This window comes from Nycticebus coucang, chromosome 11 (genome assembly GCF_027406575.1).
Source record: "Nycticebus coucang isolate mNycCou1 chromosome 11, mNycCou1.pri, whole genome shotgun sequence".
Lineage (NCBI taxonomy): Eukaryota > Metazoa > Chordata > Mammalia > Primates > Lorisidae > Nycticebus > Nycticebus coucang.
Window position 1 is genome coordinate 38,569,033 of NC_069790.1, and position 288,358 is coordinate 38,857,390.

The 288,358-nt window shown below is 37.7% G+C and overlaps 1 protein-coding gene across 2 annotated transcripts; it reads right to left on the minus strand.

Moving 5' to 3' along the window:
* Positions 1-19,369: 19,369 nt before the first annotated feature.
* ABCB5 (ATP binding cassette subfamily B member 5) lies at positions 19,370-143,590 on the minus strand. 2 transcript variants are annotated; one of them, XM_053609153.1, is made up of 28 exons: positions 143,518-143,590; positions 140,896-140,903; positions 139,481-139,528; positions 138,084-138,234; positions 134,017-134,071; positions 131,388-131,579; positions 131,131-131,302; positions 128,912-129,036; positions 128,656-128,833; positions 122,149-122,262; positions 121,690-121,800; positions 119,030-119,155; positions 115,048-115,251; positions 104,029-104,199; positions 86,715-86,876; positions 79,450-79,587; positions 70,658-70,801; positions 69,629-69,733; positions 69,403-69,480; positions 64,793-64,876; positions 51,706-51,909; positions 48,237-48,337; positions 47,060-47,200; positions 36,363-36,519; positions 33,451-33,648; positions 30,333-30,539; positions 21,778-21,924; positions 19,370-20,331 (listed from the first exon to the last, which is right to left on the minus strand). In XM_053609153.1, exons 1-28 carry the CDS (start codon positions 143,519-143,521, stop codon positions 20,134-20,136), a joined length of 3,723 nt encoding a protein of 1,240 aa, XP_053465128.1. In that variant the 5' UTR covers positions 143,522-143,590; the 3' UTR covers positions 19,370-20,133. The 2 variants fall into 2 exon arrangements, with proteins under 2 accessions (XP_053465128.1, XP_053465129.1); XM_053609154.1 differs by lacking the exon at positions 140,896-140,903 and having other exon boundaries at positions 20,134-20,331; positions 139,481-139,538; positions 143,518-143,570.
* Between the last annotated feature and the right edge of the window lie 144,768 nt (positions 143,591-288,358).

Sequence of the window (288,358 nt, forward strand, 5' to 3'; positions counted from 1 at the left end):
TCTTAGCTTCTTTCTTTCTGTTTGCATTCCCCCCACCTGAAATTCAATCTTGGTATAATCTTGAACTGACAATTTTCCATGAAAATGTATATGAAGTCATAATCCATAGGAACAGAAGTGAAAATGCAATGTACTATGAATATTTTAAATTCGGGGGAAAAATAGGGATAGAAATATGTTTTAGAATATTTCAGTTAGTGCCCAAGTAGCAGACAGCTTTACTCCTGTGTATGTACGTATTTGAAGCCTCCAATCCCCATGGTTTCAGACAAGGTAGCTCTGATTCTATGGTATACTATAGCTCAAAATAATGGTTTTTAAAAGTAAAACAGTCTCTTTTTGTTACTTTCTTCCTAGGAATAACACGCAGAACACAGTTTAAGTGTTGTTTCTTTTTTATTGAAAGTTGCAGAGCTGAGGGCTTCGGAGAGAGCGGTTCTGAAGGAGTTAAATGTAGTGGCAGGTAAGAGGAAAGCTGCTTGGTACATTTATAACATCAGTTACATTACATGTAGAACTGACATTTTATCTGAAATGACGAGGAGAAATACTGTCTAGAGAAGATTTCTTTGGGGTGGTTGAAGGGGGACAGATACTTTTTTTCTGTTGAGTAGATGTGCAAACTTTCACTTTCTTCCTTTGGCTCCCTCACACCCTACTTGCTTTTATTTAGTTTGTTTTGATGGTTATTGAGCAGTTTATTTCTAGATTAGTTTTCTGCAGGGTGGACAGGGCTTCCCTTTTTCTGATGAGTATCCTCTGTTGGGAGATCAAAAATTGGAAGTACAAAATTGTGATTTTTTTTCCAGCTTTGTCTGTGATCAGGCATCTCCTAGCAGTGGTTGGAGCCTCACTCAAATGAAAACAGGCTAAGTCTCACTTTGAACCAAGGGACACTTCTAGTTTTGCAGATCAAGGTAAAGTTAAACTAGCTGTTGACCCAAAGGTCAGGCCCAGCATATATCAGCCTACCCTCCAGAGATCAGAAAAGGGCTGCCAATCTGCAGTCTGCTTCCTACCTCATCTCTTCTCCAAACTTGAAAGTTTTTTCCCTAGCCTGCCTTTTCCTTTTCTGGCTCCTTCCCCACCATCTCTCTTTTTGCATAATTTCTTTCATTTAGGTGCAGTCTAATGTGATTGGTTTGTTGAGGTTGGATTATCAACCCAAGTGTTTAATGCTTGGGTTAAGAAGGTTAAATGCGATGAATTACTCTCCTTTAACAAATGTTGGAAGAAGTCTCTGGATAGATTTGCCTTCCTTCTATCCTTCTTTTACCCCAATCTTGATATAACTTTTCAACTGGGCTTCCTTTAGGTAGAGAATGCTGAAGTTAAAATTAAAAGACAAGCAGGTGATGAGATTGGACTGCTTCTAAGTAGGGTGGGTTGATAATCCTGCCATCATTTTCATCTCCCCTGTGGATCTTTTGGTAAGAGAATTGGACAGACTGTTACAAAAGGCCTGTGGACAAATTTCTTTAAAATAAATATTTTACTATAGAACATTAGCTCAGAGGGCATATGATCTTTTTCTGCTGATAAGTTAAGAACTATAGAGGGGAAAAAAATGAGTGGATTTGATTATTCTCTACTTACCTAAAATGGTAGAGATAAATATTATAAAGAAAGAATTTCTAGTTTGCTCAGCTTTTCATACAAATAGCCTCAAAGAGATTGATTTGATGTAGGTATTTTGACTAAACTGTGGATTTTCTTTTCTTTTTTTTTTTAAATGGTTTTTTGCTGCTTCTGTCCAAACAGGCATTGTTTCTCCCTACACTCCTACGAAAAACCTAGGTGTTAACCAATGTCTCTATCCCCCAGGATGGTTTCCCTTCCTTCCCTCCCTCCCTCCCTTCCTCCTTTTAAAAATGGCCCAGCAGATCAATTTTTGTCACTGTATTTAACACAATGGTAATGAATCAAGAGAGTTGTACTGTACTCCTTTTTAAGTTAGGGTTGTTGTTCTGGGTGGCGTCTTTTGAAGACTTTGTTGGATATACAATTGTTGCTGTTATTTAAAAAATAAGGTTCAGAATTTGCTTGCGCCCTATTTATTCCCTGCACCGGGATTTTAAAAAAGCGGGTAATTCCTGGACCCTGGTGGCTGCGCTTTAAGCTTTAAGGGAATCCTTAAGGGGATGATCGGTAGGGGCTATCAGGGGTCCTCAAACTGCGGCCCGCGGGCCACCTGAGGCTGTGTGATTGTATTTGTTCCCTTTTTTTTTTTTTTTTACTTCAAAATAAGGCATGTGCAGTGTGCATAGGAATTTGTTCATAGGGTTTTTTGCTTTTTTTAAAACTACAGTCCGGCCCTCCAACTGTCTGAGGGACAGTGAACTGGCCTCCCGTTTAAAAAGTTTGAGGACCCCTGCGCGCTGCAGAAGTGTTGATTTGCTCTAGCGGGGGGAAGGGGAATCTATTTTCTGCGGTCCCTGGGCGCATGTTTAATTTAATTTTCTGCAGAGTCTCTTGGCGGTGAGCAAGTAGCCTTCTACCTTTTGCTTTGGTTGCTAGCAAGCGGTCGGTCGGGGTTCCTAGATCTCTAGGGACCGCGAGGAGCGCCTGAATGATCTACAATCAGGGTAAAGCACCCGCGACAAGCTGCTGCTTTTCACTGCGGTCTAACGCCATTCATTCAAGCCCACCTACCGGGGCTTCTCCTTTATGCCCAGTTCCAACTTTGCTTCTCAGGCGCTAACTTCTTGCTGGGCGGCGCGGACACTAGAAGCGCTCTCTGCTACTCTTGCGGGGCTCGGAGATGACGGCCAGATGTCCAAAGTTTGTCTCCTTCTCTTTTTAAATGAATTAAGGGGCAGGGTTTGCGATCTGGAGGATTTTCCCAGCCTTTCTAAAACGCTGCCTTCTGCATTCCTCTTCCCCCTCTTCCAGAGACTCCCGGGACCTCGTAGGGGCGGGGGCGGGGTTCCAAGCTGGCGAGCGCACGGCCCGCGGGCGGGGTAGCCAGGGAGCTTGGGGCGGTGGTCTGGCCCGGCCCGGGCCCGCTGCCTCCCTGGGGCTACGGGCCGAAAACCGCACCGCGCCCACCACACACAAAGGCGGCGCGGCCGCCTCTGGCCGCTGCGCGGACAGCGAGCGCCACCCTGTGCCCTGCGGCCGCTCTGCAGCGCTCCGGGCACCGGCGATGCTTGCGCGACCCTGTCCTGCCTTTCCCGAGCCTCTGACCTTGGGCGAACCCCCAGTGGGAATAGCCGCCGGGAGCTTCCGCCGCGCTCGCCTCTGTTCTTGCAGAAGCAGCCCAGGCCTTGCGCAGTGACGGATTCTCCTCTCTTCCCTGGCCTTGCTCTTTACATCCCCAGCACAGCACCCTCTCCCTGCCCGTGGCAATCCTAGCGCCTCGGGGCCCGGGACCTCTGTCTTACCCGATCCCCGGGTGCCGCATCTGCGGGTGCCACTGGAGCATGCCCACGCGCGAATATGCCCAGTCACTTTCCCAAATGTGTTGAGATTTCTCTTGGTCTTGCCCACGAGTGCCTGCCTTACTTCACCTCGGTGCCTTACTTGGCCTCACTGCTTTGTATCCATTGGCACCGGCTTCCTCTCCCTTGCTGCGTTTAAGTTTACCAGGGGCTGTCCTCCATAGGTGGGAACATGTATTCTTGTCATTTCTCTGTGGGTTCGTGAGACTCGAATAGTGGAATTGGCGCCCCCTTTTCCACACTGTTAACATAAAGGAAGCAAAATTGAGGCTTATTGGTTGCGAAAACACTTTTTAACTTCAGAAATCAAAGAACAATTTAGCCACCCCAGTGACTACCTAAGAGAAAATTTAATTGATTGATAGAATCACTGAACCTGTTGAACAGAGTTCAACTCTACTACACTGCACTTAAAATCTAACAGCCTCAATTTGGCTTCCTTTCCTCTCACCCTGCTCTTTCGGGAACTGGATGTTTGAGGAGGGCTGGCAACATTGTTCCGGCCCATATTTTGGTGATATCTGAAAGGAGATGAGGATGTATCAACCCCTTGGAAAGGAGTGCTATGCTCTCTTTAAAGGTCTTCACGTGGAGAATGTAGGAAACTGGAAAACCTCTCCCCTACCGCTCACTGACTGTTGGGGCGCTTCCAGGACTTTGGCCCTTCTGTCTTGGAAGTCCATGTTCCAGGTTCGGATCTGTGAGTTCCACTTTGCATTCTCAATATACAGCAAGGATTAACCTTGGCGAGTATTGATGTTATACACACACCATCTATATGTATTTAATGCACGCAGTGTTGAGGCTGCAGCATAAATCTTCAGCGCTTATGTTCAGGGTCGTCTCAGAGTTGCACACCTACTTGTGACAGAGCTCCAGCCACATCCCTTCTAGGGCTAAATGCACAGACTCGACAGACCCCATCCCCACAGCGGGGAAGGAAGGAGGGTGGCTTGTCTGGTTTGCAGCCTGGCCCTCACATTGGAAGCCCCTTGCAGCCTACTGGAGAAGCAATCTGGCCTCCCAGAGCTCCAGGATAATTGACACGTCCACCTCCGGAGCCTCCACTACCGTCTTCCCTCAAACTCGCCGACCATGCGATCCTCCACCCCCTCTCTCCGGGGTCCGGAAAGCCGGGAAGTGCTGGAATGCCGAGTTCTCTCACCCTATTGTGCCTAGGTGTTGCAAACCACTGGAGGACAGAGCTTCCCGCTTTGATCTCGTGTCCCAGTCATTCTTTAGCTCGGAGGGGTGAGTTTAAATTAAATTTCTTTCTCTGCTGATAAGTTCTAATGGGCCTCTGAAGGTGAATAATTATGCAGTAACATTTCATGGGTTGTTGGAGTGGGAATTCCCACTGTGCTGTCACCAGGAACAGAATTTCCCTCCTATGCTCAATGCTAAATGATGCTTCCCAAGGAAGCCACAAGTGTCTTTCAAATCTTGATACAGATGATCTAATCCTGCCCTGTTCTCACCTTTCTTGCTTCTGCAAAGCTTTGTTGTCTTTTTTCATTCAATGTTTCTTAGTGGTACAGGAGTATGTTTAAAAACGGTACTAAAGGATCTTATTTTTTGAGAGTTTAAAATACTTTGATAATTAAATATGCATTCCTATCAAGACAAAGTAGACACTAGACACTGCAGTGGCATTTTCCCGGAAAAAGGCAGAGCAACCACCTGAGATTTGCCTTCAAATACCTGAACTTTGTCTTATCACCTCTCTTGACTTCTTTTAGTTAATCAATGTTTTTTTAATCAATGTTTTTTGCTTGATTGAGAAGAAGGTTCAGGATCTGAAGCTGCTGCAGTCATAAGATTTGATCACCAGTGCTCTGAACCTACCTAGTTTGCAGTTCAAAAGTGAACTTTCCATGGAAGAAGGTTAAAAGGAAAAATGACTGCCATTGTGCTCAGAGTAGCAACCTACCTATTAGAAAACATGGACTTAATTCTTTGAGGTTTTAATTTATATTTAATTTCTACCTAAGCTAGATAAGAAACAACATCAATAGTTTGAATATTGTAAATGGGTCATGACATTTTAATACACAAGAGAAAATAAGACCGTTAAACTAAGTGAAAGAACTTTAAATTTGTAATTTAAAAGCACAATGGGACTCTTTATTGTTTTGTTTTTTAAAGAAAATCCTCTATACCCCATTCACTTCAGGGCTTCATTGCGTAGCATTTTCCTTGTTTACTTTACTTCTCTTTAAGTTTCTTCCTTTAAATGAATTGAGCTCCCACAAGCTTTAAGATTTCTAAATCAACACATAGAAACTGGAGCCTGCTTATCAAGTTTTCACTCCTCTCTTTGGCAACTAATTTGAAAGGGCCCAAACAATGAGTTGATTTACATTATGGTCATTTCACCCAGAACTCTGTGTGAACGTTGAAAAACCCTCAATAATTCACGTTGGGTTATCTTTACATCTTTGGGGGACCTAGTCCCTCCAGCTTTAAGTTTATTAGCCACTCCATTTTAAGCACCAAAATAGAAGAAAGAAAGTAGATGTTTTTCTTTTCTCCTTAGAGTTCAAGTGATTGTCTAGTTCAACTGAAAATAAAGGATTTGTAGTGCCCAATTTTGCACCCAATTTAATGCTTCTAATTATAGAGGCACCCTATCATCAGGTTTCCCATCATTTCAGGAAGTTTTGTGTTTTCTTTACAAAGTTTTATGTTATACACTATCAATGCTTCATTTCTCTCTCACATACTTACCTATTCTTTTCTTTCTTTCTTTCTTTCTTTCTTCTTCTTTTTTTTTTTGCCTAAGTAAGTTCTTTCCCCTTTCAACTTTACAAAAATTGGCCTTCGTAAGGGAGGGGGAACCTAGCAGCAAGTGGAAATGTGTTTGAAAGATGTACATGTTAATTTAGCGATGCTTTAAAAATATTGTCGAGTAACGTATACTCTAACAATATTTCCACAGAATTTGTCTATAGATAAATGAAGTCTTCATTTGGGGGAAAATTTTTTTTTTATGACATTATATTATATTTCTTCTTGAACTTCTACAAAATATGGTTCTTAGAGATGACAGTTCCGTCACCTTTGTACTATGAAGGCAAATTAAGTTTTGCGGTTTCTCCCAATAAATAACTATTTGAATTAAAACTACAGTGGTTAAGTTGACATATGGTACACGAACATTGTACTTTCTCTATTCTTGATAGTGACATGTATAGTGAATACCATAAAAATGTTGTAATAGTAATGAATAAAAAGTAATAAGACAATCTTGTAAATATGTGGGTTATAGAACATTGTATATTCTTTAATTACATGTGATTTGTAGAAAACATATGCTGTAATTTATTATGTAATTATTAAATGTGAAATATATTGCTTAGTGATAAATTCACTTGAATGTTTTTATATGCACATACACAAAAATAAGATTTAGTTAAATTTTCCATTTTTAAAATTCTACCTATTGTATTTTGCAGAGTAAATATTAATTTCACAATAGGGGTGTAATAGATACCTGTTGTAGAGAAATGCTACACATGTCTAGGAAGTGGTTTGGAACTACTTTTATTATTATTTTATACTCCAAAAGCAGTGACATGGATTTTTTGTTTTTGTTTTTTGTTTGTTTTGTTTAAACTCACTTTTTCAGTGAAAATTTCATTTTGGAAAAATGAAAAGCTATAAAAGCTGTAAAATAGTATAGAGAGTTTTTGTCATTTTCCTTATTGTTAATATGTTATATTATGATAGTCTGTTTGTCAAACCTAAGAAATCAGTATTTTTTATAAGAAATAAAATAAAAAAATATGCCCTGGGCTCATTAGTCAGTGGTGGAATGTAGCTTAGAAAACTGCTGACCTTTTTGGGATTAGCTTCTTAAGATGAGCTGGGATTTGCCTTTAAGATTGAGACTATGTACTAAATAAGTAGAAAGCCATTCCTTAGGGAATGTCCTTAACATATAGTTTCTTTGAATGAAGAATTTTTGTTTCTTTCCTAGGTAAGTAAAATCTCAGAAAATATATCTAGTTCAGTTTTGGATTTTTGTTTTCTGTGTGAATGCATCAGATGACATTTTGAATGGTCAATATTTTCACTTCAAATTATCAAAAAGGGCAAAATTCTATTTGTTGCTTGTACCTATTTTTTATTCTCTAATTTAAAATGACATATTTGCTTTTTTTTTTTGAGATACAGTCTTATTCTGTTGCCCTGGGTAAAGTACAGTAGCATTATAGCATTATAGTTTACAGCAACCTCAAACTCTAGGACTTGAGCAATCTTTTTGCCTTAGCCTCCCAAGTATGTGGGACTATAGTCATGAACTACTATGCCTGGCTAGTTTTTGTGTTTTTTAGTAGAGATGATGATCTCGCTTTTGCTATGGCTGGTCTTGAACTCCTGAGCGTAAGCAATCCAAGTGCTGTGGCCTCCCAGAGTGCTAGTATTACAGGTGTGAGCCACTTTGCTCAGCAACTTAGTAATAACTACAAAATACAAGTGAACTAATGATTTCATTTCTTTTCCTCCCATATTTTTAAACTTAATTTGGAGGATCATTTTGCTAAAGAACTTAGCATGTCAGAATATAGAAAGCTTTAAAACCTAGCAGTTGAGTTATTTTTTTATTATTTTTTTTATTTTTGCAGTTTTTGGCTGGGGCTGGGTTTGAACCCACCACCTCTGGCATATGGGGCCAGCGCCCTACCCCTTTGACTCACAGGCACTGCCCGAGTTTGTTTTTTTTTAAGTTCAGATGAATGTATTTCTTACACTCCTAGAGTAATAAATTTGCATGTGCTTTTGTTTTATCTAATATTATAAGGAGTTTTATTAAAAAAGAAAATATTCTTTATTTATAATATATTTTTATTATCCCTTGGATTGCCAGATAAAATACAGAATACCCAGTTAAATTTGAATTTTATTTATTTTATTTTATTTTTTAAATTTATTTTGAGACAAGAGTCTCACTCTGTCACACTGGTTGGAATGCCATGGTGTCATCATAGGTTAGAGCAACCTCAAACTCTTGGACTCAAGAGATCCTCTGGTCTCAGCCTTCTGAGCAGCTGGGACTATAGACTGTAACAACTGGCTAGTTTTTCTATTTTTAGTAGAGACTCTGTCTTGCTCTTGCTCAGGCTGTTCTCAAATTCGTGATCTCAAGCAATCCAGGTGCCTCCGCCTTCCAGAGTGCTAGGATTACAGACATGAGCCACTGCACCCTTCCTAAATTTAAATTTTAGATAAACAGCAAATAATATTTTTGTTTAAGTATGCCTCAGGAAATATTTAAGCCATTTTATACTAAAGAATGATTGCCTGAGCTCAGAAGTTCGAGACCAGCCTGAGCAAGAGACTTGGTCTCTACTAACAATAAAAAAACTAGCCAGATATGGTGGTGCATGCCTGTAGTCCCAGCTACTTGGGGAAGCGGAACAAGAGGATTGCTTGAGCCCAAGAGTTTGAGGGTTTTGTGAGCTATGATGACACCACAGCATGCTGCCTGGGGCAACAGAAAAAAAAAAGATTTTGTATTTCAGTAAAAGTTTTAGACTCATTTTTAGAAGCCAGATAGATGTTCACTGAAAAAATACAAGAAATTGTGAAGAAGTAGGGAAAACAAATTACCTAATCTTTCTCTCACATCTCAGATGCAAAAATTGTTTCTTTACTACCTTTTTTCTGTGATTTTTTTCCCCTAACATATGTGTACAAGACTGTAACCTGCTTTTTTCATATACTATTAAAATAAATTTTCCTTATGACTAAGAATTCTTTTTAAACATAATCTTAAATGGCTAAACATACTGCATGGAATGCATATATCAGAATTTTACTCACTCTCCTAATACTAAACCTTTAGTTTTTCCCAAATGATCAATATCATAAACCATGCTACATTGCACATCCTCATACCTGACTTCCCCCCCCTAAGTTCTAGTTATTTCCTTCAGATACTACAAGGATAAGGAATTCTTGAGAGACAAGAATGTTTTAAAGGTTCTAGATAGAGATTGCCAGATTACTCTCTGGGAAGAATGTAACAGTTAATACTTTAACAAACAGTGGTTGAGAGAGTTAGCCTTAAATCTCACCAGCTCTGAATTCTTGAACTCTTTTCCTTTATTTAGGAAGAAACGAATCTCATTGTTGTTTTAAGTAGCAAATTTTAGATCTCTACATTTTATTTCATATGTTTGCTGCCATTTTAATTTCCTTTTTCATGAGTTCTTCCTGTACGCTTGTGCCCTTTTGAGAATGAGAGTCCCAGACTGCAAAATGAGGCAGAAAGTGTGGCCAATGGAGTACATCTTGGGGAGAGGTGGGCTCACTGTGGAACCAGGATCTCATTTGAACCTTTTTGCACGACACACTGTTTGTTCACTTAAACTGGACTGAAAAGTCAGTTTCACTTTATTAGTCCTAGATTAAGTGGGTGGAATGCAGCATTATGTATTTTATTATTTCACAAAGGAGTTTTAGGAAAACAAAGGAGTTAAGATTTTTATTTTACTTTATTAACTGATTTAGTTAGATGTTTTGAACTCTAACTGCATGAAGTTACAAAATTGACCTTTAAAGAGGATTCATTCAGGGCCACCATGGATGATACCTTTGATTTGGATCAACTAGTATAGCTAGACAAAAAGATTTATATAAAAATTCTGATAGACCTGGTTTCTTGTACCCTCAATGAATCCCCAACAATAAAACAAAACAAAACAAAAAAGTAGAAAAAAAAATTCTGATAGTTTATGGCCATTGGAAAAGTAATGTCCAACAGTAAAATCATATCTATTTACTCATTAATTTATTAAAGTCTTTTAATTTTTTATATATTCTATATAATTAAAAGTTATTTTTTAGCAAGCATGATGTTCTGCAATACCAAAATGATATATCCTTTAGCACTTGAAAGAAATGCTTAAACACAACTACTAAAGAGTATTTGAGTTGTTGACAGGAGGGGAGGAAAAGAAGATGGTGAATTTGGCCATCCATGATTTCTCTCATATAGTCTCAGCTTATAGTAGAGACAAGTTTATCTTGTTGTGATGTTTTAAGTGATTTATTTGCTTTTATTCAAAAATAACTCAAACGAACAAATACTGAATGCCTACTTTGTGTTCAGTACTTTATTTGGGTTGTTAAAAATAAGCCTTGAGCATGATCATGAATCATAGTCATAATTTGAGCACTTACTTGTGATTGTAAAACAAAAGTAAAATATTTCTTGTTTTTTTTTTTTTAAGGAAAAAACCACATTTGAAAAAAATAATCGCTCCCATCCTAACTCTGAAAGTACTACTTAAAAATGTAACAATATGCAGGCATTATAGTTTTATGATTTTAAAATGGCCAGACTGTGCTAAAATAACTGAAACTTTGGTCTGTGAGTGTGTATATATTTACCCAGAATTAAATCCTACCTATTTTTATCTAAAACTATTACAAGGGGATGGAGGTTAATTTAGTTTGTCCTCCAAATAAAATTGCTTTGTTATTAAGTAAATTTAAGTACTCTATTATGTGTTATGAACTGCAAGAGCTCACTGGTGGTGCTAAATTGACTTTTAGAAAAGTAACAACTCTTTCTTCCTTTAACCATGCATAGGAAATTCAGAGCACAATGAAAAGAGACTATCAAATGCAGGCAAGAGCTTGTTTTTAAAACAATTATGTGTTACAAGAGAGAAAATAAACTAACACTTACTGGGCTTCATCAATTTTTCTCTCCATGCTCAAGTTTAAAACTCATTTATGACTAGGTGCCTGTAGCTCAGTGGCTAGGGCACCAGCCACAACACCGAGGCTGGCGGGTTCAAACCCAGCCTGGAGGGTTCAAACCCAGCCTGGAGCTGCTAAACAACAATGACGACAACAACAACAACGACAACAAGAACAACAAATAGCCGGGTGTTGAGGCAGGCACCTGTAGTCCCAGTTACTTGGGAGGCTGAAGGAGGAGAATTGCTTAAGCCCAAGAGCTTGAGGTTGTTGTGAGCTGGGATGCCACAGCACTCTACTGAGGGCAACATAGGGAGACTCTTGTCTCAAATAATAATAATAATAAAAGAAATAAAATCTCTCATTTATGAATTCTATATATAAAATGACTGATTTGAAGATGCATTTTTCATTTGGTTTAGAACAGTGCTTCTTTTTTAGTTAAACTTTTCTGAGACTCTGATACAGGCTGCAGACCTTCTCTAAAATTGTGCTCATCACTGCACCTCTCTGATGTCTGTTGGTGGACTCCAGACCTAACTCTAGATCAACTATTGGGTCCTTAGTTTATATGCTGTACTAAGATGTTATACATTTTAGGGGAATTTACTTGAGTAAATCAAGGAAAGTGTCTTTTATCTTTGGCTGTATAATCTACATTGGTAAAAATTAACATGGAGAAAGGAGAAGGGTTAACTCTAGTCTGACAAACTGAATTTTCTATGAGGATTCCAATTTTCACTGAAGGAGCAACTTGAAGTATAATAGATAACAATAAGAGAAAAACCGTGAGTACTGTGTTACCTGTTTCTGAAGTGTATGAGCAAAATTTTAATGATGTTTGCACTTTTCTTCCTGGTTGCATCTATGCTGAGATTGTGATATAATTTACTTTTAAAAATTCTTTTATTTTTATTTTTTGAGGCAGAGTCCCACTTTGTCACCTTGAGTAGAGTACCATGGCATCACAGCTCATAGCAATCTCAAACTCTTGGGCTCAAGTGATTCTCTTGTCTCAGCCTCCCACGTAGCTGGGACTACAGGTGCCCACTACAACCCCAGCTGTTTTTTTAGAGATGGGTTCTCACTTTTGCTCAGGCTGGTCTCGAATTCCTCAGCTCAGGCAGTCCACCCATCTTGGCCTCCCATGGTATTGGGATTACAGGCCTCTGCCACGGCACTAGGCCCTATATAATTTACTTTAATTACAAAATTAAAATGGTTTAATTTTGTCTGGATTAATGTCATAAGGATGTTTGCCAATAATGTAGAAATGTATAGAATTTTATAGTCCATTATCAAATACTCCAATTTAAAATAATTTTATTAATTGAGGTGGTATTTATTATTTTGTATTGACAAAGCTATGAATTAGAGCCTCAGCATAGTTAAATAAACCAGAGCCCCTCCTTCCCTTTTTTTCTTTAAGAGATAGGGATCTCATTATGTTGTCTAGTCTGGTCTTTAATTCTTGGGCTTGAGTGATCTCTTGCCTTACGTTCCTGGGTAGTCAGGACTACAAGGTACATGCCACCATGCCCGACTTCAGACTATTTTGATGACTTCACCTTGGCCAACACTTTACCCAACACATGTGTTACTCTTTTTTGTGTATTCATTTACAGCATTTGTAAATCTGTCTTGATTTTTTGCATGATACAGCTATCAAGACCTTTTGGATCTTAACCAAAGACACAAATGATGCGTCACCAAGTGGGTTGCAGATGAAACAAAAGAGTTGTGATAAACATCCTGAAAATAAAGATAGCAGGGATGATTCAACAGCGAGAGACAATCTCTGTAGATACCAGGGTCTGATCTACCCTCCACTTGTGAGTCTGTTTGTTGGAAGGCACGGAAGACCGAAGAGTTGTGGGGAAATGTATTGTTGCTGATGCAGCCGTGTTTCTAACCCTTCCAAGCTGTAATTGGGTTGTGCACAAGAAGTTTTTCAGAGTGTGGGTGGGCAGGAAAAAAATCCAGCTTCACGCCAAAGTGTTAACCAATGAGGAACCATGTACCTTTGTATTTTTCCTTCTTCCTTAAGGAAGAAGGAAACATCAAGTTGTTATTTCTGTATGAACAACTCAAAAGTACCATTTCCAGCTCTGCTTTAGAGGGATAATAGCTTAGTTGAGTGTGGGCTATGGACTCAGATTTTCTGGGTTGAATCCTAATTCTGTTACGTCTTTGCTGTTTGATCTTGGGAAGGTTCCTTAATTCCTCCATGCCTCAGTTTCCCCAGTTGGTAAAATTTAAATAGTAATAGAATGTATCCTATCATTAGTGAGTTCATGCTTACAAGTGAGTTCATGTTCAACCTTTTATTTAGCCTGATAGATAAGTGCTCAGTGACTGTGAATTTATTTCAAATAGGTCTAGCTTATTGATATTACTCCTACTACTAAGGGTCAGGAACATTCCATTTTATGATTTTTTTCTGCATTTCTCAGTATTCACATGGACTTCTCAGAGTTTTTCATCAGAAAGCACTTCCCTTCTCTTTGCTACTTTGGAGGTTTTCTCCTTAGACTGAGTAATGACCTTCCTCATACTTGGAAGCTATTCCGCCCTGCTCTGACTTGCTGTGACCACCCCACCATCCTATTTCCCTTTGGCCTCTTGTACATACCATTCTGTCAGAGCCAGGCCTTTCCTTTTTGGCTAATTTGTCATTCATTAACCCCTCTCTTCTCCGGGGACCTAGCTCTAGGAAATTGAGGATTAAAAGAATTTATGAAACTAATGTAGTTGAAGTGTAATTCTGCCTGAACTGGGGATATAGGACTAGGAACTTAAATTTAAATTAATGTTTGTTTTTTTTTAGGTTTTCTGAGGATTTAATAGACTACTTTTTCCTTCCAGTTCTTAAGCTAATTGCTAGAGTCTATTACATTTTTTGTTGTTTGATTAGTTTCAAATAGTCTCCCTCTCTCCCTTTCTTCTTACCTTTCTTTCTTTTTACTTCACAGTTGTCCGGAATGTTCTGGTATTTTAACATCTCCAACCCTTTTCCTAGAATCTCCTGTTGGCTTTCAACTGGGCAGAAAATATTTTAACCCAGTATTATATTACTGTGATGTAAGTTGAGGATCAACAAATGCCTCTATATGAGAGCAAGTTTTTCTTGTCTTGTGAATGATGGAATTTCACCATTTACATATAAAAAAGTGGATTAGTTTACTAGACCATTCTTTCTCTCAGTCTAATAATGAAGCTGTGAACGGATTCATTTATAAACACCTAATTGTCTTAACTTTTGCTTTAATCAGGTCCTCACTCAGTTTAAAAAGAAAAACATTTTAGTAGGATTAAACTGAACCTTGATAATTAAGTATAAAGCTCTAAGAAAACAAACCTAATAAACTCAAATGCATTGGAGAAGTTTTTCAGAATATTTCCATAGACAGTATAGTCAGGAATACTATACTTCTGACTATTAAATGTGTATTTCTACATTGTGCTTAGCTTGTAATTATCATATTTCTGCAGTTTTGTCCATGCAAAACTGTCCCAATTCCCAACACTTACACATATGAGTAAACACTAAAGGAAAAAGAGATCTTATATTTTGAGCTGAATTCAGTTTTGTTTCTGTGATATGGATGTAAAGAGTATTTTTAGAATGTAGCTGGTTCATTAAATTAGAACATTTAGCTGTTGCCAAAATTTTTGTTTGATCCTTACATTTCCCTGATGCACTCTTGTGAGTCATGACTGCAACCGGCCATCTTCCTTGGATAAACTGTAGACAGTAGACCTTGGTGCTACAATCAAGACTCTCTTAGTCTGGGCTCAGCTCCCACAGCTCAGTGGTGAGGGCGCTGGCCACATACACTGGGGTTTGTGGGTTCAAACCCAGCCCAGGCCTGCTAAACAACAATGACAACTATAACAAATAAAATAGCCGAGTGTTGTGGTGGGCATCTGCAGTCCCAGCTACTTGGGAGGCTGAGGCAAGAGGATCACTTAAGCTCAAGAGTTTCAGGTTGCTGTGAGCTATGACAATGGTACTCTACCGAGGGTGACATAGTGAGATTGTCTCAAAAAAAAAAAAAAAAGAAAAAAAGAAGACGCTTAGTCTGGTGTTAGAAAAGAAGGGTCTGAATCTCAGAGTCCAGCTCTCAACAAGACTTTTAGTTTCCTTGCACTTAATTTTCTTTAAACAGAGATGATATTAAATAACATTTGCCATTATAGAGTCCATGTGAGGACTAAATGAGACAACGTGCTGATCTCGTGATCTATGAAACATTTCACAAAAAAACACTATCCATAATTATAAGCGGTAGCTGAAATGGTTTTAGGAAAATTCATAAGTGTACTGGATCAGTAGTATGTGAAAGCTCATATAGTTACAGTATTAAAGATGACATTTTTACTGCTAGCACATAAAATTATTTAGTAGAAAGAGCATAATGTTAAAAAAGTAGAATTTAGCTTAAACGTCTATTTAATAAATCCAATTTCCAGACAAAAGGAAATAGCGGCAATAGTGGAGTCTCATAGCAAAAGGGAGAAGAGAACGACAAATCCATTCCAAGTACTGGCCCAACAATAAGTGTATGTGGCATGTTCAATGGAAAAAGTGCAGGGATTGGAGGCAAGAGATGTGAGTTTTTGCTCCTTCTGTGTATAATGATTCTGTTTGATTGGATATTTCTAGGGTTCTTTCTCAGCTTTTACTCCATGCAAAACTTGTGAAAACTTTGCCTTGCTTTTTCCAAGGAATAGGCGTTTGAATAGATAGGCTTTATGTCAGGGTGAGTAATGGTCTTACCAAAATGCCCACATTCTCATTTCTGGAACCTGTGAAATATGTTCAAAGGGGACTTTGAGATGTGATTAAGTTTTGGAATCTTGAGATGGGAAGATTTTATCAGATTATCCCCATGGCCCTAATGTAATAGCTAGAGTCCTTCTAAAAGTGAGCGGAGGGCCAGAGGCAGAGATGGGGGTGTGACGAAGGAAGCAAAGGTCAGAGAGATGCAGGCACCTAGAAGCCTCTAGCAGTGGAAGATGAACGAGGAACAGATTCTTATTTAAAGCTTCTACAAGGAATGAAGTCTTTGATTTTAACCCATGGCGACTGACTTTTTAGACTTCAGAGTTGGACGATAATAAATTTGTGTTGTTTCAAGCTGCCGAGTTTGTGGCAATTTGTTATAGCAGCAATCGGAAAGTAACAGTCTTTATCAGTGTGGTTTTGCTGGAAGGAGGCAAGTTGAGTTCCTCGAGGTACTGTGTAGGGATATTTAGTATTTAATTATAATGTATAATTAAGGTTTTTAGATGAGCTTTTAAATTGCTGGTAATTACTAATGGAAGGGAAGTAAAAAGTTGAAATATGCTGCATACTTCAAACCCTCTATCCTTATTCTTCAATTTCTAATTTTCCCAGTTTCCTTCCTTGACTGTTTCTTATCAGTGAACTTTTCAATCAATCCATGATTCCACTTCACAAACATTCTTGGAATCAGAGCTCAGAGCCAAAACAGTGAATACATTAGCTGACACTGCCATTGGAAATATTTTCACAGAACAGGTCATATGCAAAGTGTATGGCATACTATGGAGACACTGAGACACTGAATAGACTGAAACTTAGTTTATTAGCTGTGAGCTACGCTAACATGAGAACACACTACAACTTGTCGTAAGGCCTGGTACGACCTGGTTGGCTAGGTGGGTTATAAAACAAGTGTGACAGCCATGTTTTGTTTCTTTTACCTTACAGGTATGCTATATCTTATTTTTGTTCAATTGTTTCTATCCCTGCTGCTACCCTCATTGGTATCTGGGTTATTATAAGACTCACTGAACAGCCTTCCTTTCTAGGAAGGAAGGATGCTTCAAAGGATAAGATGTGGCAGTGCTGAGAACTACTGAAATACAGCAACATTTACAGATGACTGATGGATCCAGACCTCTTGGGACAGCTGTCTTCATCATATTTAGGATTTCCTGGGCCAGGTATTTTTTCTTTTAACCGTCCCTTTATTCTTCTTATCTTTTGTTTTTTAACTATAGCAAGGCCCAGAGGCAGAGGAGAAGCAAAGGGCAAGGCCACTTAGACAAGTTTGGACTAAGGTCAGTCTGAATAAGTAGGAGGCTGTAAATCATGACTGGCAGAAATCAGTGTTTTCCTTAGACCAGAATTCCTTGAGATTAGGGAATATGTCTTAATATAGACAAAAGTCTTAAGGGAAATTAGACCCAAAAGGTTCTAAAAGAAATTAGGTGATGTTGCTCAAGTACCAAATTATTTCAAAATTAAGTAGATTAAATCAACTCATACACTATAATAAAAGGCTAAAATGAAGTAAATTAAAAATTAACTGAAAATTAAAATTGTTATACAATTGGAAAGAAAGAGTTTTTATGAACTTAAACTAGGCTAGAGCAGAAGTCAACTATCCAGTGTGTCACCAGTGACTGATAATAACTGTGACAAGGAGATGGCAAGGCATGATCATTGAAGAAAAACAGCCACAGCCTCCAGGGCATCTTTTCAGTAAATGTGTGTTCCACTTTCTTATCAATAATGCACCTGTATGATTTCTGCCTTTTCATACTGAATTACCAAGTATTTATTGAAAATCTAAGGCACTGTGAAAAGATTTGGTGCCCTAAATAATTTGGCATTCATTGCTTAAAACAAACTATGAGCTACCAACCTAAACATCTTGTTATTTAATCATTTATGGCTTTAATAACTTCTTTAAAATTTAAAACCTAGATTTAAATCTGCTGTAGCACCATTTCATTTCTTTCTTTTTTTTTTTATGCTAAAAATATCCATTCCTAATTTAGCTTCTTTTTTGGCTATAGAGTACCCTGCTTTAAGAAAAACTAAAGGAATTAAAAAGTCAGAATTACGGAATTGATACGATGTATACATGTGGTGGTTCATTTTTGAAAAATGATTACAATTATTTCCAAAATCTTGAGCTCATCAAAATAAGGTAATTCCATAGCTGACTGAGGATAAGGTGCTTTGATAACATTAACACTGTGGTTTTACCAAAAATGATATCTTTTAAGAATAGTACAGTAATTAAAATTTTTAACTTGTGGCAGCCCCGTCTCCCCCCAAAAGTACTTGCTGTCTACTTACCTTCTGATTTTATCAGTTGATAAACTCAGAGATCCTTGAAAAGGTTTGTGACCCTAATTCTCAGCATGGTTGCTTGGCCATTTTGGGCAATGGCTTTGTTTTGTAGAATTTTGGAGCATTCTGTAAAATTGTTTGAAGTAAAATGGGAATAAAAATTAGCAGGGAGGGGCCAGGTGTGGTAGCTCACCCCTGTAATCCTAGTACTTTGTAAGGCTGAGATGGGAGGATTGTTTGAGGCCAGGAGTTTGAGATCAGCCTGAGTAAGAGTGAGACCTGTCTCTACAAAAAATAGAAAAATTAGTCAGGAGTGGTGGTGTGCACTTGTAGTCCCTGCTACTTGGGAGGCTGAGGCAAGATGATTGCTTGAGCCTAGGAGTATGAGGTTACATTGAACTGGGCAACAGAGCAAGACCTGCACACACACATACGCACACACATACACAAATAGCAAGACTACTGATTAGAAAAGAAAGTGTTTTTTTGATTCCTGTAGGTGAGGGGTAGATATCAACAGGATCAGGGGCAAGTGGGCGTTGGAGGCACTCTATTGCCCCTCTACGAGGGATTACAGACTTGGAACCTGAGGTGCTGCTGGTCTGAGGTTCTGGGCATCTCCATACCATATTTCCCTTCTCCTCCTATCTACCTTACTCCAGAAAGAGAAGCTGCCAAGTGTTTTATATCCATGCATAGTGAAACATCCACAAAGCAATCAATGCCAGTGCTTCTAAGCAATGCATCTGCTTCTCAACTCCCCAATCTTAATCTTATTTTTATTAAAAAGAAGTAGCATAATATACAAATGATTTTATGTATTTATGGTTTAATTTTTTAAATAAGATTTCAGATGATTGACAAAGTGTATTTCAGAGAGGCTGGCTAGAGGTGTAAATGGAAGAAAATATGGTGAATAATAAAGACAAAATCACTAGATGATGTTACCTGTTTAAGTAAATGGAAGATATAGCTCAGTTTACCAATATTGTTATTTATACAGTACTTTTCAATCATTCATATGTTACATATAATAAAGTACATGCAATATTTAAACAAATTGCTTGATTAATAATAAATGCATTTAAAAAATTTCACCCTCAATAAAAGTAGATCTTATTTTAAGTAAATAAGTGTTTATACACAGGTTGGCCTGTAATTTATTCTGTCAAACCCAAAACCTGGAATACTGAAATCTTCAGGCTGGATCCTGTGAGTTTCTTCTCTTTCTGGTGGAGTAGGAGATAGCCACCTAATTCTGCCAGAATTTTACACTGGAATGCTCCTTATCCCTCCTCCCTCAACAAAGGGATGCCAAGTAATTTTGGGAAATAGCATATATCTATTGAGAGAAAGAGAGAGAGATAACATGAAAGAAATTCCTGTGGTTTGGAGAAAAGGACTAGCACAGAGTCCTCTAATGCATTTTATAAAACTTTTTACATTCCTAATTAAAGACAATCTTCCTGCAGTGCCATAGGCCCAACTATATCTCGTGCTCTCTTTGCTTAAACTTTCAGCTTAACTAAATGGATAATTTTTACTCTGGGAACACATTTCCAATTTTATAGTAGAAGTTGGTGGGAAAATAAATTTACTTGGCAGAAAACTGCTTTACAAGCAAACATGCTAGAACTTTTTTCTAAAGTGAGGGATATAGGCAATTTACCCACATGAATTTAATAAATTTTTGTTTGCTTTTAAAAATCTGAAGGGAAGATGATGCATTAACGGAACATGTCTGTACTTGAGTAGCACGATTCTAGGTGTTGATATATGCAGTAAAAGAGATCAAAGCATGCCAGGGAATTACTAAGTACTTGTTCTTTGCGTTGCAGAAAGATCAAAATATGTGCTAACTCAACAGCATCACTGCACTGACTGTGCATTTACTAATTTAAAGTACACGTCTCGATTTCTTAGGAGCTCTTGATGAGTTCCCTGTTCCTTTATTTTTCCATTGTGCAGAACCACTATCAAATCTGCATTCTGTATTGTGGAGAGTCTGTGAGTGACTACGAGGCATGTCCTCTCCATCCTGGCTTGGTTAAGGGCCTGCTGAACCACCTGAAAGAGAGAAGGATCAGTGATCACAGTTTGGGTTAGATGTTAATAAACTTGCCTAAGTCAAATCAATTAAGGTAATCTAATAATGTTATCTTATCTTGTATATCCCCAAAAGAATCGTCCTACTTAATGAAATATTCACTCTTTCAATAGGAATGTAGAAAAAGTAATTATAGATACATTAAATAAGAATTCCAGTTGGGAAAGCATTTGTGACAATAAATAAAATTAAAATGGTTGTTTACAGGTAAGTGGTTCTAAACTCAAAATTAGGGAGCAGTATCCCTAATAGACTTGTCTAATTTACTTGCCTCATTTTCTCTAATAGATGATTATAATATTTTTTTGGTAGGATATAGCTGTAGAACTGTCGTGGCTAAAATAGCAGCTGAGTTAATGATGAGGTTATAATGCTTTGTAGAGGGAATGGAAGTGAAAACCAGTATTTGTTAAATGCATAAAATGTTTCTGTGATGGCTGTCTGATTTAAATTCTTGTAATAAACCCAAAAGGTGGAAGTATTTTCATTTGTCTGATATATGAACTGAGGTCTGACCAAGGTCATACTGCTAGGACTCCAGGATTATCACCCAGATATGTCTTCTCAAAGTTATGTTTTATTCTTTAATGCCACTGTTTCTTTGGGAATCAAGAATGAAAGTCATCTATACGTGGCAATCATATATGGATTAATTTAACTTCCTGGGCAATTAGGTCAGACACCCTGTATTAGAATTTAGGCAAGTTACTTAACCTTTCTAAACCCTAGTGAGCTAATCTATAAGGTGGGTATGTTAATAAGCTAATTCATCAAGTTGTTGTGAAGATTGAAATAATAGCATATTTTGAACACTTCACAAATATTCATGATTATCATTCATTTAACTGATGTTCACTTACTGAATAAGTGCCTAAAGTAGTTAAGTTAATAAACTACCAGGAGAAAAGAACATAGGAAAATTAGGCAAAAGAAGGTGATACTCTCAGGCATAATGTCATAATGTCCCTTTGTTTTCTGATTCCTACTCAGACCAGGCTGAGTCACAGTCTGTAGAAGGTACAATAACTAACAGGCTCTGATATCGCAGTATTGATTACTCTTTTACCCATTTATATTACTTTATTAATTTGTTTGGCATCATTGGAATAATAATAAAATAGAAAAGTAATTTTTCTCAGACTCTTTCCTTGAATGGAAAAACATTTCAAGAATTAAGCCCCTTTTCTTAATAAGACCAAGTCAAGTGAAAAAACCTTTCCAGAACCTGACATGCTCTCTGTCCCAACACCAACCTTCCCCCCACCTACCGACCTTTTAATTGGAACTGGACTTTATAGCTATGATTCTTTTCAGGCTTTTCCTTTCCCAAACTGAGCTTGGTTTCTTCCAAGACACTGCATGCTCATATTTGGTATTATATTCTGAAGTGAAAAAGAGAATGTTACCTTTTCACTGTCATTATCAAGAGCTGAAGTGGCTTCATCCAACAATAAAATTTTTGGTTTTTGGAGAAGAGCCCTTGCAATAGCTAGTCTTTGTTTCTGGCCGCCGGAAAGCTGTGTTCCTTTCAGTCCAACTTGTGTGTTGTATTTCTATTACAAGAACATGCAATTAAGAAAGCCAGGCTGGGTTATTTAAATTAGTATGGCAACTGTGGGCAAGAACCAAATATTTCAAATTTTGCTACTCCTGAAAATTTGCTTCCCAACACATGCTGAAATCTATTCTTGGGCTTTCTGGTAAATAAATGCTATACCAGGAGTAAACATGACCATCTTATTTACATATCCAGTCTGATCACAGACAGCAGTCTGATCTTTGCTGTTATGTTCCTAGGAGGAAAATTTTCAAATCAAAGCACAAGAAAAAAATTATTGGCAAGAAAAAGTTTGCTGTAAATATAAATCTTTTCCATTAATTTATATTACCTTCCATTTTCAGGTCATAATGATTCAAAGGAATATATTTAAAAACAATAAGGAAATCACTGGTTTCCTTCTCTTTGGCTCTTGCTAAACCTCTATGGGCACATCTCTCCAGATACCAGGAAGCAATTCTCAGTGGTGCGTGCATCTTTGGAAATAATAGGTTGGCCTCTTGAAACAGTCTGTTCCACTTTTCAGGTCACCAAAGGCTAAGGGTGATATTCAGCACTTCATAGCGTTTCCATAGCTTCTCTACTTACTAACAGCCCCATTTCTTCAGTATTTCCATCCATAGAAGGGTAAAGGCACTTTCACACAAATTTGGAAGGCACCTTGGTCCTCTAAATCACAGTTGTTCAGTTCAGGTGGTGTGAGCAGGTTCCTGCCTGTTTTCTAGATTGTCCATTGACTTTCCTTCCTTCCAAGAGCTCACCCTGCTTTCTAGAAGCCCCCGACAGCGCTCTAGGAAACCTGTGCCATTGGTACCAGATGAGAACGTGTAGAGGGGTCAGCTCTACTGAGAAAGCGGGTCCCCGTGTACCACCTTTCCAGGGTGAATCCTGTGGCAGCATTTCAGGGACGATGCTGTAGGTGACATGTCTGCTGTTCATTTTATTTCAGTGTCCTAGAGAAGCTTGAATGGGCTGCCTTTCCCTCCACACCCAACTGCCTCCAGGAGGGACCTTTTGGGTAGTGAGGGTGTTGAGAACCTGTCTCACAACCTTGTAACAAAACATGTCTACTTCATCTCAAAGTTTACTTTTCAGTTTAAAATGCAAAGCTGCTTGCTTGATATCAAACAATGAGCGCTTGACTTACTAAAGCCTAGTAAAAATGTCTTTTCTCAAGTGAATACTTGATAAAGAACACAGGCTTTAACCATCTCCTCTGTGATTTCTCTGGGACTGTCAGCAGGCCCGGCCCCTTCCTCCTGAAGTGCATTTTATTAAATTCAGAATCATAGGGCAGGATAATCAGATACAACTAAGTCTGTCATTCATTCCCAAACAACTGCAAAGTCCCCACTTAAATCAGAGGATTCAATCTTAAACCGAGACTTGGTACGTGAGGTGGGAATGTTAATGAGCTTGCAGCTCTTTTTGCCAATCAAGCTTAAATTGTATCTGTTCTTCTGGGCTAGCAAAAGAAGACCCCAAACTAACTTAGCAATCACTTTGCATTTCTTGGCCTTCTCTGGCTTGCAGAAGGATGCGAATTTAAAGAATGAATCGAATGAAAAGTAAATTTCAGAAGTTTTGCCTATCATTTAGCAGAACGGATTACAAACGTACATGTCTTCATAGCCACCTAAAAGCAGTTGCATGTATTTAAACTGAAGGTTTTTTTTTTGTTTGTTTGTTCTTTTAATGAAGAACATGGAATTCATTCTTTGCTGTTTAACTGAAATTCTCAGTCAATTTTCTCGCAAATACTGGGATGGTAAGTGCCATGAAATCACCTCTTTTAGGAGAAGCTCAAGGGGATGGTTCCAGTGGTCCAAATCCTACTTTGGAGCGGTGCTGTGGGGAATTAGGAGCATCCACACCTGTGTGTCTCTCGGAGGAGCCGTGAGATCAAGGCCGTGTGCATCACCTTCTTCCCTTGCCCTGGGGCCTCAGGATGCTTCCATGAGATGTGCTGTAGATGGTTTACACTCAGCATGCTCCAAATTGACTTCTTACTCCGAGCCCTCCTGGTTTGAGGTGACAGACAGAGCCACGATCCCTCACCTGAAACCCTTAGAGCTACCCATGTTTAAACATCCTGATACTTTTAATCTTAGAAGAAAAAAATGCTATATATTATACACCTACCATATATTATCTATATTTAATATACAATATATTCTATATTATGTAACATCCCCAGAAAGGCCTGGGACAGCAAGTGGTAATTAAATAGATGGATATTTGTATAGACACATTTGCTTATTCATTCTAAGTAAGAAAAATGAAGACTATATTATAGCCTCAAATCATTTTCCACCAAATGAGTTTGCACCAGACATAACAAAATGTGAGTGTGTGTGTGGATGAGGGAATGCGTTGAGTTTAAGTGCTTTTGGAATCTGGGACTGGAGGTAGATGTGGACCTGAATATATCTCATCCAAACTGTGGCAAAGCGCCAGAACCTACCCCGGTAGTGGCTGGCTCTGCCATCCCCACGGAGCCACTTGGATGGCTGTTGGCTGGGTTTCAACAGTGAAGTGTTTATTGTTTTAGTTTGATCATGTCATTTCCCTGCCTAAAAATGTCTAGTAGCTTCCTAATAAGACAGTCCAGACTTTTTAGGTTAACATATCACATTAAGTCCTTGCTCATATTTTGGTCTCCTCAATTCCTTACTCTTTGCCTTATGTTCCAAGATTTTTAATTTTTCCCCAAACACTGAAAACCCTTTTACGTGTATGTTTCTTTATGAGTTCATTCTGTCTGCTAAGAATGGATTTGCCCCTCTCTGCGGGGTGAGCTCCTGCTCAGTCTTGAAGACCCAGTTCAAAGCAGCATCCTCCATGTGGCGCTCTCTGGGGCTCCCTCTCCGTCCTCATCCCTGCTCTGTGCTTCTTTCCATCAGGCTGCTCAGCACACTGCTCATTTCCTTTTCATTTCTACAGTCTTGAGCCAAGTCCTGGCAATTCCACTTTTATAGTATCTTTTAAATCCATTTCTTTGTTTTATCTCACTTTGTTTATTATTATTATCATTATTTTGAGACAGAGTCCCACTCCACTGCCCTGGATAGAGTGCCATGGCATCATCATAGCTCACAGCAACTTCAAACCCTTGGGCTCAAGCAATCCTCTTGCCTCAGCCTCCCAGGTAGCTGGGACTGCAGGCATCCACCTCCAGGCCCAGCTAGTTTTTTCTATTTTTGGTAGAGACAGGGTCTTGCTTTTGCTCTGGCTGGTCTCAACTCTTGAGCTCAAGCAATCTGCCCACCTCACCCTTCCAGAGCGCTAGGATTATAGGCATGAGCCACCCACCAGGCCCTATCTTACTTTATAATTACTAATTTAGACCTTCAAAACCTATCCTTAGAAATAGCTTCCAACTCATCTCCTAGTCTCCCCAGCTCTTTGTCACTCTCTACCACTAGATGAGTAATTCCATTGTCCAATTCCAAACGGGTTACCTATTCAAAACTCTTCAATGACTCTTTAGTATGGTCAAAAATTAAAATTTCCTTCCCTGCTGTTGACATGCCCAGTGTTACCTGTACATGCTTATCAAATACCACACCTTTATACACGCCAATTTCTAGTCAAACTGCTTGCCATGTTGTGAGCATGCTTCCATAGCTTCCATCTCTGTTTTTATTCAGGCCATGGCCATTGCCTCAGTACAGAGAATGCCCTATTACAGCCTTAACTGTTCTCATTCTCCTTGATCAGTTCCCAGGTCACCTCTAAACTCTTTAAAGGCCTCCTCTGATCCCCCCGACAGCACGACTCCATTCCCCCTCAAGATAGCAGTTTGTTTACACTTTTTGCGCATTATGATTATTTGTATCTTTGTGGATCTGTGGTCATCAGACTATATTGTATTGGTGTTGGTAATCTTCTCTAAATAGTAGACTACTGGTTTGCAAAGAACAGATCTGTGTCTAGTGACAGTGCTTGGCTGCTGGAATGGAGCAATGAAAATAGGGGATGGAAACTTCGAGGGTGCAGGACAGGACAGATGGAGTAATCCATAAAGTCTGCAGTGAAGGTAAAAGAAGTCCTCAGAAAGCAGTGTAGCAGCCACTTCAATTTGCTAAGTAATCCTTAGAGAGGATTAAAATTAATAGTAACTTGATGTGTTATATGTGAAGACTTTCTTCCTATGCTGGCTTTATGCGTGGATATATTTTTGCTCTTTGAGTGTTACTGAAAGAGTTGAACTTTTCTTCTAAACTTTTGCTCCACCGTGTTAACATCAAAACTATTGCCTTGTATTTGGAGGGGATGCTGGGTTCCATTTATTTGCTTTAGAAAATTAATTCTAGCCACAGGAAATGCAATAAATTATAAGGGTTGTTTCTTCTTCTTTTTTTTTTTGGAGACAGAACCTCAAGCTGAACCCCTGGGTTGACAGCTTGAGGCAGATGGAGTGCTGGAGCGTCACAGCTCACAGCAAGCTCCGACTCCTGGGCTTAAGCTATTCTCTTGCCTCAGCCTCCCAAGTAACTGGGACTACAGGTGCCCGCTATAGCGCCCAGCTATTTTTTGGTTGTAGTTGTCATTGTTGTTTGGCAGGCCTGGGCTGGATATTCAATCCCGCCAGCTCTGGTGTATGTGGCTGGTGCTTAGCTGCTTGAGCTACAGGCGCCGAGCCATAGGTTTGCTTCTACTTTTTCTTCTCCGAATACCTAGGTCAGAACTGAACGTGCTCCTGAGTATTGCTGTGAATGAAGGGACATCCTGCTTGCCAGCTCTGGAGGTTGCTTTAGACATCCCTCTGAAAAGAGGTGTGGGACACCTTTGTTTCCAACTATAAGACCCCCAGCACTGCCCTGGTTATGACCCTTCCACCTCCATAACAGCACAAAGGGGTGGCTCCGTCTTCCTTGCTGTTTTATGGTGGAAATTTAGTTTTTGGTTCCCAGGAGAGCTGGGTTATACATGGCTAGTTTTCTCTCTTTCCTTTCCCCAACCAACTCAACAAAAGAGGGTAGCCTTATCTTACCTAGAGTACTAACCCAAGGCCTTTAATGACATGTATTTTTTCTAAGAATTTTCTGATTTAAAATTTTTCTTTTTTTGAGACAGAGTCTCACTTTGTTACCTTTGGGAGAGTGCCATGGCATCATAGCTCACAGCAACCTGAGATTCCCGGGCTCATGTGATTGTCTTGCCTCAGCCTCCCCAGTAATGGGGACTACAGGTGCCTGCCACAATGCCTGGCTATTTTTAGAGATGGGGTATCACTGTAGCTCAGGCTGAGCTCTAACTCATAAGCTCAGTGAGCTACTGCATCTGGCCTGATTTTAATTTTTTAATGATTTTATTTTTGCACCAGATTTCCTTATGGTTCTAACATGTTTTGGAGGGAACAATAGTATAAAGGTTAATTAATGTTAAATTTAAAAATACAGACAAATAAGCTAATCTTTTTTTAGACAGAGTCTTACTCTGTCAACCTGAGTAGGGTGTCATGGCACCATAGCTCGTAGGACCTCACACTCCTGGGCTCAAGAGATCCTCCTGCCTCAGCCTCCTGCGTAGCTGAGACTATAGATGGCCACCACAACACCCAGCTAGGTTTTTTTTATTTTTATTTACTTTTTAATTTTTTAATTGTTTTTGAGGCAGAGTCTCACTTTGTCACCCTTGGTAGAGTACCATGGTGTCATAGCTCACAGCAACCTCAAACTCCTGGCCTTAATCGATTCTCTTGTCTCAGCCTCCCAAGTAGGTGGAACTACAGAGGGACACCACCACAACTGGCTATTTTTAGCAATGGGGTCTTGCTCTGACTCAGGCTGGTCTCAAACCTATGAGTTCAGGCAATACACCCTCCTCAGCCTCCCAAGTGCTGTATTAAAGGCATGAGCCACTGTGTCTGGCCCGTTTTTTTTTTTTTTTTTTTTTTTTTTTTAGTAGAGATGGGGTCTCGCTCTTGTTCAGGCTGATCTCAAACTTCTGAGCTCAGGCAATCCACCTTCTGTTGCCTCCCAGAGTGCTAGGATTATAGGCATGAGCCACCTCGCCTAGATATCTCCATAAAATTAATTAATTCCTTTCCAAAGTAAAAAAAAAAATTCACTGTGCTAACATTTTACAATAGACTTCAACAACCAAAATGTTTAAAAAAAATGGTCTTTTTTTTTTTTTTTTTTTGAGCCAGAACCTCAAGCTTTCACCCTGGGTGGAGTGCTGTGGTGTCATGGCTCACAGCAACCTCCAACTCCTAGGCTTAAGTGATTCTCTTGCCTCAGCCTCAGCTTCCCTAGAAGCTGGGACTACAGGTGCCCGCCATAATGCCCGACTATTTTTTTTTTTGGTTGTAGTTGTCATTGTTTGGCAGGCCCGGGCCGGATTCGAACTCTCCAGCTCTGGTGCATGTGGCTGGTGCCTTAGCCACTTGAGCTACAGGTGCTGAGCCAAAAAGGTCTGTTTTCATTTTTATTTATTTTTTCTTAAATTTCATAATAAGATGAGGGTACAAACATTAGGTTACATTGACTGTATTTGTTAGGTAAAGTCCAAGTTGTAGTTGAGCCCTTTACCCAGAAGGTATATTGTATACCCTTATAAGCACAATGAACCTTTACAGTATATAGTTTCAGATAAATTCAAGGAATAGGGTAATGAAAGGAATAAAAGATAATAATCATTTTAAGGATAATAGTCAGGTCAGGTGTGGTGGCTAACGCCTGTAACCTTAGCACTCTGGGAGGCCAAGGCAGGTGGATTGCTTGAGCTTAGGAGTTCAAGACCAGCCTGAGCAAGACTGAGAGACTGTCTCTCAAAAAAGCTGGGCATTGTGGTAGGCACCTGTATTTCTAGCTAGTAGGGAGGCTGAGGCGAGAGGATCACTTGAGCCCAGGAGTTTGAGGTTGCTGTGAGCTATGATGCCATAGTACTCTACCCTGGGTGACAGGTGAGACTTTGTTTCAAAAAATAAAATAAAAGTTAAATGGTACAAATATAATTGAATATCCTCTTGCAATAGATAAATGAAAACAAACTATCAGGGTGATATGGATAACAACCTGACCACAAATGAAAATGCAGTGAGAGCTTTGGTTAAAAAGAGAATTACCACTTAAAGAAATTCACAGGGTCACCATATTTATAAAACATATGTTTAAGCCTTCTAATATACTTAGTAGTGTAGAACCTTACCAGAGTAAGAGTGATTGTATTAATGGCCTGTTTCTAGCTATAGGCTGCATTCAGTGTGGACAGGAGATGGTGAGGAAAGATCTAAACGTATAAAAGTTAGTTATAAAAGGGCAGGGCTTTAGATAGTTGTTTGATATATTGGTTGTTAAACTTAGCTATTTCCTTTTAAAGTGAGTTTTAAAATCACATAAAAATTAGTCTCTAAAAGTATCTCTATTTTTATTTTGAGTGTATATGCTGTGTGTGTGTGCGCCTTGTAAACACAGACGTTATAAGTACTTAAAATTACAATGATTTGTCTCTGTGCACTGTTTCTGGGTTTGTATCAATGCTTGTTATCCTAAAGCTTTCTCTACAGTTAGCCAAGATTTTTAACTTTTCTGAGATTTTGCATCAGCCGTCGCACACAGCCAATATGGAAAACAATGTGACAAAAATGACAGGCAAGGATCTTACACTCTAGTGGGGAGAGGAGATGCTAAGCAAGTGAACAAGCACTCGGGGTCACTTCAGACCTTGAGCAGTGCCCTGAGGACAGTGTGATAGGGGATGGGAGTGGTGGGGAGTCTTTCAAACAGGAGGCCTGCGGAGGCCTCTGCACTGGTGACCTTTGAAAGGGCTTGAAAGTGAAGGAGCTAGTTATGCACAAAACCAGAGGAAGGAAGGTCTGGGCTAAGAAAGAGCAGATCAATGTGCTGAGATGGGGAGCAAGTTGGCATTTTCATGAGACAGGAAGGAGACCAGCACAACTGCAGCCGAGTGAGCTGGCTCCGGGGAGGCAGCGGGGCCCAGGTGGGGAGTCTGGGCTTCAACACGGACTAAATGCAAATGGCTATCTGAGGCAGTTTTAGGAAGGGAAGAGATAGCATCTAATTTGTGTTCTTAAAGGATCCCTCTGGTTGCTGTGAAAAAGAATTATTATTCAGAGAGCAAGATTGGAAGCCAGATTATAGTGGTCCAGAGAGCTTCCTGGTGGTGTGGGCGGGAAGAGTGTAGATGAGAAGAATCAAAATATGAACGTGAATCCAGTGAATATTAATGCATTTTGTCTTAGAAAAAGTAGTCATCTGAAAATCCCAAACATGACTTTTTACATCGGACTTTGTGTTTTATGTCTAACTTTAGATACTGGCAATAAATACATTATATCATCCAAGGGATACCTGAGAACAACTTCTTAGGCCCAGCAACTCTTGTAGGCTTGCTTGGCAGCTTAGTAACTCAAGATTTCAGATATTTTCTTACCTCAGGGAGACCTTCGATAAAAGAATGGATGTTTGCGGCATTCGCTACTTCTTTGATCTCTTCTAATGGCACAGTGCGGCTGTTATCACCATAGGCGATGTTCTCAGCAATGCTGCAGTTGAAGAGCACAGGCTCCTGAGAAACGATTGCTATTTGGGAACGGAGCCACTGCACATTCAATTCTTTTCCATCTATACCATCAAATAGCTGCCAAGAGCAGAATGGAGAATGATGTGTTAAGAACTAGTGTATCAAGTTACGGTTCACTGTATTCAGACATATACAAATCATAACATGAAGGTTAGGAATTCAAGCTATTTCAAAGTATAATGTTACCCAAGGAAGGCCCATAAATCATATGTTGTATAGAAGCAAACAGTGTGTAAGTCACTAAAATGCGGACTCCTAAACTTACCTGACATTTCTAAGAATAGTCCAGAGTCCTGCCTAGAGTCTGGAGTAAACCCTGGTTGCTCTATACTGATGTCAAATGACAAATGACAAACTGCCCCCACTGCTGTAACAGGACCCAGCTTTGTTAAAGTCCAATGAGAGAGTAGGTGATATAGCAGCAGTCCACCTGCACGTCACTCGCACACAGCCATGTTTATGCACGTGGCCATTTAACAGTGTTAACTGATATTTGATGAGCATGGCTGCTACGTGATGGGGACTCCTGAGCAGCACTGGGGAAACAGCGGTAAAAAAGAGAAAGCTCATATTTGGAATTCTTTTTTTTTTGTAGAGACAGAGTCTCACTTTATGGCCCTTGGTAGAGTGCCATGGCATCAAACAGCTCACAGCAACCTCCAACTCCCGGGCTGAAGCGATTCTCTTGCCTCAGCCTCCCGAGTAGCTGGGACTACAGGCGCCCGCCACAACGTCCGGCTATTTTTTGGTTGCAGTTCAGCCGAGGCCGGGCTTGAACCCGCCACCCTCGGTATATGGGGCCGGCGCCTTACCGACTATGCCACAGGTGCCGCCCCATATTTGGAATTCTTTATCTGTCATTTCAGTATTTTCATTTTGGTTGGGATCCCTTGCTATATAGCTGGTGTGATGCTTTGGGGGTGTTCTGTCACTCTGACTTTTCATACTCTCAGAATTCTTGTGCTGGTTTCTTCTCATACAGAGAAGGTGTTGCTTCTGGTTTGGGAATTTTCTTTTGTTTAGATGGGCCTTTTTTTCCTTTCTACACTCTTGTTTTTTTTTTTTCAATGTATTTATCCTCCTAAGGAGTATTTAATGATTTTCTTTCTTTTTTTTTATTGTTGGGGATTCATTGAGGGTACAATAAGCCAGGTTACATTGATTGCAATTGTTAGGCAAAGTCCCTCTTGCAATCATGTCTTGCCCCCATAAAGAACTCAATGAGATACAAGAAAAAATGGAAAACAAACTCAAAGAAACAAAAACATGTAGAAAATGAATGAAAAATTTACTAAAGAGACAGACATATTAAAAAAAATAGAACTTCTGGAAATGAAAATTTCATTTAGGAAAATACAAAACATAGTGGAAACTTTTAAGAATGGACTAGACCAGGCAGAAGAAAGAATGTCAGAGCTTGAAGACAACTTTTTCAATTTAACACAGTTGGTCAAAAATAGAGAATAAAGACTTAGTCTAGTTAATTTTTAGGAACTATGCAGAAATCCTTGTGATCTTTCCCTTTTCACTTCTTATCATATGTTAATGAAGTAGAAACCATTAACAGGATGATTTGTCTTTGTTAAAGTTATTTACATTTTCCAATCATATTGTAAGACGAAATATATGTCTTTTGTCCATGCTACTTCCCTGTACTGTCTATGGTACTTCCCTGTAGACAATTCTCTTGGGATACTATAAAATAAAGCTGATTTTGTGCCTTGAGGCTGGCTGCAGCCATCAGCTGAGTCAGACCCCCCACCCATAAAAAAAAAAAAAAAAGAAGATCCTAATCCTTGTCACGCTTCCTTTTGTTTACATAAATAACACCAACTCATTAAAATTTTTTAAGTAATATAAAAAAAAAAAGAGAGAGAAAGCTCTTCCTCTCTTGTGGCTTATATTCTAGTGGAGAGAGGCAGGCAAGGAACATACTAACAAGTAACTCAACAAACTCAGAAAGTACCCTGAAGATAGTGTAATGGGCTAAGGGTGACTGAGGTGGGGGAGGCTGTGGAGAGAGGTGAGAAGGGGCTGGCTAGGAAGGCTGTAAGGAGGGGATCAGCAGACCTTGATGTGGATGATGAGAGGGAATCCGTAAGGAAGTGAGAGTAGAAGGTTATCCTATTCCAGGCAGGGGAATAGCAAGAACGAAGGTTCACAAGTGTGTTTAAAGAGCAAAAGGAAGCCAGACAGATTGACACAGTGTACGATGATCTGGTGAGCGAGAGGAGTCTGGAGAGAAAGGCAGGGGCCAGCTCGTGAAGGACCTTGGTTGATGGCATGGACTGTGGTTTATTCTAACTGCCCTCGGAAGCCTTTGGATGGCCTGAGGGAGGGTGTGTACAAAAACACCAATGTTACCTACTTCAAGGGAGCCATTTTGGACAGTTCAATTTTGCAAATATTCCTTGAGAATCTGTAATGGGGAGGAGACTGTACCTTGCAGGAGAATGAGGACTAACATCACGGTCTTTGACTTTTAGTGGCTTAAGGTTTTTTGTAAGGGAGAGAAGGAAGCCTTGATCATGAGTAAGGTTTTGACAATTGGGAGGTGGGGATGGCCACTGGGAACAGCTGAAAGATGAATCAACGTTTCCTGTCAATCATGTTTTCTGTTGAAACTTATTTCTGTCTAAAACCAGAACAGAAAAAAGACCTGTGATGTGGACTTTGGATATGACCTCTAATACCAGTATTCTGTAAGGATTCCATGGCTTGTAAAATCAAAATTCCTGCTGCCAGAATGGCTGAAGAATCTTTGGATCTTTGTATTTAACTTCAAAGTTCTATTTTTTTTTAAACTGGCTTACTTGTCCTCTTAGTTAAGGGCGGAGATAGAGATTTGTTTCTCTTTAACTTGGGCATTGTTTGCCCTAACCAAACCAGTGGAAATGATTAAGCCTGAGGGAATGTTCAGGAAAGCACCACTAACCCTCAGATTAAGTGTGCTTAAACTCTGTCTTACCACTTGTCCTTTCACAGGGTCATAAAATCTCTGCAGAAGTTGAACAGAAGTGCTCTTCCCGCAGCCACTGCTCCCAACAAATGCTACTGTTTTCCCTTTCTCAATACTGAGGGATAAACCACGGAGGATGAAAACGTCTGGGCGACATGGATAGAAGAAAGAGACGTCTCGAAACTCTAAATTCCCTTCAAATATGTCCTGTGAAAGAAAGTTGACAGTATTTAGTAAGGCCACTTAAGAAGGCTGTGTGTAACACGCTGGAGCACGCTGGCTAAGCGCTTTCTGAAAATTGTGCGTGTTTCCAAAGTCATTTTAATTTTAAATATATCTTCACCTTTGTAGAGCTGCTGAATGCATGCTGGTCACTGTCCCATTTTGAATTTCCCTCTTGTTAGCTTCACTACTGGACTTCATCAAGTTCTTAAAAACCATTAGCTTTCTAAGGCTTCATGAGGCAGATGGAGATTAGTGGTTTGACCAGCTGCTCTGAATAAATGTATCTTTTTCTTTCTTTTTCTTTTTTTTTTTGAGACAGTGGTTCACTCTGTTGCCCTAGGCTAGAGTGTCATGGCATCATAACTCATAGCAACCTCAAACTCCTGAGCTCAAGCGATCTTCTTGCAATCCTCTTGCCTCAGCCTCCCTGGTAGCTGGACTACAGGTGCCTGCCACAGCGGCCAGCTAGTTCTTCTCACTCTGAGACTGGGGGTCTCACTCTTTTAGGCTGGTTTTGAACTCCAGAGCTCAAGGGATCCACTTGCCTTGGCTTCCCAGAGTGTTGGGATTACAGGCATAGGCCACTGTGCTTGGCATCTTTTTCTTTTCTAATTTGTTTCACATTTTATGGAACCTTATTGCCTAATTCAGAAGAGCTGGGTTTTCTCATGAACTATATGTATACATGTTATTTTTATAAATTGGGCTGTGTTTTACAGTTAAGGTAGGTTGTGCTTTAAATTCTGATTTATCTTCATTTTCAATAGATTATTATTTGACAGTGACACTTGCCTAAAAATGTAGTGGTTGATGATTTGCAAACCAATACTTATCTACACCGGGGATGTTTTAAAAAGGCTTTCCAGAACTATCATTAAATGATTAACTTTCCCTTTATGTATTTGGTTTGTAAGATTTTAGGTTCTTTTGAACTTTATGTTTGCCCCAATTGCGTTTTAAGTATTATTAATTTTTGTTGTCAAGGTTAACATGAACTAAGTGTTGTAAATGGGGTGGTGGTGGTGATGGCTGAACTTTCAAACTGATTTCTTACAGACAGGATTAATGGTCATATTCAGCACATCCAGAGCCCAGAATGTAGGCTTATACATGACAGGGGCAGGTAGAAGGAAGGAACAGAGATAAATATTTGATGATATTATTCTAGAATTCTAGAAATAGAACAATATATCTGGAATGATATATGCCAAAATATGCGCGTGGTGTGGTAGTAACTTCTTTTAGCTTATTCAGTGGTTTCCATTTTGCCTGCTACAACATATGAATATAATTTGTACAAAAAAGTTAAAAAAAAAAACCCTCAGAATATTGTAGAAAAATGGTCAATTATTTTTGTGTATATTCTAGTATATATTTTGTCTAACAGTTCATAGAGGAACTTCTAGACTTTATAATACATTTTAAAATGTATTCTTGCTATTTTTGATTTATGGAAAATTCTAAACATGTAAAAAAAGAGAGAGAGAAATGTAATAGGCTGACCATATATGCCTCTTACCCAACAGCCATCCTTTTGCTTGGCTAGATTTTAATTTTTAAAGGCATAAGGAGTGACATTTAGAATTATTTGAATATATAAAGTGAATGTTAAATAATTTAATTTTATAGTTTTTATAAGAAATACTTCCATATTTTATATCATGTATATAGTTGTATAAGAACATGTATCAGGGAGATACTCAACTCTTCTCTTGTAGCAATACTATTACACAGATACATCCTAATATTATTTTTTAAAAATAACTTCTTATATCCTTTACTTTTCAAAAAACAAGTAAGAAATCTTATTTTCACCATGATGTATTTTTGAGCATTCTATTTTGGGAATTTTAGATCTTCTTATTTCTGTCACTAAGAATAGGCATTCCTCTTACTAATTATGTAGCTCTAGTGATGCTGTATTATTTTAACCTATTATATGTATAAATCTATAAAGTTCCCCTCTAGAATTGGACTGGGCTGGATTTTAACCCGCCACCTCCGGCAATGGGTCAGGTGCCCAACTCTGTTGAGCTACAGGCGTTGCCCTAGAGGGGAATAATTTTACATAAAAAATTATTTTGAGTATTTATCTAATGGTTATTCCTATTTTAAAATTTAAAATATTTAGAAAGGTCTTAAAATTGAATATATATTTAATGTCTTAGACAGTTAAGAGATTTATTTTGAAATCATATAATTTCCTTATTATTTCCCTTTTAATACTCATTGTGTTTTAGAGTTTGTAGCTAAATTTCTCTCGTGTGTGTCAACTTAGTAAGTACAATTTTCCCTTCCCCCTTTTTATGTGTGTAGATATATTTTCCCATGAAAAATTGTGTCCAAAACAGTAGGACATTATTTACTTTGTGTAGACTCTCAGAAAAAAAACATAATGCAAATCATTATACAAGATTAAAACTTTGGCTGTCTAAATAAAATGCAATATAGAAATAAATTCTTTGAGAGCATTCTCATGGCCATACTAAAAAAACTTATTTTTTGATATAAAAATGCATATTTTAGTAATAGAGGTAAACATTTAATTCAGACAAGACCTCCTTTCCCTGTTTGTAGCCATAAAATTTATTTTGTACAAGTTTTTTACCTCTTTGTTACTATAGCACTATCTTTTGCAATGTTTTCCAAATAATGTCTTTACTTAAGTGGACATTTAAAGTCATAGTTGTGCTTACTGGTTTCTTCCCCTCTTGACTGTTGCTGTCTATGGTTGGTCTTTCTTCCAACAAAGCAAAAAGATGTGCAGCCCCAGATTTGGCTTTGGAATATTCAGGTGCCAGAACGAGGGTCTCTCCCATTGCCATAGCCCCATATGCAATTGCAGTGAAAACTCTGTGAAAAGACAAATCATTTGAATTGTAGATCCATCGGTCCAATTTAAAATTTCAATTTCAGGTACTTTAATTTAAAAGTAAAGGGGAAAAGTAGGCACAGCAGAATAATCTTTCGACCCAGATGTCAACCAGTAATGCTAAAGGCCCAAGGACAGTTATCTCTTTTTGCATTTTCTATCATGTGTTAAACATCCCTTGCTCTGTACACCAAAATAATCTTTGGGGCTTGGATAATCTTAAACATTTCTCTTCCAATTAGAGATGTGGATCAAAGGCCCCAAGAAGTGAATGTAAAACTTCTTAGCCACCTTGATAGGAGGCTTGCTTGCTTGGAGATTTGTCAGATAATTCAACTGACAATAGAAAGAATGAGACTTCAATAGCGAAGTTTGAATTTACACAGTAGATATTATGTAGATTTCTTTCTTTCTTTCTTTCCATGTAATGTAGGTAGAACAGATATTTGAAGCTAAACGATTGGTTATCTGCCTGATGTGTTGCTACGGGATTTAGAGAGCAAAGCATGGGGACTGCATTTTCTAAAGGTCCCCTAGAACAAAATTTGACTAAAATATACTTTAGCTAAGACTGGAAGAAGAGTTTTGATCTTTTAGGTATAGATTATGATCTCAGTTTTATCAAAACATGATAAGTATAAAATCGTAAGGGTGCAAATAATGGTGGGAAGGATTCGGAATATTCACAGAATTGTGGCATATCACAGGGGCTTGGTTAAATGTTTTCCTCTCATTTTTGATTTCATTTTAGATATGAAAATACTGTACTGTGGTGAAAAACAATGCATCTCAGTAACAGTGCTAACGGCAGGATTCAGTTAAATTTTACTGGCAATCCTTGAACGTTAGGCCAGAAAGGGACATCACAGAATGAAACTGTTGTTTGTTGTGCTGGATCACAGCAAGTAGATATGTCTGTGATCCTCGCAATTTATAATTTCTTCTTTGAGGGCACCTACCAAAGGGTGGATTTTGATGCAATCTCTTCAGCGACCTAGACTTCAGATCCTGAATCTTATTGGTTTTACAAAGATCACAGTATTTTATATACATAAAATAGCAATATATATATACATATATATAATTTACATATATAAAGTAGCTTCCTCTTATGATTTGAGATATGCCAAATATACATAAATATATATATATGGATTTATATATATAGCATGGCCATAAAGTTCGTATGCAATTTCTGAAATTGCAGAACTTTATGGCCACCCTGTATACATTTTATATGAATATATTTATATTTTTATATAAATAATATTCCAGTCTTAGGTTTGGGATGCCTGATGTTATAATTATAGTCACTAGTTCTGTGATGTCAAGGCATTTTTAATACTAATATTTACAGAAATTGTTTAAAGCTCAAAATGCTAGGCTGGGTGCAGTGGCTCATGCCTGTAGTCCCAGCTACTCAGGGGGCTAAGGCAAGAAGATTACTTGAGCCCAAGAGTTTGAGGTTGCTGTGAGCTATGCTGCCACAGCACTCTACCAAGGGCAACTGATAAGACTCTCTCTCTTAAACAAACAAACAAACAAATAAACAAAATGCTAGTCCTATTGCTGTGGCTCATGCCTGTAATCGTAGCACACTGAGAGGCTGAGGTGGGTGGATCGCCTGAGCTCAGATGTTAAAGACCAGCCTGAGCAAGAGCAGGACTCCATCTCTAAAAATAGCATGGCATCATGGTGGGTAGGCCCCGGTAGGCTCAGCTACTTGGGAGGCTGAGGCAAGAGGATAGCTTGAGCCCAAGAGTTTGAGGTTGCTGTGAGCTACAATACCAGGGTGCTCAAGCAAGGGTGACAAAGTGAGACTCTGTCTCAAAAAAAAAAAAAAAAGTTCAAAATGCCATTCAAAGTATTTGACACCCAGCTATAAACATCAAGAGTGGTTACTGAGTTTAGATAACACAATTAGAGAGATTTGATTTTTAAAAAAATTTTTGTTTTAACACAGTAAATATCAGACTGGCTCAGAACTAAGCTTCATGCTGATGTAAGACAGTCAGTAGGACAGATGGGAAGGTAATTGGATTATGAACTAGGAAGCCTGCATTCTAGTTCTGAGGAGGGAGGGTAAAGCCTTCTTTGAAGGCAAGAATTGAGAAAATATCTTCCTCCTATAATTTGAGATATACCCAAATATCTACCTGTCCTGAAATTTCTGCTGTAAAAGTAATGTTAAGCATATGAATGTCCAAAGGCTACTGTCCTTGTTAGGTCCCTCTTAAAGGGGAGAAGGGTCTTCCATTTACAACTTCTGTTTGTGGGAGATAAATGACCCAAAAGCTAGAGAATAGAGCAAGAAGGGCATGGCAGAGAAGGCGGAGTCAACAGCCAAAGCCCCGATGCTGTTTTTATTGTGTGGATGTTGAGCAGAGGGTAAGCGGGATGGGGGTTATATTGAGGCTCCTAGAGGGGAAGTATGATTGTGGCAATGGACTATCTGGGGTTGAACCAGGGGTACCAGTCTTCTTTATGCTTTTACCCCAGATGGACTTTGTGTAAGGGCAGGCCAAGGCGCACAGGTCTAGATGCAGGGGAAGGAAAAGGAAGAGAGAGTTAGAGGACTCTAGCGATAAAGCCTCCGGGGTCCTTGTCTTGGGAGGAGGAGTGCTGTGGAGGTGGCTGGGACTAGAAGGAAGCCTGACCCAGGAATAAAGCAAACCTGGCTTTTCAGAGCAGCCAGTGGACAAAATTGAAATTTTCAAAAGTATTTTTGGCTAGCGGCTACACAGAAAAGGATAGAAATGAGTAATCCTAGTTTTAACAAATTAATACAAACAGGAAAATCCTGTTAGTAACTGGATCAACTGATTTTCTATATCTAGTTTGTTGACTTTTGGTAACTTCCCCTAAGAGGGAGTATAGTGGCTCTGAAGCTAGACCAAGTGAGATCACATCCAAACTCCACCATGTGTTTACTAGCTGTGTGACCTTAGAAATGTTACTTAACTTCTCTGTGTATTTGTTTCTTTATTGTCAACAGAAGATAAGAGTATATTGTTATAGAGTTGTTGTGATAATTAAATACATAAAAAATGTACAGTGATTTATACAGTCCCTAAATATAAGTGCTTGCAACAAAAGCAAGTTATTATTATTCCTCTCACAGAGCTGAGAGTTACTGGAACACTTTTAGTTAGAAAATAAGCTCTCACATTTCTACAGAAATAGTTTAGTACAACAGTTCAAATCATGGCTACCAAATCCCCACTCAGTAAGTTTATTTCTTTGGTTGGAAGGCAGAGTATTTTCTAACCACAGAGGTAGTCATTAAAATTATTTCTGTACTCATACTCTTTATCCCTTTTTTAATTTAATTAATTAATTAATTTATTTATTGACACAGAGTCTCACTATGTTGCCCTCGGTAGAGTGCTGTGGCATCATAGCTCACTGCAACTTCCAACTCTTGGGCTTCAGTGATTCTCTTGCCTCAGCCTCCCAAGAAGCTGGGGCTACAGGCACCAGGCATCTCTGCTTTTAGAGATGGGGTCTTAAAGACCAGCTTTTTGAGGCTGGTCTCAAACCTGTGAGCTCAGGCAATCCGCCCACCTCAGCCTCCCAGAGTCCTAGGATTACAGGCACCAGCCACTGTGTCCGGCCTTAGCCCTTTTATCTATTATGAAGGCAGACATTTTTTTCCCACCCTAAATCCTTTCCTCCACAGATGGGAGAGAGAAAATAAACAACTTGTATTTATTTGGTACTTCGAATCTTATAGAATATTTTCATATACACAATATAATTTGATCACTTGGAAGATAAGCAGAGTGGGAACTCGTATCACTTAACCAAGGAAGAGACTCTAGCTCAGAAGACTTACACAATTTGCCCAGAATCACATAACTAGGAAACTATAGGATTAAAATGTGACCCTCCTCCCAACTTCCTTGTGTTCTCCTACATGGTGCTCCTGGCAGTGGAAAGCTGATTGGAATATTCTTTTTCTACATGTTGAGGTTTGTTACCACTTGTTTCCCATTTTAGAGTCTTTGTGGGACGCTAGATACCAACTATCACTTGATTTTCTCCTTCAGGTCCCTTCAATGATCCAGCCTCCTTATCTTGTCTTTCTCTCTTCTGTATGATCTCTGGGGAGCAGCTGGGCAGGAATCGAGTGGCTAGCAGAGTAGTGAAGAGGGAAAGAAGAAAAGACTTTCCTATTTTCTTTGTTTTGTCTAGCTAAGGTTGCTTCTGTAATTACAATGATGACACGGTTTTTCCTTGGCTGCAGCCTTCCAGAACAAAGGTGGTGGTAGAGTCCTCACTTGCTTCTTTCCATTCCTTAAGATTTGAAGGATTCATCAATTGTTAATATCCAATGAAAATATCCACCTCTATTGCTCTTTTGCCCAATAATCACATTTAATATTCAAAGTATAATATGATTTCTTGTCAAGAACCCCATTTGGTTTTTAAGAGGACTAGACCACAATTACATAAGCTGCCTGGCTCTCCCACTCAGGCAGTTCTCCAGGCTGCGGCTTTTGTTAGTGTAATAGAGGTTGTCGTGTCTCAGTCTTTCTTCCCCATCTGCTTTATTTCCCTTCCTCCTAATATGCATAGCAAAGATGGAAGAAACTCACAGAGATGGAGGAAGCTCTGAAGTGGGCCCTGGAAAGTTAACAGAAATCTCTCCTGGGCACAGATGCTTTCTGAACTGTGTTGCAAAAGGCAAGCCGGCTAGAAACTAGCCTAAAGGCAAGAATGCAAAATGAGACAGGAGACAATAAACGCACTTTGTATTTCCAAAAGTCTGTACCTTTACAGTGAAATTGAAACTGTTACCAGGACTGACAGAGGTGGTGGTGGCTCACTACACGTGCCTGTATGAGAACCCAAGAGACTTTTTTCCAAATGTCCCTATGCCCTGGCTCCGAGGTGGCAGAATGAAAATGTCATATCCCCTCATGTTACATTCTCATTTCAGAGAAACTTCTATGATAAAAGAGATGCAAGGAGACAGCTCCTACTGTAAGGCATGCAGGTTGGCTTTTTTTTTTTTTTCTTTTAGAGGCTTTTTCCTCTAAAAAGCCTTGCTGAGAAACTAATGTTATGAGTACATTAAGGGAATCTGCTGTTAAAACTCCCTTTGTAGGTATGTCTCCTTTCCTACAGCACACTGTCATTTCTGAAGAAGAGACGGCGTACCCTCCTTGTAGTGACAAACAATGAAAATACATTCACATTTTATAGGGCAAATAATGCATCTTCATTTCTAACAATAAGCTAAAATAGGACTTCCCCAAATTTTTATAGAATTCTAAAAAAGTTTCTGGTAGTTTCAAAAGAAACCCTGAGGTTTTAAGCAGATATGGAACACAGCCTCAGATTTAGTCCCTGAGCTCACATACCTTCAGACGTGATCTTCAGATCCCGTGCCTTGGAGTAATCTGAGTTGTTTAATAAAAAATGCAGATTCCTGGCCTTCTATCACATCTACAAGTCACATTTTGTGGGTTAAGCTCCAGGTATCCACATTTTTAACTAGATTGGCAAGTTGGAAAACTGTTGGTTTAAAGAATGGCATGAAGTGCTTTGTACCTAAGGAGAAGTCTAGTGGGAGGGAGTTTGCTTTGTAAGCTTTTTCCGTTCAGTTAGTTGATTAGATAGAAAGCTGTCTGTCACCCTAGATTTTGGAAGACACAGACTCTTCTAGGCCAGGTATAATTTAGTGTGTCTAAAGGGACCTTCTGACACATTCATGGTCGTCATGGTAACATTTGATCTCTAAGGAGACTGGAGACTTTGATGTTGGAGACAAAGCTCATCTGTTGGGGCTATGGCAGGGCTATACCCATATTCCTAGATAATCTCTCTTTTTTACATACCCATAAAGCATGGGTATCTTTACTCTGCCTGTAGTCTGGTGGATAAAAAAAAAGTGATACTAGTGGCCCTAGCCCAGACAGCTCCGTTTCTTCCTTCCCTCGGGCTCTGGGAAATACCAAGGTGATCCTATTCATTAATTACTACTATTATGTTAATGGTCCTACATATGTTCTGACAGCTAAAATGCTTATGCTTCTAAAAGAAAGCCCTTTTAAATAAGATTAATTAAAATAAATACAGGAAGCAAATAGGCCAAAAGAAGGAAGAATTTTTATTCTCTTAAATTTTAGGGCTATCAAATAATAGTAAGTCACCTGTTCCCTTTATGTTAAGAATCAGCTCATCTTTGAATATTCAAAAGTCTGAAAAACTAAGCAAAAATTATTTTAAAAAATAACTTTACAGAAATATTCTATGACAATTTGGCTACAAAATTAGTCATAATAATAATGTCTACTAAGCAAAGCCTTTGGCATCTGGAGTTATGAACTAAAATCTGTGCTGTGTTCTTTGCCGATTACAGAACTTTGAGCAAGTAAAGTAACCTCTTTGAGTCTTAATTCTTCTCATCTATAAAATGGAAATCATAATATTTCACAGGGTAGTTGAGAGGATTAAGTAGATAATGCATGACAGATCCTTACTACTGAGTCAAAAGTCAGTCAAGGTTTGCAGTTAATCGTGATTATCATTTAAGTTATGGAATGGCTGTCAGTCTGGACAGCCCCCTTTCAGGAAACGTCCTGCCAAGTGTCACTTGTAGGCATAAAGGGGATCAACAAGATTTTGAGGCTTGAATCATTCTTCAACTAAGAAAATTCTTTGCTTCATTTTAATGTAACAAACCTTAGTGTGTAGAAGTAGATTACCAATTCCACACATTATTCTTTTATATAAATGGCCTTGACTTAGGCCTCGTCCTCCTGCCAAAGCATTTGCTGGTCGACATATGGATATAGAAAAAAAGAAAATTAGAATTTCAAATAACAGACTTCTGTTTTCAAAGTGTGAAGTTGACTCTGGAGGCACATTTCCAGGATTGACTAATTATGCACCATTCCAAATGTCCCCCTTTATTTTTGAATCAGTCCTTCATTCGATAAATATTTATTGTGTGTCTACTATGTACCAACCTTTGGCTTTTGTATAACATCAGTGAACAAGGTAGGCTATGACCTGCCCTTAGTAAAAGCACTCAGTAAATATGGAAACATAAAGAATTTCATAGAGTGTAAGTGCTGTCAACAAAATACATCATTGTAATGGGAAAGAGAGTGATGAGGAGGGAGGAAGGGGGACTACTTTGGGCCATCAGTGAAAGTTCCTCTGAGGAGTGGACTTAGGAGTAGAAGCCTGGATGAGAAGAAAGAGATGGCCTAGCCAGGGCCTGGAGAATCATCTTTCCTGGCAGAAAATAGCAAGCTCAAAGACCCTGAGAAGAGGAGGTCCAGGGACAGACAAATGTGGGGCTGACATGAATTTCAGCAAGGAGACAGGTGGATGATGGAGTCTCCACCATGAAGGGTTTTCTGGTCATGGTAAGGCATTTGGCTTTATTCAAATTCAATGAGAAGTCATTACAAAATTTTAATAAATTGATGCTATTACATTTGTAATCAAAAAATCAGTCTGGCTGCTGTGTGGAGAATGGACCACAGGGTGGAAAGAGTGGTTGTAAGGACTTCCGAGAGAAGATTGCTACAGTGGTCCAGTCAAGAGAGGCAGGGGCTTGGATGAAAGTAGAGAGGGTGAGAAGTATTTGGGAATTGGGGAATTGCAGCCCTCAGGACTTGGTGCTCTATGTGGTGGGTGAGGGGGAGAGGAGATGGTACCTAGATTTGTGGGCTCAGCAACTTGCATGGATGGTGGTTGGTGTTATTAACTAGGATGGGGAAGTGTTGGGGAAGAGAAATGTTGTGGGGGGTGATCTTGAGTTTTGTTTTGGACACATTCAGGTATTTTTAGTCATCCAAGTGAATAGATTGGATAAGACTGGTGTTCAGAAGCAGGATCAAAGCTGGAAAAATACAGAAAGAAGTTATTTGAATACAAGTGGTGTTTAAAATTGTCAGACTGGGTCTGAGAGCTCTAACCTGCAACACACAGAGGCCTGCTGAAAAAACAGGAGCCAGTAGAGGAAATAGAGTGTGGGGGCGGCCCAGGACAAGAGAAAAGCCTAGAGAAGACTGGAAAAGAAAATATTCAGGAAGGAGGCGGCAGATTCTACTGAGAGGTCAAATTAAAGGAGGTGGGGAACTGAGAATTGCTTGGCTTTGTATAAGCGGGTGTGAGATGTCATCAGTGGCTTGAGAGCCCATCTCTGCAGACACATGGTGGGAACTAAGGCTTGACTCAGCAAATTTAGGTGAGATTGGAGACAGGAAGGTGTAGGGAAACAGAATAGACCTAATTAGGTCCCACCTAATTCAGCCACTTAAAATAGAACAGTTAATTTTGATTACTAATTCTGAGCTTCCTAAGCCTAAAATTAGCCTCAAAAACATTGCTAATTTATATCACAAAGGTCATTGCTAACATTAGGGCTAGAGAAATCCAGGTGATATTTGACTCAAAAAAATTACTTTTTTTTTTTTTTTTAACAAGGCCACCCCAAGACATGTACATCTCAGCAAGTATCAGCCTCTTCACAGTAATGATTTGGGAGAGGGTTACACCTGTTCCAAAATTGCTCCCATTTGGCAAAACACTGGGAACTCCTCTTGGGGTCTTTGCTCCCAGGTCCCAGGGCATTCCTTTGAAGAGCCTCATTGCTGGCACAAATTTGTCTTTTGAGGATATGTCCAATTTGAGGAAATGTCCAAAAGTCATTTGAAACCAAATAATTTCAGGACAACTTGGAATCATTTTTACTAATTAAGTTTCTATTCACATAAAAATGTATTTATTTCTTTATTAAGCCTTAATTGAGGTCCCAGGAAGATTTTCACTAGGCATTTAATAAGAAAACCATCCACAGTTCACCATCCCAGGATTCCTGAATCTTACCTGATTATGAAGCCGCTTAGTAGTTTCTGAGAAGCATATTTCATTGCAAAAAAGAACATCTGTATTTATAATTTCAACAGAAATTGCAGGCTCACCATTCTATACTGTTCTCCTACCCTCTAACAGTGCTCAGCATTGCCTGTGTGAACTTGAAAACCACAATTATACTTAGCCTCGTGCTTCATGCTGATTACGTACACTAATTACCTAGTCAGATAGATTAACAAGAAACAAAATCTGGAATCACATAAGTTAGTTTATTCAGCTCACTGGCACCCGGGCACCCATTAAATTAGCCAGTGTTTCCTTGGTTCTAATGTAATCCAGGCGCTGTCAAGCTTAAAAGCTGGTTGTATTCCAAAAGTTTGTTTACAAGCCAATTGCTTGAAACTCAAAACATGTTTTCTTCATGTTGCTCTAAAGTTTCTGCAGCCTTTTTAAATCCCCAGGGCCCCATTCCTCCAATATAACTGGTCCTGGGTATTAACAGAAAGCAAGCTGCTTTTCATATCCACATTCATACTAATGTAAGATATCTGGTGATATTATAAACTCACAATAATGATTTTCACTTTTCCTCATCAATGTGTTGGTCACTATTTTTTCTTTGTTTTATAGTTAATTATTGTAAGAAAGAGAAATCTCTCCCATAAGCCTACATCCCCTTCTACCTATGTCCAATGTCTCTGCTCTCCTTCACAGTAAGACAAATTCCAATGGGATACCATGATCAATTCTTAATATGACTTCTTTTTTTCTTTCTTTTTTTTTTTGAGGCAGAGTCTCACTATGTCACTCTAGGTAAGGTGCCGCAGCATCACAGCTCACAGCAATCTCAAACTCTTGCCACAGCCTCCCAAGTAGCTGGGACTACAGGCACCCACCACAACACCTGCCTATTTTGTTGTTGTTTTTGTTGTTGTTGTCGTCGTTGTTTGGCAGGCCCGGGCTGGGTTCGAACCTGCCAGTCCCGGTGTATGTGGCCAGCGCCCTAGCCACTGAGCTACAGCAGCTGAGCTAAATATGACTTTTTGAACTGGATACTCATGTGTATGTGTTTCTTCTGGAGTATTTGCTTATCAAAGAACTGAACTTCAATGATTTGTAGTCATACTTAATGAAGCCATCTCAGAGTTCCACATCTCCCAGATTCCCTAAGGAATGGGTGATGAAAGGCATATGTTACCCCTAATCCCCAGGTTCTAGTAAACTGAAACAGGGAGCAACTTCTTCGGGACTTTAACTCACATTACATTTATTATATCAGGATCAGTATTTTACCAGCTATGCTTTATTTCTTGTAGATAATAACAAAAAAATTAGCTCAGTTTAATCATTTCACAATGTAAACATACATCAAACATCCTACTGTACCCAATATATAACATTTACAATTATTATTTATCAGTTAAAAATAAACTTAATCCTAATTACCCTGAATAAATCATTATGTATTATTTACCTATATCAAAATATCACACGTACCCCATGGGTATGTAAAATTATTATGTACCAATAAAGAATTCAAAAAAACAAAACCTTTTTTTTAAATTTTCCAAGCATGCCTTTCCCACATATGTGATTTAAATGATAATCCACCTTAAACTAGATATCTTTCTTGTAAATAAGTACATGACCCATTTACAGGGTTTATATATTTGCACAACTTACATGAACATGCCCTCTGGGGTCATTCGTCCAGCTTGAATTAAATAGGCTCCAAATCTAAAACCCGCTGCATAGGCGAAATATATGAAAGCGTGGCTGAATGCATAGCAGCTTCCGATGATCTGTGCTTTCTTCAAGGTATTTCTGAAATGTATAAAATTTACCACATAATGAGACATGAATTATGGCGAGGTCAATTTAATAAATGTAGCATAATAAATGTAGAGGACTTTGAAATGCCATAATTTAGTGGATATGCATTTTTCTAAGGGTTAAAGAGGTCATTTTTTTCTACTATTGAGAATTATTTTAGAGAAGACAGTTAATATAACAATGTTCATTATAACTATAAACTGTAGTCAGGGTAACAAAGTTGCCTTTATATACTTTCAAATGAATGGACAGTCTATGAAAGGATAGCTAGTATAAGAGTTAAAGAGATTTGGTTTAGAGATGTTTAGAAATATTCTTTAACTTTCTGTCATAATTTTGCAGTAACAGAATAAATGGTGGAAATTAAAGAGTGGTAGCGACAACAAGCATGAGGCCCACAGAGTACAAAGCTATCTTTCTGATAAAGTAATACAAAGAGCATCGCTAAGCCAACGTGATAAAAAGGACTGGTTTAAAATTAAAAGGAGTAAGCACATTTATTGTGTATATATTTGTTTTAAAATGTAAACTATTTGGGAGACTTAATGTAAAGGGCTGAGCAATCTTATTTTCTTTCTTGAATATGTTACTTCACCGATCTTCTTGAGGACTTAAAATATTTATTCTTGAGTTTTTGTTTTTTTGCTTGTTTGTTTGCTTTGTTTTGAGACAGGGTCGCACTCTATTGCTCAGGCTAGTGTGCAGTGGCATCATCCTAGCTCAATGGAACCTCAAACTCTTGGGCTCAAGTGATCCTCCTGCCTCAGCCTTCCAAGCAGCTGGGCTGATGACAAGCCATATGCCACCGTGCCTGGCTATTTTACTTTTACATATTTATTCTAATAGTGCTTACTCTTGACTCCTTTCCCAATATCCTCTTGGTGAAATCATATGAGAAATTATGATATACCATTATTAGGAAATATACCAGAGTAAATGAATCAACAGACAAACTGCTGGAGTCATTCAGTCATTTTCCCGTTGGAGAACAAAACAGAGTTAATGGAATCAACATGAATCCAGTCACCTGTGTTGAGTCTGAAGCGTCTCTTCATACTTTTGCTCAAAGGCTTTTTCTCTTGTTAATGACACTATGGTACGCATATTCTCCACAGCTTCAGTTGCTATCTTATGAAATAGGACAATACAATATAGAAATAAAATTAGTAACGGTTAAACTTTTCCTGGTTGTAAATTTCAGTCCCTTAAACCCTGGGGATACATTAAATACATGAAGCCAATGAGTTTTCCTGACAGTATTTCTGGCTTCCTTCCCTTCCACCCCTGAACAAAGATAGGGAAATGACACTTAAGAGTAATAAACATAAGGAAAATTTCTTCTGAAAGTTTTCGTCCACTGATCTAAGTTTAGCCCCCTTCAAGTTTTCAATGAATTTCAATTTAAACTGCTTCCACAGGCGAGGAAATCAAATATTAGTGACATTATGTTCATGTGCAAAGGAGCTTCCTATAAATTATGAAATAATTCCAGTAAAAGGTAGCCGAGAGAATCTAATAATTATTATATTCCAGTACAGAAATGCAAATAGCAGCTAAAAAGGATGGAGGGACATTCCAGTAAGGTGACACAAGCTGGGATGTGCTCTGTGTCATTCTGAAATTTTTTATAAGATAAAGCTATTTTTCATTTTGAAGTCTATGAACTTAAAAAGATACTTAATTCAAATATAGTTAATGTCGCTTAATATTTGTATAGTTTTTTTTTTTTTTTTTTTTTTGGCCAGGGATGGGTTTGAACCCACCACCTCCGGCATATGGGACCGGCGCCCTACTCCTTGAGCCACAGGCGCCGCCCAATATTTGTATAGTTTTAAAAAATAGTGCGTAATTACATGAGATTCCAAATGGAGGCGGCTTGGCTTAGAATAGTAACTGTTTGGATATGAGAACACATATTGACTTGAAAGAGAAATTTTCTGTTTTCATATCCTATTTGTAGACTGGCAGGGTGGTCTGGGGACAGAGGAGACCTGGGTGGACACTCAGTATTATCTAAATGACTACTTGGGCTGCAGGAGAAAAATAAATCTCTTGATTGTGGTCAGGATTCCTGGATTCTGCTCTCAATTTTGATATTGAGTTGTTTTAAATACTTTTTTTTTTATTTTTCTTTTGAGGCAGTCTCACATGTCACACCTGGCAGAGTGCCATGGCCTCACAGCTCACAGCAACCTTAAACTCTTGGGCTTAAGTGATTCTCTTGCCTCAGCCTCCCAAGTAGCTGGGACTACAGGCACCAGCCACAACGCCCAGCTGTTTTTCTGTTGCAGTTGTCATTGTTATTTAGCTGGCCAGGGCAGGGCTCAAACCTGCCAACCTCCGTGTATGTGGCTGGCACCCTACTCACTGAGCTATGGGCACCAAGCCTTAAATTCTTGCTAACTTCAAAATGAAACCTCCATTTGTAACACATTCTATAGTATACAAAGAAAATGGGTAAGAATGCTGAGTACTTGTATGAAGGAAAAGAAACATCAAAACCTTTCTGACCATTTTGCACAATGAAGACTAAAAATAAAGACTGAAAAATAAAACATTTGATGATTTGTCCAAATCTTCACATGCAACTGAAGAAAGACTCATATATTTTATTGGTCTATATTTTGAATTGGTGTTTGGGAAACTGACATATTCAAAACCATAGGGAAAGACTTCAGATTGCCTGTTTGATTGGAGTTACTGATTGTAGAGTCTGGGATTATTCCAATGATGCAGAAAGGAAATGTCAGAGGGCACATATATACAACTAAAGGTCAGGACAAAAAAATAGGATGTGTAAAATATAATGATGGGCCTTGTTAATTTACAAATTGTGCAAATTATCACAATGTTTGTGTCATATAAGGTGAGTTAAACAACTGTCCACTGTCTCTGAGGCGATTATTTGCTAAGTAGTTCAGTCTATAGAGCGCAAGGCAAACATTCCAAGGGTCCTTATCTGCTGCAAGAAAGGCAGAAAGGTCCAAAGGTCAGGTAAACCAGATTATGGTGATGAGTAATGTGCTTGGCATCTCAGTTCATGAATATTCATGACATTATACCCTGCAAGATGAGATACGATCACTATGATAGAGACTATAAGTGATATTAAAAACCTTTTTGTATTTGGAGGATGTTCACCTATGTGGTAAAGGTCACTGAAACTGTATCATGAGAGGAGCAGCTTAAAGAATGGCCATCAGAAAATTCAGTATTTACATAATTCAGCTTCTGAGAGGCTGTCAGGAAAAATAGGTGTTGGACCTTTATCAAGATGGAAACCAAGAAGAGTAAGATAAAAGGTCACCAAAAAGGCCGGGAGAGGTGGCTTACGCCTGTAATCCTAGCACTCTGGGAGGCCAAGGTGGGTGGATTGCTTGAGCTCAGGAGTTGGAGACCAGCCTGAGCAACACTGAGACCCTGTCTAATACCCAGGCATTGTGACGGGCACCTCTAGTCCCAGCTACTCAGGAGGCTGAGGCAAGAGGATGACTTGAGTCCAAGACTTTGAGGTTGGTGTGAGCTATGACGCCATAGCACTCTACTGAGGGTGACAAAGTGAGGCTTTGCCTCAAAAAAAAAAAAAAATCACCAAAACAGAAAAACAAAATGAATCCTCCTTACTACCCAAGGGTAGGCAGCCTGGAAAAGCCATGTACCACCTGCCATTGAGGGCAGGGGTCGGGGGTGGGGGCAGTGGAAGATGTGTAGACACCTGACAGGATGTTGTATGAGGGACCCTTACTTCACACGAGGGGCTGGATCAAATATGTCTCTTTTACTTTTTAGATGTTATGATTCTAATATGCTTGATACTAAGAAGCTTAAATACTTATATGTCAAAGCATTTTCCAAATAATAAAATAAGTTGTTCATTTCGATCAGTATAAAAATGTCTGTCTTTACAACTTTGTTTTAGGCACTATCAATTATTAGTCATTGCCTTGTATTCAGTAACTACCATGCTTCCTGTCTGTTTTGAAAAATAAAATGCCCAGAAGAATTGCTCAAGAACATTTAATTATTCAATGATCAGAGAATGGGAAATCATGATGTTAAAAATTCCCCCATGACATGGTGGCAATATTGATAGCTGATGTTATTAAGTGCTTACTGCCTTCTAGGCACTATTCTAAGTGTTTTGCATAGAATAATGCTAATAATGCTAAATAATCCGCTTTGCAGGTGGATACTATTATAATATTATTCCCACCTTACAGATGAGAAAACCGAACTTTACGAAGGTTGACCAAACTTACTATATTTGTTAGTGATAGAGTCTGGATTCTAACTCAGCCAATGTGAGCTACAGCCTTCACTTTAAATCATGCACCATATTACTTTCTCTCCTAAACTGGTCTGTATGTGTATGTATATATATATATATATATCTCTTTCCAGATTCCTAAGAGATGAAGTTAACATGTAATAAAGATGGGAGCCCTGATTATGTTTCTCTTACAATGTTATGATGGTAATAAGAGTCTTCATTTTACCTGTCCAGCACGCTGAAGTTCTTGCTTGTCCTTGCTGGCAAATCCAGTCATTGTTGCGGTTTCAATCATTCCTGTCAGAGCAAGCACTGGAGCAATACTCAGAATCAGGAGTGTCATCTCCCATCCGTATATGAAAGAAATAATCACTGACAGCCCCATGTTAGTTGCATTTTGTGTTAAGACTCCGATTCTTGAACCTGTTGCCTATAATCGGACATATTTTGGAGAAAAAATTTTGTTAACTTTAAATTTATAAGAATTTCTATTAAAGTTCTTTGCAGAACAAGGTATACATTCTTTCTTTTTTTAGGATTTATACTTAGGTTTACACTTTTAATTTATACTTAGAGATTAAATAAGACATGGACAGAGGATGCCAAAAATTTATATGCATTTTAAGAAAGGAAAAAACTATTGAATTTGTAATATTCAGTATACATATAGCAGCAAATGTGACTATTACAAATTTAACAGTTTTTTTCCCTTTCTTAAATTTTGTATAATTTTTTTGTCACCCTCTGTATTTTTAAAATGCCCTTCACTAACAAATCATTTTGTTTCATTTTTCTGTCTACGTCCAAGATGGAGAACTGGCCTTTAGTTTAGTGGAGCCATGGGACAGAGGACTATATGGAAGGGGAACAGAAACAGATTATTCAAAACTGAATACTATCTACTTAAGGGGAGACTTTTATGTTTAGGTTGCTCTGAGAGCTCTCCTTAAATAGTTTTGAAGGATTTCACACCATAATCCTAGTAAAGAGTGTTGAAAGCTAAAGTTATAGGATTTCTTTTGTCTTCTCAGTAATGGGTACACACCCACACTCTTCTTATTTCCTTACACACAAACATGCAACAGTAGTAAAACAACACACATGTGCATGTGCACACACATACACACACCCCTACCTGTTCAACTCTAACTTATGGACAAGCTCTTGGTAATACAACTGATGACTGAAAATGGCAGAATCATAGTTACTGTTAAAAAAAACTAAAGGCTGGCGTGGTGGCTCATACCTGTAATCCCAGCACTCTGGGAGGCTGAGGTGGGTGTATTGCTTGAGCTCAGGAGTTCAAGACTAGACTGAGCAAGAACAAGACCCCCACCTCTACTAAAAATGGAAAAACTAGCTGGGCATAGGGGCACATGTCTGTAGTCCCAGCTACTTAGGAGGCTGAGGCAAGAGGATTGTTCAAGCCCAAGAGTTTGAGGTTGCTGTGAGCTATGATGATGCTATAGCACTCTACCCATGGAGACAGAGTCACAACAAACAAAAAAGAGAAAGAAAAAGGAAAAAAAAAAACTAAAAAAAGAAAATCTTCAGTTAATCATTTTATACTCTTTAATACTAGTAAAGTTGTAGTCACATTTGCTATGAATTTTATTGTAAATACATATTTAATGATTAATAGCATGAAAGTACCAATTTCACACATAATCATAACAGACATGTATTTAAAATTTAAGTGTTTGGCAAAGATGGTTTGAGTTATGCATACACTTTTCTTTTTGAAAGTTCTGCAAAATCTATTTCATGGAGTGTAAAAAGAAAGAGAATGTTATATTTTAGCCTACATATTTTCTAAAATAGAATCTAATTCACCTTAAGCAACTAAGATGACTTGTTAATTTCTATTTTAATGGGAAAATTTGCATAATGGAACCTCTAAAAATAAAATTTTTGTCTATTTTTGTACACTTAACCTTTCACATGAATTCTTTCTTTCTTTTTTTCTTTTTTTTGAGACAGATTCTCACTATGTTACCCTTAGTAGAGTGCAGTGGCGTCACAGCTCACAGCAACCTCAAACTCTTGGGCTCAAGCAATTCTCTTGCCTCAGCCTCCCAAGCAGCTGGGACTACAGGCACCCACCACAATGCCCGGCTATTTTTGTTTGTTTGTTTGTTTAGTTTAGCAGGCCTGGGCCAGGTTCGAACCCACCAGCCCCAGAGCATGTGGCCAGTGCTCCAATCTGAGCTATAGGCACCCAACCAGAAAGTTAACATTTGATAGCCAACTGCCATCTAATCCCTGGACTTCACTCAAGTTTTGTCAATTGTCTCAATATCTTTGATAGCACAAGGATCCCCAAATCAGAATCACATATTCCATTTAGTTGTACTGCTCTTTAGTTTTCTTTAATTTGGAATAATTTTTTGTTCTCACCCTGATGTTCAACCTTGACTCTTTTGAAGATTATAGGCCAACTATTTGGTGGTAGAATGTCCCTCAGTTTTAACTTCTCTGATATTTCCTTGCAATTTTGCATCTTTGGCAGGAGCATCCCGGAAACGCTGCTGTGTTCTCATGGCACCCTATTCTGTGGCATACAATTCTGATTGGTCCTATTCCTGATGTTGTTCACTTTTAAAATTAAGTAAAATGGTGTCTTCTAGGATTTTTACTGTGAAGTTACTCTTTTTCCCTTTGTAGTTAATAAATGTTTATTAATATTTATTAATAAATTAGTATTTTAGGTACTTTGAAGCTATGTCAATGTTTAATTTCTCATTAAACTTCCAATTTATTTATTGCAATCTGAATTAATACCTTTTTATTTTCTTTAGTCGTTTGTAATCTGTTACTGTAATTGTTTATTTTGATACTCAAATTGTTCCAGATTTAGCCAGTGGAAGTCCCTTCATGCCGTCTTTGTTATCCTTTGACGTGTCTCTATGGTTCTTTGAATATATCCTTACTTTCTGACACAAAAAGACTTTCCAAGTTCATCCTCTGCTATCTCTACCTTACTGCTGAAATCAGCTATTTCTGTAAAGGTCCCTGGTTCCTTAGAGTGGAGAATATTATTTAGCAGTCTAGATATGGTGCTAGTTGTACTTATTATTATTGGAATGCCAGTGGACAGAACTGGCATAGGGAATGTGTATGTGTATTGAGAGATACGTGCACACATTCATATCGACATTATTTCTTTAGGTAGATATCTTGAGATACATGAGTCATGTCAATACCTCCAATTCCGACCCAGTACCACAAGATTATTTCCAGTTTTCTCTCTTTCCATATTTCTTATACCCTCTTCACAAGTGAGAAGCCTAGCTCCCATTTTCTTTAATAGATTGATTTGCATGATTGATTAATCTGCATGTAACCAGTTTATTCTCAGGGCCTCCGCCTCTCTCCTGCATGGACACCTTCCTTATCCTGCTGGGGTTCTGCTTCCCCACACTGGCTGCCACCACCCAGGATGTCACCATTTCTGGGCTCCAAAACCCAACCCTCTCATTCCTCACACTGATGGAGGGTCAGCACTGTTAGCCACTATCATAGTAGTGTTGAATTGAATGATTAAGCATATTTATTAAAGTGCATTCTTTGGCTATTTTATCTGTCATTCCTTTTTTTGTACTTTATAAATTGGTTTCATTGAGTAAAGATCTAAAGAGGGATTATCAAAATGCAAAAGAAGCTGGAATATAAACATAACGCTATAAAGTAAGATAAAAGAAATTCTAAAACAAGTCTTCAAATAAGGAGGATTATATTTATAACTGTTTTATAAGAAGTACATGTTTTATGGGCCATCTTTTAGTGGGATACATGATACTTAAGAAATAAACTGAAATGTTAAGTTCCTTTAGTGCTGGGATGAAAAAATTGAGGACTTCTATTTATTTAGAAATAGAGCTATTATCAACCACATTTTAAAATATATATTTTGTGCTTATCATGAAAACATGATCATTAGAAGAAGTTTAGATAATGTTCAAATTTGTATCCTTCCTAACATAAATACTCACATACATTTAATTTAGGAGTATTGTGTGTATGTAGTTTTGTATCCTGATTTTATTCCTTTACATTATACTACACATACATTCAAAGAAAGCACAAAGATATATATGTACACACATATATATGTATATGAATTTGAAATTAAAACAGAAAGTCATGATTAAATCTTTAGATAACAATTATCTACAAAGTATCCACTATGCCTAAGGTACTATACTAGATGTAGGGAATACAACTTAGGCAAGAAAATTACAGTAAATATGGAAGAATGGCTAACATAAGAAAACAAATGGAAGGAAACTTCGTATGCAATTGTGGAAATAAAATTCTATGTGGCGAGATTTCTGCTTCTGGCAAAAATGAAATAACAAGGATTTATCCTTCCATTTACAAGAAAGAAACAAGCAAAAAATAGACAAAATACATCAACCAGTGGCTTTCAGCTTGGCGCTTATAGCTCCAGCGCTATGAAGCCAGCCACACACACCTGACCTGGTGGGTTCGAATCTGTCCCAGGCCGCCAAACAACAATGGTAACTGCAATCAAAAGATAGCAGGGTGTTGTGGTGGGCGCCTGTAGTCCCAGCTACTTGGGAGACTGAGGCAAGAGAATCACTTGAGCCCCAGAGTTTGAGGTTGCTGTGAGCTGTGATGCCACAGCACTCTACCCAGGGCAAAAGCTTGAGACTTTATCTCAAAAAAGAAAAAAATCAGTGGCTTTCAAGACAAAAGGCAAACCAAGGGCAGAAATGACAAAAAAGGTGAGCCTGTTATTGCCTCAGCTCATTCCCTCAAAAGACACTCTAGATGGCAGAGTAGAAAGCAAACTGAAGTTGAGCACAATTGACTCTCTGAGTTGAGTAGAGAAAGCTGAGTATCTGAGGATTCTAAGTCAGACAGAGTCTGCAGCACTGATACCAGGGAAGAGAGAGGTACACAGAAAGATAAACAGGGATATCTGCAGAAGGGCCTTCTTGAGTATTTAGCTGAGCAGTGCATTCAAGTGAGGCCTGGAATTCGTGGTCACACCAGACGGACTAGAAATCCTTATAATTCACAGGGGATTATGTGGATATGTAGAAGGGCCTTGCCTTCCTAGTAGGCTCCAATCTTGCCTAAAATCCCTTAAAGTCAAAACCCAAAAGGATCAAATGGCCCCCAAGTAACCTAACTGCAACCCCAAACAAAACTCAAAAATATTTATAGAAATATAAAAATATCAGGCACCAAACATGTCAAATTCATAATGTGTACCATCCAGTCAAAAATTACCAGGTATGCAAAAAGTATCAAAATAGGACCCATGATAAAGATAAAAAATTAAACAACTGAAACAAAGCCAGAAGTAACAAAATGTTAGACATGCCATATTATTTAACTTACGTGTAGACTCTAAAAAAGCCAAACTCTCAGAGAAATGGTTGTTATCATAAGATGGGGATTGGAGGGATTCAGAAGATGTTGGTCAGAGGACACAAAATTTCAGTTAGAAAAGAGAAATAACTGTATTGTCCTTCATGGTGAGCAGAGTTAATGATGATACACTGTATACTTGAATATATTTTAAAAGCTATCACCATAGAAAAAATATGCATATAAGTAATGCATATGTTAAATAGTTTGATTTATCCATTTCATAATGTATATGTATACATACATTAAAACATTATTTGTACACCACAAATGTATACACTTTTTACTTGTCAATTAAAAAAGTTATTATCAATGTATACCATATATTCAGAAAGTTAAAAGACAAGGAAGATATAAAAAGACCCTATGTCAAATTCTAGAAATGGAAAACATAATGTCTAAGATCAAAAATATAAAAGATCAATAGCAGATTCAACACTGAAGAAGAAAAAATATCATTGGTTTTGAAGACATGGCAATAGAAATTATTCAAAATAAATGCAGGGAAAAAAATAAATAAAGCATTGGTGAGCTATACTGCAACTGCAAGCAATCTAATGTATGTGTAGTTTGAGCTCCTAAAGGAGAGGAAAGAGACTAGGGAGATAGAAAAGAATTTGAATAAATAATGGCCAATACATTTCCAAATTTGGTAAAAACTATAAGCCCACGAATCTAAGAATTTCCATGGATTCCAAACCTAAGAAATAAGAAACTATATTAAAGCTCATCACAATCAAATTTCAAAGTTAGTGATACAGGGAATTATCTTAAAAGCAGCCAACAGAAAATAAATCTAGAGAGAAAAAAAGATAAGAATAATGACAGATTCCTCATTCAAAACATTGCAAGTGGCTGTGCACGGTGGCTCACTATGGGAGGCTGAGGTGGGTAGATTGCTGAGTGCAGGAGTTTGAGACCAGCTTAACCAAGAATGAAAACCCACTTCTACTAAAAATAGAAACACTAGCTGAGTGTTGTTGGAGCACACCTGTAATTCCCCACCTACTTGTGAGGCTGAGGCAAGAGGATTGCTCAAGCCTAGGAGTTTGAGGTTGCTGTGATGCCAAGCACTCTATCCAGGGCATCAGAATGAGACTATGTCTCAAAAACACGAATAAAGAACTCCCTCACCAAACAAAAACATTGCACCAAGAAGACAGTAGAGCAATATCTTTAATTAATAGAGTGAAACCTGTGGCTCAGTGGGTAGAGTGCTGGCCCCATATACCAAGGGTGGCAGGTTCGAATCCGGCCCTGGCCAAAATGCAACAAAAAATAGCCAGCAGTGTGGTGGATGCCTGTAATCCCAGCTACTTGGGAGGCTGAAGCAAGAGAATCGCCTAAGTCCAGGAGTTGGAGGTTGCTGTGAGCTATGACATCAGAGCACTCTACTGAGGGTAACAAGATGAGATTTTTTTTTTTTTAATCTTTAATTAATAAAAGAAAAAACAGGTTAGGTGCCTGTAGTTTGGTGGTTAGGGCACCAGCCACATGATCCAGGGCTGGTGGATTCGAACCCCGGTGGGCCTGCTAAACAAACAAACAATAACAACAAAAAAATAGCCAGGTGTTGTGGTGGGCGCCTATAGTCCCAGCTACTAAGGAGGCTAAGACAAGAGAATAGCTTGAACCCAAGAGTTTGAGGTTGCTGTGAGCTATGACATCACAGCACTCTACCGAGGGTGACAAAGTGAGACTCTGTCCCAATTAAAAAAATAAATAAATAAAAGAAAAACCAACCTGTCAACCTTGAATTCTATACCCAGTGGAAATATGTTTCAAAAATGAAGGTGAAATAAACATTTTTCAGGCATTCAAAAGCTGAAAAATTAATCACCATCAAACCTGCCCTATGTGAAGTGTGGAAGAAAACATGTAGGAAGAAGGAAAGTGATACCAACAGAAACATGTGTGTAGAGGAAGGGCCGAAAAGGCCAGAAATGTTAACTACATGAATAAATGTGTCAGACTTTCTGTATTTATGCAAAATCCTTTGATATAGTTGATTGTTAAATGAAATAATTACAATGGAGTGTTTGGTTTATTATGTATGTAGAAAGAAACTGTATGACAACAATAGCATATGACTGAAAAGGGAAAATGGGAGTGCTCTAGTATTTAAGTTTCTTACACTTTAAGTTGGCATGGCATATGTCACTCAAAGTAGATTTTAATAAGTTAAAGATGTATACCATAAACCCTAAGGTAACAACTCAAAAAATGACTAAGAATTACAGCTAGCAATATCAACTTTCTTCCTCCCCCTAAAAAGAGATGAAATGTAATAATAAAGAATTCTAATTCAAAAGAGGGCAGAGAAGTAGGAAAATTGTGCAAAGAACACACGTGATAGAAAACAAAAAGCAAAATGAGAGGTTTAAACCTAATCGTATTGATAACCACATTAATTGAAAATGGTCTGAATACCCCTATCGAAAGAGATTTATATGTTGTCTGTAAGAATCGGACTGAACACAAAGACACAAATGGAATAAAGGTACTATGTTATAAGGGCATGTCCATTTGGAATTCTTCTTTTGTAAAATACCATTTTAGGTCTTTTGTGAGTTTCCTTATTGCATGGATCAAAAAGCTAAACTACGGTTACAGCCCAAATCTTACCCTCTACCTGTTTTTGTATTGTTCATAAGGTAAGAATTGTTTTTATATTTCAAATGGTTGGAACAAATCAAGAGAAGAATATTTTGTATTATATGAAAATTGTATACAATTCAAATGTCAGGGTTTATAAATGAATTTTTATTGGGACACAATCATGCCCTTCTGTTGACCTATTGTTTATGGTTGGACCTGAGTAGTTGCTAGAGAAACCATTTTCCCCATAGTGATAACTTTGCACTGCTGCTTGTATGCTGCAAATCTCAGTAAAGCAGTTATAATTTGACAGCATGTATATGTCATATATATTGCTGTCGTACAGGGTGCCATTTTATCCTTTTATTTAATTTTATTTAAAAATTACCATTGCATTCCCGTTATTTCAAAACAAGAAAGGAAGAAAAAAGACTTTGAGCATCATACTTTTAGGGCACAGTGGACTTTGAATTACTTTGTATTCTAATTTGATGCCACAGAATTGTGTTTCTGATGCCACCATACTACATAGTGCTAAAAATATAAAATATGTCAATATGACCAGACTGAGCATTTATTTTAATATTCCCCAGTCACAGGAAAGCAACATTCAGAAAAATTAGAAAATGTAATCTCTTTTATCTTATCTTAGCAAAATTTATTCATACAACTAAAATGCAAAAATGAAGTTAAAACCAAAGTAAGTTCCTAAGTGGCACATTTATTAGCCAAGCAAATAAAGTAATTTATGGATAACGAGATAATTTAGTCATGTTTGATTGCAGCAGTGGGAGAAATGTGTTCAGACTGTTTAACTGATAGAAGACCATCATCCATTTGGTAAGAACAGTTGTTCAGAGTTGTCAACATTGAGAGCAACATCAATAGTTAATTGAAAAACCAGGTAGATTATTTCAAATAGTTTTCCGTCTCTCTTGATGAGATGATATAAATTATTCATACTGCTCAGTTGTTGGTTATTTGAGGAACTAATGCTGAGTTTGATGTGACTGAAAAGTTAGGCAACGCTCTCTGGAACAATTACAGGTGAGAATATTTTTTAAAGAAATTGAGGGCAAAAAAACTAACCTAAAGTGGAATCTGCTAAGATGTATTGTTTTTGTTTGTTTTGTTTTCTTTTGGTTGTTTTTTGGAGACAGAGTCTCAAGCTTTTACCTTGGATAGAGTGCCGTGGCGTCACAGCTCATAGCAACCTCAAACTCTTGGGCTTAAGAGATTCTCTTGCCTCAGCCTCCCAACTAGGGACTACAGGCACCAGCCACAATGCCTGGCTATTTTTTTTGTTGCAGTTGTCATTGTTATTTTAGCTGGCCCGGGACAGGTTCAAACCTGCCAGCCTCAGTGTATGTGGCTGGTGCCCTACCCACTGAGATATGGGCGCCGCCTGCTGAGATACATTGTAATTGATGGTGGTAAAAACATTTGTACAGCAGAAAGAAAGCCTTACTTGGACAAATTTATAAAACTTGTGAAAATATTTGGTATTTAAAGCTTATGGTTATTCATTTTTTAAAAAATCAGCATGTGCTTTATAGAAAATAATTGAATTTGTCATGTATTACTGGACAAGTAGTATCCATGATTCAAGTTTGTTAGTTCTTGTAGACTTAAATTTCTTCGTTTCTGTGAGTTTTTGTCAAAAAGGCAAGTTTCTGACTTGTCTTACTATACAACAGTTTGATGATTTAATAGTGGTGAAATTTGATTGCAATATTTTGAGTTCAGGGCCAAGACTGATTTTTTTTTTTTTTCACCAGAAGAACCACCCTTAACCACTATTATCTAATACTAATGGCTTCAGAAATTAGCTTTTGCTGTAGACTTGATAATCTTTCTTAACTAATTCAACCTAAAACTTCCAGGCAAAATAGCAATTTGTATGTCAATCATATACTATAGCAATTTCAATGATTACTAACATTGTTTGAATCAAAAGTAAGTTCAAACTGGTTTATACACTTCCCATATCAAAAATTTAAATCAAGAAATGAAGTCACTACTGTCCAGGTAATATAATGTTCTAATTCTAACTAATCAACTTACTGGGCTCTTGGAATTAATGAACGAAATAAATTTTTATGATTTCTTGGGGCCATGTAATTATAGCTCTGATGGGGGAGTTCTTGGCACCAGCACTAGATGTGTCAGTGGTACATCAAGTATACACTGTGGTGTCAGTAACACATTTTCTCATGGGCAAAAATGAGGTAAAACTTGGTTATTGGAAAGGAGTTCCTAAAATATACAGAAATAGTAATACCTTGCAATTGTGCAGAATCTAGTATCTAAAAGAATCTACTATGGCCTTTATTTTTAATAAAACTACATACTACACAGAAAGTAGTCTGTTGACAGATGTACTGGCAATAAGCCATTGCCTTGGGGTAAAACAATGCCAGTTAAATTGGCTATATTCAGTCAACTATTCTAAGAATCATGTTGTCCTATGACTGTAATTCACTAACACATTTTTATCATGACTCTCAAAGTATCAGAGCTTCTAAAAATGACCAGAGGGATATCTTTTTGTTTATTAGTCAAAGGTTTCAACCCCAAATCTATTGTTATTAAGGATCTGTTTTACAAATGTTCACTCAAATACATTTGATAAAATACAATGTAACTGAATGGATACAATGAAGAAACTGGAATGGAATACAACTTATTTAACTTGATTAGGAAATATGATCCCTAAATTATTATTTCTAATATCTCTAGCTAGAGTGTCTTCGTGAGAAGAGAAGTGGTGGACAAATAAAATTAGTAAATAGTTCTTCCTTTGATAGATAATGTATCCATTCAAAGTGGATAATGAATCCACTTTCTATGGCAATGTAAGGGTTTATGTAGATCGCATGTTCAGTGGACACAGTCTTACTCTTGGAATCCTCCCTTGGTTTTGCTTTTTAAATTCAGCAACATTAAAATCTTCCATTGGGATTCGAACCATTTATTCTCTGGCTACTATAATCATTCTTATTCAGTAAAAATGGCTTGATTTGCCCAGAAGTTTTTATGAGACCTGCATTTACTAATTGCAACGAGAAAGTTTCAAGTGATCAAATGATATTAATCAAATGCTTATAAAGAATCAGTCTGACAAATATTATCATTCATTTCTCTAAATCATAGATAACACTATTTATTAGAAACAACTAATAAGAACAGTAATGTTGGCCTTTCAGTACCAATTTGGTCTTTCATTGAAACAAGTCCCACATATATGAGATATCTCACATGTAAATAAATATAGCTGCTTGTAAAGAATGCCTGTTTCACTCAAAAGATTCTCAGATGATTTGAAAGATAGCAAAATATTAACACAGTAAAGAAAATCACAAATGCTGTGGGGTGGGGATTCACATGGAGTTACAGGGTTTGGTGAGTTGTGCACTGCCCACTTGATGCAACTTGCTGGAGGCTGCATTGTGGAGTTTTTACCATAATCCTGGTGGTCCCTGGTGGTCCCTTCTCTCATTCGTATTGCCTGATTGGTCCCTGAAGGCTCTCAAGTTTGGCATCCCAAAGTAGAAAGGTCAAAACAACCCAAATGCCTATCAAAGGATGAAATGGATAAACAAAAGGTGGTTTCTCCATGTAATGGAATATGATTCAGCCATAAAAAGAATGAAATACTGATACATGCTATTGCCTGGATGAGCCTTGAAAGTATTATGCTAAGTCAAGGACACTAGTCACAAAAAGCCATACAGTACATGATTCCATCTATAGGAAATGTTCAGAATAGACAGATCTTTGGATATAGGAAGTAGACTAGTGGTTGCTTAGAGATGGTAGGGGAGGGAAATAGTGAAAGTGTGGGAAAATAGTAGCTAAAAGGAACAGAGTTTCTTTTTGGAGTGACGAAAATACTTGAAAACTGACGGTGGTGATGGTTCCACGTATCTGTGATTATACTAAATCCCATGAATTGTACACTTTAAATTGCTGAATTGCATAGCATGTTAATTATATATCAATAAAGCTCTTCAGAAAATTAAAAACAGAATTATAGCAATTGGTATTTCTATCTATGAACTCTGCAATTCCTAAATGCAGAATTCAATCAAATAATTCTATTGTGTTACGGAGATCAGTGCTATACTAATTGTTTGACTGTTAAGTGAAATTCTATCCATCATTTTTTCCATTTAGGCTAGTAAAATTGAGATACTCAAGTCCTATTTTAAAATTAAAATACTGTTTAATGAAATTCTCTAGGCTTGTCTTCAAAATTAACAAAAAGAATTTCAGGATGAGCTTAAGATGATGCCCTTTTCCTTTTGAGCTTTTTCTCCACCCTAAATTAGTTTTCCAAACCAAAATGAATATATGTGAATATTCACAACTGTAACCACCTTGTTCTACTCTCTGATAATATAAATCTCATCCTGGAGGTATATATTGAATAATCAACATCTCAGTATTTCTAAATAGGATAAGAACTTTTGGATTTTTCTGTCATTCAGAGGTGGGTCATTGACACTTTACTTTTCTCTGACACACACAATAAGGAAAAAGAAGGCCTGTAACTCTGCTAGAGTTCTTTTAACAGTGAGATGGAAAGCTTAACTCACTTAAATTAAAAGCAGGAAAACCTGTTTTAGACTTTCTCAGACTTGAAATCCTATTTGTATATAAAGGCTACATTTAGTAAAATAATTGGAAGCAAATTAGGAAATTATCCTTTACCTGTTGCACACTCCCCATCCCCACACTTAGCCGCGACTCTGGCAGGCATCATACTTCTCACTGATCATTAATTCTGAATATTATGCACAAACATTTGCTTACACATAATGCGATCGGTCAAAATTACACACCTCTGTTTAACCTGTACAACAATGAGTACGGAATCATTTCTTGACGCACACGTGACTCCAAATTGTTAAACATCGTTTTGACTAAAATCTTTTTTTCTAGGAGGGGAAACCAAAACTAAACTTCTTCTTTTCTTACAACTCTTAAAGTATGTGTGCTTTCATCTTATCTTTTCTTTTCTTACAATTGAATTCTTAACTCTTTTCTTTAACTCATTCTTGGTATCTTCTGTAGTCCTCTAGTTATCCTATTACACATGTCAAATCTGTTTTTATTTTTGATTAAAAATATCAGAACCAAAAGCCTTCCTTTTGATTTTTCACTGAGTTATCTGTTTCAATGAGACTTACCTGTCTCCTCGATCATAAGGGTCATCTCAGCGCAGCTCACATATATGCATGGATGTGCGCCTGTGCACACCGTAAATATACACCGTAAATACACACATTTAAAAATAAAAACAATATACATACTCCTTGAATTTGTGCTACATCTATAGCTAATATTGTTGTCAAGGCTCCCGTGCTGTTTTCCTTCTCATCGAACCAGGCAATATCCTAGAGAAAAAGGGAATTAATATATAGTTGTCAAAAACACTCTTCTTTGACTTGAGATTTTGCTATAGTAAGTCAGAAGGCATTTACCTGCTTCCTACTCAGAAATACTTAATTTTTGCAAACACTAGGCATCAAATGACTTTTTGTTTCTTATTTCATAAAGATCTATATTTAGATATAAACTGAAGAACTTAAGCCCAACAGCTTGGACTCATTACCATGTTACAATATTATACAATAATCAATTTAAAAATTATCACTTTGAACCATCAAGTAATTTATGATTTACTTACATCCACAAGTAATCCAGACAGCAGACTCTATTCAAATAGTAAAGCAATGCATAGCACAATTTAGAGATATTTTCAAAGCTTTTCACCCAAACTAATGATTAAAAGCCTATCTCCTTCTCTTTCAGAACCACACAGGTAAGATTTTCCCTGATACTTTGCATTACCCTCCTAGAGCTTACAAGTACTGGACAGTGTGAGAGGCTAAAAAGGCAGAAGGCTGAAAATCCCTACAGCTAAGAAACATGCAATCTAACAGAGACAGGTCAGAAATTCAAGCAATAAAAGCATAATGTAATAACCAATTTTATTTTCAACAGCAAATGGAGATAGCATATCTTAGTCTTTTCAACCTCAGGAATTAATTCCTTTTATTAGCTATTGAATGTTTCCTCTCACTCACTTGAACCACGTGTTATCTCTTGTAGATTAAAACCATGTGGAGACTATCTCTGAAATATGGTTTATCTTTAGTGAGTAAAGAACAAAAATCTGTTGGTTTACCCCAGTGAGGGTCTGAGGCCTAGGTTACAAGTTGGTGTCAACTAAAACAACAAAAGCATAACAGATTAAAGGCTGTGCAATAATCATGCACAGTGGGTACAATCCCAGCATGACAGCACCATTCTCAGCCACTGCATGGCGGTCCCAGTGGGTTTAGGTATCTGATGTCCAAAGAGCATCCTACAGAGACCACAGTCTGTACCGCACAGTATCTGCTTTGAAAGCACAACCCCAGCCAAGAGCTTAACAAACTAGGAACATCCAACAGAATGATAATAACTACTGCACCCTTGAACTAGAAGATGTGATCTGCTCTTATTGTATACTCCTCTCTCCAAAATTAAGATACACTCTATATTCTCTAATTGTTTCTACATTTCAACACAACATAGAATGGTAATACAAACAAGTTTTACATACAGTATGAAGTAAAAAATATAGAAAAAGGCCAGGCGCTGGCTCATGCCTGAAATCCCAGCACTTGGGAGGCCGAGGCAGGTGGCTTGCCTGAGCTCACAGGTTCGAGACCAGCCTGAGCCAGAGCAAGACCGTGTTTCTAAAAAATAGCCAGGCACTGTGGCACGTGCCTATAGTTCCAGTTACTTGGGAGGCTGAGGCAAAAGACTTGCTTGAGTCCAAGAGTTTGAGGTCACTGTGAGTTAAGACTCCATGGCACTCTACTGAGGGTGACATAATAAGACTCTGTTTCAAAATATATATATATAGAAACAATTTATTATTGAACATTACTTTTTCTGATTCTATTACTTTCCTGATTCAGAATTTTCTAATTCTGCTATAACACACAATGTTGAGGTATATATGTGACTGGTCTTAGTCATTACCTGATGTTCAATCAGCACAATGACTAAAATGGCTTTTCAAAAAGCCAGCAATTGTGCACAGGGCCTGTTTTCCAACATAGACAATATACATATACTAAAATTTTTAGCAGAGTTTCTGAAACTTAGCTGGTGTTGAGTAAAAATCAGCTTGCTTCCCTTCTTCCTGATGATAATATAAGTAAGGGCGGCAGGCTTTTTGACGCTAGTAGATCCATTTCTTTTTTCAGCCAAGAATTCTACTTGAAACAAAAATACACTGACACTCTGAAGAGTGCTTGGCATCTTTTCTCTCATTTAATCATCATAGCAACTTTGTAAGGTTGATACCATGATTACCTACATTTTGCAAGTGAGAAAACTAAGGTACTGAGAGGTTTAGTAACTTGCTAAAGGCCAGACAGTTGGCAAGTGCTGAGATTGGGATTTGAACCTCAGCACCCAGAAGCCTTATTTTTAATAAATTTTCTTATTCTGTCTCCCATCTGAACAAAGCATTATAGTTGTTTCTTCTGGTCTCGTTGCCTCAAACCCTTTTGGAAATAGTTTAGGTACTTCTGAGGACCTTAAGCAATCACCATCAATGCTACCATCTTATGATTTATAGATCCCCAAAAGAAGCTCTAGCCAATCTGATTTAGAGGGAAATGGGGAAAAACTAAACTTCATATTTGTTCTTCATATTTGTTCTATAGGTCAATATTTATCATTAAAAAATACAAGCTTGTTTTAAAACACAGCAAGCAATGAATTATTTACAACTACTGAAGTCACCAACAATTAGAACATTCTTTTCAACTGAAAAGATCTCAACCAATCATATAAAATATAGATTTTATACTGATAAAAGGACTTCACCTGATTCTATAAATACCCTTCTACTTCAAATCAAGTTTCAAAATGATTATAAAAAGCACTGCAAGCCTCAGCATGCTTGCTAAGGCTTAAAAAGTCTTCTCTTAGGACAAAAACAAGAGTTAGGTAAAAATCATACATTAGGAGCTTCTCCTATTATAGAAGAAGCAAGACTGTTGGGATACTTACCAAAAAAGGACAAATACTACTGTTTTCCTCCAATTTTAAAAACCAAAGATAAGCAAAAAGAATGCCGAAATGGAAAAAAAACAATATCCTGAAAAAGACTGAGTTGAATTTACAGGGCAATATAATAACATCTGCTAAATAGCATGGAGTTTCTATGTATTTGTATGCAGTTTTTTTGCAGCTCAGAGTCTATGGCTAATACATTGAAACATTCTTACAAACAGAGGCTCTTTTATCCAAGAATGTTACTCTCCTGGTGTTTACATGGCTGATGCTAGGCAGAGGATTAATGTCCAGTATTAATCATCAAAATATTAGCCTCATGGCCTTGAGGTTCTTCCTTTAAAAGCATTCTACGAACAGAATTGTGAAGTTCAAAGTAATACTTGGAAAAATTAAACTGTGTAGTCTTCCATATAAAAACATCCAGACATACAAAAAACATTTCAAAAATTCCTATAAATTAAAATAAATATTTTGAACAGGGAACAAATATAAATTCACACTTGTCAACAAGTGTGAAATGCAATATGAGTTAAGTTTCATCTTATTTCTTAAATGATTTGGTGTAAAGACAAAGTGTTCCTACATTGAAAAAAATAATAATACATTTAACGTAAAAGATTTGTATGGGCATCAAATTGATTTATGATCCCTAAAGTAGACTCTTGTTTTTCTGGATTAAGGAGCGTCTTCGTATATGGAACAAAAATCAGTGACAGGAACTTTCTGAACAGGGGTGTAAAGGATTCTTCAGAGAATCCGGTTGCTACGGGACAGTCCAACTTCCTCACTGCCTTTTGTACCTGTAGTTCCCTGGGAGTTCAAAGGCTAAGGAATTTTGTTACATGGTGGCCCTCAGAGTACTACTCCTAAAAGTCGTAAGAGGTAAAAACTGGTTTTGATGACTCAGTTGAAGTGACAGTAACTATTTCTGAAAAGAAATTACCCTGGCAGGAAGTGATTTGTTCCTGCCCCACAAGCTTTGGTGATGGAAAGTGAGGTGAAGGGCTCCAAATGATTACTGGCTTTCAGGGTAACCCAAAACACGGCAGCTTCATGAAAGACTTTCAGAGGTGCCAATTGGAGACATTCCTTCCATTTGCCCCCAAGACTCTCTTCTCAAGATTACTGCTTGATCCACCTATTTTTAGTTATTTCATAGATATGACTGATCATCTGGATGAGGCACCCAGACCTGGTAGCTAGACAGATGCTCTCTGAGTTCAGGACTCTTCCCAGGAGGGCAGAGAGATTGGCTGCTTTAATGTGCAGTGGGATCGTGCACGCTGTCTGGGCGGGGGGCACACTTTTTGAATCAATTTGTCCAAAAAGCAAAGTATATAAATAAAACATACTTACCCCCCCTTTATTATGAAAATAAATACATAAACAATAAACAAATAAGAAGCATGGAGCAGAAAAGCTTGAGCTATGCTGGTGGATGAGAACTACAGATGTTAACAGTTTCTTTTCCAATCCCTTCCCAAGATATTGTAGCCTTTGCCTTTCCTTTTCAGTTTCAATTTGGTCTTCCATTCTGATCCTAGAATATTACATTATTCATTACAGTAAAGATTTGTTAAGAAGAATGCAAGAAATAAAAGTAGGTGCTAAATCCTTGTTTCCTGTATTTTTGAATATCACACAATTTTTTTTTCTATTGGAAAAATGTACCATGAGAATTCTGATGTCAGAGTTTTGCGGCTCAGAACAAAAACAGCATGCTTTTAAATGATAAAAAGGAAAGATTATGTCAGAAATCAACTTGAGATACAACCAAAAGCTGGAATGTTTTGCAACAAATTTTCAATAAAAATAGGAAAATAATCAGTTAAACACTGACCTGATATAACATGGCTTTAAATGCCAAGTGTCTTAACCTCATGGTTAAGATTTCCCCTGCTCTGCCAAAAAATAAGCCCTGGAAAACAAATAAACAAAAATCTACATTTATTCTTAACTCTTTTTTCTATTTCGTTGTAACATTTAATTATTATATTTTAAAGTCAAAGAGAGAGGACAACGTCAACAAGTTATACCCTGGGTTGTTTAATTTATTAAAAGCTTACCTGCATCAAATAACTGACAAAGCAAATAATACCCAAAATCACAAATATCATGGAATAAATTTCTGCATCATGCTTTAATGTGGTTTTATTATTATCTTCAAACATCTGAAAAGAAATAGATTTTTTTAAATCAGGTGTTTGGAGGAAAATATAAAAGAAACAAACCCCCCCTAAAATATTGGGATTTGAAAAAATATATTTCAACATAAAAATAAAGCTACATACACATTTCTGGAGGAAAAAAGCATACTATTATTCTATTATTGGCAATTTATCCCACATAAAAATAATTTGCTTTTAATTTTCTTATTTAAATTATGTAAATATGAGATCAGACAAATGAGTCCTCTACCTGCTATTATCACAATATATTTTCAAAGAAACCACCAGTTTTTAAAAATTATTATTTCTAATAATTTTGATAACTCAGGTTCTTCTATTTACATAGTACCTGTAATATGAGAACTTTATATTTGCCCCAGAAATCATTCCTAAAATTAGAAATGATTATATAATCATTTATCTTGACAAAGTATAGCTGTGCAAATCAGAGAGATTGAATCTATAGGTTAGAACTTTAGCAAAGACAGAAGATTTAACATGGATCGAGTGAGATCCTTGCACTCACTAACTCTCCTGGTTCCATTAGCATAATCCCAAACTCTTGCTATTTCCTCTCTTTGAGCTGTTTGGCAATAAATTGCCATTGTTCCAACTAGTTGAAAGGAGAGGAGTTGTATTTGTCTATTTTATTGCTTCAGTGCTTTGGAATGCTGATGCAGCACTGGAGTAAAAATTAGAGAACAAAGCAATTTCTTTACTAATCACCCAGTCACCAAGGCCCAGGGGAACACTTCACAGTAGAGGTTGGCTTATCTCCTGAGAACCTTCCTATCAAGGATCCCACACTAGGGGTGAGCCACTAAAACTCCCAATTCCCCCCTTGTGGATCAGAGTGCAACAAGGTTGCTGTCTCAGATCATACTTTCTTTAAATTATTAAAAATATTAGAAAATTAGTTTTACTTACAGTTACAATTTTTGCAAAGATGATGGAAAATACTGGATGGACAGTTCCATTTAGAATAGAAGCTAATGTCCCCAGAAGCACAAAGGGCCATTCAGACTTGTTTAACTTAAAAATTTTTAATAGAGAAACTTCAGGAAGACTTGTCTAAAAATAAGATACATTGGTTAAAATCGCCAGTTTGTGAGCATAATGGAACCTGGGGAAGTTAGCCAATCATAAACAGAACTATAATGTAAAATATCAACTATAACAGGGTATAAAGTATAACTTTTCTTAGAAAAAATTCACCATCCATTTTACTAATGATAACCTTCAAGCATAAAATAAAGCTAGTTTGCCCAGAAGTCACCTTTGGGCATTTCATTCAGTTGCTATCATTAAGCAAAAATTAGCTCATATCTCCGATAGCCAAGAATCACAGGGGGAAAACCAGCATCTTTACCCTTGTTAGACTTGATGGAATACCATACTCTAGGATAGGACAAAATTGAGATAAGAACTATGCATTGAAAGTGCAGAAGGCCAAACTTTTGCTAAGATTTTAACCCTGAAAGTTTTATAATTTCATGATTTATTTACAAAAATATTTTCCTAACACCTTGGCTAAAAACTTATTTTGGGGTTCTTATTTACAGGTAACATACGGCAGTATCTTATACATAAACTCACCAAGCCTCAGTTTCTAAGAGGAATGATACCAGTTTCTATCTTATGAGATTATTTCTAAAATCAAGCTTCATTCAGTACATTTGCAACTCTGCGTATTTGCAGACAATGAACACTCAGTAACTGTTAGCAGCCATTGCTTTGCTGACATGATTAGAAAAGATTTTACTGAACAAAATCCTGGTTTTATACACAGAAAGCACAATGCAAGCCGTCATTCTGGTATCTATCCTTCTGAGTGACAAGGGGAGGTAGTGGTCCCAGTGGTCAGAGGATAAATAGTATGATAACAATCTTGTCTGGGATGTGTAGTGAATTCATTTCAGAAAGTTTCAAAATCTTGTGAATAGCTTTGAGTAAATATTTTTAGGTAAGAAAGTAGATAGTGAGCTGTTTGGTATTTCATACCAAAACTTCCTCATAAAGTAATCACAATTGTGAACCTAATAACCAGAGAATTCCTTAAGGAAGACTCTAAAATAGTTGGTAATTCTTGTTCTAATCTTAGTCTGGTCTCTACTAGGCAAAACTGTGTGGTTTGGACTATAGAACTTTTAAAATTTTAAAGCCTTGATGGCTCTAGATGGTTCAAACCACAATGATATTGGGTTTCTTAACAACTTGACTATATCTATCATCTTTTCTGCTGCAGTTTTCTGAAGCTTATCATCTTAAAAGGTGGTTGTGGTGGCTTATGCCTGTAATCCCAGCACTTGGGAGGCTGAGGCGGGTGGATCGCCTGAGCTTACAGGTTTGAGACCAGCCTGAGCCAGAACAAGACCTCAGCTTTAAAAATAGCTGGGCATCGTGGCGGGCGCCTGTAGTCCCAGCTGCTTGGGAGGCTGAGGCAAGAGAACCGCTTAAGCCCAGGAGTTTGAGTTTGCTGTGAGCTGTGATGCTACAGCACTCTACAAAGGGTGACAAAGTGAGATTGTGTCTCAAAAAAAAAAAACCCAAAAAACAAACAAAATTAAAAGTCGTCATCTTTCAATTAGATCACTGTCCAAAAGAATATACAGAAACTTTAGAAGTTGTACACCAACTCTTTTTTTAGCACTGAGTATGGAGCTAAGTGCTTTACAAAATTACTTTATTTTGTGATAAAACTAAGGTTCAGCTTGTTTAGGACACCAGTACATTACAGAGCCAGACTATGCAGGTGATACTTTGCTTCTATAAGATAATGTGTATTACATAGACCATTTAAGAATGTCTTTTGCCTGCCGCAAAATACATAATTGCAGATTAAAATATGATATGATTTAAAATGTATTATCAAGATAGAAAAGAACAAAATACAGAGAAAATGAAAAATATCAGTGAAATCATGAAATATGCTGTGCTACTTAAATATGTTACTGGTTATATTTGTTTTAAGATAAGGTGATTAAAAATATGAAATTCTAGACATTCCATAAAGAGATACAAAAGAATTTTTATTTTTTATTTTTCGAAAGAATTTTTAAAAGGTTATAAATGACATTTCCTAAGGAATTTTAAATTTCATATGATGCATTTTAGAGTCTTAATGAGTGATACTTTTCATATAACAAACTGGAAACTCTGCGATTTGATAAGTGTGTAGTTAACTATATGCTATGAAAGCATCACTGTAGTCAAGGTCTGGAACACATGTGTTCCTCCTGGAAGTTTTCTTCTGCTTTTTATAATCCCTCACCCGCACCTCTCAGCGGCCAGTTCTCTTCCTTCCCTCCCCTCCCTTTCTTGTCTATATGGATTAGTTTGTATTTGTAGAATTGTATATAAATGAAATCATACATCATGTGCTCTTTTTTCATCTAACTTCCTTTTGCTCAACATAATTATTTTGAGGTTTATCCACGCTGGTGCTTGAATCAGCATTTTGTTCTTTTTTATTGCTGAGTAGTATTCCATTGTATGGCTGTATCACAGTTTATTTACTGTTGTATAAATGTGGGTGCTTTCCACTTTGGAGCTATTATACATGAAGCCGCTGTGGACATTCATATACAAGACTGTGTGCACACAAGCTTTCATTTTTCTTGGGAAAATATCTGGAAATAAAATGGCAGGATCATATACTAGGTGTACATTTATTTTCTAAGAATTGACACATTCTCCAAAGTAGTTTTAGCCTCTTATATCCCCACTGGATTTTCTTTCACATTTCTCTAATGACTAAGGATGTGGGGCTTTCCAATCTGCTCACCTTCTAGGGAGAAATGCCTACTCAAATATCTGGCCTATTTGTCGATTGGGCTGTTTATACTCTTCTCATTATGCTTTGAGAGTCCCATTTACATCTTCTGGACACAAGCCCTTTGTCAGAGATGTGATTTACAGATATTTTCTTTCAGTTTATAGCCTATCCTTTTCATTTTCTTAAAAGTGTTTCACAAATAATAGAGTTGTTGATTTTGGTAAATGTCTGATTTATCAATTTTTTTTCATTTATGATTTATGCTTTTGGTGTTACGTCTAGGAAACCTTGCATAACTCAAAAGCTTTCTATTGGATTTCTGTGTAGAAATTTTATAATTTTATGTTTTACAATGAAGTGTGCAATTCACTTTGAGTCACTTTTCATCTGCGATTTGAGGTATGGATTGAGGTTGAGTATTTTGTCTGTAGATACCTAATTGAGCCAGCATCATTTTTAGAAAAAAGTATACTTTTTAAAGTATACATTCTTAATTGAATTGCCTTTGTAGTTCTGTTGAAATGCAGTTGACCCTATATGTGTGGATCTGTTTCTCAATTTCCTTTTCTGTTTCACTAATCTATTTGTTTATTTTTATAAAAATAGAATGTTTTGATTATTTTGAAATCAGAATTAGTAATTAGCTTTATAGTAATTAAAATAGAATTGAAATCAGGTAGTATAAATCTTCCAAATTTGTTCTTTTTAAAATTTATTTCGGCTTTTTGCTTGTCCATATGAATTTAGAATCACCTTGTCAAATTCTCCAAAAAAGCCTGTTGCTATGTTGATTGAGATTTCTATGAATCCACAGGTCAATTTGGGGACAAATGACATCTTAACAATACATGTATTAAATCTTCAGATTCATTCACATATTTCTTAATTTATTTAGTCTCTTCTAAAATTTTTTCTCAGGAATATTTTATAGATTTCAGTGTGTGGGTCTTAGAATCTTTTATTAAATCTGTCTCCAAAGTATTTAATATTTTTAACTATTGTATATGACATTATTTTTAAAATATCATTTTCCCATTTTTCATTTTCATTATACAGAATTAGATTTGGTTTTATTATATTTTATTGTGTGCTTTAGCACTTGCTAAACTCAATAATTAGTTTTGGATTCCACAGGATTACTTGCAGAGATGATCATGCCATCTATGAATAAACACAGTCTGACTCTTCCTTTCCTCCCTCCATACTGTGTCTTTTCTCACCTTATGACACACTCTAGAACCTTCCATAAAACGTCGCATAGTGGTGAGAGTGGTGAAATGGTGACAGTGTACATTCTTGCCTTATTCCTGATCTGAGCTTTTTACCATTTAGTATGATGTTAGCTGTAGGTTTTTTGTAGTTGCTCTTCATCAGGTTGAGAAAATTTCTTCCAATCCCTTCTTTGCTGAGAGTTTTCAGGAAAAGATGGTATATTTTGTCAATGAGTTTTCTGCATTGATTGAGATGATTTTTTTTTTTTTTTGAGACAGAGTCTCAAGCTGTCGCCCTGGGTAGAGTGCGGTAGCATCATAGCTCACAGCAACCTCAAACTCTTGGACTGAAGTGACCCTCTTGCCTCAGTTTTTCTATTTTTGGTAGAGATGGGGTCTCACTTGTTTGCTGAGGCTAGTCTTGAACTTGTGAGCTCAAGCCATCTGCCCGTCCCCCCGGCCTCTCAGAGTACTAGGAGGCGTGAGCCACCATTTTTTTTTTTTTTTTTGAGACAGAGTCGCACTTTGTCACCCTCGGTGGAGTGCCCTGGAGTCATAGCTCATAGCAACCTTATACTCTTGGGCTCAACTGATTCTCTTGCCCCAGACTAATCCACTACAATACAGTGCCCAGCTAGTTTTTTCTATTTTAGTAGAGATGGGGTCTCACTCTTGCTTGGGCTGATCTTGAACTCCTGAGATCAAGCAATCCACTTGCCTTGGTCTCCTACGGTGCAGGGATTACAGGCAGGAGCCACTGTTCCCAGGCGGAGATGATTAGATTTTCCTTTTCAGTTTTTTTAATATGAAAAATTGTATTAATTTTGGAATGGTAAACCAATCTTTCAATTCTTAGAAAAATTCCACTTGTGACTTGTTATTCTTTTATATGTTGTTGGATTAGATTTGTTAAATTTTATTACAATTTTTTCATCTGTGGTTACAAAGGGGATATTAGTCTATAATTTCCTTTTCTCGTGATGTCTAATTCTGATGTCAGAGTAATTCTATTTTCATAGAATGAGGACTCTTTCCTCTTCAATTTTCTATTTGATAGAATTTACCAGCAAAGGCACCTGGGCTTGGAGTTTTCTTTATGGAAAAGGTTTTAACTACAAATTCAATTTCTTTTTAATGACTTAAAATTATACAAGCTGTCAATTTATTCTGGAGTGGGCTTTGGCAGATTGTGTCCTTCAAAAAATTTTCTATTTTATTTGAGTCGTAGGGTTTTTTTGCATAAATGTTCATAAGATTATTTTATTATTCTTTTAACATATGTAGAATCTGTAGTGATTCGAGTTCTATTCTTAGTATCAGCAATTTGCATCTTCTCTCTTTTCTTGCTCAGTAAGTTCAGAGCTTTTTAATACTGATGTTCTTAAAGAATCGGCTTTGGAATTCATTCATTTTTCATCTATCTTGTTATTTTCTTCCTTCTGGTTTCTGAAGGTAGAAACACTCTATTAATTTGAGATTTTTGTGTTTAATGGTATAAATTTCTTTCTCAGTACCACTTTAAACTTCATCCCATACATTTTGATATGTTAAGTTTTCAATTTCATATAGTTCAAAATACTTTTGATGTTTTCTTTTGATTTTTTTCTTTGATCTGTGCATTTAGAAGTAAATTATTTAGTTTCTAAATATTTCCCAGACGACTTTCTGGTATTGATTTCTAATTTAATTCTGTTTTGACTGGGTAATATACTTTGTATTAATCAAATTCTTTTAAGTTTATTGAGACTTGTGGGATAGTTCAGAATATGGTCTATCTTGGCAAAGGTTTCAGGAGCAATTGAAGGTGTATTCTGCTGGTGATATGTGGAATCTTCTATAAATGTTGATTAGGTCAAGTGGATTGATAATGCTACTAAAGTTATCTATATCCCTGATGAATTTCTATCTACTTATTTTATCAGTGTTTTTTTTTTTTTTTTTGAGACAAGAGTCTCCCTTTGTTGCCCTCAGTAGAGTACTATGGTGTCATAGCTCACAGCAACCTCAAACTCCTGGGCTCAAGAGATCCTCTTGCCTCAGCTTCCCAAGTAGCTGGTACTACAGGCGGCCACCACAATGCCTGGCTATTTTTTTGAGATGGGGTCTCACTCTTGCTCAGGCTGGTCTTGAACCCATGAGCTCAGGGCAATCCACTCGCCTCAGCCTCCCAAGTGCTGGGATTACAGGCATGAGCCACAGCACCCAGCCTATTCTACCAGTGTTTAATAGAGGCATATTGAAATCTCCGAAAATAATTGCAGACTTGTCTACTTCTCTTGGAAGATCTTGATAAATTAATCTCTTTATAATTATAAAAACACCCTCATTGTCCTTAGTAATGTTCTTTGCTTTAAAATTTAGTTTGACTGTCCTTAACCTCACAGTCTACCTTCAGGTAGTATCATATGCCATTTAAGAATTTTAGAACATAATATTTACTGCTGCTATTTCCCAGTGTTTTGGCTATTATTTTCATACATTTTACTTGTACTTGTGTTAGAAACTCCACACTACAGAGTTATTTTTTTGAAAAGTAAATTATCAGGCTGGGCACAGTGGCCTATGCCTTCAGTAATCCTAGCACTCTGAGAGGCCGAGAGGTGTGGATTGCCTGAGCTCACAAGTTCGAGACCAGCCTGAGCTGGAGCAAGACCTTGTCTCCAAAAATAGCTGGGCATTGTAGTCCCAGCCACTTGAGAGGCTGAGGAAAGAGAATCGCTTGAGTCCAAGAGTTTGAGGTTTCTGTGAGCTATGAGGCCATAGCACTCTATTGAGGGTGACAAAGTAAGACTCTGTCTCAAAAAAAAAAAAAAAAAAGAAAAGTAAATTATCCTTTAAACACATTAAAATATAAAAGCTTATTTTATATTAACTCATATATTTACTACTTTTGATACCCTTAATTCCTTTGTGTAAATTCAGATTTCCACTTGGTATCATTCCGTGTTCAAAGAATTTCCTTTGAAATTTCATGTGGTGATTATTTGATCACCACATGAAATTTGCCTGTTTATTTTTTTAGAGACAGAGTTTTGCACTGTTGCCTAGGCTAGAACACAGTGGTGTGGTCACAGCTCAGTGTAACCTTGAATTGTGGGACTTGCGCTGTCTTCCTGCACCTATAATAGCAAGGACTATAGCTGCAAAACACCACACTGAATAATTAAAAGATTGTTTTAGTAGAGACAAGGTCTTACAACGTTTCCCAGGCTGGTTTCAAATTCCTGGCCTCAAGCAATAATCCTGCCTTGGCCTCTCAGAATGTTGGAATTACAGGCTTGAGACACCATGCCTGGCCTTGCATTCATTTTTGAAAAGCATTTTTCTATAGGTAGCATTCTAATTTGAAGTTTTTTGTTTGTTTGTTTACTTTTCATTACTTTAAAACTATTGCTCCATCATTTTCTTGTTTGCATTATTCCTAATAAGAACTTTGTAGCTTTTAAAAATCTTTTTCCTCTGTGCACATTGTGTCATTTTCTCTAAAAGCTCTCATAGTTTTCTCCTTATCAATGGTTCTAAGCAATTTGAGTATGATATCCCTTGTTGTAGGATTCCGCATGTTTCTTTCTAGTGCTTGGAATTTATTGATCTTCGTATTTGTGGATTTTTAGTCTTCATCAAATTAAAATTTTTTTTTAACCATTATTTCTTCAAATGCTTTTTGACTTCCTTTCCTCTTCATCTTGGGGCTATATGAACATATGTAATATAGTTGTAATAAACATTTAATGTCTCTACTAATTCTACTCAGTGTTTCATTTCTAGGCCTATTTCTCTTGATTATTATTTCTCTTTATTTGAGTACTATTTTCCTGCTTTTTTCCTTGTCTGGTGATTTTTGACTGGTTGCCAACTCCAGTTTGGGAGGAAAGAGTGGGCCAAGGATAGGTGTAGGATGGTGTGGACAGGGAAGTTGGGGGGACTGAACCTGAGATACAGGGCGAGGATGAGGGGTTTCAAAGTGTGTAAGGTTACAATTGAAAAGTGGCACGAGGGGGCCAGCAAAGCTCAGCTGGGGTTGGAGAGAGTTAGGGCGCAGGAATGGGGATGCTAGGAGAAGCAGGGGTCAAGGCGAGGTTAAGATAGAAGGCTATTTATGAAAGAGTGCTGAAAAGTATTCAGAGCAGGTGTGGGGGCTTGTTCAGAGAAGGGAAGCAGAACTGGGATGGAGAAATGAGACTTAAGGTACAAGAAGAGACCGAAGAGGGGGATAAACAGGAATGAGCGTTAAAGCAGGTGATGTAGGGCTTAGTAGTGTCTGGGGGTCAGGAGTGAAGCAGAGCCAGCCCAGAAACAAGCACTCCCTGCCCAAGCAAAGGAGGCTACTCAGATTGTGCCCTGGCCCGGAGGCCTGGGCCACCAGCTGGCCGGGACTTATCCGTAGCTGGGCAGTGGCTGCATTTGTGCTCTGTTGTGACTTCCATGAATCTTGAACATCATCAGTGGGTGGTCTCTCTACCACACTTGCCAAGGCACTGTTGAACCTATGATTTGCCTTAGAAGAAAGAATAACGTAACATTCTCATAAGATTTTTTGCCCCAACAAGGAGGGACTTCGGACATAAACGCAGTCTCATTAGATGGCCTCTTAGAGTGTCACGGTGATGCCAGAGGGAAGTTTAGAAACTCAATGCTATCATAATATTTTATGGCAAATACATCCTAAATTTTATAAGGATTAAATAAAAATTAAAGAATATGTGGGATAAACTTGATAGTTGACCCATTACCTCTTTACAGATGGATTCTTCAGACTTGTCAATGAAGTCTGATTTGGCACTATTCATAGAGCACAGAGGCGTGGAGCTGGTATTTCTTTCAGCAGAATCTGTCATTGACCCCATTTGTTCATCCATTTTTTTAATGTCCTTAAATGAAGAATATACAGGCTATCATTATGAAAATGTCTTAACAATTCAAAGGAACGTAATAAAGCATCCATTTAAAACTGTTATTGCCTTTGCTATTAAAAGATATGTTCTTGTGTAGTTCTTGCTGAACAGTTTTGAGGCTTGACAAAGAGCTAATTAAGTCCAGCTCAGACGGAAGTGTTAGTGACTGTTAGTGACTGACTGCTTTTCTAAAGACCTGTACAGGTAACAGGAACCCCAAATAATTACATTGCCAATAAGGACAGGTCTTAGTAAAAGGCGCTTTTTTGAGACAGATGATACTCTTTTGATGCCTTTTATTTAGCCTTTTCTAGAGCTTATAAATCTATAACATTCACCTAGGTATATGTTATACTAAACTTATATGTGAGGCTGGTCATGGGCCCTAAGGAGATCTCAGGAAACAATAACGTTTCCCAGTTCTGTCACTTCTGCCCATCCTGAACTGGGATCATAAAACGAAAATAAGAAAGAATAAGAAATTTCAAAGAAATCAAACTAACCTTAAAGAAATTGTTGAAATTGCAGAATAGGAAGAAGTTCTAAACCAAATTAATCTAGGTCTACTTTTTATTTTTCTTGCTACTTAGAAAAATGAGACCATTTTATTGAAATAAAGGACCTACATATTCTCTGTTCATTTCAATGTGATCAGAGTAAGTTACCACTTCCCCAGAAAGACATGGGAGGAGGAGGACAAGAGAGAAATGAAGAGCTCGGTTAGGACGATAATGGTTCAGACCAGGGTGGGGGAGAAGAGATGGAAAGATGTAGGTAGATTTAGGTACTCAAGGAAGACTTTCCAGGGGTACTGATTCATCAATAAGCTTAACAACTGTCAATCAATCATTTAAAGGTACAGTGCACTTTAACTATCCTTGGACTGTCCGGTCATCTTTAATCAGACATTCCTTTATGCTACCACTTAATTTTCTTTCTTTTTTTTTTTTTTAATAAATTTCTCTATCATGAAAGAAATCTTTTATTTGGCTTCTTTTTGAGTTATTTACTTTGTGACAAATTTAAGATAAAACGTTGGGCGGCGCCTGTGGCTCAGTGAGCAGGGTGCCGGCCCCATATACCGAGGGTGGTGGGTTGAAGCCTGGCCCCAGCTAAACTGCAACAAAAAAATAGCCAGGCGTTGTGACGGGCACCTGTAGTCCCAGCTACTCGGGAGGCTGAGGCAGGAGAATCGCCTAGGCCCATGAGTTGGAGGTTGCTGTGAGCTGTGTGAGGCCACGGCACTCTACCGAGGGCCATAAAGTGAAACTCTGTCTCTACAAAAAAAAAAAAAAAAAAGATAAAACGTTGACCCCTTCTCATAATAAATTTTTTCAAGAACATGCTTTACTAGTTCAAAGACAATTTTTCCTGAGAAGGCTGCAAGAAAAGATAATGATGACCATAAAATAACTTTTGCTATGTATATAAATATCTTTACTGATTTGTATTTCACATAGGAAATCACTAAAGACATTGCTATTTTTCTCTTGTGTTAGATATTATAGAAAAGTGAGGCACTTGAGAATTTCAATGACTTGCCCAAGGTCCTAAAACAATTAAGTGGCAAAGTCAACTTGGAGTGCTCCAGAGGTCATAACCTTAACCACTTTGCTATGCTGTTTCTCAGGATTCCTCTAGCAGCATTAACTGTTGAATATTTCTGATCATCATGCATGCTTTCTATAGTGATGCATTTAGACAGCACAGGCAATAGGGGCAAATAAGTATGCACAGAGTTTCAAAAAGGAGTTACTTGGCTCAGCAACTATAGCACAGTGGTTAGGGCACCTGCCACATACACTGGTGCTGGCAGGTTCGAACGTGGCCTGGGCCTGCTAAACAACAATGACAACTGCAAAAAAAAAAAAAAAAAAAAAAAAGCTGGGCGTTGTGGCAGGTGCCTATAATCCCAGCTAATTGGGAGGCTGAGGCAAGAGAATCACTTAAGCCCAAGAGTTTGAGGTTTCTGTGAGCTGTGACAGAGCAACACAGTGAGAGTCTGTCTAAAAAAAAAAAAAAAAATGAGTTACTTGTTTACACAGATATCATGTATATTGTGTTTACTGTACAATGCCCAGAATATTTTGGCTATTTTTTAAATATTAATATTTATATGGTGTTGTTATATTCAAATGGACTCAGTTTTAGGTAATCCATTTTGAATAAGGTGTTAAAATTTTTTTTTTAATTTCTTTATTTTTATTTCTTTATTTATTTTTATTGAGACAGTTTCACTTTGTCACCCTTGGTAGAGTACCATGGTACCGTAGCTCACAGCAACTTCAAACTCTTGGGCTTAAGTGGTTCTCTTGCTTCAGCTTCCCAAGTAGTTGGGACTATAGGTGCCTGCCACAACACCTAGCTATTTATTTATTTATTTATTTTTAACATTGTGGCATACTTTTTTTTTTTATCGTTGGGGACTCATTGAGAGTACAAAGAACCAGGCTACATTGATTAAATTTATTAGGTAAAATCTCTCTTATAATTGTTTGCTGCCCCCAAAAGGTGTGTCACACACCGTGACACCCCACCCCCTCCCTCCTTCCCTCTCCCTGCTCTTCCTTTTCCCCACCTCCCACTATGAACTAGGTCATTAATTGTCCTCATATCAGAATTGAGTGCATAGGATTCTTGTTTCTCCATTCTTGTGATGTTTTACTAAAAATAATATCTTCCAATTCTATCCAGGTTAGTACAAAAAGTGTAAAGTCTTCATCTTTTTTGATGGCTGCATAGGTTTTCCATGGCATACATATACCACAGCTTGTTAATCCATTCCTGGGTTGGTGGGCATTTAGGCTGTTTCCACATTTTGGCGATTGTAAATTGAGCTGCAATAAACAGTATAGTGTGCAAGTGTCCTTATGATAAAAGGATTTTCTTTTTCTTCTGAGTAGATGCCCAGTAATGGGATTACAGGATCAAATGGGAGGTCTAGTTTGAGTTCTTTGAGAGTTCTGCATGCTTCTTTCCAAAACAGTTCTACTAGTTTGCAGTCCCACCAGCAGTGTAAAAACGTTCCTTCTCTCCACATCCACGCCAGCATCTGCAGTTTTGAGATTTTATGATGTGGGCCATTCTCACTGGGGTTAGGAGATATCTCTGAAAAAATGATGCTTCTACATAGTTGACTAAGCTAGGATTTTGAAACCAACTCCATAAAACGTATATATGAAAAAGACTCTAAAATAATCTCAAAATACTCTTTCAACAATGTCATATGAAGTTTTGCGTGTGGAGAGAGAGAGAGAGAGAGAGAGAGAGAGAGAAGTTCAGCCAAGTTCTATGATGGTGCCCACATTAAGATGCTTTACACAATATATTCCAGGGTGTTTAATTTTCTTTGATGCTATTGTATAAGGTATTGTGTCTTTGATTTTATTCTCAGCTTGACTGTCCTTGACATATATGAAAGCTACTGATTTGTGGACATTGATTTTATAACCTGAGATGTCCCTGTATTTATTAATCAAGATTAGCCCCTATCACAAAATCCCAAGACCAGAGATGTTGGAGTGGATGTGGAGAAAAGGGAATACTTCTACACTGCCAGTGGGAATGCAGATTAATACATTCCTTTTGGAAAGATGTTTAGAGAACACTTAGAGATCTAAAAATAGATCTGCCATTCAGTCCTATAATTACTCTACTAGGCATATACCCAGAAGACCAAAAATCACATCATAACGAAGATATTTGTCCCAGAATGTTTATTGCAGCCCAATTCATAATTGCTAAGTCATGGAAAAAGCCCAAGTGCCCATTGATCCACGAATGGATTAATCAATTGTGTTATATGTACACCATGGAATATTATGCAGCCTTAAAGAAAGATGGAGACTTTACCTCTTTCATGTTTACATGGATGGAGCTGGAACATATTCTTCTTAGTAAAGTATCTCAAGAATGGAAGAAAAAGTATCCAGTGTACTCAGCCCTACTATGAAACTAATTTATGGCTTTCACATGAAAGCTATAACCCAGTTATAACCTAAGAATAGGGGGAAGGGGAAAAGGGAGGGGAGGGAGGATGATTGGTGGGATTACACCTGCAGTGCATCTTACAAGGGTATATGTGAAACTTAGTAAATGTAGAATGTAAATGTCTTAACACAACTAAGAAAATGCCAGGAAGGCTATGTTAACCAGTGGGATGAAAATGTGTTAAACGGTTTATAAAACCAGTGTATGGTACCCCATGATCGCATTAATGTACACAGATATGATTTAATAATAAAAAACAAAATTGAAAGCATTCTTCCTTAGGAAATAGACAAGGATGCCGACTATCATCACTACTATTCAATATGGTGTGGGAAGTCCCAGCCAGAGCAATGATAAACATATCAAAGGCATCCACATCCACACGGGAAGGAAGAGATCAGGCTATCACTCTTTGCTGACAATGTAACATTATACCTAGAAAACCCCAAAGACTCAACCAAAAGTCTCCTGGTATTGATTAATAAATACAGGGACATCTCGGGTTATAAAATCAATGTCCACAAATTAGCTATTTTGTTTGTTTGTTTGTTTGTTTAGCAGGCCTGAGGAGGGTTCAAACCACCAGCCCTGGAGCATGTGGCCGGCACCCTAACCACTGAACTAGGGCCGCCCAGCCAGGTGTTTAAAATTTTTGTATATCTATACTACAAACACACCATTTTTGTTTTTCCGATATCATGAAACCCTCTAAGACCTAATAATAGATTTTTTAATTATAATAAAAAACAAAGATATGTTGCTCCAAAGCAATTGAGTGTCATAGTTTTTTAAAAAAAAATCTCAAACCTCAAAATAGGGTTAATTCAATTATAGTTATTTCTTTTTATTGTTACTTATATTAGTTTGAAAATATTGAACTTAATAACTTCACAAATTATTTACTTTACTGTGGAATGAAAATCATGCAAATTCAATCGTTAAAGCTCACTTTTATTTTTAAAGGAAATAAAAAATATGAACTAATTTGAAAAAAGTGAGTCAGGAAGTTTTTTTTTTTTGTAGAGACAGTCTCACTGTACCGCCCTCAGGTAGAGTGCCGTGGCAGCACACAGCTCACAGCAACCTCTTAACTCCTGGGCTTACGCGATTCTCTTGCCTCAGCCTCCCGAGCAGCTGGGACTACAGGCGCCCGCCACAACGCCCGGCTATTTTTTGGTTGCAGTTTGGCCGGGGCTGGGTTTGAACCCGCCACCCTCGGCATATGGGGCCGGCGCCCTACTCACTGAGCCACAGGAGCCGCCCGAGTCAGGAAGTTTTTAAATCAATATTGCATTTTCAAACTTTTTTAATTTTAACAACCATTGCTTCATACAGTGTGTTTAGAAATAACTCATCTAGCACAGTGGACAAAGCTAGGATTTCAATTTGATCATAAGGTAAAGGCTCATAACTTTCTAAATTTCCTAATTTTTAAATTACTAATATTGACATCAAAGATATAATCAGAAAGTTGAAGCGGTAAATAAACAGAAAAGGGTTGAAATTAGTTACCTGTAGAAGAGCCCTTGGAAAGAAGCTGAATTCCAGGTCAAGGGAAGAAAGCTGGGCTAGGATGAAGAGCTCTAGAGACTAATTGTGTTAGTCTTTGTTGTATTAATGTGTCCTAATAAGAAAGTGCTGTGGATTCCCGTAGGGTGGATTTCATGGCGTGCAAAAGCATGGAGGCTAAAGATGGAGAATTTGCAGTGTGCCTCCAGCATCGCCACATCCCTTCCCGACTGCTCTATATGAGCTTTCTATACCATCTGTGAGGCTGTTGTGTGCACACTGTATGGACTGATATCTCTCTTTTTTTTTGAAACAGAGTGTCACTTTGTTGCCCTCTGTAGAGTGCTATGGTGTCACAGCTCACAGCAACCTCCAACTATGGGCTTAAGCGATTCTCTTGCCTCAGTCTCCCAAGTAGCTGGGAATACAGGTGCCCACCACAACACCTGTTTTTTTTTTTTTGTTTGTTGTTGTTGTTGCTGTTGTCATTGTTGTTTTAGCTGGCCGGGGCCAGGTTCAAGCTAGGCACCCTTGGTATATGGGGCCGGTGCCCTTCCCACTGAGCCACAGGCGCTGCCCCTGAAGTATCTCTTAATTCAGAAGATGTTTATTGAGTATCTACCATGCACCAGGCACTCTGTTGGGTGTTTCTTACACAGTAGCTCAATCTTCTGCCTGGCTTCCAAGAGTTTCCATGATGCCACCCTTGTTATCCTAATGCTCATCTTTAACTATGGAAAGCTGCCCTCTTTTCTGTTTTAGCTGCAGACCAACTTCCTTCTTACCCATTCATTGACAGTTGACCAGGATTTCTCGTCCATGTCTGCCTCCAATTCCAACCTTTTAACCTAGAAGCCCTCTTCCACGAAACTCTCCATGGGCAATAGAGCTCTCTCCCTCCCCATTAATCTGCTGCTTATTCCTACAACTTGAATTATCTGTATGCACAATTTCACATTTTGTCTCTATAACGAAGTTTTCTTTTTTTTTTTTTTGAGATTGAGTCTCACTATGTTGCCCTCGGTAGAGTGCCGTGTCATCACAGCTCACAGCAACCTCATAGTCTTGGGCTTAAGTGATTCTTTTGCCTCAGCTTCCCCAGTAGCTGGGACTACAGGTGCCCGCTACAATGCCCAGCTATTTTTTCATTACAGTTGTCATTGTAGTTTAGCTGGCCCAGACTGGGTTTAAACCTGCCAGCCTTGGTGTATGTGGCCAGCGCCCTACCCACTGAGCTATGGGCACTGCCCTATAGCTAATTTTTAAGGGACTGTGTGTTATATTTCTTGTGTTCCAATCAAAAGATCACAAGGGTTAGGTTGTCCCAGATCTGCCGTACACAAGCTTGGAAGCGTATTTGCAGTGTGCCTGGCAAGTATTAGGTACGTGTATCCATTTTCTCTTTAATCTTCACCGTATTATCTAGCACAATAGTGAAGATAAGAGTCACACTCAGTTTTTTCACTGAGAAATGATAAATAAACCCTGGTCGTATTGTGAAATTGAAGATCATAACTTAAGACTTCTGTTTTCTAATGTGGTATGATCTCTGAAAAGTTTAAAAATACCCACTAATACAATGTTGTGCTGTGGGATTTCATTACCTGTGACAGTGCAAGTGAATAATAGAGGCCTTGTTTTGCCATTAGTTCAGCGTGTGTTCCTTTCTCCGCCACAGTCCCATCCTTTATGGTCACAATCAGATCTGCATTTCTAATAGTGGAAAGTCGATGTGCCACCACAATTGTTGTCCGGCCTTTGCTGGCCTACAGGACAAAACGGATAGAAAATAAATATGAGATGAACAGAAATAACAGCCTCTGCAATCCTCAGGAAAACTTCCTGTTGCACCTTATTTTAAATATTAGGGAATCTCATCCTTGGATACAGAAATTTGGAAACTTTTAATAGACTAAGGAGACCAATAAGAAATTAGAATAAAAAGGGGAGTCAGAAAGTTACTTAGATTCCAAATCAGTGGTTTTATAAATACCATAGACTTTTAGAACTGGAAAGGAACCAAAAAACTATTTAATTTGAGCCACGTACTAGCTTCATGGCTATTAGTAGCCACAAGTAAGTAACTTAAACTCACTATCTCTTTTTTCTCATCTCTAAAATAGAAATATTACTTGATAGACTGAATACAATTTCAAGGTAACAAATATTTTTAACTTTTTTGCAATGATCATCAATGTTTGGAAAGGCACACATACTGTAAGGGTGCAGGGCATTTTCGCCAACTGACTATGCCCACATCCATAGATCTCAGGGCAAGTAAACCATCGTTGCCCGCACCCAGAAGCTGTCCTTCTTCATACTCTTTTCCACTTCCTCTTACCATTCACCCACACCAAGGGCAACCACCACTATGATTTGTTTTCTATTTAGAGCAATGAGATGATACAGTATACTTTCTTCTGTGTCTGGGTATTTATGTTCAACATTATGTTTTTGAGATTCATCTATTTTGTTGTAATAGTTGTGATCATTTATTTTTAGTGCCACACAGCATTGCATTGTGTAAATATGCCACAATTTATCCATCTATTCCTGATTGACATCTAGATAGTTTTCAGGGTTTTTCCCCCCTGTTAGGCATGGATTGCCGTACATGTTTATTTGCTGAACATGCGTACACGATTCTACCTGTTGTAGACCTAAGAGAGCCATGGGTATATATGCATGTATGCTCCATTTTATTAAATTCTGCCAAATGGGTTTTCAAAGTGGTCACCCCAATTTAGAACCCCCCAGCAGTACAGTAGAGTCATGGTTGCCTGTAATCTCATCGGCACTGGGAACTTTCTGTCTTTGTCAGCAGGTAAGTACTATCATATCGTACTTTTACTTCCATTTTCCTGATGACTAATGTTAGTGACAATTTGAATGTTCTCTCTTGTGAATTGTTCAACTTTTTTCTCATTTATCTATTGCAATTGTCTTTTTTTTTTTTGTCAATTTTCCTGAGTTGTTTGTATACTCCAGGTACAGAGACTCTGTCAGATGTTATGAATTACAATTATTTTTTTCTCTTTCTATAGTTGTCTTTCCACTCTCTTAATGATCTATTTTGGTGAACAAATCAAGAAAAAAAATTTTTTTAAGACAGAATCTCACTATGTCGCCTTCGGTAGAGTGCCGTAGTGTCACAGCTCACAGCCACCTCAAACTCCTTGGCTTAAGTGATTCTCTTAATTCAGCCTCCTGAGTAGTGAGTAGCTGGGACTGCAGGCGGCAACCACAACAACGGGTTATCCTTTGGTTGCAGTTGTCATTGTTGTTTAGCAGGCCCAGGTTGGGTTCAAACTCTCTAGTTTCAGTGTATGTGGCTGGCGCCCCACTCCCAGAGCTATGGGTGCTGAGCCAAGAAATTTTAACGATATCTAATTTATCATCTTTTCTTTTTTACAATTTATACTTCTTCTGTACCGTTTAAGAGATCTTTACTCCATTGTCATACAGATATTTTGCTGTGTTTTACCTTACAGTCATCATCATCATTTTGCCTTTCATATTTAGATCTGTAATTAAACTGTAATTGATTTTAGTGTGAGATGTCAATAGGAGTCGAGGTACATTCTTCCTGTATAGTTAACCAAGTATCCCAGCAGCATATGTGAAAAAGACCATTCTTTCCCCATTGCATGCAGAGCTGCCTTGATCATCAATCAGGGACTATTATTTTGTGTCTGTTTTATATTTTGTATGCTATCCTGCTGTTCAGTTTGTCTATCATTGCATCAGTGCTATGCCATCTTAATTACTACAGATTTGGGCGGTGCCCATGGCTCAGTGAGTTGGGCACTGGCCCCATATACCAAGGGTGGTGGGTTTGAACCCCACCCCGACCAAACTGCAACGAAAAAATAGCCAGGTGTTGTGGCGAGCTCCTGTAGTCCCAGCTACCTGGGAGGCAGAGGCAAGAGAATCACCTAAGCCCAAGAGCTGGAGGTTGCTGTGAGCTGTGACTTCATAGCTCTTGAGGGTGACAAAGTGAGACTCTGTCTCTAAAAAAAATTACTACAGATTTAAAATAAACATTGATACATATTAATCTAAGATTTCCCTTCACTCTTAGCTTAAGCCAAGGGGGGAAAACACTTCTACCGTTATTGTTCTTCTGCAAGATCCTGTTGACTATTCCTGAGTGAATGTATATTTTTTACAAGCTTAGCACAATAAATGATACTTTTGGAATCCTACAAGTTTGTCAGGGACTTAAAATAATAGCTAATATTATTACCATTCATATTACTACTATGCTACTGCTGTTTACCTTTCTCATTATTGGTTTATTTATTTATTATTATTATTTTTTGCAGTTTTTGGCCAGGGCCGGTGCCCAACTCCTTGAGCCACAGGCACTGCCCTCATTAGTGTTTTTATTCATACTTATTGGGCATCTGAAAACTGGAGCTCAGAAAGGTTAGAAGCTTGCTGAGTGCCTCAGCCAGTCTCTGGGAAGGCTGACGCTGGAATCTGGTATGGTTTTTCTTGACCTCTCCTATTCCAAATCTATGAGAGGAAAACTTAAAACACTAGTTATTAAGATTAAATAATAATGAGGAAAAATATAGGAAAGAATTTATATTATAACTATGTTTTTAATAATCTATCCATTGAAAAAGACATCTATATAGAAATTTATCAAAATACTAATAGTGACTGTTATTTAATCATTGGGTTTGTGGGTTGCACTTTTATTTTTTGTAGAGACAGGGTTTCACTAGGTAGCCTAGGATATCATAATCTTGTGAAATGGGGATATCATAATCTTGAACTCTTGGCTCAAGTGATCCTCCGACTTGAGCCTCCCAAATTCATGAAATTATAGGTATGAGCAACAGTGCCTAGCCAGGTTGTACTTATATTGTCTCAATTTCATTTAATGTGCAGGTATTATACTTTGGTTTAAAAGCAAAAAAGCTAAACACTTTGGAAAAGCATGTTCTAGTTTAAAGAGCTTTTATTGGCTTGGTGCCTGTAGCACAGTGGTTACTGTGCTGGCCACATACACCAAGGCTGGCGGGTTCGAACTCTGCCTGTGCCAGCTAAACAACAATGACAACTGCAACAAAAAATAGCTGGGCATTGTGGTGGGCACCTGTGGTCCCAGCTACTTGGGAGGCTGAGGCAAGATAATCGCTTAAGCCCAGGAGTTTGAGGTTGCTGTGAGCTGTGACGCCATAGCACTCTACCAAGGATTACAAAGTGAGACTCATTGTTTCAAAAGAAAAAAAAGCTTTTATTTCTATGAATAACACATGTATGCACGTGAACAACAAATAGATGAAAATAGTTTCAATGGTATGATTAAAAGTCTTTTTTTTTTTTTTGAGACAGAGTCTATCTCTATTGACCCAGGCTAAAGTGCTGTGGCATTAGCCTAGCTCACAGCAACCTCAAACTCTGGAGTTCGAGTGAGCCTCCTACCTCAGCTTCCGAAGTAGCTGGGGCTACAAGCACAATCAATGTCCAGCTAATTTTTATATTTTTAGTAGAGATAGAGTCTTGCTTCTGTTTATGTTGGTCTTAAACTCCTGAGCTCAAGTAATCCTCCTGCCGCAGCCTCCCAGAGTGCTAAGATTACAGGTCTGAGCTACCATGCCCAGCCTAAAGGTCTTTTATAATTATTTTTATAGCATCTTATTTTGTTTTTAAGAAAACATATATTCTGATACCTTTCATTTATCTTAAGGTGATCTAAAGTGTCATCCAAACCAGGATGCTCTTGAATGGGATAAAAGGGTAGACTGAACTTTCTCAGGAGAGTTGGGAGATAACATCATGTAACTATAACTTAAAACCATTTAAATTTATGCTCTAAAATGTTAAAGAGAAATCATTTACACTATTCAGGTTTCAGATGGCAATCAAGAGATGGTTCCTACCTAAATTGAGTGTTCAATCTGGATTTCAATTTTTAAAATTACTTAGGGAAATAGGATTGGGGATGGAGACTAGCAAAGCAGGGTATTCATTAGGCAGATATTTGGTTCTTGGAATACACTCATCTGTAAATGTCATATATAGACACATACATACACTTAGGTCAGGAATACATACGTAAAGACATAGTCCTTATATGTACATCCATATATATCTGATACACATGTGAGTGTGCACACCTGTGGACACAGTTTGTATCATTTGAGCCAACCAGGGAACTAGGAATTTTGTAGTTTGGGTCAGTAATGTGAAATGATACCCCAAGTTCAGAACTGAGGCTGATCACTGTGTCACAGTCTGTCTGAAGTTCCTCATAGTCAGGGATAGACACTGCAGGGCCAGCTTCTGGGATGGATGAACAGTCAGGCAGAGCCCTGGGCTTAGAAGGTCCCAACTCATGGTTTCACTCTCTGCTGTTGTCATTTTACCATTCTTAATAATTTTCAAACAAGAGAGTCCACATTTTCATTTTACACTGAGCCCCACAGACTATGTAGCTGTCCCTGACCCCCAATAAAGCTAAAGAGCCTTAAGAGAATGAAAAGATAGCTGGGCACCTGTAGCTCAGCGGCTAGGGTGCCAGCACATACACTGTAGCTGGGAGGTTCGAATCCAGCCTGGGCCTTCCAAACAACGATGACAACTACAACCAAAAAAATAGCCAGGCATTGTGGCGGGTGCCTGTAGTCCCAGCTACTTGGGAGGCTGAGGCAAGAGAATCTCTTAAGCCCAAAAGTTTGAGGTTGCTGTGAGCTGTGACACTATGTCACTCTACCCAGGGTGACAGCTTGAGACTGTCTCAAAAAAAAAAAAAAGAGAATGAAAGATAAGATAAGCCCCAGAATGGGGAGAAATATTTTCTAATCATATGTCTGATAAAAACTTAAATTTAGAAATATGAAGAATATATAAAGAACTCTCAAAACTTATGAATAAGAAAACAAAGGGCACAATTGAAAATTAGGCAAAAAATTTGAGCAGACACTTTAACAAAGAAGAAATACAGAAAGTTGTTAGCACATAAAAACGTTCAATATCATTAATTATGAGGATAATGCAAATTAAAAAGACGATTAAGATACCACTACATGTAACTTCAGATGGGTAAACTTAAAATGACTACCTACGCCAAGTGCACGGCAATATTTGGAGTACATAGAATTCTAATATATTTCTTGTAGGAATGTAAAAGGAAGACAGTTTGGCACTTATCTAAAAACTTAAACATACAACTGTAAGATTCAGCCATCCAAATCCTAGGTATTTACCCAAGAGAAGTAAAAACACGCATCTACACAAAGACTTGCATGTGAATATTTAGAATAGCTTTATCTTTACTATTCAAAAACTGAAAACACACCCAATACCTCAAAAGAGCATCAATGTCAATTAACTCAAATTGTGGTACATTCACACCACAGAATGCCATTCGCCAGTAAAAAGGAATAAACTGTTGATGCATTTCACAAAGTGAATGAGTTTCAAAACAATTACGCTGAGTGAAAGAAGCCAGACATAACAGGATACCTGCCATGTGACTCCATTTATATAAAGTTCTAGAAAATACAAATTAATCTATAGTGACAGTGAGCAAATCAGTGGTTGCCAAGGGTCAGGGGATAGAGTGGTTTCAAAGAGCGGGTGAAAAATTCGGTTGACTGACTATCTTCGTTGTGGTGATGATTTCACAGACATATGCCGAAACTTTTCCCATTGTATATTTTAATATGTTCAATTTATTACACATCAATGAAACCTCAAAAAAGCTGTTAAGAAGAAAAAAAAAGTCTTGAGACACAGTCTCATTTTGTGAGCCCTCGATAGAGTTATATGGCGTCATAGCTCACAGCAACCTTAAACTCTAGAGCCTCAGAGCCCTTCTTGCCTGAGCCTCCCAAGTAGCTGGGACTATAGGCGCTTGCCACAATACCCAGCTACTTTTTCTATTTTAATTGAAACAGGGTCTCACTCTTGCTTAGGCTGGTCTCAAACTCCTGAGCTCAGGCAATCCATCCACCTCGGCCTCCCAGAGTGCTAGGATTACAGGCGTAGTTTTTTTGTTATTTTAAAAATAAATATTGTATTTTAGAATAGTTTGAGATTTACAGAAATATAGTACAAAGAACTTCTGTATATCCTACACACAATATTTCCCAGTTCAAACATCTTATGTTTCTCTGTTGCATTACCTAAACTCCACACTTATTCAGATTTCTCTAATTTATTTATTTATTTTTTAAAGGGCTCTGTTTTTCTTAGTTTCTTTCTTTCTTTTCTTTTTTTTTTTTTTTTCTTAATTAGGCTCAGGTAAGGTTTGAACTCACCACTTGGGTCGGCAGGGCCAGCACTCTAACTACTGGATACAGTGTCCAGCTAGATTTCTCTGATTTTTACCTAATACTCTGTTCTAGGATCTCAACACCCCCCGGCCTCTGAGTATCACAATGCATTTATTTATTATGTCTTCTGAGGCTTCTTCTGGTTGCCACAGTTTCTTAGATCTTCCTTGTTTTTGTTGAACTTGATGGTTTTGAGGAGTACTGGTCAAATCTTTTATGGACAATCTCAATTTGGGCTTGTCTGATGCACCACCTTTCAAAGACATTCAGCCTACGCTCAACCTACTCCTCTTTTTCAAACTTCAAGTCCAATTTTTATTCTGTGTTTTGGAGACCTAAGCACCCGCCTACAAATTTCCTTTCAAATTTCAAATTTCCTTTTAAGGAACACAAGAACACAGCTGCTGGGTGAGGGTGGGTATGTATTCCAAAGCTGACCGCAGAGAAGGTGAAAACACTCTGCTCAGGCACCCAGCCTTGGCCCACTCCACTTCCATTTATTCAATTACATTTCCATGAAGTTGCAAATGCTATTTTCTGAAAGCAAAAAGATCTCAACTCTGTTTAATGAAACTATACGAAATAGCTGGGCGTTGTGGCAGGTGCCTGTAGTCCCAGCTACTTGGGAGGCTGAGGCGAGAAAATCCCCTAAGCCCAAGAGCTGGAGGTTGCTGTGAGCTGTGACGCTACAGCACTCTTTCGAGGGTGACAAAGTGAGACTCTGTCTCTAAAAAATATATGTAAAAAAATTTTATATATATAAAATATATATAAACACACACACATATATATATAGATGGTGTAATTAATGAGCTCAATGATTTCACAATATTATACTATCAAACATTTTCTCAAAACAAATTAATAAGTATGGAATTTAAAATACAAAAGGAAGCATATGACATATCATACTCTAAGGAGAATGTGGGGAAAGAATGTTGTAAAATCAAACAAGTATAAAGTTATAACTAGAAAAGGCCTGAGAATTGCATGCATCCTTCTGTTCTCAGAATCAGCATTGCAAGGTTTCTGCTGCGGATTGATGTTATTATAGACCTTCTCTTCCTTGTAGGGGGCTCATTTCACAGAATTTTTATACACGTCTTCTCACATTTCTTTACTTATCAGGCATTTCATATGGAGCAGGTTCATTTATTTTGCAGAAGTACGTGCTGTTGTCTGACACCCGAATACTGAGGATGGGGGAAACCTATTCCTGCAATTGTGTTTTACAGCATTAGTGTTCCAGCAGCCTGCTCTAACTCATCTTTACTGTGTTTACGCTGCAAGGCTGTGGCTGAAACTACAAATATTTGATTAAGGTAGATGTTATGTTATAATTTCATTTATTATATCACAAATTCATATCTTGGTATATCAGATAAATTATAGGAATATATAATAATTTTTTACAAAAGAGAAAATACTGGCTTCAAAGGACTATAAAATGGGCCTGCCAGTACCCTACATATCCAAGTACTATCAAGTGCACTAGAAAAATACGTCTCTGCTAGATCATAAATGTGACCTACAGCTGATATGCCAGCCATAGTGAATAGCAATACAAAATTCAATAGTAACTGCTTTAGGCTTAAAGCATGAAAGAGATTTTTACCAAGGCCTCGTAAAAGTTTAAACATAGGTGAAGAAAATGTGGGTTGATGCTTTGTTGTTCAGTAAGAATTGATGCGAAAATCAAGGAGACATTGCAATTCATTCCATTGTTTCTCCAGATACTCAAAGTAGGTGCGGTGGATTTTCAATACATCATGGATGCTATCATTTCTTCTAGAAGGTACAATATTGGAAGAAGTTCCTAGTGTCCCCTCTCCCATTTCATGGATTATACGGAGCTAAAAGGCAAACAATTAGATATTTGACCAAAGGAAGTTCAACAGGAAGGTAGGCTTCTACTTGACACTTTGCTGACATTTTTCAGATGACTTCACAATCCTATGCACAGCTATAAATCACCAGGTAATTAGCCTGGACTTTGAAACAGAGGATGCTTTAAAACTTCTCTCACAGAATTGCTAGGCAGAGATAAGGGCCTAAAGCGACAGGCTAGATTCTCACCAGGGATAGGCTCAGACTTGAACAATGGTGGCAATAGGAAAAGAAAGGGGAATAATACAGCTCTCAGAGCATTGGAGAGGGTCAATTATATACTCTGGAGAATCTGGCAAACATGTGATTCTAGGGTCCTGGCGGTGAGTGTGGTGTGGGAAAACTCTGAGACACAAGTGCCCACTCACTGCCTCCTAGAAGGTCGCCTCAGGTGGATCTGGGGCCCATCAGTGACATAAGGTCCATGACGTAGTCCTGTAGTCTTCAACTCCTTTTTTTTGTTTGTTTGTTTATACTACTAAAATCCTTTTGTCATATGAAAACTCATGGAGAAACTTGATACATATGTGCATGTGTGAGTGTGTATTTAAATATCCAGATAAATGGTCTGCTGCTTTGTTTGATCTGCTGGGGGCCTTGGGGTACCTCCTCACCCACCTCCCTGCCCTCCTTCTTCCACTCCTTGAGATGCTCATTGGTGGCTCTTACCCCAATGCCCCAAGAACATAGGCTGAAACTTCTCACTGCTCCTCAAGTTCCTCTCCCTTAGGCTATCAAAATTTTAACTGATCATGTTTTCTAATTAGGAAGGTCAAAATGTAGTTAAATGGGAAGCATAGGCTATTTGATATCTTTCTTTCTTTTTTTTTTTTTATTAACTTCTGAGTAATATGAAGGTACAACGATTAGGTTACCTTGTTTGCATTTGTTAAGTAAAGTTCAAGTTGTACTTGAGTCTTTCACCCAGGGGCTCTGCTGTATAACTTACATTGGGCCCATTAGGTGACAGCTTACCAATCCTCCTCCCCTCTTCCCTCTTCTTTTTCTTCCTTCTCCTCCTCCCCACTTGAATTTAGTTAAGTTTTCTTTCATGTGGGGGTGTAATTGTTTATTTATTGGTTTCATATTAGTATTGTGTTCTTTGGATACTTCTTTTTCCATTCTTGTGATACTTTACGAAGAAGAATGTTCGTCAACTCCACCCAGGTAAACACAAAAGATGCAAAGTCTCCATCTTTTTTTACAGTGAAATAGGACTCCATGGTATGCATCAACTACAGTTTATTAATCCATTCATGAGTTCATCAGCTCTTGGGTTCATTCCACGTAACACAGTGCTGAAAGTTCTAGCTTTTCGGTTTCTTAACTACCTCACTGTGAAGTTGAAGGTGAAGTGTTCCTGGAAGAACACTAAGGCAGATGGCTTTCAACTTCACAGTGAGCCCATGAACTCATGAATGGATTAATAAACTGTAGTCAATGTATACTGCATATACACAGAGAGCACTGGCTCCATGGCTCGATCATGTGAGGTCACTGCCAGGCCACCCCACCTGTCTGAGAGTGCTCTTTCTTTTGTTCAATGGGATGACAAATACCAAAATATCGGGCATCAGAAGTCATATTTAATAAGGTATTCATCTCCTTTTTGATCCCTTCCTTTCAACTTGCTGAAACCTACTTGTGGGAATATGCATATGCTTAGGTTAAGATTCTTTAGAAAGGGAATACATTCAAAATATAAGCTCTTTGCTGAGATGAGGCCTCCCTGCTCATTACAGCTAATACTACCTAGTTAGGAACGTGAAGTAACACCCTAGAGTAAAATGTTTTCTTTGTAAAGCCTGGAATCTCTTCGTTCTTAGTTCTAAATAAGTTGACAATAAGGCTAATAATTGGAAATAACATAAAGTTATTTATTGTTATCTAATACCTTTCTCTTTAACCTAACTTTATTAACAAGCTTATCATTTAAGCATCCCAGAACAAATTTATAACAAAAAAATTAAAGTAAATGCAGGGCAAGAAGAGAAAATGCCACAATAAGTAACTCATCTTTCTTCCAGAAGGGACTAATTCTCTACCTAGACCACAACACTGACCAATAAATAAAATATTAGAGATGTCTTATTTGGTAACACTTACGAAAATCAATATCTCATTTAGGCATTTTCCTTCTTCATAGAGAAAGGCAAGGTTTGGAAATAATTTAAATGTGTAGAAATAACAAGGTCCTTATCCATATCATGGGTATGGGTAATGTTTTATTATATTCTATTTTAAAATAAATTATTTATTTATAATTTATAAATATAAACATAAAATAAAATACTATATTTTATTGTAAAATATAATAAAACATTATGGATGTTATCCATTATGGATATTATCATGGCTATGGAAAATGTTTAATTATATTTTATTTTAAAAGACATTTCATTATATTTTTTAAAACTTTGAAATGTCCTGCTAACAGTGATTTAAATTTATTTATGATAGGTAAATCCACCAGTCATGTATATAGTATGATTAAAATAAGCAACTTAAGAGAAAAAAACTGAATTTTTTATAAGCCCATATAAGAGTTTCAGTTTGGAGTATGATTTGAATTTCTTTCCCAAGCAGGTAGTATGGTTTTGGGAAAAGGTAGTTTTGCTTTGTTAGGATTATGTTAAAATATGTATTATGTGTAATATACCATTCTAACCTTTTTTTTTCTTTGTTGAGAGAGAGAGAGAGACTCACTAAGTGACCCTGGGCAGACTGCTGTGGCATCATAGCTCACAGCAACCTCAAATTCCTGGGTTCATGTTATCCTCCTGCCTCTGTCCCAAGTAGCTGGGAGTAGAGGCACTCACCACAACATCTGGCTAGTTTTTCTATTTGTAAAGACAGGGTCTCACTCTTGTTCGGGCTGGTTTCAGAACTCCTGAGGTCAGGCAATCCCAGGGTGCTGGGATTATACCGTGAACCATTGCGAAACCACCATGCCTGGCCCATTCTAACTATTTTTAAGGGTAGGATCCCTCTGAATCCTCCTGAGAGGCCAAATTCCTCTGTGTCATTAACTTTTCTTTATGCAAATTTTTTCACTATTCTTTTCAACTCAGTCTTAGACTTCTATTTTTTTGAGTAAAAGATACATAATGTAAAACTTATAATTTTAATAAAAAAATGTTCAAGAGTACATTAAGTATATTCCGTGGCATTAAGTATATTCACATTGTTGTGCAGCTGTGACCACTATCCAGAACTTTATCATCATCCCATAATGAAACTCTGTACTGATCAGACACTAACTCCCCACTTCCCCACATCCCTAGCCCCTGGTAACTACTTTCTGTCTCTGTTTCTGAATTGGATCTAGGTACCTCCTACAATATTTATCCTTTCATGTCAGTCTTATTTCACTTAACATAATTCTTCAAGGGTCTTCATGTTGCAGCATGCATCAGAATTTTATTTCTTTACTATTCTATCATGTACATAGTATATATACTACATGTTGTTTATCCCTTTATCTGTCAATGAACTTTTGGGTCATTTATACCTTCTGACTACTATACATGATGTTACTAAGAACATTAGTATACAAACATCTCCTCATTACCCTGCTTTTAGTTATTTTAGATATATACCCAGAAGTGAAATAGCTGGATCATATGGTAATTCTATGTTTAATAGGAGGCTAGGGTTTTTTTTTTTTTTTTTTTCTTGAGACAGAGTCGTTGTTGCCCTGGGTAGAGTGCCATGGCATCATAGCTACCAGCAACCTCAAACTCTTGGGCCCAAGTGATCCTCTTGCCTTAGCCTCCCGAGTGGCTGGGAGTAGTATAGGTGCCCACCACAATACCTGGCTATTTTTAGAGATGGGGTCTCGCTCTGGCTCAGGCTGGTTTGAACTCATGAGCTCAGGCGATCCACCCATCTCTGCCTCCCAGAGTGCTGGGATTACAGGCATGACCCACAGCGCCCAGCCCAGGGAGGGTAGTTCTGAAGCTTGATCTGGATTCAGTTGTAGCTCTGTGCCCTATGTTTAATCTTGAGGTAATTTAGTATGGTGGTTACATCAGTTAGGTGGGAAGCCAAGCTGTCTAGGTCCAGATTCTGGCTTCACAGCTAATCTGTCTGTGCCTCAGTGTGCTCATCTGTAAAATAGGAGAAGAAGGTCTTAATCTCAGGGTTCTTGGAGAATTAGCTACTAGTATCCAATTATGCCTTTGTTACATCTCAAATAAAGACTTATGAGTGGCTTTGGAGAGGTCTATGGACCCTTGAGCATTACATGTAAATCTTTTTTTTAAGAACATTTGTATATTTTCTGAAGAGTTATAGTGGTTTATGTTTTTCTCTTTCTTAATCAGATTCTCAATAGGGCCCTGATCTATCAAAGAGGAAGAACCACTACCCTGAAAGAAATCAGTGGCTTAGAATTTCGCACCAAGCCTTACAAATGTGAGCTTGATTAAGCAGACTTATAAAAGTGTCCCACAGTGTTTTTGGCATAACGTAGACCGTGTGTTACCTTGCTTTCCTGGCTAACTTCCAGTCGAGGAAATTCCCTTGAAGAAATCCCCTTTCATAGTTCCCAACTATTATAGCTACAAATAATTAAACATTAAAAAAATTCCCAATTCCATATGTAAATACAGAGTAAGATATCTAATTAATATGGACACACTAAAATGTGTATCTGTGTGTGCATTTGTGTGCATAAAACTTACTGTGGTCTGACTTTGGCTTTGGTTAACCACTTCTTAGAACTTAATTTCATAAAGTAGACCACAACAGTGATGGAAATCCTTCCCTCATAATTAGAAGAGGGACTCTTTAGAGCTTCTCCATTGATGTGGGATGGCAGAACCTCCCTTAATAGTAATTATGCCTCAGATTTGCATACCACTTTAACATTTCAAAGAGCTTTCTCAGGCTTTATCTTAGAATCAGTGTGGGCTCCCTGGCTTCCCCAAGGGCCTGCAGGTGCTCACTGCTATGCCTCCTGTTCGTGGGGCAGCTTGGAAGCCCAAACCCTATGGCATACACCCTTATCCGTGGACCCCAGAACCTCCTCTTGAACAAGACTAGGGAAGCACAACTGGTGTGCTGCAATCTGAAACCAAGAAGTCCAGAAAAGAGCAATTCAGGTCTTAGAACTATCTAGTATCATATTCATCCAAAATCCATTTAGATAACTATTTCCTGGCTGTCAATTAAGGGCCAGGCAAGATTTCAGTGGTGGGGAAGCTGCAGTTACCCCATCAAAGCCTTTGACACCAAAGAGTTTACATTCCAATGGGAGAAGAGAAACAATACAAAATAAACACATACATAGTGTGTTAGCTGATGTGGAGCAGCCATTGGCAGAAAGAGTGATGGGAAGGAAAGTTCTAGAAGAAGCGTGGAATCCAGCTCCATACCTCGGTGTTTATCAGCCTTTTAAAAATCTCATGGCATTCTTATTATGCTTAGACGTCCACAGCACACTTAAATTATGTTGATCGAAAAAAAAGTTAAAAAAATATACTTATTGTGCTTTGACTTGTTTTGAAAATAATTTAATTAATGATCTTTAAAAATTTTTGCTGCATATTTAAGATCCTCTTGCAGCACACTGGTTGAAAATCACTACCATACAGCCTTGTAACTTATTGGAAAGAATTTAACTTTTACTTAGAGTGAAAGGGGGAGCCATGGGATGATTTGAATCAGGAGGGTGACATTATCAAATTTCCATCTGAATAGCAACACTTGGCTGCTGTGTTGAGAACAAATAGATGAGGGCCTGGGCTGTAGCAGGGAGTTAGCTACTGCAACCACCCTGTTAAGGAGAAGAGAAAATTTGATAGTTTTTTCACACTGCTCTCTACTGAAAACCCATTCCTGCTCTAGGAAACCACTGATTTAGTTTTTTAATAACTATTGATTAGTTTCACTGATGTTAGAACTTCATATAAATGGAAAATAATGGGGTCATGGAGAGGAGAGAGTGGAAGGAATACACAAGGGCAGGGTGTGGAAGGAGGTGGGTGCAGACCCCCCAGCGAGAAGGGTAGTATCTCATTGTGCCCTCTTTTGTTGGTTAGTGGAACGCGGGACATTTTGAGCTGTAACAATCTGCTAGCTGTGCTTAGGGTGTATCATGAGCAGGGTCTGGAGGCTGTTAGACCTTCAGGAATGAAAACTGCTGGATGCTCTATCTTCTTAGCTAGGACCTAAAGGGGTCCTTAGCTAAGAAGATAAGGGGGTCCTGATTCCACAGCCACCACCTATGGGGTGGGTAGAGAGGACTCTCACCATTGGGAGCTCCCATTGCCTTGCTTCTGTTTGCATGCTCTCCTTTTCCACAAGCCATTTTCCAATAAACTGAAGGGTATACTGTTAATCTTGTTCAGTATGCTCCCTTTTACTCTATCCGTTCCCCTTTGTCCTCACCATGCAAAAGACCATAAACCCTACATAAAGCAGTCTCACACCTGTCTCTACAATATTGACTTGAATTCCTCTCCCTTTGAAAACTAAAAAAAAGAAAAAGAAACAAGAAATACCTTTTTTTGAGACAGCATCTCAAGCTGTTGCCCTGGGTAGAGTGCTGTGTCATCACAGCTCACAGCAACCTCCAACTCTTGGGCTTAAGTGATTCTCTTGCCTCAGCCTCCTGAGTAGCTGGGACTACAGGTGCCTGTGACAACACCCGGCTATTTTTGTTGTTGTTGTTATTGCAGTTGTTGCTTAGCAGGCCCAGGCCAGGTTCAAACCAGCCACCCTAGTTGTATGTGGCCAGCACCCTTGCTGATTGAGCTACAGGCACCACCCAAGAAATGCATTTTAAAAATACGTTAAATTCCCTCATAATTCTGTCACTCAGTTGTTAGTATTTATAGATACATGGGTGATCCAGAAAGTATCCAGCCGTGTCGTAAGAAAAATAGTTTTAACAACGACTGGATCCTTTCTGGATCACCCTTGCATGACCCTTCATTTTTGTTCACAGGTACACCTATTTTATGTAATTGGAATCATAGTTGACAAACATTTTGCATTTTTTATTCACTTCCAACAGAGATTTCACTTTAACCAGTAGGAAAAGCACTTCAGTTTATCATGTTGCCAAGCAACTATTTATTTTAAAAGTCCAAACTAGTTTTGATTGCTTAAAGTAATTCACTTACTGAATAAAAAGACAATGAGCACAACATTTAACCTCTCAATAAACTGAAAGCCAATGTGTTTAAAAATAATTGAGTAGGGGGGCACGGTGGCAGGGCCTGTAGTCCCAGCTACTCAGGAAGCCGAGGCAAGAAGATTGCTCCAGCCCTAGAGTTTGAGTTTGCTGTGAGCTATGCTGATCACACCGCACTCTACCCAGGGAGACAGAGTGAAACTCTAGCTCAAAAAAAAGTTGAGTAATCATTGTTAGTACATTCAAGTCCTAAATAAACAAACATCACTATTATTTTAAACTATTTAGTGTATTCTATATAGAGATACCTGACCTAGTTCCAAAGTATAAAAAAAGAATAAAATATCACCCCTGCCCTTGTTTCCTTTCTATGACCAAGTGTCCACAGTAAATTAGGATTTTCATAACATACAAGCAACGTGTGGCACTCTCATCACGGGAGGGAGACTGTTGATGGCCGAGGCAGCCACACACAAACCCTTACCCTCCTCCTTCTCCTCCTCACCTGCTGAGATGAGGATGCGGAGGATCTGGCTAGTCCCCCTCTCCCACGTAAAAGAGGTCTTCAAGGGCGGCGCCTGTGGCTCAAGGAGTAGGGCGCCAGTCCCATATGCCGGAGGTGGCGGGTTCAAACCTAGCCCCGGCCAAAAACCACAAAAAAAAAAAAAAAAAAAAGAGGTCTTCAAATTTCCCGGGGAGCCACCAACCCCAGGCAGGTCACCAACCCCTTTTCAACAAACCTGGCCTGAACATCTCCACTGCCTCTCACCTCTGGCTGCCTGTTTTACACCTATCAGAAACAAGGGTCAAATCTTATGGAATCTGATTTGCAAGTAAATAATAGTTTTTTAAATAACCATTGGACACTCTTGGCTGCCAGTATTCATTTCCAGTCCCATAAAGTCAGCATTTAAAACTAGAGGCCTGCAATTTTCCTATAGAGAAAAATACTTAATACATTTCCAAGTAAAGGCGAACTAAAATGTGCCATTTAGCCTTCAGTGGGGTACAGGGGCCATGACTTAGAAGAGTGAGCAAGTGAGAAAAGCATCCAGCCATTTTTCACAGCACCTCTGCCGCCTCTCCTCGCAGACGCAGTGCACCTGGGGCCCGGCGCAGCGGCCTTGAAGCACAGGGTAAAAGGAGGGCAGTGTGAGGTGCGAGGGGCCAGCTGGGACAAGGTCAGCGGGTTCTCTACCTCAGGGGAACATGGGTTAAAATGAATGCCATGAGGAAGAAAAGTGGGTAGAGGAGAGACTCGCACGGGCGTGTGTGGAAGAGGCAAAGGACAGACTTGGTTACAGTCGTGCTGATGGCGGGGAGGTTATTTTGAGTAGGAAGAAAGTATAAATTCGTGGGAATAGCGGTGTATTTGGGATGACCGCTTGTACATCAGCCTCATAGGTATATTTTTAGCACCAACCTCAGGGGCTCCTTCTGTCCGCCAAGTCTCTGCTTGTAGGTATCATCTCACGGGTGCGAGGCCTGCACCCGTCCTGTAAGGATGTCCCTGATGTAACCCACCGAGGTCTGCACTTGCTGGTGTGGAACGGCCACCAAGAGCAGGAACGCGGACAGCCGCAGGGCTCCCCCACTCACCTTCTCCAGCGCCGCCTGGACCACTGACTCGCTCTCCGTGTCCAGCGCCGACGTGGCCTCGTCTAAAATCAGGATCTTGGGCTTTCGAACTAAAGCTCGGGCAATCGCGATTCTCTGTTTCTGCCCTCCACTCATTTGAGCTCCTTTTTCTCCTACCAATGTGTTAAATTTCTATTGAAAATAGGGGGGAAAAAGCATAGACACAGAAGGCTGCACGATTAAACGGCTGGGACAGGAAATGACAGGACACAGTCAGCTGTGTCCAATACCAGCCTCAGCCGTAAAACAATCAAGTAACTTTGGATTTGTTTTTGTAAAAACGAACAACTGTGTAAAAAGAGCCTAGTGAAAAGGACAAGGACAATTTGGCTAGAACTGAAAGAAATTTGACCATATGGCAATCAAGGATTTTTGGAAATGTTAATAATTTCAACTAATTTTCAAATACTTTTTAGACGTTTTTAGAGTGCTTTGAAGTCTTTAAAAGAACAATTGTAACAAACATATGTAAATTTAAATATTGAAACATTTATTAGCAGTGTGGCATATTATCCACAATTTCCTTTCTAGAGACTTACAAAAACCGTATTTAAAAAATTACTATGAAACAAACTTCCCCCTAAAACTTTTTACAATATTGGGAGACTTTTGAGTTTCTTATACCTTTTTTTTTTTTTTTTTGTAGAGACAGAGTCTCACTTTATGGCCCTCGGTAGAGTGCCGCGGCGTCACACAGCTCACAGCAACCTCCAACTCCTGGGCTTAGGCGATTCTCCTGCCTCAGCCTCCCGAGTAGCTGGGACTACAGGCGCCCGCCACAACGTCCGGCTATTTTTTTGTTGCAGTTTGGCTGGGGCTGGGTTTGAACCCGCCACCCTGGGTATATGGGGCCGGCGCCCTGCTCACTGAACCACAGGCGCCGCCCACCTTTTTTTTTGTAAATGCATTTTTTGTTTTTTCGTTTTGCAGGTTTTGGTTTTTTTTTTTGGCCTGGGCTGGGTTTGAACCCACCACCTCTAGTATATGGGGCCGGCACCCTACTCCTTTGAGCCACAGGCACTGCCCCTTTGGTAAATACATTTGCAACACAGTAAATATTGCTACATATTTGTGCTAGGGGTAACTTCTAGTACCAGTGAAACATTGCTAGTATTTCTTTTGAGTTATATCCCTGATTCAAAGTTCATTTCTTCAAAGATACACATTTAAATTCTCTTCCTAAACCTTTAATTTCTAAAAAACGGATCTTCACAATTTTCAAAAAATATCTAACCTATTGAATAATTTATACACAATAAAATGCACCCATTTTAAGGATATATCTCTATAAATTTTGACAAATGAGTATACTACCCCTATAAAGGACCAGAAGTTTTCTGTAGGCCTAGGAGGCTTCCTTGCATCATTTTTCAGTCAGAACCCACACCCTGACTCCAGATACCCTAGACTTGGTTTTTACCTTTATAGATCAATTCTGCTGGTTCTAGAACTTCATATAAAATGAAATCATGTGGTATGTATTTTGGGGGGCTGGCTTCTTTTACCTTGCACAGCGTTTTTCAAACTTTTTAATCTCGTGGTACACATGAACTTACAGTTTCATTTTCATGGCACACTTAAACTATATTGATCAAAATAAAGTAAAAAAAGGAATATACTTACTGTGCTTTGAACCTGAAAATAATTTAATTAATGATCTTTAAAAATTTTTGCTGCACACCTAAGATCCCCTCACTAAACACTGGTTGTAAATCACTAACCTAGCACAATATTTCTGAGACTCGCCTAAGTCGTATTAGTAATTACCCCTATTTATTTCCCTGTAGTGTTCCACACAATGAGAGTCTACCTTGGATTGCCAGATATAGCAAAAACAAACAAAACACACACACACACACAAAACATAGAATTCAGAAAAACAATGTATTTTTTAATACAAGTATGTTTCATGAACTATTTGGGGCATACTTATGCTAAAATTTTTTTTCATTATCTGGCCTAGATCTATCACAAATTGCTTATACAATCAGCTGCTGATGAAAATTTAGATTGTTTCCAATTTTTGACTATTATAATTAAAGCTGCTTTGAGTGTTCATGTGCAAGATATTTTTATGGTCATGTTTTCATTTCTTTCAGGTAAATACCTAGGAAAACAATGCTGAGTCATAAATTTATGATTATCATTATAACAGGTGATCAAATTGCTTTTTAAAATGGTTGTACAGATTTTACTTTTATCTGAATGAATGAGAGGTCTAGTTGTTTACATCATAACCAAAAGCTAAATCTGTTAATCTGTTTAATTTTGGCCATGCTAAGAGTGAAATAGTATCTCATGTGGTTTTACTTTGGATTTCCCTGGCGACTAATAAATAAGGTTGAATATTTCTCATGTATGTATTGTTCATTTGGTTATTCTTTTGTGAAATGTCTGTTCACATTTTTGTCCATTTTTTGTCTCATTACTGAATTACAACTGTACTTTATACATTCCAGATTCATGTCCTTATCAGATATATGTATTATCAATATTTTATTTTGCCTGTATCTTGCCTTTTTGTTTTCTAAATGGTGTCTTTTAAAAGAAGGTTTTAATTTTGACAAACTCCAGTTTATCATTTTTTTAATAATAATGCTTTTCAGTCTAAGAAATATTTGCCTACCTCAAAGTCATAAAATTTTTCTTATAAGTTTTTTCTCCCATTTATTTATTTATTATTTAAATAGAATTAGAGGTACAAATGGTTTTTTTTATCTTGCACCTTCTAAGTCTTCAATGTCCGTTAAGTCATGCTGTATGACCAGGAGTACCCACAGCTTATAAGTGAGGGTATACATATATAGTTTTAAATTTATTTTTTAGATTATTATTGGCACATAATAGTGTATCTTTATGAGTACATGTGATACTTTGATATAAGCATACAATGTGAATTAATCAAATCAGGGTAACTGGAGTATCCATTACCTCAGGCATTTAACATTTCTTTGTCTTAGGAACACTCTAATTTCAGTCTTTTAGTTCCTTTAAAGTATAGCATAACTTATTGTTGATTACGGTCACTTTGTTGTGTTATCAAATATTGTTCATTCTATCTCGCTATGCAACTGCATTTTTGCATCCACTTTACTCCCCGCCCCACCTCTCTTCCCAGCCTCTGGTAACCATTGTCCTACTCTGTCTCCATGAGATCAATTTTTTTTTTTTTTTTTGTAGAGACAGAGTCTCACTTTATGGCCCTCGGTAGAGTGCCGTGGCATCACATAGCTCACAGCAACCTCCAACTCCTGGGCTGAAGCCATTCTCTTGCCTCAGCCTCCCAAGTAGCTGAGACTACAGGCGCCCGCAACAACGCCCAGCTATTTTTTGGTTTGCAGTTCAGCCGGGGCTGGGTTTGAACCCGCCACCCTCAGTATATGGGGCCGGTGCCTTACCCACTGAGCCACAGGCACCGCTCAATTGTTTTTCTTTTTCTTTTTTCTTTTGAGACAGAGTCTCACTTTGTTGCCCAATTGTTGTACAATTCAAAATAGTTTAACAGAGTAAATTGCACATGAACTTTATGGACACCCTTATAATATTTCATTGTATGTACGTACAATTTCTTTATATACACTCGTTCATTGGTGGGCACTTTCCTTGATTCTGAATTTTGGCTATTGTGAATATTGCTTCGGTGAACATGGGAGTGCAGATATCTTTCTGATATTCTGAATTCCTCTCCCTTGGTTATGTACCCAGTTGTGGGATTTCAGGGTCAAAAGATAGTTCTATTTTAATTTCTTGATAAAGCTCTATACTGTTCTCCATAGTGGTTGTACTAATGTACATGCCAACAAAGAGTATCTGAGGTTCCTTTTCTCCACCTCCTTGCCAGCATTCATTATTGCTCATCTTTTGCATAAAAGCCATTTTAATTGGGATAAGATGATATCTCATTATAATTTTGATTTGCATTTCTCTAATGACTCATGATGATGAACATTTTTTCATATACCCGTTGAATGTTTATGTGTCTTCTTTTGAGCAATGTTTATTCAGATCCTTTGCCCATTTTTAATCATGTCATTTTACTTTTTCCTATTGGGTTGTTGGAGCTCCTTGTATATTTTAGTTATTAATCCCTTGTCAGATGGGTAGTTTGGCAGATATTTTCTCCCATCCTGTCACTTGTCTTTTTACTTTGTTGATAATTTCTTTTGCTGTGCAGAAGATTTTCAGTTTGATGTGATCCCATTTATACAATTTTGCTTTGGTTGACAGTGCTTCAGGTGTGTTACTCAATAAATCCTTGCCGAGATAAATGTCCTGAAGCATTTCTCCAATGTTTTCTTTTACTAGTTTCAGAGTTTCAAGTCTTACAGTGAAGTCTTTAATCCATTTTGATTTGATTTTTGTATACGGTGAGAGATAAGGGTCCAGTTTCTTTTTTCAGCACATGGGTATCAAGTTTTTCCAGGACCATTTGTTGAAGAGACTGTCCTTTCCCATTGTATGTTCTTGGCCCCACTGTCAAACATTAAGTTCACTATAGATGTGTGGATTTAGTTCTAGGTTCTCTATTCTGTTTCATTGGTCTACATGTCTGTTGTTATGCCGTACTATGCTTGGTCATTGCAGCTCTGTACTGTAACTTGAAGGCAGGGAATGTGATTCCTCTGGTTCTGTTCTTTTTGTTCAAGGTGGCTTAGGCTATTCTGGAAATTTTTCAGTTACATATAATTTTAGGATTTCTTTTCTATCTCTGTGAAGAATGCCATTGGTATTTTGATGGAGATTGCATTGAACATATAGATTGCTTTGGGTAGTATGGACATTTTAACACTATTAATTCTCCCAACTTTTTGTTGATTCTATCCATGTCTTTCTATACTATCTATCTCTCAAAAAGTTATTGTAGTAATCTTGGATAGGTTTGTCTTTTAGTTTTCCCACTTAATATATAGATGTTTTCTACACTGCAGTCAGAGGAGGAGGGTATTTATGTATTTGTGCACTTGCTGTTGCCAGTGAGTTGTGTACCTTCAGATGATTTCCTATCATTTATTTCAGGTTGAAGAACTTTTAGCATTTCTTATAGGACAGATCTGGTGTTGATGAAATCCCTCTGCTTTTTCTGGGAAAGTCTTCATTTCTCCTTTATGTTTGAAGGATATTTTTATAGGATATAATAATCTAGGGTTAAGGCTTTTTTTCTTTGTCATTTTGAATATGATGTACCACCTTCTCCTGGCATATAAGGTTTCCACTGAGAAGTCTTCTGTCAGATGTTTTGAAGCTCTTTAAACGTTATTTTTTCTTTATTTAGGCCCTTTTCAAATCTTTAGGACCTTAACCATTACATGCGTTGAGGTAGCCTTGTCTGGGTTAAATCTTCTTGGTGTTCTTTGATCTTCTTGCCCTGAATAGTGATGTCTTTCTCTAGGTTTGGAAACATCTGTGTTATTATTTCTTGGATAAACTTTCTATCCAATCTTTTTCTCTCTCTCTCTTTTTTTTTTTTTTTTTTTGCAGTTTTTGACCAGGGCCAGGTTTGAACCCACCACCTCTGGTATATGGGGCCGGCGCCCTACTCCTTTGAGCCACAGGCAACCCCCCAATCTCTCTTTTTACCTCCTCTTTATGGCCACTAACTCTTAAATTTGGCCTTTTGAGGCTACTTTCTAGATCTTGTAGGCATACTGCATTCTTACTTATTCTTTCTACTCTTCTGTGTATTTTCAAACAGGCTATTGTCAAGCTCACTAAATCTTTCTTTTGCTTTGTCAATTCTGTTGTTAAGAAACTCTGATGCATTTCTCTGTGTGTCAATTGAATTCTTAAGCTGTAGGTTTACTGCTTGAGTTTTAAATTATTTCAATCTCTTTGTTGAATTTCCCCAATAGGCGTCTGAACTCCTTCTCTGTGTTGTCTTGAATTCATTGAGCTTCTTCAGGACAGATATTTGGAATTATTTGTCTGAAAAGTCACCTGTTCCATCATTCTGGGGCTGATCACCGATACTTTATTTAGTTCACATGGTGAAGCTATGTCTTTCTGGATGTTCCTGATGCTTGTGGGTCTTCATCAATATCTGGACATTGAAGAGTTAGGTATTTATTTTAATCTTCATGGTCTGAGCTTTTTTGCACCCATCCTTCCTGAGAAGGCTTTCTAGATCTTTAAAGGAAATTGAGTATTGTGACCTAAGTGTTTGGTCATTGCAACTGTGTCAGCACGGGAGGTACCCCAAGTCCAGTGATGCTATGACTCTTGCAGATTCCTGGTGGTACCATTTTGGTGGACTTGCAGAAGATATGGGAGAATTTCCTGTATTACCAGGAAAAGTCTTTCATTCTCCTCTCACCCCCTGGGCTGGGAGGAGTGACGTGAGTGCTCCCTTATGGCCAGCAGCATCAGGTCGCACCTGAAACCATCCCTTCTCACCCAAAGCCTGAGGTGACTGTTGCCTGGCTACCTCTGATATTTATTCAATGCCCAAAAGCTCTTTATTCAGCAGATGGTGAATCCTGCTGGGACTGGGTTCTTCCCTTCAGGACAGCATGTTTCTTTCTGGCTCAGGGTAGATTCAGAAAAGCTATCTAAGAACTAAGGCCTGGACTCAGGGGCTTCAGGAGTGTGCTCAGTACTTTATTTTACTGTGGCTGAGTTGGTACCCAAGTTGAAAGACAAAGTCCTCTGTGCTCTTCCCTTTCCCTTTCTCAAGAGGAAGAAGACTCCTAGAGCCATAGTGCCCATAGTTGGGGAAGACTCCTAGAGCCATAGTGCCCATAGTTGGGGAAGGTGCCAAACCCACAGGCACTGGTTTGGCCATGCTGCTGGTGTATTATTGGGTCACATGCACTGTCGAGTCCACTGGATCCAAGGAGCCAGCATAGTTGCAGAAACTGTGCAAGGACTGAACCCTTTGTGGCCCAACTGCCTTACTAACTAAGTCCAAACTCGGGTTTCAGGGCAGAGAAAGAGGATTTCCCTTTGGCTGGGCTTGTCTAAGTGCCAACTCTGTGGGCACTGGCACAATTTGGCCCTGTGCTGTGTTCCCCTGTGTCAGGGGCAGGGGCAGCCCTGAGTTTCAGTGCAAAGTCCCATAATCACTTCACTCCCTTCCCCCAGCACATAAATTCTCTCTCCCCTGGGGGTGCTGGCGTGGCCCTGCCAAGGGATGAGGTAGGGGTGGTGTAGGAAATGCAAGACTGTCCTTTCTGTTCTCTTCTGTGCCTGCCACTTCAATACGATGTTAAAACCGGGTATTAAGGCTTATCTGACTTTTGCTTCTTGCTTGTGGGTAGTTGCTGAATTTGGTGTTTGTGCAGAGGGATGATTACTGGACGATTTTATTTGGCCATCTTGCTCTGCCCCCTTTCCACTTAGTATAATGACCTTCAGTTCTCTCTATATTGCTGCAAAAAATATTATTGCATTCTTTTTGATGACTGAATAGTATTCTATGGTGTGTGTGTGTGTGTGTGTGTGTGTCTATTTTCTTTACCCACTCATCAGTGGGTGGGCGCTTAGGTCAGTTCCACATTCAGCAATTGTGAATTGTGCCACAATGAACACACCAGTGCAAGTGTCCTTTTTAGACATAGCTTTTTTCATAGTATTTCCTTATTAGCCTTTTAATGTCTTTGAGATCATTCGTCAAGCACTTTCTTTCATTCCTGATATCAGTCATAATCCTCTCCTCCCTCCCCTCCCCTTCCCCTGCCCCTTCCCTTCCTTTCCCTCCCCTTTTCTCCTCCTCTCCCTCCTCCTCCTTCTCTTTCTCTCTCATCCTTGCTCGAGGTTTACTCATTTTATTGATGTTTTCAAGAAAACAGCTTTTGGTCTCAATCATTGTTTCTCCTGTTCTCCAGTTTTAGCTTTCACTAATTTCTGCTTTAATTTAGATTATTGTTTTGGGTTAATTTGCTCTTCTCTATTTAGTTTCACAAGGTGGAAAATTGATTTTCAGCTTATAGATCATTTTTCTTTTCTAAAAATGAGCATTTGATTTTATAAGTTTATCTAAAAGCAGTACTTTAACCATATTCAATATGTACTAATACACTAATGTACTAATATGTACATTATATGTACTAATATGTACTAATATTTAGTTCAAAATACTTCCTAGTTTTCAAAACTTCCCCTTTGAACCATATAGATTATTTAGAAGTGTGTTAATTAATTTTCAAATATTCGTTTTTTTCCAGATATATGTCTGTTATTGATTACTAGTTGAATTCTATTATGATCTAAAGAATGTATTTTATGTTTTCTATTCTTTAAAATTGCTAAGGCTCTGCTATGTTTTGTTCTGTTTGTTTAATGACCCAGAACATTGTTCATCTCAGTTACTATTCCATGGGCCCTTGAGAAGCACGCATTCTGCTACTGTTGGCTAGCGTGTTCTGTGCACGTCCCTTAGACCTGGCTGGTTGGTAACATCCTTAACGCTACTTATATCCTTACTGACAGTCCCTACTGGTTCTACAAGTATAGAAGCCTTCACAACTAAAATCGCGAATTTGCCTATTTCCCTTTTCTGATGTAACAGTTTTTGCCTCATTTATTTTGACATTCTTTTAAGAATGAATAAACATTTAGGATCATACTTTTTTTTGCATACAGGTTGTATTTTCCTATGTCTGTGCATGTCTAGTTTCAATAGACTATACACTGAATACTGTGTATGATGTGTTTCAGAATCTGAAAATGTTGATTTTTTTGCAGTAGGCAATTCAAATACTGACTGATCATCTGGAACTTGAGCAATCTTGATTTTATGCTTTGTTGGAGTAAATGTGTAGAAAGCATAATAACTTGGCAGAACCAATCTCTAAATTCTGTCCCCTCTGGGGATTTGTCATGGCTTGGTTTCAGGCTTTGTTAGGGCAGGCCTAGAGTACATCCTATTCTAAGGTAGGGTCCTGACTCCTAAGGTGTGACTTTTTTGTGTCCTTCCTATGTGCTTGGGATGTTAAAAGGGTTAATGTGCTCTCAGCATCCACGCTGACTGGGCTGCACTTCCAGCAGCCCCACAGCACTGTCTGACTTCTGGTATCTTTTCTACTCCCAGATTTGTGGCGAGTAGTCTTACCCTCAGACAGGGATTCCCGAGGGATGCCCACATGGACTTCTGCCCCCCATCTCAACTCTACAGCTCCTGTATCACCTCTCCAAGTTACTTGAGCTGCCCTAAAATTAGATTTGTGTTTTTTAGCTCAGTGGGGCTGCCATGTTTTGTCTGGATTCCAGTTCATAGAGATGAGGTCAGCACTGTGTTCCCAAGGCAGAATGCTGCAAATTCATAGAGTTCCTTCTTCATTTTCTTTCTCTCAGGGATTGTAGTCTTTCACTACATCTTGTCCAGTGCGTGGAAACAATGGCCCTGTGCTTCATATGTTTTAGTTAGTTTTATGGTTGTTTATGGGAGAAGGCTTAGACAGTGGTATCTACTCCTAACATTAATACATTAATTTAAAAATTGATGCTATTCATCTTTGAACATAGCTTTCCTTGTTTTTTCACTTGCCTAAAATAGACACTTCTGGAACTTTTCTTTGTTTTTATACTTTTATTTCTATGGTTATCTATGTATGGCAGTGCAATTTAGTTTCATAATGGTAAGCTACTACCTTTAATTTGTTAAATTAGATTTTCAGGATTTACTATTAGATTTATAGCAAATGGCATTTTTGTGTAGTATTGACTTTTTAGTAAAAGCAAATAGTAACTTATGGGGTATAATTTAAGAAGCAACAGAAAGCTCCCAATTTCCACATGGGAAATGATGAGCATTGGTGTTTTGGGAAAAGAAAGTCACTGAAAGGAGCAAAGGTCAGTTAAGAAAGCATGTGTGCCCAAACTAGAGCCAAAGGATCACCTCAGCCTTTAAGGATTTTTATGGCCTAAATTCTATCCTAATTATGGTCTTAAGTAACGGGCATAATAAGGAGAAAGAGTTAATACTGGCATAACAAAAGATTTTGTGGAGAAAGCAAAAGAAAAAATAAAATTATTATAACCCAAGAGGTGGGTTTGTAACATATGTCTGTTAAAATGAATTTTTTTCTTCTTTTAACCTTCTGGAATGATGAATATTTATATGTATTTTAATTTCAAATCTCATCCTTTCATATTTCACAGGGTGCACCCCACAGAGATTTCAGGTAATACTGATAAACTAATAATTAAGGAAATGTAAATTAATGGTTTTATAGCTCTTTTAATTCTAAAAATCCATCAAGATCTGATACGTTCTATTGCCAGGAATTTTAGTTTACTCTATCTCTTTCCAAGCATGATACCACACTTCTCATCAGATATTAGCTCCATGTGCTTAAAAAATAATCAGTTTTCCTTCTGCCTTGTCACAGAACCAATCTGAACATCATGTGGGTGACATTCCCACTCTGACCACAAGATGGCCTCACAAATCAACATTTTACAGACACATCTCTCATCTTAGGCTGATGATTTTCCCTCCTTGCTCTTTGTCACACTTCAACATATCCTTCACTTTTTTCTTTTCCGTTTGTAGCACTAAATATGACACTTTTTAAAATTGGCCTTTCTTTTTTTTTTTTTTTTGTAGAGACAGAGTCTCACTGTACCGCCCTCGGGTAGAGTGCCGTGGCCTCACACAGCTCACAGCAACCTCTAACTCCTGGGCTTAAGCGATTCTCTTGCCTCAGCCTCCCGAGCAGCTGGGACTACAGGCGCCCGCCACAACGCCCGGCTATTTTTTTGTTGCGGTTTGGCCGGGGCCGGGTTTGAACCCGCCACCCTCAGCATATGGGGCCGGCGCCCTACTCACTGAGCCACAGGCGCCGCCCTAAAATTGGCCTTTCATTGATGAATTTCTATCTCCATCTCTCTTTCATTACCATGCTGTCTTTTCTACATATGTTTCATCTTGGACAAGCCATAAATGAAGCATTCTCCTATTCTGCAGAAATAACCGTTTCATTATCTTAGAGGGCGGCGGTGCGGTAGCTGCAAGCTCAGGGCTGAGGGCGCAGGTGTACTCACGTTAGGAAACTCCATTATAAAATCATAAGCATTCGCTTCCTTTGCTGCTTTCTCCATCTCTTCATCGGTCACGCCATCTCGCCCACACTTAATGTTCCTACTGATGGTGGTCCCGAACAAAACAGGCTCTTGTCTGACCACTCCAATATGTTCTCGGTAATAGCGCACATTTAAAGCTCTGATGTCCTTCCCGTCCACTGTGATCTGCCAATCCAAAGAATATTTTAGAGTCTTTCTTTCTTTTTTTTTTTATTGTTGGGGATTCATTGAGGGTACAATAAGCCAGGTTACACTGATTGCATTTGTTAGGTAAAGTCCTCTTGCAATCATGTGTTGCTCCCAGAAGGTGTGGCACACACCAAGGCCCCATCCCTCTCCCTCCTTCCATTATATTTATATTAGGAAACTCCATTATCATTCCAGAAGGTTAAAAGAAGAAAAAATTTCATTTTAACAGACATATGTTACAAACCCACTTCTTGGGTTATAATAATTTTATTTTTTCTTTTGCTTTTTCCACAATAATACAAATATAATGGAGTACACCTGCACCCTCTGCTTTTCCTCCCCCCCCCATGACCTTAATTGTCATTAATTGTCCTCATATCAAAATTGAGTACATAGGATTCATGCTTCTCCATTCTTGTGATGCTTTACTAAGAATAATGTCTTCCACGTCCATCCAGGTTAATACGAAGGATGTAAAGTCTCCATTTTTTCTTTTTTCACTTTTTTTTTTTTTTATTGTGGGGGATTCATTGAGGGTACAATAAGCCAGGTTACACTGATTGCAATTGTTAGGTAAAGTCCCTCTTGCAATCATGTCTTGCCCCCATAAAGTGTGACGCACACCAAGGCCCCACCCCCCTCCCTCCGTCCCTCTTTCTGCTTCCCCCCCATAACCTTAATTGTCATTAATTGTCCTCATATCAAAATTGAGTACATAGGATTCATGCTTCTCCATTCTTGTGATGCTTTACTAAGAATAATGTCTTCCACTTCCATCCAGGTTAATACAAAGGATGTAAAGTCTCCATTTTTTTTAATGGCTGAATAATATTCCATGGTATACATATACCACAGCTTGTTAATCCATTCCTGGGTTGGTGGGCATTTAGGCTGTTTCCACATTTTGGCAATTGTAAATTGAGCTGCAATAAACAGTCTAGTACAAGTGTCCTTATGATAAAAGGATTTTTTTCCTTCTGGGTAGATACCCAGTAATGGGATTGCAGGAGTCTTTTTTACTAGTCCAAAATACAAGCTGAGAAGTAGCATATTTCTGTTACCAGAGATTGACTATATTTTGATAAAATATTTATAACATGTATAAGGTTGGACAATTAAGCTCAAATTTGCAAATTCATCGTAGAGGAAGTGCTATATGCCCCATTGCAGAGTATTGCTATGGTTGTCTTTGAAGTACTCCCCTTGGGAAGCTATGCATGAACAAGTGCCTAGTTTACCCTTCAAAGCATTTTATCAAAGCATTTTATCTAGGATGAATTTGGAAACTTAATTCTGTCAGACCCCATCCCACGATACCTCCAATGGCCATTCCAAGAAAAAGAGTTCCAAAATTGCTTTGAAGGGCAGACTAGGCCCTGGGGTGGGTGCATAGCTTCCCAAGGGGAATACATGGAAGGTGACTGTGGTGATATTCAGCAAGGAGGGATGCAATACTTTTTTAAGGATGACTTCACAAACTTAATTGTCTGACCTCATATATCATCAGTAGACATTTTTTTTCTGACAGGAACAAACAAAATCTCAAAAAATAATTGGCTTAAAATCTTGACAGACCACCTCAATTCCTTTACCCCAAGATCCACAAATTAGGTACTACAAAGATAAATATTCTAGGTGCCACAAATGTTATTATGTAGACACACATATCAAACTTCATTTTGTTCTTTGAAGATTGACGTGACCTTTAAGTTTCTTCTACGAATTGGCCTTTATTTCCTTTCCTCAATAGCTCACTCCTCTGCAAAAGCCAAAGTGCATTCCATTCATTGTTAGACATAGTAGTAAATGAACTTTGTCTTCTCCATAGTGAGCACCATTATCTCTTACCCCAGTGTATTCCAGAGGCAAGAAGGCAGTGTTTGGTAATGATAACTCGGAGACTGTTTCTCACCAATGCAGGCCTTCTGTCTGGGCATGAGTTTTCTATGCAACTGCTTTATACATGGAATACTAATTTATTTAGTCCAGTATTAGCATAGACATATGGGTCTAGGATTCTCCTTTACTGAGGAGTAAAATTTGAATGAAACCAGACTGTTGGAGAGTAGATTTTCTTTTAAAAACAACAGTTGACATTTTGAATAGAAGCATTAAGTATTATGCACTTATGAATATCACATACAGTCTCATTCTCTAGGCCATTTACAGCGTTGAAAATGTTAAGTCTAACATTATAAACTACAGAAAAAAAAGTAAGAGTGTGGATATTTTCTATAGGCATCATTCTCCTGGGATGTTTTTGAGAAAGTTTGAAATCCTGGGTACCATAAATTGCTATGCAATTTTTTTTCACAGCATTCAATCCCTTTCAACACACTATATAATCTACTTATTTTATTTATTGTCTGTCTCGATTTATTAGAATGTAATTTTTAAGAAGAGATTTTCATTGTATCTGTTTTGTTCACCAAAGTAGTTCCAGAACACAGAACAGTGTGTAACACATAGAAGTATTTGTGGATTCTTGCTTTTGAGATATCATCTAACTTCAGTAAGATTAGCTCATATCACAAAATCCCAAGACCAGACATGTTGGCATGGATGTGGAGAAAAGGGAACACTTCTATACTGCTGGTGGGAATGCAAATTAATATATTCCTTTTGGAAAAATGTTTGGAGAACACTTTAGAGATCTAAAAATAGATCTGCCATTCAATCCTATAATTCCTCTACTAGGTATATACCCAGAAGACCAAAAATCACATTATAACAAAGATATTTGTACCAGAATGTTTATTGCAGCCCAATTCATAATTGCTAAGTTATGGAAAAAGCCCAAGTGCCCATCGATCCACAAATGGATTAATAAATTGTGGTATATGTACACCATGGAATATTATGCAGCCTTAAAGAAAGATGGAGACTTTACCTCTTTCATGTTTACATGGATGGAGCTGGAACATATTCTTCTCAGTAAAGTATCTCAAGAATGGAAGAAAAAGTGTCCAATGTGCTCAGCCCTACTATGAAACTAATTTATGGCTTTCATATGAAAGCTATAACCCAGTTATAACCTAAAAATATGGGGAAGGGGGAGAGGGAGGGGAGGAAGAGGGAAGGATGGACGGAGGGAGGGAGGGTGATAGGTGGAATTACACCTGCGGTGCATCTTATAAGGGTCCATGTGAAACTTAGTAAATGTAGAATATAAATGTCTTAACACAATAACTAAGAAAATGCCAGGAAGGCTATTTTTTTTTTTTTCGTAGAGACAGAGCGTCACTTTATGGCCCTCAGGTAGAGTGCCATGGCATCACACAGCTCACAGCAACCTCCAACTCCTGGGCTTAAGCGATTTTCTTGATTCAGCCTCCAGAGTAGCTGGGACTACAGGCGCCCGCCACAACGCCCAGCTATTTTTGGTTGCAGTTCAGCCAGGGCCGGGTTTGAACCCTCCACCCTCGGTATATGGGGCCGGCGCCTTACCGACTGAGCCACAGGCGCCGCTCCCAGGAAGGCTATGTTAACCAGTGTGATGAAAATGTGTCAAGCGGTCTATAAAACCAGTGTATGGTGCCCCATGATCACATTAATGTACACAGCTATGATTTAATAATAATAATAATAAAAGAAGTATTTGTGGAATGGATGAATACACAGAGAAGAAAATGATATAGCTTCCCTCCCAGCCCCACTGTTAAAAATTAAAGTTGACATAGCTGTGAGAGCTCCCCAGGTGGTACTTCCAAATTCCATCCTGTGGACCAACCATGATTTTGCTAGCTGCACTTACAAAGCCATCATCGGGATCATATAACCTCTGCAGAAGCTGGACTGCCGTGCTCTTCCCACTGCCATTGGGGCCAACCAAGGCTACTGTCTCTCCAGACTTAATTGTGAGATCCAGACCTTTCAGAATCTGTCAGAATATGTGAGGGATGAGAATCATAAGACTAATATAAGCTAGAATATGATGGACACATTTCCATTAACTTGTTTTCGTTTTATTTATAATTACAAATAGAAAACAAATTCTTCTGTGAAGCTTAAAAACAAATTTAGATCTTGTTGTGTTTGTTTCATGTACATGTATAATACTAACCTATATATATAATTTTGGAAAATAATAGTGAAAGAATCTCTCATCATCTCTTTATGTACAGGAAAGATCTAAGTTAAGTGCACTTAGAGAATATTAACCAGCCATAGCAAACTCTAGCATTTTCAATTAAAATACCTTATATGAATTTCAAGCCTACCAAGAGTATGAGAGTTTTATTTTTTTAATTTGCAACAACTGAATGAAATCTTGCCAGACAGCTTCATATGCTATGTAAGGAATCTCTTCCTTAGAATATTTTTACATTATGGCAAAGCATATTCCAAAATAAGACAACTGGCAGGGCTTCTTAGACCTGGTGGGATTTTACCATTAGAAACCATCCCTCTTCAGTGTTGTATCTCATAGTGACATTTCAACATAGGGAGAACATTTAAAAATTTTTCAGTTAACTGGGAGTTGCTACTACCATATAGGGTCCCAAGGACCTGCACTGATGTGAGAGAATCTTCACAATAACTTATCTTCTTGAAATGTCAATAGCGATTCTATTAAAAAACTCTAACCTATCTTTGCGTCCATCTGTTACCTGTTCAGCCCCAAATGCAGGAATCTATCTCTCCTTGAATTCTCTCACTTTGATCTCACTATTTGTAAAGAAATGGGTCCTTTTAAAGAAGGACATAAAACCTTCAAAGGGCCAAGCAATGGAAACATTCTTTAAAGGAATTGAGAAACTGGGCTCCAGCCAAAATACCTCCTCTTCCACCTGCACTTGTATTCTAGGCTAGGTTTCTGGTCACCCCTTGAAATAAGCTGTGTTTTATTTATTTAAAATGGGTGGACTTGGCTTGACACCCATAGCTCAGTACTTAGGACGCTGGCCACATACATCAGGGCTGGCGGGTTTGAATCCGGCCAGGGCCTGCTAAACAATGACACTACAACAAAAAAATAGCCGGGTGTTGTGATAGGTGCCTGTAGTCCCAGCTACTTGGGAGGCTGAGGCAAGAGAATCACTTAAGCCCAAGAGCTGTAGGTTGCAGTGAGCTGTGATGCCACAGCACTCTACTGAGGGTGACATAGTGAGACTGTCTCAAACAAACAAATAAACAAAACCTAAAGTGGGTGGACTTTAAAAAATACTCATTTTTCAGCTTAATAAAAAAGGTTAGGTTACAAAAGTTCATTTTGAGAATAATTATTTAAAACTCAGAGAGCATATTCCCATGCAACATAGTGGTGCAATTGGTGCTTAAGTCCCCAGGAAGCTGATCGAAATGTAGTTGCACATAGAGCCTGAAATGCTCTAGGGTTAGAAGAATGGTGGAAAATAAGATGATTCAAAAAATAGTATGTAGGAAAAATTTTTTTAAAAAGAGAGAAATTCAATCAAAGTTTTAATCAGAGAAAGATAAGAAAGTAGGAGTAGGTAGATGCTTTTTAACCCTTTCCAATTCAATTATTCAACCGTCCACGAACTCCCCAGCTCTTATTTATTTTGGGTGGGAAAGAGGTTGGTGGATTACTTGTAATTATTCTGCAGCTTTAAAAGAGAAAGACATAAAATAAAAATATGAACTCACCTGATGATTTTCTATTTTAGGCTATATAAAATAATTAAAGTGCTTTTATTTTCATTTATAAATTTAAAAAATCATTACGTCCATCCAACATAAGGGTTAGTGCAATTTCTATAAGAGACATTAGAGGTTGATGACATTAGTAATTTTATATATTTCACTTAAAACCATGTCCCTCTTTTTGTATGAAACAGGTGTATTAGTAATTGCCCTTTGCAATCTTTGACAACAACTACTTTTTGGGGTAAATACAGTAACAAAATGAAAGGGGAAAGACAATAGAAGAGGAGGCACATTTCACAAGAATTTGTCAAAGGCTGAATGACAGAGGTAATAGGTTAAATCGTGTGTGTGTATGTGTAAAAAGGGAGAAATTATGTGAGGCACAATTGCTAGTGCAATAAAAGCCTTAGGAAAGGGAGAGAGCAAAGACACAGTGCACAATTCTCCCAGTTTAGGGACCAGGAGGTTAAAATGAGTTATCTGTGTTGAGTGGGCTAACATCCACCAATAGGTGGCACCATAAATTCAAGACGTTTTGGTGTGTTCCCCAATCCAGAGTATAGGAATTTTAGAGAGCTGAAAATGGTTTAGTTAATTGAGTGTAGAAAAGAGGCTGTAATGTATAATTAGTTGCTCTAGAATTATTTGTTCATGACCTATCTGTCCATCTATCTACCTACCTACTGAAGTCTCTAAACAAAGTAGCCACGGTCTTGGCCAAAGTGCTATTTAATAACCTTATGAGAAGAGAGCTTAGGCAGTAGAAGATATTATCAGAAAACGGTATAACTGTTTAATTTGACTTACCTTGATGGATGGTCTTGAAGGATAGCTGAAAGAAACATTTTTAAACTCCACAGTTCCTTCTATGCATTCAGGTTTATATCCAGTTGTTGAAAAGTTATCTATACTGGGTTTCTTGGAAAAACAAAGGGAATGCCATAAATCTTCAAAGGACTAAACATTCTCCAGATTATACAAATAGTTTAAAGATGGTTTTCTTTTTACAACACTTTCCTTTCTGCTGCAGGAATGCATTGAGTTAAACATGAAAGTTTCAATAAAACACAATCGCCCTCACAGGAAGAGTTAAAAGCAATCTCTGATTACATAACTAATCTGGCCAATGTATATTGGCCATGTATATTGGCCAACAATAGAATATACATTGGCCCATTCTATTGTTTTAGAGAAATGAATGAGCCTGTTTTTGGTCTTGTTATTGCAGTATTGGTAATTACTATTGAAAGCAACAAGAGGTCTTACCTTATCAATAACCTGAAAAATATTAAAGGCGGCTCCTCGAGCTATGGTGAAGGTTTCAAAGTGAGGGGCTGCTGCTCCGATGCAGTAACTACTATGAATTACACTGAAGAAAACCTACAAGAACAAAAAATAATATTTACTCTCAGCTGTCATATAAGAAAGAAAAGAGAATGAAGTGTCTAATTGGTTTAGGCTCACAGAGAGATGTTAGAGGAATAAGGTAAGGAAGAATGAAAAATGTGATCAAATATAAAGGAAACACAAGTTAATCCAGGTATCTTCAGCCTTTTCCTAATATGGGACAATTATTGAGTGTCCCATATTTCTGGGGTTATCACCTGCTGGGCTACCCATGTAGGACATCTGCTCACTGAAGGGAGGTAGCCATAAAGACAGTGGCTCTTGGTGGTCAACTTCGTGAGCTTTAACAAGACAAGTGTGATGGATTTCGGAGACATTGTACTATTTCTACTCAAAAGGTTTTGAGTTCTTGTATTACTGGACAGCTGTCCAATTCCAGACAGAGACATGTATGCAAAAAGTTCAATAAGGAAAGAACACCTAAGCCAAGTGCCATAATCCCGGCCATCTAGATGAGGATACTAAGGCTTAACAACTCCCTCACTCAGTGCCAGTATCCCTGTCATCTAGTTGAGGAAACTAAGGCTTAACAACTCCTTCACTCAGGGCCAGTATCCCTGTCATCTAGTGGAGGATACTAAGGCTTAACAACTCCCTCACTCAGGGCCAGTATCCCTATCATCTAGTTTAGGATACTAAGGCTTAACAACTCCTTCGCTCAGTGCCAGTATCCCTGTCATCTAGTTGAGGATACTAAGGCTTAACAACTCCCTCACTCAGGGCCAGTATCCCTAACATCTACTTGAGGATACTAAGGCTTAACAACTCCTTCACTCAGGGCCAGTATCCCTAACATCTAGTTGAGGATACTAAGGCTTAACAACTCCTTCGCTCAGTGCCAGTATCCCTGTCATCTAGTTGAGGATACTAAGGCTTAACAACTCCTTCGCTCAGTGCCAGTATCCCTGTCATCTAGTTGAGGATACTAAGGCTTAACAACTCCTTCACTCAGGCCCAGTATCCCTATCATCTAGTTGAGGATACTAAGGCTTAACAACTCCTTCGCTCAGTGCCAGCATCCCTGTCATCTAGTTGAGGATACTAAGGCTTAACAACTCCTTTACTCAGGGCCAGTATCCCTGTCATCTAGTTTAGGATACTAAGGCTTAACAACTCCTTCGCTCAGTGCCAGTATCCCTGTCATCTAGTTGAGGATACTAAGGCTTAACAACTCCCTCACTCAGGGCCAGTATCCCTAACATCTACTTGAGGATACTAAGGCTTAACAACTCCTTCACTCAGGGCCAGTATCCCTAACATCTAGTTGAGGATACTAAGGCTTAACAACTCCTTCGCTCAGTGCCAGTATCCCTGTCATCTAGTTGAGGATACTAAGGCTTAACAACTCCTTCGCTCAGTGCCAGTATCCCTGTCATCTAGCTGAGGATACTAAGGCTTAACAACTCCTTCACTCAGTGCCAGTATCCCTGTCATCTAGTTGAGGAAACTAAGAATTAACAACTCCTTCACTCAGGGCCAGTATCCCTATCATCTAGTTGAGGATACTAAGGCTTAACAACTCCTTCGCTCAGTGCCAGTATCCCTGTCATCTAGCTGAGGATACTAAGGCTTAACAACTCATTTACTTAGGACCAGTATCCCTGTCTCTAGATGAGGATACTAAGGCTTAACAATTCATTCACTAGTACCAGTATCCCTGTCTCTAGATGAGGATACTAAGGCTTAACAATTCATTCACTAGTACCAGTATCCCTGTCATCTAGTTGAGGAAACGAAGACTTAACAACTCCTTCACTCAGGGCCAGTATCCCTATCATCCAGTTGAGGATACTAAGGCTTAACAACTCCTTCGCTCAGTGCCAGTATCCCTGTCATCTAGTTGAGGATACTAAGGCTTAAAACTCATTTACTTAGTACCAGTATCCTTGTCTCTAGATGAGGATACTAAGGCTTAACAATTCATTCACTAGTACCAGTATCCCTGTCATTTAGTTGAGGATACTAAGGCTTAACAATTCATTCACTAGTACCAGTATCCCTGTCATCTAGTTGAGGAAACGAAGACTTAACAACTCCTTCACTCAGGGCCAGTATCCCTATCATCCAGTTGAGGATACTAAGGCTTAACAACTCCTTCGCTCAGTGCCAGTATCCCTGTCATCTAGTTGAGGATACTAAGGCTTAAAACTCATTTACTTAGTACCAGTATCCTTATCTCTAGATGAGGATACTAAGGCTTAACAATTCATTCACTAGTACCAGTATCCCTGTCATTTAGTTGAGGATACTAAGGCTTAACAACTCCTTCACTCAGTGCCAGTATCCCTGTCATCTAATTGAGGATACTAATGCTTAACAACTCCTTCTCTCAGTGCCAGTATCCCTGTCATCTAGTTGAGGAAACTAAGGCTTAACAACTCCTTCTCTCAGTGCCAGTATCCCTGTCATCTAGTGGAGGATACTAAGTCTTAACAACTCCTTCACTCAGGGCCAGTATCCCTATCATCTAGTTGAGGATACTAAGGCTTAACAACTCCTTCACTCGGCCAGTATCCCTGTCATCTAGTTGAGGATACTAAGGCTTAACAACTCCTTCGCTCAGTGCCAGTATCCCTGTCATCTAGCTGAGGATACTAAGTCTTAACAACTCCTTCACTCAGTGCCAGTATCCCTGTCATCTAGTTGAGGAAACTAAGAATTAACAACTCCTTCACTCAGGGCCAGTATCCCTATCATCTAGTTGAGGATACTAAGGCTTAACAACTCCTTTGCTCAGTGCCAGTATCCCTGTCATCTAGCTGAGGATACTAAGGCTTAACAACTCCTTCACTCAGTGCCAGTATCCCTGTCATCTAGTTGAGGAAACTAAGAATTAACAACTCCTTCACTCAGGGCCAGTATCCCTATCATCTAGTTGAGGATACTAAGGCTTAACAACTCCTTCGCTCAGTGCCAGTATCCCTGTCATCTAGCTGAGGATACTAAGGCTTAACAACTCATTTACTTAGGACCAGTATCCCTGTCTCTAGATGAGGATACTAAGGCTTAACAATTCATTCACTAGTACCAGTATCCCTGTCTCTAGATGAGGATACTAAGACTTAACAATTCATTCACTAGTACCAGTATCCCTGTCATCTAGTTGAGGAAACGAAGACTTAACAACTCCTTCACTCAGGGCCAGTATCCCTATCATCCAGTTGAGGATACTAAGGCTTAACAACTCCTTCGCTCAGTGCCAGTATCCCTGTCATCTAGTTGAGGATACTAAGGCTTAAAACTCATTTACTTAGTACCAGTATCCTTGTCTCTAGATGAGGATACTAAGGCTTAACAATTCATTCACTAGTACCAGTATCCCTGTCATTTAGTTGAGGATACTAAGGCTTAACAACTCCTTCACTCAGTGCCAGTATCCCTGTCATCTAATTGAGGATACTAATGCTTAACAACTCCTTCTCTCAGTGCCAGTATCCCTGTCATCTAGTTGAGGAAACTAAGGCTTAACAACTCCTTCACTCAGGGCCAGTATCCCTGTCATCTAGTGGAGGATACTAAGTCTTAACAACTCCTTCACTCAGGGCCAGTATCCCTATCATCTAGTTGAGGATACTAAGGCTTAACAACTCCTTCACTCAGGGCCAGTATCCCTGTCATCTAGTTGAGGATACTAAGACTTAACAACTCCTTCTCTCAGTGCCAGTATCCCTGTCATCTAGTTGAGGATACTAAGACTTAACAACTCTTTCACTCAGGGCCAGTATCCCTGCCATCTAGTGGAGGATACTAAGACTTAACAACTCCTTCACTCAGTGCCAGTATCCCTGTCATCTAGTGGAGAATACTAAGACTTAACAACTCCTTCACTCAGGGCCAGTATCCCTGTCATCTAGTTGAGGATACTAAGGCTTAACAACTCCTTCACTCAGGGCCAGTATCCCTGTCATCTAGTTGAGGATACTAGTGCTTAACAACTCCTTCACTCAGTGCCAGTATCCCTGTCATCTAGTGGAGAATACTAAGACTTAACAACTCCTTCACTCAGGGCCAGTATCCCTGTCATCTAGTTGAGGATACTAAGGCTTAACAACTCCTTCACTCAGGGCCAGTATCCCTGTCATCTAGTTGAGGATACTAGTGCTTAACAACTCCTTCACTCAGTGCCAGTATCCCTATCATCTAGTTGAGGAAACTAAGACTTAACAACTCCTTCACTCAGGGCCAGTATCCCTGTCGTCTAGTTGAGGATACTAAGGCTTAGCAACTCCTTCACTCAGTGCCAGTATCCCTGTCGTCTAGTTGAGGATACTAATGCTTAACAACTCCTTCTCTCAGTGTCAGTATCCCTGTCATCTAGTTGAGGAAACTAAGACTTAACAACTCCTTCACTCAGGGCCAGTATCCCTGTCGTCTAGTTGAGGATACTAAGGCTTAGCAACTCCTTCACTCAGTGCCAGTATCCCTGTTATCTAGTTGAGGATACTAAGGCTTAACAACTCCTTCTCTCAGTGCCAGTATCCCTGTCGTCTAGTTGAGGATACTAAGGCTTAACAACTCCTTCACTCAGTGCCAGTATCCCTGTCGTCTAGTTGAGGATACTAAGGCTTAACAACTCCTTCTCTCAGTGCCAGTATCCCTATCATCTAGTTGAGGATACTAAGGCTTAACAACTCCTTCACTCAGTGCCAGTATCCCTGTCATCTAGTGGAGGATACTAAGGCTTAACAACTCCTTCTCTCAGTGCCAGTATCCCTATCATCTAGTTGAGGATACTAAGGCTTAACAACTCCTTCACTCAGTGCCAGTATCCCTGTCGTCTAGTTGAGGATACTAAGGCTTAACAACTCATTTACTCAATACCAGTATTCTTGTCATGTAGTTGAGGATACTATGGCTTAACAACTCCTTCACTCAGTGCCAGTATCCCTGACGTCTAGTTGAGGATACTAAGGCTTAACAACTCATTTACTCAGTACCAGTATTCTTGTCATGTAGTTGAGGATACTAAGGTTTAACAACTCATTCACTCAGTGCAAGTATCTCTGTCATCTAGATGAGGATACTAAGGCTTAACAACTCATTCACTCAGTACCAGTATCCCTGCCTTCTAGATGAGAATAGTAAGGCTTAACAACTCCTTCACTTAGTGCCAGTATTCCTGTAATCTAGCTGAGGATACTACGGCTTAACAACTCATTCACTCAGTGCCAGTATCTCTGTCATCTTGATGAGGATACTAAGGCTTAACAACTCTTTTACTCAGTGCCAGTATCTCTGTCATCTAGTTGAGGATACTAAGGCTTAACAACTCCTTCACTCAGGGCCAGTATCCCTGTCGTCTAGTGGAGGATACTAAGACTTAACAACTCCTTCACTCAGTGCCAGTATCTCTGGCATCTTGATGAGGATACTAAGGCTTAACAACTCCTTCACTCAGGGCCAGTATCCCTGTCATCTAGTGGAGGATACCAAGACTTAACAACTCCTTCACTCAGTGCCAGTATCTCTGGCATCCTGATGAGGATACTAAGGCTTAACAACTCTTTCACTCAGGGCCAGTATCCCTGTCATTAGATGAGAATACTAAGGCTTAACAACTCATTTGCTCAGGAACAAATACAGTGAGGTGTAGGACAAGCCAGAATCTCTTAATGCTAATGTTTCACTTTATCTGAAAAGAAATGAATTCCTAAAAGTTTACGATGAACGTCTCAAACTTGAATGATGAATTTAGTTGAAAGAAGAGAAATGGATATATAGAATGGAAAGGCGAAGCAAGAGTTGAATTATATGGGACAGATCATTTCAATTTACCAAGACACATGTTTCTTAATCCTGAAATGATCTGTTTATTGTTTAAACTCGGGAGGAGGAAAAGTGAGTAAATTATAATTTCTTACATAACCACTAGGAATTTAAAAGCATCCAATTGTAATGTTGAACAGAGCTGTAGGTAGTTCATGTTTAATTTCACTGTGTGCTGGAATGACAGATGAAGAGCAGGTGAGTCCAACCTGCAGAGAATTTCCAGAGAGGACATTTAGCAAAGTGAATGTAGAGTGCTGTCTTATCTTGGCAAAGATAAGAGGAAAAGTCTCACTACAGACTGGACTTTTTCACTGCTGGATTTAGAAAACTCTATGTATCTCCCTGTGGGAAATTCAATTATGATTCTTCCCAAAGCACAGTGCTTGACACAACCGGGACATTAAAACATGTGGGAGGAATAACTTTGTCATTCATAACTATAATTTAAAAATATTTAGAAATCATTTGAAGGAAATAAATGTTTATCAAAACATTTATCTTTGAATTTTCATCTTCAGCAAAAGTAGAATGTTGATTGAATTATAGATAAGAAAAGATTATCTAGAGCAGTTACCTTTGTTTTCAAACAAGACTTACAGCAAGAACAGTTCCTATGGTATAACCAGGTTCTCCACGAAGAATCAAGGAGGTTCCATACCAAAAAGCAAGTCCATAGGTTCCATTCATAAAGAAGTATACGGCACCAAGAGATAGTTTTGAAACTATAGCCTTTTTTATGCCAACATCCCTTGCATCTTTGAGATTCTGTGTATACCTTATAAAGACGAAACACAATGAGATAGCCTTTGGGGAGAGGAACCAAGCACGTTGTGTCATAATTAAAGGGACAGACCTTTGAAGTTCTTTCTCCTGGCCCCCAAAGGCTATCACTGTTCGGATTGATGACAAGACTTCTTCTGCTACAGCCCCAGCTTTGGAATAGGCACTTAATTCCTTATTGGTCAATGAGACGACCATCTGTAATCAACCACAGTCACAGTTAACCAAACAATGATGCCAGCATGGTAGCAGTGTACAGAGCATTTAAAACCGGTTAGCTTAATGTTAACTAGAATCTACATTCCTATCTATTTTCCCTTCTTCTAGTAAAGTTTTGCCATTGTCTGTCTGTATTAAAAAAAAACAAAACTCTTTTAGAAATGGATAGCTACATTGGTATAATTGAGAAAGACTTAATTTGGAGAAGGATATTAGGAACACCGTTCTTTATGGGTGCATTCTGGAAAGTAGTGGGCCTGATGTGACTTGATTTGATCTGTTGATATGAACAAAGCAAGGCTTCCAAGGTCTGGGTCACAGAGCTGTGGCCGGAAGTGGAACACGATCCCGTGTGTGAGGTGTGAGTTTGAAACTGTTACCGCAGAATGCAGCCTGCCTTGCAAATGCTTGGTCTTTGAATGCTCAAAGGTGCAATTTCAGCAAGAAAGGGGAGAACATCACTGTTGGTGATAATAAGCAGGTTTACCTGATTTCTCAAAATTTCAAAACCAGAATGTGCCCTTTTCTCTATTATATATATAGCACTTACTACTCCTTTCAGTTTAGTCATTAGCATAACAGTTCCATGAAAGGGAACAGCAGGGACATAGCTTTCAGAGTGTGAATTTCTAACTGTTGCTTACTCACATAACAAATCTATCCACTTTTAAAACGCATTCCGCATAATTGGAGCTGATTTGATGTAAGACATACCCAATGGCTATTAAAGTCAGAGGGCAGCATAAACTGAGTAATGCTCATTATTCTCTAAATTCACTTACTAAAGACAATTATCCCCATAATCTGTCACTGGAGGGGAAACACCACCTGACATAAAGCCATGTACTCAGGGCTAATAAATGATGGCCAAATAAAGTTAATTGAAGAAAGCCAAAAACCACCCACACTGGTGTCTCTAGTCATCTGGATGACTGTGACCTTCACCGGCTTCCTGTTCATGATCAGTTAATACAATAACAGGACTTCGATTCCCCACTGCTCTTTACAACCCCTTGTTTGTAAAGGGGCAGTTAAGACTCTGATCTTAGTAACATACTGTGGGTAATCTTCCTACTGAGATTTCCTTCCTCATTTCAAATAAGCTGTGGATAAAGATCTTGACAAGGATTACAAGGCAACAGAAGTCGCACTAGATAAAGATTTATTATCTAAGAGCTGAGCCAATTGTTAAGAAATTAATCAACCACAGAATATTTTTATTGCTGAAAATTTGTGTTTGGTTGAATTTCAATGTTGCTTAGCAAATAAACTCTGGGAATTTTATGGATTCTATTTCCATAAAGAACAATTAATATTGCATAATTAAAAATGCTGTGAGTCTCATCTAGAGATGGCTATATACATTGGTAGGATTGCCAAAGACATAATTTAGAGAGACATATTAGGGATATATTGATTGTTTTTGGATATCACAAGGAATATTGGTTTCAAAAGTAGGCTGTAAATAAGATTAATTTCTTTTGGTATATTCAAAGCCTAACACTGCTAAAAATATAATTTAGAATGCAAATACATAAATTATATAAGAAAACATATTTATGGCACACATAAAATAGATATTGGTAGACATTTTAATATAATTCAAAGCCTTATAGAAAATACAAACTTAAAGAAGCCGACATAAAAAAAGTACTTTAAGTGTTCACTGTTCTGAGATTTTCTTATTCTGTTTTACCCAGTGAAACAAATTCCAAAATATTTATCTCAGAATTTAGAAGCAGAAGCCTCTCCTGGCAGCAAGAACTAGATATCCTGTGAATAACGGCATCATACTTTCTCCTCACTACGAGGTGAACTGCATTAGGCTGCTGATTGAAGAGGAATGTTGTTTAATGTTAGTAAGATATTAAAAACAAATGTCATTTTAGCCAAATAATGTGAAGATAGAAAGGTGATTCATGATGAACAAAATAAAGAGTATTTGTGGTTTATAATATTTTTTGTATCTTGGGATGGGGAAAATGAATGGAAACACCTTTTTTGACAAACTCAATAAGCCGTTTTGTTCACCCTCCTGCCGCTAGGTGACGCTGCATCAGCCGGCTCGCCTACCCTGGAACACGCTGCCGCCGAAGCCATTATGAGAGGAGAGGTGGACAGGGTCACCAGGGTGAGCTTCCAGCCCTTCACCAAACCAATCGCCAGGCCAATAGAAAAAGTAGACAGGTTTTGAAACAATAGAGCAATCTTGTCTCCGATACCATCGCTTACTCTGTTGATGTCTCTGAAACAAGTAAATACATGTAGCTCAGTCATTTCTATGTCAAATATGAAGACACAGTTGATATACCATACATTCATCGTCTTACTCAATCATGCGATTATTAAGTTCACCAATGTCACAGCCATCAAACCAGCTGACGTCCTGTGCCAAAATTGAATGAAAAAACTGTTTTCGAATTATCTTGGTCTGTCGTGCTGCAGTCATCATCCAGAAGGAAATCTGTACATAGCCGAAAACCAAGGCAGTGACTCCTATTCCAACATAATACATGGTCAACCTGAAGGAAGATTATTGGAATGTTAGATGTTAGACAGAAGCACACATTTTTCATTTGTACCAAAAAATATGTATATAAATCTATCCTAATACTTGATGTAGAAAATCAATGCTAGAACCTAGAAAAATAATTGCGAATAACATAAGATGAGAAAGTGTGAAGTCATTTAATATAATAATATAAGTTTCCCTGGTAAAATATTCAGAGTATGTCTCTCTATACCATGTATTATTGGCAGAAGTAAGTGTTTTAATACCTTCTTGGGATGTGTGTCTTTTTTAGTAATTTTGATACTCTCTTATGAAAAAGTTACATTGAATTAATTAAGATAGTGGTAAGTGGAACAGGAGGGTACATAAAAGGATAGCAGTTAAAAGCATTTGATAAAATCTTTAAAGAATACATACCATTAAATCTGAAATTCGGCTTAAGAAATTTACCCTAAGGTGACATGTACAAAGGGGCATCTTTATAAACGGTCATTATAGCATGTGTAACAAACAACCTGGAAATGTTGAAAGCAATCCAAATTTCTAACAGTAGGAGACCAGATAAGAAATGTAGCTATTTAATAAACATCTAGGGGGTGCCCACTATGTATGAGGTTCTAGAGACACAGCTATAAGCAAGGCAGTGAAGTCCTACCATCCTGGCAGGGGGAGGCAGACAACACATAAAGACAGAGAACGTCAGGTTATTCAGTGAGGAAGTGAACAGAGAGCTGGGTCACAGAGTAATTGGTAGCGACACGTGGGTTGGCAGAGCTAGAGCAGATAGATGGACTGGTTAAGAAAAGTGTCTTTGAAGAAATGATATTATAGCTGGGATCCAAAATAAAGACATCTTATATAAAAGTTGCTAAAAAAGAACTTTCTCTTAAACAAAAGTTGAGGCTGCAGCAAGACATAATTTGTGAGGGCATCATTCACGCTGTAATCCAGAACAGCACTATTCAATAGAACTTTCCTGTGATGAAGAAAATGTTCAGTATCTGTGGTGTACAGAATGGAAGCCAGAGGGCTGGACGAGGTGGCTTACGCCTGTAATCCTAGCACTCTGGGCGGCTGAAGTGGATGGATAGCTTGAGTTCACGAGTTCGAGATCCGTCTGAGCAAAAGTGAGACCCTGGTCTCTACTAAAAATAGAAAAACTGAGGCAAGAGGATCGCTTGAGCCCAAGAGTTGGAAGTTGTTGTGAGCTATGACATGACAGCATTCTACCCAGGGTGACAGCTGGAGACTCTGTCTCAAAAAAAAAAGCACCCAGCCATATGTGGTTACTGAACACTTGACATGTTGAAAATGAGGAAATGGATTTTTAATTTTACTTAATTTTAATTAATTCAAATTTATATAGCCACATGTGGCTGTGACTATAACATATTGAACAGTGCAGATTAAAAATTAAGGCCCGGGGGCTGGGAGTGGTGGCTCATGCCTATAATCCTCATGCTCTGGGAGGCCAACATGGGTGGATCACCTGAGCTCAGGAGTTCAAGACCAGCTTGAGAAAAAGTGAAACCCTGTCACTGAAAAATAGCCGGGGGTATAGTGGGCTCCTGTAGTACCTGCTACTTGGGAGGCTGAGGCAAGAGAATCGCTTGAGCCCAAGAGTTTGAGGTTACTGTGAGCTATGACTATACTCTATGACTCTACCCAGGGTGACAGAGTAAGACTCTGTCTCAAAAAAAAAAAAAAAAAAATTAAAAAAAAAATTAAGGCCTAGAGGGTATCTTTGCAATGTGAAGGGTGTTTTTGGCAATGCAGAAGCTTTACTTTTGGAAAAAACAGTGAGAAATCTCTGATAGTTTTAATGAAACACGGAAATTCTGTGTATACATGTAATAAGGTTAGCCTCTATCTAACAAACTTAGCATGTGACAGCATACACAAAGCATACTGTTTTAATACTTGAAATTACAGATGCAGATGTCCTCAAATTACTTATTATTCAGGTAATACAACTTTTAACTGAATAATCTCAAAAATTATTCCAAGTAAAACCTTATTATTTTTATTTAAATACCTATTTTATTATCATTACTATTTATTGCGTGTATCTTTTTAATTCATAGAAATAGAATTTTTCATAAGGGTTGGAAGAAAAATAAACTTGTAGAAAAGGAAAAACAAGTTCTTTTTCCTGCAGGATATGTAACTGCAGTTCTAGAAGGCAAAATTGCTATAAAATGCAAATATAAGTTTTTTATTGATGAAAATTTTGTCAGATATAAGTAAAAGCATATCACCTATGTACACACCTTTCGTAAAGAAGAAAAAATGTACTAAATACATTTTACATACCTAATGAAAGAAAAAAGACACTTTTCCTTTAATTACATGTATGGTCAGATGAAACTTTACAATTGTTTTTTCACATAAGCATTGAATAAAGCAGCATGCAATGAATGTGATAGAAAAACTTCATTCAGACTTACACAATCACATTTTCATTCAGCTTCTCTTGAGACTGAGTACAGTTCCAGTAATTTGCTGAAAAGAAAAGTCTTTAAATTAAAAAAAGAATTAATTTGTAATTGTCCATAGTGTTTCATCCTCCAAGTCAACGTGGAGGATGACGTAAGACATTGTTAAGACAATGGGGATGTAATGCCTATCCACAGGCTCATGATCATCTTATTTTGTATTCTTTAACCTAGAACATGAAATAATTACCTCTGCTCTGAAGAAGTACTCATGCAATTTGGAAAAATACAGGGAAGCATTAACCATGTAGCTCATCACTGGAAAGAATTCTTTAGGATGTTTCTGATCAGGCAACAGCCAGGAAACTAAAAGTAATGGAATTCCTGTATCCTGCCTGAAGTTATGCATTTTGAATTAAGTTTGGGACATTCCAGGAAATGATTTAGAAAGTCCCAGAAAAGCAAGAATATGTGAAAGTTCTACAGGAAGTAGTCATAGGAAAAACTGAAAGAAATCTCATTGAAATACGTTGCATATATTGTATATAACCAGGACAGCAACATAAACCTTTTAAAACAGTGGTTCTCAACCTGTGGGTCGCCACCCACAGGAACTGTATTAAAGGGTCGTGGCATTAGAAAGGTTGAGAACCACTACTTTAAAATAACATTGGGTTATGTGTTTCCTTTTTTTTTTTTGAGATAGAGTCTCACTCTGTTGTCCTGGGTTGACTGTCATGGTGTCATAACTTACAGCAACCTCAAACTCTTGGGCACAAGTGATCCTTTGGCCTCACCCTTCCAAGTAGGTGGGACTACAGGATTCCTCCATAATGCCCAACTATTTTTTCTATTTTTAGTAGAGAAGTGGTCTCACTCTTGTTCAGGCTGGTTCTATTCCTGTGCTTGAATGATCCACCAGATTCAGCCTCACAGAGTGCTAGGATTACAGGTTTGAGCCACTGAATCTGGACTATGTATTTAAACTTTGTATGTAAACTTTTCTATATATGTTCTTGTAAAAACATACACTGTCTGTTAATTAGTATACCAAGGCCCTGATTTTACCAACAGCACAAAACTGTGGTCAGTATCCACTATCTCAGTTTTCTTCCTTAGACCCCCTATAATAAACATTGGAAATAAACTGCAGACATCATGACTCTTTATCTCTTACATCATCACATATGATAATGTCTATGATCTTTATTTACATGTAAATGATCATTTCCTCCTTATTCTATTTATGGAACTGTGGTAGTAAAAAATTTTGAAGCAGCTTATTCCAAGAATATCAGAATTGAACTGGCAGAAATGAATGTGAAATCTACTCGTGAAATGTAGTAGAAAGTTTTAATGAGATTTAACTGAAGCTTAATAGAGAGAATAACCATTGTTTCTAAAAATGGTACCAATGAGCTCATAAAAATGACATAATCAGGGAGGGGTGAGGTCAGATTGAGGGAGGGTGAATGGTGGGCTCACACCTATGGTGCATAATAAAAGGGTACATGACAGCTCTATTAAGTATAGAGTATAAATGTCTTAACATAATAATTAAGTAAATGAGATGAGGTATATATTAACCAGTATGATATAACCGTTCCTAATTCTATATGAAATCAGCACATTGTACCTCATAAATGCATTAATGTATACATGATCTATGTGTTTATGATTTAATAAAAAAAAGAAAAAATGACATAGTCTCATTTTGTAGATTATATTAGTAGAGGTAGTATGTGTGAGAGTTCAGTACTGGCACAAAAATGGGCCTTCAATCAATGATAGCTATTATTCATGTTTTTCTTTGTAGGACCAAATAATCCTCCCTTATTATCTTCCAGAATTTAATGTTAGAATATTGAAGGCATACTTCTTAATATCCTTACTTTTAAAAACAATATGATATACCAATAGTATCCATAAATTTATCTAAGTTCTTATCAAACTTCCTTATATGTTCACCACACTAGATAAAAGACACCAAGAAACTCTAGAAAACTGGAAAAACCTTAAACAACCACAGAAATTAGAATTCGCAGCAATATCAGATATGTACTGAACATTCCATATAAAGCAGGTAAGAGATTTGATGAAGGCGGCTTCCTTAGCTCAGGGGTTAGGGTGCTGGGCACATACACTGAGACTGTCAGGTTTAAACCTGGCCCAGGACAGCTAAAACAATGACAACTGTAACAACAACAAAAAATAGCCCAGCATTGTGGCGGGCACCTGTAGTCCCAGCTACTTGGAAGGCTCCGGCAAGATAATCACTTGAGCCCAAGAGTTTGAGGTTGCTGTGAGCTGTGATGCCACCGCACTGTATATCCAGGGCAACAGCTTGAGACTCTGTCTCAAAAGAAAAAAAAAGAGATTTGATGAAAGAAATCCTCCCATGCTGATAGCTTTAGGTTGCCAGGTTTTTCATTCATTCATTTGTGGAGACTTGCTTGGCAATCAATAAATATTTACTCAGTGAATTGGTAGTGGCTCCATTTGTTTAACAATAATTAGTTTAGCTCATATACTTTGGATACATCATGAAAGTACTGAATTTTCAATTTAACTTATATCCTTAATTTAGTTTACATTAGTAAAATATCAAAACATTCAGAACTGCTTTAACAGGAGACCATGAAAGGACATAGCGACAGAAGCAATGAGTTTATTCCACTCAACCCAGATGGGAACATTTGAAAGATTAGCCTTCAGGTGGAGAACAAGAAGGTACAAATTAGGTAAAAATTAGCATTTAAAGTCAAATAGGGGACAAAGAGAAGTACACTGTACAAAGCTAGGCTAGTATCTGAAAGACAGCCAGGTTTTAATAAGCCAGCTGTCCCAGTCATAATAAATGTCTATAAAGATTTCTAGTGTGGAATTTGGAAAAAAAACACATAGAACCAGGGAATTACTAATTTTTATAATATCCACCAGATGAGAAAACACTTTGTAGTCACTTTATAGAAGAGTCACTGGAATTTATATCCAAAGAATAGTGTCACCTCAAGGGAAATAACCCTGAAATAGGGTGCTACCAAGGACATGTGAAAGATGTCTACAAATACAGGGGATATGAAAACACTTTCTCCCACACCTGATTGCTAGGTCCCCTCCACTCCCACCCTCAGTCTTCATTCAAGACTTCTGTCTCTAGCACTATATTTTCTGCTTCCTGCCTGTATAATGTTCTATCTTGCCATGCATGTCTATGAGCTACCATTTTTTTTTAAATAATGATAACGATGTTTAAGATAAGGATTAGAAACAAAAACCTTGTAAAGAACGAACGAACATAAATACATTCAGAAAAGGAATCAGACAATTGCTACATTAAATGAACTACTATTTAGTAAACAAAACATACACACACACACCCTAAGTAGCTAGTAAACCAAAAGATTTGGACATACTTGATTTCTTAATTTCTTCTTTTTAGAGTGGGTTACAGAGAAATGGCCTGGGATGGCCCAAACCTCTGATTAAATCCTGATATGAACACCATTTCTGATTAAAAATTACAGGAGAACCTCCATAGTTGACCACCTCCCTACATTGCCCACCTCCTTAAAGTGACCTAATTTTCATGGATTGGACATGCACCACAGTATGTTTCAGAACCGTAGGCCTAGTTCTTTATGTTGACCACCTCTGTATGTTGACCAGTTTGTTACAGTCCCTTGGGTGATCAACTTACAAGGTTCTCCTGTATTTGAATTCCTAGAGAGACTAGCTGAGCTATAGTGGGCTTCAGATGATTCTTACATACCACCAGCAGGTGGCCTTTGGACTTGGAACTGCAACATAGCTCTTTCCTGGATCTACAGCCTATTGGCTCATCCTGTATATTGTGGACTTGCCAGCCTTCTTTAAAATCTGAGCCGTTCTTTAAAATCTCCACCCTAACTAATGCATTTCTTTAGTCCCTAGCAATACTGATGAATAAACAGCTTAAATACTTAAAGACTATATAGATACTGTTGTTATAATGTAATAATTTGCCTTATGAGCTTAAAGTTTGTTTTATTAAATGCTTTTGTGTCTCCATCAATGCAGAAAAAACATCTTATACTCACTTGTATTGGTTTGAACTAGACATCCACTAATAAGGTAATCACTCATTTCTCCTAAAACCAGTGACATTAAAGGAAGACAGGCTCCATTTACCAGTGATGCCAATATTCCCAGGATCATGAGTGTGATATCCAGTCCATTAGCAAAGCGGAACTGAGGGGAAAAAAAGCATAATGATATGGAAAGGTAATTAGATTTGAGTAACACCAAGAGGAACTTCGTGAGTAGAAACTAAAAGAATTTAGGTTTTTCCACTCATCCATGCATAGCTAATAAATATTTACAAAGCAATTTTCATAGCATCATATTCAGCATTATAGACAAAAAGGGCATCTGCTCTTCCACCCTCCTTCACAATAGTGTTATCTGCTTGATAAAGTTTGTCATGTGATGCTATTTTTCAGTTTGTGGTTTGAATTTACTTTCGGGAAAAACAGGTCCTGTTTCATGTGCATTTCTAATGGTATGACATTGACATTGAGATTAGGTAGTGGAGGGGAAGCTTGGGAATACATGTGTGAAAATATTTCTTAAACAATTCCAGAGAAGTGTACTAACATATTTTCTGATACATAGGCTTTACAACATACTTAGATAATTATTTAAAAGGGATCTATAAGAATTTTGTAATAATAATAACAAACTACATATCCATAAATAATCATTGGAAAATATTGAAATGTAGTACAAATCACTCATAATTCTCCACCACTCAGACAACTCCTGGTAACATTTATGCAAGATACACACATATACACACACTCACACACACTTTCACTTACCTACATACCCCTGTAATTGTTTTGTTTTTTTTCCTGTAATTGTTTTTTTGTTTGTTTTTGTTGTTGTGTTTTGAGACAGTCTCACTCTGTTGCCCTGGATAGAGTGCCATGGTGTCATAGCTCACAGCAACCTCAAACTCTTGGACTCAAATGATCCTCTTTCCTCAGCCTCTGAGTAGCTGGGACTATAAGTGCCCCCAACAATGCCTGGCTATTTTTTAGAGACAAGGTCTCACTGTTGCTCAGGCTGGTCTTGAACTCTTGAACTCTTGAGTCCACCTGCCTTGATCTAGCAGAGTGCTAGGATTATAGGTGTGAGCCACTGTGCCCAGCTCCCTCTAATTTTTTTTTTTTAAATTGAGATCATTGTACAGATGTTGTGTTATTTTTTTCTTAGCCCTTATCATGGAACTTTCAAGTTGCTTTTATTTTATTTTTCCTATTGGAAATGAGACTGTGATGAATTTTTCTTTCAATTCTCCTTTTCATCAAATAATGGATGTATACTACCACACAAACACAACCATTCTGTATACACTGGCACACAAACACAACCATTCTATGACAATAACCCACAATTTTCTGACTCATATACTTTCCAAGTGATTTTCACTTACGATCTCAATAGGTCCAACAGCTTGCTTTCTGCCTTTAGGCAGTTGTTCCTGGAGTGTACTGGAAAGTAAATGTTTCAAATGCAAAAATTACATGGTGAAATGCACAGTTTTCCACTACCAGTTTGGTGAAGTGTCAGATAATACCCTTGGCAGCAAATTTATGACACACGGAAATTTTTAAAACAGACTTAATCACACTCAGTTGTCACTGGATGTCTCTAAGTGTGTTAGGGTCTCAACCGAAGACATTCATCTGGAGTAGGATTTTTAAAAATTGTGGTAAAATACACATAACATAGACTTTACTTTCTTAAGCATTTTTTGCATTTTTTGGCCGGGGATGGGTTTGAACCCGCCACCTCCAGCATATGGGGCCGGTGCCCTACTCTGTTGAGCCACAGGTGCCACCCCTCTTAAGCATTTTTAATCAAGGCACTAAGTACATTCACATTGTTGTGCTATGAGTCCCACGCTTTATCCACAGAACTCTTTTTACTTTGCAAAACAAACTCTGTACTCATTACACAATGACTCTCTATTGCCCCTTCTCCTTACCCCCCATGATTCTATTTTCTGTCTTTATAAATTTGGCTATTCTAGGTACCTTATATGAATAGAATCAGGTAGTGTTTATCTTCCTTGACTGGCTTACTGTCTTCACGGTTCATCTCTGAATATTCCCTTAGCATAATGTCTTCACATGCCATCCCTGTTGTAGCACATGTCAGAGTTTTTCTCCTTTTTAAGGCTGAACACTACTCCTGTCATCCATTTGAATGTATATGCCAAATTTTGTTGGAAACTTAAATTGCTTCCACATAGTGGCTATTGCTAGTAATGCTGCTCTGAATATGGGTGCACAAATATCATCTTTTATTTTTGTGAGACAGGGTCTCACTTTGTCATCTGGGCTAGAGTTACAGTGCATGCAGCTTAGCTCACTGCAACCTCAAACTCCTGGGCTCAAGCCATCCTCCTGCCTCAGCCTTCCAAATAGCTGGGACTACAGGTGCATGCCACCTCGCCCAGCTGATTTTGCTGTTATTTGTAGAGTTGAGATCTTTCTCTTGTTCAGGTTGGTTTGAATTCCTGTCCTCAATCGATCCTCCCACCTTGGCCTCCCAGAGTGCTAGGATTACAAGCATGAATCCCCCACACCGGGCCTGTAAGTATCTCTTTGACTCCCTGCTTCCAATTCCAGAATCGCTGGATCATACACTAATTCTATCATATTTTGAGGAACTGCCATACTGTTTTCCACAGCAGTGCATGAGGATTTTAATTTCTCTATATTCTCACCAATATTTGTTTGTTCTTTTCTTTCTTTTTCAGTAGTAGTCATGTAGTGCTCAACCTTGCTAATGCTGCGGCCCTTTAATACAGTTCCTGTGGGTCACGACCCACAAGCTGAGAACTGCTGTATCTAATGAGTATCAAGTGATGGATTAAAACTTTTAAACTTTTGTACCAAAACTCTCAAGAGCAACTGTGAGCTTTAAATGAAATGAATTCTATTAAGTACACATTAGACAAGTTACTCTGAATTTTGTCCCCCATTTGAAAACTTCATTTTTTTTTAGTTTGGTATGTTCACATTTCAAGGAAGTCCAAATGAAAGTTGTAAATTCTATCCATTTACGGAATTCTGGTGGTTAAACACACACAACAAGCCCACCCCCTCCAGGAGTCTGCAATATTACAATACGACTGGACAGCAACAGGTAAGTCTTGGGTGAAGACGGCACAGGAAGACAAACTTCCGACTGTTTTCCTTGAGCTTTGTAACATATCACCTGTCAGCTTTTGATAAATGGCAAATGGCAATTCACTTCAATTTCTTCCATTTGGGGTTAATGATTTACTATGTTCACGCCTATTTGCTCTGAGTTGAGGCACAGATGACAAAAAATGCTTTAAGATTGTAAAGTCCCACAACCCCTTCTCCCACCTCTAAACGCAGATTGTAAGACTTAAATCCCAGTAAGCTCTCTTCTCTTGACTAGTTTTGTTTCAGAGAAAACATTTCTAACTCCATGGAGAGGTTGACAAGGAGGGCTTGGATTGCTTCCAGAAGAGAGCAGCAAGTGGGCCAGCAGGGGTTTGAGGGTCAGCTCCCTCCGCAAAGCTCCTGGGCTCCACCCCCAAGTGTTGCCTGGTAACAGCGGGGGCGGGGGGCGGAGCCAGGGGCGCCCAGGGGAAACTGAGTCTGCGCGGTTCAGGCGGACCGCCAGCCACCGCCTGGCTGGCTCCCAATCCTAGCGTGCTCTGCCCTGGTTTGCAAGTTGGAGAGGATCTTAAAGCTACCTGTGGTCCAGTACTTCAATTTCTTTAATGCAAATCAGTGTGGCTCAAAGCAGCGACATAATTCCGTTCCCAGCTTCAAATGAGTCACCTCCACCTAATTGGAATCCTGCCGATTCCACATCTGTATCCCATCTGTATCACTTTTCAGGGATCATCCAACCCTTAACCTTCAATCCTTGTAGCGTTATCCCTTTTATATTGTTTTCTCTCATCCTCTCCTGTCTGTAGTCATCCAAATGGAATTTGACATTTTCTCAATTATTCATAGAAACCAGCAAAATTAACCACCTCCCGGGTCTAGTTTTCTATTGGTAGCATACAGATGTCGCAGCCCGCTGTTGTGTTTCTATTAACCTATTAGCTTTTGTGGTTTCCCGTGGTATCTCAAGAAAACGTATTAGGTCCGTGGTTACTATTATCATGACCACTTTAAAGAAGAGGAAGCTCAATCACAGAGTGAACAACTCAAGTTCAGAGAGCTAGTTATTGAACTTGAATGTGACTCCAGAGGTGGAACTTTTATTTTATTTTATTGTTTGGGATTCATTAAGGGTACAAAAAACTAGGTTACACCGATTGCATTTGTTAGGTAAGGTCCCTGTTATAATTGTGTTCCGCCCCCCAGAGGTGTGTCATACACCATGACCCCCCAACCCCTCCCTTCTCCCCCCTCCTACCCTCCACCACGTATGAGGTCATCGACTGCCTTCCTATTAGAATTGAATACATTGGATTCTTGCTTCTCCAGTCTTGTGATGCTTTACAGAGGTGCAACTTTTAACCACCACGTTTTAATGCCTCCTGTGAAATACATGCTGGAGATGCGATTACCCCCCAGGTAATGCTTAGATGCACAATGTATTCTAAGTAAATCTACTCTTTCATCATCCCCTCACACCAGCAGGCTAGGGCACAGAATTCAGAGAATCTGCTTTGAATTTATGAGGAAATTGTGCTTAGAAAGGGAAAAATGACTTTGGGAAAATCTCTAAATTAATGATATATGGGTATAAAACTGTATGACATACATATTCATACAGACATCCATTCAGTGAAAAAATAACTAGAATCCACTATTGTCTTTTATTAAATTTACCACATGGAATGGAAAGAACACAGAAATGTTTCTCTCTCTTCCCTCCCTCCCTTCCTTCTTTTCTTTCTTTGACATAGAGTCTCTGTCACCCAGGCTGGAGTGCAGTTGTGTGCTAACAGCTTGCAGCAGCCTTAATCTCCTAGGTTTACCCAATCTTCTTGCCTCAGTTTTCCCAATAGCTAAGACTACAGGCATATACCATTATGCCTGGCTAATTTTTCTGTTTTTTTGTAGAGGTAGGCTCTTGCTGTGTTGCTTAGGCTGGTCTCAAATTCCTGACCTTGAGCCACCCTCCTGCCTCAATTTCCTGAAGTGCTGGGAGTGTAGGCCTTGGACACCAAGCCTGGCCAAGAAATGAGATAAAAACTTCAGGCATCCTGTATGTACTAGTAAGTTACACAGTACAAGAAATCATAAGAGGAGATATCTGAAGCACTAAATTAATAAATTCCATGGCTATTTCACTTCCTAAAATCATTACTAAAGCAGTTATAACACTGATTATGTTGAAATCCAGCAAAATGAAAATATTATTTTTGGAAAAAAATTAGAAACATTCTTGCTACACCTGTGAAAAGTATAAGATACATTTGAAGTTGTAGAAGAATACTTTTTGTAGAGTTTAGGGAAAGCTTACCCATTTCTCCAATAATTTTCTTGCATTTCCTCAGTTCTTTCAGAATTTGCCATCTTATTTACAATTTAATTCTGAAATAAAATATTAACAAATATATTATGACTAGGAATTTAAGCACTTAGTCGATATGCAGCATTCTTTATATTCCAAAAAGCTTCTGAAAAAGCAGATGGATCAGAATTTCCCCCCTGCCCAGCCTGTACTCCAACCGAAGTTTCTGATTAGGCTATTCATCTGTTTAAACTCTGTCCTTGAATTTATAACATCTTCACTTCATTCTGGGCTTAGACTTGGAGCTAATGAAAATTTTAGAATTACAATAAAAGAAGGAAAGCCCGATTCCACAGAAAACACAGAGTTTGTCAGGATATCGGATTTTATTCCTACCCTGCCACTGATTTGATTATAACTGGTGAAAACCTTGAAACCACCCCATGCTGTTTTATCTGTAAAAAAACAGATGCAGTAGTTTTTGTTAGCTAGGAATTTAAGGGAGTAGGGTTTTTCTAGTTCACCAAATAGAAGCAAGTCGGAGCTTCCAACTTCTACCATATGCCACATATGGATTAACAGTTACAGAAAACTAAAATATTTTGAAAACCTACTCATCATTAAAACTATATTAAGCACGATGTATTCTTCCTTTGCATGATGATATTTCAGAATCTTAGCTTGTCTTAAGATCACATTTATGTTCATAAGTTATCATTCTATTTATCATGGATATTGGTGACTCCAGCTCATTTATAAGGCTATCTAGCATATTATCCAATACTGAGACGATTATAAAGGTATGGATTTAAAATCTAGAGTTGCTAATTAAATAGTACCTAAGGATCTGAAAAAGCAAATGAAGTTTCAAACAGCAAGGTTCTCCATGAAAGAATGAGTCCCAGTGGGTCAGAAATGCTTTTAGCGCTAAGCAGTAAAGGATAGTACAAATATCTTTGTACTATTGTACAAAAAATAGTATCTTAAAAAAAAAGATATCTTATCTGTTGCTCATTCTTCTTTTTCCAGAAGTCAGTGGTCGTATTTTGCACAGGAGGTAGTTATAACTGCTATCCTGACTTTACATTATTTCCAGTAATTTGACATATATGTAAGAAAAGTAGTAAAATAGAAAATAAGATGAGTGAACAATTATTCGTGTTTTCTAGAAATTAACAATTATATAATAAAATGCATCCATTTATAAAAAGAAGTAAAAACAATTAAGGCTTACCTTAGTAAGTACATGATCTTTTAATTTATACCAAAATCAGGTGTACATTCTCTCCTCAACAGATAACTAACTGTACTGTCATAACTTTGTTCACCAAACTTGTTTTCTGATCACTTTGTAATATCTGATTACAACACTGGCCAATTTTCCTGTAAGGAACACCGTGTTCTTCATGTTATACTGCCTTGGGAAACAATGTGGGCAAAGAAAATTCACTGAGCCAAATAAGTGCTTTTTTTTTTTTTTAAGATCTGCAGTATCTATATACCGAGTTTTCTATTGTGTCATCCTTTAATATCTTTTTAGTTAGGAGAATTAATAATTATTGTAGGTAAAATAAATGTCTGTAATAAGTCAACAGCACATTTGCACGGAAAGTATTTATTCAGTTATAGCTTATCCAAGGCATTGATTTCAGCACCTCATTCTGGTTCCCTGACAGTAATCCCCTCCTTCTGATTTCCTTTTGCTGTATTATGTTCAACGATGCATTCTGCCTTGTATTACAAATCCTGGTTACCCTGTTAGATTGTATTTCTTTATTTATTCCCTTATGAATTAATTGACAAAGTATTGAGCTTTATGATATACAAGGTGGGAGTTCCTAAGTATCAAAAGATATGTTCCCTTTTCCTGAAGAACTCAGATCTTACGCTTTTTTCTACACTGCATCTCGCCACTCAGCAGGTCCCTAGATTAGCAGCATTAGTATCACTTGGTATATTAGTATCACACGACTGAAAATGCAGAATTTTTAAAAATGTCTTCTAATTGCTTCAAAATATATGTAATGAAATTTAATATTTTAACCATTTTAAGTGCACAATGCACGGGCATTAAGTTCACAGGCAATGTATGCGACCATCATTGCTATCCACATCTGGAACTTTTTAAACCTCAACTTGAAACTCTGTACCTGCTAAACTCATCCCCTCCACCCCCCGGCCTCTGGTAATCTCTGTTTTACATTCTGTCCCCTGAATTTTACTATACTAGGTATCTCATTTAAGTGGAAGCATACAATATTTGTCTTTTTGTGTCTGGATTACTTCATTTATATAATGTTTTCGAGGTTAATCAGTTTATCAGAATTTTATTCCTTTTTAAGTCTGAACAATAGTGTGTGTGTATTCTAGTGTATGTATACAAAACATTTTGTTTGTTCCTGCATCTGTTGATAAACACACATTGTTTCCACCTTTTGGCTGTTGTGAATAATGGCGCTGTGAACATGGGGCATTCATGTATTTCTTTGAGTAACTTTTTATTTCAATTCTTGTATGTATACACCTAGACATAGAATCTCTGAATCATATGGTTATTCTACATTTAAGTTTTTCTTTTCTTTTCTTCCCTTCTCTCCCCTTCCCCCTCCTCTCCCTTTCCCTCTCCTCCCCTCCCCTCCCCTTACCTTCCCTTCCTCCTCTGTCTCTCTCTCTCTTTGAGACAAGTTCTTGCTCTGTTGTGGTGGCTGGAGGGCAGTGGCATAATTATATCTCACAGCAACCTCAACTCCTGGGCTCAGGTGATCCTCCAGTCTCAGCCTCCTCAGTAGCTGGGACTACAGGTGCACACTACCATGCCTAGATGTGTTTAAAATTTTTTTCTTTTGTAGAAATGGAGTCTCACTGTTGCCCAAGCTGATCTTGAACTCCTGGGCTCCAGCGATTTTCAGACTCCCAAAGTGCTCATCTCTATGTTTAACTTTTTGAAGAATCTCTGCACTGTTTTTCACAGCAGCTGCACTATTTTACATTACCACTGGCAATGAACAAGGTTTTCAATTTCTCCACATTCTTGCTAATACTTAATATTTTTTGGTTAATTTATAATAGAAATCCTAGTGAGTGTGAAATGGCATCTCATTGCAGCTATGATTTTCATTTCCCCAATGACTAGTGATGTTAAGCATCTTTCATGTGTGTTTACTGACCTTCATATATCTTATTGGGGAAGTTTCCATTTAAATTCACTGCCCATTATTATTATTATTTTTTGTTTGTTTTATTTGTTTGATTTTTGAGACAGAGTCTCACCTTGTAGCCCTTGGTGGAGTGCTATGGCGCCATAGCTCACAGCAACTTCAAACTCTTGGGCTCAAGTGATACTCTTGTCTCAGCCTCCCAAAGAGCTGGGACTACAGTCACCTGCCATAATTCCTGCCTATTTTTTAGAGATGAGGGTCTCACTTTTGTTCAGGCTGGTCTCAAACTTGTGAGCTCAAGTGATCCTCCCATCTTGGTCTCTCAGAGTGCTGGGATTACAGGCATGAGCCACTGCGCCCAGCCTTCATTGCCCATTTTTAAATTGTTTTTCTGTTTTTTTTAGTAGTGAGTTGTAGAAGTTCTTTATACATTCTGGATAATCAATTATCAAAAATATGATTTACAAATATTTCTTTTTATTTTGTAGCTTGTCTTTCCACTCTTTTGATAGTTCCGTTAGATGCACAAACATTTTTAATTTTGAAGAAAAATATCTACTTTTTCTTTTGTTGTTTGTGCTTCTGGCGTCATATCCAAGCAATCACAGACAAATCCAATGTCGTGAAACTTTCCCTCTGTGTGTTTTTCTAAGAGTTTGATGATTTTCACACTTATGCTTAGGTTTTGAATATTGTAGCTTTGAAATAAGTTGGAAATCAGGAAGTCTGAGTCCTCCAACATTGTTCTTTTTCAAGATTGGTTTTGCTGTTGAGAGTCCCTTGGGAGTCCATTTGAATTTTAGGATAGGGTTTTTCATTTCTGCAAAAAAAGTTCATTGGGATTTTGGTAGGGAATGCATTGAATCTATAGATTATTTGGGGTAAATTTGTCTTAACAATGAACATACATTGTCTTTCCATTTATACTGCGTTTTCTTTAATTTTTTTTTCAGTAATGTTTCTTGGTTTTTAATGCATAAGTGTTTTGTCTCAGTGGCTAATTTTATTTACTAAAGAATTTTATTCTTTGGATGCTATTATAAATAGAATTTCTTTTCTTTTCTTTTTTCTTTCTTTTCTTTTCTTTTTTGAGACAGAGTCTCACTTACTCACAATTGGTAGAGTGCTGTGTCGTCGCAACTCACAGCAACTTCAAACTCTTGGGCTTAAGCTATACTCTAGCCTCAGCTTCTCAAGTAGCTGCGACTACAGGTGCCTGCCACAACACTCAGTTATTTTTTTGTTTTAGTTATCATTGTTGTTTAGCAGGCCTGGGCCGAGTTCAAACTCGCCAGCCCCAGTGTATGTGGCCAGCACCCTAACCACTGAGCTACAGGCACTGAGCCTATAAATAGAATTTTAAAAATTCCTTTACTGAGTGTTTATTTGAAGAGCATCTGATTTTTTGCATGTAGATTTTATATCCAGTAACATGCTGAGTTTGCTTGTTAGCTTTAACAGGTGTGTGTGTGTGTGTGTGTGTGTGTGTGTGTGTGTCTGTATGTGTATAATTTTTAGGGTCTTCTGAATATAAGATCATGCCATCTGTGAACAGAGATAATTTTACTTCTTTCTTCCTGTTTGGATGCTTTTTTTTCTTTATCTTGGCAAATTGCTCTGACTAGAACTCCAAATACTATGTTGAATAGAAGCGATGAAAGTGGACATTCTTGTTGTGCTCCTGATCTTAAGGGAAAAGCTTCCAATCTTTTACCTTAACTATGATTATTCACTGTGTTTTTCATACACGACCTTTGTCATATTAAGAAAGTTTTCTTTTATTTTACTTTGTTGAATTTTTTATCAAAAAAGGTATTAAATCTTGTCAAATGTTTTTTCTACATTAATTAGCATGATCACATATTTTTCTTCTTCATTCTATTCATGTGGTATATCATATTGATTGATTTTCATATGTTGAATTGTATTTTATAATCTGGGGATTTTTTGATTAGTGATTCATCTCTCTTTACTAATTATAGGTCTATTCAGATTTTCTATTTCTTCATGAGTCAATCTTTATAGATTGTGTGTTTCTAGGAATTTTTTTTTCATTTCAACTAGGCTATTCAATTTGTTGGCATATAAATATGTTCATAGTATTCTTTTATACTTTTTTATTTCTGTAAAATTGACAATAATATCCCCTCTTTCAATTTTGATTTTAGTAATTTGAATATCTCTCTTTGCCTAGTCAATCTAGCTAAGGTTTTATAAAATTGATTTTCTTCAAATAACCACATTTGGTTTCACCGATTTTCCCTGTGCCTTTCTATTCTGTGTTTTGTTTATCTCCACTATAATCTTTAGTTTTACCTTCCTTCTGCTACCTCTAGGCTTACTTTTGCTGGGTATAGAGTTCTATATACATCTGTTAGTTTCAATTAGTCTACAATATTGCTTGAGTCTTAGTGCCTTATTGATGTTCTGTCTGTTCTATTATTATGAAAATTTCTATTTATCGTTTTAATTTTGTCAATATTTATTTAGTAGTTGTAATGTTTTATGTGTATATGTTTATATCTTCTTGGTAAATGTATTGTTTTATCAACATATAATATTCTTTGTTGTCTCTTATAAAAGTTTTTGACTTAAGGTATAATTGGTCTTATGTTACTATAAACATCCCAACTCTCTTTTTGATTACTAGTTGCATGGAATATTTCCTTTCATACTTTTACTTTCTTTCTTTTTTTTTTTTATTAAATCATAGCTGTGTACATTAATGCAATCATGGGGCACCATACACTGGTTTTATAGACCGTTTGACACATTTTCATCACACTGGTTAACATAGCCTTCCTGGCATTTTCTCAGTTATTGTGTTAAGACATTTACATTCTACATTTACTAAGTTTCACATGTACCTTTGTCATACTTTTACTTTCAATTTGTGTGTTTTTATATCTTATGTGACCCTCCTGTAGATAGCATAAAATTAGATTGTGCTTTTAAATCCATTACACAAAGGCATATTTTTGTCTCCCACCCTAAAACTACTGAACAGAACCTGCATTTTAACAAGATTCTTGAAGTCGTTTGTATGGGCACAAATATTGAGAAGTGTGACTCTAAGTATCTAACACAAAACTTTGACAAACAAAAGGCACTACTTATTTAGAGGAAGTTTTACCTGATTAAATCCAAGATCATAAAAGTAAGTTGAAAATATAGCCTAATAATGACAACATATTGTTCTTTTTTTTTTTTTTTTTTTTTGAGACAGAGTCTCACTTTGTCACCCCTGGTAGAGTGTTGTGGTATCACAGCTCACAGCAACCTCAAACTTTTGGGTTCAAGTGATCCTCTCGTCTCAGTTTCCCAAGTAGCTGGGACCACAGGTGCCCACCACAATGCCCAGGTATTTTTAGAGATGGGGTCTTGCTCTTGCTCAGGCTGGTCTTGAACTCGTGAGCTCAGGCAATTCACCCACCTCAGCCTCCCAGAGTGCTGGGATTACAGGCGTGAGCCACCGCACCTGGAAACTTATTGGTCTTATTTACTGTTTATAGCATGGTTTTAAAGTATGGTCAAAGGAACTCTGGGATCAGAATCATCTGGAATACATGTTAAAATATATCAGACTCCTAGATCTTCCCCTGTATATGTCAAATAAGAAGCTAAAGAAATGTACTGAAAAATTTACATTTTTAATAAGCTCATCCAATGATTTTTAAAAACTTTTCTCATTAGGTAGTTGTGTATTTTGCCAGTTACTCTTCTAAGCATTAAGCAGCCTAGACATTTCTATTGTCATAAGGCTTGTACTCCATCATAGGGAGAGTCGCAATTACAAATGTATACATAAAGAAGAAAAATTGGGGTAAGTTTTGGGCACATAAGTAAAATAAGATAATTTCATAAATAGTAATATGCAATTTATGCTGTCTGGTTAGAGAAAGCCCCTTTAGAAGATACTCTTTAAGGTGAAATCTGACTAGGAAAAGGAGGTTGTGGTATAAAGATGAGGAAGAGTGTCCGAGAGAGGGAGTATGATTTATATGTTAGAAATGCATTGAGGCAAAGTGACACAGAGGTGAGCAAACTGGGGGACAGTGAGGAGGTCACCACTATAGAGGATGCTATAGGTTGGCCATGACTGTTGCCCTCATGTTCCTCTGTTGTACTTGATGTTTCAAAAGGAAGATAAATTTTGATTTCAAACATTTCCACTTTGAAGTCTTGTGAGATAATCAGGGAGTAATAGTCAGCACTAAGAAGATCATGTTAGAGTTGACCTCTGAATATCTCAGTTGGCCTAAGGCAAAGTCTGTCAGTTAGCCCATTCTTAATTACTTACAACTGTGTAAAAGCTATCATGGCAAGCACCACAGAACATACAAAGGAATATAAAAAGAGAAAGAAATATTTTGTGTACAGGGACTCTTGCTTTAAAAAATATTTCTGGGTTCATGTACTAAAATGGAAATCATAGGGTAAAATACCTATGTGAGAAGAAAGCTTCTGAGTTGTACTTCATCTTCAAGCATGCTTGGTAAGAATAATCTGATGGATAGCTAAAATAGATTGGTTGGATGGAAAGCATGGGATCTTTGATTAGACAAAGGCAGATAGGAATTTTACAGATACTCTAAAATGACCAAACTGATAGTAGGATGTTCACTGTTACTATGAAAATATTCCACAAACACAATTAAAAAAAAATTTCTATCTTTGCAACAACTGTTTTTTCTAAGATGAAGTATTTTATATTTTTCATAAGCTTCAATTGTTTTCATATCCTTTAATATTTTTTCTTTGACTTAGTGTAATTCCTCAGATGCTAGTTTAGGCAGGCCTTATCCCATCATATGAAAGCCTCAACAGAAAAGCCTGAAGTCTCTTAATTAAAGAGGAAGAGATACTGCTTTCAGATTTAAGGCAGCAATTTCTTGTCAGAATTTCCAGGCATCTAACCTGGCTTATGGATTTTTGACTTCCATCCACCTCAATTATGTAAGTGAGCTCTTTAATACATCCCCCCTCCTCCACAGATTCTGTTTTTCTAGAGAAAAGTAATATTCCTGGCATAACAGGAAGTTATGGGGTGAATAGTACAAAAAGTGACTTTTCTAGCATCTGTGAAGACTGAACAAGAACATTATGAACTAAAACGGTTTCACCCACAGTTATGGATGGCCCTGAGGTTAGTCCCTGAAGGATGGGTAAGGTTCCATGAGTGGAGATGTGTGGAGGAGGAACAAAGGCATAGTTTCAAGAATGCCAAGTGAATGATCTCACAGCAGAGGAATGAGATCAGTCTGCTTAGAATAGACCGTTCATGCAGAAATGGAGAGACAGATAAGGTAGTCTTATCTTGGAGAAGTCATCTGAGCAATTATTTAGGGCAACTATCATAATTTTCTAAGAATGAGAGAGACAGAATCATTGATATTTGGCAAAATTAACTTGATGTTGTGAATATACTTATTGGAAGAACTTGGGAAAGGATAAAATTTAAAAACTAGACCTTAGGGTCTAGTTTGATAGTAGTAAGACAGACATATTTGAGAGACTGTAGAGGTTGACAGGATGTAGATTCAGAGGACAAGGAAGAAGAAATGAAAAATAGAAGTTCAATGATTAAACTTCAAAACTGGGAAGAAAAAATTAGCAAAGATAGAGATGGGGATGTCGGAAAAGGAAATTGGTTTTAGGGAAAAGGTACAGATTTGGCTTGATGTTAGTGTCCAAGTAAAAATGTTTGGCATACAAATAGAAAAGGGAAGCTGATTAAGAAAGTTGCCAACCTGGAGATATGTTTGCAATGATCATTTTCACAGAAGGAATAATTAAATTTGCTTTAATAATGTAACGGTGTTATACAAAAGCATAGGGGAAATGTGGCTTTTATGTAGTGGCTAGGTGTGTTTCTTCTAGAGTCTAATAAAACTTTCTACCACAGTGTAGACATTCTTGGCACTGTATAATATTATAGCCATTAGGCATATGTGGCTATCAAGTGCTTGCAAATGAGCTTAGTGAGGGAGCTGAATTTCTGTTTTTTTTTTAAATTTTGATTAATCATTTTTCCCAGCTTTATTGAGGGGTGATTGACAAATACATTTTTATGTATTGAAAGTATACAACATGATGAATTGCTAGACATAAGCAATCTGAAACTATTACCATAATTAAGTTAGCATATCCATCACTTCACATAGTTCCCTTTGTGTGTGGGTATGAGGTGAGAACACTTAAAATCTACTACCGTCACAATAAAAGTGTGCAGTTATTATTTTTTATTGGAAGTTTATTTTATGGTAGTTCATGTTATGATCTGATATTTAGCAAAATATAAATTTTATCACCCAGCCTTTGGTATTGATATAATATATATGTATGTGTGTGTATACAAATGCATGTGTACATACCTATCTATGTATTCAAAACATCTCTAATGTTATGGGAGCATAAAGGAGCAAAAATGTTTTTAAAAATGTCTTTGTGAGAAAGTTTCCTTCAGTGACATCACAGCCATGCTACTGCTTTTCTGCCCATAACATCAACCAAATTCTTGGTAGACTTTGCTTACCACATTTCCTCTGAATTCTAACCCGTGTCTCTCTAAAATCTATGGGAATAGAATGGTCAGTTTACTTTGGTTCGAGTCTAAATAAACTCTTTAATGAATCTCTTTAAAGAAACCCATTAAAAATCCTCCCATCCATCCTGGAAGTGTTCTGCCAAGACTAACTCAAAGCCACAAAGGATTTAGGGTTGGTTCCAAATTGGAACCTGTAAGAACTGCGTGAGCCTTTAACTCAACAAAAATCCATCTTTAACAGAAATTCAGAATATTAAACATATGAACACAGTAATTTTCCAGACCCCAGAGAATTTGGGACTAAACCATGGAACTTTTCAAGGGAATTCCCCAAAGGATAGTTTTTTATTTGAAGTGAAATGAAAAAATCATAGTGATCTCTGGAGAGGGACTGAGAGGATAGAGTGAAAATCCAACTCTGCCATGAAGTCATTTTGTTGTCTGAGCCTGGCTACATAGATTCCACATGTTTACTGTTTCCTAATAAAGTAAGCAGTTATGATGGTGAGTCATCATTTGTCCATTAGCTATCTGTTTACATTAGGAAAAACTTACTGCTTCACTCTTAAAGCTAGCAAAGATCATAATAGCTCCCACTATGAGAATTTATTCTGAGCTAGACATTGTAAAAAAACTTTCATGGAAGACTCACACAATATTAGATGATATTATTATGCAAGTGATCTCATTAATCATTGATGTATTAGCCTCATTTTTTACAAGAAGCAATTGATACTTACTTAGAAGATGTAAGCAATGTTGCCTAGTTAACACAACTTTTTTTTTTTTTTTTAAACAGAATCTCACTCTGTCACCCTGGGTAGAGTGCTATGGCATCACAGCTCACAGAAACCTCAGACTCTTGGGCACAAGCTATCCTTTTGCCTCAGTCTCCCTAGCTGCTGGGACTATAGGCACCCACCATGATGCCTGGCTAGTTTTTCTATTTTTAGCAGGAATGGGGTCTCACTCTTGCTCAGGCTGGTCTCAAACTACTGAGCTGAAGCAATCCACCCTCCCCAACTTCTCAAAGTGCTAGGATTATAGGTGTGAGCCACTGTGCCCAGCCTAGTCGACACAAGTATTAAAGTGGCAAAGCTGAAATTCTCTACTTTAAAATCTATGCTCTTGACAACTATGCTACATTACCTTTCTACACATCTGAAAACTCACCACTAGCTGCAAAATTTACATGTTCTGGTGCACACTCACTCATTCCTTCCATTCAGAGACAGAAGAAACACCCACCCTTCCTGCTGCTTTGAGGCTCCGTGTTTTACCATTGAGCCTGTGAGCAAGAACTCATGGTGGGAGACTGAGGTTGAACCTCATGTGTAAATTGGAACAATGTCTTGTACCATCTCCCTCACATGCACATTGTGAATGTGTAATGAAATGATGGGCATGAATGAGCTCTGGAAAACCATATAGTAATTTCTTTACCAATGTAATGCATCAATGAGTTTCCTTGCTCTTAGCCTTTAAAACATAATGCCTGCTATTTACTAGGTTCTGGGATAAGTGTATTTCATACAATTGCTCATTCAACCACCACCATAATTCTAGAAAGTGGCAGTGTAACCCCTTCTTAAAGATGAAGATATAGGATTAAAATATTTAACTTGCTCTAATTTAGATGGTCAGTAAGTGAGCAAGTTGGATTTTTTTTATCCCTTTATGTTGGAATCTGAAGAGGAAGTATTAATTATTGGTAGATAAATAGATATCAGACAGACCATTATTTAGATATCTTGCTAAATATTGATATATATATAAATGTGCATATATAAAGTATCTATATATATATATATGAAATTAATATTATCTCCTGAAGGTTTAGATAGAAGCTGCTACTAGGAAATAGTTTAAGATCCAAAAGCTGCTGCCTGCTAGCGTAGCATAGCTCAAGAGTGAGTCTCAGGGGCAGGGAAGGTAGGTCAATGGTTTTTTTTTGTATTTATTAAATTGTGGTTCTTGAAGCATCTTTCTTGGGATACATGATAAAAATTCAAATTCTTGAGCCCTTCCTTAGACTTTTGAATCAGAATCTATGATGAGTATGCTTATGAATCTGCATTTTAAACAAGATCTCCAAATGATTTTACTCCAGTTGGAGTTTGAGATTCATTCTGTAACCTAATAGGCCCTCTCCTCTATCTCTGCTTTTATATGCAGAATTTTTTTGTTATTGTTTAAGTTGCTTTTCTAAATAGAGGAAAAAATAACTTCTCAGGGACAATGTTGTTTTGATTTCATAACATGAATTATGAAGTATTACATTATTGTAGCTATGGTGTGTAAAATCTCCCAGCCAGCCAGGAATTTAGAAATGTACTTTGTCTACTCAGAGGGCATCAATTCCATTCTTAGTTAAAACATAAATTAAAAGAAGGCATAATTGATCACAGAATTAATTTCCTCCAGGCAAGGTATACCAGCCAGTTGCTTGTGGGGGTCACTTGCTTATTAATAGCTTCTCCTGTGCATAAATTACAAGTTGAACCACCGGATATCATGAACAATTAGGCAAGTTACTAGAAACAAAGCCTTTCCCACTTGAGTTTTATAAAGATTTCTGAAATAATTTTTAATCTACAAGAGGGAAAATTATACTTTCCCTTGGATGACTTGCAGTGTTTTATTTATATCAAAAACAGATAATAGAGATTTCTGTAGACCACAAATCCAACTTAATGGAATTTGATTATTACCAAGTTTTTCCAAAAGAATGTGGACGTGGTTCATTTCAAAATTATCTCAGTGAAGTTGTGTGCTCCTTCTACTGAAGTCTTACTTAAAACAGAAAAGTGTATTTTGTCTTGAGAATACCTCTAAATATTGACAAAAATATTAGAATAATAATAATACACAATAGAACTACCACAGTTGATCTCTACCCTACATTGACCACTCCCTTAAGATGACCTAATTTTCATCAGCCAGACATGCGCCGCATGTACGTGTCAGTATAGTCTGCTTCCTTATGTTGACCACCTCGGTGTGTTGACTAGTTTGTTATGGTTCCTTGGGTGGTCAACTTACAGAGATTGTACTATATATACTAATAGTTTTCTAAAAGTATTTTCTAAATAGTTTTTAAGATTAGAGGGTGTTTTAAAATGACCCCAGGATTTGTATTAACTGGGTATGGTAAGACACACAAATGACTGTCACAAAGAAAGAAGTTTATACTCACAGTTGTCCCTAGAAGCAGGAGGCTCATGCAGGACCACATGGGGAAGCATTGGGCTCAGTCAGGAGGCGGAGGAAACAGAGAAAACATGGGCAAGAGCCTTGCTTGTAGTTTCCCTAGGAAGAGCAAGGCAAGGCAAAGTCAGCAAGGTTTACAAGTGTCTGATGTGAATAATGTTCATGGGCTCTGGAGTGCCAGGGCTGTCTAGGGCAGTGGTGATAACGGAGGTGGTTGAGAATATGGACCCCGGATTAGCATGGTTTATATATAAAAGAGGTGTTTCGGTTGGGTAGGTTGCTTTCTGTCTCTAGGAATTAGCTAACCTTGGGAGGGGCAATCTCTCCAAGGTCAGCAAGGCTCTATGATATCAAAGCAGCAGAAAACACTGAAAATGGAAAAACAGGATTTACAGCAGGACCTTCTCATGCTGTCACTATAAAACAGGACAAATGATCCCTGATTACAAATGCCCATAATCCTAATACTCTGGAGGCTGAGGCAGCAGGATCACTTGAGCTTAGGAGTTCCAGACCAGCCTGAGCAAAAGTGAGACCCCGTCTCTAAAAATAGAAAAATTGGTCAGGTGTTACAGCTGTTGCCTGTAGTCCCAGCTACTTCAACTAAGGTAGGAGGATTGCTTGAGCCTTCGAGTTGAGGTTACTGTGAGGTAGGCCAATGCCATGGCACTCTAGCCTGAGTAACAGAGGGAGAGCTGGTCTTACCCACACACACAAAGACACAAACACAAAATAAAACAAAACAAAAACAGAACAAAACAGGACAAATGCTTGAATTCATACAGAAGTTTTAACTGTTTCACCTGGGTTTCATGTGTGTGCTAGCTGTATTCTAATGTACTGTGTTAATTTTCTCTCTAGGAATTAAAGGGAACTCTTTTAAATAATAGCTTTAGATTTTTAACAGACTAAGAATTATGGTGGCATTTTTAATTTAGAGTAAGAAAAAATTAAACTTGATAGTAGCATTTGACATCCAGGTCCATCAGTTCTGCAATGCTGTGTGTGGTTTTCTTTCTCGGAACACTAAGTGCTTGAGTATCGTGAGTTAGGGATGGCAGAGAGCTGAGAAACCTGTAAATCTGAAGAACAGCTATACCTCAATGGCTGCCTTCAAGGCACGGGGGTAGGAGGTTAGGGAAGATTTCATTGGTCTCTGGACGTGCTGTCTAAAGAATCTCTGAGAAAAGTAGAGCTGAGTAGAGCTCCCACTGGAGGTGGAAGTTGTTAGAATGTAGACAAAAGAGAGTCGGGAGGAAGGGGTCAGAGAAAGGGAAGACCCCAGGGAAGGCTCTTTCACCCCTGCACTACACCATGTTCCATGTGGCCTATCTGGTCAGAATAGATGGTTGTCTTGTTATCTTCCCCAAGTACCTATGGAAGATCTTATGTTCCTTGGAAGTCTGGTTCCTAGAGCTGCAGAAGCTTTTGTAGGTAACTGAAAGGCTCCACCATGAAGACATCAATGACACGGCATGAACTGGGTTAGCATTGGTACTCTGAACCCAATAGCCTATCTGGTTGACCCCTCAACTTTTTGTTTTAAATAACAACAAAAACCCTACTGGAGTATTCCTGAAGGGTATATTAGAACTCTTTAGATCAAAAATAACAGAACTCCACTGCCTGTTGGCTTAAGCAAAACACAAAGTCTTAGGGGTCTGTGGACTTCAGGTCCAGTCCAGCCTCGGGGACTAGAGTTATGGCTCCAGGCCTCACCCTACTGGTGATGTGAGGTGGGCGGAAGTCAAAGCATTCTGTTGGAAACTCCAAGGCACTCGCTGGATTGAGATGGCTTCCCCTGTAGGTGCTCATGGAGGGACAGAAGGACAGAATTCTGAAAGCTGACTGGAGAGGTAAAATGCTTGGTAGACCCAGGATCCCAGAAGTCAATGAGGAAGTCCTAACTTACACCCTTTCAGTTGTCTAATAAATATTTCTTTTTGCAATCAAGTTTGTGTTATTCCCTGAGGATACAGCACTGAGTAAATCAAGGAGAGTCTTTGTCCTCAAGTTGCTGCAAGGCCAGTAAAGACCAGGTTAGATGTGAAAATAAGAGAAGATACTCCCCTTACTGGTAGCAAAGGCCCAAAATGGAAATAGGAAAACACAGTGGCTGGATGATCTTCAATAGGAAGCATTTGCTGATCCTGGCAATGACAATGTGGAGCAGGATTAGGTCTCTTGGATGAATCTGCAGTCATAGTGAAAATTTCTGTCTTTGGAAATGACCTTGACCTTTCCATTGTCAAAACACCTTGTGTCGACCAGCCTGATTCAAGTCCCTGATTTTGTTAAGAAAGATTGTTTAGTTAGATTTTTGTTTTATTTGCTATGAAAATGTTCTGCTATCAGCTGATTTTTTTAAAGGAAGCTCATAACAGGAATCAGTGCCTTTAAATCACTGTCTAAATCAATCAGTATTACTAGAGACTCATAGGAATCTTAGGGGCAGATAGGGGGCTGAGTTGGATGAAAGAGATTCAGGATCCAAAGACTGGCACGTTTTAGAAACATTCTCTAAGAGATGTAGTGTCTACTCATGTGGCCATAAGATGCATCCATATCATATGATGTGTATCTGTAATTAGACTTTTCACAAGAATCTTAGGAAAGCTTAAAGTTATTTTTAAAAGATTCCAAGCCATGGAATTGTGATAGTCACATCATATCACTCTGCTTTGGTTTGCTCGTAAGCAGAATGAGAGAGTTTGCCTCGACATCACTGGAATATTAAAATGCCACAGTTCTGGGGATGCTCCCAGGGGTGGAGAGGAAAGCACACTAGTTTGTACTCAGCAGACCTGGTCCTGAACCCATTTCCCACTTGTTTGCTGCATTCCCTCATGTCAGCAGTTCTCAACCAGACGTTATATTGTCCTGCAGAGGACAGGGGGCAGAATCCCGAGAAATGTGTGACTGTCGCTATTATCAGGGGTGGAGGTGCACGGAGTGAGTAGAACACACAGGTGCTGCTAAATTCTCTACGACACTCAGGGCTCAGCCTCACAACCAGCCCAGTAATACCCAGATTGGGAAGCCCTGATTTAGGCAGTTCACCTCAATCTTTACAAGCGTTGGCTTCTGGATTAGATAAATACTGTTTTGTTTGTTTATTTTGAGGATAGTAAATAAGATAACTGTGAAAGCACATAGATAGCTGTGTGAAGGCACATAGTGAGTGAGAAGGGATAGTGATATCTGTGGTCTTCCAGGGGGTTGTGGCCTTCAATAACAGCAAAGGAGGTCTGCAAGTGGCAGGGCCAAGGGGACACACAGTCTGGGAAGTTTGTGGAGACAGTCCCATCTGGGAGGTGCTTCAGAACACAAAATCCTGCTTCCCAACACTTGTGTTACTGTCAACTTTTTTTCCTGTGGCCTTTTTGATAGGATTTCATGGGAGGTACAGGAGATATTGACTCCGGGTAGTGTAGTGGCTGAGGCCCTGTGGTTTGAAGCTAGACAGATGTAAGTGTCAGTGCTACTTTGTCATTTCTGGGCTGTGTGATTTAACATTTCTGGAACCTAGATTCTTCATCATTAAGATGGATACAATATTTCCTACTTCATTAGGCTGTCCTGAAGTTTCAAAAAAAAATTTCACATTAGAAAGAGAGATTAAAGATGGCGGCCGAGTAACAGCTTTCCCTGCAATTGGGCACAGGAGTTAGCAAGGGACTTCTGGACCTCAAGAGGAGGACAAAAACAGTGGGAAACTGGAGAGTAGTTACGTGTGTTCAATCAACCTAATCATGCCGGCAACCCTAAGTACAAGTAGCAGTGAGACTGCCAAACCAGAAAGGCCTTACCTGTGAACTGTTTCGGTGTTTTTGGACTTGGCACTCAGTTGAACTGCCTTGGGGAGAGCTTGAGCAGGAGTGCAGAGAACTTTGGGCATTGTCTGGGGTCCCAGACAGAGCCGCTGAACTGGGCTGCAGGCAGCCATTGTGAGAGAACTGCCCTGGCAAGCTCTGCCCTCAGGGTCCCAGAGCAAGGATCAGGTGGGACCTAGTAACCTAGTTACTGAGCAGCCTAAAGGCGGGGACTGAGCTGCCTTACAGCCTTGACCCTCAGGGGCACAGTGAGACGGTTTTGGCACACTGGAGGCTCGGGCTGTTGCTCTGGGTAGAGTGCTGTGGTGTCACAGCTCATAACAACCTCAAACCGCTGGGCTTGGTGCTGCCCAGACCTCCATAAGATCTGCACCATGACCCCACACCAACTGGGCCTCCGCATGCCCTGACCAGGAACTGCGGGAGCCACGCAACCCTGCGTTCTCCCTCTTGTGTCCTCCCAGCCTCCACACTGGCCCGCTTGTCTGGCCAGGGATACCGGTAGCCGTGTGTCCTCTGGAGACCTCCCTGCATTGGCGCAGAGCCCTTCTCCTGGCCAGAGACTGCTGGAGCCTTGGGCTGTCTGTGCCAAAGTCACTGGGTGACAGGCAATCCCAGAACTGTGTGCACCACCTCCCGCCCTGTTGCTAGATCCGGGTATGTCACACGCCGGAGCTGCTTCCACAACCAGAACTCCCTAGCTGGAGCAGTCCCAGAGGAACTACACAGGGTCACTCCCTACAAAGATCCAGCAACAATAGAGTGATCCCATTGGGGTTTAATCTGGGAGAGACACCTCCCCAACTCTGAGGACGGCCAGAGGCAACGGTGAAAAACAATCATGAGGCGAAATTAACAGAAAAACTCTGGCAATATGAATAATCAGAGTAGATCAACTCCCCCAAGGATCAATGGGGCAGACACAGCACAAGATCCTGTGCATGAACAAATAGCTGAGATATCAGAAATTGAATTCAGAATCTGGATAGCAAATAAGATTGAATTAGAACTCCAAGCAGTAACCCAAAAGATATCTCAAGAATTCAACAAATTCAAAGACCAAATGACCAAAGATTTTGACACATTGAGACAAGAAGTCGCATCCCTCAAAGATCTGAGAAACACAGTAGAATCCCTCAGCAACAGAATGGAGCAAGCAGAAGAAAGGATTTCTGACATTGAAGACAAAGTTTTCAAATGCTCCCAAACTCTCAAAGAGGATGAGAAATGGAGGGCAAAATGGAGAGCCCTGGGATAATTCAAAGAAAATCAATATTCGTCTTATAGGGATCCCCGAAAGCGATGAAGTGGCTTCACAAGGCACAGAGTCTCTTCTCCATGAGATTATGAAGGAGAACTTTCCAGACATGCCAAGAGATTCTGAAATTCAGATAGCAGATGGTTTCAGAAATCCAGCACGACTCAACCCGAATAAGACATCCCCCAGACACATCATAATCAACTTCACTAAATTTAATATGAAGGAGAAAATTCTGAAAGCTGCCAGATGAAAGAAAACCATTACCTACAGGGGAAGAATATTAGAATAACTAAAGATCTCTCTGCTGAAACCTTTCAAGCTAGAAGAGGATGGCCATCAACTTTCAATCTCCTAAAACAAAATAACTTTCAACCCAGGATCCTATACCCAGCTAAACTGAGTTTCATTTATGACAGAGAAATAAAATACTTCAATTACATTCACATGTTGAAGAAATTTGCCATAACTAAACCAGCTCTCCAGGATATTCTCAGACCTAGCCTCCATAAAGACCAGTGTAGTCCTCCACCACAAAAGTAAACTCACCCAGAAAATTTTGATCAAATTCCAACTTCCACAGTTGCAAAAGGATTAAAAATGTCCACCGGACTCTCGAAAAGCTTATCAATATTCTCAACTAATGTGAATGGTTTAAACTGTCCTCTAAAGGGGCACAGGTTGGCTGATTGGATACAAAAACTCAAGCCAGATATGTGCTACATACAAGAATCACATTTTATATTAAAAGACAAATATAGACTCAAGGTGAAGGGATGGTCATCTATATTCCAGGCAAATGGAAAGCAGAAAAAGGCAGGTGTTGCAATCCTGTTCGCAGATACAATAGGCTTTAAACCAACCAAAATAATTAAGGATAAGGATGGACACTTCATATTTGTAAAGGTAATACTCAATATGATGAGATCTCAATTATTAACATTTATGCACCCAACCACAACGCACCTCAATTTATAAGAGAAACTCTAACAGACATGAGCAACTCAATTTCCTCCACTTCCATAGTAGTTGGAGATTTTAACACCCCTTTAACAGTGTTGGATAGATCCTCCAAAAAGAAGCTAAGCAAAGAAATTTTAGATTTGAACTTAATCATTCAACATCTGAACATAACAGACATCTACAGAACATTTCATCCCAACAAAACTGAGTACATATTCTTCTCATCAGCCCACGGAACATACTCCAAAATCGACCACATCCTAGGCTACCAATCTAACCTCAGCAAATTTAAAAAAATAGAAATTATTCCTTGCACCTTCTCAGGCCATCATGGAATAAAAGTTGAACTCAATAACAACAGGAACCTGCATACCCATACAAGAACATGGAAGCTAAACAACCTTATGCTGAAGGATAAATGGGTTATAGATGAGATTCAGAAGGAAATCACCAAATTTTTGGAACAAAACAACAATTAAGACACGAATTACCAGAACCTCTGGGATACTGCAAAGGCAATCCTAAGAGGGAAATTTATAGCACTGCAAGCCTTCCTCAAGAAAACGGAAAGAGAGGAAGTTAATAACTTAATGGGACATCTCAAGCAACTGGAGAAGGAGGAACACTCCAACCCCAAACCCAGCAGAAGAAAAGAAATAACCAAAATCAGAGCAGAATTAAATGAAATTGAAAACAAAAGAATTATACAACAGATCAATAAATCAAAAAGTTGTTTTTTTGAAAAGATCAATAAAATAGATAAATCTTTGGCCAACCTAACCAGGGAAAAAAAGAGTAAAATCTCTAATTTCATCAATCAGAAATGGTATAGATGAAATAACAACAGACCCCTCAGAAATCCAAAAAATCCTTAATGAATACTACAAGAAACTCTACTCTCAGAAATATGAAAATCTGAAAGAAATTGACAATACTCGGAAGTACGCCACCTACCAAGACTTAGCCAGAATGAAGTGGAAATGTTGAACAGGCCTATATCAAGTTCTGAAATAGCATCAACTATACAAAATCTCCCTAAAAAGAAAAGCCCAGGACCAGATGGCTTTATGTCAGAATTCTACCAAAGCTTGAAGAAGAACTAGTACCTATATTACTAAACCTCTTCCAAAATATAGAAAAAGAAGGAATATTTACACATTCTACGAAGCAAACATCACCTTGATCCCCAAACCAGGGAAAGACCCAACAAGAAAAGAAAATTATAGACCAATATCACTAATGAATATTGATGCTAAAATACTCAATAAGATCCTAACAAACAGAATCTAACAACAACACATCAAAAAAAATTATACACCATGACCAAGGGGGATTTATCCAGGGTCTCAAGGCTGGTTCAATATACGTAAATCTATAAATGTAATTCAACACATAAACAAATTAAAAAACAAGGACCAGATGATTCTTTCAATTGATGCAGAAAAATCTTTTGATAATATCCAGCATCCCTTCATGATCACAACACTTAAGAAAATTGGTATAGAAGGGACATTTCTTAAACTAATAGAGGCCATCTACAGCAAACCCACAGCCAATATCATATTGAATGGAGTTAAATTGAAATCATTTCCACTTAGATCAGGAACCAGGCAAGGTCGCCCATTGTCTCCATTGCTCTTTAACATTGTAATGGAAGTTTTAGCCATTGCAATTAGGGAAGAAAAGGCAATCAAGGGTATCCACATAGGGTCAGAAGAGATCAAACTTTCACTCTTTGCCAATGATATGATCGTATATCTAGAAAACACTAGGGATTCTACTACAAAACTTTTAGAAGTGATCAAGGAATACAGCAATGTCTCAGGCTACAAAAACAACACCCATGAATCTGTAGCCTTTATATATACCAACAATAACCAAGCTGAAAAAACAGTCAAGGACTCTATTCCTTTCACAGTAGTGCCAAGGAAGATGAAATATTTGGGAGTATACCTAACAAAGGATGCGAAAGATCTCTACAAAGAGAACTATGAAACTTTAAGAAAAGAAATAGCTGAAGATGTTAACAGATGGAAAAACATACCATGCTCATGGCTGGGAAGAATCAACACTGTTGAAATGTCCATACTACCCAAAGCAATATATAATTTTAATGTAATTCCTATTAAAGCTCCATTGTCATATTTCAAACATCTTGAAAAAATAATACTTCATTTTATATGGAATCAGAAAAAAACCCTCGAATAGCCAAAACATTACTCAGCAATAAAAACAAAGCAGGAGGATTCACGCTACCAGACCTGAGACTGTACTATAAATCGATAGTTATCAAAACAGCATGTACTGGCACAAAAGCAGAGAAGTAGATGTCTGAAACAGAATAGAGAACCAAGAGATGGATCCAGCTACTTACCGTTATTTGATCTTTGACAAGCCAATTAAAAACATTCAATGGGGAAAAGATTCCCTATTTAACAAATGATGCTGGGTGAACTGGCTGGCAACCTGTAGAAGATTGAAACTGGACCCACATCTTTCACCATTAAATAAGATAGACTCTCACTGGATAAAAGAATTAAACTTAAGGCATGAAACTATAAAAATACTTGAAGAAAGCACAGGGAAAACTCTTGAAGGAATCAGCCTGGATGAATATTTTATGAGGAAGACTCCCCAGGCAATTGAAGCAGTGTCAAAAATACACTACTGGGACCTGATCAAACTAAAAAGCTTCTGCACAGCCAAGAACATAGTAAGTAAAGCAAGCAGACAGCATTCAGAATGGGAGAAAATATTTGCAGGTTATACCTCTGATAGAGGTCTTATAACCAGAATCCACAGAGAACTCAAACGTATTAGCAAGAAAAGAACACGTGACCCCATCTGAGTGTGGGCAAGGGACTTGAAGAGAAACTTCTCTAAAGAAGACAGATGCGCAATCTACAAACACATGAAAAAAAGCTCATCATCCTTAATCATCAGAGAAATGCAAATCAAAACTACTTTGAGATATCACCTAACCCCAGTAAGAGTAGCCCACATAACAAAATCCCCAAACCAGAGATGTTGGCGTGGATGTGGAGAAAAAGGCACACTGCTACACTGCTGGTGGGAATGCACACTAATACGTTCCTTCTTAAAGGATGTTTGGAGAATACTTAGAGACCTAAAAATAGACCTGCCATTTGATCCTATAATTCCTTTACTAGGTTTATACCCAGAAGACCAAAAATCAAAATATAACAAAGACATCTTTACCAGAATGTTTATTGCTGCCCAATTCATAATTGCTAAGACATGGAAGAAGCCCAAGTGCCTATCGACCCATGAATGGACTAGCAAATTGTGGTACATGTATACCATGGAATATTATGCAGCCTTAAAGAAAGATGGAGACTTTACCTCTTTCATGTTTACATGGATGGAGCTGGAACATATTCTTCTTAGCAAAGTATCTCAGGAATGGAAGAAAAAGTATCCAATGTACTCAGCCCTACTATGAAGCTAAATTATAGCTTTCACATGAAGGCTATAACGCAACTATAGCACAAGACTATGGGGAAAGGGCCAAGGAAGGGGAAGGGAGTAGGGAGGTTTTGGTGGAGGGAGGGGGATGGGTGGGGCCACATCTATGGTGCACCTTAATGTACACAGGTATGATTTAACAATAAAAATAAATAAATTAAAAAAAAGCACTAATTTAATAAAAATATCCTTAACAACAACAAAAAATTTCACATTAAACAAAGTCTCTGATCACAAAATAAATGGGACTCTTCATCATCAGCACCATATACTAACAAAATAGGTACATTTTAAAGGAGTAATTGTGCTTTGCATTTTTCCCAGGTGGGGGCACACAAATCAGTACTTCACAGTATTTCCTTGAGATACATTTACATGCATATTAATTTCTAGCCCTGTTTCCTTCCTCTTACAAAGCTAAGTTACTTGAGTTAAAAAGGACATTTTTTGACTGCTAGGTGTAAAACCAATTGTAGTTTGTCCCAGCTTTCAAATTTTGAGGTGTGTGGCAGATTAAAATTCTTATTTCATTTTCAGAGGAGGTAGTTTTCCCAAACCCATTATTTTGCAGCATGAGCACCTGAAACCAGGAGGATGAGTTAATTTTTATTAAGATCAGAAGGAGTTGTCACAGTATCAAGTTTAAAAATGGGGATTTTTATTTTTTTAAATATTATTTTGGAAAAATGAGGACACTTATCCTCAGTAAAATGTAAAATAATAACAAAAGGTATGATTTACTGACTCCCTACTCCAGGCCAGGATGTTACCGTACAGGATTCTATTTCATCCTCCCACAACAGTCTGGTAATTTGTACGTCATCCTCATTGTTTATTGACGGGGAAATTTAGTCCTAGAAACATCAGTCTATCCTAAGTACCGTGTGACTTTAATGAGAAGAACTGGCTCTGAACGCGAGTCTCCCAGAAGCCAAAGTCCACAAACTTCCTCTCCGCTGCGCTGCCTGTCTCCCATTTGGCTTTGAAATGAGTTTCCACTCTGTCTATCATATTTATCATCTCAAGTTTCTTCCTCAATTATATATTTTATTTCCAAAATAAATATTTGTTCACATAAACCTCCGTATTCACAGGAAGCAAAAGATTAAAAATCGCATAATCACTATGAAAACTTCTGGTTGTCTTCCTACGGGAAAGGGAAGCTGTGGTTTGCAAGGAGCACATACAGGCTCCTCTTACCAGCAGTTTGTGGGGTGCTGGGGAGCAGGAGGGTGTGGGAAACCATTGGGTAGCCAAATCTGTATTTGAAATCCCTCCATAAGCAATTTGCATTCATGAAATGATCTGTTACTATTCTATTTATAAACACCTTGTCCAACTATTAAAAAATCAGAAGACTCCATGCAACGTTCTGGCCACTAGATGTCAATCTTGCTTATGAAATGGAACAGCTCAGGTCACCCAGGGCAGTGATGTGTATTTTGTTGAATGACTTCTGTGCTCTTCCCTGAAGTTTACCCTTCAACTAAGAACTATGAGTGACATAAGAGAGATAAAGCATGTGGTTTCTGACCACATAGGAATTGTGCTTTCCCTATCCTCAACTCAGGTGAAAGGTATCACAAGAGTGTGCATTTTATGACTAGTTGCAAATGTGAAGAGTAAACAAGAACTTTAAGATCTGAGAGAGAGAGAGAGAAATGTGAACTGCACTGGCCATGGTAGTTCCCACAGACATGGGCTCAGGTGATGTTCCAGTGGTTGAGTAGGAGAAGGATAGGAGGAGAGCAAGATTATTTCAAGGAGGGGGCAGGGCACAGTCACTCATATGGAGGTTGGAATAAATGCAGAATTTGGCTGAAGTGGAAGATTCACCTGGGGGATAGTGGCATTGGTAGTGGGGGTGACAGATTGAAAAGAAACACGCAACAGAACAGAAACTTGAACTTACCTTACCTCCCTAATTTGCCTCTAAAAGTTTTGAGGAGAGTTGATTTGGTGAAAATCGCCCTTTAGAAAGATTAACTGCCAGTAGTGAGCAGAGGGGGATGATCAGCGTCTCAGTCATGGTAAGGAGAGCGCGTTTTGCTAAAGAAAGTGAACAAAGGCAGTAGTGTTTAAGTTACAAGCTACGGCAGATGATGAGTAAGGTCAATACCAAAAACTACTCTGAGGTGCCCATCGATCCACGAATGGATTAATAAATTGCGGTATATGTACACCATGGAATATTATGCAGCCTTAAAGAAAGATGGAGACTTTACCTCTTTCATGTTTACATGGATGGAGCTGGAACATATTCTTCTTAGTAAAGTATCTCAAGAATGGAAGAGAAAGTACCCAATGTACTCAGCCCTACTATGAGACTAATTTAGGGTTTTCACATGAAAGCTATAACCCAGTTACAACCTAAGAATAGGGGGAAGGGGGAAAGGGAGGGGAGGGAGGGGGGAGGTGGGTAGAGGGAAGGGGATTGGTGGGATTACACCAGCGGTGCATCTTACAAGGGTGTATGTGAAACTTGGTAAACGGTCTGTGAAGCTAGTGAATGATGCCCCATGATCATATCAATGTACACAGCTATGATTTAATAAAACAAAAAAAACAAAAAACAAAACTACTCTGCCACCCCCATGGATCAACATCTTGAGGCCTAAGCCTTGTGAATAGCTCTTCATTGTTCACAGACAGTGGCCCCAAGGTCGCCTAGCACCACACCTCCCAACTCCTGTGTCTGCCTCTCTTCTATCAGTCCCTGAGCTCACTGAGCTGCTTTCTGCTTCTAGCCTCACTCCCTTCTCTCCATCTCCATCCCCTTCTCCCCACCCCCCGCCTCTAGCTTACCTCACACTCACTGTGTGGTTTCAGCTCAACTGTCACTTCCTTGAGAAGCCCTCCCCATGTGTATATCAGTTTCTTTATAATACGCCCTTGGAATCCTGGGTTTTTCCATTGTAGCACTTATCCTTTTTCATTTCTATCTCACACTTACATGATATTTTAATTAACCCCTATTAGTCTAGTGGGTCAGTCAATTCCCTCAAGCCTAATTACATCAGACGAGACACAGCGTAGCTATGGATATCACTCTGTTTGCATTTTATATTGTGTTTTCATGTAAATTCTGTGGTAACAGGGTCCACGTCTGCATTTGCCCAACATTATGTCTATTATGACTATGGGCGACAGAAAAGAATCACTGCTTCTCTGCTCTGTGTCTGTGATGATTCCCTGGAAAAGAGAAGACATGGTTAAGAAGTTGAAAATTCAGAGTTAAAGGACTCTAGATGAAAGGGTTCTAATCATTTTAGTGTTACTCAAGTAGCCTGAGGAAAACCTCTTTCTAGTTCATTAACACGGTGTGCAATACTGAGCTAATTGCCTCATGGACCTTGTAGGATGCAAAAGCAATAGCTTCTCACAATCTGTTACAACTCAATGGCATGGAGCTCTGCTTGTATCCAGTAAGTGAGATGAAGCTAAAGGATTCAAACCATTCTGAGCACATTTGTGCAAATAATAAGAATCTTTCTGAAATGGCTCTGTGGGGTCATTAAAGATTCTTAAGGTCAAGACTTATCAGCACTGCCTTTAGAAAAAGAGCTCCCTGTAAGTAGCCTGGGACAGATAGCTTGAAATGGTCAACCACAAAAATAAAATTCAAGCTGTAGTCTTTGAATCTCTGAATCTAAAATTCAGACTGTAATATTCGTTACACAGTCAGTTCATGAATGTGTTGTTTGCCGTGTGGCCAGGATGATACAATGAACATCTGTGTAGCAATGACAGGATTCCCTGTGCCCAGCCTGCTAATTTTGTAACCCATATTGATGCCTTGCAAATGACTTAAATTCTTTCCTGAGATTTTTCTGATAACCCCCTTGTCATAAGCAGTGGGCCAGTCAGTTCTCTCAGGCAGCTAACAGCGTGACTACATCAGGAAAGACACAGCGTAGCTATGGATATCACTCTATTTGCATTTTATATTGTGTTTTCATGTTTAGAGTTATGTTATGCTGTATATTTAAAAAATGACCAGAGCCATATTTCCAGTTCCATGTGCTTTTCTAAAGCACTGTCATACCCCTTGAAGGGTTGAAGTCTTTCCTCCTCTCCTTGAAATAGGATGGCATTTTGTGGCTGTCTCAAAAATCAAATGTGGTGAAATTGATACTGTGTGATTTACAAGGCAGGGTTGAAAATGTGTTATAAATGTACTGTACATTTCAAAATAGCTAGAAATGAGAACCTAAAATGTTCTTGATACACAGAAATAAGGATATCCATGGTAATAGATATCCTAAATAACCTGAATTGACCATTATGTACATAAAAAATATCACTTATACCCCATAACTATGTACAAATATTATGTCAATAAAAAAATTAAAGAAATTTTTAATAAAGTTATGGATTCCACCTGGTTTACTTTTTCTCAAGATGTTCACTTTTGCAATTCAGCCGCCATGTTGTGAGGATGTCCAAGCCACATGTACTACCCAGGGGTAGAATTATCAGCGTGCAGACCCAGCTAAGTTGTCAGCCTACTGCCAGTATCAGCTCACATGTAGAGTGAGCTTTCAGTAGAATCTAGTCCCCAGTCTTTGAGCTTTCACAACTGATGACAGGAAGAGCATAGATGAATGAATTATTCCCACGAAGTCTTTCTAAATTGCACCTTCATGAACAAAAAAACTGCTGTTACAAGGTGCTAAGTTTTGGGTCACTTGTAGGTAACTCGAGAAATGGTCTAAAATTGGGAGCAAAACATTCCATTCCAGCTTGCCTTTGTGATTTTGTTCATGATATTTTTTGGATCCAAAATATATATTTTTCCTTCTAGTCCCATTCTTTTCACTTGTCTAACTTTTCTATTTATGCTTCATGAATCAATTTAGGTGTGAATTCTGTAGAAAGTTGTCTGTGATCCTTAGTCCAAAGCCCTTCCTATGTGTATAAACCTCAACAACAGTCCCTGCCAAATGGGCTGTCAGGATTCATGTAAATGTTTGATGTTTATGACAGTTGATGCATTCATCTTTGTATTATTCATCTTCATATCATCAATCTTTGTACACCTTTGGAGGAACATAGTGCCTGGTAACACCTCCTACTGCTTTTGAGAACTTTGTCAGGTTAATAGATGTCTCCATTACTCCCTTTTCCTATCTGTGAGAGAAGATAAAAGCTCTAACTCCTTGTGTTGCTCTAAGGATTGAAGGATAAAGTCATGTAAGGTACTGGCACCAGTAAATGAAATATAAATTTAGCTTTTACAATTATTAGAGTAACTTCAAAATGGGAGGAAGCATTCTGCATTCCAGAAAACACATCTAACAAATAATAGTCTGAGATACATCAATCAGAATTCTTGACCCCACTTTCCTGCTCCTCCACTAGGCAGCTTTGAATCCATTACCTTTTCCCTACCTTTGTTTTCTTTGCACATTGCTCTCAGAGGGAGGGCAGGTACAGCTTCAAAAGAGGACATCAGTTAGATTGAGGAATGGATTTTTAAACCTAGAGCAAACATAAAAGTCTTGCAAGTATCTGTCGCAAGCCAGGTACTTGTGACAGATAATGTGCTTTAAAATTTCACAACCTTGGCTTTGAATATTAGAATACATAGTCTTAAAGGTGACAAGGCATGGAGTTTATGCCAACATCAACAGGATTTATGGTGATGTAAGGGGTAATGGCAGAGACCCAGATCTGACCCAGTTCTTCCCCTCCTTCCTGACTCTCAATGCTGTGTTGTATCTTGGGGCTCCATCAAATAGCCAGGGAAGATTAGAAGCCTGTTGACCCTGGTTGGTTAGAATAACAGGCCTACCAGACTGTCCATAAAATGAGGAGTCTGAACTGACAGCCCAAGAGCCTCCTCACAGTCTCTTTTACCCGAATGTGAAAGAAGACATTCAAGGGGGTGCAAAGTGTTAATCCAGTTGATTTGAAGGAAACTGGGGCAAGACAAGGAAGACGTACGTGTGTGTGTGTGTGTGTGTGTGTGTGTTTGGGGAACAATAGTTAAAGGGCATTTCATCAGTGTCTTCCAGTCCACAACAATAAGCATGTGTTGAAGAGATTTACAGCTCAGCAGACACCAGGCACAAATAATTATATTTATTTTGATATGACTTATTTTGATCTGATTGGTGTAAATTCTTGGGTGTGAGTGAGTAACTGAATACTACTTCTTTAGGTACAGATTACTCCAGCTTTAGAAAGGAAGGGGGCCTTTCGTCTTCCAGTGAGTAGACAGACAGAAGGGCAGCAGTGCCCCTCTGCAAGCTTACGGCAATCTCCTGACCATTTCCTGTTGATGGCCCTTCCCACTGCATGGACCCCTTGGATGTGGTTGCCCATCAGTCTAAGTCAGCTTCTCCCCAGGAAGCCACAGTCCAGGCTTTAGAGGAGGCCAACAGAAATATTTCTGTCCTGGAGATGTGTGCTGCTTCGTCAGGACTTGCAGCTCTCAGCAACATTAACCTTCTTATCACTGCAATCTGGAAGAGCACATGCTGTTCATGATGATCTTGGCAATGAACTTTATGAGAAAATGTTGTGGAAGTTGTCTTTTCCAGTTATAGCTAAACCACCAAAATTCTATTTTGCACTCAAGATCCACTGATGAATGCTGTTGCAGAGACAAAGAGCTCTAAAACTCTTTGGACTTCATGAGGTTCAGAAGGAAAGCACATTAGAAGGGCGATTATTCCAAAAGGGTAGTAATCAGACTACTTAGGTTCTTGTTCCAGCTTTGACATTCACTGGTTCTAATATCCAAAAAGTATTTTATTTTCTATTCTTCAGTTTTCTTTTTCTGTAATATAGGCAATAATGTGCTCACCTGGTAGGATTTGGGGACTAAATTAGGAACCATATAAGAAGTACAGTGCCTGGCACTTTGTGAGTTCTTGAATGACTGAGAGTTGACTTTGTTATTATATTTAGTATTTTTCCAATATTATGGTGTCAGAAAATATTGTTTGGCTACTCTGTAATCATTTCTTGCTGCTTCATTTTCCTTATCAGAAAGCACTGATTTTTATATTTATCTGGGAGCCACCAGCTAAAAGGTTTTGAATGAATGAACTGCTTACTAATAAGTGGTTCCTCTTTATTTCTGAGCATATAGGAGGATGGCACTTTTCAGCTTGCCCAAAGCTAGGCATGGCCATGTGACTTGCAATGGCCAAAGAAATATAGGAAATGATGTTTGTCACCTTAAAAAAATGACCTTTGTACCAGAATGTTTATTGCAGCCCTATTCATAATAGCTAAGTCATGGAAAAAGCCCAAGTGCCCATCGATCCACGAATGGATTAATAAATTGTGGTATATGTACACCATGGAATATTATGCAGCCTTAAAGAAAGATGGAGACTTTACCTCTTTCATGTTTACATGGATGGAGCTGGAACATATTCTTCTTAGTAAAGTATCTCAGGAATGGAAGAAAAAGTACCCAATGTACTCAGCCCTACTATGAAACTAATTTGGGGCTCTCACATGAAAGCTATAACCCAGTTACAACTTAACAATAGGGGGAAGTGGGAAGGGGGGGTGGGTAGAGGGAGGGGGATCGGTGGGATCACACCTGTGGTGCATCTTACAGGGGTATTTGCGAAACTTGGTAGATGTAGAATGTAAAGGTTTTGGCACAGTAACTGAGATAACGCCGGAAAGGCTATGTTAACCACTGTGAGAAAAATGTGTCAAATGGTCTATGAAGCGAGTGTATGATGCCCCATGATCATATCAATGTATACAGTTATGATTTAATAAAAAAAAAGAAAAAAAATGACACTTCCGATGAAAATTCCAAAAGAAGACGTGTACATATCACCCTTGCCAACATGTGATAGAAATGTAGAATGTATGAAGAACAGACTTTTCACCATTGAAATGACTAAAACATGGTTGTCATCTATTGCCACAGCATTACATAATCCACCCCAGCTGGTACAGAAGAGAAAACTCCATGAAACCTAGTTCATCCTTTTCTCAGTTAAATTTTCTTTTTCATTTTATTTTTCAGAAGTTGTTTTCACTGCGATCAAGTCTTTTTGTACAAATTGTTGGAAATTACTAAATCATAGGTCATATCAAACTGTACTGATTTTAGCTTTTGCCGTTGTAATTTTCTTATGTGGCTGTTATTTCTAACAAGCTTCATTTGCGTGTGCCAAATTTTGTGGACCTAAATTCTGATAAGAAGATATAAGTCATAAATATAAATATATATATATATATATATTTGAGACAGAGCCTGAAGCTGTTGCCCTGGGTAGAGTGCCGTGACATCACAGCTCACAGTAACCTCTAACTCCTGTGCTTAAGCGATTTTCCTGCCTCCACCTCCTAAGTAGCTGGGACTACAGGTGCCTGCCATAACACCTGGCTATTTTTTGGTTGCAGCCATCATTGTTGTTTGGCAGGCGTGGGCTGGATTTGAACCCATCAGCTCAGGTGTATGTGGTTGGTGCCTTAGCCGCTTGAGCCATAGACACTGAGCCAAGTCATCAATATTTTAATCAATAGTGAAAGATTATGAGGAAGAGGGTAGAACAGACTTTAGGACCAGATGGATGGGTTCTAATCCTGACTCTGCCAGTGCTTGCTGGGCTACTTGGGGCAAGTAACTTAACTTCTCTGTGTTTCATTGCTTTAATCTGTAAAAGGTGATCATATCAGCATCTAACTGAGGATGTTTTATGAGAGTTAAGGAATTACTGATTTTTTTTATTTTGCAGTTTCTGGCCAGGGCTGGGTTTGAACCCACCACCTCTGTCATATGGGGCTGGTGCCCTACTCCTTTGAGCCACAGGCGCCACCCCCTGAATTACTGTTTTTTTAAAGTTCTTAGAATTGCATGGTACTAAAAAGTTAATATAAAAAATTTTAAGTGAATAAAATACTCAGGTTTAACTATTGTCAACAATATTGTTTTTATTGATTATTTACAAAAAGCATAACTATTACTTGCTCTGTGCTTATGGGTATCAGTTCTGTTGAGGTACAGACTTTAGTCAGCTTTTAATCTGTAAAAATTTCTACCATGAGTAGAATATTTGTGTTGATTATTTCTACTTATAATATGAATTATAAATTATTTAAAGTGTTATGTTTAAACTTTATTAAAACCATAAGAAAACTCTGAAAAATTTCCTATAAATATTTTAGAATTAGTCTATGTCCAGGATTGACTTATGGCATTACAAGTTGAATTTTCTGTATGTTTGGAATTACCTTGTATTATTGAAGCAAAATCAAACAGCAGGGTCAAAATATCATGTTAAATAGCACTGGAGTCAAAATGGAAGGACAGAAAGAGCAAAGTCAAAATTGCTTACTTTCTCTTCCGCTTATGTGTTTATCTTCTCCATATGGGTCATTGTTATTTATGCAATCATTATTCAGTATTCCAACAGTTGGTAATTGAGTTGCTACATTCTAGGCACAGGCACACAATAGGAAACAAATGACAAGGCCCTGGTCTCACAGAGCTTACATAGGGGAAAGCAAACAAACAAATGCATGTATTTAGGCTGTAATAAGTGCTCTAGAGACAAATAAAGTAGAGAAGATAGACAATGCCTGGGTGGGAATTAGGGAAGGCTTCACTGATACTTGTTCAGGAATCTGAAAAAAGCAGCAAGGAAAATGTGTACACAGATGATGGGTATTCTAGGCGGAGGAAGAGATCGAAGACCCTGAGGTGGGAAATTGCTTGGTTCAGGCAGACCAGTGATATGTTGGTCATGGTAAGCTCTTGTTTGGACTTTTACTCTGTGTGAGATTAGAGGATAATGGATGTTCTCACTGGGGAATGACACAGCCTGGTGAAATGGACACTGGAGGTCAGACTGCCTGGGTTGAGTCCTGGCTCCTTGACCCATTAGCTAGGTGACTTTGGGCAAATTCTTATTTTTTTTTCTTTCTTTTTTTTTTTTTCTCTGTGCCTCTGTTGTCTTTCTTGTAAAATGGGATGATCATGGCACCTGTTACATGGGATTAGAATAGAGATCAAAAGAATTAATATGTGTATTTGTGAAGTGTTTTGAGTGGCTTCTGGTAGTACTGAATGCCATGGAAATGTTGCTATGTAAGCAAGTAAAGATACTTTGACAATATCATTTTGACTGTGGTATAAACGATTTACTGTATGTGAATGGGGCAGTAGAGGTGAAAGTATGGAGACTTAGTAGGAACCAATGTAATCTGATGCTGATGCTGATTTAGACCCAGATGGGAGTGGTGAAGGTAGTGAGCAGTGATTAGATTTGAAGACTAAAACTGATGGACTTAGATGTAAAGTGTGCACCAAAGAGTTGAGTCTGTCACCAACGTTTTCAACTTGAGCTGTTGGAAGAACAAAATTGCCTTTTCCAGATGTGAAAAAGACTATAGGACAAGCAGTTGAGAGTTATTGACCCAAGAAAGATTATTATGTTTCCAGCAATTAGGAAAGTGTTGGTCTAAATCCAGAATGCAGACCCATCTGAATGTTTCATTGATTAAAGATGAAAAACTCCTATTAACATATTTTCAAGACAATTAGAGTGCAATTTGGTCCAGTAGGTATGGACCTTGGTTGGGTGTTGAAAGTTCCAGAGAATTAAAGATACTATACTATGACCTTCAGGAATCCAATGGTGGGCCATGAAACCTTGAACTGCTAGATTCCTGAGAGTTCTAGGAGTTCCTGAAGACAGATCTCGGAGTAAAGTTTCAGAAAGTCCATTGGAGGTGGAGCTAAAAGGGAAAGAAAAATTGTCAAACCCCTGATCTATAGATACATTCAAATGAAGTTGAAGTTAAAAAAAAGAAAGACAACAATCAACAGCCAACAACAATACAACACATGGGTGGACATTCTTTTACTCTCGCTTTCTAAGGTTGATGAAAAGTTCATCATTTCCAAGGATAAAGCAGAAGTTACGTGATTCAAATTCGCTAAATATAGAATTTTTGGTATAGCTGAAATTGTTTAGTCCTGAAGCCCTTAAATTATAGATTTGTACCCATTGAGAAAAAAGGTAGCTCATTTGAGGAGACACATCAAGATAACAAATTGAAAAAAAAGATAAATTGAATTCCTTTTTCAGATCTAGTGTTATATGCAAAGTTTTCTAAGAAAATTTAATATAGCCAAAGATTGTCCATCTCTATCTAAAAGAAAATTAATTCAGCAAATATTTATTTGTAATTTACATGACTATGTACTTACAAAAAAAGATTAAAAGTACAAAGTCTTAGTACTTGTATCTATTTATAACTTATGTCTATTTGTTCTCTGACGGCAAAATAAAAATTCCTTTTAGTAATCACGTTTGCTTCAGAGTGGAGATATCATTATATTCTTTTGCAGTGAATAAGTTTCTATTTTCATTTGAGATTCTTCTCATTTCTGATTTAATACACCTATTCTATCACTATCTCTAATTCTAGGGTTACTGAACTTAGATTAATATGTCTGTGACACAGAAAACATTCTGTGACTAGTATTGAACTCCACACTTTTTAATTAAATATGGATGTGGTATAATTAATGAACTAGTAAAGACATAATTAAGAAGGAAGGAGACACTGTAGAAAGAAGGATGAACTTGGAACTGAAAAGCACAATTTTGTGGTTATCTTTTCACTGAGATTTTGACCCATCCCAAATCATGTACTTGGGCCAAGAGTGGGAGGCAATGCTTGGGCTCATTAATGTCCATATTTAGAATCTAATTTAGATAATACAACATAGTTTTTTGAACAAATGATTTGAAACGGATTGAAGGGTAATGCCTTTGCTTTTGTGTTTCTCAGGGTTAAATATTGTGGTGGGCTTGGGGAGGGTGGCTGCCATATAATATAGGGAAATTTAGGAAGAAATTTAGGAAATTTATAATATAGGAAGATGTCTGGGTGGGGGCTTGCTTTCCCAGGCAGATCCCCAAGCATAACCTACTCATTGGTGTAACATATCCGGACTTAGAGCCATAATGCAATGTCATCAGGAGGAGTTTTTTAGATCTATGAACTTAAGGTAAAAACTCCTGGGTTCTTGTGGTCAACACTGGTACACAAAGGATTCAGAGATTCCCTCCGTTTTCCCCTCCTTTGAGAGAGGGAGAGGGAGAGAGAGAGAGAGAGAGAGAGAGAGAGAGAGAGAGAGAGAGAGAGAGAGAGAGAGAAAGTATTGGGAATGGTGGACTGGAGATGCTGAGAAGACAGGTGAGCTGACTCAGATGGAAGGTCAGATGGAGAGCATGGGACTTTCCTACCAATGATGAATGGTGTAGAACAAGAGCAGGTGCTGCCATGGCAGCTCAAGCGACCGGACAGATAGCCACCAACTCGGCAGACACCAGCACAAGTCATCTGAGATGGCAGCTTGACTGGCACCAACACAAGTGGTCTGGGCTGTGACCAGGTGAGCCACGTTGCTGTGGATGTGAGCAAAAACCCAGAGTGAATACACAGGCCTGAGGGTGTGGAGTGAAAAATGCTTACCCGTCAGCACCAAGGTGTCCTATAAATACCTTCAGATGCCCAGAGGTGAGAGGGGAAACGAACTCTGAAAGACTGAGTGTCTCAAATTTACCTCACGTGAGTTGTGTTTTACTGACTCTTCTAAAGGTAAACTACTCTTTTTTTTTTTTAGACACTTTCACTATGTCACCCTGGGTAGAGTACTGTGGCATCACACAGCTCACAGCAACCTCAAACTCTTGGGCTTAAGCGATTCTCTTGCCTCAGCCTCCTAAGTCGCTGGGACTACAGGCACCCACCACAATGCCCAGCTGTTTTTCTGTTGTAGTTGTCATTGTTGTTTAGCCGGTCCGGGCCAGGTTGGAACTCACCAACCTTGGTGTATGTGGCTGGTGCCGTAACCACTGTGCTACGGGTGCTGAGGGAAAAGGAAAGCTATTTAATGAGGGGTTTCAAACATTAAAACATTAAAGAAAATAGTATAATGGCACAACATATACCCTGATTCCAGAATTAGCAAGATAGCGTCATACACATGTCACCTACCTTTTTTTCTATTTCTTCTTTTTTCCCTCATTATATTTTGTTTACTAGTCTCAAAATTCTGTGACAGATTTTTGGTCAATTTTTTTCCATTTAGAAGTACTAATTTTAAAAACTGATAACCTAAAACTTTCACACACACAAACAGACGCTACAGATGGTCCACAAAACATCTTCTTTTCCTTCTGAAGATTCTCACTGGTGATTATTAACTAATATTTTACTATTAAACATTAATGGCCAATTGAGACCAACAGTTCTGAGTCCACTGCTGACTCAGCTGGGCAGCAGGTGTTAAGGATAGCATTCGTTCAGGCTTCAGAGCTTTCCAGGTGGACTTGACGGCCTTGTCAGCTCCAGCAGCCTCTTGTTTACTGCTTTGGTGACAACCACAACAACTAATTTGAAACTAATCACAAACAACTGATCACAAACAGCATAATGGCTCAGAGGAGGATAGTCAAAGAAGCTCTCAAAACACGTGGGCTTGCCAGAAACCATATCAGTGATGGTAGCATAACCTAATTGCAGAATTGCAAAACTATAGGGCCATCTTCCACCTTCTTAATGGCGTGGTGATCCATCTTCCACCTTCTTAATAGCGTGGTGATCAATCTTCTCATTCAGCTCATCAAATTTTCAAGCAATGGGAGCTGCGTCACAATCCAGCATAGGGGCATAGCCAGCCCTGATTTGGCCTTGATGGTGTAGGACACTCACCTGAGCAGTGAAGTCACCTACTTCCATTGGTGGGTTGTTTCTACTGTCATTAGCAATGTTTCCCCAAAAAACATCTTTGAAGACAACCCTCTTGACATTGAAGCTCACAGTGTCTCCAGGAAGAGCTTTACTCAAAGCTCCATGGTGCTATTCACAACAACAGACTTTATTTCTTTGGTAACTGACTGGAGTAAAGGAGCCTCCATGCTGGGCTTGAGAACCCCAGTCTTCACTTGGCCCACCTGGACAGTACCAATAGCATGAATTTTTGAAACCCTCAGGAGGGGCAGACACACAAGGGCTTGTCGGTTGAATGAGTTGGTGGCAGGATGGATCCACTGGCCTTGCTGTCTTTATGGGTGAAGGTTCATCCCTTGAACCAAGGCTTGTGAACACACGGTTCCAGCATGCATCACCATTCCAACCAGAAATTGGCACAAATGCTGCTCTGTGGGGCTGTAGCTAATTTTCTCAGTATACATGTTAACTTCCTTAACCATTTTCTTGTATCTCTTCTGGCTATGGGGTGGCTCAGGGGAATCCATTTTGTTAACGTCAATAATGTGTTGTTTCACACCCAGGGTGTAAGCCGATGCGGGGTGGGTGGTGGTGATGGTGCTCCAGGTCTGCCCATTCTTGCAGATACCAGCTTCAAATCCACCAAGCCTGGCAGCAACCATCAGAGCAGTACAAGCAGCCTGAGGTGTGCATGTAATCAGGTTTCTGATAAAGTCTCTCTGGCCTGGGGCAGGGATGATAGTCACGTAACACCTGCACTTGTAGTCTGGAATTTCCACAGGGACATCTTAAAGTTAATACCTAAGAATACAGCATACTTGAAGGATCTCTTCTCTATCTCAGCAGATTTTCAATTTTTTGATGATTCTTTTGTCAATTCTGCCACATTTGTAGATCAGATGATGGATAGTGGTGAACCTGCCTGACCCCACATGTCCAATGACATCAGTGTTGATACAAATCTTTTCCTTTCTCATTGTGGCTTTGATTTAGTAGTAGTTTTCACAATACTTGTGTGTTGGCAGCAAACCTGTCATGAAAAAGCTCTTTTTAAAAACTTATATTTCTTCTTCTCCCATGTCCTCCCTAGCCCTGATCTCCCCTTCTCTGCCCTCCCCTGTCAAAGATACTATAAAGAAAATGCAATATCATACCATTTTAATTTCTATATAGCTTACTCTTCTCTCTAAAAAATACAAATCTTGAATATAACCACTTTATAATATAAAGTATTAATTTAAGTGAGACTTAAGTTTTCTTCCTCATTGAAATGGTGATTATAAAAGCTAAGTTTTCTGTTTGTTTTGGAAGGGCGTTACATATTAGTTTACTTGGAAATCTCAAAGGACACTTCCAGCAACTCCATACCACTAGACACTTACCAAGGTTGTGTCTTATAATTGAAAATACAAAAATGTTAGCAATTTCTGGAGCATGTAAATTGCTGGCAGAAGACACATACACTTCCATTCAAGCATTTCACTTACAACTTCCCCAAAGTGTATCTACCTTAGAAAACATGGATTACTGGCATTTGGCAGTCATTCAACTTTTTGGTAATCTTATGGAGTTAAGGCCCCTTCCTCCAAAATTGAACACACCCGCAAAATGTCATGCATGTTTTTATTGGTCCTGTAAAATGCAGCTGTGTATCTACTGGGTACACTTCCATAAACAAACTATTTCCATTTTGATTTTTGGCCTTGCATATATTTTGACTTTGTGCTAGCTGACTCATCATGTTTCTATCTGTTTTCCTACAAGTTTAAGTACCAGGGATATATTTTATCAGTAATTCTGAGAAATGTTTATTTCTCAGGAAGTTACCATAGTTTCTGAGGCCTCTCCCTGCTTGGCACTCACTGCCCTGTATTCTACTTGCCAGCTCAAATGCCTGTCTCTTCTCCTAAAGCATAAACCTCTCAAAGGCAGAGACTGGGGCTAGGTTAGAGGGGTGTCTCCAGCCTCCAAGGCCATGTCTGATTTTGGGAGGCTCTAAATGATTATTTCTTAAATAAGAAAATGTGCAAAGTGTTATTCTCAGTTAACACTTTAAGACAGGTGAAGTTATGTGAAGTTCAGTGATTTGACCAAGGTCAAACTGTTAATAGATGGCATAATGGGTATGGCCCTCAGGGTCGCTGACTCCAAGACCAAGTTTCAAAAATAGCTAGACTGCACTAGCTATTGGGAATGAAAAAAAAAAGAAAAATGAGCTGCAGAACCAGTCATTGCCGGTATGTGAACTCTTCTTAAAGATAGGACCTCAATAGCTTGGTGCTAAAAGCAGTGGTGCGAAAGGGGAAAAGGAAGGGGGTCTTGAGGTAGAGAGAGGCTTCCAAGGAGTGAGACAATATATTAATAGGTGAGGGGAAACTCTGTTATATTCATCAAGACAATGGCACATTTATGGTGTGTAGGGTATTGATTCAAAAAGTGCTTTAATCTCCTTAAAAATTAGGGTATTTAAGGATGCATGATTCTCTGGGTCCTCCGTGTTTTCCTCTTTCACTACTTTACAAAAGAATGAATTAATGCCTTTTACAAAAATTTGGATAGAACTGGAGATCATTCTCCTAAGTGAAGTATCTCAAGAATGGAAAAACAAACACCACATGTACTCATCATTAAATTATAGGTAGACAATGAGCACCCGTGAGCACAGAGGGGAGTGAAACTCAGAAATCAAGAAGGAGGGAGGAGGGGCAAAAACCTACCTAATGGGTACAATGAACATGATTTGGGGGATGGGCACACTGGGAATTAAGCATTACAAAAGCAATCCATATAAGAAAAAAACATTTCCACCCCCTCAATATTTTGATGTTAAAAATATAAAGAAAAGAAACATCCCCAATGACTTGCCTGGTTAACTGGTTGACCACAGTTTAATATTCTTGTTTGCTCATATCTTCCTATCCACTCCTCCCCTCAGCCACCAATTTCTACATAAGAAAATCTCTAATTTCTTCTGTTTATAACATGTCTGTGTTGTTTCTAAAATTTTTATGTAGAGTAATAATCATGTTCCTCCTTGTTAATGAATGAGAATGTTGGATGTTTGTGAAAACAGAAGATGGACTTTACTGATGCTTTAGTCTTCCTCAACCCCTTAATCATCTCAAATGGCCTGCATGGGTGAGTGGCTCTGAACACCTAAAGTGTCTGGCCTTACCTGGATGGAGTGAAAGAACATTCTCCTCAGTAAAGTATCTCAGGAATGGAGAAGCAAGTACCCCATGTACTCAATAGTAATTTGAAACTAGTAGATGAACAACAACAACCCCACATGAATGAAAAACACACTTGAATTCAAGTAGGAAGGACGGGGACAAGGGAGGTGGTGGGGAGTGCATGTTGCTCAGTAAGCTCCCATCTAACAGATACAACCTAGGGGGTATATGGCACAGCTCCTGGGTGAAGGGCTCAACTACAACCCGGAATACCTAACAAATGTAAGCAATGTAACCCAATTGTATGTACCCTTAATCTGAAATAAAAATAAAGTGTCTAGATTAGTAGCAGACAAAACACTTTGAGACACTGATTGGTTTTTTCATTTCGTTTCCATTTAAATTTTTATAAGGTAGGTCTCCTGAAATTTGCCCTATCTCTCAAAGTAGAAAACAAGCCAATAGATGTTTCTTGGAAAAGCCAGCCGCTGGAGTGAGCAAGATCAATGTGAACATATTACTATGAGCTTCTATTCAAAAAGTGAACCCATATTTGTGTGGACAACTTCTTTTTTATTTATTAATTTATTTTTTTATTAAATCATAGCTGTGTACATTAGTATGATCATGGGGCACCATACACTTGCTTCATAGACCGTTTGACACATTTTCATCACACTAGTTAACATAGCTTTCGTGGCATTTTCTTAGTTATTTTGCTAAGACCTTTACATTCCACATTTACTAGGATTCACATATATCCTTGTAAGATGCACCGCAGGTGTAATCCCATCAATCCCCCTCCCTCCACCTCCCCCCCCTTTCCCCCTTCCCCCTATCCTTAGGTTGTAACTCTGTTATAGCTTTCATGTGAAGGTCCTAAATTAGTTTCATAATAAGGGTGAGTACATTGGGTACTTTTTCTTCCATTCTTGAGACACTTTACTAAGAAGAATATGTTCCAGCTCCATCCATGTAAACATGAAAGAGGTAAAGTCTCCATCTTTTTTTAAGGCTGCATAATATTCCATGGTGTACATATACCACAATTTATTAATCCATTCGTGGATCAATGGGCACTTGGGCTTTTTCCATAACTTAGCAATTATAAATAGGGCTGCAATAAATATTATGATACAAATATCTTTGTATGATGTGATTTTTGGTCTTCTGGGTATATGCCCAGTAGAGGGATTACAGGATTGAATGGCAGGTCTATTTTTAGATCTCTAAGTGTTCTGCATATATCTTTCCAAGAGGAATGTAATAGTTTGCATTCCCACCAGCAGTGCAAAAGTGTTCCCTTTTCTCCACATCCACGCCAACATCTCTGGTCTTGGGATTTTGTGATGTAGGCTAGTCTCACTGGAGTTAGATGATATCTCAAAGTAGTTTTGATTTGCATTTCTCTGATGATTAAAGATGATGAGCATTTTTTCATATGTCTGAAGGCCGTGCGCCTGTCTTCTTCAGAGAAGTTTCTCTTCAAGTCCCTTGCCCAGCCTGTGATGGGATCCCTTGTTCTTTTCTTGCTAATAAATTTGAGTTCTCTTGTGGATTCTGGTTATTAAACCTTCGTCAGAGACATAACCTGCAAATATCTTTCCCATTCTGAGGGCTGTTTGCTTGCTTTACTTACTGTGTTCTTGGCTGTGCAGAAGATTTTTCATTTGATCAAGTCCCAATAGTGTATTTTTGAAGCAGCTTCAATTGCCTGGGAGGTCCTTCTCATAAAAAACTCACCCAACCCAATTTCTTCAAGGGTTTTCCCTGCACTCTCTTCCAGTATTTTTATAGTTTCATGTCTTAGGTTTAAATCTTTAATCCAGTGAGAGTCTATCTTGGTTAATGGTGAGAGGTGTGGGTCCAGTTTCAGTCTTCTACAGGTAGCCAGCCAGTTCACCCAGCACCATTTGTTAAATAGGGAATCTTTTCCCCATTGAAAAGATTGGTTTTTAATTGGCTTGTCAAAGATTAAATAATGGTAAGTAGCAGGATTCATCTCTTGGTTCTCTATTCTGTTCCAGACATCTACTTCTCTGTTTTTGTGCCAGTACCATGCTGTTTTGATCACTATCGATTTGTAGTACAGTCTGAGGTCTGGTAGCGCGATTCCTCCTGCTTTATTTTATTTTTGAATAATGTCTTGGCTATTCGAGGTTTTTTCTGATTCCATATAAAACGAAGTATTGTTTTTTCAAGATCTTTAAAGTATGACAGTGGAGCTTTAATGGAGATTGTGTTGAAATTATATATTGCTTTGGGTAGCATGGACATTTTAACAATGTTGATTCTTCCCAGCCATGAGCATGGCATATTTTTACATTTGTTAACATTTTCAGCTATTTCTTTTCTTAGAGTTTCATAGTTCTCTTTATAGAGCTCTTTCACGTCCTTTGTTAGATAAATTCCCAAATATTTCATCTTCTTTGGCACTTCTGTGAATGGGATAGAGTCCTTAATTGTTTTTTCAACTTGACTATTGTTGGAATATATAAAGGCTACCAATTTATGAATGTTGATTTGGTAACCTGAGATGCTGCTGTATTCCTTGATCACTTCTAGAAGTTTTGTAGTAGAGTCCCTAGTATTTTCCAGATATACAATCATATCATCTGCAAAGAGCGAAAGTTTGATCTCTTCTGACCCTATGTGGATACCCTTGATCACCTTTTCTTCCCTAATTGCGGTGGCTAAAACTTCCATTACAATGTTAAAGAGCAATGGAGACAATGGGCAGCCTTGTCTGGTTCCAGATCTGAGTGAAAATGATTCCAATTTAACTCCATTCAATGTGATATTGGCTGTGGGTTTGCTGTAGTTGGCCTCTATCAGTTTAAGAAATGTGCCTTCTATACCAATTTCCTTAAGTGTTCTGATCATGAAGGGATGTTGGATGTTATCAAAAGCTTTTTCTGCATCAATTGAGAGAATCATATGGTCTTTGTTTTTTAATTTGTTTATGTGCTGAATTACATTTATAGATTTATGTATATTGAACCAGCCTTGAGACCCTGGGATAAAACCGACTTGATCATGATGTATGATTTGTTTGATATTTTGCTGGATTCTGTTTGTTAGAATCTTGTTGAATATTTTTGCATCTATATTCATAGTGATATTGGTCTATAATTTTCTTTTCTTGTTGGATCTTTTCCTGGTTTGGGGATCAGGGTGATGTTTGTTTCACAGAACGTGTTGGGTAGTCTTCCTTCTTTTTCTACCTTTTGGAACAGGTTGAGCAATATAGGTACTAATTCCTCTTTAAAGATTTGGTAGAATTCTGACATAAAACCATCTGGTCCTGGGCTTTTCTTTTTGGGGAGATTTTGTATGGTTGATGTTATTTCCGAACTTGATATGAGCCTGTTCAACATTTCCACTTGATTCTGGTTAAGTCTTGGAAGGTGACGTGCTTCCAAGTAATGGTCAATTTCCTTCAGATTTTCGTATTTCTGAGAGTAAAGTTTCTTGTAATATTCATTAAGGATTTTTTGGATTTCTGAGGAGTCTGTTGTTATTTCGTCTTTGTTATTTCTGATTTATGAGATTAGAGATTTTACTCTTTTTTTCCTGATTAGGTTGGCCAAAGGTTTATCTATTTTGTTGACCTTTTCAAAAAACCAACTTTTTGATTTATTGATCTGTTGTATTATTCTTTTGTTTTCAATTTCATTTAGTTCTGCTCTGATTTTGGTTATTTCTTTTCTTCTACTGGATTTGGGGTTGGAGTGTTCTTCCATTTCCAGTCTCTTGAGATGTCCCATTAAGTTGCTTACTTCCTCTCTTTCTGTTCTCCTGAGGAAGGCTTGCAGTGCTATAAATTTCCCTCTTAGAACTGCCTTTGCGGTGTCCCAGAGGTTTTGATAGTTCATGTCTTCATTGTCGTTTTGTTCCAGAAATTTTGCAATTTCCTTCTTGATCTCATCTGTGACCCAGCTGTCATTCAGCATAAGGTTATTTAACTTCCATGTTTTTGTATGAGTATGCAGATTCCTGTTGTTACTCATCTCAAGTTTTATTCCATGATGGTCCGAAAAGATGCATGGAATAATTTCTATTCCTTTAAATTTACTGAGGTTAGACTTGTGACCTAAGATGTGATGGATTTTGGAGTAAGTTGCATGGGCTGATGAGAAGTATGTGTATTCAGTTTTGTTGGGATGAAATGTTCTGTAGATGTCTGCTAAATCTAAATGCTGGATGGTTAGATTTAAATCTAGAATTTCTTTACTCAGCTTTTTGTTGGAGGATCGATCCATCACTGCCAAAGGAGTGTTAAAATCTCTGACTATTATAGAGTTGGAGGAAATCAAGTTGCTCATGTCTGTTAGAGTTTCTCTTATAAATTGAGGTGCATTCTGGTTGGGTACATAGATATTAATAATTGAAATCTCATCATGTTGAGTCTTACCCTTAACAAATATGAAGTGACCATTTTTGTCCTTCCTTACTTTTGTTGGTTTAATGCCTATTGTATCTGCAAATAAAATTGCAACACCTGCTTTTTTCTGGTTACCATTTGCCTGAAATATGTATGACCATCCTTTCGCCCTGAGTCTGTATTTATCTTTTAAGTTAAGATGTGACTTTTGTATGCAACAAATGTCTGGCCTGAGTTTTTGTATCCAGTCAGCTAACCTATGTTTCTTTTGAGGGCAGTTTAAGCCATTCACATTAATGGAGAGTATTGATAAGTTTGGTGAAATTTGGGGTATTGAGTTTTTCGAAAGTCCATTTTTTAATCCTTTTGCCACTGTGGAAGTTGGAGTTTGATCAGAAGTTTCTGAGTGAGTTTACTTTTGTAGTAGAGGATTGGGTTGGTTATTATGGAGGATAGGTCTGAGAATATCCTGAAGAGCTGGTTTGGTTATGGCAAATTTCTTTAGCATATGAATGTCATTAAAGTATTTAATTTCTCCATCATAAATGAAACTCAGTTTAGCTGGTGTAGGGTTGAAAGTTATTTTGCTTGAGGAGATTAAACGTTGATGACCACCCTCTTCTGGCTTGAAAAGTTTCAGCAGAGAGATCTGCAGTCATTCTTATGTTTTTCCCTTTGAAGGTAATAGTTTTCTTTCTCCTGGCAGCTTTGAGAATTTTCTCCTTCATATTAACTTTAGTGAAGTTAATTATGATATGCCTGGGGGATGTCTTATTGGGGTTGAGTCGTGCTGGGGTTCTGAAGCTATCTACTATCTGAATTTCAGGTTCTCTAGGCATGTCTGGAAAATTCTCTTTCATAATTTCATGCAGAAGGGCCTCTGCGCCCAGTGAGGCCACTTCATCTGTTTCAGGAATTCCTATGAGTTGGATATTTGCCTTCTTTGAGTTATCCCAGAGCTCTCTGAGAGAGTGATCCATTTTTGCTCTCCATTTCTCTTCCTCTTTGAGAGTTTGGGAGCATTCAAAGGCTTTATCTTCGATGTCGGAGATCCTTTCTTCTGCTTGGTCCATTCTGTTGCTAAGGGATTCTACTGTATTTTTCGTTTCTTTGAGGGCTGCAAATTCTTGCTTTAGTGTGTCTAAGTCTTTCGTGGTTTTGTCTTTAAATTCGTTAAATTCTTGAGACAGCTTTTGAATTTCTCTACTAATTCCTAGTTCCATTTTGTTAATCTTGTTTGGCATCCAAATTCTAAATTCGATTTCTGACATCTCAGCCAGTTGTTTGTGAATGGGATCTTCAATTACATCTGCCATATCTTTCCTTGGAGGGGTTGATCTATTCTGGTTTTTCATGTTACCAGAGTTTTTCAGCTGATTCCACCTCATGATTGTTTTACTCCCTTTGATTTCTCCCCTGGTGTTTTGTCGAGGACCTGTACAGTGCTGTGGCCTGAGAAACTGGGGCCCTGTTTGGTGTAGCGGGGCTAAGTGGTTCTATCTTGTTTTCAGCTGGTTTCTATTTGACCTTAGTGAAACAGTTACTCTGGGTTGAAGTCTCAGCTGTGGAGAAATACCAGCAATTAAGTCACCCCACCCACCACAGGCAACAAATGGAAAAGGAAACTCAAACCTTCCTACAACCACACACCCAGGGCACCACCTGGATAGTCCCCAGGTGAGTAGCTCAGTTCAAAAGGTCCAAATTAATTGTCTCAGTCAGCAGCTGCCTTGGGTGGGAGAGTTCAAGAGGTCCCTGGGAACTGGATCACAGGGGTCTGGTGACTGCTTTAATATGGCTTGCTCCAGTGCTGCGTGGAGTCAGGAAGAGCCACCCAGTAAATAGATCAGTCTGGGAAGACTGATGCCTCCTTCCCCACCTTGCAGCACTGTCACACCCAGTCGCTGCTAGCCCCACAGGGCTGTGACCCAGTTAGTTGTCGGCAGTAAGCAGATACTCCAGGGGTTTGCACCTGCCTAAGTCACAGGGTAGTCTGTGTCTGCTCGTCTAGGCTGCTACTCTCTGTCTTCATCCAGCAGGGGGTGGTGTGGCCTGTCAACCTCGGGCACTTGATGGAGGCTGGCGGTGTTCATTCAGTTCCAGCCCCACCCTTAGTTTATGTTACTGGGTGAACGGAACAACCCTGTGGGAGTTTTTTTCTGACCCTGCTAGATTCTTCTGCAGAGGAGAGGCTGATTTGAGTTCCCAGAACCTGTGCCTCAGGCCCTGTCTTTAGTCCTGCGGGTTTGTATTCGCAGCATGATCAGTTGTCGGCTGTAGCCTCTTGCCTCCTTTGTCTATAGGCTGATGATCCTCTGAGGGCCAGGTGCGTCTTAGGCTCAGTAAAGCATTCCTGTGGTCCTCTGGATCAGACCCACCCTGGGAGTTTCCCAGGTCTGCGGGTGTGTTTTCTAGTCCCCGTGTTCCACCGAGGTCAGTGCTGCCTCAGGCAAACCCTTTACTCATGGGGCCTGTGTTTCAGTCCCAGGTCTGTTCCATGGTGGTTGCCATCTGAGAAGATGCTCGGCCTCATCTGGTTGCCCAGGAAGAGAGGAGGAGAGGCTATGGGATATCTGGGGGTGGGCCTTGTTATTGCTGAAGATGGCTGTTGCTCTGCACCTCAGGGCACCATCGCTCCAGTTTAATTCCCTCTGAGCCGACCGTCGTCTTCTCGCTCCTTTGCTACAGAGTCAGCACTGGCCAGCTTCAGTCCAGGTCCTGTCTGCACCTCTCGAGAGTTCACCCAAGAATCTGGACTCCTGGGGGGGCAGGTCTCCAGATCATGGAGTGAGAGTGGAGGGGAGTGTTAGGAGCTCAGAGTTTCAGGTTGTAATACCAAGCTCATTGAGACCAAATGAACAAATAAACAGATATGAAGGTTACCAGGCACACAGGCCCATAGATACAGAGACAGACAGAAACACATAGACATACAGGTAACAGCCACGACAACAGCAATATAAGAACAACTGCAATAAAAATAGTGATAATCGTAAAATAATTGAAAGAAGGGAAAAAAAGAGAGAAAAAAGTGGTGTTAGTAGGAATGTTAAATGAGAAGAAAGAAGAAATTAAAATTAGAAGACATATAAATAAAAAATATATATAAAAAGTAATAATAAAAAATTATCGAAATCTCTAAGAAAATGGTGAAGAAAAAAAGACAAAAACAAAACAAACAAACAAGAAACACGAAAACCAAAAAACAAAACAAAACAAAACAAAAAGGCACCAACTACAAAAATATTCTTTCGTGTAGAAATATACCTATATATATCTATACATCTGCAGTAGGGATCAACTTTTGTAGGAATATATTCATACTGTAATATACTTTCTGGACACTAGGTGGTGCTGTGAGTGGTTCCGAGACTTATACCTGATTTACAGTTTATACTGTTACCATGGTAACCACCTTCCATGGCTGATGGCCATTTTGGAATTTCTGTAAAAGTTTGTCGCCTAAGAATTGTGTAACCTCGGCTGTTCTTTTCCAGACAGCACTTGCGACCGACCTTCCCACTCAGTGCAGGTGTCCACGCTTCTTAAGTCTTTCCACTCTGTTCCCAGGTTCTCCTGCAAACTGGCGACTGCAATTGGCTATAGGGGGATTGGTGCTGAGTTCGCGTGGTCGTTGGCGGGCTTGCGATTTTATCTGCTATAGCTGGCTCCTGGGACTGAAGCCAAGTTCGCGGCTTTAGCAGCCAAAGCTGGGTCCGCAGCTTCAAGCCGGTTCCCGTGGTTGGAGCATTCGGGGGACTTATTCTGGGTTTTATGGTTCAGAGTTTCCCTTTTGGATTCGGCGCCCACCAGTTTGCCGCGCAGCCTGAACCTCCAGCCCCCTCCAACACCTGGGGGAAAGGTGCCTGCCCTTTTGGGTAGTTCAAAATGTCTGTTTCCCGGGCAGGATCCCTTCCCTTCAATTGTCCAACAGTTTGCCCAGCTCCCTGTGGTTTTAAGTGGCTCTCCTTTCAGATGCCTCCCTCAGTTCAGGAATAATTATTTCTCAATTGGGTTTTGTCAGCATTTACAAGCTGCTGACCTCCGTAGGGGAGGGACCTGCTGGCCGGCCCAGCCGAGCAGGGAAGAATCTCTACAACAGAGTCTATGATTTTAAATTACCCCTCATATATAGCAATCTGCCAGTTTGCTGGGCGTCTCCAGCTGTCTGTCCACTCCAATAATCCACACACAGGGAAGGTCCAGACTGCCTTTCCTCTCACCTGATGGCTTGGGAGAGGTCGGGATACAGTTCTCAGAAAGCAGTTGGGTCTAAGCGTAAAAGCTCATCAATAAGCAGCAGGTGACACTGTCACAGCTGAGAATTTGTCCGTGGACAACTTCTAAGTGGAAAAGGTTGAGGGAATATGTTCAGAGAATAATCTAACTTTTAGAGGAATTTCAGTCATTTCCTGTTTTGGGGATACATGAATTATGCAGAAAAGTTGTGCTTTTGTTGACTTTGGTTGAAAAATCTACTTGATTATAAGGGTTTTTTCAGTTTTCTGAAGATTTGTTTTGAAGTCTGGCATTAAAAGAGCATTAAGAAAATATCGAAGAAGGAGAGGCTCACCACATCTACACCTAAGGTAATTGACATCCTTCTCTTTATCCCTGTGTATTTGCTTCTTAATTTTTAGAGATTTATGTGCTGTCATTACATATTCACACACCCCCAAAGCAGCAAGCAGCATCGTGAAATATCTCTTTATGTATAAATATGTTCATAGCATGGGATCATGAATAAATTCGTATTTACGGTTGACTAAACCATAGATAGAGCAAGCTCTTTAAGGGAGATAGCCTTATTGAAGGAGCGCCACAAGGTAGCTTATTATGAAGCTCTTTTGCACCTTCTCCTTGTACCAAAGATTTCCACTATTGCCTTTGTAAGGAAGATGCCACTTCTCATCAACAAATAGGGGTTTGCAATGTCCTGCATACCCCTCTCCCCCCTAAATTAAAGGCAGATTTAAAAAACTAGGAAAAACTTGTTAGGATGGTTGTTGGGATACCTACAGCAAAATATCAATCAATCAATCAATCAATCAATCATTATTGAAGACTTTCAAAGACTTAGGTCATTCCAAGGATGTGTCAAAGTTCTATGTTTGGCCTAAAATTAACATATTTTTTATGCTGGAAGAGTAAAAAATTGAACCATTTGTTCCCATTACCTCAAAGCACAGTTGCTTTGCCAGATTAACTGGTCAGTACCAGGTTGGATGGGAGCACAGAGGGTAAAAAACATAGAGCTTGTGAGTTTGTTTGTTTGTTTTCGGTGAGGGCTGGAGGAGCTGGGTGAGAATGATTCTCCATGACAGCCTCGGTTCTGCAGCTGTGCATGGGGATCAAAGGCTTGGAAGAGGGACCTGGAGATTCCTAGAGGGAAGTGGGCAATGCCAGTCATCCATGTGGTCCTCTCCGATACCAGGCTGAGCTCCAGCCTGCAGGGCAGGTAGACCTCAACAAAGGGACGAGTGGGACCTGAGTGTGTCTGTGGGACTCCAGCAGTATCATTGCCATGTTCTAACTGTTTACCAGGCAGGTGAAAAAGCATCCCAGAAGAGCAATTTGAATAACAAACACAGAGAGTTGGTGACAGACTGAGAGAAAGAAGGCCTCCCATAGAAGATTCTGAGAGGCTAAGAGAAGGAGAGCTTTATGATAGTATGGGGGTACTGACACTGTGCTAAACACTTTTATAAGTTCCTTTCTCATGAATCCTTAAGCTAACTCCGTTAGATGGAGCCTATTATTATCTCCAAGTTACAGAAAGAAACACTGAGGCTTAAAAATATTGAGTAAATTTCCCTGAGTCTCAAAGCTGCCAAGTAGCAGAGCTTGAATTGAAACCTAAGGAAAAGCAAGGCTGTTTTAATTAAATATTCAAAGAGGAAAATAATGTGACAGGGGGATTTCTTTTTATCATTTGTAGCACTGGAAGGCAGGACTAGGAACTAATGAGAAGTTAAAGAAAAGAGCAGTAAGATGCTATTTTATTAAAAAAAAAAAAGAAAGAAAAATAAAAGGTTAGATTTCAGCATACCATAAGGAAGGGCTTTTTATTTTTTTATTTATTTTTTATTAAATAGGAAGGGCTTTTTTTTTTTTTTTTGACCAGGGCTAGGTTTGAACCCGCCACCTCTGGCATATGGGACTGGCGCCCTACTCCTTGAGCCACAGGCACCACCCAGGAAGGGCTTTTTTAAAGCTTGGAATTAACCCTAAGGAGAAAAAATGCCTTTGTGAAATGGGAAGCTTTCTATACTAGACAGATTCATGTAGCAATTAGATGGCAACGTATTAGGGAAGCTATGGACAGATTTCAGACTTGGGTGGGAAGGTTAGACCAAGTGATCTTTAAATCCCTTTGGCTTAAAATCACTATCCTGGGAGTTCTTCAGTATCTGTGTTCATATGTAGTTTGGGCCTGGACAGTAGAGTTCAATCTTAGTTAACTCCGTTCTTCCTGAGAGCAAGAACAAGAGGGGAAGATATGTTCTCAATATGATGAACAGGTAGAAAATTAGTTTATTAGGGAGAACAAACTTTTTCTTTGCTCTGACCTCAAAGGGGAGTTGAACACTAAGGTCTGTATTTAGTTGTTAGGCTCAGTCAGTGGAGGAGGAATGATACAGCAGGAGGTTTAAAGTGGTTTTAAAATATTGTCAACCTCTTTGTATTTATATGGTTGTGTCATGAGTGTTTACTGGCTTTGATCGGTATCCACAGTCTAGTTTTTAGACACAGTTCTAGGACTCCATGGGCCTGAGAAAGACACAGACATTCTTTAAAAGCTATGTACTTGTCACATAATTATAAGTTAACCCAAATAGAATAAAAATGCTAATTACTTCTTATTACCAGCATGAAGTATAGTTTTAACTATAGAAAAGTGATAAAATCAATTAAGACTCGTCAACTTGGTTGAGATTTTGATCTCTTGAAAATCCATAGTGACACACAGTGTAGTCTCAGCATGGAAGATCAGAAATGCATCCTGTTCCGAAATTACCTGGGAGCTGCTCTTAAAAGAAGCTTTTTTTTTTGAGAAGGAGTCTCACTATGTCATCCTTGGTAGAGTGCTGTGGTGTCACAGCTCACAGCAACCTCAAACTCTTGGGCTAAAGCAATTCTCTTGCCTCAGTCTCCTAAGTAGCTAGGACTACAGGTGCCCGCTGCAACACCTGGCTATTTTTTGTTGCAGTTGTCATTGTTGTTTAACTGGCCCAGGCTGGGCTTGCACCCGCCACCCTTGGTGCTTGTGGCTGATGCTGTAACCACTGTGGTATGGCCGCCAAGCCAAGAGGAATTTCTTTTGAGTAAGAAACTACCCATATCTCCTTTGTAAGACTTTTTAAAAATGTATTTACTCCAAAGATGTTGGGAAATGAAGACCTACAGAATCAGGGATAGACTAACTTTACAAGACAAAGACAAGAAGGAATCATATATAATCCTGCTCAGCCGAGCAAAATGAAATAGTGACAGTATATCTCATGGATTGTGTATCTATTAGCAATGGAGGCTTATCCAGCTATTGGCGAAGTAAAACAAACAGAATACAGGGCAGATACAAACACTAGAAACACAATTATTAATTCCATTTTTTGACAAATAAATAAAAGAATTCTTTTTGTTAAGGCTTCTAAGGAGTAGAAATTTTATAATGAATCACAAAAATCCAGTGCCTCCTTAATGGGTATGAGATCTTTTGATTTCATTTAATTAAGTGAATTTTCTTAAAGAAATACTTGGTATAAAGTCTTGGACTTGTGCCTGAAGAAGACCTAAAATGACACAACCTCCACCTCAAAGAGTTTATCATCTGGGAAACATCAATTAAATGAGCCAATAGCTGAAATAAAAGGTAGTGTATTACACATAATGTGACTGCGATGCCACACGCAGAGTGCAGTGGATTCAAAGGAGAGAATGCTGACTCCTGCCTGGGGTGGGGAAAAGATAAGGCTTTGTGGAAGAAATGCCATTTAAAAATGGGTGGGATATGTATAGATTTTTTAAGAAAAGGAGGAAGGGCATACCAGAGAGATAAATTATTAAAAGTGAGATGACAGGTAAGAGTGAGTCCTGACAAAGTGTGCCTGTGGAGTAGAGCAGAGGCAGCTGAGGAGCAGGGCATGTGGGCTAATACTGGAAGCACAGGCTGCTGAATCTCCTGCACAAGGCCGGTGTGTGTGCACCTGTTTTTGCAGGTGATGGAGGCATTAAAATGTGTGGAGTTAAGGGACGGCAGGATCACAGGGCTGCCTGGTGTTGTGTGGGGCACTGCAAAATCTTAGCGAGGGCTATTCACACAGTGACCCTGCAGATTTCTATACCTTGGAAAGTGTATTATATAACAAGAAGTTTCCTGATAGAGGGAAGTTAAATGTCTTGAAGATGAGGCACCTTCTCTGATTGGTACCAATGCACTGGGTGGGGTGACGGTGGCCTGTGACAGCTGTGCTATGGGTAGACACTCATTCAAAAGTAGAAGATAGGACTGGTTACTACAAGGAGAGGTTGGAGTCTTTGTTAACAGTACACATGAAAACTGGAGCTTCACTTGGAATGAGAGGTTGATGGAGAATCCATGTGGGGGGCAATGGAAGAAGGGCTCAAAAGTACTACATGACTTCAAAGATGGGAGACAGATGATGGTGGCAAACAGGAAATAGAAAGTGAGAGTAGAGATTTATTGAATAGGAGAAAGGGAAGTAGGCAGAGAGCAGAGATGAGAGATTCTGTTCTGTACCCATTTTTGAACTGGAGGTATTGGCTGAATATCCAGGTGGAAGGAGGTGTCCAGCGCAAGGCTGAAGTGTTGGCTGGAGGGTGGGCCAGGAGTTGGGTCAGAGCCTCTGCATGCACATGATCTCTGGGCCCCAGGGTGCTCATGAGGCACCCAGAGAGAGGCTAACTGGTGTCAGGAGCAATCCTCATTCTTATCACATTCTGCTCTCTAACCCCCAAAGAATTAGGAATAAATCTTAGAAAAGAAGCCTGCCTTCCTAGTAATGTGGTTGTTGGATAGCTTGCTTCCTCTCCGGTTCCTGCCAACCACCCAATGCAGTCAGAAAGCCAGCTTTTATCCATAAACATGTCATTTTTTTCATTCTAAGATAAAAGTGTCAGCAAGAGAAACTTTTTTTTTTTCCCCACAGAAAAACACTCCTCTTACTTTCATGCAGTTATTATATCAAGAGAAACTTTCTGACTGAAGGCAGCGTCATGGATGGCGTGGTCGTGTTCTAACAGTGAACTGGAAGCCCAGAAATCAACCATAAATGTAATCAACTCCTCACTTGGGAAGGAAAGTCATGGCAAAACCCACCTAAAGGCATCTTTATTTGACCCTGTCATGCGCCATAGGTGGCTCCATATTTTCATTAATGTTCTTGATCAGATATAAATTAATTTGCATTTCATAAGGCCATAAAATGAATAAGAAAAGATAATTAAGCAGGGCACTGGTGGCAGAGAAGGAATTCTGAACATGTGTGCCTTGGGTAAGCCCCATGTCGGGAACATTATTCTAGCTGTCCTGAGTTACTCTTTTAATGGGTTTTGACTGTCTACAGGGCTGTTTGCTGGTATTAATCTCTCATACTCATCTTGTTATCAAGACCCCAGAAGCCAACAAGGTAGCAGTGTTCCCAATGTTAGCTGGAAGTTGACTATTAAATCCGTCTATCTCCAATTTGTCCCCTCACCACCATTTTATGCTATTTCGATGGACACAGAGCTCCAGTCTTCCAGTCTATGTAGGAGTCATAAAGTAAAGTTCTTCTCGGTCTTCAAGAAGGTTTAAAAAAGAGTCAAACATTTGTGTTATGATTAGTATTTTCATGATATGTCATTTAAATTGCTATGTGGTTATGCTTTCTCTGTTTTCTGAACTTTCCTGGGATGTAGAAAAATATTATGTGTCAGCACCTTCAGGTTGATAGAGAAAAGTTTGATATTAAGTCAACCTATTTGAAATTTAACTTGTGTTTCTAGTTTGAATATAATTAGTCTTGCTTTTCAATTTGCTGATGTTTCCATTGAACTAGTGTGATATTTTTTAAATGCAGTGAGTTATATTTAAGGATTTATCATTGGTGTACTAAAGATATTAAATTAAATGTTTAATTAGCACTTTCTTCCTTCCTTTCTTTCTTTTTTTTTTTTGAGACAGAGTCTTACTATGTTGCCCTAGGTAAAGTGCCGTGGCGTCACAGCTCACAGGAACCTCAAACTCTTGTGCTCAGGAGATCCTCTTGCCTCAGCCTCCCAAGTAGTTGGGACTACAAGTACCCACCACAGTGCCCAGCTAGTCTTTCTATTTTTAGTATAGATGGAGTTTCGCTTGGCTCAGGCTGGTCTTGAGCTCCTGAGCTCAGGCTATCCTCCTGCCTTGGCCTCCCAGAATGCTAGGGTTACAGGCATGAGCCTGGCAACACTTTGACTTTCAAGTAGAAATAATTAGTGTAAATCAAAATTTGTAAGATAAAATCAAGGAAGAAAAACTTAGGTCTTTGTAAATAGTATTTGGGATATGAAGTTCATGAATTTGTACTTTAAAAATACAGTTGGAAGCATTAAATCTATCTGTACAAGGATTTTCATTATGGTGGACTGGTTTCTCAAATATTACTTATATTGGAACAATCTAATTTTCTCATCCTTTAGAAACTTTTCTAAATTATTATACCACATTTTTCTAATTTACTGATTATAAATGTGCTTAATCTCATTTTACTGAAAAGCTATATACTGAATATTTTCATTATATAGCCCCTCATAAATTAGAGAAAGCTGTGGGGCAGCGCCTGTGCCTCAAAGGAGCAGCATATACCAGAGGTGGTGGGTTCAAACCCTACCCCTGCCAAAAACTGAAAAAAAAAAAAAAAAAAAAAAAGGAAGAAAAGAAAAGAAAGCTATGGTTTAACTTGATACTATAATGTTTCCATTAGGAGTAATTAAACCAACCAATAAACAAACACACCAATGCACACTTAAACACACCAGTTAGGCCCTTGAATTGAAGATAGCCTCTGAGCTGTATTTTGTCAAAAATATAATGCCTGTGTATTAGTTAATCCAGCTTACTGAGCTAGTCTGTTATAAATATTTACTGACACTAAGTGACAACTGAGAAAATTAGTCAGTGTGTGCAAGAATATAATTTTCTTAAGATTATTAATTAGGTAAAAATTCAGAAAGGAAAATTATTGGCTGCTGAAGGTCTTACAGAAATAACTTTAAAATAAACCTGAAAAAAAAGGCATCTCATTCCTAGAGAGTAAAATTTAATTTCATTTTCATCTAGAATATTTTTAAACATCTTATGAAATATTTGTACATTTCTTTAATTTTATTTTGAAATACTTAAGGACTTCCTAGTCCAGAATAAGTCCAGAATACTCAGAGTAAGGCCAGAATATTAAAATGTTTTGAGGAAAAGTTCTTCCCCCAGGATGTTGTAAAATCTCTTGGGAACAAACTTATAGAATTATAGAGATGTTCTTTCAAACTTTCACTTGGCCCTGACAACTTGCTTTTGATGTTTTTTTCCTGCTACTGAGTTAAACATAAAGCAGCCTACCCATCAACCAACTAGCCAAACAGAACATGTTGGATCTGTAGAAATGTATAATTTGTGAAATTCTGAAAGCCTACTACAGCAAATGCCTCAACAAATATAGTTTGAAGGATAAGTGGATGTTGATACTAAGTACATAAAAAGTCTCTTATTTTCTATGATTGATAGCATGTGACTTGAACTTTTGTTTTTCTTTAGCAAAACTACAAGCCCAACTAACCAGTAAACTCAACTAACTATGTGACTATGGTGGTCTGCGTTTTGTTCCTTCCAAAGTCCTCCCTTGGAGCCTTAACCCCGAAGACACCTCAGAACGTGACTGTATTTGGAGACCCAGATTTTAAGGTAAATATAAAGGAAAAAGAAGTTAAATGAGGCTTTTGCAGCGCGGCCCTGATCCAGTCTGACTGTTGGCCTTATAAGAAGAGGAGATTAGGACACACAAGAGGTCTGGGAACAATGAAATGGCCATGTGAGGACACAGGGGGAGAATGACCGTCTCCAAGAAGAGGAGAGAGACCTCAGGAGGAACCAAACCTACTTACTCCTTAGTCTTGGACTCCTGGCTTCCAGGACTATAAGAAAAATACAAGTTTGAGGTATTTTGTTCTGGCAGCTCTAGAAAACTAATACAGTGATAATGAAGTAGAAACGAAATCTTTGGGGAAAAAAACATGGAGTCATTTAAATCTCTTAGAAGGGTCCATATTCTGGCATTTGAACTTCGAGGCCCTGTGTGTACTCACTTTACATCTCTGGATTTCTCTCCCTGTCACTCTCATTTAACACACACCCCCAAAGTGCAGCAGTCTCCAACCTTCTTGGCACTGAGGACTGGTTTTATGGAAGACAAATTTTTCACTGACCATGGGGTGCCATGAAAGGGAGTCCTTAGATTCTCATAAGCAGCACACAACCTAGGTCCCTCTCCTGGAAAGTTTACACTAGTGTCCGGGCTCCTAGGAGAATCTAATGCTGCTGCTGATGTGACAGGAGGCGGAGCTCAGGCGATGATGCAGTGATGGGGAGCGGCTGTAAATCCAGATGAAGCTTCTGTTACTCGCATGGTGCTCCATCTTGCTGTGCAGCTCGGTTCCTAACAGGCCATGGACAGGTGCCAGTCCACAGCCCAAGGGTGGGAACCACAACCACAGAGCCCCCATTCATCTGCCCACTTTCTTTCCTTCCACCTCGAGTGCTTGCTCTTCCTTTCGTTCACCTCTCCACGTGTGTTACAGGAAAGCAACTGTCAAAACTGGAGGTAAATTCTCTCTCAATTTTTAAAAAAATTATGGTAAAAACACACAACATAAATTCCTTCTCTTTTGAGGAATTGCCATAATTTTCCATAGCAGCATCATCATTTTACATTATCACTGAAAGTACATAAGGGTTCCAGTTTCTCTAACTTCTAGCCAACAGTTGTTAGTTTGGTGTTTTGATGGTAGTCATTCTAATGGATGTGAGGAAATATCTCATTGTGGTTTTCATTTGCATTTCTCTAATAATTAGTGATGTTAAATATCTTTTCATTAGCTTGCTGACAATTTATATACCATCTTTGGAGGAACATCATTCAAGTTCTTTGCTCATTTTAAAATCAGAATATTTGGGGGGTTTTGTTGTTATTTTTCTTTCTTCTGAATCCCAACTTATCAGATACACTATTTTCTTTCATTCTTTGGGTTGCCTTTTCACTCTAAGTTTTTTGATGCACAGAAGTTTTAAAGTTTGATGTACTTCCACATGTCTTTTTCTTTCACTGCCTGTACTTTTGGTGTCCAAATTTCCAAGAAATTTTGGTCAAATCTGATCTCATGACGTTTTCTTCCCTGTTTTTTTCTAGGAGTTTTATATTATAGTATTAGGTCTTACTTTTAGGTCTTAAATCCATTTTGAATCAATTTTTATATATGGGGTGGTGCACTGTAAAGCTTTAACTTCATTCTTTTGCATGTGAATTCTACTTCTCTCTACACTTTTGGTTGAATAAGTTATTCTTTTTTTCATCAAGTATTGAGTGGCTTTTTCCATGACTTAGCAATTATGAATAGGGCTGCAATAAATATTCTGATACAAATATCTTTGTTATGATGTGATTTTTGGTCTTCTGGGTATATGCCCAGTAGAGGGATTACAGGATTGAATGGCAGATCTATTTTTAGATCTCGAAGTGTTCTCCATATCTCTTTCCAAAAGGAATGTATTAATTTGCATTCCCACCAGCAGTGCAAAAGTGTTCCCTTTTCTCCACATCCGCGCCAACATCTCTGGTCTTGGGATTTTGTGATGTAGGCTAGTCTCACTGGAGTTAGATGATATCTCAAAGTAGTTTTGATTTGCATTTCTCTGATGATTAAAGATGATGAGCATTTTTTCCAAGTGCCCATCGATCCACGAATGGATTAATAAATTGTGGTATATGTACACTATGGAATATTATGCAGCCTTAAAGAAAGATGGAGACTTTACCTCTTTCATGTTTACATGGATGGAGCTGGAACATATTCTTCTTAGTAAAGTGTCTCAAGAATGGAAGAAAAAGTACCCAATGTACTCACCCTTATTATGAAACTAATGTAGGACCTGCACATGAAAGCTGTAACCCAGTTACAACCTAAGAATAGGGAGAAGGGGAAAGGGAGGGGAGGGAGGGGGGAGGTTGGTGGAGGGAGGGGAATTAATGGATTACACCTGCAGTGCATCTTACAAGGGTATATGTGAATCTTAGTAAATGTGGAATGTAAAGGTCTTAGCAAAATAACTAAGAAAATGCCAAGAAAGCTATGTTAACTAGTGTGATGAAAATGTGTCAAACGGTCTATGAACCAAGTGTATGGTGCCCCATGATCATACTAATGTACTATGGTTTAATAAAAAAAAAAAAAAGTATTGAGTGGCATCTTTGTTGATGATCATCTGACCACACATACGAAGGTTTATTTATGGGTTCTCTATTGTATTCTATTCTTCTGTTTGTCTATCTGTTTGTTTTTTTTTGAGACAGAGTCTCACTATGTTGCCCTAGGTAGAGTGCTGTGGCAACACAACCTCACAGCAACCTCACACTCTTAAGCAATTTTTTTGCCTCACCCTCCCAAGTAGCTGGGACTACAAGCACCCATCACAATACCCAGCAATTTTTTTGTTGTAGTTGTCACTGTTGTTTGGCAGGCCTGGGCTGGATTTGAACCTGCCAGCTCCAGTGTACGTGGCTAGTGCCCTAACTGCTGAGCTACAGGCGCTGAGCCCTGTTTAGTCTGTCTTTATACCAGTACTATACTGTTTTGATCACTGTAGCTTTGGAATGTGTTTGAAATTAGGATGTGTGAGACCACTAATTTGTTTTCTCTCAAGATTGATTTGGATATTCAGAGTCTTCTGTAGTTTCTTATGAATTTTATGATTGTTTTTTCTATTTCTACAAAAAATGCTATTGGGATGGTATCAGATCTGTAGATCCTTTGGGTTGTTTTGACATCTGAACAATATTCTTTTTCTTTTTTCTTTTTTCTTTTTTTTTTTTTGAGATAATGTCTAGCTCTGTCACCCAGGCTAGAATGCCATGGCCCAACCTCACAGAAACCTCAAACTCCTGAGCTCAAGTGATCCTCCTGCCTCAGCCTCCTAAGTAGCTCAGACTATAGGTGTGTGCCAACCAATTTTTCTATATTGGTAGAAATGAGGTCTCATTTTGTTCAGACTAGTTTCAAACTCCTGAATTAAAGCAATCCTCCCAGCTCAGCTTCCCAGTGTGCTAAGATTATAGGTGCAAGCCACCACACCTGGCCAATAGTAAATCTTTCAATCCATGACTATGAGATGTCTTTCCATTTGTATGTGTCTTTAGTTTCTTTCAACAATATTTTGTAGTTTTCAGAGTCTAAGATTTTTACCTCTTTAGTTCACTCTTAAATATTTTATTCTTTTGGTGTGATTATAAGTGGGATTGTTTTCTTAATTTCCTTTTTGGATTATTCATTGATAGTATGTAGTTTGCCTGTTGATTTTGTGTCCTGGAACTTTGCTAAATTCTTTAATTAGTTCCAACAGTGTTTTTGTAGACTCTATAGGGTTTTTGATATATAAGATCATCTCGTCTGGCAACAGAGCTAATTTTATTCTTCCATTCTAATTTGAATGCCTTTTATTTCTTTTCTTTGCCTAATCATTCTGGGTAAGAATTCCAGGGCTATGTTGACTGGAAGTGGGAACAGTGGGAATCCTTGACTTTTTTCTGGAGAAAGTAGAGGAAACTATTTGAGTCTTTCTCCATTGATTATGATCTTAACTCTGGAATTTTCATTTATTATATTTATTATGTTGAAGTAGTTTCTTTTCATTCCTAGTTTGTTGAGGGTTTATTATGAACAGGTGTTGAATTTTGTCAAGTGCTTTTTATGCATAAATTGAGATGACTATTGTTTTTTGTCCTTTTTAGTTAAAATGGTATATGATCTTGGATGATTTTTGTATGTTGAACCATTTTTTGGACTCTTGGTTATGGTGTATAATCATTTTAATGTGCTATTGAATTTGGTTTGCTAATATTGGTAGTTATGGGGGATTGGTTCCAGGCTTCCATTTGTTCACATCATCTATGATTCCTTTCATCCATGTTTTGTAGTTTTCCTTGTAGAGATCTTCTACCTCCTAGGTTAAGTGTATTCCTAAGTATTTTATTTTCTTTGTAGTTATTGTAAATGGTATTGTGTCTTGATTTACTCTCAACCTGACTGTTGTTAGTATATAGAAATCACTACTCATTTATGTACATTGATTTTGTGAGCTGAGACTTTGCTGAATTTTTTAGTCAATTTCAGGTGTCTTGGGGGGAGTATTTAGGGTTATCTAGAAACAAGACCACATTGTCATCACACAGGGATAATTTGACCTCCTCTCTTCTGATTTGGGATTTAGATTCCCTTTATTTTTTCCTCCTACCTGATTTCTCTGGCTAGGATGTCCAGTATTATGTCAATTAGAAGTGGGGACAGTTGGCACCCTTCTCTTGTTCTGGTTCTTAGGAGGAATGCTTTCAACTTTCCCCCACTCATTATAAGGTTGGCTGTGAGTTTGTCATATATAGCTTTTATTATTTTGAGGGATGTTCCTTCTATGCCTAGGTTGTTGAGGCTTTTTGTCTTGAAAGGGGTGCTGGAGTTTATCAATGCTTTTTCTGAATCTATTGAGATATTCCTTTTTTATTTGATTTGATTCTTCTCTCTCTTTTTCCTAATCTGGCTGAGAACTTGTTAATTTTGTTGATCTTTTTCTTTAAGAAAACTTTATAATAACTGAGAGGACATGTGACTTAAACTCTAGAAGTTTTCTTCTCTTCTTCTGTAAAATGGGTGTCTCATATACTGTGCCCCGATTACATTATTTCATTCAACCCTTTACTGTCTCATAGTTGATGCTTAATAAACAGTAGTTTGTATTATTTTTAATTATGCAAGCAAGAGAAATTCCTTTCCCTCTATAGATCACAAATTCCTTTTTAATCCTTTTTCAATGAATCAGAGACTCTAAGCAACACATTTGGTTTTAGCATTCTCTTCTTAGAAAATGTGAGTCTTCCTGCTGTTTTGTCTCTTACTGTTCTTGCCAATTCTCTTCTTGGTTTTATGACCCTTCTCTGCCCATGTTTTTAACAATAAGGAATTATTACTTTCATAAGCCTACCATCATTCATCTCCTAGTATGGTACCAATCCATGGTACCATACAAGGACTTTTTTTTTCTCTAAATGAGTTCTTTTCTGTTTATATTTTCTATTAAGTGAAATAATTCCACATACTATGGAGACATTATCTTTTTATAATTATCCTATAAATTTAAACAACTTTAAAAAAGTGAAAGTTTATTCATTCTCTGCATACCTAGTTTTAATGGATGTGGATTTAATTTTTAGGATAGAGGAAATATAGCTTTATTTTTCTGGACTTCTTTTCATATGTGCTGTTTGGAAATCTCTTATTTGATTTATAGCTTGATTAGACGTAGCTGAGTTTTAATTTTGACCCAAGTGATCTGAAAATAGTTACATGCACAGATAGCACATACTAAAATTTTTCTTTTAAAAATCTCAACCCCCAAGGCAGTATTTAGCTTTCTGGACAAATGGAAAATACTTCGATTCCTCTGGTAGAAAATCATATACAGCAGTGAGTTTTGTTGGCATTGCTGTTAACCTCTGATTGTTCTGTGAATCATGGGGGGGTAAAGCTTTTGCCCTTGGAGGGAGAAGAACAGAATCTGGGTATATATATAGAAAAGATAGCATTTTGCATTCTTAAAAGTTAGATAAGTTAATTGCAAAATTATTAATAAATTCACCATCTTCTCTCTTGGACTTTACAGTATAGTTTTAAAGCTACACAAGGGTATATTGTAGACATTTGCTTTAGCATTATAACAATCAGCTTTTGTGGTATCAACACACAACCCCTGCATTTCAGAGGTCTACAATAATAATGTTAATTTCTTGCCTGTGTTGCAGGAGGGTTGTGAGTTGTCTGTAGCTCTGTAGGTCTCAGCTGGTCTTCATGTATCTTTCAGAGCATGTCTTCCATGCTCTTCCCAGGGTGAAGAGAGGTCAAGGGGACATAATCAACCAAAAAAGCACATTAGACACTCACATCCCATTGTCAATGCAGGCCACAAGGCCGGACCCAAATCAATGGTGCAAGGAAGCAGATAGTTCCTCCAAGAAAGCACAGCAAGGTTTGGGCAGGAACGAGTAATCATGGGAACGCCTCTGGGAAACACTGTGTAATCCCATAATAAGCTCAATACGACAATTCAGACTAGAAATAAATCATTTCTAGGTCAGATAATTTTAGAATATAACAAAGAATATTATATTTTGAGGCCCCAAAGTAAAAAGATTTAAAATTCTATTAAATCTATTCAAAATTTATTCAAAGTTAAAGGTTCTATGATACTGATGGAATATTATTTAGAAACTCAAAAGTAAAAAATTAAAGTGGGGCTGGAGACCCTAATGTCCTGTTTGCTGAGTGCTTCCTTTCTGCCTCCCTGCTCCCCACTTCTCCCTATATTTTCCTGACAATCCCTAAGAGGATCCTTCAGAACATAGTTTGAAAATCACCAATACAGCATTTTTCAATGCAGCTTCCATAGATGTTAAGATGGTATTAGGTTACAAAAAATGTAAAACGATGTGTGTGAATAAAAGTTTAGCAGTTTAGCAGAACTGCAGGAATTCTCAGAAATGTTAATGGATTAATGTTCCTTCTGAACCTCCAAGCTGGAGATGTAGAATTGTCCAAACTTTTAATGAAGCAATTTAATGCCTTGGAACATATTTTAGGAAAGGCTACATTAGACAACTGCTCTTTTATTTAAAAAATTATATGTGGGGTAGAGACTCAGGTAGAACAATTGGCTGAGTTTTTGTTACCAAGTTAGTTGCAGAGATTCGCTTGATTCAGCTGTCCCAGTTCCCCCTCCAGAAGTCTTTGATCAGTAGCTAAGTTTATTCCTATGACCTGGACATACTTTGGCAATGATGTAGTAGTTCATGGGGTATTTTAACCTTTGAGAACAATAGACTTGGTCAATGCCTCTGTTAGGACTCAATTTGAAAGTAACTGAGTAACCATGAGTAAGTGGTTTCACAAAGTGAATGAAGGATTGTTATGATCTGATCTGAAACAACTGCTGGAATAAACCACAACATCAGCAAACACTCAGGGATTTTTTTCTTTTCCAAAGAATTTGAGGCTCCATTCATGTAGAAGACAGTGAAGGTTGAAAGCTGTAATTTTCCATAGTACAGAAACTTTCCCTTGCCCTTTTTTTATTCACAAGTAAATGACTGTTACCAATCTGTATAATTTATGTCCTAGGTTACTGCAGAACAAGTCCTGTAAGAGTGATGATGGACCACCAGGGAGATAAAGTTCAGCCCGGTTCTTACCCCTGGGTTCATAACTGCTATACATTCAGAGGGGAAGTAGCCACTAACTAAAATAGTCCTCATCAGCCCTCCAATATCCGAGGGAAATCCATGGTGGTGGTGGTAGGGAGTATAGTGGAGAAAAGCCTTGCTCTTATATAATTATCTGTGATATGAAAACCCAAAATGTCAAGTGGATTAAGACTTACAAACTATATTAGTAAAGGAAAAATATTCAAAGGATAAGGATGAATACTTGGAAGACATTGTTTTATGTCTCAAAATATCTATAAAATACAACACAATAAAGAAAAGAATAAAATAATGGGCCACAAGAAAGAGAAATACTTTTAAATTTAACTGATTATTTCATATACATTCAGTAAATGCAACTTCAGATTTTTCTCCATTATTTTTGAGGAGCAATTGTGCAGTTAGTTTTGTTCTTTATTTATAACTGTAAGAAGCAAGTGCTGTGTTTATAGTTTTATGAGTATTTGCCATAGGCATCAGTGATTGAAATTGAGAAAGAGCAAATATCAAACTTTCCAGGTGTATGTAAGCGAAGAAAACACGTGAGATAAATCTGTGATCAGAATACAGATGAAAGGATGGCACTGGGTTCTAAAGTCTATATGATTAAGGGGAAATTTTGTTAATTAGGCAAATATAATGACTTCTGATTTTATTAGCTTTGGCGCACCTTTTTTATATTCCTCCGTTACTAAAAATAAGTAATATTCTTGGAAATGTCTTATCAATTAATTTATAATTTTGTAAAAGCTGCTGTGAGCTTTCCTTTTGAGTTTGTTCTCATGTCTCCATGGAGGGTCTCTATTTCTCTGAACATGATTTTTTCCCCCCTTTCAAAGATAACATATGAACCACTTTTAATTAACATATATATGCAAACAGAAAAGTCTGTGCACATCCTAAATGTATATTCAGTGAATTTTCCCATATTGAACATATTGAGTAACCAGCACCTCAGAGGACACCCCCAGACTCCCTTCTAGATGCTCACAGACTTTTATTTACAAAAGCAAAATTGGCAAGTGTACCGAGAACCCGTTGGGTCATTTCAGAGTTTAGAATTTTTCTCCTCTTTTGGGAATTGACTACATTTTATACTGGACTCTTTACTGTACCAGAAGGAGCTTGTCTCCTTACTCTGTAAATACTTGCAGTTACTTGCAGTGACTTTTCCCAGAACTAGGCGCACCCACCAGTGTTCAGACTTTATCAGCCTGGAAGCCTCTGATCTTGAACATCGGTGCCAGTCTGCTTTTGTCTGTTTGCCCAGATTTCAGCTGTTTTATTAAGATTGCATAAAAAGTAACCAAGGTTAAACAGTCCGTTCTGAGAAGTTTGCACATGTATTCAGAAGTAGAATATGGGAATTTGATTTCTTCTTTTTGTTCTGGGTCTCTACTTTTTACAAAATATTAATCCCACAGAAGAAAGTAATTAAGAATGGAGCAACGATGTGTCATTTTTCATAGTAAAAGCAGTTTTTTTTTTAAAGTAGGCTTTAGTTATTTGCCATTAGCCATTGTACAATAATCCCTAAATAAGTAATGTATCTGTATACATGACTATATATTACTACACACATAATGTGCACATATATAGGGCGACCATAAAGTTCATGTGCAATTAAAAATAGACAACTGTTTAAATATAGGCAAAATACTTGTCTATTTGAAATTTGTGGCCACCCTGTATAATGCTTTATATATAGGATATTTAATACTAAAGTTTAATTTGTATTAAAAATATAAAAAAGAATTGCTAATGTTTTCCTATTGCACCTTCTTATAATACCTTTATATAACTTCCTCAAAAAGTCATTTTTATCTTTTAATTGAAAGTAGTTGGCTATTTGCTCTTAATGTTCTCTCCCAGTGTAAGTACTTTTCCCATATAGTACTTACTGCAAGGTATAAGAAAACATTTGGATTTATTATGTAATGTCAAGCTTCTGCAGTAGACTTAAGCTCATGGGCTGGGGAACAGATCATGTTTGCTTTGCTAATGGGTCTGTCTGTAGTGTTGAAACTATGATAATCATATGGTAGAGATTCAGTCGTATTTGTTGCATACATGAATGCTTCAACAGTATAATTATGTTCTTTAAAGAAAGGAGGAGGGGTCACTGTAACCACTAGGCCTAAGTGACATTATGATACAGCCTCAGTTGCCTAAATACCCAAGCATGCTGGCTCCCTAGCCTCCCCTCTTTTCCTATCGTCTCTGATCCGCTATAAGTCTTTGCTTCACAAGAGCCATCTGTCTGACATTCCTGGCTCAGCCACAGCCCAGGACCCTCCCTCATTAACCCTTGACTTAGAATCCTCTTCCTTCCTTACTTCCTTCCCCCTGGCTCTGTCCTGGGCCCCTGCTTAGAGAACCAGGCCTCAGCCTCTTCCCACCTATCCTGTGGAGACAGGGGGTTACAGATGTTACAGATGTACTCAGTGGTCAGAGCCTCCATAGGAATAGCTTCATCCTTTTTTTCCAGGACAAAAATATAATGTTTTTTATAAACCAAGATATAAGAAAGTTGGGATGCAAAGTCCGAGGTCTGTCTCCTATCAGAATAAGCCTTCAGAACACCTCTAAGATAAACATTTGTGCTGCTCTTCATATCCTGGAGCTTATCCTTAAGTCCGGGTTACTTTGCAGCTAGACTTCTCATGCTGGTAGTCAGCCTCTCCACCCAAAGTCCGACCATTGTCTTCAGTGAATTCCCGTGAATGCTCGGCTTGTGGCTGGCCAGCGGAGTGGGAGCAGACTCTTGGATGGGAGCTGCCGCTGCAATGATTGCTGTGCTCCCTGGCTGCCATATGGTCATTCTCTTTGTATTCACAGCTTGTTCTCTCCTCTCCCAGGCAGTTTCATCGCCAAAGCAGGATCCTCCTCTGTCTACCTCTTGGATGGCAGGGCAGTAGCAGCCAATGTTCGGAGGCATGACTTCCGTATAACTCACATACTATGTTCTTCACCTCTGCTACCTGACCCATCCTACTAGGAAACTGCTTTAAACTCATTTACCCTGAAGCAGATTGGGTTGATTTCAGTTTCAAAGATTACTATTTCCAATGGTACCTATATGTTGACATGAGTCAAAGCCTTATACCATTAAAATGGAACTTTAATAGTGAAAATACAGGCCTTTGCTTGTAAATGGGGAGTTGTTTTCCTGGGCAGATGGCTTTCCTGTTATGTCTACAATGTACTCTGAGCCGCACCGTAGTCCAGGCTAAGGTGCTCTGTGGTTATGGCATTTACTCTATTTTTTCCTCCCAGTGTTGTAAGATCCTAAAAAGGGCCATGGTTTCAAGTTCCTTTAAGAGATGGGCTATTTTGGTCTAGTATTACTTATTTGCATATAAAAGCAAATTCTCCAGAAGATGGCAATAAAGATTGAGGAAGCATGTGTGAGCTAGCAGAAGCAATATGCCAGGCAGAGAATCAGGTTTTGCAGACTGAGGCGGGACATCTTTCACACCGAATAGTTATGGAGTAGTTGTTTAAAGGAAACATCATATGTAAATCATTTATTAATAAAGTTATTACCAAATTATAATTTTAAGACATTGCTTTCAATAAAATAATTGAATACATTTGTTTTACCTTCCTTAGGGTGATCCTGGGTGTGGCCCCTCTTTTGTTTTGATGCCTGTGCCAGGTTTCACAGAAGGCAGACTAATCAGCTTGGGAGAAAACCTTTACTAACTGTGTCTTGCTGCTGAATCAGAGAGGCTTATGGGAACTGTTAAATAAGCAACCTCTGCAGAAAAATCAGTGTAGATAGAGTGAAGAAAATATTTTGTTATGGGGGAATTTGATGACATTACTAACAAACTATTCAAAGTTTGTCAAAGGAAATATGTCAGATATTGTTGGTTCTTTTTTCCGACACCCATTACCACCCCTTTCCTTGGGCACATTTACCATAGAAGCTGCAAAAACAAAATAAATACGAATTTCTCTAGCATCTCTTAAAGCTAAGCATGTGATGTATTTCTGGTTATGAAACCTAGAAGGAGACTGGCTAGAGAACGCTAAGATGATGCTTGCAAAAAGGAAGCCATCATGTGACCATGCGTTTATGGACATAAGTAAAAGGCCAAGTGACTAAAAGAGATGAGGCCCAGACTGTGCTGAGTCACTGAGCCTATGTGTGCCACCACCTGCCGACAGGCTCATTGTTATATGAGTTCAAGATATTGTCACTCACGAGTTCTTGCACAGTCAAAAGGGTGGTAGAACACAGCTAAAAGCATTGTTCAATACTATCATGGACACGGAAGTTACACACACCTTGGATTTCATCCTCACCACATAGTGAGCTAAGGATGAATGAGAAGAAAGAGTCTGCGAAGCATCAAGTATTTGCTCTTTGGGGATCTTTCCTATAATAGAGTTGGAATTCAAAAGCAAGTTGTCAGAGTAATACAGATGAAAAATCTGATGAAATTCCTACAGACTTAAAGTGTGACATCCTTTGTTTTCCCTTTCTAAATAGTCACTGGGCAAAGTTGACCACATTTAGTGTATTTACTCTTTGGAAAACAAAATCCAAAGATTCTTAATTTGTGAAAAATTCAGAGCAGAGGTCTGATGATCTGGATTACAAATTTAACTTATATGTCAGAAAACAAACAAACAAATTCAGAAAGGCATGAGTGCAGTCAAAACTGCCGGTAGTATACTTGTGCAGAAAAGAAATGAGGGCAGCTTCAGCAGTTGGGTAAGCAGAGAACCCAACCTGTTTTATTTACATTGTTTGCTACAAAGCCACTCTAGCTTTCGGGGACATCAACTCCAGACCCTGATGCTTTTTACTGATGCAAGTTTAAAGAAGAAAGAAAGATGAGAATTTAAAATCTAAGGAGGTGAAAATCAGAGAAGGCAGCACTTGACGGTTCTTCATTCTGCTTAGCAAGGGCCCTCAATTTCTGTTCCATGCCAATGGCCGTGACACAAATCAAGTAAAGGCAGCTGCTTCTTCATGGAAGAGGCAAACTTTTTAAAAACAGAAAATGAAGGGTGTCTCTGACTCTTCTTGGAGTTTGTAATGGCTTTGTACTGCAGATAAAAACTGAAAAACTGCATCTGTGTCCGGCGGCTGTTACCATGTTTTCGCATACCCCATCTCAACGAGCTTTGGATTTTTTGTTCTAAGTTGACTATTCTCTTTAAAATTCTGAATTGAGGACTAAATATCACAGTTTAAAGATGAGCTGGTTGGGTGAGTTAGGAAGGGAGAGTTCTGGTTGGGCTGTTGGGGGGTGAGATTGCTCTGGGAACATTTCATCCAGTATAATATATTTTATTTTGAGCAGACTTTGAGGAATTGTTGCAAACAGCATGAGCAAGTAATACATTACAATTTTTTTAAATTAAAACTTAACCTAATTATTCTAAAAATTAAAGATACGAATTAACTAAGCAATAAAATTTATGTGTTATGTTAAATTTCTTCTCTTTCCCATGTTATTCGTGGGACTATGATACAGAAACGAGGTATCACATTTGGTTCAGTTTAGAAGTTTTGCTGTCTTTGCTTTATTTAAAATGTCTTATCTGAAGGGTAAACTTTAGAATTGCCAAGCTCCTTTAAGTTACGATCTTTATCTGGAACTTACCTAAATATAGTTTTCTTAAAAAATTCAATAAAGACACACATATATAAATATAAAATGTAATTATATAAAATCAATAGAAAATTTTTTATACATCCACACAGAAGGTGTTAGTAAAGGAGTATATTATTTGAATAATTACCAAGCAGTGGTTTTTAAAAAGTGGTTTTTAAATTAAAAAAACCTATATAATTTTTTAAATTGAGCCATTAAAGACATAAGAAAATTTTTTAAATTAAAATTTTAAAAGCTGGCTGAAATAAATACACACATAATTTTAAAGGGGAGGATATAGATGTCTATCTTTAAACATTACCTTTTACATTTTGTATTGGTCAAAGTTTTTAAATATATATCCAATTTAAAATGCAATAGCAATTTCAATGAAAATTTCTTACGCAAATGTAAGTAACTACTAGGCATATATCTTTTAATTATTTTTCTCTTGGAAATTTTTGAGCACTCATTGTTTAAAAAGCATACTAAATTATGCAATTTACATATGGTATGTTGTTACATTATTATAGCAGTGACGCAGTCAGTAGACACAGTAATTTTTCTTTTGTTAACACAAGATTTCATTGTAGATATGAAGAAATTTGATATTTCAGTGACTGAGATTCTGAAAATTTAGCTAGAAATGAAAAATGTTATTCAGGTAGAGAAGAAAGAAAACTGAGATTTCTTCACTCACTCTTGGCCTTCCAAAGCTATGCCCACCTTGGTACTATTGTTGTTAAGTTAAATTTTATTCTGCTGCTCTGTCTGTTTGTCTAGAATGCCCCAACTTTATAAAAGGCATTGTTTAAATTTGGCATTTATGCATTTACTAAGTTAAAAATTGACCACTTTTCTTCAAAGCTGCTGGAATTTCCTGTTCCACAGTCTTCTGTTCAGGGCAGCGGCCATAATGTCTGCAGTTTGTACAGTCATCTGGGATCAGCCTTAACATTATTACTTTGACCTCTTGGGACATCTTCCAACATTTCCTGAACAATCTGTGCAGCCATTCAAAAAAACAAAACAAAAAAACATCCCCCCAGGCTGCTTTTGCAAACAGATTGCTTGAAGCAGTTCTTTTACTGATTTATTGACTGAATTATTAATCCCACTTCTCCCACATTGATTTCATCATAAACTGTCACGGCATGAAGCTAGCCTTTAGGTTAAACTCTTAGAAAGCCTCAGAAGGATGAAAGTCTTCTTTTCCCTAAATACTGTAGTCAAATTTTGAAAAAAAACTTGCTCTTGGCTTGCAGTTCTTTAGCCTTTGTTATGCTATTGGTAGATCTTCAAACTGTGAAACTTTAAAAAATAGTATAGATGAGTTAAATTTCTAAGTCCATGAAGTCAGAGTTCTATAGACGCTACATAGATTTGAATTCATTCAATGAGGCTCCAAGAAAAGAAAAGATCCTTTCCACTTTTTTTCTATAATTATCAGATGGTTGAATAATTCATTAAATATTAATTTTGTCTATTATTTGTCTATTCTACTAGTTAACTCATTTCTAGATAGAGATAGCTAAGCTAGGTTAGCTTAGCTCAGGATTTTTTTTTAATGTAAACCAAAGAAAACGATTTTGTTTGTTCAATGAATTATTAATAGTTATGTATCTATTTTGGTGGTACATAGTGGATTCTGAAAAGTAAAATGTTTCTAAGTTCTGATTGTCTATTGTCCCTTAAAGAAAATGAAGTATCTCAGATGACTTGTTAAGATTGCTCATTAAAAGTCGATGTGGCTGAATAATTGGTGAAATTTGATTATGGACTGTGGGTTAACTCACCGCATCAATGTCAAATTTCCTAAAATTATTCATTGTTTCAGAGCTAGGTAAGAGAATGTTCTTCTCTCAAGAGGTACATACCAAAGTATTAAAGGAGTAAAGAGGTACAATTTCTCTGGGAGGTCGAGGTGGGTGGATTACCTGAGCTCATGAGTACAAGACCAGAGTGAGCCAGAGCAAGACCTGGTCTCTAAAAATAGCTGGGTGTTGTGATAGGCGCCTGTAGTCCCAGCTACTCATGAGGCTGAGGCAAGAAGATTGCTTGAGTCCAGAGTCTGAGGTTGCTGTGAGCTGTGATGCCATGGCACTCTACTGAGGGCAACAAAGTGAGACTCTGTCTCAAAAAAAAAAACAAAAAAAAACAGAAAAAAGGTTCAATTTCTGTAACTTACTCTTAGGTGGATCAGAAATTTATTTATTTATTTTTTTGAGACAGAGTCCCATTATGTCTCCCTCGGTAGAGTGCTGTGGCATCATAGCTCACAGCAACCTCAAACTCTTGGGCTTAAGTGATTCTCTTGTCTTCCTCCCAGTAGCAGGAACTATAGGCACCTACCACAATGCCCAGCTATTTTTTGTTGCAGTTGTCATTGTTGTCTAGCAGGCCTGAACTAGGTTCGAACTCACCAACTTCAGTGTATGTGGCTGGCACTGTAACCACTGTGCTAGGGGCACTGAGCCTAGATCAGAAATTTTTAAAGTGTACACGCACATCCATGTAAATAGAGAGCCAGAAAAGATTAAGTAGATATAGAAAAGTTAACAATTGGTGAATCTGAGTGGAGGATACAAGAGCACTTTGCATAATTCTTGCAATATTTCTCTGGGTTTAAATTATTCCAGAATTAAAATAAAATACAATGTATTGTCAAACTAAAGCTTAGGTAATAACAGATATGTGTTTCCAGCCACCAGAGTGACATATTCCTTTCCCTCTGATCCATGTATTTTACTTTCATATTTTAAAACATGTAATGAGAAAGCGTAACTTTTTAGGACATGTAAGAGCAAGGAGGGGCAAGAGACTTCCATTGTGGGGGAAGTGTGTTCCTAGTAGCCACAGGAAATGAATTCCCTGAGTGTTTCCTTCCTATCAGGACTGAAAACAAGCAGCCCTGGACAGCTGCCTCTTTAACTATGTGCGGGAGTGGGGAGTGGCGGGAGTAGAGGTTTTGTCAAATTTTTAGTTTCTTCCTCCTGGTTAAAAAAAAAAAAATCAATTATGAGTTTGTGCTAACCAAATTCCTTCATCCTCACCCAATGATAATTATCAGGAATAAATAAGTGGAACGCCTTATACATGTTACACTCTTTTGAGAACTCAAAAGTCTCGACTTTCCCCCAGTATAAAAGCTTGCATTTAATTTAAGATCTTGTATCTAATGATATCAAACATTTTAAGTCAGTTATGTGATAATTATTTGACTTCAAAAACAAGAGTAACTGTGATTAACTATTGTAGTTTTTTGAGCATCTACTTCATATCATTTTATTTTTAAGAAAGACAATTTCTCAAATGTTTTGTGAAATCTATTTAATTTTCATGTCCTCACAAGACTTTTAAAAAATCAGGGGGAAAAATTCTGTCCGATTGTCATCTACAAAATAGGACCACTGCCAATACCTTCTATGAATTAAGGCAAATAAGGTTGGAAGGGGGTTGTAATCAGCAGTAAAAAAATGGGAAAATTGAGGCTCAGAAGACTGAAATAACTTCCTCAAAGCCAAATAATCCTTATGTGAGTTTACACTGTAATCTACGGCTTTAAGCAGTAGAAGTCTTTACAAGGTTTATGAGCTCTCTTAATTATAGTGAGTTTGTAATTAGGCGTATTTAGTCATCCTTGGTGATTCTTTCCATTGTTTATGCTAATTTGCAATTTTAGAAAGTCCTCCTCTGCCTTCTCCTCTTCCTCCTTCTCCTTCTTTGCCTCCTCCTCCTCCTTCTTTAATTAAAAGTTCCAGAATCCAAGTGGCTTTGTAGTTACCAATGGCAAAATATTTTGAAATCAAATTGCTGGAGCTTTAATAATATTGTGATATTTGGGTTGCTGTGATATCATAAAAGGTTATGTTTTTAGCAACATGATTTTGAGTGTTTTACAACTTTGAATGCTTTAAAAATTCATCACTTTTAATATCAATTCATTTCTAAAATCAAAATATACAAGTCTATCACATGTGCACTTATCTAATGTTGCAAAAGAATCTTAAAAGATTTGCTTTCTGTGTTAGGGAAAGAGTCTGGATTCCTTGTACCATTGAAGGAAAGTCTTCAGGGTTCAATTCTGCCCTGAATCCTGTGACTATTTCCTCACCGCTTAGTGCCTGGAACTTATTTAGGGTATTGAAACCTAGAGTTTCTATTCTGTGTTCTCCTACATCCTATGAGTAGCTGCCATTGTGTTATATTGAGCTCTACTTCTTATTTTTCTTATTCATGCTTTTTTTTTTTTTATTTGAGTTTCTATCTTTATTTCCATTAGCAAACCTCATTTCCCCATAATGGCAGATCATGCAGAATTAGGAATTCCATAAACAGATTATATATAGTATAATGAAAACAGATTAACAAAGAAAATGTTTCATCGTGCCTGTGGCCAGTCTCAAAGAAGCCACAATCATTTTCCACTTTTAACTGCCTCTTCAATGTCTTCCTGGCTAACAATGTTCCTAGCATCTCCATGTTTAATATTTTGATCAATACTATAGTCAAAGTGAATGCCCAGCTGGAACCCTACACATTTAGCCTCTTAATGTCAGCTTCAAGTATTGCAGCATATCTAAAACATAGCTTGAGAGGGAGGAGGATAAAGAGGAGGAGAACAGAGGTGGGGCTCAGGTACAAATGGCCTCACATTCTAAGGTATGTTCCAAGGGGTTAAAAAAAGTGTAAGTGCTAAAAAAAGAAACTTCCTAATTGCTAATGGAGTTATAGAGAAAGTCAATATTGTTATATAGATCAAATGGCATAACAATGGAACTAAACATAAATATTATATCAAAACCAGCTCTTTTCAATCTTCAAAGTATGTGCAAATCACCTGGGAGTTTTATTAAATGCAGACTCTAATTCAGTGGATCTCGGATGGAGCCTGAGATTCTGCATTTCTAACAAGCTGCTGTCCCCTGGGCCATACTTTGAGTAGTAAGGCTATAAAATACTCTCTCTCTTTTAAGCGACAGGGAGAAAGATTGCTTAAGCATGATAAAAAAAAAAAGAAGGTGAACGGAAGAGGGAGAAAAGAACCTCCATGAGTGGAGGGAGGCAATCCAAGTGGGACTCCCTCTCCCCGCCCCTTTTTTTTTCTTTTCACATATAAGATACATTTTACAGGAAGATCTGAAAATGCCAAAATGAAATGAAAATGAAAACTCCTAAAATAACTTCCGTTATCCTCTGAACTTTAGAGTGTGTGTAGAGCAAAAAACAAAAGATACGCAATGAATGGAGAATTAACCAATGAAGTGTGCATTTGGGCTAAGATTCTATTAAGATAACAAGAATTCAAAACAAAACAATTACATCTGAAATTCTGAGAAGATGTCCCTACATTGTTTTAAGGTAAATAGTCACACATTCTATTAACGATAATTTTGACGTCTTGAGAAGAGGATCTAAATCATCTATTCTTCATGTTTTGCTGCCAAGGCTCATGAAAGCTCTCCAGCAGGTGAACCTGTATGCTCTTGTCACACCAGGGCCTCCCACTGTAACAAGCATTTGTCTTCTGGAAGCTTTTAAGTTGGGCCCTGTAAAATTGGCCCTTCTAGTCTTTTTAGGTTTGCAATATCAATAATTCTGAGTCCCATGTTTCTTTCACATTTGATTTGTTACTACTAAAGGATAACACGTATTTGTATATATGTTTACTTATATCCATACATTTATTCAATCATTTATGTTTTCTAATACTGTAAAATGATTTCTATATACTGTCCTTTGATCCACACAATGATTTTGTTTAAATACTTTCTTCTATTTACTATCAAGGAAATCAAGACTTGGAGATAGTTGTTAGGAAACTTGTCCAGTATCAGAAAGTTAGTAAGTGGCAAAATCAGTGCTGAAATTTCATCTTTGGTAGAAAAGAATCTCAGTTTTTTTCCACTAGGCCTTATTTATTTTTATTATATAGAGCACACGTAGAGGTGATATTATTGTCAAGCTAAGGGGATAGTTTCTAAGACAGTTTTAAACAAAGATTATAGAAAGAGAACTAAGAGACACCTTTCAGGAAACTGTGACCAAGTCAAATCCATAGTCCAGCTGCACGACTAAAAGGAACATTTTAGCTCTGATTAAATAACAAGATTTTGGCAGGCAGCAGATGACATACAAACAGGAAGAGACCCAGAGCCTGGAAGGGTACAGACTGGAAGTAAATGACTGTGTCAACGGAGCATCAGCAATCCAGGATATCCCATAAAGTTCACTCTCTCTTAAAAATGAAGGAAAGAAAGGGGGTAAATTTTGTTTAAAAATTAAACTGAAAAGCTTCTGTACAGCTAAGGAGACAATAACCAAAGCAAAGAGACAACCTACACAATGGGAAAGGATATTTGCATATTTTCAATCAGACAAAAGCTTGATAACTAGGATCTATAGAGAACTCAAATTAATCCACATGAAAAAAGCCAACAATCCCATATATCAATGGGAAAGAGACATGAATAGAACTTTCTCTAAAGATGACAGACGAATGGCTAACAAACACATGAAAAAATGTTCATCATCTCTATATATTAGAGAAATGCAAATCAAAACAACCCTGAGATATCATCTAACCCCAGTGAGAATGGCCCACATCACAAAATCTCAAAACTGCAGATGCTGGCGTGGATGTGGAGATAAGGGAACACTTTTACACTGCTGGTGGGACTGCAAACTAGTACAACCTTTCTGGAAGGAAGTATGGAGAAACCTCAAAGCACTCAAGCTAGACCTCCCATTTGATCCTGCAATCCCATTACTGGGCATCTACCCAGAAGGAAAGAAATCCTTTTATCATAAGGACACTTGTACTAGACTGTTTATTGCAGCTCAATTTACAATCGCCAAAATGTGGAAACAGCCTAAATGCCCACCAACCCAGGAATGGATTAGCAAGCTGTGGTATATGTATACCATGGAATACTATTCAGCCATTAAAAAAAATGGAGACTTTACATCCTTTGTATTAACCTGGATGGACGTGGAAGACATTATTCTTAGTAAAGCATCACCAGAATGGAGAAGCATGAATCCTATGTACTCAATTTTGATATGAGGACAATTAATGACAATTAAGGTTATGGGGGGGAAGCAGAAAGAGGGAAGAAGGGAGGTGGGTGGGGCCTTGGTGTGTGTTACACTTTATGGGGGCAAGACATGATTGCAAGAGGGACTTTACCTAACAATTGCAATCAGTGTAACTGGCTTATTGTACCCTCAATGAATCCCCAACAATAAAAAAAAAAAAAAATTCTTTCAAATGGCAGTGTTGGCTGAGTAAGGTAGTTGTTGTTATTTGTGGTGAATTTTTATATTTGATTTAGAATTGGAACTCTGTGTGTGTGCGTGTGTGTGTGTGTGGGCATTGACAGTTTAATATATATTTATTACGTAACTTAGAAGTGCTATACATTTCTCCAATTAGGTTCTTTTTCATTTCCTGCTTTCTAAACCCTTTAAGCTACACATTGTTCAGCTTCACTTCCTTGCAAACGCCTCTGCCCACCTAGTGGAATATTTGAAATCACTCAGTTGGCGTGGTTAAATACCAGTATGTGAAAGAGTTTGAATGTCACAGGAAGTGAACTAGGAAGTAGAATTGGAGACCTGTGGTAAGATGGTTGACCGGTGGTAAGATGAATTGAGTAGCCAGCCTGTACCTAGGTGAAACGAATTTTTGTCCCCTGAGCTCTCCACACACTGAAAGAAGGGCTTCTGCATGCTGCATAACTGTTTTGGTTAGCACTGTTGAGATGAGCGGCAAAGGGGGTCCCATTAGAAGTGCAAGGAAAGGCCCTTAGTGTAAGGTTCTTGAAGAAGCAGCTCTGATCCTTGAGTCCTTAATAGGAGATAATGGGATTCTCTGGGAAGCCAGCTGGAAGCCTTGTGCTGGAAAAGCCAGCCCTTGGGTCATATTTTTATGACAAGTGTAATGAATTAAAACTATATTCTTACTATTACCAACTTAATTCATAAACAGCAGTTATCATTATTAGTTGAAATTATTATCTGATTTATAAGTTTTCTTTTATCTTTATAACTATACATAGTACAGGCTGCTCTGAAAGTTGTTGCCTATTCATAACCTGAGATTATTTATCATAATGGATCTGGGAACAAAACCCTCCCAGCATTCGTATGAATAGTAAATACAATATACTTGTGCTAGGTTCAATTTTGGGCATTTCATTTTTAGAAAAATTGAGGAAATTCAGAGGTGAGGAAAAAAAGACCATTTAGTCTATGAAGAAAATTTAATTGAATTGAGATTATTTTAATCTGAAGATAAAGATTTTAAATGAATTAAATATTTATTCATAAATAAATATTTCCTCACCATAGCTATCTTGGAAGAGTCTTGGTAGACTTACAAGACATTATCTGGGCCATTCTCCCACAAATGTGTAACCTCACATTTGCTTTATGATATACATAAGAAAACTATTCCAAAGATAAGAAATAAAGTGTTATTTTGGGGTTTAGAATTTAAATTTTAGCTATTGGTTTCTTTTGTAATTTAAGGTGTCTATTTTAAGTGTGCTTTTCTAATATAGTTTCTGGAAAATTATAACTCACCCAGAACTCTACTAAAATTTAACTTCTCCTATGTTTCACTAAGCATTCTTTAATCTTTTGTAGAGAATAACAGGATTCAAAAATTGCTACAGATATGTAAGCAGTCTAAAGATAAGCTGTGTACATAATACTGTATGTGTGCATGTATGTGGCTCAACTTAACCCAAGATAGTGTCCGTTAAGCATTCTCAAATTAGACTATTCCTCTACTGACCTTGAGAATATGAAGTCTTAAGGTAAGTGCTTGACTGAAAGGTTTATTGCCTTCGGGACACAACACCTCATAATGCTTGTTTGTAGAGAGAGAGAGAGAGAAAAGAGAAGAGAGAAAGAGCAGCCCTTTAACATGGAACATATTGCCAGGCAAGAGAGTTACCTTACATTTCTTCGGTTTTGTCTCTAGACCCTTTGATTGCCAGGACGATCTGCAAAATGTTCTCTAGGTTCCCCAGATTCTGACTTGGCTTGGGTTCTCTAGTTCCTAACTCACTCGTGGTTCATGTTCAGGTTTCCTCCTTGGCTCATGACTTGACTCCTGGTGACTTGTGCCAGTTAGAAACACTTGAACCTGCTGCTATTAAGTTTGGAAGCAGAAATGTCAATGAGGAAGTAGTCTCCTTACTTGGGAAGAGACAGTAGCCACTGCTTATGCTTTGTATTAAATTCTTTCTAACACAATAATATTATCAATTGCTAGAAATTTTAGCAAATACATTTAACTTCAAAGCAAAGAAACTATGATAAGCCTATATCCCTTGGGGGGAAAAAACTGCTAGTAAATAGTACTAAAAACCAATTTTTGGATATAATAACCATAATTTTTAAAATAAAACTAGGACCATAGGACCACAGTAGAGGTTTTCCCACTTAAGATATAATGCCCATTTTCCCATGTCATTATATTTTTCCACAATATCATTTCTCAATGGCTGTAGGATAATCCATTGTAAATATGTTTCACTAATCATTTCCTTACTTTGGACAAATATAGGTTTTTTAATATTTTTTCTATTATATAAACATCTTTGTATATATAGATTTGATGGACCCCTGATATTTCCTTTAGATTTAGTGTTTAAACTTTATTTTTATATATTTTTGAAACATGTACTCATAGGTGGAAACATATCTTTAATAGTATTTTTAAAGTTTTCATATTTAAGAGTATTCGGGGATTTTGGATCTTTTGTATGAGAAACCACTTCGTTTTGACAAATTTTGATTGTAATCAGAATAAGCAGACAACATACATGGTTTCTTTTTAGATTTAACATTCAAGTCATGGTTCTGATTTTTACTGTTTTCTGCCTTCTTCCTTGGTTTGGTCTTTGTTTATTTTCAGATTTTTGTTTGTGGATAGTCCAAAAAATAAAAATTCTTGAGTCAGGATCTTTTCCTTTGCCAAAGTCTGGTGTAAAATTGAAGATGAATGAAACCATAGGGCATGCAAAATATCATGTCACTCATATGGAAAATGTTGCTAGTTCGTTTCATTTGATCCTTTTCCTATGAAAGTTTATTAAAATCTTCTCAAGCATATCTGAAATTGAAAAGTAAAACAACAACTTTTGCACGCAGAGTGAGTGTATAGACATGTTCAGCACTCCCACAAAGGCATCAGATAAAAATCATCAGCTTGTAAAACAAGGTAACAGTTAAATTATTCCATAGTTAATATACTGAGCCAGCTTTCCACTCCAACACATGAATATTTCCATCCATACTTACTTTCCAAAAGATAGTCTTCCAGTTGCAATTAAACTCCAAGCTGTTACATATTTTGAAGCTTTAGTAATTTTGCCCATATACAATTAAAATTGTGAAAGTGGTATTTTTACTTTATTATAACTATAATAAATTTTTCTCGCAGAAACATACTTTCAAATTAGTAAGTTATACTCCAAATCAAAATACCTCCACAATAATAAAGTATGCTGAATTCTTCCATAGATAAACCCACTAGGGAGAGTTTCAAAAATAATGGTCATAGTAAGGAAAACTAATAAATTCATCAAAACCAAAAATTTGCATGATGATCTCAACCTCAAAATAGCAAAAGCTCTAAAACTTGGTTCTAAAGAAATGTAAACATTTTGCTTTCCTAAGTTTTTGGGCTAACCAGCCATATTTAAAACTTTTTTGCAGAGGGGAAAACAATGCATTTTATTTAAAATTTACTATTATTATGTTAATAGATTGAAGGGTTGCAAGTGTTTTTTGTTACATGGATGAATCGTACAGTGGTGAAATCAGAGCTTTTAGAGTGTGCATCACCTGAATAGCGGGTATTGTACTCAACATGTAATTTTTGATCCCTCACTCTCTCCTTTTTTCTTAGTTTCCCAATGTCCATTATATCTCCCTATGTCATATGTATACTGTGTTTAGCTCCCACTTATAAGTGAGAACATGTTGTTTTTCCATTTCTGAGGTACACGTATTTCATTTAGGATAATAGTCTCCAGCTCCATCTGAGTTGCTGCAAAAGCTGTCATTTCCCCCTTGTTATGGCTGAGTAGTACTCCATGGCATATACACACACATATTCTTCATCCATTTGTCAGTTGATGGGCACTTTAGCTGATTCCACATCTTTGCAATTGTGAATTGTGCTGTGATAAACATTTGGGTGCAGGGTTTTTTTGTTTGTTTTTTTTAATAATGACTTATTTTCCTTTGGGTAAGAAGGAATGAGATTGCTGCGTTAAATTGTAGGTCTGGTTTCAGCACAGATTGAGAATTAATCAACAAGAGTTAATAGACATGGGAGAAAATATTTGTAACTTATACTTCTGAAAAAGGACTAATATCCACAATTTAAAGAGAACTGTAAGAAATCAGCAAGAGAAAAACAAACAGCCCCATCCAAAAGTGGGCAGAAGACCCGAACAGATGTTTTTCAAAAGAAAATATACATCTGGCAGCTGTGTGAACGAATGCTCAGTGTGTCACTCATCTGCAGGGAAATGTGAATTAAAACCTCAGTGAACAACCACCTTACCTCATTCAAAATGGCCATTAATAATACGCCAAAAACCAATAGATCTTATCATGGAAGCAGTGAAAAGGGAGTGCTGATCTACAGCTTTTGAGACTGTAAATTAGTACAACCTCTACTGAAAACAGTATTGAGATTCCTCAAAGAATTACAAGTGTACCTACCGTTAGATCCAGCAAGGAAACTAACTTTTAATGACTTGATCCTTCAGATAACTAAGCATACTGTGAAGATGCTCTGTTTGTCTTCTTTTGTAATTTTCCTTGATCTTGATTGTTACTTACTTTACTTTTTAATACTCAGAGTGTGACAAAAATTCTTATTTGATGAATGTGCACTATCTTTTAGCAGCAGTCCTAGACGCTTACTTACTGTCATCCTCACAGTAACTCTCTGAGAAAATTATTGCTATTCCCATATTACACATAAGAAAATAGAGGGTCAGAGATGTTGAATAATATCACCAAAGTCACACAGCCTGGAAATTGCAGGGCTCTGACTTTGTTCAATAAGCACCACAGGTTAGATTCCTGAGGGTATTCTGTTGCCTGAAAGAAACACACTACAAAATAAAGTGCTAATGAATACATTTTATGTAATTTTTGTTTCCATAAAAGTTTTTTTTTGGTCTAACTAGAGAACTGTAAGTGAAAGATGGCAAAATAAACCCTAAACATATACAAACCTTCGCTGAGGCTATTGTTCTTTTATTTTCTGATGGTGCTGATGAAATCTAAATTTGGAAACAAGAATGAGAACTATAAAGTTACTGAAAGGTTAAAGAGCCTTTCTGGAAATGTCAGTAGTCATTTCAAATAAGTATTTCATATTACTTCAATAATGTTTTAATGACTATACCACTCTATCCTTTTGTACAGTTTACTACCATTTGCTTTGCACTAGAAAATCGTTTTAAATTAAGGACCCATTTAAGATGAGAAGTCCACAGGCTGTAAGACGTTAATAAATCAGAGAATATTCTTTTGAATTTCACCAAGGATATTTACACATAAAGATTAAAGTATAAATTATCCAACTTTTAAAGTTCTTTCCCGTCTTCATCCATAGCACAGCTATTTCCCAGTGTAGAAAATGTACTCTTTTAGCCTCTCCCAAAGCACTTATGTCTCCTGGAGTGTGTCCAGTAATAGAAGGTACTTTACTTCTGTTTGAAGGCAGAGCTAAATAAAACTGGTCAAGCCAGGATGAATTCAGCTGCTTGCCAGCTATATTCAAAGGGACCAGAGGGAGTGTAAATCCCCATGACAAAGCTCAGGTGAATTTCTGCTGCCTGGAACACTGTATCTTAGAATCTGTTTTGTTAAGTGTTGAATTTCTACCCTCATTCTGTTTCTCCAAACAAATGGAATTATTGCTCAAAGAAGGCTCAGAATGCCAGGACAAACTGGTGCCAGTGGAAAATTCAACTAGTGACGGGTAGAAGATTAATCATCGAGGAAATGAATAGCCTTGGTTTGATGCATAGGAGTTTTAAGAAGACAGGCAGCAGTTTTGAGCTGTGCAGTTTTGAGCAGGCAGCATGTTGCTTTTCCTTAGCAGCAGTGTTGTGCAATAGGAAGAAAACTGGATGTGGAGTGGGAAGAGCTGAGTTTTAAAGAAAGAGAGAGAAAGGGAGCAAATATTTTCTGAGGACTTGGTTAAGTGATAAACACTGGGTTAAGGACTTTCACATTTGATCTCACTGAATCCTCATAACTTTGGGGCTCAGAGAGTCTAAGAGATTTGTTCTAGGTCAAGCTTAGAAAATAACAGAAGTACAGCCTAAGTGTGTCTTCATCTGAACCTGGAGCCCATTTTCTTGTCACTGTTATTATTTAAACAGGATGATTATTGCAGAAAGATAGATAGTATCAAAAGACATAAATGGAAACAAAAAGTCAAAAAGTGAGGAGGAGGATGGAGGTAAGGTGTAGAGTTTCTTTTAGGTTTCTTGTTGCTTTTTTAATTTTATGTTTAGTAGAGTTAAGGTGTTACCTGTTTGAATAATCAGTAATGAATAAATCAGTTTAGCATGGAGAAGGATGGAATCCAGCTATTTTTCTTGAAGTATCAGGCTCATTTAGAAATCCAGAGTCCTGTTCCAGAATCTTTGGAGATTAGCCTGGGAGAGTAGAATCTAACAAGTCCCACAGGCACACTTTATTACACACATTCAAATGTGGGAGTTGCTGCTCTAAAAGAGGGTATGGAAGACTCTGATAAAACACAAATTGAAAACAATACTTGCACATTTCATATTTTAAAGTTGTTCAAAATCAAATGCAATCCAGCATTTGAGCATGGGAAGCTATTTGAAAATAAAGCAACAATCTCAGCTTCATACAGGAAGGTGGAGAAAATACTCAGATTTTCACAGTCAAATATAATAGGCCACAAGTAGGACAAAGAATCTCTTGCTCCAAGTCGACATAATTCCTGCATTTTATTCTGAAGCCTGAAAGACTGTTAAGGACATATTATATTTTTCACACTCTAGGTGATAAATGTACCCATTTGGATTTTGTTTTATAGCTGGCTGATCAACAAGAAAAAATGAAATCATGGAATGGAAGAAAGATCCTGGATTTTTGAGAACTGTAGAACTGGGATTTAATGTTTACTGGGTATATGACTTTAGACTTTAAAATTTTATGATCTCAGTTTTTAAATCTTTTTAACAAAATAATAATGATAATGATAGTAATAATATTGTAAACTATGTTGTTATGTTGCCATGAGAACTAGAGACAAAGCATGTGACAAAATAACAAAGAACAGAGTTAATCAATGGCAACCTACAGATATTATCCTTATTATAGGTAACATTAATTATGGAAAGAACGCAGAATAAAAATATGCTCATTACACCAGGATATTTCAGACAATCATTGTCATCATTGGTATCTGTGATGGCACACGATTCAATAGAGAAATCTAACATCCCTTGAGCATTGTTCAGAGGAGGACAAAACCTGTTATAAATAATTCTATTATTTATTATATGTCTTGAAACATTACTAAGACTTTTGAAATAGTAACTTAATATTATTGAAACTTTTCTCAAATTTTTGTTCAGTAGTACTTCATAATTCCAGTACATGGATAAAACCAGTAGCCTACCATGGCCCATTGCTATAGTTTTAGCATCTGGCTTTAAAGTTTTGTTCTAAATGTCAAAAGACAATTTAGATTCCAGATATTTTATCTATCAGATATGTGATTGGAATATTTTAACCAATCACTACTTAAAAATAAGATTCTTTGAAGCATGTCTAGATAACCTGAAAAATAGAATACTTTAATTCAATGGTGTTTCCAACTACAGGTACCTCTGGTATTAGCTCTGTACAACTTTTCTTGTACACATCAGGAAAAATTACTTTAAACTGGATCAGTAAAATATCTACATCATTTATAAAATTAATCATATCAACCTAGGAAATAAAAATATGGGTATGTTTTTGTTTGTTGATGTTAGGATATTGTTTCTAGGAGCCTAATAAAATAGGTGTGCTTAAATGTTAACTAATTTGGCCAGGGAAAGGAATAATCTTAGGAAAAATCTCACAAAGTCTTGTTTTTTCAGGCTCATCATATCTAAATATACCTTTGGTTGGAATAATCATTGCTGGGATGACAACTGCAAGAATCAGGACCTCTTCAATGTTTCCCATATAAATGGATACTGAGAATTATGTATTCATATTAAGAGAGTTAAAAAGTCTGGTTTTGTAAGCTTGTTACCTATAAAGCCATTCAAAGGAATCTCCTGGCAACACTTAGATATGTGTGCATGGCTAAGTAAATTTTCCTGCATATCAGCTAGAAATGTCTTCTTATCTGGGGGATTGTACTAATACTTATAATTGTAACAGCCCTTGAGAAATTAGAAGACTCCAGTGCATTTACTTATGAAATTTTTTATTATGGGTAGCTTATATAGCCTTATCACATTTAAGATTTTTAAAAAATAAATAAAATAAATGAAAATATTTAATTTTTTAATGATTTTTTCCACTTATGAGTTAGTTCTAATTGATTCTCACTGGATAAAAGATTTAAACTTAAGACATGAATATATAACAATACTAGAAGAGAGTGCAAGGAAAACACTTGAAGAAATCGACCTGGGAGAATATTTTTATGAGGAGGAGCCCCTGGGCAATTTAAGCAACATCAAAAATACATTACTGAGATCTGATCAAACTAAAAAGCTTCTGCACAGCCAAGAGCACAGTAAGTAAAGCAAACAGACAACCTTCAGAATGGGAGAAGATTTTTGCAGATTATGCTTCCAAAAAGCCTGATAACTAAAATCCACAGGGAAAGTCAAATTGATCAATAAGAAAAGAACAAATAACCCCATTTCTATGTGGGCCAGAGACTTAAACAGAATGTCTCTGAAGAAGACAGGCACATGGCCTACAAACACATGAAAAAATGCTCATCATCTTTAATAATCAGAGAAATGCAAACCAAAACCACTTTGAGATATTATCTAACTCTACTAAGATTAGCCCACATACAAAATCTCAAAACTACAGATGTTGGTGTAGATGCTGAGAGAAGGGAACACTTCTACCCTGCTGGTGGGAATGCAAGCTAATATGACATTTTTTTTCTTTCATTTTTTTTATTATTAAATCATAGCTGTGTACGTTAATGTGATCATGGGGCACCGTACACTGGTTTTATAGACCATTTGACACATTTTCATCACATTGGTTAACATAGCTTTCCTGGCATTTTCTTAGTTATTGTGTTAAGACATTTACATTCTACGTTTACTAAGTTTCACATGTACCCTTGTAAGATGCACCGCAGGTGTAATCCCACCAATCACACTCCCTCTGCCCACCTACCCCCTCCCTGCCCTTCCTTTCCCGTTTCCCCTATTCTTAGGTTATAACTTGGTTATAGCTTTCTTTTTCTTTTCTTTTTTTTTTTTTTTTTATTGTTGGGGATTCATTGAGGGTACAATAAGCCAGGTTACACTGATTGCAATTGTTAGGCAAAGTCCCTCTTGCAATCATGTCTTGCCCCCATAAAGTGTGACACACACCAAGGCCCCACCCCCCTCCCTCCATCCCTCTTCCTGCTTCCCCCCCCCATAACCTTAATTGTCATTAATTGTCCTCATATCAAAATTGAGTACATAGGATTCATGCTTCTCCATTCTGGTGATGCTTTACTAAGAATAATGTCTTCCACTTCCATCCAGGTTAATATGAAGGATGTAAAGTCTCCATTTTTTTTAGTAGTTGAATAGTAATCCATGGTATACATATACCACAGCTTGTTAATCCATTCCCGGGTTGGTGGGCATTTAGGCTGTTTCCACATTTTGGCGATTGTAAATTGAGCTGCAATAAACAGTCTAGTACAAGTGTCCTTATGATAAAAGGATTTCTTTCCTTCTGGGTAGATGCCCAGTAATGAGATTGCAGGATCAAATGGGAGGTCTAGCTTGCGTGCTTTGAGGTTTCTCCATACTTCCTTCCAGAGAGGTTGTACTAGTTTGCAGTCCCACCAGCAGTGTAAAAGTGTTCCTTTCTCTCCACAACCATGTCAGCATCTGCAGTTTTGAGATTTTGTGATGTGGGCCATTCTCACTGGGGTTAGATGATATCTCAGGATTGTTTTGATTTGCATTTCTCTAATATATAGAGATGATGAACATTTTTTCATGTGTTTGTTAGCCATTCGTCTGTCATCTTTAGAGAAAGTTCTATTCATGTCTCTTTCCCATTGATATATGGGATTGTTGGCTTTTTTCATGTGGATTAATTTGAGTTCTCTATAGATCCTAGTTATCAAGCTTTTGTCTGATTGAAAATATGCAAATATCCTTTCCCATTGTGTAGGTTGTCTCTTTGCTTTAGTTATTGTCTCCTTAGCTGTACAGAAGCTTTTCAGTTTAATGAAGTCCCATTTGTTTATTTTTGTTGTTGTTGCAATTGCCATGGCAGTCTTCTTCATGAAGTCTTTCCCCAGGCCAATATCTTCCAGTATTTTTCCTATGCTTTCTTTGAGGATTTTTACTGTTTCATGCCTTAAATTTAAGTCCTTTATCCATCTTGAATCAATTTTTGTGAGTGGGGAAAGGTGTGGGTCCAGTTTCAGTCTTTTACATGTAGACATCCAGTTCTCCCAACACCATTTATTGAATAGGGAGTCTTTCGCCCAAGGTACGTTCTTGTTTGGTTTATCGAAGATTAGGTGGTTGTAAGATGTTAGTTTCATTTCTTGGTTTTCAATTCGATTCCAAGTTTCTATGTCTCTGATTTTGTGCCAGTACCATGCTCTCTTGACCACTATGGCTCTGTAGTACAGACTAAAATCTGGTATGCTGATGCCCCCAGCTTTATTTTTATTACTAAGAACTGCCTTAGCTATAGGGGTTTTATTCCGGTTCCATACAAAACGCAGAATCATTTTCTCGAAATCTTGAAAGTATGATGTTGGTATTTTGATAGGAATGGCATTGAATAGGTAGATTGCTTTGGGAAGTATAGACATTTTAACAATGTTGATTCTTCCCATCCATGAGCATGGTATGTTCTTCCATTTGTTAATATCCTCTACTATTTCCTTTCTGAGGATTTCATAATTTTCTTTATAGAGATCCTTCACTTCCTTTGTTAGGTATATTCCTAGGTATTTCATTTTCTTTGAAACTATGGTGAAGGGAGTTGTGTCCTTAATTAGCTTCTCATCTTGACTGTTATTGGTGTATACAAAGGCTATTGACTTGTGGACATTGATTTTATATCCTGAAACATTACTGTATTTTTTGATGACTTCTAGGAGTCTTGTGGTTGAGTCTTTGGGGTTCTCTAAGTATAAGATCATGTCGTCAGCAAAGAGGGAGAGTTTGACCTCCTCTGCTCCCATTTGGATTCCCTTTATTTCCTTGTCTTGCCTAATTGTATTGGCTAGAACTTCCAGCACCATGTTGAATAGTAAAGGTGACAGAGGACAACCTTGTCTGGTTCCAGTTGTAAGAGGAAAAGCTTTCAGTTTTACTCCATTCAGTAAAATACTAGCTGTGGGTTTGTCATAGATAGCTTCAGTCAGTTTTAGAAATGTGCCACCTATGCCTATACTCTTCAGTATTCTAATTAGAAAAGGATGCTGGATTTTATCAAATGCTTTTTCTGCATCTATTGAGAGGATCATGTGATCTTTATTTTTGCTTCTGTTAAGGTGGTGGATAACATTTATGGACTTGCGTATATTAAACCAGCCTTGCTTCCCTGGGATGAAGCCTACTTGATCATGATGAATGACTTTTTTGATGATAAGCTGTAATCTATTGGCTAGGATTTTGTTGAGAATTTTTGCATCTATATTCATGAGTGAGACTGGTCTGAAATTCTCCTTTTTGTTTGGGTCTTTTCCTGCTTTTGGTATCAGGGTGATATTTGCTTCATAGAATGTGTTAGGGAAGATTCCTTCTTCCTCAATTTTTTGAAATAATTTCTGCAGTACAGGAATAAGCTCTTCCTTGAAGGTTTGATAGAATTCTGGTGTGAAGCCTTGTGGACCAGGGCATTTTTTGGTTGGAAGATTTTTTATTGTTTCTTTGATCTCAGTGCTTGAAATTGGTCTGTTCAGGAGCTCTAATTCTTCCTGGCTAAGTCTAGGGAGAGGGTGTGATTCCAAATATTGATCCATTTCCTTCACATTGTCAAATTTCTGGGCATAGAATTTCTGGTAGTATTCAGAGATGATCTCTTGTATCTCTGCGGGATCAGTTGTTATTTCCCCTTTATCATTTCTGATTGAGGATACTAGAGATTTTACTTTTCTATTTCTCGTTAGTCTGACCGATGCTTTATCTATTTTATTTATTTTTTCAAAAAACCAACTCCTTGTTTCATTAATGTTCTGAATGATTCTTTTTTAATTTCATTGATCTCTGATTTGATTTTGGATATTTCTTTTCTTCTACTGAGTTTAGGCTTCGATTGTTCTTCTTTTTCCAATTCCATAAGATCTCTTGTGAGATTGTTGATGCACTCTCTTTCTGTTTTTCGAATGTAGGCCTCTAAAGTGATGAATTTTCCTCTCAAAACTGCTTTTGCAGTATCACACAGGTTTTGGTAGCTTGTGTCTTCATTGTTGTTATGCTCAAGGAAGTTAATGATTTCCTGTTTTATTTCTTCCTGCACTCTCTGTTATTCAACAGAAGATTGTTTAATTTCTATGCCTTTGTGTGGGGTTGAGCGTTTTTGTTAGAGTTGAGTTCCACCTTTAGTGCCTTATGGTCTGAGAAGACACAAGGTAAAATTTCAATTCTTTTGATTCTGTTGATATTTGTTTTGTGTCCCAGGATATGATCAATTTTGGAGAAGTTCCATGGGGTGAGGAGAAGAATGTATATTCTTTATCTTTGGGATGGAGTGTTCTATATGCGTCTATTAAGCACAGTTGTTCTAGGGTCTCATTTAAACCTCTTATATCTTTGTTTAATTTCTGTTTAGAGGATCTCTCCAGCTCTGTAAGAGGAGTGTTAAATTCCCCTGTTATTATGGTATTATCAGATATCATATTGCTCAGACTGAGTAAGGTCTGTTTCAAGAATTTGGGAGCATTTAAATTGGGTGCATAAATATTTAGAATTGAAACATCTGCTTGTTGTATTTTTCCCTTGACCAATATAAAGTGACCATCTTTGTCTTTTTTGACTTTAGTTGCTTTAAATCCACATGAATCTGAAAATAAGATTGCAACTCCTCTTTTCTTCTGAATGCCATTTGCCTGAAAAATTGTCTTCCAATCCTTGACTCGGAGCTTTAATTTGTCTTTTGAAGCCAGGTGTGTTTCTTGCAGACAGCGAATGGATGGCTTGTGTTTTTTTTTTTTTTTAGAGACAGAGTTTCACTTTATTGCCCTCGGTAGAATGCCGTGGCGTCACACAGCTCACAGAAACCTCCAACTCCTGGACTTAGGCAATTCTCCTGCCTCAGCCTCCCGAGTAGCTGGGACTACAGGTGCCTGCCACAATGCCTGGCTATTTTTTTGTTGCAGTTTGCTCGGGGCCATGTTTGAACCCGCCACCCTCAGTATATGCGGCCGGCGCCCTGCTCGCTGAGCCACAGGCGCCGCCCGGCTTGTGTTTTTTTAATCCAGTCAGCCAATCTATGTCTCTTCAGTGGGGAATTCAAGCCATTTACATTTATTGAGATAATTGATAAGTGTGGTAGTATTCTATTCATTTTATTTTGTGAGAGTCCATTGCTTAGTTTTATCTTTTGCATCAGTGTGGAGGTTAGGTTCTGTCCTTTAATTTCTGAGTTCTTACTTTGCTGCTGATCCATTGTGATGGTCAGTGTGCGGAACAGGTTGAAGTATTTCTTGTAGAGCTGGTCTTGTTGTGGCGAATTTTCTCAATGTTTGTATATCTGTATGTAAATGATTTGATTTCTCTGTCAATTTTTAAGCTTAGCTTAGCAGCGTACAGAATTCTGGGCTGGAAATTGTTCTGTTTAAGTAGATTAAAGGTAGATGACCATTGTCTTCTTGCTTGGAAAGTTTCATTAGAGAAGTCTGCAGTCACTCTGATGGATTTGCCCCTGTAGGTCAACTGGCGCTTACTCCTGGCAGCTTGCAGAATCTTTTGTTTTGTCTTGACTTTGGACAGGTTCATCACAATGTGTCTTGGAGAAGCTCGGTTAGAGTTGAGGCGACCTGGGGTCCGATATCCCTCTGAAAGCAGTGTGTCAGAATCTTTGGTGATATTTGGGAAATTTTCTTTTATAATATTGTCTAGTATGGCTTCCATTCCTCTGGGGCATTCTTCTTCCCCTTCTGGGATTCCTATAACTCACATGTTGGAATGCTTCATAAAGTCCCATAATTCTGACAGTGAACGTTCTGCTTTCTCTCTCTTCTTTTCTGCCTGTTTTACTATCTGAGTTATCTCAAGAACTTTGTCTTCTATCTTTGAAATTCTTTCTTCTGCATGGTCTAACCTGTTGCTGATACTTTCCATTGCATCTTTAAGTTCCCTGATTGACTGTTTCATTTCCTTCAGCTCTGCTATATCCTTTTTATATTCTTCATATCTTTCATCTCTTATTTGATTCTGTTTTTGGATTTCCTTTTCGTTATTTTCCACTTTATTAGCAGTTTCCTTCATTATTTCCATCATTTCTTTCATTGTTTTCATCATGTGTATTCTAAATTTCCTTTCTGTCATTTCTAACATTTCTTTACAGGTAGAATCCTCTGTAGTAGCTGTCTCATGGTCCCTTGGTGGGGTTGTTCTGGACTCGTTCTTCATGTTGCCTGGAGTTTTCTGCTGATTCTTCCTCATGAGTGATTTTTTTTTATCTGCTTCCTTGCCCTAATTTTCCTTTCACTTCCTCTTGCTCTTTAAGTTCTCGTGCCTGTGGAAGTTGCGGGTGGGTTTAGACCGATTGAAGACATGCTACCACTTGCCAGTTTTCCACTGTTTTAGTCCCCCTCTTGGGTCCAGAAGTTTCTTGTTGACTTTCTGTATCCTCGCAGGGGTGATGATAGGCAGATACCACCAGCCAGAGATGCCCGGAGTCCTATCTCCCCAGACTCACTGTGCCCAGATGTAAGGAAGCTGTTACTCGGCCGCCATCTTGCTCTCCTCCTGGGTTATAGCCCGATGCTGTAGCTTAGGAGCTCGCTCACCATGGGGACCCGGCCCGCTCTGGTCCCTGCCGCTGGCCAGCGGTGCCTGCCTCCTCCCTCAGCTAGGTTTCAAATTCTAATATGACCTTTTTGGAAAGAAGTTTGGAGAATAATCAAGGAACTAGAAGTAGGCCTACAATTCAATCCTGCAGTTCCTCTACTGGGTGTATACCCAGATGATCAAAAATCATTTTACAACAAAGACATTTGCACCAGAATGTTTATTGCAGCCCAATTCATAATTGGCAAGATATGGAAGCACCCCAAGTCCCCATTGACCCATGAATGGATTAACAAATTGTGGTATATCTACACCATGGAATACTATGCAGCCATAAAAAGATGGAGGCTCCACATATTTTATGTTTACCCAATGGAGCTGGAACATATTCTTCTTAGTAAAGTATCTCAAGAACAGAAAAAAAATTATCCAATTTCTTAATACTATTATGAAATCAATATATAATCACCTACACATTCATACAAATGATAAAATGTAACTATAGTCCAGAAAGTAGAAGGGAAGGGGAGAGAGAGGGGAGGGAAGGTGGTAGGTGGAAGGAGGGAGGGCATTTGGGGGGGCCTCATCTAATGGGCATGATGAAAAGGTACATTTCAAAACTATTAAGAAAAGAGTATAATTATGATGGATGTGTTAATCCGTTCAATGTAAGCATTTCACATTGTATATCAAATCAGTACACTGAACCCCACAAATGCATCAATGTACACAGTTATGGTTTAATAAAAACAATAAAATAAAATAAAACCATAGAAAATATGAAATTGAAAATTCTTCTTGTTATTAATTTCTAATTTAGTTGCATTTTTGTGACTCTTACTTTCTGAAACTTTGGTGACTTTTTTTTTTACGGGGCAGCATACACACTGATTTTATAGACTGTTTGACACATTTTCATCACACTGGTTAACATAGCCTTCCTCGCATTTTCTTATTTATTATGTTATGACATTTACATTCTACATTTACTAAGTTTCATATATACCCTTGTAAGATGCACCGCAGGTGTAATTCCACCAATCACCCTCCCTTCACCCTCCTCCCTCTCCCCCTTCCCCCTATTCTTAGGTTATAACTGGGTTATAGCTTTCATGTGAAAGCCATAAATTAGTTTCATAGTAGGGCTGAGTACATTGGATACTTTTTCTTCCATTCTTGAGATACTTTGCTAAGAAGAATATGTTCCAGCTCCATCCATGTAAACATGAAAGAGGTAAAGTCTCCATCTTTCTTTAAGGCTGCATAATATTCCATGGTGTACATATACCACAATTTATTAATCCATTCATGGATCATGGGCACTTGGGCTTTTTCCATAACTTAGCAATTATGAATTGGGCTGCAATAAACATTCTGGTACAAATATCTTTGTTATAATTTGATTTTTGGTCTTCTGGGTATATACCTAGTAGAGGAATTATAGGATTGAATGGCAGATGTATTTTTAGATCTCTAAGTGTTCTCCAAACATCTTTCCAAAAGGAATGTATTAATTTGCATTCCCACCAACAGTGTAGAAGTGTTCCCTTTTCTCCACATCCACGCCAACATCTCATGTCTTGGGATTTTGTGATATGGGCTAATCTTACTGGAGTTAGATGATATCTCAAAGTAGTTTTGATTTGCATTTCTCTGATGATTAAAGATGATGAGCATTTTTTCATATGTCTGTAGGCCGTGCACTGGTCTTCTTCAGAGAAGTTTCTCTTCAAGTCCCTCGCCCAGCCTGCAATGGGATCATTTGTTCTTTTCTTGCTTATACGTTTGAGTTCTCTGTGGATTCTGGTTATTAAACCTTTGTCGGAGACATAACCTGCAAATATCTCCTCCCATTCTGATGGCTGTTTGCTTTCTTTACTTACTGTGTTCTTGGCTGTGCAGAAGCTTTTTAGTTTGATCAAGTCCCAGTAGTGTATTTTTGAAGCTGCTTCAATTGCCCAGGGGGTCCTCCTCATAAAATACTCACCCAGACTGATTTTTTCAAGGGTTTTCCCTGCACTCTCTTCTAGTATTTTTATAGTCTCATGTCTTAAGTTTAAAACTTTAATCCAGTGAGAGTCTATCTTAGTTAATAGTGAAAGGTGTGGGTCCAGTTTCAGTCTTCTACAGGTTGCCAGCCAGTTCACCCAGCACCATTTGTTAAATAGGGAATCTTTTCCCCACTGAATGTTTTTAATTGGCCTGTCAAAGATCAAATAACGGTTAGTAGCTGGATTCATCTCTTGGTTCTCTATTCTGTTCCAGTCATCTACTTCTCTGTTTTTGTGCCAGTACCATGCTGTTTTGATCACTATCGATTTATAGTATAGTCTGAGGTCTGGTAGATAAAAACTTTGGTGACTTCTAAAAGTTGAGTTTGTGTAAGCTCCTTGTGTGCTTTATGAAGACACATTCTCTAATTCTGGTGTTCATTCTTTGGGTGTTATTTAATTATTTTGTTGAAATGTTCTATGGTTAGCAAATTTTTTCTCCACTTGATCTATAAATAATTGGAAGATGTATATTAAAATATTTCATTACAATGGTGGAATAATCTAATTCTTTCATTACTTCTGTGAACATTTTTTGCTGTGTTATCCATTTTTAAAATAGTTCTTGAGACAGAATTCTTATAATTATGTAATACACCTGGTAAAGTGTACAATTCAACAGTTTTAGTATATTCAAAGAAGTGTGCAATAATTACCACAGTCAATTGGAAAATATTTTCATCATTTCAGAAAAGAAGCTCCATACCCTTTAGCTATCACTGCCTGTTCCCCTCTATACACCTCCAGTTCTAAGCAAACACCATTCTACTTTCTGTTTCTACAGCTTTCTCTGTTTTGGAGTGGAATCATATAATATGAAAACTTTTGTGACAGGCTTTTTTCACTAAGCATGACGTTTTCTATGTTTATCCAAGTTTTAGTGTGCATCAGCACTTTATTCCCTTTTCAGGATAAATAATAATATTCTATTGTATGGATATACCACATTTTATTTATCCATTTATTCATCGATAGACATTTAGGTTATCTACATTTTAACTATTATGAATAAAGTCAGCATAAACATTCACGTACAATTTTTGTGTGGATATATGTTTTCCTTTCTGTTGTATACGCAGTAGTGAAATTTGTAGGTCAAAAATAATAACTACAAGTACTTCTTGAAAAATAGATAATATAAAAAGACATAAATGGAAATAACAAAAATTCAAAAAGTGGGGAGAGGAGGGCGGCACCTGCGCATAGCTCAGTGGGTAGGGCACCACCCACATATGCTGAGGCTGGAGGGTTTGAACCCTTGAACCCCGTGCAAGCCAGCTAAAACAACAATGATAACTGCAACAAAAAAATAGCCTGGCATCATGGTGGGTACCTGGAGTCCCATCTACTTGGGAGGCTGAGGCAAGAGAATAATTTAAGCCCAAGAGTTTGAGGTTGCTGTGAGCTGTGACGCCATGGCACTCTACCAAGGGCAACATAGTGAGACTCTGTTTCAAAAAAACAAACAACAAAAAAAAGAAAAGTAGGGAGAGGAATGGAGTTAAGGTATAGAGTTTCTTTTAGATTCTATTTTTTTTTGTTTTGTTTGTTTGTTTTTGAGACAGACTCTCAAGCTGTAGCCCTGGGTAGAGTGCTGTGGCATCACAGCTCATAGTAAACTGCAACTCCTGGGCTTAAGCAAGCCTCTTGCCTCAGCCTCTTGAGCAGCTGGGACTACAGGCGCCTGCCACAATGCCCAGCTATTTTTTTGTTGGAGTTTGGCCAGTGTTGCGTTTGAACCCTCTATACTCGGTATACAGTGCCGGTGCCCTACTCATTAAGGCACAGGCGCTGCCCAATAATGATAATTTTTTTTTTTTTTTAGCAAATAGAATTAATTATACCTTTGATTGACCAGAATACTCATTGCTCAGCAATGATAGATGTTTGAGAATTTTCTTTGACTGGGTTGTATTGGTGGGGAGGAATTGGAATGTATTTATCAAGAAGTGGGCCAGGCCTAGCTTGTCTCTGACTCATCTTAAAGCCTGGTGTAAACAATGGTGGCAGGTGGCTCATTTGCTTGTGGATTTTTGAAATTAATTCAGGATAATGAAGCAATTTGGTCTCTGCTAGTCAGAAGTTGTTAGCATCTATCCACCTCATTATGAGGAACTCCCTTGTGTGTATTTCCTAGCTTTGAGTACACCTACCTTTTTGTACAAATGTGAATCAAACTTTGCATCCAGGTTCTTAAAGAATTGAAGTTAAATATTTTAAAATTAAACATAATCAATGTAATATCATTTTCACATCTCACATATATCTTTTCTGTTCTGCTACATTTGGAGTCAGGGCTGGTAGGAAAATGCAAAACTATAAATCAAATGAACCATCAATTTATTTGAAAAGGTTAACTCCTCACTTGACTTTATACCATTTTGAATAATATTTTTTTTTCTGTTTGAAATATGTACAGTTTTTGCTGATTGTTTCCGGCATAAATAATCACTAGACTAAAATGGTTGCCAATGGGAAAGAGCCAGACCTCTCTGAGCCAGTCATGTTTTTGACAGAGATTATATTACTCAGCTTACTCTCTTCGGAGTAATTGGAGTCAAGTCATGCTTACAGAAGATTCCCTCTTTGTTCTTCATGCTGCCTCTTAACCCAGTTTAGAAGGCACATTACTCTACTACAAGTAAATGCCAAAAATTCTTTGGAAGTAAACAAAAAGCTGAATGTGAATTTGTACATGTGCAAAAGAATTTAGCAGGGTACATGCAGTTAAAGAGATATATAATCAAATAAGCATTTTAAGAAATAAGAGACTTGGCATGTTTTAGTGACCAAAATGCATTACTTTGCTCAAAACAACTAAATGTTGTAATTAAAGGAAGAGGGTCTCTGTTCCTTTCCCATTCTAACTCTTGTGTAGCATTTGCTATGTGTTCCATCCCTGGCTAACAGGGTTTCTTCATGACTCTTGTTCAAAACTAAAATCCCAACCTGTGTATCGTGGTTCTTGTTAATAATTCGAGTAACAATTTCATAATCAGATAGGTTTGAAAAATTATGGGTTGAGAGAATTAAATGGTTTAAAAAATTTTTTTTTTCTAACTTCAAGGTTTCTCAGGGCTTTCAATATATGTATGTGAGTCCCTAAATGTGTGGGAGAGAGAGCAATATTTCCAAATCCATTTGATCAGACCCTCATAGTGAAGGAGGGTCCACTGAAGCTAGTGTCCTCAGAGGGCCACTTTGGACTTACTACTGTGGTTTACAAATACACATTAAAACGTCTCACTTGCCAGCCTTATTTTTTGTGCTTTTTGGATAAGGAGGAGATCAAATTATCTTTTCTTAGGGCACAGATTCAAATATTACCACCCTTCCTCTCCACCTCTTTCATCTGTTCAGTATATTTATGGTGAACAGTGGTTTGCTAAATTGTGTTGTGGAGACCTTGACCATAAAGATAATGTCTCTCTAAGAAGTAGCATCTAAACTTAAAAGAGTTGGGCAAATTTGTTGGGTCCCTAGCATATGATCAAAAAGACTTAAGTATTACTTTAGAATCAAGCCCCTCAAAGGGGTCCTTCTCAAGATAAGAGGGTCCTAAATATTTCTAAATGGGAATTTTCATAGATTTTTAAAATCTACCCTAAAATATTGATTCTGTATTAATGCCTGTAAAAGTATTATCTTGATTGGGAAATAATGGGCACACCTTAAATAACTTACAGTCATGAACCATTAAAAATGAAAGTTCCTTAGAGAGGATCCCTGTCTTCAGTTCACATACATCTATAGAAGCCCAAAGCTGTCCCAGTTGTAAGAAGAGCACATATTAGAAAACATGCATAGAGGGTTTTAGTAAACACAGGTGTATTAGTTTGCTAAGGCTTCCATAAGAAAGTAGCATAGACTGGGTTGCTTAAACAACAGATAATCATTTTCTTCCAGTTCTTCAGGCCGGAAGTCTGAGATCAAGGTATGAGCAGTGTTGATTTCTTCTGAGGCTTCTGAGCTTAATAGATGTTGTCTTCCTTCCCCAGGTTTTCACATGGTCTTTCCTCTGTGTGTGCCCATCTCCTAATCTCTTCTGGGAAGAACAGCAGTCAGATTAGATTAGGGCCCATTAAACTAGTGACCTTGTTTAGCTTTACCTACCTCTGTAAAGACCCTACCTCCAAACACTGTCACATTCTGAGGTAGTGGCAGCAAGAACATCAACCTGTAAGTTGATATGTAAGTATAGGAGAGAAGCAATTCAGCCCATAACAATGGGAAATGCTTGGCCAGCAAACAGTCTTCTGAATGTACTCCATCAGGCCTAACATATTAGAAACATTTCAGAGACATGCAAATACTGCAAAATTTTTCGGCCCATGGATATGTATAAGTATGTTTAAGCCTCACTTTGCTTTTTTGTGAATTTCTCTGGATTTTTACAAACTTGATGTTATATAAAAAACAAACAAACAGGCTTGGTGCCTGTAGCACAGTGGTTACAGTGCCAGCCACATACACCGAGGGTGGTGGGTTTAAACCCAGGCTGGACCAGCTAAACAACTGCAACAACAACAACAACAACAACAAACTGGGCATTGTGGCAGGCGCCAGTAGTCCCAGCTACCTGGGAGGCTGAGGCAAGAGAATCACTTAAGCCCAAGAGTTTGAAGTTGCTATGAGCCATGACACCATAGCACTCTACCAAGGGTGATATAGTGAGACTCTGTCTCAAAAAAGAAAAAAAACCCCACCAACCTCCCCCATCCCCAAAACAAACAAAAAATCTGTCACCTGTGGTAAAAGACACTTCAACAACCATTCAGGTCTAGGGGTTGTATATATGTATATCTCTCAGTGTTTCTTAACTATCCCTAGGTCAGGGCGTGTATAGGGAATGGTAATTTTAGTCCTTCTCACTGGGTCAGTGTTAACAGGTGCTTGTGGTTCTCCAGGCTCTACTGAGGCCTGAGGGAATCCTTATATCAACATACTCATAACTTGCTTAGCAAAATCGTGGGCCAAGGAACACATACTTAACTCTAAATGACTTGCCTGAAACTGAGGAACTGAGGGAAATCACACCCAAGTCATAGAGTAGTAGAATTTTGACCTAGAAGGGACATTAGGTACCACATTTTAGTCATTCACAAACCACGTTACATTTTGTTTTTGCCACAGAGTGAAATTCAAAGCTGGTATTGTTAATTATCTAATGGGTCTCTTCATAGTGACTTACTGTATAAACACCTTTAGATATAGCCACATCTTAATAAAAATTACTTCAACTTAGAAATCAAAGTATGTTAGAAATATCTCCTGACCCCTAAAAAATGCAGAGGTTTCTCCATAATTCAGCAGCAGGAAATAAAGACGCAGTGAAGGACTTGGGTCTCTGAATAACTGAAAAGGAATGTGATATGAGCAGGGAAAAAATTTTGAGTTAAGCCCTGGGGTATTGGTGCTCTTTGTTACAACAGTTAGCTTATCCTGACTAATAGAGTCAACTTTGTAAGACTTTAGACATTTTAACTGTCTGGAGGGTTTTATTTTTTTTTTTATTTTTGCATTTAAGTACAGAAATGTCTTATGATTTATTCTCAAATAGTTTTTGTTGAGCTCAGTGCTTTTCATAAAGCCAACAAAATGTTTTTATTTATTTTTTATTTTTTGGTGATTTAAAAATGGATTTGTTATAGTTCTGTAAGTCAGAAATTCAGGTTGGCTTAACTGCTTCTAAGGGTTTCACAAAGCTGAAATCAGTTTTAACCTGGCTGGGTTTTGGGAAGACTCTTCTTCCAAGTTCATACTGGCTGTTCGCAGAATCCAGAACCCAGTTCCTTGCAGCTGTATGTCCAAAGTTCCTGTTTCCTTGCTGGCTATCAGCTGGTAGCGGGGTACCCTTACCTTCATGAGGCCTCTCTTCTGTCCTTCACGGTCCCCTTCACCTTCCATGCATTGGCTCCATCTCTGGCTTAGACTTCCTCACTTCTTCTCCTTATCACTCTTTTGCCTCCATCCAGAGAAAGTTCTCTGCTTCGAAGGCCATGTGATTAGATTGGATTTACCCAGAAAATATAAAATAATTTCCCTGTTTTAAAGTTTGTCACGTTAATTACATCTACAAAATCCTTTTTTCCATGTGATATAAAATATTTACAGGACTCAGGTATTAGGGTAGTGGACAGCTTTAGGGGAGGGTCTTTCTTAAAATGATATCTTTAGTTGTGATCCCTAACTTAAAGGTAGTAAGGAAGTAAGTGTATTACTCAATCCCATCATTCCTTCCCATGTTATATTAAATATCCTGTCTAACACTTTAATTGATTTATGTTTTTCAGAAATGTAACACCCACATGGGAAAAAAGGCAAGTATAGTTTCATGGAAGATTGCCCATGCTCTGGTTAGAAATCCTAGGATCCTACTTTTGAGTGAATTCTCATCACTCCTAAGCACTCACAGACACCCCTAGTATGTGGAACCACAAAATAGGTAAGAATTGTTCTTCACCAAGTATTTAGGACAATTTGAGATCTCTATCACAAGCAAAAGGTAGAATGTAAATGTATATATCTACATGGCTATGTAATACAGAGGATCAATCAACTTGAAAAATAAAGTCCCTTCTATTTTCTTTCACAGTATTTTTAAATGGTTTAAAAACTTTCTTTACTTTATTTGGCTTGGAGTTCAACAGGACCGTTTTGGGGGAGGAGGGTGAAAGGAGGTAGATGTATTTGTTTCCAGGCACCTTTTGCAGGTGAATGCCAGATATTATCTGCACACCATCCTGGGCATGGTATGGCCATGGTAACTAGGAACCAAACTAAACAATCTGGGTTTTAAAGCAAATACAGTGATGGAGTATTAAAGATAAAATGGAATCAATTCATTTAATAATGTTAGTGAATGCCAGTGGGATAGCGGCCACCTCAGTAGGCCATGCTGTGACGCAAGGGTGTGGATCAACAAGTACCACAGCCACTCCTCCTTTCATGGGGCTTACAGACTGTGTGTGGAAATACAAAAAAAATAAAGAAAATAAAAAAGAGATAGTGGACACCTCACTCAATGCTTGCGTGCATCAGAACAGCCCCTGCTGCTTCGTAGTTTTGCTGTTCCCTCAAGACTGCACTAAATCATTCTCTCAATACCCATTGGCAAGTTTCTCTCCTGTGGGTAGGTATCCCTGTCTTTTTGCCATTCCTGGTCTTTTACCACTTCAGGATGATCTTACCCTGGGGATGAGTCCTTGGGCTTCAGGAGCCCAGTGACTTGTTTAAGAGCTGCAAGCCATTTTATCAGCCTGATTATCACAACGGGCTTATCCTGAAAAAATGCTAGATTTGCATTAAGTAAACCTCAAGTGTCAATTATAAATACAAAACAATTTAAAAGCTTTTGAAATGCATTTTGGCAGAGGAATCTATGTAATACCTTATGAAGTTGAATAAATAAAAAGAAATTAAAGTTTAATTAACCAAATAACAAAACCATACTTTTTTTTTTTTTTGCAGTTTTTGGTTGGGGATGAGTTTGAACCCGCCACCTCCAGAATATGGGGCTGGCGCCCTTCTCCTTCGAGCCACAGGCACTGCCCAACCATACTTTTTTGTACAAAGAAAAATGTAACATTAAAATAGTACCACAAACCCTCATAAATAATCACCAAATAATGACAAAAAGGCCAAACCAGGACAAGAAAGAGTTACAGAGGTAGAGACAAAGATCGTAATAGTGGAATTATGCTTAGTAATAAGCAAGACAACTCTGGAAAGAGATATTAAATCTATTGAGAATTTCTAGTAGTTATAACCATTGGATTATAAGTTGCTTTTATAGCAGTAACTTATAAAATTAGAAATGGAAACTTATGGAAAATTAACTCCACAAGTTTCTAGTTGATTTCTACTAGACTAGTGTTTAGTATTTTCAGTCTTTTTTTTTTTTTTGCAGTTTTTGGCCAGGGCAGGGTTTGAATCCGCCACCCCCGGTGTATGGGGCCAGTGCCCTACTCCTTGAGCCACAGGTGCCAACCGTATTTTCAGTCTTTAGTGTTAATAATTTTTCGTTATACTCGAAAGTGATCTTTCCAGATTTCTCTGAAAAGAACATAATTTTAGTATCATCAATTACAAATATTACTTAGGAAAAGATAAAGCACAGAATAAAGTAGTTTCAATAGCTATTTGAATAGTAAAAATAATGTTTCTATTGGAGCTATATTCTGACTGTATTTTTTCAGGGTTGGATTTTATCATTTGATAAAAATGCTTTAGTTGTATTTCAGTATTATTCAATGTAACACATTAAATGAAAAAGAGAATTAGTCACTTGCTCTTTCAACTAATCCATTAGATATTGTGTAAGCTTTATGTTATTCTGTTTTTTTATCAATTACTAATAAATGTCATAAGTTGGATCAGTGTACTAAGAGCTTCTATATATAATACACAAGACTTTAGAATCAATGATGATAAATGCATCATCCATATAAGGGAAAGAGATTGCATTTATGGTTATGTTGAAACAGATTACATGATTCTGCTTCTTTTATTTCATTTATTTTTGTTTTAAACTTTTTAAAATCCAAAGTTACATGTTTATTAAGTAAAATACAGAAAATATAAATAGAACAAAATAAAAATTATTCATATTCCTACTACCATCCAAACCACTGTTAAGATTCTGAAATGTCACTTTTTATATTTTTTAATAAAATTGTGATTATATGTATGTTTCATAATTTAGGATCTTTCTATATTGATAAGTATTTTTCTGTTTTATTTTACAGAATGCATACATATATCTTTACTGGATAAAGTTTGTTTCTATTAAAATAGTTCTGTAACTATTATCTGTAGGTATAAAAGTTTCTAATTTTTATAGAGAAATCAAGGTCAAAGCATATAAATAATTTTGGGAACTCTTGGTAAATATTGCAAACATATTGGTAACTCTTGGTAAATATTGTCAAATATATTTTACAAGGAAATTGGACTAAATTACATTCCCACAAGAATATATGAAGTTATTACTAGTATTTTGAATTATCCAGTTTTTGCTGTTGCTAATTCTAGAAGTTAAAAATATCTCACTTCAATTTCGTATTGAGTAGATGTTGTGGTTGTTTTTCCATTCTTGTGATATGTTCCTTAGAATAATGGTCTCCTTTTCCATCCAGGATGTCACAAAAAATATGAGATTGCCCCCCACCCCCCTTTTTAAATGTCTGAATAGTAGTCCCTGGTATCTATATGGCACATTTTATTAATCTGCTCATGTACCGATGTGTACTTGGGTTGTTTCCACATCTTTGCAATTGTGAATTGTAATATGCCTATATCTAATAATAGGTGATATTATTTTTAAATGGCTTTAAAAATACTTAGAGTTGATTGATCTACATAATTTATTTCTATTCCTAAAATATAATGCATTTTTTATCTTTTATTTTTTTATTCTCAAAGCCTAATCTATGTTGCCACCATTGGGTGCACTCTCTGGCATATTCTGGTCAGAAGGACAATCAAAGTTAAAAACTTTGGAATGACTCAGTATGGAACCTAAGACATGTTAAATTTATGGCACAAAAAAGGCCCATAATTCTTTTGAATAAGAAAAGATAATAAACAGAATTTTTTTTTTCTTTTCCATAGCACTCTACATTTCCATCCTACTGATCATTTTAAATAGCTTTTGTCTATTCTTATAAAGATTGTTACTAGGATAACTATTTTCAGAAGCTACACACACACATTATTTGGAATTTTTGATTAATCATGATCCAAAAGCACAGCAAAATAAAACATGCTTTTTCCTGGGATAACATTTAATTTTCCTTCTTGATAGAGATGTTGTTTTCTGGCAGTGCTTAACTACCAATAGAAAATATATTTTATAGTATTTATAAAGTATATAGTATTTATAAAGGCTTCACCCTTTGGACATTATAGAAATGGATTTTTTCATTTAATTGATTTAGATGTCAATTTAATTTAATGTCAAATTTCTCTTAAGGTTAGAAGAAGCAATGGTTTACAAACAGCCCATTTGTTACTTCAATTGAGCCCAGTACTGTACATAAAAGCTTCTGCAAGATGTGGCTAAATTCAGTGATTTATTTTATAAGATCAAAAGTGTTAAAATTTTACTTGAAAATCATCCTAAAAGTTTGGACACATATTGTAATTTCTGATATTAACATGCTTCATATGTTATGTGCTTTTAAAAACTCTTTTGGGACTATTGTCAAATATTCTAGAAAGCCTCCTATAAACTGATGTCTGTTTACTATAAATATCCCCTGAAGATTTTAGTATCTGGGGTTTTTATCCATCCAACTAAGGTCAGGTCAACATATTAGACTGTGGTTAGTTGATGAAAATATTCTTTGCTCTTCTGCTTTGGAGATTGCACCTCCCTTGGCCAGTCTGGAAGCCATCTCTTATCTGGCCCTATTTCCATTAGGGTCACTACTTTGTGGAGAACAGCAAACAGGGATGCCAGCATCCTGGAAAAATAAATTCATTGGATACCCGGGAATGAAGTTGAGTGCAGAGAAGGTTTCCTCTCCCTCTCCCCTTAACACTGCCAAATTGTTCCTTAGGAGAACTCTTTTGAAAACAATATAGGGTGTTTCAGGTAGCATATGGAACATTTTTTACTATATGATGTTTAAAACTCAGTCATTTTTGTAGGGTTTTTGCTTGTTTAGTTTTGATGTGGGAGACGGAGATTGAGATTGCCTTTTATTTAGTATTGGCTTAAAAAACATAAATGACATGGAAGCCAGACTTGGGAAATTTGTCTTTGCTATTTACTAGTTATTACACCCTTGGAAAAGTACTTATTCTCCTGGAGCGTTTATAATCTCCTTTGTAAAATGGAAAAGGTGACATGCACTTTATCTACTTAGCATGATTTTTAACTCTATAGACTGTAATATTTTCATTTTAAGGTTAACTGTGTTGAATTGGTATGGAGATAGGTTTAGTACAGTTAAAATTTGAAAAAAAGTGTTATTTCTTGAAAGCTTTTGTTGTGGTTCTAACTGATATTTTAAAACTCCCTCTTTTGAAGGGGATTACCACATAATGTTTTTCTACTTTATTTTATGGATTTCTTTTTACAAAAGAAATATGTTTATTGTAGAAAGTAGGGAGTAAGTAATGTAAGTAATTCTTAATAAGTAAAACTCTTATTGAGAATTGCTCACAGCTCTATCATTTACAAACAACAATAACTTGTAACTACAAGTAAGATGGCATTTGCGGGAGGAAGTATGGAACTGATTCCATGATGCTGGCATGTAAATATAGAGAGAGCTTTTAAATTTCATTATATGACTTTTAAGATCTCTTTTTTGAAGACAGTGAAAAAATATACACAAATTTTTATTATGGGCATTACTGATCCTGTGTCTTTAGTCCTTTTATTTAGTATGTCTGTCCTTGTTGGAATAAGCCTTGGCTGCCTGTGCTTTAGAAAAGAAAAATCCAATTAATCACTATAACTACATCCAGCTCTCCAGCTGGTTCATTGCCAACTCTCTGCCACTTAATTGGGGCTGAATTAGACTAATAGTTTTGTGCAATGAACAGTGAGACTTTCAGCTCCTTATAATGATTCATGTGTTACAGCTGCAGTCCACGCTTGTTAACAATATCTGACTTTTTGCTGAACCACAGAGCTTCCTTTCCCCACAGTTTATCCTTTGATAAAGTTTCAACCTTTCAGTTTTCTGGATGAGCATTTTAAAGTTAATAAAATTCACAGACTTCAAGAAATCATTATTCAGAGTAGACTGAATTGTGAGAAGATGAACTATTTTCAATTTATGCTAAGATTTGCATTTAGAAAAATGTGTATTTTCCCTGGGAATATACTTTTTCATGTTTTTAAAGAAATTATTCATACCTAAGAATTATTTTATATGGAATTAAAACATCTCAAATGTGTCCTATTGCAGAATTTTTGTGCTAAAGAAGGCAACGTTGATTTTTATGATTTTAGGAGTATTTATGAGTATTATTTCATCTTGCATTTATCCAACTGGCTCTATGTTATGTGAGAGTAGAGGAAATCAGTTCCAATTAAGAAATAAAAAAACTAAAATATAAAGAGGGTGCCAAAAACATGTATACATGTTTTAAGAAAGAGGAAAAAACTATTTTAAAATTGTAATACTCAAGTCACATTTGATGCCTGCAATTATAAGAAATACAAGATATAATATACAAGATCGTATATACTGAGTATTACAATTTTAGTACAGTTTTTCCTTTCTTAAAATGTATGTACATTTTTTGGCACCTTCAGTATATTTTTAGTACCTTTTAAATATTTTATTTTAAAATATTCAAACTTAAAAAAACTTGTATTATCAAGACATAATACATTAATTAAAATTATGGAGTGTAAATATCACCAAACAATATTTAAGTATTTTTCTGTATAAGTATATATCAGAACAGACTCAAATTTGTAACAAAAAGAAATCTGATTAATTATAGAAGACAAATAATGGAAGCATTGTAGTAGCTTTAAAGAAATACAATGGGTTTGTGTAAATATTTTCAAAAATCTCATTTGTAATTTTTTTTAACAAATGAATTTGACGTAAAAGAAATCAAAAGTGCATTTCCCTTGGTCCTACTCAATTTGGACGTGGGCTCACATATGATATTCTCTAATAACCCAAATAAATCAATCTGACCTTCTTTTCAACATTTGCTGTTGAGTGATGAAAGTACAGCTTCCCCAGTCTGTGCTTAAACTTCTTTATTCATTTGTTAAACATAAAATTAGCTTCTGGGGTGGATCTTGTAGATTGGTTCCCTTAAATGTATATTCCAACTTCTTTCTTCTGTGATTTCCCAAAATGGCAATGCCTGGAGGTTTCAAAATAAAATTAAACATTTTTTAGATGTCCGTGTGGCTAAGATTTCAGCTGTGATTTGGGTTCCTCCAATCTAGGATGCTTAACAGAAGACTTGACTTTTGAATTAAGTTAATTGAGAGAGAGACAGTACTTCTGCTATTCAGATGGTGGTGCAGCAGGCACAGGTCTGTCACCAAGTTCCCAATTCTCAGCAACATTCTGAATTGGCAGGTAAAATATCCTCAAATGCAGAAGCAGTGAGGGCAATTCGTAGGGCTGGTAACTTCTTGGATACTCTGGCTAGAGCTTAATCTTCCATGATCTCCACACAATCCAATGGTTTTTAAGCCATGTCATAGCTGCTGATATGTACCTTTCTGTATAATAGGTTTTGAGGTCTGTAACGGAATTCTATTCAATAAAATCTTTACCTCAATTATAAGCTATTCAAGAGCATTTTGATTATCCATTCCTGATAATGGAACTCATGTGTGTTGGCTCACAGTTTAAGTGAACATTAATAGAAAATAAAATAGCTTTCTGAATAGATTTTTAAAGAGAGAAATACTGAGAATACAAGAGGAAATGTGTTCTTCTCTGACTATTCTTTTTATTGGAAATAAAAACTTTGTTCAGTGATGCAATCAAGGTAAATATACACAGGTACACATTCATATAATCACAGATTATCTATATTATTGGAAGGAGTTAGTGATACAAATAATTAAAAAGTAATGCATGTGAGTAAGGTTTAACAGTGAATTTATATCCTGCCATCATTTCCTTTTTCTCTCTGGTATGTAAAGTTTTATGATGTTCAGGTACAAATTCATCTATAAAACCTTCTCTTCCTCTGCCATGTTTGATTCTCTAACCATTAAAAATACACACTCACATATACACAGTTCCTATTGGTCACTTCTGTACATTGCTACAGTTCTCCATTGCTACAAAACAGAACCTCCCCAACCCTATTCATTGACTTAAAACAACAGTTGATTATTTTTCAGAATTGCATGTGTTGACAGGCAATATTTCTGTTTCCTGTGATGTTGGCTGGGTCACTGGGATAGCTGGAAGATCAAAAATGGCTTCACCTGCATGGTTGATGATTGGTGCTGGCTTTTATATTGGTAAGAGGTAATGGTAGATATTGACATCCTTTTAAGGACTACCTTGGAAATTATACAATTTCAATTCCATTACACATTACTGGTCAACCTATGTCCCCTGGTTAGCTTAGATGCAAGGGGAAGGCAAATAAATGCCACATCATGACAATGTCACATTACAAAAGACCTGAGGAATTCTGTTCTGACCATTTTTAAAAACATACTTTTCCAGATGTATGTTACTTTATTTCTGTCTCTCCTTAGATGTGAGACAATATTCCTAGGTCTAAGTTTCCTCATTTTTATAATAATAGTACTAGACTTAATAAATTTTCTTTGAGCTGTAGTGTTATATGATAAAATGATGGTTTTGTTCAAAAGATTCATATTAAAATTTGAGTCAGATTTGATTATGTCTTTATTTCAACTTAAAATTTTATCAGACTTTTCTTCTTCAGTCTCTGTGAACTTCAAGTTACTTTGTAGACAGCTAGTACTAAAAATCATCAGACCTGTGGGCAGCGCCTGTGGCTCAGCGAGCAGGGCGCCGGCCCCATATGCCGAGGGTGGCGGGTTCAAACCCAGCCCCGGCCAAACTGCAACAAAAAAATAGCCGGGCGTTGCCTGTAGTCCCAGCTACTCGGGAGGCTGAGGCAGGAGAATCGCCTAAGCCTAGGAGTTGGAGGTTGCTGTGAGCTGTGTGACACCACGGCACTCTATCAAGGGCAATAAAGTGAAACTCTGTCTCTACAAAAAAAAAAAAAAAATCATCAGACCTCCAGTATCACAGGAGCTATTTTTAGAAATATGAATTAATGAGAGTCAACCCAGAACTCCTGAATCAGAATTTGTAGATATGGCACCCAGATTAACCCTTGTTATCTGGGTTTTAAGAAGCCCTCTAGTAAATTCTGGTGCATGGTAAAGATTGAAAAACACTCGTATATTCAGCCTGACAATTAAGTTTGAGATCTCCTCCTAGAAAAAGTGCTGCATACTTCATTGTTGAATATCCCTGTGATTACCTTTGAATTACTTCCATTGGGAAGCTATGCACTTCTTTAGGCTCCGTGAGCTTCAAGGCAATTTTGGAACTCTTTTTCTGGAATGACCATTGGAAACACACACCAATAATAATAAATGCCACTTAACAAGACACTGTCATATGTCAACACAAACACAGCTGTAAGACACTGATATACTAAGGTTATGAACCCTCACTGAGTTGTTTGTACAGTGTTGCATGGTTACAACACATGCAACACACATGGTTGCACCTTAATCCTTGCTTGGTTGCAAGTTTGAGAACTTAATTATCAGACCGCATACAATGACAGTTCTGATGGCCATTCCAAAAAAAGAGCTTTGAAGGGTAGACTAGGCATATTGGTGTTGGTGCATTGCTTCCAAAGGGGAATACTTGGAAGGTGACTTCATACCTTATTGCTGAATATCACTATTCAGCTTTTGTAGGGTGAGTTCTCAAACTTAATTATTGGACTTCATAGAATACATCAGAAGAAGTATAAAGTAAGCAGCAATATAAAACAAAATAATCCTTCCTACTGCCCATATATTTACTTATAGCTTGGGGCTGATAACAAAATTAGAATAAATACCACAAATTTTCTTCTCAGCCAAGCCAGAATAAAACCATTATGGATACATTCATTGCATTTAAAACTGAAAAATCTAGCATTAAAAGGCAAACCCATAATGAGAGGAAAAACACAATTAGCTGTTAAAATTACAACAGAGGTGAGTTACTACACTGTCTTTTTTGGAACCCATAGAGCAAAACTTAAAGAAGCTGAATACCAGATAATAGAATCTTGTTTTGAATAAAAATCTTGTTATGAAGAAAACATTGAACGATGTGATCTTAAGTCCCCCCATGAAAGAAGAAAAATGCATAATAAGGGTCTCTGGAAATGAGCTTGGTCTTGGTGGAAGAGGGTATAATGCCAAATGGATAAAGACATGAAGCAAAGCAGAAGAGAAGAGACACCAAGGATAGAAGCTGCTCTCTCCTCATTTGGCTCCAAGCCAGCCATAACGCTTGTTACTATGGTGACAGATTGCAAAATTGCTCATGAACAATAGAAGAGATGAAGAGAGGAAGAGATGAGAAAGAAGGAAGGGAGTGGGATGGCTGGGCTACGGACAGGGTGATTAGAGCTGATTGTAAGAGTTAGGAAATGAGGAGACAGAAGCAAATTATCCATCAGAACCAGAAACTTCTATCTCTAGCACCCTCTCTCAGTGACATAAAAATCACGTGGAGGCAGGAAAATGAAAGATTCAAAACTGAGAAATTTTCATACTTCTTTGTTTAGGTGTCAATTACTTGTCCCCCTCCCTCCCTCCTGCAAGGGAGGCTGCAGAATGTCCCTTGGGAGCTATGTGCCCACAAGGAAAAAGAAATGGAATTGAATTAATACGTAACTGTCTCAACAACACAGATGCAAGTAACATATGGCCAAAATATATATATATACACATGTATATATATATATATTTATTTATCTCAGTCTTATCCTCTGAAAGCAAAGATGAGCAAATAACATATGGCCAAAATATATATATATACATGTATATATATATATTTATTTATCTCAGTCTTATCCTCTGAAAGCAAAGATGAGCAAATTTAGTAAAATCAAAGAACATTTACATCTGTCATTTATAAAAGATGGTGAATTTATCTATTGTCACTTTAATGTAAATTGAACACTGACGGTCTTTGAAGCTTGCTGAATTTCACCACTGGTAGCACCACTATTCCAAGTGAAGTATTACTGTCACTGACATAACAAATGGTTTGTAGCTTATAATGTGTTACTTTTCTTATCATAGTTATCTAGGTAATCTTAAAAAGAGAATTTTGATGGGAGCAAAAAAACTTAATAAAATGTAATATGATTTAAGTGTGGATACAATTAAAGTTTTTTTTTGGAGACAGAGTCTCACTATGTCACCCTCGATAGTGTGCTGTGGCATCACAGCTCACAGCAATCTCAAACTCTTGAGCTTCTTGCCCCAGTCTCTGTAATAGCTGGGACTACAGGCACCCATCACAAAGCCTGCCCAGCTATTTTTAGAGATGGGGACTCCCTCTGGCTCAGGATGGTCTCAAACTTGTGAGCTCAGTCAGTCCACCTGCCTCGGCCTCCCAGAGTGCTAGGATTATAGGTGTGAGCCACCTCACTCAGCCATCCTGACATTAGTCTTAAAGTGTCATGCTACTTTTTGCTTTCATTCTTAATCCTATGCCCCACCTTCTGTCTTCTACGTAAGAGTATTTTAAAATCTGAGCTTAACATGGAGGTCTCCAGGGAGCCACCCCTGTTTCTAGTCACACTTACTTTACTGCTTTTGGTCATAGTTATCTGTCAGCACTACAGACTGTTAGAACTAGAAGAGACTTTAATTGCACAATATTTCCATTTTCAAAACTGTCCACCTTTTTTTTTTTTTTTTTTTGAGACAGAGTCTCATTTGGTCACCCTCAGTAGAAAGCCGTGGCTACTTAACTCACAACAACCTCAAACTCTTGTTGCTCAAGTGATCTTTTTGCCTCAGCCTCCCGAGTAGCTGGGACCACAGGTTCCCATCACAATGCCCAGCTATTTTTAGAGACGAGGTCTCACTCTGGCTCAGGCTGCTCTCGAATTCATTAGCTCAGGCAATCCAACCGCCTCGGTCTCCCAGAGTGCTGGGATTACAGGCACGAGCCGCCATGCCTGGTACAATTGAAGTTTTAAAACCTGATACAGGAAAACCAGGGAGTGGTAACAGCATTGCCATACAGATACCAAGCATATTACTGAATGTTTAAGAGAATGGTGAGACACTCAATTCAAGGCCACCTGGGGTAGTTAGCTGCCAGTTGTTGAACCTGTCACAGCTGGTACACAGTATTCTAGGATTCAGTCTCTACATGAGTGAAACCACAGAAAGAGTTGAGAGTTTGAATTAATTAATCCCTAAAGTCCTTTCTAAGTCTAAAGGTTTTAATGGCACAGCAAGAATGAAAGAAGACTTTAAGCATCTCCTTTTACAAGTGTAGTGGCAAAATCCACTAAATCCCATTTGGGTAGGACTAAATCCCATTTCAGATCCATTGGTGTCTGTCAAAATTCCTTGATGGGAAAAAGAAATAGAGGTTTTGGAAGCATGAAGAGAAAATTAACGTTCATATCTGGGAAGCTTTTAGCATAGGGTCTGACTGATATAAAAAGAACTCAATAAGTTAGCTAATTTTAGCCATTAGAAAATCATTTGAGAACAATTCACAGCCCGCAAAATTCAAAATGTTGCTTGTTATTATTATGCTATTACCTAAAAATCCCTCCAGATCACTTATCATTTGGACTCCAACCTTATACAAAGTTCGTGTGCTATTAGTCAACTATTTTAAATTGCACACACACTTTCTGGACACCCTGTATATTATTTGCACCAAGGAAATAGGTTACCAGAAAAGGAAAAAGAAAATCTTCTGCTTACACACCTCTCCCCATATGCCTCCCTGTTGCTCACTCTTTTCTCACTTCTTTCCCGTCTTCTTTCCTGTAAATCCTTGGCTATGACTGAAATCTGGGCAGTCTGCTTTCAGAACCCAGGTTCCACATCTCTCTTACTGACTCTTTTTAGAGCCTTGCACACAGGCACTCTGTGAATTTCAGTTGATGCTAAAATGCTATTTTAAGGTTCTGGGGGGCGGGGTTGGCTTTAAAATATTTTGCGAGATTTAGAAAGTTTGCAGATACGGAAGGGAAGTAAGGCTTAAGAGGTTTCCAGTCATCCTTATCAGTATTTAAGCAATTTTTGCCATATGCACTTGTTAATGCAGCATTGCCAGATTTCTTTCAGCCAATGTTTTTATTTGTTTTGGTTACTCAGCACAGCTATCACCGAACCTTCCCTCTAACTTCTCCCTAGATCCCTTCAAGAACCAAATCTTGAATTTGTTCTTCTCAAATAGATAGGTCAGTTGTCTCCATCTTTTAGCATCACTCTTGCTCACCCCAATCCAGTTCAATCCATTTCCTCACAGCAGCCAGAGCGGTCAATTGAAATGGATTTTGGCTGTACTGTTGAATGTCAGTCATGATCCCAGCAGGAAATGTGCTTCAGCTCAAACAGCTCAAATATAGAGATTATAACGAGGGAGCCCTTTGCAGTGTGGTCATAGTTAAGGTGATCTGTAGGAGATGCCGGGGAACATGAAGACACAAAAATGAAAGTCTGTTTAGTATCCCTCAAGTCAAAGAGTCCTATTAACAGAGCTGACTGGGAGCTTTTCCAAGAGCAAAGGACCTTGAGGAGGTGGCGGGAGTACTTGGAACTTCATCTCTTCTCCAGTCTCAGATCTCCTGTGAGCGTATCCGACTGGCCAAATCTATTGGAAATAGGAGAATAAGGAGCTTGGATAATTCATTCTTTAGGGGACAGCCCTCAGGAGAACAGAGCTGGGCAGATAACTCCAAGAATGACCAGAACATTTATCTTGAAGACCAAATCTTTCATCTGACACTCTCCTTCCTCATCCACATTACCCTTGGTCACTTTGCCTCCTTTCACTGAGTTTCAGACAGATTTGGAGTTTACACTTTCTGGTAGGTAGAGTGTTGCTTCCAGTTCAGTATCTTTGCACATGTGCTCTCCTTGGTCTCGTAATTTATGGCTCAATTCTTCACTTCTTTAAATCTCAACCATTCTTTTTTTTTTTTTTATTGTTGGGGATTCATTGAGGATACAATAATACAATTGTTAGGCAAAGTCCCTCTTGCAATCATGTCTTTCTCCCATAAAGTGTGACACACACCCAGGCCCCACTCCCCTCCCTTCGTCCCTCTTTCTACTTTTCCTCCCCCCCGCATAACCTTAATTGTCATTAATTGTCCTCATATCAAAATTGAGTACATAGGATTCATGCTTCTCCATTCTTGTGATGCTTTACTAAGAATAATGTCTTCCACGTCCATCCAGGTTAATACGAAGAATGAAAAGTCTCCACTTTTTTTAATAGCTGAATAGTATTCCATGGTATACATATACCACAGCTTGTTAATCCATTCCTGGGTTGGTGGGCATTTAGGCTGTTTCCACATTTTGGCGATTGTAAATTGAGCTGCAATAAACAGTCTAGTACAAGTGTCCTTATGATAAAAGGATTTTTTTCCTTCTGGGTAGATGCCCAGTAATGGGATTGCAGGATCAAATGAGAAGTCTAGCTTGAGTGCTTTGAGGTTTCTCCATACTTCCTTCCAGAAAGGTTGTACTAGTTTGCAGTCCCACCAGCAGTGTAAAAGTTTTCCCTTCTCTTCACATCCACGCCAGCATCTGCAGTTTTGAGATTTTGTGATGTAGGCCATTCTCACTGGGGTTAGATGATATCTCAGGGTTGTTTTGATTTGCATTTCTCTAATATATAGAGATGATGAACATTTTTTCAAGTGTTTGTTAGCCATTCGTCTGTCATCTTTAGAGAAAGTTCTATTCATGTCTCTTTCCCATTGATATATGGGATTGTGTTTTTTCATGTGGATTAATTTGAGTTCTCTATAGATCCTAGTTATCAAGCTTTTGTCTGATTGAAAATATGCAAGTATTCCTTCCCATTGTGTAGGTTGTCTCTTTGCTTTGGTTATTGTCTCCTTAGCCATACAGAAGCTTTTCAGTTTAATGAAGTCCCATTTGTTTATTTTTGTTGTTGTTGCAATTGCCATGGCAGTCTTCTTCATGAAGTCTTTCCCCAGGCCAATATCTTCCAGTGTTTTTCCTATGCTTTCTTTGAGGATTTTTACTGTTTCATGCCTTAAATTTAAGTCCTTTATCCATTTTGAATCAATTTTTGTGAGTGGGGAAAGGTGTGGGTCCAGTTTCAATCTTTTACATGTAGACATCCAGTTCTCCCAACACCATTTATTGAATAGGGAGTCTTTCCCCCAAGGTACGTTCTTGTTTGGTTTATCGAAGATTAGGTGGTTGTAAGATGTTAGTTTCATTTCTTGGTTTTCAATTTGATTCCAAGTTTCTATGTCTCTGTTTTTGTGCCAGTACCATGCTGTCTTGACCACTATGGCTTTGTAGTACAGACTAAAATCTGGTATGCTGATGCCCCCAGCTTTATTTTTATTACTAAGAACTGCCTTAGCTATATGGGTTTTTTTCTGGTTCCATACAAAACACAGAATCATTTTTTCCAAATCTTGAAAGTACGATGTTGGTATTTTGATAGGAATGGCATTGAATAGGTAGATTGCTTTGGGAAGTATAGACATTTTAACAATGTTGATTCTTCCCGTCCATGAGCATGGTATGTTCTTCCATTTGTTAATATCCTCTGCTATTTCCTTTCTGAGGATTTCATAGTTTTCTTTATAGAGGTCCTTCACCTCCTTTGTTAGGTATATTCCTAGGTATTTCATTTTCTTTGAAACTATGGTGAAGGGAGTTGTGTCCTTAATTAGCTTCTCATCTTGACTGTTATTGGTGTACACAAAGGCTACTGACTTGTGGACATTGATTTTATATCCTGAAACATTGCTGTATTTTTTGATGACTTCTAGGAGTCTTGTGGTTGAGTCTTTGGGGTTCTCTAAGTATAAGATCATGTCGTCAGCAAAGAGGGAGAGTTTGACCTCCTCTGCTCCCATTTGGATTCCCTTTATTTCCTTGTCTTGCCTAATTGTATTGGCTAGAACTTCCAGCACTACGTTGAATAGTAAAGGTGACAGAGGACAACCTTGTCTGGTTCCAGTTGTAAGAGGAAAAGCTTTCAGTTTTACTCCATTCAGTAAAATACTAGCTGTGGGTTTGTCATAGATAGCATCAATCAGTTTTAGAAATGTGCTACCTATGCCTACACTCTTCAGTGTTCTAATTAGAAAAGGATGCTGGATTTTATCAAATGCTTTTTCTGCATCTATTGAGAGGATCATGTGATCTTTATTTTTGCCTCTGTTAATATGGTTGATAATGTTTATGCACTTGCGTATGTTAAACCAGCCTTGTATCCCTGGGATGAAGCCTACTTGATCATGATGAATGACTTTTTTGATGATAAGCTGTAATCTGTTGGCTAGGATTTTGTTGAGAATTTTTGCATCTATATTCATGAGTGAGATTGGTCTCAAATTCTCCTTTTTGTTTGTGTCTTTTCCTGGTTTTGGTATCAGGGTGATGTTTGCTTCATAGAATGTGTTGGGGAAGATTCCTTCTTCCTCAATTTTTTGGAATAATTTCTGCAGTACAGGAATAAGCTCTTCCTTGAAGTTTTGATAGAATTCTGGAGTGAAGCCATGTGGACCAGGGCGTTTTTTGGTTGGAAGATTTTTTGTTATTTCTTTGATCTCAGTGCTTGAAATTGGTCTGTTCAGGAGCTCTAATTCTTCCTGGCTAAGTCTAGGGATAGGGTGTGATTCCAAATATTGATCCATTTCCTTCACATCGTCAAATTTCTGGGCATAGAGTTTCTGGTAGTATTCAGAGATGATCTCTTGTATCTCTGTGGGATCAGTTGTTATTTCCCCTTTATCATTTCTGATTGAGGTCACTAGAGATTTTACTTTTCTATTTCTTGTTAGTCTGGCCAATGGTTTATCTATTTATTTATTTTTTCAAAAAACCAACTCCTTGTTTCATTAATTTTCTGAATGATTCTTTTGTTTTCAATTTCATTGATCTCTGATTTGATTTTGGATATTTCTTGTTTTTTTGTAGAGACAGAGTTTCACTTTATGGCCCTTTATAGAGTGCCGTGGCCTCACACAGCTCACAGCAACCTCCAACTCCTGGGCTTAAGCGATTCTCTTGCCTCAGCCTCCTGAGTAGCTGGGACTACAGGCGCCTGCCACAATGCCCGGCTATTGGATATTTCTTTTCTTGTACTGAGTTTAGGCTTTGATTGTTCTTCCTTTTCCAATTCCATAAGATGGCTTGTGAGACTGTTGATGCACTCTCTTTCTGTTTTTTGAATGTAGGCATCTAAAGCAATGAATTTTCCTCTCAAAACTGCTTTTGCAGTATCCCACAGGTTTTGGTAGCTTGTGTCTTCATTGTTGTTATGCTCAAGGAAGTTAATGATTTCCTGTTTTATTTCTTCCTGCACCCATCTGTTATTCAACAGAAGATTGTTTAATTTTCATGCCTTTGGGTGGGGTTGAGCATTTTTGTTAGAGTTGAGTTCCACCTTTAGTGCCTTATGGTCTGAGAAGATACAAGGTAAAATTTCAATTCTTTTGATTCTGTTGATATTCGTTTTGTGTCCCAGGTTATGATAAATTTTGGAGAATGTTCCATGGGGTGAGGAGAAGAATCTATATTCTTTATCTTTGGGATCGAGTGTTCTACATGCGTCTATCAAGCACAATTGTTCTAGGGTCTCATTTAAATCTCTTATATCTTTTTTTAATTTCTGTTTAGAGGATCTGTCCAGCTCTGTAAGAGGAGTGTTAAAGTCCCCTGTTATGATGGTATTATCAGATATCATATTGCTCAGACTGAGTAAGGTCTGCTTCAAGAATCTGGGAGCATTTACATTGGGTGCATAAATATTTAGAATTGAAACATTTTCTTGTTGTATTCTTCCCTTGACCAACATAAAGTGACCATCTTTGTCTTTTTTGACTTTAGTTGCTTTAAATCCACATGAATCTGAAAATAAGACTGCAACTCTTCTTTTCTTCTGAATGCCATTTGCCTGAAAAATCGTCTTCCAACCCTTGACTCGGAGCTTTAATTTGTCTTTTGAAGCCAGGTGTGTTTCTTGCAGACAGCAAATGGATGGCTTGTGTTTTTTAATCCAGTCAGCCAATCTATGTCTCTTCAGTGGGGAATTCAAGCCATTGACATTTATTGAGATAATTGATAAGTGTGGTAGTATTCTATTCGTCTCATTTTGTGAGAGTCCATTGCTTAGTTTTATCTTTTGCATCAGTGTGGAGGTTAGGTTCTGTCCTTTAATTTCTGAGTTCTTACTTTGCTGCTGATCCATTGTGGTGGTCAGTGTGCAGAACAGGTTGAAGTGTTTCCTGTAGAGCTGGTCTTGTTGTGGCGAATTTCCTCAATGTTTCTATATCCGTAAATGATTTGATTTCTCCATCAATTTTGAAGCTCAGCTTAGCAGGGTACAGAATTCTGGGCTGGAAATTGTTCTGTTTAAGTAGATTAAAGGTAGATGACCATTGTCTTCTTGCTTGGAAAGTTTCATTAGAGAAGTCTGCGGTCACTCTGATGGATTTGCCCCTGTAGGTCAACTGGCACTTATTCCTGGCAGCTTGCAGAATCTTTTCTTTTGTCTTGACTTTGGACAGGTTCATCACAATGTGTCTTGGAGAAGCTCGGTTAGAGTTGAGGTGACCTGGGGTCCGATAGCCCTCTGAAAGCAGTGTGTCAGAATCTTTGGTGATATTTGGGAAATTTTCTTTTATAATATTCTCTAGTATGGCTTCCATTCCTCTGGGGCATTCTTCTTCCCCTTCTGGGATTCCTATAACTCACATGTTGGAATGCTTCATAAAGTCCCATAATTCTGACAGTGAACGTTCTGCTTTCTCTCTCTTCTTTTCTGCCTGTTTTACTATCTGAGTTATCTCAAGAACTTTGTCTTCTACCTCTGAAATTCTTTCTTCTGCCTGGTCTAACCTGTTGCTGATACTTTCCATTGCACCTTTTTTTTTTTTTTTTTTTTATTGTTGGGGATTCATTGAGGGTACAATAAGCCAGGTTACACTGATTGCAATTGTTAGGTAAAGGCCCTCTTGCAATCATGTCTTGCCCCCATAAGTTCCCTATATGACTGTTTCAGTTCCTTCAGCTCTGCTATATCCTTTTTATATTCTTCATATCGTTCATCTCTTAATTGATTCTGTTTTTGGATTTCCTTTTGGTTATTTTCCACTTTATTAGCAGTTTCCTTCATTATTTCCATCATTTTTTTCATTGTTTTCATCATGTGTATTGTAAATTCCCTTTCTGTCATTCCTATCATTTCTTTACAGGTGGAATCCTCTGCATTAGCTACCTCATGGTCCCTTGGTGGGGTTCTTCATGTTGCCTGGAGTTTTCTGCTGATTCTTCCTCATGAGTGATTTCTTTTATCTGTTTCCTTGCCCTAATTTTCCTTTCACTTCCTCTTGCTCTTTAAGTTCTCATGCCTGTGGAAATTGCGGGCAGGTTTAGACCTATTGAAGACATGTGGACACTTGCCAGTTTTCCACTGTTTTAGTCCTCCTCTTGGGGTCCAGAAGTCTCTCGCTGACTCCCTGTATCCTCGCAGGGGTGATGATAGGCATATCCCACCAGCCAGAGATGCCTGGAGTCCTATCTCCCCAGACTCACGGTGCCCAGATTCAAGGAAGCTGTTACTCGGCCACCATCTTGCTCTCTCAAATCTCAGCCATTCTTTAGAGCTCAGCTCAAAAGACATTTCCTCAAGGAAGTCTTACCTGACTCCCTGAACTACATCAAATTCTCATATAATGTGCTTAATTACATCCTGCTCTTCTCCTTCACAGCATCTAGTATAATTATCTATTTCTTTATTAACTATGAGACTTCATATTCTTGGCTATCAACATATTTTGTCTACTTGGTCACTACTGATTTCCTACATGGTTTGCACATAAATGTTGAAACATTGATTAAATTAATAAACAAAAGAAAGAATAAATATTTTTTCATGGTTTATTAAAGATATAAAACTTTTGCATAAGCCTTTTTAACTTAGTATCAAAAGTACATGTGACATAGCATGGGAGAAGAGTAATCCTGAACTGGTTTTGTGTTGGTATATGTATATCTGCAGTGTTCTATTTATGCAGGAGATAAAAAAAGAGGAAACTCATATTAAATATCTTACTTCTTTCCTGACTGTTACAGGAAAAGATTGAACAATTACTTCCTGTAAAGCCAAAGTGTAGCAGCATGACTGTAAAATTAGTATTTACATGGGTGGGGTCATAATTGAGTGACAGCCCCACTAGTTGTCCTTATTGTCACTTTTCTAATTCCTTATTTCTGTAGTATGTGCCTCAAGATCTCAATAGATGACAGAGAATCCTTGAAGGGAAAAAGTAATTCTGAGTTTTCCCTCACTTCCAAATATCTCTGTGTCTCCTCACCTGCCCCCAAAGAGCATTTGTAGCTATAAATTAGATGAAGAAAGGGAGAGCTTCATGGAGGTAGAAGTAGTCTGGAAATGTGTTGTTTTCAACACAGTGAATAGCATGCAAGAATTTTAATATCTTACTTCTAATGTATTAATAATAGATATTGATTCTTATGCTAGATATATAATAGATAATTTTCTCTGATAGCCATTTAAAGTACCATAATGAATTAATTGTGTTAATGGCACCAGAGTGAATGAGTTAACATACCGCATACAACATAGCCAGTATTGGGACTCCTCAGACTTCTCTTCACCTTTTTCCTTCTTATTTGACATTATCACTGGAATTAGTCTCATTCACTGCCACGGCTTCCACTTTCACCAGACACACAGACACACACTAGCACATATGTGCTGATGTCTTCTGAAGTCCTTATTCCAGCCCCAAGTCCTCTCTTTGGCTCAAGATCTGCCATTCCAAGTGCACTTTTGCATTCTCTTCTAAAATCACTCCTGTTGAGCTTCTTATATTTTCAGTCTTAGTTAATGGATCACCTCCTACTGAGTTTCCCAAACCAGAACTCCTGGATCCAACCTTAAATTCTCTCTCAATCTATATTTAACCAGCCATTAGGTCTTTTTAATTCTGACTCCAAAATGTTTCACTAACCTAGTTTCAACATTTTCTCCTCACTTATATTTTTTTGAGTCAGTTTCTCAATACCCAAATAATATGATTTTCTGTCATCTTTCTGTTCTTTTTTTCCCTCTTCATCATGGTCTGAATTATGGATGGAGATGGCCAACTACAAACACAAGATTTATATCACTTTATTGCTCAAAAAGTATTTATCACCCTTACATTTTTCTTTGCTCACTCCTTAATTTAACGTAAAAATTTCTCTCTCATTCCTTTAATGCAAATGTATCACCTGCTATCTCATACCTTACTCAAGAATACTCTGTATTCTAGGCTTTTGATGATATCAGTTACCCCTTTCTTTCTGTGATCTTGTTTTATAATGGAAGAGTTAAAATTTCTGTGCTTAGCTGCAGGGCCACTTAATGGCTCATTCTTGGCATATTCCAGACCCTATCTTATCCCATCGACCATTCAGTCTTTCAAAAAATAGTGTTAGTCGGCTGGGCGCCTGTGGCTCCAGCAGCGAAGGTGCCAGCCACATACACCTGAGCTGGTGGGTTCGAATCCAGCCCGGGGCCCACCAAACAATGATGGCTGCAACAACCAAAAAAAGTAGCTAGGCGTTATGGCAGGCCCCTGTAGAACCAGCTACTTGGGAGGCAGAGGCAGGAGAATCGCTTGAGCCCAGGGGTTGGAGGTTGCTGTGAGCTGTGATGCCACAGCTTGAGGCTCTGTCTCATAAAAAAAAAAAAAAGTATTAGTGTGAATCCCACTGAACATACTTGTTTCCTTCTGGTTTCCTTCTGTAGACTTGTTTAATCAGTTTCTTATAGTTGTTTATTAAACCTTTATTGAATACCTATGTTCCAGACATTAAATATAGAGATATAGTCCTTTGTATAAAGCCATTTAGTCTAGGAGAAGAGATGGATGTATAAATAAATGTAGAGATTAATGTATCCTACCTTAAATCTAAGATATATATGCATTTGTGAATGCCTGGTAATTGAGTGCAGCTGGCTTCTCGTAAGAAATACAAAAATATAGACCACTTCTGATTTTTCAGACACTTTAAAATTATTAATTAAGGGAAAAACTATTTCAAGAGTTTCTTTTGGTCAAAGACCTTACACTGCATTTTTCAAAATATTTATTTTAAATTTAAAATATTTTGTTCATAGATTGTGAAATTCTTAAAACAAGTCAGAAATCACAAATGAGATGGAATGAGTATGACTTTTATAGATTTTATTTTTCTTCTAGGTGTTGTATGTGCTTAGTGCTACTGAACAATTAAAATGTTGACTGAAACAAAAGAATAAGAAGTAACGAATTTCTTTATTGAGACATAAATGGAAGAATCTTATTTTCTTTCTCTTTATAAGAAAGACTTATAAATTTGTTTATAATTAACTATCTTATACATGCAGGTGTATATGCATAAGACATCCTAATATGTTTATAGAAATACCTAGTTATGACATTTAAAAACTTAGTTTTTTTTTGTGGTTTGTATCTAAAAATACTGATCAAAAAATACTGATCAATTCGGTCTGCAACCACTTGTTTTTTTATTTTTATTTTTTAGACAGAGTCTCACTCTCTCACCCTGGGTAGAGTGTCTGTGGCATCCTAGCTCACAGCAACCTTAAACTCTTGGGCTCAAGTAATCCTTATGTTTCAGCCTCCCAAGCAGCTGGTGCTACAGGTCCCCGCCACAATACGCAGCTAATATACCATTTGCTTTTTATGTCATAAACTAATTTTTATACTGTTGTTACAGGTAACTTGCACAGGTAATTTGGGGCTGTGTCCCCTAGATATTTTTTCCTACTAATCTTTTTATAAATCAGTTTTGCAGATACTTGTATTAACTAGAGCCATGATTTCAATACAGTCCAATAAAAATCTAAATGTGCCTTCCAGTTCAAATTTGCTTATAATTTTCAAATGTTTAGTTTGTAATTTCAAATCTACTCTCTAAGGATAAAGTATATATTCAAGAGCTAGAAGGAACTTAATGGTGTCATTTGCTTCTCCTCTTCCTTTAGACATGTACAAGCTTAACATTAAATTAATACTTTTGTTTAAATCTAAGAGAAAAAGGGCCAAAGCCTGGCCTGGTTGAAATACTTAATTATCTTTGCAATGAATATGGTGTTTTTTCTTAGAGATGTGGAACCTTTTGGTCTCTTAGTTGCAAATTAAATATAATTTGTTTTCTGTTTCAGGCCAGTGTTCTCTGGGCACTATCCTTCATCAACTTGAAGGCCTTTATGCAAGTGGATGGTCTTCCTTTTGAAAGATTAGAAAAAAAAAAAGACAAAAAATTTAGTAGTCTTTTTTCTTATAGAACCTATTTTCCTATTTGTTTTCTTGGTTTTCTATTAGTTTCTCCACAATTTAAAACACTAAGAGGAAATCTGAAGGTATTTCTCTTAAACAAGGTCAAAAGAAGAGTAGGTCCCCTCCTATTAGTTCATTTGGCAAATGTCTATGAAGCTCCCATTTTATTCGTAGCACACACGTGGGGTTTTAAAGAGTCAATGTTGAAAATGAGGCAGCTCTGACCTCTTGGAGCTAACCGTACTGACAAGGTGACATAGAAAATTTATAAGCAACTTTGAGCTAGGAAATTCAGAGAGGTCAAGAATGCTAACTTGAATAGGCCTTAGTGCAGCCCCTATGGGGACTTAATTTAAGAATTTAAGAATTCTGGTCATGATGTATAATTTGTTTGATGTGTTGCTGGATTCTGTTTGCTAGGATCTTATTGAATATTTTTGCATCAATATTCATTGGAAATATTAGTCTATAATTTTTTTTTCTTGTTGGGTCTTTTCCTGGTTTGGGGATCAGGGTGATATTTGCTTCATAGAATGTGTTGGGGAGTATTCCTTCTTTTTCTGTATTTTGGAAAAGGTTAAGTAATATAGGTACCAGTTCTTCTTTAAAGGTTTGGTAGAATTCTGATGTGAAGCCAATTGGTCCTGGGCTTTTCTTTTTGGGGAAATTTCTTATAATTGATGCTATTTCAGAACTTGATATAGGATTGTTCAACATTTCCACTTTTTTCTAAGTCTAGGAAGGTGGCGTGTTTCCAAGTTTTGGTCTATTTCCTTCAGATTTTCATACTTCTGAGAATAGAGATTTTTGTAATCTTCATGAAGGATTTTTTGAATTTCTGAGTGGCCTGTCATTATTTGGCCTTTATCGTTTCTGATTGATGAAATTAGGGATTTTACTCTTTTATTTCAGGTATACATGGATGGAGCTGGAAAATATTCTTCTTAGTAAAGTATCTCAGGAATGGAAAAAAAAATCCAATGTACTCAGTACTACTGTGAAATCAATTTATAATCACTCACACTTTCATATGAGAGATGAATCACAACTATAGCCCAAGATGAAGGAGGGAAGGGGAAGCGGAGGGAGGAGGTGGTTCAAAAGAGGGAGGGTTAATAGTGGGACTACACCTATGGAGCATATTGCAAGGGTACAAGTAAAATCTATCAAGTATTGAACACAAATGTCTTAACACTGTGATTAAGTAAATGAGGTGGAAGCTATGTTAATTAGTAGGATGTAAGCACTCCAATTTGTACAAATAATCAACACATTGAATCCCACAAAGGCATAAATATATTCATGATCTATGTATACATGACAATAAAAAAAAATAATTCTGTGCATTTTTCATGTAGTATAAAAATGGCTCAAAAACAGATGATAATTGAAACTTTAGCTCCATGTGCACTTAAATCAAACAAAACTTGGATCTGTGCTGTTGCATCCTCCATAAACAGTCTGCTGATATAAAGAAATATTTTTCAGTTTTATGATTCCTTGCCCAACTCTTCCTCAACCTTTGGGAAATAAAGCTATATAATAGGTGTTATTCCATTACAAATGAAAATATAATCCTTAAAATAAATTTCTAAAAGAGAAAGTATAATCATAAAACATAAAGCATAATATCTATTTTCAATATATACTCCATGCAGCACTGGAGCAAGCCATATCAGAGTAGTCACCAGACCCCTGTGATCCAGTTCCCAGAGACCTCTTGAACTCTCCCACCCGAGACATGTGCCGATTGAGACAATTGATTTGGAACTTTTGAACTGAACCAATAGACTGAGGACATTTCGGTTGGTGCCCTGGGTGTGTGGTTGTAGGAAGGTTTGATTTTCCTTTTCCAATTGTTGCCAGTGGTGGGCAGCATGACTTAATTGCTGGTATTTCTCCACAACTGAGACTTCAACCCAGAGTAAATGATTCACTAGGGTCAAGCAGAAACCAGCTGAAAACAAGACAAAACCACTTACCCCCACCACAACAGACAGGACCCCAGGACCCCAGGCCACAACAATGTACAGGCCCTCGACAAAGTCCCAGGGGAAAAATCAAAGGAAGTAAAACAACCATGGGGTGGAATCAGTGGAAAAACTCTGGTAACATGAATAACCAGAATAGATCAACCTCCCCCCCCCCCAAGGAATATTACGGCAGATGTAATTGAAGATCCCATTCATAAGCAACTGGCTGAGATGTCAGAAATCGAATTCAGAATTTGGATTGCAGACAAGATAAACAAAGTGGAATTAGGAATTCGAGGAGAAATTCAAAAGTTGTCTCAAGAATTTAACGAATTTAAAGACAAAACCACCAAAGACTTAGACACACTGAAGCAAGAATTTGCAGCCCTCAAAGATACAAAAAATACAGTAGAATCCCTGAGCAACAGAATGGAGCAAGCAGAAGAAAGGATTTCTGACATCGAAGATAAAGCCTTTGAACGCTCCCAAACTCTCAAAGACAAAGAGAAATGGAGAGCAAGAACAGATCATTCTCTCAGAGCACTCTGGAATAATTCGAAGAAGATGAATATCCTAATCATTGGAGTTCCTAAAACAGATGAAGTGGCCTCACTGGGCACAGAGGCCCTTCTGCATGAAACCATGAAAGAGAATTTTCCAGACATGCCTAGAGATTCTGAATTTCAGATAGCAGACAGCTTCAGAACCCCAGCATGACACAACCCCAATAAGACATCCCCCAGGCATATCATAATTAACTTCACTAAAGTTAATATGAAGGAGAAAATTCTCAAAGTTGCCAGGAGAAAGAAAACCATTACCTACAAAGGGAAGAATATTAGAATGACTGCAGATCTCTCAGCTAAAACTTTTCAAGCCAGAAGAGGGTGGTCATCGACTTTTAATCTCCTAAACAAAATAACTTTCAACCCCAGATCTTGTATCCAGCTAAACTGAGTTTCATTTATGACGGAGAAATTAAATACTTTAATGACATTCACATGTTGAAGAAATTTGCCATAACCAAACCAGCTCTTCAGGATATTCTCAGACCTATCCTCCATAATGACCAACCCAATCCTATACCACAAAAGTAAACTCACTCAGAAACTTCGGATCAAACTCCAACTTCCACAATGGCAAAAGGATTAAAAATGCCCACTGGACTTTTGAAAAACTCGATACCCAAAATTTCACCAGAGTTATCAATATTCTCCATTAATGTAAACAGCTTAAACTGTCCTCTAAAGAGGCATAGGTTAGCTGATTGGATACAAAAACTCAGGCCAGATATTTGTTGCATACAAGAGTCACATCTTAACTTAAAAGACAAATACAGATTCGGGGTGAAAGGATGGTCATCCATATTTCAGGCAAATGGTAATCAGAAAAAATCAGGTGTTGCAATTTTATTTGCAGATACAATAGGCCTTAAACCAACAAAAGTAAGGAAGGACAAGAATGGTCACTTCATATTTCTCAATATGATGAGATTTCAATTATTAACATTTATGCACCCAACCAGAATGCACCTCAGTTTATAAAAGAAACTCTAACACACATGAGCAACTTGATTTCCTCCAGCTCCATAATAATCGGAGATTTCAACACTCCTTTGGCAGTGTTGGATTGATCCTCCAACAAGAAACTGAGCAAAAAATTTTTAAATTTAAACCTAACCATCCAACATTTGGATTTAGCAGACATCTACAGAACATTTCATCCCAACAAAACTGAATACACATAGTTCTCATCAGCCCACAGAATTTACTCCAAAACCGATCACATCTTAGGTCACAAGTCTAACCTCAGTAATTTAAAGGAATAGAAATTATTCCTTGCATCTTCTTGGACCACCATGGAATAAAACTTGAGGTGAGGAACAATAGGAATCTGCATACTCATACAAAAACATGGAAGTTAAATAACCTTATGCTGAATGATAGCTGGGTCAGAGATGAGATTAAGAAAGAAATTGCCAATTTTTTGGAACAAAACGACAATGAAGACACGAACTATCAGAACCTCTGGCTCACCACAAAGGCAGTTCTAAGAGGGAAATTTATAGCACTGTAAGCCTTCCTCAAGAGAATGGAAAGAGAGGAAGTTAACAACTTAATGGGACATCTCAAGCAACTGGAAAAGGAAGAGCATTCCAACCCCAAACCCAGTAGAAGAAAAGAAATAACCAAAATTAGAGCAGAATTAAATGAAATTGAAAACAAAAGAATAATACAACAGATCAATAAATCAAAAAGCTGGTTTTTTGAAAAGGTCAATAAAATAGATAAACCTTTGGCCAACTTAATCAGGATAAAAAGAGTAAAATCTCTAATCTCATCAGTCAGAAACAACAAAGACGAAATAACAACAGACTCCTCAGAAATCCAAAAAATCCTTAATGAATATTATAAGAAACTTTACTCTCAGAAATATGAAAATCTGAAGGAAATTGGCTGATACTTGGAAGCACATCACCTTCCAAGACTTAGCCAGAATCAAGTGGAAATGTTGAACAGACCCATATCAAGTTCGGAAATAGCATCAACCATACAAAACCTCCCTACAAAGAAAAACCCGGGACCAGATGGTTTCACATCAGAATTCTACCAAACCTTTAAAGAGGAATTAGTACCTATATTACTCAACCTGTTCCAAAAGGTAGAAAAAGAAGGAAGCCTACCCAACACGTTCTATGAAGCAAACATCACCCTAATCCCCAAACCAGGAAAAGACCCAACAAGAAAACAAAATTATAGACCGATATCACTAATGAATATAGATGCAAAAATATTCAACAAGATCCTAACAAACAGAATCCAGCAACATATCAAACAAATCATACATCATGACCAAGTCGGTTTTATCCCAGGGTCTCAGGGCTGGTTCAATATATGTAAATCTATAAATGTAATTCAGCACATAAACAAATTAAAACACAAAGACCATATGATTCTATCAATTGATGCAGAAAAAGCTTTTGATAATATCCAGCATCCCTTCATGATTAGAACACTTAAGAAAATCGGTATAGAAGGGAAATTTCTTAAACTGATAGAGACCATCTACAGCAAACCCACAGCCAATATCACATTGAATGGAGTTAAATTGGAATCATTTCCACTCAGATCAGGAATCAGACAAGGCTGCCATTGTCTCCATTACTTTTTAACATTGTAATGGAAGTTTTAGCCACTGCAATTAGGGAAGAAAAGGTGATTGAGCGTATCTATATAGGGTCAGAAGAGATCAAACTTTCGCTCTTCACAGATGATATGATTGTATATCTGGAAAACACTAAGGATTCTACTACAAAACTCTTAGAAGTGATCAAGGAATACAGCAGCGTCTCAGGTTACCAAATCAACATTCATAAATTGGTAGCCTTTATATATTCCAACAATAGTCAAGTTGAAAAAACAATTAAGGACTCTATCCTATTCACAGTAGTGCCAAAGAAGATGAAATATTTGGGAATTTATCTAACAAAGGACGTGAAAGAGCTCTATAAAGAGAACTATGAAACTCTAAGAAAAGAAATAGCTGAAAATGTTAACAAATGTAAAAATATGCCATGCTCATGGCTGGGAAGAATCAACATTGTTAAAATGTCCATACTACCCAAAGCAATATATAATTTCAACGCAATCTCTATTAAAGCTCCACTGTCATACTTTAAAGATCTTGAGAAAACAATACTTCATTTTATATGGAATCAGAAAAAACCTAGAATAGCCAAGACATTACTCAGAAATAAAAACAAAGCAGGAGGAATTACGCTACCAGACCTCAGACTATACTATAAATCAATAGTGATCAAAACAGCATGGTACTGGCACAAAAACAGAGAAGTAGATGTCTGGAACAGAATAGAGAACCAAGAGATGAATCTAGCTACTTACCGTTATTAAATCTTTGACAAGCCAATTAAAAACATTCAGTGGGGAAAAGATTCCCTATTTAACAAATAGTGCAGGGTGAACTGGCTGGCAACCTGCAGAAGACTGAAACTGGATCCACACCTTTCACCATTAACTAAGCTGGACTCTCACTGGATTAAAGATTTAAACTTAAGACATGAAACTATAAAAATACTAGAGGAGAGTGAAGGGAAAACCCTTGAAGAAATCGGTCTGGGCGAGTATTTTATGAGGAGGACTCCCTGGCAATTGAAGAAGCTTCAAAAATACACTACTGAGACCTGATCAAACTAAAAAGCTTCTGCACAGCCAAGAACACAGTAAGTAAAGCAAGCAAACAGCCCTCAGAATGGGAGAAGATATTTGTAGGTTATGTCTCCGACAAACGTTTAATAACCAGAATCCACAGAGAACTCAAATGCATTAGCAAGAAAAGAAGAAGGGATCCTATTGCAGGCTGGGCAAGGGATTTGAAGAGAAACTTCTTTGAAGAAGACAGGCGCACGGCCTTCAGACATATGAAAAAATGCTCATCTTTAATCATCAGAGAAATGCAAATCAAAACTACTTTGAGATATCATCTAACTCTAGTGAGACTAGCCTATGTCACAAAATCCCAAGACCAGAGATGTTGGCGCAGATGTGGAGAAAAGGGAACACTTCTACACTGCTGGTGGGAATGCAAATTAATACATTCCTTTTGGAAAGAGATATGGAGAACACTTAGAGATCTAAAAATAGATCTGCCATTCATTCCTGTAATTCATCTACTGGGCATATACCCAGAAGTCCAAAAATCACATCATAACAAAGATATTTGAACCGGAATGTTTATTGTAGCCCTATTCATAATTGCTAAGTCATGGAAGAAGCCCAAGTGCCCATTGATCCATGAATGGATTAATAAATTGTGGTATATGTACAACATGGAATATTATGCAGCCTTAAAGAAAGATAGAGACTTTACCTCTTTCATGTCTACATGGATGGAGCTGGAACATATTCTTCTTAGTAAAGTATCTCAAGAATGGAAGAAAAAGTACCCAATGTACTCAGCCCTACTATGAAACTAATTTAGGGCTTTCACATGAAAGCTTTAACCTAGTTACAACCTAAGAATAGGGAAAAGGGGAAAAGGGAGGGGAGGGAGGGGGGAGGTGGGTAGAGGGAGGGTGATTGGTGGGATTACACCTGCAGTGCATCTTACAAGGGTGTATGCGAAACTTGGTAAATGTGGAATGTAAGTGTCTTGGCACAGTAACTGAAAGAATGCCAGGAAGGCTATGTTAACCAGTGTGATGAAAGTGTGTCAAATGTTCTGTGAAGCTAGTGTATGATACCCCATGATCGTATCAATGTACACAGCTATGATTTAATAAAAAAAAGGAAATGTATATACATTTTTTCTCATGCCTCTTTTACCTGTAGATATTTAAATATACGCATGCTTATATATGTATCTTGTTGATGGTATTGATGGCTGACTGCCAAAAATCATCATGTATTCAATTTTTCATTTTGTGAATAAAAGCCTTAAAGTTCTTCTATAGTTTTACCAAGCAGAAAACTGAATACTTATCTCCTTTCTTACATAAATAGTTATTGTGGTACTATAAATGATATATCCTGTTTGTCCTAGGAAAAAAATCTAATTTTTATCTGTCATTCAAGCAAAATCATTAATACGTCTTCTTTTTATGCTCAAAAATAGCCTGAGTTTATTGATAAATTGCCCTAAACTTTAGCCCAGCTGCTCTAATGTGAGGATAAGAAAGTGGTTAGCATGAAACATTAATAAGGGAGCATTTAAAGCTACCTTTGGAAGTGAGTAAAAGTCACCTATTTATTCATTTTTCCTTAACAGATCTGATTTTTCCTCTGGTAAGGATGTATTCTTGATTATATCTATATGATTTAGGTGAGGTAAGGGTGGTTATGGGGGTCTGAATTCATGTAAATAAACAGTATAAAAATATCTATACCAGGGGTCCTGAAACTATGGCCCATGGGCCACATGAGGCGGTGTGATTGTATTTGTTCCCGTTTTGTTTTTTTACTTCAAAATAAGATATGTGCAGTGTGCATAGGAATTGTTCCTAGTTTTTTTTTTTTTTTAAACTATAGTCTGGCCCTTCTGAGGGACAGTGAACTGGCTCCTTGTTTAAAAGGTTTGAAGTCCCCTGCTATAAACAGATCATCTGGCTCCATTTTGAATGCAGAATAATCTAGAATGATAAAAACCTACTTAATTGTTTCTGAACAGTTACTTAGTAATTTATTTTTATTTCTATATACTCAACACTATCCTTTTCTGGATTATCCATAGATAGCTACGTTCTCTATCAAATTAGTGCGCACACGCACACACACACACACACACACACACACACACACACACACACTCTGATCTAATGTAATCAAATACTTCCATTATGTTAACACTATAAATACAAAGATCCTATAAATACCAGTATGGTTTGGAATCTTGATGTGACTATCATATCTGTCTAAAATTACTTTTGTCTCAGGCATATCTTGAATTTTAATTGATATATTTGTATATTTGGGTATCACATTTAATGGCGGAAATTAGGGAGGTTGACTGGACATGAGTTGGGGTTGGGGCAAGGGAAGGATGATATAGGCAGTCATTGGAGTGATGTGTCTTTATCTTCCAGGAGAAGTGGCATGATTGGAGGGATCCCTGTGAAAGCCCTGTATACCAGTTTACTAAGGTTGCCATAACAAAGGCCCACAGACTGGGGCTGGGGGCATTTAAACAACAGGAATTCATTTTCTCACAGTTTTGGAAGTTGGAAGTCCAAGATCAAAGTGTCAGTGCAGTTGTGTTTTCTAAGTCCTCTCTCACTGGCTGGTAGATGGCCATCTTTTCACTGTGTCCTCATGTGGTCTTTCCTTTGTGTGTGTGGACCTTGTTGTCTCAGTGGGTCCAAATTCCTCTTCTTATACGGACGCTGGTTAGACTGAATTAGGGCTCACATTAACAACATGGTTCTAACTTAATCATCTCTGTAAAGGCTCTGTCTCCAAATTCAGTCACATTTTGAAGGGTTAGGACTTCAACACATAAATTTTAGGGGAACACAGTTCAACTCATAACACTCTGAAAGAACAGATTTCATTTGCAAGAATGAGTGAAGCTTAATTCTTTAGCACCAAAATGAGAAGGTAGATTATGAGACAGGTCTGAACCAGCCCAGGAAACTTCTAAAAAGCTTTTTTACATTTCTTGGGGGCATATATTGTTGGAAAGAAAATTTGTTATGCTCTGAGAAGACCTAAAGAATAAATATAGAAATAGTTTATGTTCAGTAGTTTATATTTGGTATGCTTTATAGTTTCCTAAGTTACCTTGTTTAAATAATAAGCAAAGGCCTAAGGCTCAGAACAAATGAGTTGAAGCCTTCATAAACTATCAATTATCCTGTGGTCCTGAGCAAATTGAACTTATGTCTTTAAACATTAATTGCATCATTTAAAAGTTATTACTGGTTTTGAAGGCACAGTTCTCATCTCATATCTCACTCCCCATCCCAGTGGGAAAGGATAAGATTAATTGGAGGTAAATGGTTGGATTACTTAGAGAAATGCTGTGAACGAAGATTTTGAGATTCATAGACTATTACAGCAGTTTTCCATGTAAAGAAGGCTAGATCCAGGAAAACATAGCTTATTAGGGTTTAAACTGTAAAGTGAGACCAGACAATCTGGGCTGGAATCAGCCTTGGCCACTTTCTATCAATATGACTTGGGGTAAGTTACTTACCTTCTCTAAGTCTTGGCTTCTTCAACTAAAAAGTGTATATATCTTATTCATGTGGTTGGTGTGGATTCCAAATGGCATAACTGTAAAGCCCTTAGCACCATGCCTGGCTAATGTTAATTATTCAATAAACGTTAGTTCTAATAACAACTTTGTATACCATTGCCCAGGATCATGGAAATGATATTATTTGAAACTCTGAGATTTCTCAGTTTTAAAGGTAGGTTTCATATTTATCAAGAAAATCATTTCCATACTTAATACTTTATGAGTACTATTTACTACCAACTATACCCTTCTTTGATGACCTCTATGAACCAGTAAATGCAATTACACTCCATAGAGCAGCAGAAAGTGCTTTAACTTTCACTCCTGCTTTGGTATAAGCAGCAGTTCTGTAGCTGTTACCATTGCCGGTATCCAGAGACAAAACTTTACCCTTTATAGTTTACTAGATGCAGTTATTTAGTAAATTTACCACTTGAGAGTCTGTTGATTTTTAGAACATTTTTAGATTCAAGAATAAATTTAAAGTACAATAAATAGAATCCCCATTCAACTATTTTATTGGTATATTGTTTAAAAATTAATAAGACTCTTGATAAAATTATCTGAGACATTATAAAAGTACAGATTTCTTGAAAATAAATTTTATGTATTAATAACAAATCTTCGTATAGGCAACAATATATGTATCATTATACACTGACCACACAAAGGCTTAATGAAAAGTACTGTTTAGGCCACATTTCTCAATGCAGTGAGTTAAGGTTGGGAGACTAATGCTGACGCGGGGTGGGGGGGTGGGAATCAGAATCTTGGAAAGGTGTGGATAGGTGGTGTATTAGGATGAAAACCCTGAAGTTTGTTCCTTCTTGCTTTGACTTGATTTCAATCATGATATTTAATATATAATCAAGTCAAGTATGAGATCTTTGTTTATCAAAGATAAACAAAGGCATTGGTTATTAAGGGGTAAAAAAACTCAGTTTGGGTCAAGGGGAATGATCATAAGTTATTCTGTCTGTACAACTGCCTTGTGACCTTAAGAAAGCTAATTGCCAGTGAATTTTTTTCTGGTAAGATGAGCAAAATATCAGCTGTCCTTCAAATAGGATTGCTATAAAAATTAAATATATTAGTTGACTTAGGTACCTAGCACGTAGTTGGTGTTCTCTAATAACTGTTATTATAGCAGGTTCTTAAATACAAGCTGATTATTTGATCAGACTAGGGGAAGCTAGCTTATTCACCTGCATGCTTTTCCTTTAAGAAATAAAGGTTATGATCATTTATTTAAATTCTTTTGTTTAACAAATACCGATTGAGCAATGACAGTCCACCAGATGGTGGACTAGGCTCTGGAGAATATCGCTGCCCTTAGGGTGAACTTTCTACTACACAACATAATATTCACTCAAAGGAATGAATTAAAAGTCCTTTTCCTTGAAAAGGAGTTTTTATTTACTTTCTTTCAAGTTTTGAATTATGAATGTTTTTTCAAAATGTGCTCCGTGTACTATAATCAAGGCATTAGTATCTAAAACAACTGACAGCAATGAAACAATAAGTGACGTTAACATGTACATTTTAAATCTTTAATATAATCCTGAGTAGAAGTGATATTCCTGTGAGAAAAGAAAATCTAACATGTATATTTTATTTTTACTTTATAGGTTAGAAATAACATGCAAATTTTCCTGATGTTCTATGGTCACTAACATGTATTTTATTTTTGTATATTAGGTATCATAGCTAATTCTACTATGCAATTATTTGTAAGGCACTATAATTTGCTCTTTTGATAAATCTAAAAAAGCAAACTTATAAAAGAGAGAATGTTCTTCTTCATTCAAGAAAAAGAACAAAATTTCTGTGAGGTATAACAGTTAGACATGATTTTATTTAAAAGTGGGAAATAATTGATATTGAAATAAGTTAACAAAAATATAAAAAGTGACATAACAAGAAAAATATCAGAAGTTTGCAAATGTAATTAATAATTATTTTAATTCTACAGCTATTTTTCTTTAAAATTTGCTCTAAATCAACGACTTTTTTTTTTGAGACAGCATCTTACTTGGTCACCCTTGGTAGAGTCCCGTGGCATCATAGCTCACAGGAACTCTAGCCCTTGGGCTCAAGCAATTCTGTTGCTTCAGCCTTCCAGATAGCTGGGACTACAGGCGCCCGCCACAATGCCTGGCTATTTTTTAGAGACAGGGTCTCTCTCTTGCTCAGGCTGGTCTCAAAACTGTGAGCTCAAGCAATCCACCAGCTTTGGCCTCCTAGAGTGTTAGGATTATAGGTGTGAGCCACTGCTCCTGGCCTAAATCAATAACTTTTAATAGTAGTACATGATAGCAAATTTTGTGAAATCTCTAGGTTAGGTCAGTTAACCAGAAAGAAATAAGAAAGTTGTAGCTACTGTGCCAATTTTCATTAGAGACAATTACTTTTGAATTGATACAATTAAACTTTTTCACTTATTAACTTACTAGATTTGTATGAAATAGAGATGAAATATTCTACTAAAGATGAAATTAAGTGCTTAATTTGGCAGCATGTATACCAAAATTGGAATGAAACCAAAAAAAAATTTTTAAAATCAGTTGTCATATATGTGTAATAGATGCAGTAGAAAATGAAACTATAGTTGCATACGGAATGCATCCATGTGGTGTCCCAGTATTCCTTTTAATATAATGCAGCTCCTAATTATTAATACATCAGCATAAGCAACAAATAAAAATATCTCTCGTTTATTTTTTAAAATTCTTACCTGTAGTGATATGTTTGGTAACATATATCCAACTGTGCCTATTGTCCTGGCATAGTTATTAAAAGCCCCTCTTTGCTGTTCTGATTTAAATAATAAATTATACATTGTCATTGTTCTTAAATTTTAAGCCTTTTTAATTTTGTGAAGGCAAAAAGTGGAAACCAAATAAACACATGTATATGTATAGAGACAATAAAAAAATAAAAAAGAATTATATGGTCACCTTAACTATGTGACTAAGAAATTAAAATGATTTTTCCTTTAAAAATGTTTACATTAGAAAGCACATTCATTCATTCAAGAAAAAGTTTATTGGAAGTTTATGAGCTAGGTGTGGACATATACTGATACATTAAATAACATAAAAGAGAGAGATAGAATCCTTTTTTCTTTTTGAGACAGCGTCTCAAGCTGTTGCCCTGGGTAGAGTGCCGTGGCCTCACAGCTCACAGCAACCTCCAACTCTTGGGCGCAAGCTGTCCTCTTGCCTCAGTTTTTCTATTTTTAGAATAGAGATGGGGTCTTGCTTTTGCTCAGGCTGGTATTGAACTCGTGAGCTCAAGCAATCTACCTGCCTCGGCCTCTAAGAGTGTTAGGATTATAGGCGTGAACCACTGCTCCCAGCCAGAGATATAATCCTTATTTTCACAGAGCTTATAACACGCAGAGAGGTGGTCATTAATATACAAACTACGTAGGCAAATACCTAATGTGAGTCATCTAAGTGTTAAGAAGGAGGCGTCTAGTGCTATGAGGGAATTTGACATGAAGAAGTGTGCGAAGAATTTAGAGAAGACTTTCCTAAGTAAGTGATGATTGTACTATATAATAACACATTAAGTAGCCGATTTTTTTTATTAAGTAGGATTCATAAATGTAATCAAAGCAATTTTATTTTTTCTCCTACTTTAAAGTTCATTTACTCATTTTACAGGTGTGTCCGTCGGGGGTTCTCAGGCTGCATGCAGATTATTTGAGGAACGTTTTGTTTGTTTGCAACGTCTGAGATTGTGAAAAGGATGCATGACTTCTTTTTTGCCATGAGGTCCATTGGTCTTTTTGTATTTAATGTGTGGCCCAAGACAAATCTAATTCTTCCAATGTGTGGCAGAAAAGAAAAAAGGTTTACACATCTGAGAGGGAGTCAAGTATTCCCTTCTAGAAAAGGAAAGAAAAATACTTTCATGACTTCACTGATCACTCTTGGGTTTAAGAAGTGCTATGCACACTTAAGTTATCAAACAAAGTCTCATAGAAGCAATTTCAGGTCTAATATAATTATCATCAGTCTGAACTTGTGAAGTCAAACCTTCTCCCTCCTCCATCTGAAAAGAGAGAAACCAGAAAAGAGGGACAATGGCTTTATTTTTTCTTTTGCGAAGAAATTGGAGACTGACTTACTCTCCTCCTCCCAGCTCCTGTATGCTTCTGTTCCTGTTCTGCTGTCTTACTCTTTGCGAATTTATATACATACCTCTAAAGTCAAAGTTGGGAAGAAGGGAAGTTAAGCAAGTAGGAAATAATTCATTTGAATTGTACCATTGTAAAGTAGCTTACACTCTTTGGACCTAACAAATATTTTATTGTTCTGATCAGACTCTTTCTCTTGGGGACTTTGTTGTGTTCTTTAAAGTATCTGGCATCACTGGATATCTCTAATAAGCAAATACCTCTATGTGATAGATGCTTTCTTTCCCAGGAAATTGCTTGCTCCTTCTGCAAAGTTGAAAATCCAACAGGGCTTCAGTTTACTTTCAGAGGAGCCTCACTGCTTCTCTATTCATTCCTGGTAGACCTTATGACTCATCCTGGACACTGTTAATTGCATAGCCTAAATCTGGTTCATGGGAGTTGGAGCCACCGCTATATTTTTTTTCTTCAATAAACTGAGAGAATAAAGACAGATCTGAAAGTAGCCACCTTTCCAATGTGCCCCTTAGCAATTAGCCCCCAGATTTCTCAGATTAGTTAGGTACAAATCCATTATGTCTCCAACTTCTGAAAACACATTAGTTCCTTTGATTATTAAAATAAAAAATCTGGCTCCATTGTAACTTTCATGGGGATGAAGGCTTAAATGTGATGTAATAAATTTTTGGACATTTCCTTTGAAGATTTCTATCTTGGTCTGAAGCATCTTTTATATCTTGGTGTCTCCTAATAAACTTCCACATTGTATAAATAAAATTGTGCATTAGGAAATCACACACCATGACAAAATAGGTTTTTTTTCCTATGTAGGTGGATGTGATGTTACTAAGTATTACTACCAAAGGGTAAGAGAGGTAACATCCCAAAGCCTGATGGAATTAATTAAGAACTGGTTAGGTGAAGAGGTCTTTTTTGAAGATGGCTATTGCTAGGGTATGAACTCTCACTACTTACATCCCCTCCTGGAAGAGATAACTACAAATTTATATACAGAAGTGTCTCCTAGAAGGCCATGCAAAGGACTGGCTAAGTAACTTGGCAGTTGAAATGATGGTAGAAGAGATGTAAGGGAGTGAAATACGACTTTATATGCCATAGATTGGAAAAAATGAATTGCATAATAGGAGTTGGTAAGGATGAGGAGAATGTAGAAACTTCATAATCTATTGGTAAGAGTGTATATTGTTACAATGATTCTGAGCTAAATGGTAATGGAATAGACTTCTTTACGTGTAAGTCTCTGAGCATGTATTTGATGATCTCTCATGGTAGATTTTTAGATGTGGTGCTACAAAGATGAACAATATGAACATTTTTAACTTGCAATACCCATTGTCCATTTGTTACCAGAAAATTTATATCCATTTTCCCTCTGGTCATCAATGTTGGGATATAAAAAGATTTCAAAAAGTTTGTAAAAAAAATGGATTAGAAGACACAAATAAAAAATATAAACATTATTTCTCAACATAAATTAGTCAAGTTCAAGACAGTTTTTGTAAACAATGACACCAGCCATTTAATCTATCCCTATGGAATTGAGGATGCCGGAAATTTAATCATGGCAATGCAGTCTTTATAATATTTTTTTACTGACAGAAAATGGGTACCCTTTAATGATTTTTTAAATTTCAGATTATGGAGGTAGACATGTTTTAGAAATGTGGATTGCTTTTGCACTGCTTGAGTCAGGGTTGTAGTGTGCCATCACCAAGACAGTTTTCACTGTACCCTTTAGGTACAACCTCACCCATTCCCCACCCCCTCCTATATGCTTCATTTCCCTTGAGTTTTACTTCTCTCTAACCACATGCACACTGATCGGTCAGTTCGAATTTAATAGTGAGTACACGTGGCGTTTGTTTTTCCATTCTCCAGATACTTCATTTAGGATAATGGTCTCAGTTCAACCAGAATTGCTGCAAAAGTAACTAAGTCATTTTTCCTCACAGCTGAGTCATGTTCCATGGTGTATATATATATATATATATATATTTATATATACACACACCAGATTTTGTTAATCTACTCATGAACTGGTGGGCACTTGGGTTGATTCCACATCTTTGCAATTATGCATTTTGCTGCAATAGACATTTGAGTGCAAATGTCTTTTTGATAAAATGATTTCTTTTCCTTTGAGTAAATTCCCAGTAGAAGGATTGATGGATCGAATAGTAGGTCTACTTTTAGTTCTTTGAGAAATCTCCCTATGATTTTCTGTACAGGTTGTATGTTTGCAGTCCCACCAACAGTGTATCAGTGTTCTTTTCGCTGCCCATAAGTGCCAACGTTTATTGTTTTGAACTTTTTAATAAAAGCCATTCTCACTGGGGTTAGATGATATCTTGGTGTGGTTTTGATTTGCATTTCTCTGATGAATAGTGATGTTGAACATTTTTTCATGTGTTTCTTGGCCATTAGAATTATTCTCTTGAAAAACTTCTGTACATAAATTTTGCTCACTTTTTAATGGGAAGACTTTTTTTTTTCTTGCTGATTTCTTGAGTTCTTTGTAGATTCTGGTTATTACCTATACATCTGGTTATTGGATAGCATGCATATATTTTCTCCTATTCTGTAGGTTGTCTATTTGCTCTATTGTTTCCTTGGCTATGCAGAAGATTTTTCATTTAATCAAGTCCCCTCTATTTATTTTTGTTATTGTTTTGATTGCCATTAGGGGTCCTCCTCACAAATTCTTTGCCTAGGCTGATATCTAGAAGAGTTTTTCCAACATTTTCTTCTAGAATTCTTACAGTTTCATGCCTTGGATTTAAGTCTGCTGTTCATCTTGAATTAATTTTGTGAGTGTTGAGAGATATGGGTCCTGTTTCAGTCTTCTATATTTGGCTGTCCAATGTTCCCAGCACCATTTTTTGAATAGGGAGTCTTTTGCCCAGTGTATATTGTTGTCTTCTTTGTCAAAGATTATCTGGCTCTATGTGGTGGTTTTATATCTGGATTCTTTGTTCTATACCGTTGGTTTATATCTAATTTTGTGCTAATACTATGCTATTTTGGTTACTATATAGTCTTGCATGTAGTTTGAAGTCTGGTAATGTGATGCCTCCAGATTTGTTCTTTTGCTTAAGATTGCTTGAGCTCTTTTCTGGTTCCAAATGAAACACACAATTATTTTTTTCTAGATCTGTGAAAAATAACTTTGGTATTTTGATAGGGATTGTATTGAATCTGTAGAGTATTTTGGTTAGATGTTCAAAAATTGCTTCTACAACATAAGTCACAGTGTCACAGTCTTTTTTTTTTTTTTTGTAACCTAATGTCTGGAGTTATAACTATATTTGTTGAAAAATGGGAGGAATTATTGGGGACTATCTTAGAGACTTCTTAGAATTATTAAATTTCCTCACATTTATCAAGATCATACTTAAAATTTCCCCACGTTTATCTAGAAGCTCATACTAAATATCAAAAAAAATCATACTTTCCTCCTTTAATCTTATGAAAGTGATAAATCCAACTTAGACATATTAATTTTTCCTATACATTACTAGATGTGAATTGTTGGTAATTCATTTAAACTATTTGTGTCTATGGTTATGTTTGAAATTGGCATATAAATTTTATTTCTCTTATTCTCCTTATTTGGTTTTTCACTCAAGATTTTGTTAATTTCATAAAACAATTGATGTTGGATTTTACTGTACAATTGCGCAAAACTGAAATTATAGTAAAACCCCATGAAACCATGCTTATGAGAACTTAAATTTGCATGTGTTGCAATTTGTGCTTGGCTTTTTTTCTCTACCCAACCCATCCTCAATAGGCTAATATTTTATCTTTTGCAGAGTAGAAGAAATGATCCTAGGAGGAAAGCATTCACTTTTTCATTATTAAGTATGATGTTAACTATAGACTTTTTAATAGATATTCTTTATCAAATTGAGAAAGTACCTTTTATTCCTGGTTTTTAGGATTTTTAAAAATTTGTGAATATTGAATGACCTAGTACATGATAGGGGGTGGGGGAAAGAGAGGGTAGAGAGAGGGAAGGAGGGAGGGGGCTGGAAAGCCTGAAGTTCCTTGCATATATTGTGTCCTGCCCCCAAAAGATATGTCACATACCTTTTATAAGAGGGACTTTATAATACCAATTATAAGAGGGACTTAACCTAACAAATGCAATCAATGTAACCTGTTTCAAAAAATTAAAAAAAAAAAAAAAAAGAATAGCTTACTCACCTTATAAAATACTATATTACAGGACCCTTCCCATTTTAAGAAGTTTACTAGGGACCCTGAGAGAACTGGTAGAAACAAAACTTATTACACAACTAATATCACTGGGAAAAATAATGGAAAAAGATTTCAGAATGGGTGAATGATAGATATCCTGTTAGTTTATCATCCCCAGTCCATCTCTACTCTTCAGGTAACCAGGTGTGGATTAAAGATTGAAACCATGCTGAAAAGGCTCCTACTTGGTGATCCTGTCCACACCAACAGCAGTGAAGGTGAATGGTATTCCTGCCTGGATACATCACTCACATGTGAAACCAGCCAGCAATGGGGAGTGGACGGTCCAACGACACCCAGAGCATCCCCACAGTCTTACCCTGAAAAAACAGACTGCAGCCCTGCCACAGTCACATACCAGGAGCCGACTCGTCTACACATGGCAGAAGCTTGAGCATGAGCAGTGGCGTGATTGCTGATTCTTTGCTTTGACTTTTTCACCTTTCCTCTTTAACCTTAGGTGTAAGACATGATGAAAGTTGTGAAAAATGTATCCAAAAGGTAACCCAAACTAGACAAACTGTCACAATTGTGTTATTAGTTTACTTTTATTATGAATGTACAGGAAAGCCTGAAGTTACTTGCATGTATAACACCCAATATCAGATATGTGTGGGCTGGCTGTTTGCTACAGTCCTTCTGAACCCCTAGAGAAAACCGAATTTGCTATACAGTAAACTGATATTCCTAGAAAGAGAATAACTGGAGTTAGTTACAACAGAAGGAATATCTAAATAAATAAAAAAAAACCATTAATAACAATTTTGTGCTATATATAGACATGTATCTTTTTATATTTTAAATAATAAGTTTTCCATGTAGAAATACTATATATTTCTGAAGAATTATTTCTACGTATTTCATATTTTGTGTTGTCATGTTAACTTTAATTGTTAATGGTATATAATGGATATTTGCATATTGAACTTTAATCCAAAAAAAAAATTCATGAATAGGTGTTACATTTTGTCAAACACTTTTTATGCATCATTTTATATGAATATATTATTTTTCTTCTTTACCTTATTAATTTGTTGGATTATTTTGATTGATGTTTAAAATACCGAACCTTGCATTCTTAAAACTCATTTGGTCATTGCCAAGATCAATATAATAAAGCTTTCCCCTTATGTTTTCTTCTAGGAGTTTTACAATTTCAGGTGTTATGTTTAAGGATTTTTTTTTTTAGTTTATCTTATGTATAGTGTAAGATGAGGGTCTAACTTCATTCTTTTGCATATGGATATTCAATTTTCCCAACACCATTTGTTGAAAAGACAATCCTGTTCCTATTGTGTATTTTTGACATTGGTGACATATGTATGGGTTTATTTCTGAGCTCTACTCTGTTCTGTTGATCTAAATGTCTATTTTTATAGTACCATACAGTTGTAATATATTTTAGAATCAGGAAGGGTGATTTCAGTTATGTTTATCTTTTTCAGGATGGATTCATTATTCAGAGACCTTTTGATTCCTTATGAATTTTTGCACTTTTTTTTCTATTTCTGTGAAAAATACTATTGGGATTTTGTCAGGGATTGCATTGAATCTGCACCTCCCTTTGGGTAGTATATACATTTTAACAACATTAAGTTTTCCATTTCATGAACACAAGATATCTTTTCATGTGTTTATGCCTTTAATTTCTTCCAGCATTGTTTTGTAATTATCAGTTTACAAGTCTCTTAGTTCTTTAGTTGAGTTTATTATGAAGTATTTTATTCTTCTTGAAGTTATCATAAATGAGATTGTTTTCCTAATTCCCTTTTCAGGTAGTTTTTTGTTAGTGTATAGAATGACAACTGGTTTTTGTATGATTTTGCATGCTTCATGTTTACTAAGTTTGTTGATTAGTTTATTCAAATAAATTTCTAATGGATTTTTGAGGGTTTTCTATATATAAAATCATGCCATCTACAAACAGAGACAACTTTATTTCTTCACTTCTGAATATTTTCTTTTTCTTCCATTTTCTTGGCTAATTGCTCTGGCTAGGACTTCCAGTACTGTGCTGAATAGAAATGATGAGAGTGGGCATTCTAGCCTTGCTCTGATACTAGGAGAAATATGATGTTAACTGTGGGCTTTTGATATATTGTCTTTATTATGTGGAGATAACTCTCTAGTTTGTTGAGAATGTTTATCATGAATAGGTGTTAAATTTTCTCAAAAACTTTTCCTTTATCCATTGAGACGATTGCATGTTTTTCATTCTTTATTCTGTCAAGGTGGCATATTATATTAATTAATTTTTATATATTGAACCATCCTTGAACCCCAGAAATAAATCCCATTTGGCTATGGAATATGATCTTTAAATATGCTGTTGCATTTGTTTTGCTAGTATTTTGTTAAGGTATTTTGCATCTATAGTCATGAGAGGTATTGGCTTATAGTTTTATTTCCTTTTAGTATCTTGTTTGACTTTGGTATCAAGGTAATGCTGGCCTCATAAAATGAGTTTGGAATTGTCTCCTCCTATTCAATTTTTTTGATGACTATGAAAAAGTTTGGTATCAATTCTTCAGATGTTTGGTAGAATTCACTAGTGAGGCTATCTGGTCCTGGGCTTTTCTTTGTTGGGGGTTTTTGATTAGGGATTCAAGTTCTTTGTTAGTCGTAGTTTTGTTCAAATTTTCTCATGCTTCATGCTTCAGTCTTGGTAGATTTAGTGTGTTGCTAGGAATTTACCCATTTAATCTAGGTTATCCAATTTGTATGCATATAATAGTTTATAATAGTTTCGTAGGAACCTTTGCTTTTCTTTGGCCTGAATTGAAATATTTACTCCTTCATTTCTGATTTTATGTATTTGAGTCTGCTTTTTTTTTTATTATTAAATCATAGCTGTGTACATTGATATAATCATGGGGCATCATTCACTAGCGTCACAGACCGTTTACCAAGTTTCACATATACCCTTATAAGATGCACCGCTGGTGTAATCCCACCAATCCCCTTCCCTCTACACGCCTCCCCCTTCCTTCCCCTCCCTTTCCCCCTTCCCCCTATTCTTAGGTTGTAACTGGGTTATAGCTTTCATGTGAAAACCCTAAATTAGTTTCATAGTAGGGCTGAGTACATCGGATACTTTTTCTTCCATTCTTGAGATACTTTACTAAGAAGAATATGTTCCAGCTCCATCCATGTAACATGAAAGAGGTAAAGTCTCCATCTTTCCTTAAGGCTGCATAATATTCCATGGTGTACATATACCACAGTTTATTAATCCATTCGTGCATCAATGGGCACTTGGGCTTCTTCCATGACTTAGCAATTATGAATTGGGCTGCAATAAACATTCTGGTACAAATATCTTTGTTATGATGTGATGTAGAATAATATTTAGAAATAAACTTCTCCTACATCAAGCATACAAAGTAAATTCAGTGTGAGTTTAAAATGACATGCTTTTCTTCCAGAGGCTTAAGAGGCTTGGACCCCCCTGGGTTACTCGCAGAGTTAGGCTTTTTTGGAATTGTAAAATTCCTTAGGCCTTTTCTCTGAAGCAGTACACCCCGTAAAGCCTGAGATCCAAGGGCATGCCGCCCTTCCTCAGAGATACGGGCCAGAGGGTTGACATATGTTAACAACATATTGTCAGAGGTCTATAGGTACTCTGCCCTGAGGGAAAGACACAGTCGTTACTTCATCCTGAGTAAACTGAGTGAATGCGTGAAGATATTCTTCTATTAACTCTGTTCCCCGATAGCTGTTTTTGTCTTTGTGCCCTGCTCTGAAAACTAGTCACTGTTTAGAGGAAGGGATTTACTACACTAGTGGTTACATTGATATGATAAATATTTCCTTTCAAGTTAAAATTCAGCTAATAGATAATGGATTAGGTGTGTACGTGACTGGAAGAGTATAAAACTTAAACTTGGAATAAAGAACTTTGCTATCTGCCATCCCACGGTGTATAGTCTGTTTCTTGATTTAATAATTACAGGAGCAAGTTTACACCTACAGCAAAGCTGCTGCTCATTCGCGTCTCGGGTCACGCAACATGTGATTTTTGGTCTTCTGGGTATATACATATATACATATGTCTTCTAAGTGTTCTCCATATCTCTTTCCAAAAGGAATGTATTAATTTGCATTCCCACCAGCAGTGCAAAAGTGTTCCCTTTTCTCCACATCCACGCCAACATCTCTGGTCTTGGGATTTTGTGATATAGGCTAGTTGAGTCTGCTTTTTATTAGTCATTCTAGTTTAATGTTTGTCAATTTAATTTCATTTCAATAAACACTTAGTTTTGGTGATTTTCAAATTGCTTTTCTCATTTTTTATTTCATTTATTTCTACTTTAATCTTTACTATTTCTTAACTTCTGCTAATTTTGTTTAGTTTGTTCTTCCATGTCTAGTTCCTTGAGGTATAAAGTTAGGTTGTTCATTTGATAACTTTCTTTTTAAATGTAGATATCCATCAC

Excerpts from the sequence above, each read along its gene's own strand:
- ABCB5 (XM_053609154.1), bottom strand. The coding sequence starts at position 143,570 with ATGGCAAATTCTGAAAGAACTGAGGAAATGCAAGAAAATTATTGGAGA. Across the intron at positions 115,252-119,029 it reads ATGATCCCGATGATGGCTTT|ATCACAGTGGACGGGAAGGA; the intron begins GTAAGTGCAGCT and ends TTGGATTGGCAG. Across the intron at positions 86,877-104,028 it reads TCCAGGCGGCGCTGGAGAAG|GCCAGCAAAGGCCGGACAAC; the intron begins GTGAGTGGGGGA and ends TTTGTCCTGTAG.